Here is a 265918-nt window from a genome sequence, read left to right on the forward strand (position 1 = left end):
GGCCCCGAGCGGGCCCCAGCGCACACGTCACGCCAACGGTCCGTGACGCACCGTGACATCACGCCCCGCGCGGTGGACCCGCCTGCTCCCACCGCGAAGCCCCGGCCCCGCCCCGTGCGAGACCACCTCACTGGGGGGCCCGCCCCCTCGCCTCTGATGGGTGCTTGCCCCGCGGAATAGCCCCGCCCCCGCGCTGTCCCTCCCGGCCCTGCCCGCCCTGCCTTGCCTTGAGCGCTGTCGGCCGCTTACCCCCGCCCCACATGCCGGCTCCCCCAATCGGAAGGGGGAGACGTTGACCGACGCTCCTACCGCCCAATGAGACGCAGCGTTAGCGGGGCGGGCGGGCCGCGCGGGCCCCTCCCTCCGCAGGCGGCGGCGGCGCTCCCTGGCTGAGGGGGCCGGGGGCTCCGCGTCACCCCGCCCCGCCGCGCCTCAGCGGGACCGGAGGCGGCCGCTGGCTGAACCCGGGCCGAGGGGCTCGGGGGCGTCTTCCCGCCGCTTCCCGACCCCTCGGCGTCCCCTCAGCGCCCCCTCAGCCGCCCGGAGAGGAGTGGGGCGGCCGTGCCCCCTCCCCGGGCAGGGCCTGCGAGCCGCGCCCCGCCGCCGCCGCCACCCCTCCCCCCGGGCGGCTGGCCTCCCCGGGCCGGGCCGCACCCCGCCTCCCCTCCCTCCCTCCCTCCGCAGCGTCGCCCAGCCGAGCCGGGAGCAGGGGAATGGGCGGTCCCGGCCCTTAGCTCCCGGCTGTGGCGGCTGCTGCTGCTCCTCCTCCTCCCCGGTCCCAGCGTCTCGGTGGCCTCCGCCCGATGCTGGCGGAGCTGGCTGGGGTCTCCGCGGCGTTGTGAGCGCTCCCGCCGTCCCGCAGCCGCCATGTCCGGCGTGGTGCGCACCCTGAGCCGCTGCCTGCTGCCGGCCGAGGCCACGGGCCGCGGCGGGGAGCAGCCGCGGCGGGAGGGCAAGGAGCGGAGCCGCGATGCGGAGCGGGAGGCGCGGCGGCGGAGCCGGGAGATCGACGCGATGCTGGCCCGGGAGCGGCGGGCCGTGCGCCGCCTCGTCAAGATCCTGTTGCTGGGGGCCGGCGAGAGCGGCAAGTCCACCTTCCTCAAGCAGATGCGGATCATCCACGGCCGCGAGTTCGACCAGAAGGCGCTGCTGGAGTTCCGGGCCACCATCTACGAGAACATCCTCAAGGTGAGGGGCGGGAGGGGGCCCGGGCCGGGGACCCAGTCGCCTTCCCCCGGGGCGATCGGGGATGGAGGCCGACGCCGACGCATCCCCGAGTTTTGGAGTTTGGGCCGTGTCCAGAATCGCCGTCGGAAAAGGATGAGAGCTGGGGCGGGGCGGCTGCTGCTGCTCCCCCTGGGCTGCTCCCCCGGAGCCCTCGGATGCGGCCTGGACTCGGGGAAGGGGGTTTCTGCGATGCAGGTGCTCGGGGAGGCGCGCACCTTTTGTGCGCTGCCCGGCGGGTTGCGGGAGGCGAGGCTCTGTGGGCTTTCAGCGTTAGCCGTCAGCAGGCCTCGGCGAAAAGGGGCTCGGAGGAAACTTCCCAGCAAAGGGGATTGAGAAAAGCTTTGTGGAAGGGCAGAGGAAAGAGGATATAGGTGTGGCCTGTGCTCTGGAAAAAACATTGAGAGAGCATCCTCTAAGTCAGAATTGGAGAAACCTCAGAATTTGAAGAAATTAGGAGGAACTTCTGTGCCTCCGTGAAGTGCCCTGGGTTTATGTACCTTGAGATGGGACAAGAAATGGGTCCCGGTATAGGTCTTGTGGCTGCAAGTGGTTGTTATTTGGTACGTCCTTAGAAATGGGGAAGAGTAGGCCCTTAGAGCTGGTGGTGTGGGATGTGACCAAGCTCTGACATGGAAATAACTTCGTTTTGGTGCCTTCGCAAAAAAGTTTTTGCTCAATGCGTGTGCAGGCTTTATAGTGTTGGAGGTGGCTGGAGAATATAAAGGCTGCTGATAGAGCCTACAGGTAGAGCCTGGGGTCTGCAGGCAGTTAAGGAAAATCAGCCTTGAGAAATACTGTTTCTTTCTGGGAAGAAAGCTTTGATGCCCTGTGCAGGTAGGAGAAGTGACTGTATTTCAGAAAATCTCTGAAGGTGCATAAAAAGCTCACGTAAGGTTGTATCTCTCTTCATCCTCATAATCTCTCTCTAAAAGAATTGTTACTCTCCTGCCTGTGTGGGACTGTTTCCATTCTTACGTAAGCATGGATTTCTGAGGTTCTGTGAGATTTCATAGAAAAATAAAGGAAATGGAACTGTGCAAGTTAAGAATAACAAGATTTACTTCTCAGTTTTTGGATTTGTTTGGAATAGAAGCCTAATATGCACTTAATAGGTGTACACAATGCGCACACACACAATGACTCCTGTTTTTAAGAATGCTGCTATTCCATGAAGGGCTTTTGCTTCTGTTCTGAACAGGAAAATTGTTGACTGATTTTTCTTTTCCTTTTTTTAGTCCATTTTTAGGAGCATGTTGATATATTGCAGGAAAGTTGAAGCTCAGAAGCTTCTCTTCCACTGAATTTATGTAAGCAGAGAGTGTTACGAGTTTTTGTCTGCACGCGTAGAAATAAGGAGCCTTATTTTAGAGGTCTTAATGCTTATTTTGGTACCACCAGTGATTTTTTTTTTTTTGTTACTGTCCTGATTTAAAGTAGTAGCAGAGGCTTTTACAGAAGCTATTTGTGAAACAGAAAATAATCTGAAATTCCTTCCTCTAAGTTGGCTAAGCAATACTAGTTATAGTAAAATACTGTGATATTTTATGTATGCGGAAGCTATAGAGCTTTCAGCAGTAGAATTTAGTGTGCTTTGGAAAGGAAAGGAAATACCTCCATCGTGTAGTAGGGGAGACTGAGTTTTGCACTTGAAACCCTTGTCTGCTGGATGGCTTTGGGCAAATTTGTAGAACTTGGAGTAGAATCCAGGTCCTCAAGGTAGCGGTCAGGTGTTCGGATTTAAAGACTGGTAGTTAACGACACTACTTGGACTGTCAGCTGAACACCTTTTAAAGCCTCCTAATCATCAAACTAAAATTTGGCAGTATTTTTAAAGAGAGTTAATATAGTTCAACAACCTCTGGCCTTGCAGATCGTGATTTGGGAGTTTTATGTTAGGCTACCCTTCGAGGTATGTGGGCCACATCTGTCTGCCTCTTCCTTTTCTTATTTCTCCAGATGACAGAGGTGGCTTTGTGTGTAAGAATACAGTTTACTCTTCACCCACAGATTTTGCGGAGTGGCTTGGGAGTCGTGGCTGTGGAAGGAGTAGGCAGAAGGAGGGAGAGCAAAGAAAGGGAATGAGTTTTCTAGTGGGAAGGAGGCCTGAGACTGGAGCATGGGGAGAGGCAGTAGATGTTCTGTTTGTGTTTTGCTCATCTGAAAGAAACCTGATAACACCTTGATATCTGCCAAAATCATCAGGGAGAAATCAAATACCAAAACAGAATATCAGGGCTTTCAAAACAGACTGATGATGTCAGTGCATTTATTTTAGGGTAGCGGTGTAATACTTTCTTGTATTAAACTTTGTCCTGTGGAAAACCATAAAATGTTTCAAATAAACTTCTTTGACTATGTAAATTGTCAAGTGAACCTGATGTGACATTTTATTTTGAAGTGCTCGGACTACAGGTTCTTTTCAAGTTCTCAGGAAGTTCAGAACTAGAATGATCATCCATTAAGACTAAATGGAGTGGAGATCACCGTGTATCTAACTTATTATAAAAATTCATCTTGTATCTTTTATTCTACGATACTGGACAATGTGAAATGGAAATGATCCTATTGAATAGCATATAAATCTGTTTGACGTCGTGAAGTACAGCTGCAGCAACCTTAGCCCCTTTTTCCACACAGTCAGTTCTCAGCACAGTCAAACAATGGTTCTGTTAAGCTTCTACAACACTGAGATCTGAGTTAGAAATGCAGTGTAAATCTCTGGGATTAAATGGTCAATTTTCGTTTTCCAACCATGACTAAACTTCTCTCTGAAGGTGGAGGATTACTACTCTCCCAATAATGCTTGATATTTCTAAAGTGCTTATTGGAGTAGTATTTAGGCAGTCTGTACAGCTTACAGAGAATGAAGCGACTGCCTCAGAGAACAGAACCTGAAACCTCTTCAAAAAAACGGTGTTAAGTATGAATTGATGTTAGTGTCAGCTTCCACTTTTAGTTTTCAGCTTCACGCTTTTCTGATATCTTCTTAATGCTGAGTTCTTTCCTCACCCTGTTCTCTCTGTTTCTTATCCCCTGCTTCGGGAAACCCTAGTGAGAAACAAAATGCTGAAACGAAATAAACCTGCGATACAGAATTTACTTTTCCATTTAGTACAGGTGATGGTTCAGGGCCTTGCTAGCTTTTTCTGGCATTTGTGGGACGGTCTTCAAATACATTAGTTTTGCTTTGGTTTAAGGTAAATAGTCATCGGTTAACTAGGGTTTTGCTTGTTAATCGAGGCTAAGTTTCAAAGTAACTTTTTGGAACTTTTTGATGATGGAAGTGAAAAGCAGTAGTGTTAATGTTCTGGTATGAGTACACAGGTTTCGTGACTTCAGCACACCCATCTGGAAAAGGAAAGGGGATAGGACAGGGCTGCAGCATGAATTTTAAGGCAACTCTTGGATATACAGAGGAACTTGGAAAACTTTTGTGTACCTGAAGCTTCAAATCTAAGAAATGGCTGGTGGTGTTACATGAGCGTTTTGGTGCCTTTGAACTGTAGCTCAAGGAGTAATCTTTTGATACCTTCCAAAACAGATGGGTTGGCCTTGCTACTCGCTTCCTTTAATAACAGTTAATGAATCATGGCTCTGATGTCCCTTGTCTAAATTTTTTTAAATTTATTTCAAGTATGAGAATATCATGCTGCTTGAAGAAAACCCAGTTTACCTGCATAAGATAAGAACTGAAGTAATCTGCAAGTACCAGAGTGGTACTTGCACCAGCTTGTTTGGGAGATTTCCATCTGAAGGGAGAAAAAAATTCAGCTTTTAAGAGGCTGAAAGAATAATCTTTTGAGTTTTTTGGTAATGTTAGTTTCCATGTTGAAAAAGGAAAGGCCAGCTCAAGGTTTTGATACATCTGTGAATGTTTTCTTGTTGTCTGTGGCCTGAATTGTGATGATTGACTAAGGAACTGAAAAGCCTGGTATTGCAGAGGAAAGGACTACTCAGAAAGTGATGTGTGACTTCATTTGTGGGCTCTGGTGGTGAAAAAACAACCAAAGATTTCAAATGTGAAAACTCCCTGAGGATACATCTTTGGGACTTCGGAGTGCAGCTGCAATACATGTGGGCATACCCAGGAGCATTTATCCTTGACAGCTTGAATATGAGTGACAGTAGAATGGGCAAAATGAGTAGCTTGTGCTGAAGTCCATTTTAAGAATAACCTTGGACTTCTGCAACCAATACTAAACCTAGACTGCTGCTGCTTTGTTGTTGCAGGTACTCTGTATACCTTGATGGGCTGATGTTGAGTTTATGGTCTCTGACTATAAGGTAGATGCACCTTGTGTCACTGAAAACAAAGTGAAATTCCCTTGCAACTCAACTTCAGTTGAGTACAGATACAAACTCTGGGAAGTGGGAAAAGAATATTCCTGAATTTGTTTGGGAGCTACACTTTAAGTGAGCAAATTATCCAGTCATTTGTAATGCAAATATATTTCTTCTAATAGCCTACAAATGAAGGGGCGTACAACCTCCCATTTTGAGAACCCAACTTGTTCTTTACATTGACTTGACTACTCATGTCCTTGGGTTTACATGCAAATGAATTTGGTAACCCATTAGGAGGTGATGACAGTGGCACACAATCTGTGACTTCAGAGTTGGGATCTGGCTGTACTGGAGTAGTCGGTTGCAGGACAGTGGCAATCTCCTTCCTGCTGGGACAGCTGCTTTTGAAAGGAATGACAAGGAGAATACTGTGTAGGAGCTGTGGCTGCTTAGGAGTGTTTCCACTAAACTTAACATGCAAGTGCTAAAGCTCCATGATAGACCTGGTATTTAAATCTGATTGTCTTTGCTTTGTGCTTTTACTGTTTAGTGGTTATTTTAATATGAAAAATGATACTCACAAAATTATGTAGAAAAGAAGAAACTCTTATGAGTCTCTTTGGTCTTTCCATTCCCGGTTCATTTAATCAATGATACTCTTCCTAAGTTCCAGCTGATGTATTTTCTGTGTCTTAAATATAAATTCTATCAGCTCTGGTGGTCTGTTTGCGTTTGGGTGTCTCTTGGTTGGGCTGGGGAGAGCAATCTGTCTTCATCATGGTGGATAGTGGAAGAGGAGTAATGGCCAATAGTAAGTGATAAATATTCGTTATTGCTCCAAAATAGAGCTTACGATGCTCTTGTGATGTAGTCATTAGTATTGCAGAACATGGGTTAGTCCCTGGAGACTGCAGGCACATACTTTGATGTTTTCCAGACAAAAGTTTAGTCACTTGAGTGACTAAATTTGGGAGCTTACATTATATTCAGTTGGTTGATTATACATATATTTTTATAATTAACTTGGAAACAGTATTGGCAAAGAAATCAGCAAATTATGCTACTAAGAACGTTTACAAGAAAACTTTGGAGCAAAGGCAAACTAGTATACACTGCTTGAAAAAGTAAGTTTAATACAAATCAGAACAAGAGAAGAAGCTAGAAGGAATCGGAGGCTGTGGAGCCTCCAAATGAGTTTCCTTCACTTGCATGGGTGTGTTTTACCATCGTGGGGGTGAGGAACTGGTCTTATTGTAGTGTTGAAGGCCCCTCCCTCTCTAACCTTCTGTCTCAGCACATCTGCTGGGTACTGTGGCAGTATATTTTTGAGGGCAGCATGGCAGGGTCATGCAAAACCTGATGGGGATGGTTTTGGAACTGCAGATGCTGCTTCCACTCTATTGAAAGCATGAAGTAATTATGAACTAGATGTTAGTGTGATGGCCTCAGGACGGGGAGAAATATGGTAATTTAATTCTGAAAGTGTTAACTCAGAACTTTTTTTTTAAGGTCCTGCAGCAGTAGTCACCTCTGAGGTCATCTCCTCCCTACTTTGTGCCTAGTTGCAAGTAAAGCTTGCAGTGAGAGTATTTTTCTTCTGCCGTATTTATCGTCATTTTGCTGGATTCAGTCAAAGACAAGGACTCTTTTCAGAGTTTCCAGACAAGCAGACATCACTGCTGCTCCCAATTCAGAGATTCAGTGGCTAATCCAAATGTTTCTTAATGTTTGTGTTCCTGTGGACTAAGTAAATGACACTTCCCCTTTGTTCCCATTTTTTATTCATATGTTGAGCTGGAAGGTAGGTCATCTTTACTATTTGCCCTGCTCTCACCTGGGTGGTTCTGGACTATGTGAATGGTGAAAACACACGCATAGCTGGTGAGCCTTTTCATTGTCGAACTGGGCTAACTGGTGCTGCTACCACCCCTAGCCTTGTGTCTGTCTTGCCTTACAGCAAACTAATATAGGTGGGGAAACCACTTTTTATATAAAATTACTAGGTTTTTGGTGGTGTTTGCTCACTGGATTGGCTTGTGGGCTCAGGCAAATGCCAAACCTATTGAACAGGAGAGGGTGGAACTACACTACCAGGAAATATGCCCCTCTTGACGGTACCTAGTTGTTAGTCTGACTGCTCTGTAATATGAAACATTATCCTTAATGACATTGGGTTCTTGGCTGCTGCTTGGCTATAATGTTCCAAGGACATAGATCAAATAAAAACACCATTAATGCTTTTAAGATAGCATGCTGTAAAAATCTGTTTGTCTTGCCATTACTTTGTTAGTAGTAGATCACCTTCTTCCAAGTGTTCCAGACAGCAATTTATAAAAAGTCCATGCGACTATATCTGCAAACACTGACAACTTTATTTTTAAAAATTGTATTTGAAAATGTCTTTTTTAGAAGGTTGAGATGTTTTCTAAAAATACAACTGGGTTGCATTTTATCATCTTTCTTTACTTGCCAGTAGGCGTTGCTGCTGAAAAGTCCAGTCCCATCTATGGCTGTGTGATTCAGCTTTCTGTCTCTCTTGTATTGGCACCGGTCATCATGGAGCTGTTGTGGTTTTTCGGTACAGTTAGACTTGCCGGTCCAGCTGGACCTGCGTTCGTATAGCTGCATCGCTTTGTACTGTTCCACTGGCTCAAAGGGTGTATTAGAAATACCTTGCCAAGGTGGGAGCACTTGTTTTGGCATTAGCTCAGATTTATATTGGTGTCTTGAATTGTGATCTCCAGGCTTTGCCAGTTCCTTGTCAACAGCAAGGAGGAAAAACTCGCAGTAGGAAACACGTTTGAATCTCCCTGTCATGTTGGTTTACAGCCACAGGAGAGGATGGTATTGCCTCTTAGCTGTGACTCTGAGTCCCCTGATATTCAGCAGCGATCAGCACTTGTCTCCTAACAACAGTTTCCATAAGTGATATCGATGCTGGAGATCTAGGGCTTTGGTATGAGGTTGAGCGGTGGACGAATGGTAAAAGCTTAAAAAGGAGCTGTGGCAGTTGTTCATGTGTAACGGTTACTGCGTTGTCTGTGATCTCATACCCTGTAGTAGTTCCTTAAAATTATTTTGGGAAAATGCACTGTAGGAGATTTTTCTGTTTGTATGCAAACTCTAAGTAGTTTTGCAAGTTCTCTCTAGACACTTGACTAGAATAATCAAATCTTTTGATCACTTGACTGTTGGTTTGTGCATGGAAGAACTTCCCCTTGCTTATGAGCAAGTGCCCCTCCCCCACCCCAACCCCCCAGTTTCCTCTTTGCGTTTGGTGCTTAACTGTGGTGTGTTCGCTCAGCCTCTGAGTTGGTCCGTCTGGTGAAAGGTGCAGGGGGTTTAGGATCATTCTAAAATCACAGTGTCACAAATCTATGCAAGGTAGATTTAAAATCCCATATTCTCAAGTACTGGAGTATGTGAATAATTTAAAATGTGAATGTTGTGTTTTATGTAGTAATGTAACTACTGATGTAAGATATTCTTAAATCAAGCTGCTCTTTAAATATGTAACGCTTCTTTTCATGTATTGGTAAGCAGCACTGGCTTCAAGTGATCTTAGCTGGTGGTAACTTTATAATAATTCCTGCAAAATAATTTTTAATATTTAATACAAGACAACCTGGGGTTTTTTTCAAAGCTAGAACGCTTTCAAAAATACATCCAAGTCAGTCCTAGTAATGAGCATTTGTGCAAATGCTGATAAAACCTTCATACTGCTGTTGAGTAGCAAACATTCTGCTTAGTGCCTAACAGCTGTGCTCTGTCAGGCCAAGGATCTAGCGCTTTGTCTCTGACATGAAAAAAAACCAACCCAAAACGGGGTACAAGAACCGAGCAATGTGATACTTTGGGATACTCTTCCAGCTATTGGCAGCCTTTGATTTCGTAAACTTCTTGAGCCAGGAGTTGCATCTGGAATGTAATCGAATAGTCCTTTTTGGACCTTTCTTCCATCGATTTGTCTCGATTGCTTTTTGATTCCATTTATACTTTTGGCCAACATCCTATATAAATGAGTTTGTCTCACAGAGGGCTGTGTCGGAAAAACCCTTCTTTTAGTTTAGCCTTCTGTTTGATAACTGTGTTGCTGTGCCACTCATACTTGTGTAGCAAGGGCTGGGGAAAGAATAGTCTTTTTCTACTCCCTTTCTCCAAGTGGTTTGTAATTTCTGTAGACTTCTGATATATCATGCCGTAGTCATCTTTTTTTAAAGCTGACACTTTCTAGATCTGTTTAGTGTTCTCTTCTGTGTAAGGCACAATACTTCATGAGTTAGACCTCATGTCACACTCCTGTTACACCTTTTCGTGTTCTACCCTGTCTCCATTCAGGTTTTGTGCATGCCAGGGATTTTTTACAGTGGCTTGAATATGTTAAAAATTATTATGAAAGTAATGGAACAGAGAACTTACTATTTTCCCTCCCTAACTGGTGCTTCCAACATGCTGCTGTTTTGCCATTTTCTAATTCCTGACGCTACCCTTATTTGTGAATTTCAGTTCTTTCCACTTGCACTTGTTCTGTGCCCTGCTTTGAGTGCAACACAAAAGCTTTAGATCAGTTAAACTGTTCAGAAGTTCTTGTATCGAAAGTTTTTGCCACATTTTTTTCGTATTCCAACCTTAAAAACAGAATGGTAATTGGCAATATTCAGTCTTCTGAATGAAAAAGTGAATTGATGTTTTCTATATTAGTAGAAAATCAGAAAAACTGCCATAACAGTGTTGAAGGTTCACTGTGGAATGAGTTCTGCAATGAAAATAGTCTGGTGTTACACTTGTCGTTAGAGCTCAGGAGGGAGTGTTGCACATGCCATAAGGCTTGTTTGGAGTTTTCTTCTTACTTGTACCAATGGTGTCTGAGTCCAAATTCAGTTTTGAGAAATATATTTTATTGTTAAATATGTTAAACTATTCTGTTCATTCTATAATAAGTGAAAATTCTAGGAATTTTAACTAAATTTAATCTTCACCTCTGGGCATCAACAACACATACAAACTTTTAAGGAGTTTTACCTACCAAGTGACTCTCTGGCTCTCTCCCCTGATGGTCTTTTCAGAGGAAAGAGGTATGGAGAGTGTTCTGAATGTGTTTCCAGAAAGAGGGAACCTTTCCTATGGTAACTTGTACTGCAGATTAGCAGGGCAAGGATTATCAAAAGCTCCTTGTGGCAGCAAAAAATAGTGTTACCAGTAACTCTGAAATGCGGGAATAGCAATACATGGGATCTAAATTTGGCAATTTTCTTTCTCCTCATCTTTCTGACATCTGCTTGTAGCATTTATAGAACTGTTTTGTGGAGATGGAGAAATGTTAAGTTTAGATCCACTTTACTAGGGATCTTGCTGAGTCACAAATACTTTTAACTGCTAAGAGTTGGGGGAAGAAACACTGGCTATTTTGCTTCTTATGTAAAACTTTGACTCCTGATGCATTTTAGGTGTACATCTCAAGCTGGTGTGTTCTACAGATTCTGATTTTGAGAGGTGGTGTTGCTGTGGGTATGAGTAGGACAGCAATTCCTGCTAACCCATTTCCTATTTTTTATGTTCTTCATTCAGTGTTTAAAAGTGACCGTCTCTGCATGTCTATATATGTCTCTGTTTTGTCAGTGCTAATGCTGATGTATCTACATCTGAATCTGCCACTTTGTCCCAGATGGGGCTCTGTATGTGATCTGGTGGCAACCATTTCTTCCCCTCAGACAGTCTGAGGAAGGTGCCGGTGCTAAGCGCTCCCTGGGGGTCACCTCACGGCGGTTAATGCACTTGCACAGGGGCTGTGAGGTCTAAGTTTAGTTCCCTCTCCTGCCCCAGGGAGATTCAAACCTGCATTTCCAAGGAGCAGCAGCCAGCAGATAAGTGACTATTCTGGGACTGGAGCAGTCTCTATGCCATGGATTGAAACTCTGTTCTGTGGTTTCCTCCAAATAAATGATGAAACTTTCCTTAACAACAGTCTCTTGAGGTCCCCCGTACCTCCAGTGGGAGCAGGAGGAGGCCGAGCGACAGTGTAGGGGGATGCACTGAGACTGAGGGCCTGCTACCACTTTACCCCAGCAGGAATTGTGTCATCTTGCCCTTGTTCCTTTGAGGTGCTCTGAAGGGACTGTGGTAGCTGTGAGGTGGCTAAGGGTTAAATCAGCCCGAAAGCTGTAAGATAGAAAAGCGGGAGCGAGTGGCAGGGGAGATGGTTGCAGAGAGCTGGAGCTGAAGCAGGTGAAAGGTCAGAGCTGGCCTGTGTGGGCTGGGAGCTGCGCAGGGCCCGTGTGGGGAGATGCTGATCTGCCCAGCACAGAGTGCCAGTTAACTGTTTCTGTTCGTAAACACTTCTCACTGAACAGAAATGGGCCTGGCGTTAGATGCCCAGCCGTAGCGGTGTCCCACTAGTCTTGGTCACCACAACGCTTTGGAAAAAGCTAATCTTGGGAGCTCTTGACTGGGGGTAGGGGGGAGCCGACAGTGACTTCGAGTTGCAGCTGTGATGGCGTTCTGTGCAAGCAACGGGTTTGCAAAAGCATCTGAGGTCTCGACGTTGTACAGGCATCTGCAATTCAGGGACAGAACCTTATAAGTGGTTTTTCTTTTCTTCATGCTTATGTTTGTTAACATCATTCAAATAAAGCAGATCTAAAGGCTTCTGTTAATAGAGGGATAAACTCTGTAACTAGCACTGAGAGTTGGCTTTTGGTCTGTGTGACAGTTACTAAGTATGTCTGGAATTTAAAGCAGCAGTCTGTAAATATATTAAATTTTAGCCTTTTCATGGTATTGTGGAGATATATCCTCTACTTTATAAAAGGAAAGTAACAATCACTGGAGAATCGTAAATATTTACATTTTTGGGAAACTGCACTTCAGGAGCACTGTTGCATAGTGACAGCCACGATGCTTTGCTTTGAGCTCCTATTCTGTGACACTCACACTAAGTTGCTTCTCACTTCCCTCTCCAATCTTAATTTCCATGGGGAAAGTTACTGTTCTTGTTGTGTGGTGCTGTTAAAGGACTGGAGAGGTGAAAGGTTCAAGTGCTAAGAAAACATACATGCAGTCTTGATAGCTTGAAGTATGTAAAAAAAAAATCAGTCCAATAATGTGGAGTTTTGTATGAATAGCTGTGGAAAGAGAAATTAAATTTTGTTTTTCAATTTTATTTACTTTCATAAACTGTAAACCCAAAAGATCAGCACAATGAGAAAAGTAGTTTAATAAAACCCATAGATTTTACTTGTGAATTAGATGGCAGCTGAGATGCTAAGCCACTGCTAACAGATCTATCCATTTTATCAAAATGGTGTTTACTATTGAGAAATAACTAATGCCCATCTGAAGCTTGAGGTGAAGTTACATTCAAAACCGAGGTTTCGAAGTTACTTAACCTCATGTATTTGGCTTGTTGCCATGAATATGAAATTAAGTTTCCATAAAATCTGCGAAATGTGGCATTAAGCAGTCTCAGTAATCCTGAGTTAGATTTGAGAACCAGATCACTTTCCTTCCAGACTTTTTTCCCCAAAATTAGAGTACCAAAACCTACCTGTCATGACTCCTTAAGAAGTGTGTGGCAAGTTCAAAAAGTAAGCTGATGCTTATGGAAAACCACACCTGCTTTACTGAGCCTAGGAGCTTGAAATCTATGCAATGTCTTCAGTCCTCTTGCTGCTGGGCTTTCCTGCTGGAGGTGGCCATTTGGAGGAAAGCATCTCACTGGAAGATGCTCATTTACAGCAAATTTTCAAGAAATCTGTGAAGTTGTATAGTTGTGTTCTGTGGCATCCAAGTAGACTACATCGAACCGTGCTTTACAGCAACATGCTTTTGGATCTTGCTAGTTGGTATTGGTAACGTTTTTATCTAAATGTTGGTAGATGCATACAGCACTGGAGGTTACTAAGTTTCCTTAATTTTGGATGCTCAATATACTTTGTTTCACCAGGATATACAGTATGTTCTTTTGACAATATTTTTTTAATGTTCTTCTGATCTCCTAATGCTTGAGAAAGCTAGTATGTTCTTTTTGGTATCTAAAACCTAAGTGCAAAGAAAAACATGGAAGAATACAGTTTCAGGCATGGTGTTACTTTTAAAATTACAGTTCTGAGGATCATACCCTGGGTCCCAGATACTGTTCTTACACATTTTATGTTTACTTTTATTATCTGTTGATAGTATTGCTGTTGCAACTAGCTGTTGCTGCTAGTATTTTTCCCACCTGGAGAAATATATTTTGGCCAAGTTGCTTATACAAGCCGCTCCTTCTATCTTATTTCTGTTGGAGATGTTGCAATAAACAATGTTTATGATTCTCTCCTGAGTTCAGTCTTACCAGAATTGTGGTTTTTTTTTAAAAAAAAAAAGCTTCTAGTACCCCTGAGTCCTTGTTCTTTTACACTTTAATGTTTTTATCACTGACTTTCTTATCTGAATCATTCTCTAGGGCTGCAGGGTTCTGGTCGATGCACGGGACAAACTGGGGATCCCTTGGCAGTACACCGAGAATGAGAAGCATGGAATGTTTTTGATGGCTTTTGAAAACAAAGCTGGAATGCCCATAGAGCCTGCCACCTTCCAGCTGTATGTACCTGCACTGGGCGCACTGTGGCGGGATTCAGGAATCAAGGAGGCCTTCAGCCGTCGGAGCGAGTATCAGCTGGTGAGTATGTCCATCTTCATGGTGGGAGGAGAAAAATTCCCTGCTGTATAACTCTCTTTTCAGTTGAAAGATTGCTTGCTATGTGCAAGATTTAGCCATCATATGAGCTGTTTGTAGTAATGCTGTAAATCTGAGCACTTCAGCAGCAGAAACAAGTGGTAATTGGAGCCAAACTTGAAAAACTACATGGCAGTAAGAGGGAGTGGAAAAGTGCATGACTGGATAAACTGGAAGAGCAAGAGGAACCAAAAAAGGCAGGAATTGGTTGAACTAAAAATATTTTAACAGCTCAGTGGGTCTGTTCATAGTAGGTCACTGATGAAGGCACAGTTAATTTGCAACTTTCCAGTCCTGCCAGCTTGCACTATATTGATACTGGCAAACTATTCCTGCGTGCAGATCTTTTGAAGTGAATGCAACACCCGTTCCGGCTGCTGCTATTTGACTGTTTCTCTTCATCCTGACGTCTGCAAGTGAAACTTGGATAAGCAACTGAAAGATGACAGTGAGCTTAAAAATGTGCTCTCTTCCTTGCTTTCTTGTTACTAGGCTTTTATGCTCTTGTGCCAAAATAACTGCACTTCTGGTATGGAATATGTTTCTGACAGCTGTTCATAATCTACTCCTTTTTCTTCCTATGTACAAGATGGAGCTGCTTTTTTCTCTGTTCTCTGTTCAGTGAAACAAGGTACCATGCACCTTAGGACCACTGTTACTAGTTCTTGGAAGATGATATGAGATTATATCCTAATTGTTCTAATAAATGTATCTTTATGATTTTGACATTGATTATGCTTTAATCTGCAGATAGAGTTCTGTTTTGGGTGTTCTGTCCCCAGACTTCATTCAGCTTTTCTTAAAAGAAAAAAAAAAACCAAGGCAGTTAAAGGTGAAATTATTCATGCCTGGGTATGCTATCAATGATTAATCAGGGGAGTTAGGTAGAGGATAGAAACATGGCTTTGTACAGTCTCCCTTAAACTCTTACAAAGCAACTCGATATAGCTATAGAAAAACTAGAGAACTTCAGCGGTGAAATTCTCTTAGTTTCCTCATGCCACTGCTCTGCGTGGATTCTCTGCTGTCTAATGCTGTACTTAAACTCATGTTGCAGCCCTTAGGTACTCATCTGCCTCCACTGATAAGATGCCTTTTTGAGTCTTGTTGTTGCATATTTTTGAAATCTGTCTCTGAAGTATCTTGAGACTGGTAAATGGCTAAATAATAAATAAAATGACTGGGTAAAATTGGCACCTCACTTCCTTACGCTAAAATGGTGACAATTTCCATGTTACAGCACTGGGGTTGGGGGGAGGATGTACAGGGGGAAGGGAAGATAAACTAATTGTTCCATAATTCTGAGTGTCTGTAGACACAGAGTAAGACTTTGTTGTTCTAAGCACTGTTCATATGTGGAGTAAAAAGATGGCTCATGCCACAGGGAACTTGAATTTAACATGAGACAACTACTGAGAGAATCCAGTGTAATAAGCAATAATTGCATCAGCAGTCTGTAAAGAATTTTTTTTTTCCCCCCTGGGAAATGCTATGGGTTTTGCTTTTAAGGGGAGATTCAGATTGAGATCATGTGGAAGGTTCATTCCTGTACTGGTTAGCAATAAAATTGCATCAAACTGGAAAAAAGTCCAGTCTGAATAAATAGCATTCCAAGACTAGTAGGCCTACCTCTGCATTCTCTGGCTTTGAGGATTAAACAGGAAATACCAAAAAAATTAAAAAGCCCCACAAAAACCAAGCATACAGGCATGCAAGTGATCTTTTAATATGCTGTCATCTTTGACATCATGGTATAGTTCTATCATGCATCTTTTCGGATAGCGTTCATATAACCTGTTTAAAGTTACTGGGGCAACTGGAACTGCTGCAGGCACCAGAACTGTTAACTTGTCAATAGTGAACAATACGGTGTACTACAAAAATACTGTGTAACTCAGTCCTTCTCCATGCATCTGTAATGCTAACGACTTGAAAATCCTGGGTGCTGTTATTTTACTGTGCAGGTGGCATCACCAGGTGATTAAAAAGTACCTCAGTTGTAAATAAAAAGTACTTGCTGCATAAAAGGTTTTTAAATGCAATAGGTTGTTCTCAGGGATACAAACGCTATTTCTGGATTGATTACTGAACAAGATTGTAATAACTTGGACAAGTTTCCATGCCTCGCTTCTAGGTTCAGCGGAAGTCTGATTCCCTGAGTACAGGGGGGCTAGCAGCAGTACAATTCCTTTAAAAAAAAAAAAAAAAAAAGTTTAAAACTGCAAAACTTCCTAAGGAAAACAGGTGGTTTAAGGATATGCCTTATTTATAATTCATATGATATGTATAAACCCATAACTTCATTTAGTGTAAACCCTTGCTAGATATAGACTCATGTAAATAAATAGAAGCCACATATAGTAGACTCTGAGAAAATAAATCTTCTGTGAACTGATTTTAACTAAGGCTAAAGAAAACCTCTGCCTCAGCACTCCCTTGCTTACTTAGTAAGCTATTAAATGGAATATGGTTGGTTTGAACTGAATTTCTCATAATAGTTTTTAAAATGTCACCAAAATTGTGAAGCTTTACATTACTGTGATCTTTCTGAATGCTTCTAAACGACGTTTGAAATAGTAACCTTGCTCAGCGCTTGCATTTTCTTCACCCTGGTCTTAGTCAACTGAACACCAGCTCTTTTTTTATTATTGTTGTTATTTTGGCTTTTAAGCTGTAGGATTATATTGGTCTGCTTTTGAGCTCTCTATATTTTTCCAGGAAGTTATGTGACTTTGTTTAAACAATAGAGTAAAACATGTTGGTTGGGTAACTAGAGCTGAAAATTGCAGTGTACAGGTGTCTTATGGTCTGTAATGCTGAGCTTAATGACTGACTCAGCAGTAGCAAACTTGTTGAAAGAAAATGGCTCTGATCATAACCTCATACAGTCTGAAAGCTGCTTCTCTGGGACCACAGAAGCTGCCTCTGGGCATTTGAGTGTTTTCTGCTTCATATTCAGTGCCTAGAAGTGCTGGCAGTAAATCCCTGTCTGGGTCTTTGAGCCTTTCAGAAGTGAGTGGGTGGATTCTACAATAGCAGGGTGCTGTTGCTTTTTTCTATATCGTTTTTTTTTTTTTCTTTATCGTCTTTCTTAAAGCAGACGAACCAATTTCACTTTCTTTTCACAAACATCAGCCTCTCGCTCTTCCCCCGCCTCAGCCTGTCCCCACCGACCCAAGTTCCTCTGTTTCTTGTGTGCAAGCCAAGTAGTTTGGGGACAAAAGCTTCATTGTATGTTTGGTTACATTGTCACGTCTCCGTCCTCGTTTTTTAACTACTAGAATAGGAATTCCTTTGTAATCAGTATGTGATTCTTCTCTCTTCTCCCTTGCCCTCATTATCCTACCCCGTCTTCTGTCTGTATGTTAGAAAGGAATACATTTATCATGTGTCTCAATGTCCTGTAACATTTGTTCTTTTGAGGTTGCCCGTGACAGTTTGGGCAACTGGGTGTTAATTCTTCATTGCCAGCAGGTGGAGACAAAACCTATTTTGAATGGCTTCCTCGGACAAAGGACGTGGGGACTTCTGTTACGGTGCAGCTGAAAGGGTGGAAGCTTCTTCAGTTTTATATTGAGCTTAATAACAAGTACTTGGCTATAATGGGGAGTTCAGGTGCATGTATAATAATCTGCAAGCTTTTTTGCACTCATAAATGATGTTTCTTTTTATGCCATAAATGATGGAGACTAAGGCCGAGAGAAATTGCTTTGGTCAGGTGGTTTTTGTTTTGTTGTTTTTTCTTCCTCCCAGGTCCCTAGTGGGAGGATGTGAGAAGCCATTCACTTTTGTCTTAATGTGTCCAGAACAAACAAAAGCTGAAGCAAGGGTAGCTACTTTTTTGACTTCTTGCACCTTGACGTGCTGCATGTCACTGTGGGTAAAGATGGGACAAATAGGGCTTGCTAGGCAAGAAAATAATACTTTTGTTGTGGTCAGAACAGATACTTATTGTGTGTTTCCACTGTTACAGAGCTTAAACTAACAATAGGCAGATATGCAAAGGCCATCATCTGGCTTCATCAGTTCTTAAAACAAAATTGGCATTGTTTTATCAGGTTTTTTTTAATGTGCACAATGTCTTTTGGGTTTTTTGTTTGTTTGGTTTTTTTAATCTCTAACACAACTGTGCTTAGTCATACCAGTATCTTTATTAGAATGATTCTTGCTACTTCCCTTCAAAATGCCATGTCTTTGTAGCCTGTAACTATGTATTTCAAGAGCTCTTGAACTTCTGCTGTGGTACAAGTCATAGTCTCATCTCTTCAGGATTGATGGGCCTATTTACTCTGAACTCCAAAGCCTGTTTGCGGTTAAGGCAACTGGGCTGAGATATTCACATGCAGCTGGACTAGCCTCTGACTTGCGCTTACAGACACTCACCCTTCTTGATGCAGAAAAGAGCATGGCCATCCAAGGATGCTGCAAAAGGCATCTGTTTTAACGCAGTTATTCTTAATGTATAGAATATATTAATGATCCCTTGCTAGAGTATCAATTTAAACTTAATTGTTATTATTGGTGTATTATTACTGTTATCATTTTTATTGTTCACTGCACTGTTGAAAGAATTTCTAATGTTTTAATAGCTCCTTTTAAAAAAAAAAGTCAGCATTAATGGGAAGTAGTGGTTCCTGAGAGGGAAGTAAGGGGCTTGCAAATATAGACAAAGACTTACTACTGTGCCCATAGCTATTTTTAGATCTCTGCACAGGGAATTGTATGGAACACTTCCAGTAATACTTCAAATACTAAGAGCCTCTGAAGCCTTGGATGTGGGAAGACTGGAAAATGTTTTAAAGACCGTTTCTTTTCTGTTGATTCACCTTTCTCTGGGTGTTTGGAGGTGTGGGAGTTTTGGGGATATTTGTAATAAGACACGAGTCACTCCCCTATGAATTAACTGTGTGGGTTTTTTCCTCTAAGCAGACACTTGAAATAGTGAGATAGTGTGCTGGAAATGTTGCACAGTGAACAGTCTGCACCTTATGTTAGTATAGGTTTGTTGCTGCATTCTCCTTATGCAAGGAGCTGATGGCTTCAAAGCCTCGTAGGCAGCCAGCCATGTGTTTTGGGCAGTGTGGAGATGAGGCAGTAGTCATTCCCACTAATTCTTGATACAGAGTGGAAAAAATGTTGCTTAAATGGCTTTATTTTGGTACAGAAATACTAGGTATGGCAGTAATGTAAGATGATCGGGAGATGGGCTATATACCAGCTGCTGTAGCATATGGAGGTTGTGTGGCAGCATTTGACTGCCTCTGTAAGCCAAGTGAATTGAGGGGTTGGGCAGCAAAGCACTGACTTGACATGAGGAGTAAGTGACTTTTGAAGTGGCGTGTTAAATGAAATCTACAGGAGTGGGCTCTTTTCAGAATTCTTCAGTGCACTTTAAGAGACATTTCTTAAAGTTTTGAACTAATCATTTGCCTTTAAGATGGAAGGGTAGACTAGAGTTAACTTTAAAAGCATGTTTCTAAGCATTTTACTCTTTGTTCAACATATACGCCACAGCACTGAAATGTCGGAGTACTTATACCTCGTACCGACGTAACGCATTTGCTAATGCGCTTCCTCTCGAGGAAATACTCAAATCAACTCCAGCTTATACAATTGGCCATAACACAAATGAGCTGCTCTTTTTGCAAACTACTATTTGAATATGAGGTTGCTCAAGGGGCTATGAATGTTGCTTATTCTGTAAGGATGACTACTTTTTTTCTCCAGAGCCATGAAACTTGCATATTTCATCAGTGAAATCCATTGGGGCTTGACCAATGCTGGTGAGATCTACCAAGGAAATAGCCACACTGTTCAAAGTGCCAGCATGGGAAATCTTGTTACCGTTTAATATTTGTAATTGGGACTAGGCAGCAACTCTGCCAAATTACTTATGAGCTTTGCTTGAGTATTTCTAGTTTGCAGAAATCCTGTGAAACTAGGATTTCTGGGAAAGTTATGCAGATTTTTTCCTTTTCTAGGTCAGGATGGGACATACCACTTCGACCCTGAATTTTTTTTTAAAAAAACCAATGGACTGACAGTAGTGCTACAAACCAGAAACTTGCATTCGCTGTTGCTGAGCCTTGGTATTTTGTAGTTACACGGTATTAGTGCTGAAAGTCAAGTACATCTGTGTCTAACAGTGTTACATTAATTTTTTTTAAAAGCTGATTTTGATGCTGTGGATGGTAAATAGGCCTGTTTGAATTTAGCTATTACACTTAAGGAATGATAGTGCTATATAATCTAAGCCTTCCCTTAAATTCACTACTTGTTTGTTGTTATAGAAATAACAGTAATAGTCTGTAATCTGATTTTGATATGTTAGAATTCTGAAACAGTGGCTTAATCTGACATATGATGCCATGTTAATTTAAAAGATAGTTAACTTCTGGAGACTTTATCTATGCAGCTTGAGTAATATCCTGCTCTGGACTCAGTGAATTATGGAGATGTTTCTCTTCAGTTGAATATCTAAATAAGGTTTCATGCCAGTATTTTGGCAATTAAGTGCCAGAGGTCCAGATTTAAATTCTTAGTTCTAGCTCTGTCCTCTAATGCCAAGACCTCAAAAGTTTATGGTCAAGTTAGAGTTTGACTTATCTTTGTATAGCAAAAGAAGTTAATTGATTTTTTTTTTAAGTATAATACTGCAAAGCATTGTGGCTGGTCTGTAGTAGGAAGGATTAGCAGTTGGAGTCCCTGGCTTCTAATCCTGTCTCTAAGACCAAATAGGAAATTTTTTTCAGATCAAAGTCTCAAGTAAGGACTCTCAAACAAGTGGCATTTTGTTAAAGGAGGTGAGAGTTAGTGAGTTATAGTTTGGGTTTTATTAAAAACTAGGAGGTAACATAAAGCAAAACCCACCTGGAAACCTTTGCACAAAATTCTGTGGGTACTGGCTTATACTCTGTAGTCTGTCAGTTTGCATCTGCAGAAGTTAAATGCTCGGTCTTCTATTATATTTGCAGCATTCTAAAAATAAATGCTTAAATGAGATATGTTAATGGGCCCGCTGCCACGAGAAGAACTCCTTGAGCAGCATGGTGTTTGGCTGTACCAGTGCTAGTGTCTCTTGACAGTCACTAAGATTCAAATTCAGATCTAAGCTGGAGCAGGAGGCAGAGTTGAGGATACCTTCATCACACGTTGTCTGTCACCTACACCAAGGCATGCTTCACTTGTTATCTCGGTTTTGCTTTAAGTGCCACTGAGCAAGAGGTGAGAAGAACTTGCATTTAAAGTAGGCAGGATTCAAAATCTTTTAGAGAATCAAAGGTTGTAGATCATTTTACACTGCAAATCATTTTGATTCTAGGAAAATCCACTTGTGCAATATCCTTTCTCAATGAGAGAAGCCATTCTCTCAGGCAAAACCATCCATAGAAAGCTGTGTGATGGGTAAAATGGTTATTAGCTGTTCTTAAATACTTTCTGCTATTGGAGAGAAATAACAAGAACCAGAAAGGTCGTGAATTATGACCTTTTCAAAACAGTGCAAATGGAAAAGTGTTAGTGAATAGCGATCTGTTATAGTACCTACCTGAAATCTCAACCAAGGATTAAAGCCCTCTGTACTAAATGCTCTGTGGAAAAATAAAAGGATTCTTGCCATGAATTGCTCCTGGCCATAGGTTATGATAAAATGCAACAGCTGGATGAAATGCAGCCTGCATGGAATTGGGAGGGTAATTGGAAAGTAACGAGCAGATCATACATAATAAATAAGTGGATAACAAGAAATAGATATGCCTACCATATGGGAACTGAGACAGACGCTGAATAAAGAGAGCTGTGCTACTGGCTGTTCTAGTACTCTGTATAGTGAATTCCCAGCACTCGACAGTTTTTCCTTTTTTTTTGTTTCTTTTTTCATTTAAAGATCAAAAACTTTGGTCAAAAACACCTCTAAAGCCTGTAAAATGTACCGTGCATTAATGCACTGTATCAGTGCCCTGCTGTCTATGGATACCAAAAGGTTGCAGTTCAGACTTTGTGTGGTCCTACTTTTAAACTTTTTTGTTCTTGGAGGTAGATTAAAATGCCTTGTGTAGGAGTTTTTGCTTTTGGCCCTTGGATGCCAATAAATCTTGACTGTATTTTTGGTGTGGTTAAGGTGAATGAGAGAAACGACTTCATAGATACAGCTCCCATGTTGAAAATTCATTACGAGAATTTACATCTTGCCTAATGATTGCTGTTTTTCTAGTTAAAAGAATTTTTTTGCTCATGTGTTTTATTAAGAACAAACTTGTTTGTCTTTACCTCTTAGTGCTTGAGCCCGTTAGAGAATTGTTGGGGTGTCCCAAAAGATTTACAGAATAAATACTGTACTCCTCCTTGCCTCTCACTGTATGCATGTGGTAGCGGTTATAATTTGATGTCTTACCATCCTCAATAGCACTGAAACACTAAATCTAATTTTCTTAGACTGGAAAAGTCCTTTTGGCTCCCAACTCTTGAGAATAAATGCCACCCTGCTTCTAGAAAGAAGCTTTAATTTTAGTATGCATAAAATAATTAGAAAAAATACTCAGTATGTCTGTCTTTGCAGAACTGTTGTTCTAAGCCCTAATTAGTGCTACTCAGAATCTTGCAGGACTGTATTGAATATAAGGATTTGTTCAGAGCAAGTACAGCTGTAATTAATCTTTGCATTCCCATCAAGAAGTGCTGGCACATGCTGTGAGAAACAAGGAAGGAAACTTTCAGTTCAGGCTGTCTGAGCCAGTACCCAACTGCAGCTAAAAACCACTGGAGTAATCTCTTTATCCCTTTGCAGTGTGCAGGAAAGTTCTGGGCAGAGACAAATCTAACGCAGTGAGCAGCCTTTAGCTTTTGATTAGGCTCTTTAATTTCCATGTTCAGAAAGTTTCTAATGGATCTCAACAATTCAAGAGACTTCAAAATTGGCAACTAATATCTCAGTAGAGACTCCCAGTAGTGAGAATGTGTTCCAGAAGTCTGAGCAAGTTAAGTACATTTAAAAGTGCACTCTTTGGATGACCAAGGGAGTCTAAGAAACAGTTCGTACTGAAATTTGGTGGAAGCAAGAGAGCACTCATACATTAAGTAATGAGCATATGGATAGGTTAAAACCATGGTAGCATATGAGGACAATATTTATGCCAGTTGCAACAAAACAACTGTATTATGTAGAGACATATATGTTAATATTTATCTGTTTACACTGAAGTCTAAAAACAAAGAATATTGTATCTAGTGGAAGGGCTCCCCTTGTCAGACTGGTTTCAATCCTGCAGTCTCAAAGGTGCAGCTGAAGTGGAGACTGTTACGTTTGTATTCCCATGATACATGTTTTTGAAGTTTTTTGTGCATTAAAGCTATGTGCACGTCTTCAAGATCCAACAAGGACTGGCATAGCTGTGGAAAAGAAGAGAGGGCTCCTGCTTCTTCCTGTGCACTGTACTAGCAGTTCTCTGACCCTATGGCTGGTTTCAGGAAATTAGGTGGAAAAAAAAAAGGTGCTGCAAAAGAAGAGGTGAACGGTTTTGTTAAGGCCATCTCCCTGACATGGCTCACTCTACACTCACAAGAGCAGTGCTGACGATGCACTTCAGAGAGCTCCAGTTTTACAAGTCAGCCTTTTGCACCTTATTTATATGTTCTCTGTAGCAATTCAGCTTTCTTTCCTATTGGTACTGGACCTTGTCCTCTCCACCTGGAATTGGGGCAGCGAGCAAGGGTGATCTCAGTGTTTTTCCAAATTCTCTAAAATGTTCCCTTGAGGAAAAACAGCTAGAGGTTAAGGTTTGGGTTTTTCAAAGGGGTCACTGAATTTAATAGGATAATGGGTAAGAAATGCTTTCAAGCTTTCCTTACTAGCTAGTTTATAGTAAGCTACGTAGAATTGAGAAGAAGTAACAAGCACAGATCAACAAATAAGAAAAATGTTAAAAACTAGGTATGTTTTTATGAGGAATTCTTACTAGCATATATTCTGGGTTTTTATATTTAAGAGAACAGATGTTTTAAGTTGTTCTTGTCACACTGACAGTGAATTATGTTTAATGAGCCTATGGTCTTCAAAAGACAGAACCTGGCAGAAAGCTGCAAAGGAAAATGCAGGTAGGTTAATTAGGTAGCGATAACTTGCTCAGCTGGCTATGTTGTATTCTTGCTAGCTATCCAATTCTTGATCCTTCTGCAGTGACTTCTTGAAAAGATTGTAATTTTCTTTAACCTACTTTTCTGCTGTTATCCTCCCCTGCTTCTGCTGTCTCCCTAACAAGCCTGCTCTGCCTTAAAACATCGAGGGTTGTACTCAATTTGTCATGCAAGGATAGGGCTTAACTTGGGCTGCAGCTCTGTGATAGAGTAATCACGGTGAGCAATAGGAAGTGGTGGTTCGCACTACGCTCTTGCTTTTGTTGGCACAGCTGGTTTTTTGGAAGCTGTGCTGTAAATCGGGAAGCTCATCTGAGGCAGAGTGTGACCCTATGACTGATTGTAAGCACAGCCGAGGTAGTGACGTGACGTGGCATTGGTGAAGGAACAAGCAGCTGGCATTGCAAGTGAGCACCTTAACCTGGTGCTTGCCAAGGAACGATGGCAATGTCTTTATCTCACTGATCCTTCATCCAAGCAATGGTTCCTTTCCTCCATAGATCTTCCTTGATGGTAGAAATAGATGCCTGTACCTCAAGGATGCTGTTAGTTTTGAAAATGTTTGTGTTCCAAGTTATCGGAGTACCTGAAGTGTTTGCATACTGTTCAAAGCCAAGGGTCCGTTTGACAGGTATTGAGCATAGAGGAGGTGGTGAGCAGAGGGAGGGAAGAAACACTGTGTTTGACTTTTGAGTTTATGTGAAACGATAGCTGTGCAACAGTGGAGGTTTTCGTAGGTTAGATGACTTAAGGATGCATCTGAACACGATACTGTTCCAGAAAATCTCTCAAGGTTCCATACTGCCACAAACTGACCAGCTGATAATTGAACACTAAGGGAAGGAGCAGAGCTGCTAAGTTGTCTTCTCAGAGAAGAGCTCAATACTCCGCTTCTCCTTTTTTGGAACTTGCACTAGGTGGGAAGGCTTTCTGTTACAAAGGCAGAAGGCAGCATGGTCTCCACCTTCTTGTTAGTTTGCAGCTATACTTAAAGCGGCTCTGTGGAGTAAACCTATTTTGCTGTATTATTGACTTAGTATTTGCGGGAGGGGAGGAAGACTTCTTGGAAACATCATGCAGGATTTTCTGTTTGAGAAAATGGAAAACATGTTGCTCTGAGAAGTAATTTATTGACACCTTTCAAATGTCTCCTCTGTATACAACACAGATTCCTGCAGTTCAGACTGTGGCAGACTTGTGCTTCACTTGGCTTTACTCCTGAACAAACTGTCGGTGTTTGTCCTTAGAAGGTCTGCTCTCCACCCCGCCCCCAAAGCCTCTTAATTTGACTTGCCTTCCTTGATAGTCACTTAATTCTACTCTGGGAACTCGGTAAAATCTCAAACTGAAAAAAACAGTGGTTTATGGATGGAACTATCCCATTTAATTCCATCTCTGGGTTCTGTGTATTTAAGACTTTGATCCATCTAGTTTCAGTCTGGTCGGGGTACAGCACTGAATCAGTCATGCTGTTAGATGCGGGCAGGAGGCAGAAGAACCATCTACTATATCCTTTTTTCTGTCGTCTTTCTCCCAGTCCAGCGCAAGCATTCTAGGTTGCAAGGAGTTCAGTTTCACCCTCTGCAGTTCAGTAGGATGTGACCAGGGCTTTAATTAGGATTTTTTCTTTAATAGGCTAGTCTGCTTAACAGCTTGTACAAGTTTGTTAAACCTACTTCATTTTCCACTGTGGCTTGATTAATTTACATGTGTAGATGAGGCCTTAAGGATGGAAGCTATATCACTTATTTCAAATCGCTTATTTCAATTTTAGATTTGTTTTCAGATGCTTATAGCACTTAATTTATATAAAACAGAGGCACATGAGGGTGAGTAAAAATAAGGCTTTCTATTTGATACTTCAACATTACTTGTGGGCTTTTTTTCCTCCACGGTAAGTTTCATTTCTAATAAGCCTGAGCTTCAAGATAGTAGCTTTACAATGATGGAGGACTGTGTCAAAGGACTCGGTTGTAGATGCACATGAAAATAGGATGGAATTACACATTAATAGAGCTGTTGTTCGTGCAGTTACCAACCCCATCTCACCTTGTGCCTTCACTCTGGGATGTTTGATCCTATAGTGAATCAGCACCTGAACGACTTTAATTTTCAGGTCGGGTAAATACATTCCAGTTCTGGTTTTGTAGGTGAAAGTAATGACGTGAAAGAGGACGAATTCTGAAATAAAAAAAGTTTAGGTTACTTGCAATATTCATACTGAAGTATAAATTGTGGTAAGGTTTACGTGCAAATTTGGAAGAACTTTCCCTTCTCATGCGAAAAAAACCTTCAGCAGGGAAGAGAATATTGGGAATAATTGATATGTTGTGACGGGATGTGAATAAATGTTTTGAAATAATGACTATAAATCAGATCGCAGAGAACCTGACTTGATTGTGAATGGAGACTGAAGTCTATTTCAGATCACCAAAGGTTGTTTGAGGTTCACTGTCACTCATCTGCTGGACTCAACATGCGGTGCGGTCACTGGCTCTGGAGCAGGAGAGATGAGGAGGTTATAGGGAGGGCAGTTGCTTCTTGGGTGAAACCCTCTTTCACAGACCCAAAGTACAGAAAAGAACTAATGAAATAAATGTTCTTGGCATACGACATGAGACAACGTGGTCACTAGTGATCTAGGGGATTTACAGGTGCACGTAAAGGTCAGACTTCATAAAAGGCAATACCAATCTCAGTGTAAGTGGGTGAACGTGAGATGTTGAGTACCTTCTCAGTGCCAAGAGAAAGTTAGTATGCGTCGTGAAATTCCACTGGTTTGAGAAGTCACTGGGAAAGCAAGCGTAGCAACAGCTGGCAGAAACGGCACAGTTCATAGTTCAAAGTTGGTCAGTCTCTTAGAATTAACAGCTGCCAAGGTGTAATTGAAAAAGAAGGGGTGTTTTTGTTTCGAAGGCAAATAATTTTTTTGAAAACCGGACACAGAAACTGGCTTAAGGAATCCCTCAGACTTGGAAGCCTGGTGTTCTCCGTAGTTGAGCCTGCTGAGTGTTGAGGTAACAGGCACGGTGAAAAGCTTGAATAGTGTAAGCAAGGTGGAAGTTTTTTTTCTTCTGCACTCTAGTGCTTACACACTTGGTTTTATAGGAATCACACTGTTAGTTGCACTCAGGTGTGCTATTTAAGACTTAACTGGCATTTTACCTCAGTCTGATTTCCATCTAAAGCCTAACCTCTGGGACTGAGAAGCTTTCTGAATCTTGCAAGACCGTCATTTTAGTCTACATCACATTTAAAAATGTCTTGGTTGTATACATACAGACAAAAAGAACAAATATTTTTTAAAACAAATTTTTAAATAAATGTGAGGGATAAATGACTCTTTCCAAATCTTATAATCACCTTTTTAACAACAGACATAGACAAATTTCACTAAAAGGTGTCTGAGCTGATGTTTCCACAGAACGTGGAGCATTAGGCACCCTGCAACAAATCCTTTGGTGTAGAAGTGGTGTAGGACGCATTGTTCTGTGAGATACCCAAGGTTATGCCTGTTGTAAATGCAAATTGCTTAGCTTTCCAGCTGGCCACCTGCCATGGAAAAGTCCAAGCTTAACATTCTTTCATGGCTGGTATTAGCTGTTTTTTCAGCCCGCAAGATCTAAGATATTTATTTCCCATCCCTTGATCTGATAAGATTTGGAAGGGAAACTCACTGATAAACTTGTGATTTGGTCTTGATCGGATAGTCAGTACTGCTGACTAGATTAATTTATAAGGTAATATTTTTTTGTCAGTGTCTATTCTAGTTCTGCAGATGTCTTCTGTAAACAAAGCAAGTTTCAGGTTTGCATACTGAGCTGCTGAAAACAAAGCACATGACTAGGGTCACATAATAACGTGATTGTGCATCATTCCTGGTGATCTGCAAAATCATCCAGTTGGTTCTAAATCCTGACGTGTTAGTTGGAAATGCCTGCTTTTGCATGGCAGCTGCCCACTGAAAATAAATGGGATAATTTTCTAGTGATTGGCCAGAATCTTGGATCCATCCTTCCATTTACAGCTCAGGACTTTCTTTTAACTGTGGCAAGACTGCTGCTTTCAGTTGCCTTCTCTTGTATGTTTTAGCCAACTGTGCTTGGAATGAGAAGTTGAGCTGGCGTACGTTAGTTCAACTTCACGGAGAACCTCCGGTGTTTGAGATGAAAGGTTTCTGGCAGCAATTTTAGACAATATAGTCGCTTAGACAGTTGGCAGGGCAACAGGAAGGAATCCTTTCATGGGATGCTTATGACTAGGTCTGTCGTCCACTTGTGCCAGGATGAGTGTGTGTGAGCTGGGCACACTGCTGATGTTGGATACAGTAATCGGACTTCTGTTGTTTAGACATAACTGTGATTCTTCCACATGAACTGGGTGTATATCCTCTTGCATCTACTCCTTGAATCTTGCTAGCTGCTAGTCGGTGAAGGCTAGGAAATGCTAAATCACTGTAGCTAATGTGCAAGTCTGGTTACAGATTTTTCTATAAATTTTTTTTAAAAAAAGCAATTACTTAACCCTTTTGCACTGTACATCTTTGTGTGTTGTTTGTGGCCGGTACTGTTTTCTGTGCTGTTTGCACCTGCTTCCTTCCAGACATTGCAATTCTGTCAAGCAGGAACAGCAGCGATGAGCAGACAGTAAGTAGGAGTAAAATCAAAACAATAGGGACTTGTGTAATGTGTCTTGAAGCTTATAAAATAGGATGAGCCAGCTTCAGTCTATTTAATAGAACACTCTTCCTCTTTGAGGCACTGTTGCTATTGTGCATATTTGAGACAAATGGACAGAATTGTTAACATAGTATCAAGAGTAATTTATCTCCTCTACATCCTGTTGATGTGAAACACAGAGAATTTCAGGAAAAAATGTAACGTGTTTTCCTTGCAGCACTCTCAGAAAGAGTTGCTGTATTTAATTGCTGGGAAAAGCTAACACATGTAGGAGTTGCCCTTCACCACAAGAACTCTGCTCCTATTAGGAGTGTTTCTTAGCTGTAAGGCTAGAATTTCACTCCTTCCCTCAGATCCACAAAACTTATCACTGATGTGGAAGCTCAGATTAGCCTAGACTTTCTGGGGAAAATTAAATCAATATTTATCACCTTTTCTTGTTTTATCCATGGGCTGTGAAGTGTACAGTTTGGCCAGTGTGTCCTGTAGGATGAGTCTGTAGAAAGCCATCCTGGCTTGGACAAACAGGTCTTTGCATTGCGTGTTTGTACTGAGCTGACAAACAATGAATTTTTGAAATATTTTAACATCTGATACCTACACTGTACACCTAGGCAGTAGAAAGAAGTAGTTTTTAGAAGAAGCTTGGAACCAAATGGTACTTTCTTGTAGTTGGTATGTTTGCAGGGTACAGATAGCAGCAACTTGGATAAGCAGTGGAGTTGCTGGATGGGAGCCAGTAGCTCAGTCTGTTGTTAAGGAGGAAGTTAAATAACCCTAGAGAGATTTGATAGAATTCTGTATGGCTTAAATACAGATAAGTGGTTAGTCTCTGCCTTGGAACTAGTGATTGAATGAAAAAATTGTTTGTCTTGTGTCAATAAGTTGCAGTGCCCAGACAGGATGTAGAATATCTGTACAACAGAATTATAGCATAGAATGAGCATCAGCATTTCAGGGCAATTTAGGTTCCTTCAGCATCCTTCTGAGTGAATTCTTAACAAGCACAGACTTGCTTATCTCCTTGGAAAATAATACTTAATTCATCAGCTGTCACAGAAGAGAACACTCTTTTGGCTGTAGTAAATCCGTGCCCTGTTACCAGTGAGGCTGAATAGAAGTGCAGATTTAGAAGTAATCTGATGGAAAAGCCTGCGGGTTTGGGGAGGGGGAGTTGTTTGTTTATAGTTGCCCCTCAGAAGAATTTTAACCCTGTGTCTTTGGGGTTTATAAAAGACTACTGTGTCCCTCAGACAAAACGAGAGTGTGGAACCTGGAGCTGTGTCTGCGTGCCTACTTCCAAAGCATACATGTATTATGGTGGCAGGATGTTAATCTGCTTGTTGTGTTCAGTAGGTCTCTCTAAGCAAAGCGTTCCTGTGTCTCACTTTGAGGTTTTGGGTTTTAATCTAAGTACCCAAAACCTTGGCTGATCTAATGCCTCCAACAATTTCAAATGCTAGTGGCCTGCTTATTTTATCCTACTGCTGTGCTCATAGCCTTGCTCTTCCCTTGGGCCTCTGCTTTGGATATCTTGCTTTTGTAAAATGTCTGAAATTGTAACATTCAAACACCTTACAATTATCAGGTGATCAACATCCCAGGAAACTTGGCCAAAATAAGTCTTGGTATGTGTCTGAAAAACAGATTTCACTTGCAAATTAGCACTGAAAGTTAGCATTAACGTTGCATTCTGTCAGTATGTGACTCTGGCAGTCCTAATGCAGTGGCACCTTATATAAAGGCCAACTTCAGATGAAATTATATGTCAGTGCTTTTAAGTCCATCCCATTCGTGCATCTGAGATTTCGGAGGTTAAAGGCTGGGAGATTCCCAGACTTCCTTCTGGGTTCTCCTGGGTTTCCTCTGTGTTTCTCAGCCTTGCTGCTGAAGGTTTTACAGCTCCTGAATGGAGGTGGGATGCAAACACTGTGGTTCTTTTAATTGGGATCGCTGTTGCTTTCACCTTGCAGATTCGGCTGCAGTTTGTGGTGGTTAGTTACAGTATCTGTTTCTCCATGTGTTTTGCTGTGTTTGTGGGAATCTTGCTAGTTCTGTGTTATATGCTTCCTTGAAGTATAAAGTTTCCTTCCTGTGCTATTTAATTCATCTGAAACAAGTGAAGACTGACAGGTCTACCTTAAATTGTGTGCTCTAAATTTAGGAGCTAGACACAGAATGATCAGGAAGGGCTAAATTAATATTATGTCAAAAAGGCCTTGGGACAAGCAAAAGGAAGAAAGCCAATTTGGAACAGAGGGTCCCCTTTCAAGTCTTTAGCAGAATTTAGAGGAACTGATTTTCAGAAGGAAGAGTTTAAAGTGAGCCTGTATTTTCGGGAACTGGACAAGAGGATGTTTCACTGTTGTTTATGGTCTGACCAACTGTTGTCACTTTGAATAACTGGCTGAGGGTTAGAGCGACAAGTTGATAAATTCTAGCCTTGCAGAACAGTTCTTATTACCAAGTTTCTATGGATATTTTAAAGCAATCTATATAGGATCTGTTGTGCATTTTTTCATGAAATGAATACTGCTTGGGAACGCTGCCCAAGTGTTCTCTGCTAGCTTTTTGCAATGAGGCTATCAATGGCAAAGGAAGTGATGCCAGATTAGTTATAATATTTCTTTAGGGAGATTTCTTGTGCTGTGAACCTAGCCTGAAGGGACAGAGATATTAAAAACAATTAGCTGTTTTCATGGTAACTTCGTTGGCACTAATGTTAAGATGACACTCATATAGCACAAAATATATGGAATAAATGTTTCTTCGCAACTTTGTCTTTTGCCCCTTGAAAATGCTTTATTCAAAATAATCTAGGTTATAAAAGAAGAGCTTTAGAGCACTATTTCAGGAAGCAAGAGTATGTGTTTACATTTTACCTTACCTTTCTTCCCTTTCTCCTGCACCATTAGTTTTTAAGCAAACTAGTACAATTTTCTCTGCCTTTACTAAACTTTATACTGCAGCTAGGCCATTTTAAAAATAATAATAATAATAATAATAATAAATAAAAAAAACCCAAACAATAATGATGCTGCATTGTGGAACTTGTGGGCTCATTTTAGGCCTTCTGTTTGTATTTCTTGATTCCCCCAGTTCCCAGATGTGCAGTGACTCATCGTACTGAACAATGGGAACAGCATCTCTTATTCCTTCACTTGGTCCCGGTTGGCAAAACTGTTACTCAGAGGATATGTATTGCAGAGGGAGAAGAGATTAGCAGTGAGAGAATGAATCATCCAAGCATTTGTGGTAACTTTTGTGTGGTGAGCAAGAAGTTAAGGAAGACTTATGGCCTATACTGTGTTCCTGTGTACTAAAAAGGAGTATCTGAATTATGTACAATTCATAACTCGGAGGTTGTTCTTCCCCCTCCTGCTGCTGTCCTGGAAAACACAGGGCATGGCTGGGAGACAGCATTTTGATGTCCTGATTTGTTATCAAGGAGAAGGAAAAAAAAAAAGGCTAGCTGGTTTGTATCAACAGCAAAATAGATGATACACAGATTTTCTTGATATAACTTTTGAAATGTGAAATAGACTATCTCTTAAAAATAAAAGATAAGAAATGCCAGTACAGACGTGCTTCGCTGACACGCTCTGCTGTGACTGTGACAGAACGGTGCGTTGTATCCAAGTACCGTGCCGGTTGAAATGAAATAATGTCTTTCAGATTTTAAGAACATTATTTATGAATATTATTAGAATCTTTTTTAAATAAAATGGTGTACTAACAGGGAAATACAAGGTGATTTGAGTCTTTCTTTTTAAATCTTGCAAGACAAGCTCAACGATCTTCTATCAACTGAGTTGATCTGGGGAAGTTTCTTGAGCTGCCACAGTTTTCCTGCAAAAGATTGACACATCTAACCTGGACCTTTTTTGTTTAAGTGAACACACCATGATGTGATTATCTTTAGGCATTTGAATGTGATATAATTAGTATAAATATTTGATGGCTTCCATTTCCATTTTGCTGCTTGCAAGCGTAGTTCAAAATACACAAGTACATTTGTGTGTGTATATAATACCCAAAGCATGAGATGGCTTTGTGTAAATGATAATTTATGTATGGAATTCAAAATTGCATTCAAGTGTAGCTTGATAGAAAGCTAAATAAACTTAACTTCTAGATCTAATTAATATTGCTGTTTATTTCCCCTGGATGACAAGGAAAAAAACTTAATGCTAAATGAATGTTCAGTTAATACAATTGTTCTGATTAAAAATACAAATACAAAACAGTCCAAACACCTGGAGTTTTCATATTTTCCACATTAAATAAATTGCAAGTTATTCATCAAGTCGGTTGGTGCCGTCTGCAGTTGATCTGTAGTGCCGGCTCAATGAGCTGGAATACCCACCACGCTTCCCGGAACAACCGACTTTTTTCTGTGAATTGGACTAAGATGTAGAGCGAGGTTACTCGAGAAGTCTTTGGAGCAGGAACTGAATCCACATTTCCATAGGCCACAACACAGGACTTAATCAACAAATCAACTTTGAAGTAGGGGGTTTTGAGTGTGTGGGGTGGGTTTTTTGTGGGTTTTTCTTTCTCTTCCTTCAGGTTTGTGTGCTTTAATGCTCTGAGCTTTTTTTTTTTTGAACTTCAAACCCTCTGGAGCTTGTTGGGGATTTGTTGTTTTGACTGGAAAGGGATATTTTGACTTAAGTACTGGATGTCTTTGGGTTCTGTGCTAGAAGAGGATATTCATACATCTTCAGATCTGTCAGACCACGCATATGGTGTTCACACCTGTTCCAGCAACCTGACTTGATTAGTCAGTTATCCAAGTGTTCTGCAATTACTGCTTAAAATTTCCCAGAATGAATTATCTGGCTTAATTGCAATGTTACAAAGAGCTATATAAGAAACTAGAACTCTAGTTTCCCTAAATCACTGCAGAAATGAGCATGGGTTTCGTTTGGTTTTTTTTTTTTTTTAAATTAATCAGATTATTTGTCTTACCCTCTTATAAATGTGCAAAATATTGAACTGACTGATGTGTGGGGTGGGAAATAGGGGAGGCACAAGCTGTAAATCAGGTAAACTTGCTTGTGTGTCCCAGCAGTTTACATGCGTCCAGCTGTTTCCTGCTCTCAGCGTGGGAGGGTATATGGACAAGGCAAGGACTCTTAAAGCAACTGGGTAGAAGATACAAGTTGTATCAGACATGGCCTGTTTGCAGTCTGGTTGCGCATCTGAAGGCATTGTGTAGGATAATGCACAATAGATAAAGAAGGGTTTGGGCTTTCTTCAAAGCTTCGGTGACCTTTTTTTCTGGGCTCTCCCGTCTCCTAAATATGACTAATGCTGTACAGGAAGACCTTTTCTCTTATTTATGCGGTCTGTGATATCTCTTCTGATCCAACAGAGTGCCAAAAAATACAGGAAATTACTTTCACCTTATGAAAATTCATGATTGTAAGGAAGCTCTTAGAGCAATTGTTCTTTGGAAACTTCCCCCCCCAAAGCAATCTTTTCTGCTAGCTATCCACTGTAAATCCTTTGTGATGCGTGGTAGCTTTTTGCAAAATGCATGTTCTCTCTCTTTTGTGAAGAGAGACTTCTGGTTTTAAATGTTAGGAAATAATAAGTTACAGCTCCTTTTTGTCTATGCCTTATGCTGGAACTATGCCCTTGTGCAGTACACTGAATCCTCTGGTCTCCAGTCTGATTCTTCAAAATGAACACTTGTGGTGGCATCTGTTTACAGTTGTACTGGAAGGGAATAATTTTATTCTGCTGTCTCAAACCTATGGTGTAGAGGAGAATGTATGGTTTAAGAATATATATTACTGTTGGAATATGAGATGACGTTTTGAGAACGTTCTCATTCTGAATTAGTGACTTGGCGAGGGCACCTACTGTCAATTTGGTCATTGCTGACATGGCCCTGATCTGTGATACATATAATGTGTGTTGCTGCCTAAAATTATTAAAAGGCAGCAGGATTTTCCTTTTTTATCATTCTTATGACAACTGCAAGAGACATGTCCTAAACAACGAGGAATACTTATTGAACAGATCATCTTCACCTGAAGAGAAGCGAAGTGTTGGAAGGAGAATGAGCTTCTGCCAAAGATAGCTTCACTCCAGAAGTCAAATCTGCATCTATATGGAAACAATTTTATTACTTCTAAAATGTATGTGCAGGGCTTTTTCTATCCACTAATGCAAAATGGCACTTGATTTGAGTGTGATATATGAGCAAGCTTGTTTTTAAACAAAACAACAACAAAAAAACACCCCCCCAAAATGTCTTATGCATTTTCACACAATAATAAATTTTCTTTGTAAACATTGCTTATATTCTTCTCAATATAATAGCTAAAGGATTTTGTACAAGATCAGCAAATCCATTATTAGTTTCCCTTTTAGGCTCAAGGGTTTTATCTGTAGAAGAGAGAGTCCTTCAGAATTTTTTCTTTTTTGACAAGCAAGTGTAGCTTAAATTATCACAAATTGGGGGTGACTTAAATCTTTCACTTTTCTAAAGATATGCCAGCCAGTCTAGGATATGCTTTTGTTCACTGTTATGAATTTTAAACAAAATACATTGGCTTCTAAGAAACATGTTTCACTTTTACTCCCACTGAGTGTCAATTAACTGCATTCATCGTACAAGGGGGAAAAAACTAATTCTTTAAGCTGAAGCAAAGGACTGACTTTAATAACACTTCCCTTTCATTGTAAAGATTTACTAGATAGCTTTCAGCATTTATTCATATCTCTGCTCAACTTTGATTTTTTTTTTTTCTAGAACTAATAGTGAATTGCTTTTGAAGAAATACTGCCTTACCTACGTGTCGGTAGTGTATTATGGCATCTCCACTTCATTACTAAGCTATGCGGCACTTCTATTGTTCCAGCTCCTGAAGCATATCAGGATGTTGTCCAAGCTTCCACATGTGGTATTGCTATGTTAGACCTCCGTGTGTGTTGGAAAGTGAAAACACAGTTGGATTTGCTATTCTAGAAACAAGCTTAGTTCCCATCTTGTTCCTTTTCCACAGGGTGAATCGGTGAAATACTTCCTGGATAACCTGGATCGGATCGGTCAGCTGGTAAGACATACCTTCTCTTTCTGAACCTAAGGAGCTCAAAGAGATAATGGAAGCCTGGGTGTGCAATGATTAATGCTTTTTGGTTTGTTTTTTGGGGGGTGGGTTTTTTTTTTAATAATCATTGAATAACTTCGAAGTTCTTCGATCTAGAAATAGTAAACTTTAGCCTTATGAAACTGAAGCTTAGTATTTGCTTAATCTTTTTTGATAGACAGCAAATATTGTTTATGGAAGTTTTATGCACATATTTTCTTTTATCAGTCCTTCTATGCAGTCTCTTAATCTCATTCACTTGTTATGATGATCTGATGGCTGGTGCTAACTAAGATAGCAGGCTGAAAAATTACCAAATAAAAGAAAAATACTAGCACCTGTAGGATTTGAAGTCAGTAATTAAAACATCTGTCGGGAGACTTGGAGGAGGAAGAAGGGAGATGATTTTCCCAAACAGTAACAGAGATAAGCTTCTGAAGAACAGATCTCTCTGCAGTGGTGGGCTGGGCCACAGCCTATGTTAGAGCATGTTGCTGTACTCGCTGGTCATGGACTGTGAACCTGGAAGAAGTATTTGCACTAAAGCTTGCAAGATGTCCTTTGTGAAAGCAATGAACTGTAGAAAAACTAGATTTCATGAAAAAAATCTTTTCGGTGATGATTTGGAGATCTGCTTTACTGAACACTACCTAAACGGCAATAACACTGTGGCTAAGAATTTCATAATGATAGAATGGACTTCAGCCTGAAAATGGGAGGCTTGAAGAATAAAAATGTGGATGAGTGAGTTGGTCCTGTATTTTTATTCTTATGTCTTAGAATCTTCTGTAGATCTTTACCAATATGTTGAGATAAATGGTCAACAGTCCGCTATTTTAAAGTTGAGTATTCGTTCTTCACTTGATAACTAAGAAAAAAGGGCTCTTGTTGATTTCCCTCCTCCCTTCTACATTGCTTCAGTATTTTGGCATTAGCTAGCATTTTTGAAGGATTTTTTTTGACACTTTTCTCATTTCTTTTACAGAATTATTTCCCCAGCAAACAAGATATTTTGCTGGCTAGAAAAGCCACGAAAGGGATAGTAGAGCATGATTTCATCATTAAAAAAATACCTTTCAAGATGGTGGATGTAGGTGGACAGAGATCTCAGCGTCAGAAGTGGTTCCAGTGCTTTGATGGAATAACTTCAATTTTGTTTATGGTCTCCTCCAGTGAATACGATCAGGTTCTCATGGAAGACAGGCGCACAAATAGACTTGTGGAGTCCATGAATATCTTTGAGACAATAGTCAATAACAAGCTTTTCTTTAATGTTTCTATTATCCTATTCCTCAACAAGATGGATCTTCTTGTAGAGAAGGTAAAGACTGTCAGCATTAAGAAGTATTTCTCGGACTTCAAAGGCGACCCTCACAGGCTAGATGATGTTCAACGTTATCTGGTGCAGTGCTTTGACAGAAAGAGGAGAAACCGCAGTAAGCCACTCTTCCATCACTTCACCACTGCCATAGACACTGAAAACATCCGCTTTGTGTTTCATGCTGTGAAGGACACGATCCTTCAAGAGAATCTGAAGGATATTATGTTGCAGTGAAGGAGAGCAGCCGATGTCCTGTTAAAATTTGCTGGAGGGTTAGATCAAAGTTTTTATCCTTTCTTTATGGCCCTTGCATGTGGTGTAGGACCCATGCTAATTACTTGGCTCAGGAATACTGTAAACTAGCCAGTCCAAACAGAGGAGCTATAGGCCGAAGGAGTCAAATGTTGACGTTAGCTACTGAATCATTTGGACTAGAAACACTACTGAAACATGGCCGCTGCAGGTTCGGTACCTAGTTTGGAATGCTGAATAACGCAACCACCTTCTGCCTTCTTAGAAAAAAGAAATCTCTGACAAACCATGTATGGAAGACACGTTTTAAATGAATATGCTAATTTTTCAGAGACACTAGTCATACAAACTGCCTCTTTTTTTGTAGTTTGGAGGTGCTGAATCAAACTAATCTAAACATAATGAGATTGGCAGCTGTACTGGAGAACGTTAATGGAAGTTCTGTTCTTATCTCTTAAGAATGTAACCAGATCTTGTGTGCATGTTCAGCTTTGCCAAGGGTCTGGAAACCACTTAACAAGGTGGATGCTCAGCTCTGGTCTGAAGGTTTTGTGTGAGTCTCCTGAGGCAAAAGTCTAAAACTGTATAAGCAAACCCGTGTTGGAGTAAATTGGATGGGAAGTTAAGGCCTCACTGATACGGAGAAGGGTTTATTTTGCACTATGTGTGAAGGGAATTACGTCATGGGAAAAGTGATTTCCTTGGTGAAGCAGCCTGTGCTAGAGCACCTGACTGTGTTTCTGCACAGTGGGTGTGCAGCTGAGATGTACTTCATGGAAATGCAGCGCTGTTCTCACACCCACAGTTGGCAGTTTTCTGAAGGTTCAGTATCTCGTGTGACAGGGCTTTATCTATATTCAAAAGTTTGAAAGCTGATTAAACCCTTAAGCAAAGGTTTTGGTAGTACAGCAGCTGCTTGATTAGTTCCCAACAGCTGACCTTATAGGAAGACTGAACACCCTAGAGATCCCAGTTTTACAGCTGCACTGATGTATTTGGACAGCAAGACCTTGCTGTAAAATTAGCCTTTAATCTGTGTCTTAATGGGGTCTTTAGCCTATAGTGATGCACATGTAATTCTGAGTACAGTCAAGTTTGGCGTTGCCCATTTCAGGCAATGGTTTGTGTGTAAAGTTGCAAGAGGCTATGAATAATGTTGATATGAACTGTTAATTTCCTAGCTCTCTTAATCTGTGTGACTAACTGTCAGGTGCCTTTTTTGTGTACAGACATATCGGATCTTTTCTACTACAGTGGGGTACATGGACAAGCTGAAGATCTGCCTTTTATATCAACATTGTAGCGCTATCCTTTAGGTGATTTTCAAACATAGTTTACTGTGCAATTTTTGTCATAGTTTTTATCCAAGAATAAAACCTGAAGGGCTGTTTGTACCCATAAAAAGTCAGCAGATTCCCTGGAGTTCTTATCCCCTTCGAGCCTGTAATGGCATCTCAAAACAAGCAACGTTTTCCTTCAGCTGGTAATCCTATGGGAGATGTGGTCAAAACAAGTCCTGTTCCGTTGTCCTTTCATGTTAATTTGGATAAAATCTGGAATCTTTCTTCCCCTCTGAAGCTTGCAGATGTTCATAATGGTATTTTTGTGTAGTTTCCTAATGTAGCAGTCTTTTGGCTTTCTCTGCACAGGCTTCAGAGTGGAAAAGATGTGGCTATTCCAGCGCTATGTAATGTGCACAGTATCAAGGTAAGAAGCAAGTGAAAAGTTGCAGATGGGAAAATCTAACTTAAATTTGAGCAAACTTAAACAAGGAATTAGCTTCCTTGTAACAAGTCTTATTTTTGCCAGGACCAACTCTGTCTTTTAAATATTTATTCCTTTTTAACCTTGAAGGGGAAAAATGTCATTCTAATATTCAGATGGGGGGAAACTCTAAAGATCATTACATTTGAAAAGGTAAATGTTTCAACACAGGGTGATGCAAACAAATTTACTCATCATATAAGGTTTGTTTCTCTAAGCTAGCCCATTTGTTTGGCTGAAGACTTAAAACTGTTTTCAAAGTTTTCAAAAATTCTTGCAGTTCTTGGTAGTAGTTTCTGCTTCACACAAGACACTGGGAAAGAGGAGGCAGTTACAGGCTGACCTGACTTCTGAGTTGACTTGACTTTATTTCCTAGTTTGCTGTGACCTTTATTCTTTCACTAAGTTTTCTAGATGGGTTAATATTATGCTTGTTTTCTCAAATGAGTTACACATTCCCTTTCAGCGCTATTTTTTCTCAAGAATTACCTCAATTGTATGCCTGAATCTACTGTAGTTTTACCTGGGAGGCATAGCATGGGATTTCCTCTTCTGTTTTTCTCTTCATACTCATCCACGGTTTTGTAACCTCAGTCACCTTATGGATTTAAAACTCTGACAGAACTAATAATGCAACTTTTATTTTAAGTAACTTAATCTGTACCTGGAAAAGAAACAGCATGAGATATCTCATATTGAGCTCTCAAGCTTTCTTTTTGTATGATACGGCAGTTTTGCACACCAAATCTGAGTTTTAGGGAACCAGTTCGATCACCTCAGGCCTATTATTGCCTTTCTTCTTTTTATTGATAAAATGGGCCTAAGGGTGATACCGTAGACTGCAGATGAAAACCAGTAGTTTGGCTCTGTAGGCTGTGTTCTGTGGAACTTTGATAGTGATGGTTCACACCAGGAACCCAAGATCAGGAAACTCTTCTTGCAGAAGTCAGGCATTTCTCAAGTTTGCAAAGGATTTGGCCTAAGAGTAAAAAGAACATTTTTAAGTGGCAGCTTTCTTTGCAAAATACACTCCGCTTCTTGCCACAATTGAGGGGTAGCTTTTGTTTGTTTTTTTTTTTTTTTCAAGGTAAGTTGTAGTATAATAAAGCCAGAAAATCATGTTATGGTAAATCAGTTAATTACTAAAGCAGAACTTAGGTGGGTTAGGTCACACAAACATCTCGGGGCAGGCTTGGTTTGTTGCTTAGTCCTTTCACAAGAAGCAAATATAAAACTTTAAGTGACATCCTGGAGAACTTTGCAGGTAAACACAGCTGGAGAGAACATGTTTTTTGTTCACTTTATAGGCTTATTGTTCACTGGGCTAGTCAGGAAACGGGTCACAGGCAGGATGATAATCAGATGGAGACCTTGAACAATTTTTTTTTAAAAGCAGCTTTTTGCTGTCCCTCCTCTGACACCCACAGGTCAATGACCAGCGATGGGGTGTTGCAAACGGGTTGTCTCTCGCAGGGACAAAGAGAGGAAGTGCTCGCGGCATGTGCTTGCAGAAGAGACTTATGTAATCTTGCAGTTTAAGTAGAAAAAGCAACTAAATGGCAGTCACTTATCAAACACTGCTTTGTATTTGTTGTCCTCAAAACAGGCTTTAAGCTAATATAGCATGTCAGCCGGTAACATTCCTTCAGATTGCAGTGCTGTCATTCTCTGAACTGTTCTTAGATGGCTTTATGAGGTGGCGTGGTGAATTGGGATTAAAAAGGAAGAATAGTTTTCTGTAAGTGACATATTTAATAGGCAGTTGTCACTTTGACAGAATTAAGTAGTTCTTAAGGTTGAAAATGAATTAGTATCAATTATAGAATGGAAATTACTGGCAACTCACCTTTGTGCTACAACTCAAAGATGCTTGTTTGATACAAAGAATTGATCCTTTTTTATTTAACATGGCAGCATAGATTGTTTGACTTATTAACCTGATAATATACCCAGTTTTTTAAAACACTGCTGTGTGAGACCTAGAACTAGGCGTGTTACAAGCATGAGGAAGCTCCTGAAGATGACCATTTACAGGCTTTCTGAGCCAACTAAAGCCTGAACCTCAGCCAAGCAGACAGAGTGGAGAAACTAACAGCAAAAAAAAACTGTCACGAAAGGGAGTAGGAAGAGCTCATCTGTATGTGGCACTGCAGACAAAAATGTGATTCTGCTAGGATAGCTAAAATAGGTTTTGGTATAAAAACGGTGCATTTGAAAAGTGTGTCCCATCCGGTCTACGTGTTGTTCCCGTCCCCCTCGGGTATTCACCTGTCCTGGTTACTGTGATCTGAAAGGATTGTAGAATTAAAGAAATTAAAAGAATAGACATGGAACCACTGAAGAAACTAGCAGCTTTCTTTAGTGACAGACAGCTACCTTCCACAGAATATCATTTTGGAAAACAAGCCCTCTGCAGCCTTTAGATGGCTGTCTTTGTGGATATTAACTTCATGTTTTGGAGTCTCTTCTATGTATGTACTCTTTAGTTCTCCTGGAAAAAAATAAACCAAACTGTTCTGCTGCATGGAACTACCGGATTTCTGTAAAAGCCTCCTCTGATTTTTAAGTAGTGAGTTTTGACACCTGACCTAGCTTTGCTTGTGTCATCAAATTTTCAGGAGTACTTATCAAGTTGATAGACAATTCGATGCATGCTAGCTTGAGACACAAACATGACATGCAATAACGTCTCGGCACACCGCAGCTTGTCATGTGAACCAAACACTGGTGTCTCATGGTGAGAACTATAGTAAGTTTACTAGTAGCTTCTTTTCTGTATCATTTTTCTAGTACAAAATCACATGATGTAGTCAGGGGTTTTAATATAGCACTGCCAACTCTTTACCTCAGTACACTCTAATTCTGTAACGCGGGAAGTGGTGGGAAGGGTGTTTCAGTAGCAACCATAAAGCATCTGTGCCTACTTTTGTAAATGGGTTTTTAAGAGATTCCTAGGGAGCATCCATTATGGGACAGGAAGACTGGCATGGTTTGGGCCAGACTTGGGCTGAGTGACTATTGGCTTCACACACTTGTGGATGAGGACCGTCTAGCCTAGTGAGGAAGTAATTGGCAAGACAATACAAGACCTAGTGCTTTTTAATATTACCTGTTTTGTTTTTAGCTGGGGTGATCTCTGCTTTGTGCTGTGAAGTGGGCACTTCTTTGTTTTAACACAAATCTTTTCTTACATAGATGGAAAAGAATAAAGCCAGCATATTTGGAGCTGAAACTGCCGCTCTGCTTCCAAGGTGACGCTATCTCTTTGCTCATCTTGGTGGTTGAACAGTTTGGCTTGATTCTTGATGGTTTTATCTTTGTAATGGCATTTGGAAAGCAGTGTTGAAGTTTGTCTATGTGTCGATATGCTTGTTTTCTTATTGGGTGGGGAGTATGGAGGTACTAGATTGTCAGTGTTAGTGGTTCTGTGCCTGGCTTGACAAACTGTATCGCAACCTAGCTCTTGGCATATGTCCAAAGGTCGTATCTCTTGTCCGATGTGAAAATACTTGCAGTCGGAGAGAAATGGAGAGCAGCACTGACTTCTGAGGTGGGCATTCTGGTAAAAAAGCCAAAGTATGTTGGAAGGGAGCAAGAGAAGGCGAGCTATTTTCTAAACAGATCCCAAAAGCTGATGGTACTTGAAGACTGACTGTATTGAAGAGAAATGACATCTGCATTGACCCAAAAAGCTTTGAGTGATGCCGGAGAGCTAGTTGCTGTGAATTAAGAGCAGCAGGCTGGCAAGGCTGGCCCTGCTGCAGCTGCACACCCTTCCATTGTAAATCTTTCTTCATCTGTTCATAACTGAGTGCTAAAACTCAGTTCCTACTGGAATGCGGTAGGCAGATCTCTGGCCAGACAGTGCATCTTACTCCTTTCTAATAGCTGCTTAAACTTTCTTCAAGATACCAGAGCATGAGTATTTCAGGGAATGGCTAGATAACAGACTGTTTCCATTATTTGAATAAAAATTAATACTGATGGAGAGCAAAACTTTTGGATAAGTAGGACCTGAGGAAGAGCATCTGTGAGGGAAGTATCAGATTTGGAACAGCACTGCTTCTCTGCTAATACTTCCCATCAGTCTCTTGTGCTGAGCTTGTGTGCAGGTGGCTGGGCACAAAGGCGGAGAGAAGATAGGAGGGAGAAGGGGGATGTGGAAGAGAAATGATCTTTTGGTAGTTCACAAGAGTTGGAAAACGTGCTTGATGGGCTTAGGTTTGAAAACGTGTTCAAACTCCTGTTCGCACTGAAGCCATTAACTGTCTTTAGGATAATGAGCATTTTCCCAGGGAACAGGTTTCATTATCTGGCGTGTGTAATGAGCTTGAATTGATGATACGTGTTAAACAGTATTTCTGGAGTCTCCACTTAACAAAATGGCTAGTATTTATTGCTCTTGTGATGAGTTGTCTTGTTTATGGAATCAATGTGTATGAAAGCAAACTGACAAAACACAAAGTTATCTCATGACACAATCATGTAGCTAGGAAGCCAATTAATGTTATCTTTTATTCTGCAATTTACTTGCTCTCTGGTGCCTATGCATTGTAACACACATACTATGCAATATCATTCTTTTTTTAAACCAGTTCACTGCATTGGGCAAGAAAGGCCTGAGTTTAGCCTTAATTTTCTAACGATTCACAAGAAAGTACTTTAAAAACAGTGACAAACTAAAAGAAGGTGAAAAATGCATAAAGTAAAAGCACAGTTCCAGACTGCTCACGTAAGTGTCTTTCTAGCACCAAAACAGCATCCACGATAGAAGCAGCTACTTGCTGTAATAGTTTCAATTTATGAAAACTGTGTACTAGATAAAATTATATTGTGATGTGTAAAAAGTGTATTTTATAGCTTTGGTGACTTAGTTTACTGTTTTGTATATATGAATTTTATAAATCTATTAAAACGTGACTTGTTATACTGTTCTTTATGGGTTTTATCTTTCAACAAAGTCTAGAGTGACATTTATTTTATTCAAAAGTTTTCTGCAGGGGAGCGGCTTTTTGAATAAATTACAGTATGAACTGCACGAAACTACAGCTGTCATGCAATAAAATCTCGTTCTGTAATCTTCATGTATCTCCCACCTCTCCAGTTCTGGTCTGAATCATTCTGCCTGAGTGTGTCCAGGAACTGAAGGCTGGTGAAACATTAGCCAGTATAAAACTTCTAACCCATTCGTCTGTAATGTTCAGTAGCTGACTTAGGCATTAGAACTGATGGGAAGTGGAAGGGGAGGCACAGCCAGGGTTCGTGCTTATGTATTTTAAGCTCAGTGAGAGAAGTTAATTAAGCCTGTTGAGTTGGCAACACCTGTCAGAGATTCCTCTTCTGCTGTGTAGCATCTGATAATAGACATGGGGCCTATACTTGCTTCTTTTCCAGTGCCAGGCTCCTCTGTTGGACTCGCTTGTGTGCCGTGGTGTAACCATTTGGTCTGATCATCAGGCCATGACCTTTGGAGAGCCATCGGTATCCCTGTCTGACAGCATTGCCATCCTGGCGTCAATTCTGCCAGGACTTGGGCTCCAGTTCTTAGGAAGGTCGTTAACCTTTCCTCGCTTGTACATCAAAAGGTCACATCTGGCAGATTTCTGTGGCAAGTCTTAATTGTTTCTTGTGTGAACTGCTAATGCCTAATCAATTACATTGGCAGGTACACAATTCAAAATCCTTCATGGAGCGTTGTTTGTCCTTTCTGCTAATCACTGGAGAAGTTAGGTCCTCAGCTACACCAGGCTTTTGGGAATGGTTGACTTTTTTTCCCCTGGAGGTGCTGAGCACTTTCAGGTAACAATGTGTTCAGCAACTCTGAAAATGAGGGCAGATGAATTACAAATTCAGTATGTGCTAATAGGAGGTTTCCAGGTGTGATCGTGTACTCTCTAACCTGAAAAACCCTCAGCAACAGCAGCAGCTCTGTGAAAGTAAATTGCCCCTTTTCTGGGCAAAAATATTCCTGTAAATTACAGCCCTACAAGATTGGATATAGAAGTTTAACAGGTTTCTCACTGGAGCAAGACAGGGTTCTTTGTGGCAATATCTGCTGGAACACAGTGGTGGTGTAACAGGGGCCGTGCCCGGCTTTAGAGACACTTGACCAGCAGACATGGAAGGGGATTAGTTTAGGGTGTCACTTTTGTCCACTCCAAAGCTGGTTGGGGTTTGGCTGGAGTTTCTCTGTCTGAATTGCTGAATCTCCAAAGCTTTAATCAAAACAAGAAATGCATTGTCGCTGGAGTGCCTACATAAGCTCAGTCCTTCGCTCGTCAGCAGTCATGAGCGGGTGCTTAAACTGCACCAATTTCAGTGGGATTTAAATTTTTATTTGGGACATGTGGTGAGAGGCTTGAATCAGGGTGTCTTAGTAACACCTTTAAAATTTCCGCATCTCAATCCATCCCACTTCATAAGGTAAAGATGTCCCTTATGTAATTCAACTGTACAGGTGTTGCCCCGTAAGAACAGATCCTGGAGCAGAAAGTTCTGCAGGTAGATTTGTCTGTTCAGTGCCGATGAATACTGGTACCCTTCCCAGAGAGCTGAAACTCAATTAACTTTGAATTCTCTTCCCTGGATCAGCATGGCTACCTGTTACTAGAGTATCTCTTCTGCAATTTCAATAATCCAACACTCCAAAGATAAAAGGGAAATCATGACTATTTCCCCAGGGAGAGACTTGTCTAAAATGCAGACTAAGCAGGGCTATATTGCTTTGTATTTCTGCTAAAGTGTACAAGGCATAAGGTTTGGGGTGGTTATAGTAATATTTTGATTTATAAATAATTAAGAAAAACTAGTTTTCCTTTAGAGAAAGTAGTTTGGTTTCCAGCTCCAGCCTGGTATCTCATTATCCTGTACAGACCTGGGAGGATGTTTATTCAGTTACTAAGAAAAACTACCAAATTTCTTGCTGTTCTCCCCAAGACTGACCAGCGTCTTGGGAAGCTGCATAGTGTTCAGGAAGGAAGAGTTCTAAGGAAGAGTGTTTAGGGATTTTTACAATATGTAACTTTCCTTTAAAGCCTCAATTTGCACAGCAGAAGTGGACTTCAGTTAAAAGTACCATTTTAGCACGGGGAGGTGGTCATAACACCTGTTAAGTCAGAAAGCGCTGGATACTGCCAACGAAATGTCTATGGAAGATGCTGGTTTCTCTCCCACCTTTGCAAGCTGTCGAAGGCAATTTCACTCCTAACTCGCAAAGAGTCAGGGTTTTTTTTTGTTGTTTTCTCTGGACAGTTGCATTGTTCCTCCACTCTCTTCAGTTACAGCAACTTCTTGTTTAAAGAGTAGAGGTGGAATGTTCTGCCTGTTTATTTTTGGGAGAAGGTATTTGTCTATGAGCTTGTAAAGCTATTAAAAGACTGTGTTTTCTGCTCTGTTCAGGATTATAGACATCAGAATTTGCTTCAGAACAAGTATCCCTAAGCCTGGGGAGGACAGGGTATGACTGGAGTTTGTGGAGGATGCTCTAGGTAGCCACAGGATGGTGTGGTTTGGGAGATGTTCTGAGCCCCATAAGTCTAATGTGAATCCATGTTGCACCATTGCCGTTAGGGATGATTGCATGAAAGGTAACAGCAACTTCAGGAAGGAGTTACCTGCTTCTGCTGGGGTATCTCCTGAAGGCAGCAGCCAGGTCATGTGCAGAGTTCATCTCTAGATCATCTGCCTGTCAAAATAAGACACCCACAGGTCACGAGGCAGAGGAAGGGGAGCGCTTGCCTTCCCAGGGCTGCGGAGAGAAGCTGCCAGCCAGAGCCCTGAGGCTGTGCCCCGGGGAGCTCTGGGGCAGGCTGCTGGAAGTGTTGCCCTTTGGGACTTGAATTCTTTCCCACCTGGGTGCCCAGCTCCTTTCGCTGCCTATCTTCCTGCAGAAGGCTCACCAAACTGAAGTCCTGCATAGTGAATACGAGGTTCTCCTGCCTGCTGCCTCCTACAGTGAAACTCTGTTCCTGGGCCATTTGTAACCAACTCTGATCTTGGCTGCTGAGGAGCCAGTAACTTCTGGGTGTGCATTTATAGATAGAGTACTCTACTACTTCTTGCTGATGGTTGATGTGCCCCTTGACCTTCTAAAATTACCTCTAAGTATTTCATCTGTATTTCTGTTCTGCAGCTTAATTAGCAGGCTGTTAGCTGCAAGTTATGCTGCTGTTCCCACACCCTTCCAAGTAGAAGTGTCTCCCCAGAAACCTGCTGCTTAAAATGCAGGAAATCTTATTTAGGATCTTACCTTCAATTTGTTTTACTTCTAATTCCTCTGTCAGTTATTTTCTGTCCATCTGCAACTCTGGTACATGCAGAGAAGAGTAAGAATTATACCTTTGTGCCTTAGTCCTGGTTATAACCTTGATTTTCTGTGTAACCTTGGCCAGTCATTTTATTTCTCTGTGACCCAGGTTGCCTCCAACCCTTACACTAGTGTAGACTGTGCAGCAGTAAGTGTGAAGTACTACTTGCAGACCCTGGGAGCAAAATGCTACGCTGTGGTGTCACATGCAGCAGCAGCACTGGAAACGTTTGCTGGTGTGAAGAGCAGCCACCTTCGCAGGAACGGCTTTGCATGAACAAAAATGTGCAGTTTAACATTGCATAGATTTTTCTCTCCTCTGGCTGCTGAAGGACTTAAAAGCTTAAAAGAACTGCTTTCTGCCTGTCGCCACAGAGTTATATCTTGCCTATGGACCCTGCTTGAGCTGCCCACAGAAGTAGGTGAAGCTCTGAGTTGCCATGCTCATTTATTTCTTACCTGGAGCACTTCTGGAAAAGCTGAGCTGGTAAGTGATGCTTCTGACAGTGTTGGGGTCAAAATATCTGTTATCGGTAAGCAACAACTCTTCAGCAGAAATTCACGCTTTCACAACAGAGCTAACAAGAGTCTGTAAGCCAAGTGTCACGTGGGGAGTTTTCCCATCTGTGGCTTCTGCCAGCAGTTCAGATTGTTTCTGTGCCACCCCCTTTCTCTGTTGTCTTTGGACTTTGTTGGGATAGAAAGCTGCCTCTTTCCCTCAGGCAATATTGTCATCCTGAGTTTATAGCCTCTTTCTGGAAAGTTTCTGAAGTTCAGCCTAATGATTCAGTACAGAATGAAGTAAGAGCAAACAAGGCTGAACAAAAAGTAATCTCTTGCTTAAAATAGTACATCTGTTAAGGCAGCAACTGAGCAAGTGTGGGGCAGTACATGGATTTGTAATTCAAGCAGGATTTGTTTGGAAAATTTCTGCTGCTGGGAAGAATGTCTTGGATGAGAACCCCATCGCCTTTGAGGCTGCCAGGAGAGGGCGGCAGCAGCGGCTCTGCTGCACCGCGCCTGCCCGAGTCCCGGCGCCTGGAAAAAATGTTTCCAGGAATTGCCGTCATCAGTCCTGAAGCCAGAACTCCCTTTTTCTCCCCGTATGAATCATGCGGATGTGAAGTTACTTGTGTTTCCGGAATCCAGCTGAATTTATTACGAGATCATCTCTTCTACTCACCTGCACGAGTAAATCTCAAGCATTTCTCAAACATCTTCCACTGATTCTCTCCCTTCCCGCCCCAAAAATGCATTGCAGGGTTACTGTGTGATTTGAGGCCCTCAAAGTGCACAGGGCAAGTGCTCAGGGAAGCCAAAGCTATTAGCTCCTCTGAGGGAAATGTCTTCTCTCTCCCCGCAGCTGAGATGGACCCAGCCCTACCTGCTGATATTTTTAGACAGGGGAAATCTGAAGCGTGGCCGTGTAGCGGTGAGCTGTAGAGAGGATTATCAGTGCTGAGGTCCGAGTGAGCTGGGGGTGGAGAGGGTCAGCCTTCCCCCAGCATGCTGCTGTTACAGAGCTCAAACCCGTCAGCCTCTTGAGCTCTGTCTATAAATAGCCAGAGAGGAACTGCACGCCCGGCAATGGGGAGGCAGACTCTGCAGCTCCTGGTGCCAGCACAGCACCCGCTTCTGTTCAGTGGGTGACTTATGGAGCAGAGAAGAGGGAAAGGGCCAGGGTGTTAACTTCTCAAGGCAGAAGGAGAGGAATGCATATGTAGTTCCCCCTTTTAAGTTAATAACCAATGAGTGTGTGAACATTTTCAGAGGTTTTCTCTCCTGCTAGTCTACAGAGGATGTGAGTAGTTACAGCTCACGGCTCCAAGCCTGGCTTTGTTTGAACTGAAACAGCTTTGGAGATCCCCTTGAGTGTCCGCCAAAAGACAGTCATCGCACTAACGCCGTTCTTTATGGGAGATGAGCTGCCAGGGATCTTTCTGCTTTACTCACCGACTCTGTGCCTGTTCTCCGTCTCCTGCCCTCTAGTTGTAGCATGAGCCCATCAGCCCCAGCTGTACCCCTGTGCTCAGCACAGCCTCCAGCTGCTGGGACAGCAACTAGAACAGAGATGAACATTTGGTAGAGGGAGAAATAATATCTGTGCCCTGGTTTAATTTGCATCTATCTCTTCAGATGGACCTGTGTGAATATATTTAGTGTTTAGCATAGACCCCTTCCTGGCTGACTTCAGACCAGATGAAATATGACAAGAAAATACAAAGTCCTACATAGGACTTGATGTGGGTTTGGAGTCATGCTGTCGCTTAGGCCAGCACGGGAAAAACCCTTAGAGAAGAACGAATCACATCAAAAATACGTTAGCAATCTCAGAAAAAGAAACACCTTTTATTCCTGGGGGGAGCTGCTGTTTCTCTCTGACAGCAACAATTTGCAGTGAGAAAGGTCAGAAGCAGGGCAGTAACGTAACCAAAGCTGTGGAAGCAAAGCTGGCCCAACCAAGGCAGACCCAGGCTAGTTTTCCTCCCATTGCCAACGATGAGGGGACGATTCCCCTTTGGACAGTTTTCTGGAACCCAGTTTCCTCCGCAGGGAGGAAAATTTGTCTCCAAGAACTTTCCGTAGCCCAGTGTTGTCCCTAGCAAAGGGTAGGTCCTTCTTCATAGCAGGCAATTGTCCTGTAAACATTTCCCACTTAGCCAAGGCATCCACAGTCTTGTCTACTTGAGCCAGTTCCTCCTCAGAGACGTTCCTCTCCAGGGCAGAAATGCACATCTCCAGCCACAGTTCATAATCTTTAATGGTATCTGTGGACTTGGTGGCCCCGGCGAGCTGGGGCTGGCTGTGCGCCTCCGCTAGCAAACACGAATGCTCGTCCTGTTCCAGCTCCTGGCCGATGGAGAGGGCCTGGCTGCAAGTGTCGGGCGTCAGCGGCTCGGACAAGGAGGTGACAGCCTCGGAGTCGTTCTCGCAGCACATGCCGGAGTCTGAGCTGAATGGAAGGATGTCCTCAGAGGTGGACAGGTCTGCTGACTCTTGCCTTGGCCACGTGGACAACACAGTCTGCGTCCAAGCGTAGAGTTTCTGTGGTGAGACAGCGAAAGGTTTTGTCTTAGAGAATGAGAGAAAAGAGGTACACCTTTCACAGTGCCTGTCAGGTAAACCTAATCATCTTGGGTGGCTCAGCTTCAGACGCTATGCCCTACAAAGCAGGGGCTTCCTATTGCCTCATTTTCTTGGAGTCAGCATCTGTGGCAGTTCTGCCCCCAGTCAGATGTGGACCCTATCTGCCCTACAGATGGTAGGAGAAAAATGGCAGAAATTCACTCTGCGCCGTGTGGATATGATCTCTGCGAAAGCCAAACCAGGGCCTCTCTAGGGGAAGCTGTGTATAAAAGCTCCCGAGATAGCGGTGAAGAATCTTGTTTCATCATGTTGTTAACTCCTGTGGTAACGTGCATTTTATTCCTAAGAATAGCTCTTTCCCTCTCAAGCTGAAATGCACAAGTGGGAGGCTGGGCTCCAGGAAAGAATTAATGAAAGGAAAATGTCTGAGACAATTTCCTTCTTAAATGCTACAATGGGGCATATAACAGGTTGCTTCTGGCACGCTTATTCCTTGGGCTTTGGGGAATGAATCGCAGTACTCCAGTCATCACTGGATAAAAGATGATCTTGTCTGCCTTGTCAGTACGTGCTGGGGATTTTTTTGTGTGTTTTTCAGCTTTTTCACACCCTCGTGGCCTCTCTTCCTCACCTTTACTTTCTGCAGCTCCCAGCTGATACTTTTGCAAAGCCCTGCGATCGCTTTGGAAAACACAAGGGTGACAGAGTATTAACCCGAGACACGGGTCACTCTGCTGTGCTCAGCTTGGGGTGAGCTGTGGTGTTTGAGAAGTGGGCAGGAGATTTCCAGCCCCACGGAGCTCCCTTCTCCCGCAGTGCCCCGCTGCTCCCTCCCCCTTCCCTCCCCTATTGCTCTCTCTTCAGGCAAGTGACAGAAAGGATAAAGAACTCAAATTGAGTGGGTGGGAGAAATTGGCCCTGTTTCTCATTTCAGTCTGTGCATGAAGCCTCAGGGAAGAATTTCATACAAGAAGAAAATGGACTCTTTCAGCTAAGTTAATCCACCCTGCCCCCTCCCTCTGAGGCAAGAAAAAAATGTAAAGGGACAACTTTTATCCTGCCTCATCCCACCTCCAACAGCCCTTCCCTCCCCCTGGGTTTAAAAACAAAGAAGGCACCAGAAGCTGTGATAGGAGCCAGACTAGGGAAGGGGACAGCAAAGCTGTTTGAAAGCTGCAACTAGTCCATGATTTTATAATGACTCTTTAAGATTCCCAAGAGTAGTGAATCTGGGAAGGAATCACAACTGCTGCTTAGCCCAGTTCCCAAGAAAAGAAAAAGCTGCAGAGCTGAGGATGTTCAAACAGTACATTTGGATTATTTAAGGCAAAAGGAAGGGATGACTGACTCAGGATCACTACCAAAATCTCTCTTGTCTCTCACCCTTTGGGTGATTTATTGACTTGAACTTGGGAAGGGTTTGTAGGGCTGCAGCCTCTCTTTATGTTCTCCTATTTAACTAGAAGGGGATAACCATGGGTTTCACTTACCTGCAGGTAAGAGCATTTGAAGTGGATGCCTACCCCAGGTAAGCCACTGAGAATGAACCCCAGTGTCTGACACCTCCAGGGGCTCCAGGTTTAGCACTGGAAGTTTTTCCAACCCCCCTGCCATGTCATTCCCAGCAGCAGTGGAGCCACACTGCACCCAAGAGCAGATACTGAGAGTAACACCACAGTAAAGATGTTGCTAACCCAACCTCCAGCTGCAGCTTGAGCACCGTTTTCTTCTGCAGTGTGGCCACTGCAAACTAACCTAGGCGCTACGTGCAGAACGGCCTGGGGTGCTGCAGAAGCAGCAGGTGAAAATGTTGGTTGTGGTGGGGAAACACCAAGAGAATTGATTTGCTTTCGGTTTTCAAGATGACTCACGCCAGAATAAGCAGCTGTGATGAAAAAATAGAGTATTTTTCTGAGTGCAACTCAAGTAAATTGAGGGGCTCTTCCTCCTACATAAGGACTGGTTTCCTGTCCCACATACTCTTCTGCCTGTAACCGTCTCTCAGCCAGAGACTTCAGCAGTGTTACCTACTGCTGGCGAGGAACGGCTTTGTGCCTGGCATTTCCTGTATTTATTACGAGCGTCTGGGGCTGTTATGTGGCAGGTGGGGATCCGTGCTGGTTTTCCAAAGGGAAATGTGACTTCAGACATGCAATTGGCCAGCCACAACCTCTCAAAACATGTTTAGCGTGTAACTTTGCTATCTGAGATTGTCTCCAAATGCTTTGTGCTCTCTTCCGTCAGGTTCCTCAACTGTTTAATTCATCTCCAGTATTTGTATTTCCTCTCAGTTCTACAGCATAGCCTCTTACAGAGATTATCACAACTCTTATACCAGCTTGTGCTGTATCTAGCTGAGCTCTTCCTTTTCAAGGAAGCAGATGTGACATTTGGCAAGTGTAGCCTCTCTTCAGGTTTGCGTTCACTGTCACCAGGGGACGCTGAGCCAATTACAGTATTGACTGCAGGTGTAAAGGCAAAAATGTTTCTAGAAAAGCTTACTGCAGATGGCAGTTCTCTTCTAGAAAGCAATAGCTGGATGCTGACTGGCTGGGTGTTTAAATAAACCAGAATTTATTCCTCTGGTAGTCTGGGCAATTTAGGCACTTCTCACAGAGAGGCAGGGACCAAACGGCCTCGGGGTCAGAGATAGGTCTAACACGACCGCAGATGCACCAAGAAGCAGCAAAACCACACAAACGTATTTGGGTTTTTTTCGCCTTATGCCCTTTGCCATGCTTGTGTGTGTCTGATTCCAAGCTGAATTAATCTAGAGGCATCCCTGCTCTCATTCTGCACGTATCTTGTTACAAATATAACCCACACACTTCAAAATAGGCAGCCGTGGAAAATCCTGTCTCTGAACATAATGTGTGTCAGACAGGAATTATAACCAGGGAGAAGATAGGGTACTGAGGGAGAATGATGACATTTCTATTCCACCAGCTATTCAGCTACTGAATTCAGGTTTTTAGACAACAAAGGTAGAAAACCCTTTCTAGAGCTAAGGGCATCTTGGCACTATTCCTGATGTTGTCTAAGTGTGGTGTTAGCTGTTCTACAGGTGGGAGAGAAGAGGCAAAAGATGAGTCTGGGACCCTCCACTAATTAGGGAGTAATAATTTGGGATCTTTCCTCATATCTTTAAACAGAGGAACTGCAGCAATATTTTCTCCCTGTTACCAGCATCCCCAGAGAAGCAGAAAACCACGGTGGCACGTAGGAAAGGGGATAAATGGGAATTGCTGCACTCTCACTGCTGCTCCAGCTTGAAATCTGCCTGCCCTCGCTGCCTCCTTTTTGGAAGTAGCCAGATGTCATGATGTTGCACTGTCCCTCATTGTGAACAGACAAAAGCCCTAGAGACTGTGTAAAGTGCTACACTGGTCACAGACCAGGCACAAGACACAAGACCCCCTTTATTTAGGTGTTAGCTTTGTCTCTTAGCACCTTGCATGGGGAGCAGCATCTGTGTTCAGTGCTCTGGTACAGCACGTTCAGTGCTGTGGTTTGAGGTGAGCTGCTCTGCTCCCTGCTGTCCCTTTTGCTCCAGGAAGGGCTGGTGGGTCTGTCTCTTACCCTGTAGCGCTCGACAAGTTTGAAGCCCACGACATGCTGCAGCTTCCGAAGGCAGATGGGACACGGCTCCAGGGGCCGCAGCAGGGCTTCGTCCAGGCTCAGCGCGCCCTGCATGATGCACTGCAGCCAGCGGCAGGTCCCCAGCCCCATCAGGTGGCAGATCTCGTGGCAGGTCACCTTTCAGGAAAGCAAAAATCACAGGAGCACACGGTCACTCCTGCTTCCACTGCCGCCTCCTCTGCTGTTCCACTCTCCCTGCTCTCCAACGGCCTAATCAACTCGTTCAGCCCTGGTGGTCCTTCAGCCAAAGCTTTTCTGAGGTGCAAAGGAGAGCATGGCTCCCTTCTTCCCAGGTACCCCATCCTCCATGTTTGTATGGTGGAGGAGGAAGGGTGGGAGTGTGGTCTAGAAGCAGCTGTGGGAAGACCCTGTAGATAGCATGCTCAGAGCTCTAGGGCAGCGTTGGTGTCACTCTCGTCCCCAAGGACTGTGCTGAGGATTTTTAAGGGGAAAACCAGTCCCACAGAAGTCTGAAAAGAACAGCACAGTCCATGTGAGAACTCTGTCAGAAGCTATTGGCAATAGCAGATCTGGGTCCTTCCAAAGCAGGTGCTCTAAATGTTTGTGCCAAAGCAAAAACTAAGCTGGAGTCAGCTGGCCAAGCATGACCGCCTTGGGAACTGGCAACCATGGGAAGGCTGAGGGTGGAGGATTCCCCTCCTCCTCCCATTGCCACCCAACATTTGAAATTGCTACAGGAAGAGACCTCAGACTAGAAAGCCCTGAGCAAATACCAGGGGAGGCAGACAGAAATGACTTTGGGAGAAATGCTAGAAGTAGAGCTGGCAAGAGGGCAGAGGGGAGATGCTGGGATGAGGGAGGACAGCACTCATGCATTGGACATGTAGGAGATGGGTGGGGTTTAAGGGCATCTGCATATAAATATAAGTGCAAACTTGTCTAAGGTGTTTTTCTCATCCATCCATGTAAGCATCTGGCAAGTGGTTCTCTCCCCTTATGGATACCCCTCCCAGCCACCCATTAGTTAACACACAACCCCACTAGATATTCTGGTTGAGCTCTGAGCACTTCACCAGCTAACAGAGCATACTGCCCAGGCCTTGCCTGACAAGCAAAATACTGAGATGTCCAAGGCATGAACCCAGGAGCTGGGCAGGGTTTTTCTCTCAGTGTTGCTGCATGCTATAAGGCAAATCCTGTAGCCGCTATACAGCTGATACTACAGTTTGTTCCAGTGGCAAGGGGAGTAAGACATGTCTATGTAGCGCACTAAAATATAAGCTCCTTAGGGCTGCATAAGTGCATGGATTTAGCTGTGATTGCCTGTGTCTTCTGGGAGCAGAGTCTCACACCTGCTTCATGGGGCTGAGAGATGGATTATGCCCAGCCCTGAAATATTTAACCCTACTTGGCAAGAAATATGGAGTGCAGGAGATTGCTGGTCCTACCTTACAGCACTGGACCATCTCTTGGGCACTGAACAGCAACGTCCGGTCTCTGCTTTCTTTGCTGACCTCGCATAACCGTTCCTTCTGTGTGAGCGGATTCAAGCTGCTACAGCCACCCTGGGGGAAATCCCCAGAAAATCTGGCAAAGCTGCAGACTCCCACTTCTGTAAAGAGAAGCGCATACAAGTTAGGTATCAGCTCTCTTGTGACTGTCTCTCAGCTTTGGCAGTGTGAAAAGAAAGCTGTTGTGGTACAGTCCAGTTGAGCACGCAGGGTGGGATGAGACACACTTCCCAGAAGGTTTGTAGCTTTCAGTCAGTTACCTTTGTCTGGATCAGGAGCCCTGACTCCCCTAATTTGAAATTGGGAAAACAGAGTTCATCTTATCAGGGAGTGAATAAAACGTTAAGGATAAGATTTGGCTATTTCAGTCTCCCAGGGAAGGTTTTTTGGTACAGCGCTGCCTTATTTGCACACTGCGCTAGGAAATCATGGGACACCAAACCCACCTTGTCCTGGTAGGAATTTGCTGAATGTGAAGCTCCACGTCTCACATGGGTAAAGGTCCAGCAGAGTGAGTCCAAGGACACACAAGGCATCCATGGGCTTGTTGTTCTTCAGGAAATTCAGGATCCCATCTGGACAAATACAAGAGAGATGTTCATTAAAATTAAGCACCCCTGGAAGGCATGCAAGAGCCTGAATTTCTGCTGCTCGTGAGGAGGATGTAATCCAAGCCACAGGTAGGCAGAGCTGCTGGATTCACCATCTCAGATGGAGAACCATAGCCGTGTAGCCCATCCCTTCAACTCAGAGTATGAGCAGACCTGACTTTTGAAGTGGTGCTGAGCACAGAGTTAAAACAAAGCAGAGCTAAGGGCAGAGGTGTAGGTGAATTCAGTACTAACCCATGGAAATAAGCACCTGGAAGTGGAACTTCCCTACACAGGCATTTCAGACCTGAGCTGGAGCAGCCAACTGCTGCAGGGCTGGGTCTGTGCTGAGCACATGCTGCCCACAGTACCTGCAAACAGCTTGTTCCAGACGGATGTTTGTGCAGTGAGTTTGGCAGCTGACAAACCCATTTCCCTGGGGAGCTGTGTGACACTTGAACCTAAATTTCCTAACATGAAAGGCCAGCGAGTTCCCCATCTGCAGCATCCAGGCCACTAATTTACTTTGGCTCCGGACAAGGGATGGGAGAACTCAGGCTACACCAAATCTACAGCGCCTTCCCACAGAGCTGATCTGATTGCTTTGCAGAGCTGGACCTAAACATAACAGCACTGAAAAATACAGACAGCAGAGGAAAACATGATGAAAGTGACTTTGTGTTTTATTCCTGTTTCCAGACTCAAAGTTCTGGGTTTTCCATGGGAACAGGATTTCTCCCTTTTCACTCCCTTCCTCGTCCCCTCCCTGCTCAGGCAATGAAGGGCTATTTTAGGCATTTCCTCAGGGAGGGCTCGTGCCCACGTGCCAAGCTGATGTCTCTGCAGGCTCCCCGCTCCCAGGTCCTTACCTGTGTGAAGCTGCACCCTGTCCGTGTCCCGGCTGTGGCGGTAGCAGCAGTGAATGGAAGAGATGGGGATGGAGGGAAGGCACTTCACACGGAGACCCAGAAAGAAAGACTCAACACAACTCTGGAGGGAATCCAGCAGCGAGAGCCCGGCAGGCCCTTCGATTAAGTCTAAGAAGACAAACTCTGTTATCAGTTCCTTAAAGCAGCGGTGAACCATAAGGTCCATCAGGGTTTTGAGGGGCTGGGCACAGCAACGGAGGAAGAGGAAGGTTGGTTCATTCTGAGATTAATTGCTTACTCTGGAATGTGGCAGATATCTCTAGATGGTTACACAGATATGGAGGAGAAGAGGGGGCTCTTTCTGAGAGGTGGCTCAAGGCGTTAGTACGCTCTCATTAGCAGAGCCAGATGTGCTACGAAGGTTGTCTCCTGTTTAAGTTGTGCAGAAAGATTAATGTGGGACTGGGTGGCTGTTTTTCAATAAACCTTCGGGGATGGAGCTCTAGAAATGCTGTTTTATCCAGCATTGTTTTACATATAGATACATGTGTAGGTAGGTATGCACACATATATTCATAGCAAGTCTCACCCAGGGGCACAGATGCCATTTACAGGACAGGTCTGCTGATGGTGTTCATCACGGCTTGTGACTCTGGACTGGGGCATGTCAGAGCCTTTGGTATTACGCTTCTCTTTGCTATGGCAATTGCATTTTGCACGTTAGTCCTTAGAAGAGGCCGTTAGTAGAGTTCAGCACCACCCACCTCCCTCCCATATCTTTCCAGGTGGCTCAGTAAAGATGCCCGCATTACCTATAGGTTGCAGGTAAATGTGCTTTCGATATAAGTTCTGTTTCCTCCTCAGCATGGCGTGATAGAACGTCTCAAAGTCCTCAGGGGCATCGGGATGGCTGAGGAGCCAGTCGAAAGCCGTCCGGATGAGCAGGGTGCAGAAGAGCCTTCTCTGTGGGTTGTAGGCTTCGGAGAGGAACAGCTTTTCCGCCCTGGAGAAAGCTTTGGCATAAAGCTCCTGCAGGGCTGGGTTGGTGGAGATCAGCGCGTCCTTCAGAGCCCGCGGCCCAAAGCTGAATTCCTGAGCATGTTTGCACTGCAGCATCGTGGAGAGCCCCACCGGCTGTGGCACTGCCTGCAGGAGGGGATACAACCATCAGCACGTGGCCTCACAAGGGACCTGGAAACCTTCTCACACTTTGCTCTCAGAGCAGTTCACCCCAAGCTGCCGGCTGTAAGGTTTGACTGGGAGCTTATGAACGCTGCGTTTAGTGCTGGCCAGGAGCCCTATGCATTTACGTGAGAGTAGCTGTTACAGGGTTGCCACGTGTGCATGTATGTCACCGGCTTATGGACAATGTACCAGTAGATGGTGCTTAAGAATACATAGCCCCATTATTGCTACCAGATGTCTGGATTCAATCAGATAGTTTGGGGTTTGTTTTTTTCATTTGGTGCTCTATCCTGAAGCCCCAGTAACATAGGAAATACCTCTGTGTGTTGTGCAACTGGCCCTAACACAACGTTGAAAGGTGGGACTCCTTTTTGCTTGGGCTGAAACACCCTCCTTGGAGCGCTTCAAAGGCATAGCTCCATGGCAGGAAAGAAGAGGTAGATCTTGGTCTTGATTTATCTATCAGAAGCCTAAACTTCTGACTTACCTGACACCAATGAAAGCAGCTGGTCACTGTTGGCAATTTCCTCTAACAGCTTTTTATCCTCACTCTTAGGTAGTGACCTGGAGCATCTGCCGGCTCACAGTGCTGTTGTCAGGCTGCAAGATGTGGGAAGGTTTGCCCTTGGTGTGCGAGACTTGTGTTTTCTGGTGCTGCCTCTAGCAAGATACGTACGGGCCCATTGCCATTGTGTCACTTCATGAATTACTTGGTGTCACGCTGTGTTAGCGTCAAGAATGCTGGTGATGATGTAAAGTGGTAAAGAGCAAATGAAAGCCTGCAGCAGAAAGAAATCAATTCAGAGCATTGTGGAAACGTTCTCTCCAGGGTCTTTTCTATGGCCAGTGTTTTCCAAAGCTGCAGGAGTCAAGCACCTATTTCCTATCGCTATGTATGTACTTATGGAGATTCCAGCAGATATCTTGGGGAAAGCAAAGAAAGAGGAAACAAAGTACAACCCTATGGCTAATCTATATCTGGATTTTTCCAGAGACATTTATTTTTTTGTAAGGCGATCATGCCAAGTAGAACTAGAGTATTTTGGAGAGGTATCTGGGGCAAAGCTGCCTACCACAGGTTAAGTGCTCTGCCTGTATAGAGCAGAATGAAAATATACAGGTATATACACACAACAGCACAGTTTCTAGGAAGTATTATCTTCTATTAGCCAAGTTAATGCTATAGTGAAAGAAACCAGGCAAGCATTCTGGATGCAAATGTATCAGCTACTGACCATCACCATTACAACAGCATCAATCATAGAAAAAAAAGGGGTGAAATATTTTTAGGAGGAACTGGTTAAGTCTATAATTTAGGTAGGTCTGCAGCCTAGCTCTGTCAGGTGAGTGACATTCAGTGGCCCTTGAGGACAGCAGTACAACAAGAAAATTAAATATTTAAAAAACAGCACCAACATGAGCCAAAGCCTTTCCTCAGTAATGCAGAGGAGGTTCTGGTAGTTTGCACCATAAGAGAAAGGTGGCAGCCCATTAATACTAAACATTGAATTTCTTTACATCTAACCCTTGGGAAGATACGTGTATGTATAAGCAGCCGTTAAAAAAGATTTGTTTTGTATAATCTTTTTTGATGCTAAGGGTATATAGCGTAGGAGAGGGAGCAGGTAAGCAGTTTTATTTTTGCAAGCTTTGTATTTCGCTAGCATTGAAGGCTGACAGCAGACGGAACGGTGGGATCTGAAGTGGTACAAGGGCCCTAATCCAATGGAAGTTTAGAAATAAAATCTGCGATGCTTTCTCAGCCACCTCCTCTTATTGCCCAAAAAATGTCCAAAGTGCTTCTGCTGATTTTTCACAGGTAGCAACAAGAGTTTGTGTGAGGTTGTTCTGCCCTTTGTCACCCAAATCTCTACACTTCAGATTTGCTTCCACATTTGGGAGGACGAAGTAAGAGTCTGACCCCACCATGTCATCAGGAGTTTTGCCTTGGGCTAGGGCGAAGGTTTGCCTTTTCCTAAGGCCAAGATTTCATTTCTCCTGAACAAACTTTAAATACAAACATTGTTTTCCAGCCATATGCAGAACTGACACTTGGAAACTATTAGCAATATTAAAATGATTGGGGATGTGATCCTGTGAGCTACTGACTGCCTATTACTCCCAGGGAAATCAAGGAGAGAATTTGCACTTGGTCGAGGCTGAGAGTGATCTTGTCAAAGAAGGTTTCTGAGAAGCACAAGCCACTTTCATCAGCGCTTCCTGGCAATAAATGGAGGATGGGTCTGGGGGAGGAGGAGCTGGTTCAAAAATGAATGGATTTTTCTTTTTCTAACAGAGAAGTAGCAAAGAGTGGATGTATGCAACAGCAGATACAATGAGTGCATAGTCTTTTAGCGTGTCTTCCCTGGGGCTCTCATGGAATATCGTGTGTACCCAAAGCTATGGGATATACATTGTTTCCCAAGGCTTCCTAAAAGGGGACATTCACCCGGTCCCAGACGTTCCCAGCTATGAGCATGGGTGTTCTGTGAATGTCCACCATGCCCAAGGATGTCCACGATTATGCTTTAGTGGTTTGAAAGCTCAAGCACAGGAATTCACTCGCAACGCACAGTCTGGAGCAACGTGTGCCTCCTTCTCCTGGAGACGCTGGGTTTACTTCTGACAGAACAGCAGCAACCCATTACGTTCTCCAAATCCAACACAATTACTTCTCTTTAACAAGCTTTTCTAAAATCCTTCACCAGAGAAAATTAATGCTTCAGAAAATTTTTATGGACAACTTCAGCTGTTTAAAAAAGAAACCGTTTTACACCATTAACTATAGTAGATGTTATTTGTGCTTGATCTAATACATGGATATAGTGTTTCATCAACTGAAGTAGTGCAAAAGGGCTTCATAATTTTTAGCTCTTGAGTCGAGGGTTCCTTGTATAACTCCCTGACGCAGTGTTTCAGGAGGGAATGGCACTTCAGCTTGGATTCCCCCCGCCCACCACACCTCAGTTTTTAAGATGCCAAAGTGGTAATGAAGAAGTGGAAGCACCAATGCATCCTTCTGCCCTTCAGGTATATAGGAAGGAGACATTATGTCATTAAAGAAAAAAAGCAGGTAATTTGGCCCCTGTTTAATGACAAGCCGTAGGATTTGACTAGGAAGTCCTAAGGAGAAGAAAGTAACCCTTTATTTAAAAGGCCAGTACGTTGTAGGTGCACTGGAGGAAACGCTTAAAGCAAAATAATAATTTAAAGTTCTGCTGCAAGTGGAGACACTGACCATATCCACCGATGTCAAATTTTCTACTTTTACCATTCAAAAAAAGCATCCTATTCCCCCTCTGCATTTTGTCATGCCATCTTGCAGCCATTTGCTAACGTAATTTGTCCAAAACAAAGAGCACCATGTTGGATCGTATAAAGGAGTGATGCCTGTCTGTGCCATATGAAACATGAGCCTGTGCCCTCCTGGTACCCGCAGGGTCCCTAACAGGGCAGGGAAGGAGCCAGCCTGTGCCGGCAATCCTAATCCAGTTTATGGAGACCTCGCTCTCGTATCTGTTATTCACGTCTTTCATATTATTCATCATCACAGGCACACAGTGCAGCGGGGACACACATAACCCAAAGGTTTTAGCACTTGCCTCCTTGTCCGCTGTCGGGGTCAGCCTTTTGGATGGTTCCAATGATTCAGTTGTAGGAACCGGGCTGTGGCCTTTCTGTTCGTGGTACGTGCTGTGAGGCACGAGCTCCAAGGACAACATGGGCCGTACGTCCGGCTTTTGGTAACGTGTCAGGGTTTCAGGTCACGTTCGGCATATTACACAAATCTTTTTACTATGGAATTTGAGGTATTTTCTTTTTTTCCCAGTGGGCATTTTCACAAGAAATGCCCCCAAAATCCAGTCTCAGCACGTGACAGCTGAGCTGTCGGTGTACTCCCTTTCTTACAGTAACCTGTAATGCGCTTATATGCAATTCAGGTTACTCATAAATTATTCTCTTTGCAAATCAGGCACCTATAAATTATTCTCTGTAATTGAAAATTACCTATGAATTATTCTTTTTGTAATTCACAGTTATGCCATTTATTCTCTATTACACTGACATTGCTTTCTTGGATAGATATGCCTGGAGCTGACAGTAACGGCGTAATTCTCCAAAGCCAAGGCAATATCATGCAGTGCAAGTTCATTCAGGATATTCTGACAAGATAGAAATAGCCTCGTGTGCAGAAAATCTATTTTGTGGAGGTCCAGAGAAGGGCACTCAGTACATAATGGATTTATTTGTTATTTTATGGAATTGGCCCTAACATTGTGCAGACTGTATTTTTATACACCTTTTTTTTTTTTTTTTTTAAGCTGGTCATTCTAAGGTTGTTTATTTTATAAGTCAACTTGTAAGTCATTTCTAACTGGGTCTCGCTTACATACAGTGCAGGCTGCAGATGCACAGAAGGAGATCCATTCCGTTTCTTTCCCCTTTCTGCTCTTGTGAAGTATTTAGAGGCAGACTCACGTAACTGGGCTCTTCAGATGTCAGGGGGGACATTAGCAGAGTCTCTTAAAACTGATTAATTGCTTAAGTTAGGTGCTATACTGTAAACAAGCAGCAATAATGCAGAAAATTCATAGCTAGTCAACAGAAATTAAAAGCCCAGGGCAAACATAACAAGCATTAACTAATTACCAACACACGCCCTAGCTGCTTAATAGCTCTTTTCCGGAGATTTGCAGTTGGTGTCTGCTACTGCTACTCTAGGATCAGTGTCTCCTTCCCAGTATCTCACAGATGACAGCCTGAAAGCAATTTTCTCAATTTATTTGTTGACATGTATAGAAAGAGATTTTTCTTGACTGAGAAGCTGAATTCTCAAGGGGTAAGAAAGTCCAGTGCAATGGGACAGAGAGAGGACACTGAGGTGTGAGAGCATTTAACCCCGGGCTAAATACAGTTCTCACTAGTGCAGCTCCCTCCTCGAGGACCTCAGCACAGCCCCTTGCACCCAGCCAGGCTTCGCCTGATGAATATGCTCAGCAACCAGGGTCAGACCAACTCTGGCCAGGTTGAGACCTGAAATGGGGCAACTCCCAGGTGCTGCGGGGCAATTTCAAGATGCTGAGCGCTTCTCAGAATCGATCTCCTCTGCTCATGGATAAAACACACTCTGGACCTGATCATCCCCATGCGTGTACCCACAAGGATCTGTAGCATCTTCCATTTGCTTTGCACTAAATGGCCACAAAACACTGCGTCAGATCTGTGTGTGTTCCAGACCACCGAGTTAGATAAACCTTCTGGCCTCACATACTGCCGGATCCCAATAATATTTAAGTGTAATGTCTCTAGAATATGCTTGCGACTTGGAAACAGATGCTTTGTGTGGTCTCTCAAAATGAGTCATTCCTGGAGCTGTGGAAACCATCAGGGATTCACACATGCATTTACTGGGAGGAGAATCTACCTGTCGTATCGGAACTGTGATTGATATGTTATTGCTGCAAGGCTCAGTCCTGGGAGTTGGCCTCACCTGAATCTTCATCATTAATTTACTTGGACTGTTGGGTAAGGCAGAGAGACAACTTGTATGCAGAAAGGTTTGCAGGACTAAAGACTAGATTTGTTAAGGTCATTAAATACCTAAGATGAAGACAGATGCTTCCATCTGTCCTTATTTAAGTGGTCGTATTTAAGTGTTCTTAGGTATTTAAGAATACCTACACATCCACTTTCCCCTTGATTTTGTTTTACATTAAAGCCTGCTCTCTTCAATACACTTTTCTTCATTTGACTATGTATTAAGGACATACATTATCCCTAGTTTCAGCCTTCTGTCCTAAGGATTTTATTTATTCTATGCTCATACATAACACTGTTTGTTTTTTTTTTAGTGCCTTCTATTTGGGACTCTCTAAGCACCATCCAAACTGTCATGAACTTCTCTGTGCTGCCCTCCAAAAAGTAAGCTGATGCTATATGCCTTTTGCCCTCCTCCCCTCATCACTGATTTATTCATCATGCTTAGTGCTTCCTCTATTCATTTTAGTCTGGTTAAACTCTCTGTGGTGCTTCTCCCATGCACACCTGTGTGAATGCTCCCTGCATTCTTCTTCTCTTGCTTTTACATGAAACAAAGCTGTACAATCTACGGGCTGGTTGCTGTGTGTTTGCTAACCAAAGACCCAAAAGCACTGAGCAACACCTAGGAGTGCTGCACAACAAACCTCATGCTGCAGAGATACCCGAGCTCTAATCATTCACAGCTCCAGGCACTTTGCTCTTCATCATAGTTGTCTAGACAGACTAAATGGTTTCGGCAAGAGGAAAGAGGCTGCATTTCCCATACAGATGAAAGCCCAAACAGGTATGGCAATGGTTAGATGCTCCCTTGAGCACAGGCATTATAAAAGTGGTTCACCGTGCCATATAAATGCACTGTAATGCTGTGCCTCCTCCCAAGAAATCAAGTGCTTTATAAGTGGTGCTGCCAGGTAGGGGATGTTTATGTGCATTTTACAGGCAAGGAGGAGGGGGCTCCAAGGGAGTGCTGCGGCTGAGGAGCCCCGAAGCCAGCATGGCTTGGGGACACACCCACACTCACCCCGACAGACCCCAAACCCAAGATTTCTTAGTGGCCAGCTCTACCCGAGCCACCAGCCAGCTCTGCCAGCGCGGAGGTTTGCTGGGTAAGAGGCATGTTCTGGAAACGCTGCAGAAGCAGGTCCTGCTCCTGGGACACCGGAGTCCCCCGGCCCTGCTGATCCGGAGAAGGGGCAGCTGATGCGGATCCCCGGGTCGGGGATCGCACGGGTGGGCGTGTGGGGAAGGACCACGTCCCCCACCACCCTGGGACGATGCACCGAGCTCAGCCCCCGGCACCCCACGCCCCCCGGAGGGTGCCCCGGCACTCCAGGAGGGTGCCCCGGGCAGGACCCCGAGCGCCGCGTGGGGGCGATGCCCCGAGCGCGGCCCCCAGCCCCCGGCGTGGGGTGGGGGTGCCCCGAGCGCGGCCCCTTGCACCCGGGCGGAGGGGATGCCCTAAGGAGGACCCGCCATCCCCGGGTGAGGGTGCCCCGAGCACGGCCACCAGCACCCGGGAAGGGATGCCCAGCGCCCCGGTAGATGCCCAGCACCCGGGGAGATGCCCCGAGCCTGCGCACCCCCACCGGTGGGTGGGGGGGCTCCCGCCGGACCCCCCACCCTCCCCGCCCTTTCCCGCTGTGCCCTCCCCCCGATGAGGGTCACCCCGCGCCCCCCCCGATAGACACCACCCCCCCCCGGCAGGTGCCCCGGGGCGGGCAGGACAGGACTCACCGCCCGCCGGGCCGGGGCTGCGGGGGCCGGGGCTGCGGAGGCCGGGGAGGTGCGGCAGGGCCGAGGCACCCGGCGCGGGGCTGGCGAGGCGGAGCGGAACCGGCGGCGGCGGCAGGAGGAGCAGGAGGAGGAGGAGGAGGAAGAAAAAGGGGGAGCAAAGGGGGGGGCGGGGGGGGCTCGGCCCCTCCGCCGGGAGCCCGCGGGATTCGCCGAGCCGCCGCCGAGAGCCGCCTCCCGCTGATGCGAGGGGCAACCGCTGGGGGCGCCCTCGGGGCGGGGCTGCCGGGGGGAGGCTCTGGGTGCGGGGGGGGTCAGCTCTGGGTGCGAGGGGAGCAGCTCTGGGTGCGGAGGGGGTCAGCTCTGGGTGCGAGGGGAGCAGCTCTGGGTGCGGGCGGGGTCAGCTCTGGGTGCGAGGGGAGCAGCTCTGGGTGCGGAGGGGGTCAGCTCTGGGTGCGGAGGGGGTCAGCTCTGGGTGCGAGGGGAGCAGCTCTGGGTGCGGGCGGGGTCAGCTCTGGGTGCGAGGGGAGCAGCTCTGGGTGCGGGGGGGGGTCAGCTCTGGGTGCGAGGGGAGCAGCTCTGGGTGCGGGCGGGGTCAGCTCTGGGTGCGAGGGGAGCAGCTCTGGGTGCGGAGGGGGTCAGCTCTGGGTGCGGAGAAGGGGCTCTGGGGGCGGGTCTGGGTGTGGGGGGGCCGGGTTTGCAGCAGAGGGGCTGGGGGACAGCAGCACCCCACTTGGACGGACTACCCCTGCAAACTGGGGAGGGGGGAAAGGGTACCGGGGTGCTGGGGGGGAGGTCGGGCTGCGGCCGCCCCGGCCGGTGACAGAAGGACAAGCCCGGGAAGAAGGTGTCCACGGGTGCTGGTGGCAGCGGCAGGTCCCTCCCAGCTCGCTGGAGCCTGGGAGAGAGGAGCGAGAGCAAAGTCAGACCTCATTTTGGGAAGCGCATTCCCGAAAGAGCCTGGGGCTGAGCAACATGACAGCGCTACAAGGACTGAAAGCCCTTTAATCTCTGCTGTTAATAAGAAATGAATGAAGGAGTGGGTGTTTGGAGACCAGAGCACTAGTTATGCGGGTATGCTGGCGACTGATGGGCTCTCCTCCATGGGAGCACTATTTGCATTTGCCTTGATGCTTCATTCAAACATCTCTCCCACATGACCTGGATGCATTTCGGTGTCCCACGATGTCCTTTAATTTGGGAATATTATCTGCTCTTGGAAAGGTTAATTACATTACAGGAGTGGATCTCCATTCCCATTTCTTCATGGCTTCATTTATTCTGACTTTCATGTTTTGATCCCTTCAGTGCTTTGATCCCTCATTTCTGCCATCCCTAGACGGAAGGAAAAAAGGAATACCCTGCCTGGGACCCATCCGTGTCCCAAAGTGACACAAGCTGAAATTAGGAAAAAGTATGTTTTACAGCCACAGGAGCTGTAAGTGGTCCTAGCAGCCCAAACACCGTCTCCACGCCCAGCACAGCCAAGGACCTTGCAAGGGCCAGCAGAGATGTGCTGCTGGAGCCAAGGCGGCACAGAAGTGGGCAAATGACCACATGCCGTGATGCAGGGTTAGCAAGCACCAGATGAAGACAATCGCTGTGTGCTGCAGCCCACTGTCGCTGGTACCTGCGTTGCTCTTAAGGCACCAACAGCATCACTGGTGAAAAATTGCCCTAATTTGCTGCTATCATAATCAGGTCGAGAGGCAAAGCAGCAGCTTCTCCCGACAGCAGTGGCAGCTCGCGAGGACTCTTTGTGGGAAACCTTCCTGAGATTCAGCGTGAGGGGAGGGCGGGAGGGAGTCCTAAGGCCTTGCAATAGCATCATCTTCCACTTCGGCTGCTACCCTATGCACAGGAGATGCCCTCTGTGCTGCTTTAATTGGTTGCTGCTTGTAATTAGAGTTTATTTGTACTAATTAAATTATCTATTTGCGAGTTGCTCGTAGTACACCACCACGTTCAGAACAATACAAGCCTCAAAGAGACGGCTCCTGCCCTGAGGAAGCCGTGAGCTAAAAACCAGACAAAAATACCATTCCAATACAGCATGCTCCAAAAAAGCTTTTTTTTGTTTCTTCTAAAAAGCATATTGCATTTAAACTTAATAATTAATACTTGGTTTAGCTGCCAGACCACTGACTGACCAGCACAGGTAAGCAGGACTGGTGGTGTTATTAAATGTTCTCGTAATGATGCGTTTATCCTGGGCAGACCCAAGAGGAGGTGGGTATTCCTGCCCAGGAGAGCTTACAGTGAGGGAGATGGAGAGCAGGGACAGAGCGAGTGATGAGGGAACAGCCACATGTTCACTCTCTGACTTTTTAGGAAACGAGTGGTTTTCTAAGGGAAGATCAGTACAATGGGAAGGGGAAAGGGAGGAGGAGGTGGTCAAAAATCAGATCAGAAGGCAGCCAGGAGTTAGAGAGGGCAGATGTGCGGTGCATCGGAGGGACAGAGATGTAAGGCCAGAGAGGGAGCAGAAGAGATCCGGGGTGGCTGAGCTCAGCATTAGCTCAGCTGCGATTAAAGCTGGTCCCAGCCGAGACGTGATGCTCACCACAAGTGGCCTTTATCTGCAGTGAGCAGCAGCAATCATTATTCTGCTTCTAAACTCAATTGTTTATGCCAAGTGCATTTCCTAGAGAGGCCACGATCCGTTGCCTCCACGCAGGAGGATGTAAAATAGAGGCGCGTGCCTTGGATAGGTGAGTGCAGGAAACTTCGTGGAGCAGCACATCCTCAGGGGGAAGTGGAATGAAAAAACATCCCCAGACTGATGCCTAAGACTGGAACTTAAGGAACTGTAGTTGTTCAGCTGAAGACAATTGTATAGAGTTACATAAATAGCTCCACAAGGAGAAAAGGCAGGTACCCAAGAGCTGTTTAAGCCAGAGAGAAGCGAGATGGCCCAAACCCACAGCTGCAGGCTGAAGCCAGACAAAATGAAATGAGAAAATAGGCATTAATTTTTTAAGAATGAAGTTGATTAGCTGCTGGAACAAATTACTGGGGAAAGTGAAAGTCTTTCCATATGGTAGTGTTTTCCAATCAAGACAAGATGCCTTTCTGCAAGATGGGGTTCAGCCAAGCATGTGTTCCTGGGTTCAGCAGAGTAAGGATGGGTGAAATGTAGTGGTCTCTGTTCTATGTGAAGCGATGACCTCGTGGTCCCAGCTGGCCTTTCGGAAATGAAGACTGTCCTCTTGGCATGTATTTCTAAATCCCTCCTGGATGGCTGTAATGGTGCTGCACTGGGCTCTCCCCTTCCAACAAGCAGCTGGGCAAGGGCGGCCAGAGGATCGCTCAGACCCAGCCTGCCTGATGGGTGTTTGCACCCTGCCCTGCCAGCCAAGGTGGGCGTTGGTGTGTGCGGGACTGACGGTGCGAACCTCTGTCAGGTCTCTCTGCGTTTGTCACCCCAGGTTGACACGAGGCTGCTGGATGCTTGGCTGGATGCTCGGCTGGATGCTCGGCTGGAGGTAGGTGACCCCAGGCAACATTAGTTGGCCACCCCGAGCTGACAAAGAACGAGCTCTGCCTGGGCTGTCAGGATGTTTTTGGTTCTGCCGCTGACCCACAGTGTGACTGGGGCAAATAATTTCCTCTCTGACTGCCGGTTTCTTTTTCAGCCTTGCTTGCCCTTTCAGTTTGACCCAGGGCTTCTGCAGGGGCTCTCTCCCAGTGGGATTACACTCCAAATAGCTGTGCAATTATTTTTCAGAAACCAAATTGCTCGCTGCAGGTGCAAAATATTCTCCTGTTATTGGAGTTCTGGCTCTTCAAATGTTGGAATGTTATTTCTGCATCCTTGTAATCTTGAGGCAGTTTCAAAGGGGCCAGGGTGCCTCTTCATTTTGGTCCGTGCTGCCATCAGGAAACACAAACTCATGCGAGCAAACTTTCTTAAAGTTTACTTGTCAGTATCAGTCTAGAGAATGCAATGTGGGTTCAGCTTTTGTTCTCTTATTACTGGTCAACCACAAAGCACCGACCTACCTTTGGGCAGCGCTGCAGAATTACTAGCAGCTACTTTGCTGTTGGCCCCGTCTCAATTGCAGCCACAGCTGGGCAAGGAGCTGTCTCACCTCTGGTCTGTGCCGTGCACAAGGAGGAGAATTAGGGAATGCACAAAAAAATAAGAATGTTGTCTCATGTTGCTGCATCTAGAAAAATGAGATGGCTGCAAAATTTGCTATCAGGGAGTGGCACAAAAGCCAAAGGGTGAGATCTGCTACATATTAATGGTGATGGAAAGGAGGAGGAGAAACAGGACTGACTGGTTTGTGGTAGAGATTGAGAGTTACCATCAGGGATGGGAGGATGTAGCATGGCCTGCCCTTCCCAGGACAGGTTTGCTTCCTTTGCAAGCTGAAGATCTGGCGGTGTGTCTGATGGTAGACAGAGGGCCTGAAGCAGGACATGAGGAATTACTAAAGCAGGTGTTCACCTTGAACAGGAAATCTGAGGGACCATGTCCAACAACACCACAGGAGCTTTGTGCTTCCTCACTGAAATCGGTTGGTTTGGCTCTATGCATACATCACTGGGCGTGAAAGGGAGATGAAATGTTCCTTGTCTCCTCCATTCACTCACGATGCCCATAGAAAACGCAGCGTATCGTGCTGGGGCTGTGGAAAGGCCCCTCCTTTGCCCAGCTGCTGCCCTGGGCGCTACCCAAGCCATCTCCTCTTGTGTGCCAGGATGTGCCCTGGGATGCTGCCTTGCACCCTCTCCATCACCCTGCCCTTAAGAGCCCTATGGATGAACCTCATGGGTGAATAGCGATGTCAGTCTGGCACTTGGGTTCTCCCGTGATTCCCTTGAAATCCAAGTGAAGCAGCTCAGGCTGGCAGCAGTGAAGGACAGCTTCCTTCCCTTAGCAGGAGGTGGTAGAAGAGAAGAAGAGAGCAGCAGGCACCTTCTGGTAGGTGATGGAGTGGAGGCATTAGTGTCCCTAAGGCAATGCTCATGCTCAGTCTGGAAATGCATTGGACCAGCAAAATTGCCCCTCTCTGCTGTGTCCTGGCACGGTCCAGGCTCTGTTGGCAGGCTTGGGGAGGAACACTAACGAAAACGAGTGTTTGGCTGGTGTTACTGTAGTGCCACAGACTTTAAGAAACAAATAAAAAGAGCCTAGCCCTTCTTTGATTAGTGAGTGCAATCTGCTGTCACAAGCTGATGCTGGAGGAGACGATAAGAGAGAGAAAAAGCGAACAGCTATGGCGTGAAGATGAAAACACTGAGCAGAAGATCTGCAGGGGAATGAAGGGGAGCCATTTATTTATTTGCAAGTAAGTTGCTAGATCATGCTTCCACATGCATCCTGGGCAGCACCTAATACTATGGGTTTATTCAGATTTAAGACTTTTTACTGATGTTAGAAACCCTTGAGAAGGGGCTGTTGACCCATGGATCTAGGCCATAGGTGGCTGAAATCTGTCTTTGTGCCAATCTAAGGAAAACTTATGTTATCCCAAGCTGTGCCCACCCCACATGCAGGGTCTTCTTCCCCTTTACCACTGATTTCATGTTTGAATTCTCTCTGTGGGAAGTCAGCGTGGATGCTCCATGATTCATTCCCATGAGGAAGTGTGAGTTCAGGTCCCCATATGGTCACAGAGGCAGAGGAGGGGGCAGATATATATTTTTACTGCAAGGAGAATGTAACTTCAGAGTACAAATTTGGCCTGGCATAGAGGATCCGGGGATTGTACAGAGTGATTCTAAATTTTTTTTCTTCTTTTTCTTTTTTTTTTTTCATGGTTGCTTCCTCTTAGCGCCTGATCAGGATTTAGGAACAATGAGGAAGGAGGCTGCTGTCTGAGCAATCCATCCCAGGCTTTAAACTCAGCCTGGCACCTGCTCTGTGTGTTCCCTGGGGTTCAGCAGAGTCCACTTATTGAGGCCAGCAGAAATAGCATCTCGCTTCCTGGTTTCAGAGGAGGTGTTAAGTAGGACATAGTTAAATTTGGGATTATTAGTAAGAGAAGAAGGGTAGCTATTTTTCTTGAAATGCTTTGATTTGATAACTGATCTTTGGACAGAGAACTGTGAAGGGCTGCCCTTTTTAGAGGGCTAGAGGATGAGAGGTTTGCAGTAAGGAAACTATCTCTGATGCAATAAATTATCGGGCAGAAGTGGATGTTTGGGAGTGTTTCAAATTTCTATACGTGCAGCTCTGATCAGCACTTCTCCTGCAGCATTTCAGCCCAAGAAATATCCTGCTGATGTCAGCAACCGGTAAAGGGCTGGGGCATGTCCTGCATTGGCGTCTTGGCCCAGAGGAGTTTGGGGATCGCTGTGTGACAGCGCAGGTGGAGCGGTTCTTCTGGGCAGAATCTCCATTTTAAGGTTTATCAGAGTTTTCCCTAAGATAGAGACATGTAGACATCTAGTTTCACACGGCCGATAATTTAACTGGAGACAGTACCCTCTACAGAAACATGTATTCCATACAGAAGAATGGAAGTCTGTGAGTGAGAGGCAAAGCCCTGCAACAAGCTGTCTGTGTAATTAAAAAGCTGCAATGAGATGAAATATGAGATGGAGAGGAGAGATAGTTGGAGGCGCTGAGAAAAACAAGTGCTTTCAAGTATTTTACTGCAGAGATGATTGGAGAATTTGCCAGGGGCCTGATTTTCTCCTTGTGCTGTCCTTCGCCAGGTGGCTCAGGCTGTGCAGCCCGGTGGACACCGTCGCTGACCCAGAAACCTCCAAATGCTGATACAGGTGTGAGTGCTGAACCGAGCTCAGGCATAAGGCAGCAGAGAGTCACAGGGCTGCAGAGCTTTAAGCCAGAGCTAATGTCTGTGTCTTGTTGGACTGATGAATGGCTGTGGGTTTGTTTTTTTTTTTTGCTTGTGGGTAGACGACAGCCCGCTTCGCTCTGGGCTAGGTGATGATCCGCTTGCGCCCAGTGAAGCTACAAAGGCGGCTAAAGGCCAAGTGCTGTCGTTGGAAACCAGCTGCAAATTAATACACGGTGTGTGATTAACGTGCTTTTTAAATGCATTCATGTCCTGTCGCACTGGCTGCAGCTCTTGTGTCACATTCCGTGTTCTCAGAACATTTATTAGCCTTACAGATCCCTTGATTATTGCTTTCTCTTTTATAATTAAGCCATGAAACTCAGCATGGTGCAGCTTATGCAGTATTAATTCAAGCCTGGCATGTTCTGCCTGTACCCTAGGCTAAGGCTAAATGCTGGCAGCTGGATTGCTCTCTGCACAGTTGCTATTCTCAAATTTTTTAATATGATTATAAAAATCACATTCTGCGTGCATATGGGCAACTTGGGGCAAGCGGTAGCGAGATGTGGTCTGACTTCCTTGGGAACATGAACTGCCCCTGGCAGTGCTGTGGGATGGGGATTCCTCCCGCCCCAGGCTGATGCTCTCCAGGTCAGGGCTATCAGCTCTGCTTTGGTGCTTACACAGCCCACGTGCTCTTCACTCCCCGCTTGCCCTTCTTGGGACACGCCTATGAAAATGTGAATCTCGCAAGTGAGTTCTGTTTCACTCCTTTTTGTCCTGATTTTCCGTCATATGAGGTTTAAGCTGAATCCAGGATTTCCTAGGAGGCTGCAGCTCCATGTCCACATTCTGTCAGCAGCAGCTGCAATGGCTGTTTGGATAGCTTTCCCCCTGGCTGGTCGCTCCTGCCCCCAGTATGACAGTTTAGCAGTTTGTGTGGCCATGTGGTGACCTGAACAGGGAACAAAAATATCATAAACCATGTGTGTTTTACTTTTTTTTTTTCCTTTATTTTCCATCTTCTGGAAATCAGTTGTAGGCGTCACTGTGCTGAAGGAATCGGAGCTACCGGGAGGGAAGTCGCTGGAATGACCCAGCACCAGTGCCCCAGCCACTGCAGGTTGGAGGGGACAGTTTGAATGCAGGATTCATGAAGTCTGGGCTGGGCTGGGCTGGGTGTTGTGCCACTTTCCGTCTCTGTTTGGGTAAGTTCAAGCAGGTGCCTCCTCCGAGGCTGGAGATGCAGCACAGAATGGGCAGTAATGGGCTCCAGTAGCTCTGCCCACATGGCTCCAGTCTCTAGATGTGCTGGAAGTCCTACCACACTTTGGATGTGGGGACAAAGTGCTGGGGTCCCAGCTATCGAAGAATACACATGACAGTGTCCCTCATCTACTCTGGACATGAGGGAAACATCCTGGAAGCTGTAGGAGCCAGGGCATGGGATGCCTCCGTGTACAGCTGAAAGGCTGCGCTCTTCATGGACCGCTGGTGCCGTAATGCAATGCAGCTCTGCTGTGTGCATGGTATTTACACTCATACACATGCTGCTCAGGTTATCAATTATTACTAATCAACCCATTTCTGAAGAGACCTGAATGCTGATCATCTCAAAGCTTCTGTTTCAAAAAACAGTGCCAAAACCTCTGTGCAGTAAAGCCGTAGTGCAGAAACTCTTTGAGCTCAGACGTTTCCATGGAGATGGATCTTTGATCTCGTTGTGATAAATAAAGGGCGGAGAAGATGCTCCCAAACTAGGGAGGAAGGCAAGGCTGTTCCCTACAGGGCAGAAGTTCTCAAAAGGAATTAGGGAGAAGTGTCTTTTTTTTTTCCCTCCATGATGCCATGTCTGTAGCAATGGCGAGGTTCGAGCTGTCTGCCCACCAGCGCTGCGCCATGGCGTACGCAGAGGACGTGCCTTTCATCCCGCCAGCCAGACGGTGTGCTACACCTTTGAGCTGCCTAATTTAATGCTGCTGAAAAGTCAGACCTTTGTCTGCACAGCAATATTCACCCTATGCTATGTGATTTAGAGAGCAGGGACACACGGTTTTAATACCAGTATGAGGCACGCTTGTTTTCTTGACTGTAGTGAAGCAATCTGAGGAATGACGAGAACAGCTAGTGAAAGTGCTACATTTATGGATAAAATATAGTGGGGGAAAAAAATCACATTTTACTCTGGCATAATGTGCAAAACTGAAGTGTTTAATATGCTGACGTGGAGGTAGTGACCAAAGGCAACAGTCAGGTTGGCTTTATCCACATGGCTGAGCTTTGACTGCGCTGGCGACTCGTGTGTTGTTAAAGCGGTCGGCAGGATCAGGGCTGTTACTCCTGGCACTGGAAATGGAGGCTTCTACGGATGGAGCTGAAAGAGAATTCATTAGGAAAGGGCACAATTAGCTTCACTAGTCACTGAGAACTGCTGCTTAGAGCAAATGTGGTCGCATGCACTTTGGTAGGATGTTTCACGCCGAGATGCGCCATGTCGGCAGCTGAAGGTGATCCCTCACGTTTGAGTGCCTGGACGTGCCCGTACGGCTCTCGCGAGTGCGTTGCGGCCGGCGTGCATGCGTGCCAAGCTGTGCACGCCTGTTTGTGCTGTTCTCGCTCTGTTTGGCAGCCGGGTGGTGGCTTTTCCTGGTCACTTCCGATCTGTTCACAGGATGTTGACAGGTCCGTCCCTTTGTCTCTACTACCAGCACGGCCTCAGAGAGGTTTTTCTGCAGTGTGTACAGTGAGCAAACTATTGTATACCGCCTGTTGCGGTATTTTTTTTTTCCCCTTTTTCAAAAATGTATCTTCCTTGGATTCATTGAGCTGCCAGTTGTCTGAATTAGGGTCTCTCTACTTTAGGGGTTTTTTTACTCCACCCAGGCAAAATGGTGCCTAAGTACCTACTAAGGCTTCCTCCCACCCCGTCCCACCACTGCTTTCACTGAAGCAAATGACCCCTTTGTGCCCTGCCAGATCCCAGATTCCTTAACCACTCAGCCATCACGTTATGTCATTTTAAAGTTCCAGCTTAAATACTTTTTATAAGGATACATGTTGTTTGCAGCGCTGAAAAAGTTATCATATTTTCCAAATATTGCAGAAACCTTCAGTGTTGAGCATAGCCCACAGGTTCACTTTAGAAGCTGACAGGTGTATTTTTTGTTATTTTTTTTGTTTGTTTTTTTCAAATGACCCTCACTGAAAATACTGTCAGGTGGCTCCCTGTTTTTCAGAAATGGACCATTTACCTGAGAAAGCCATGTTGGTGTCTTGTGCACTAGTTCACTGGGAAGGAAATGTGTTGAAAGTGCACACAATATTTAAGATATGTTGAATCAAACTCACTTCCACTGGTTTCAGTGGAGGCTTTAGCCTTGTTTTCACAGGCCTCTTTATCAAAACCTAAAGCATAAAATATTCTAACAGGTCCAAGTTAAGGTTACTACATGGTAATGAAAACAGCATTTTTTTTCCTCAATTACATGGACAAGATGGGATTGCTGTGCAGCCACAGCTGTTCGTCTCACAGCCGTGACAAGCCTGTATGGATGCTGTCACTTAGCAACCATTGCTATTTGTGTTTTAACTGCAGCTTTTTGTTGTTGGCATGTAATGAGCGTTGTAATCACGAGCTCAGTCCCATCAAGGGTGTTTGTTTTTGAGAGGGATGGGCTCCAGGGCTCACCTGTGCCCTGCCCAGCCTATATAAGGGCTAAATCAGAGGAATTGCATGTGTGATGGCTAGTGCAGCTTAATAAGGTTTTATTCTGGAGCTGGCTTGGCTGGGCCAAGCCATGTTTCAAGATGTACAGCCTGGATTCACCGTCTGCCAGACCAGCCTGTGCAGCTCCTTCGCGCTGGTCACAGCCCAGCCCAGAAGCTGGTTCAAGGCCAAGGCTCTGAGCGTGGCTGAATCACCACCTCTCTGAGCAGGGTGACATTGGTTAAGGACCAGCTGAGCTGAGGCAAGCCTTGATGCCCCTGTGCACAGCAGCACAAGCTCCTTGCTCCTCTCCACCGGTCTAGCCTGAAAGCTCAGGGAACATGGGATCAACAGAGACTGGCAGTATGAGGACCAAGAGATAATGAAATAGGAGAACAGAAGGTGTGAAAGTGTATCTGTCTCTTAGGGGTAGTTCACACCTGTCTGGCACTGAAAAGGAGTGAACAGGAGCTGTTTAAGGTAATGGTTTTGCTTTACACCTGATCTGGTCTAACTGGGCAATGCCCCACAAAGAAGCAGGTGCACCCTCTGTCCCAGACACTGTGTTCCTGCCCTTGCATGGAGTTTAACAAATGGGTAACTGTGGAATGAGCTGGGGAGTAACTTGGTTTGGATGAGTCTGTTTTGGAGGCAGCCATGTGAAAGGCATCTTCACAGCCCTGTTCTACATTTCTGGTAAATACAGTCCTCTAACACATTGACCTGCTGTGCTCTAAGCAGAGACTTGGTATGAATATTACAGAAATACTGTTGTCTATAGTTTCATTTTGCTTTAACTGAAACAGTTGTGTAATTGCACTTGTATTGCAGTGACTCTTGATGAAGACTGCTCATTTCCCCTTCCATCTGGGGATGAGTTATAAGCGTATCCACGTCTGTTTGCTTTCATTGCAGCTGTACATCGCTAGCTTTATTCCACCTTGTTCAGACAGACACACTGCTTCTTTGAAAGGAAGTCCTTCCATTTCGCTGTGTGCTGGCTTGCAAGGTATAGGCAAGATCTGTCCTGTCTGCGGAGGAGCCTGTTTGATGCAGGCTGAGGTCTGGCCATGTTAAGCCGTGCTTTATTTCTCAGCGGAGGACAAAACCCACTGCTCTAAAGGGAAATTGCACAGACTACAGAGGTGTTGCTACTGATATATTTTTCCATTGTAACTCGCTGAGCGCTTCTGCAGTGCAGCTGGTTGATGAGTTTCCTCTTTAATGCATGGTGGTTTTTAGAAGTCTTGATGAATATGTATTGCAAGGTAGAGCAAATTTTATTAGAGCTGACAAAAGAAATTGCTAAGATATGCATGGGTTGATCTGTAATCACAGATCACCTATACCTAAGCTAAAGCAACAGCCTTAGCTGTTTATGGCCCATTTTGACTTAGTTGTGCAATTAGCATAATTAGTCAAAGAATATTCTTTGAATTTCAACTGTCCAGTGTGTTAAAACAGAAAATTAACAGCTGTTTTTTTGACAGCTTTTATAGAGCTGAGACAAAGATGCTTATTCTCTCCTGTGTCTGTTTGAGTCTGAGCAGTTAAAGGACAAATCCTTTCTTCAGAGCTTTGTTGAAAGCAACTCTAGGAATTTCATACCTGCATACAGATCAGGCAACAGAACTTGCATTGCCCCTGTGCAGATAAAGAGCTGAACTGAGCTTTTTAATCTTCTTTCACAGTACCAGCCATCAGAGACATACATTTTTCTGATCTGTGAGGTTCTGCCTTGGTATCACTTGTGTTGCTACTTCCTGCTACTCACAGCCCACATTAAAGCAAATGACAGTCCTGAGCCTCAGTGCTTTTTGCATTACACGAGGCCCATTTCTGGCCACAGCCTCTGCTGAAAACGGCTGTAGAGTGTGTGTGTGTTGGAAACACTCTCGGTGGTGCCTGCCTCCTGCAGGAACCATATGCAGCTACAGCACTGATGGTGTGAAAGCAGCAGTTTCCACAGAAATCCATCCCCAAAAGGCAGCTTTGAATTTTCTCCTGTGTCCATAACAGAAGGCCAGGCAGCCCACCTCCTTCTCTGCATCATTGGAGCCCTCAGTGTGTGACAGGAGCGAGCTGGGTGTGTAGAGTTTATGGAGGGACCGCTGTTGTCACATTGTGAAGTGGTAAGTAGCACTTGTTGAAGTGAATGCTCAGTGTGTGGGGGTAACAAGTTTGCTTCTCGAGACTGTCTCCTTGAGAGTTAAACCCTCCCCCAGGTGCACCAAGACCGCAGCTCCTTGGCAAGACATCCCACATGGTGTAAATTCTTAACCCAGCAGAAAGCTGTGTGGCTGCCGAAAGGATCTTGTGGAGGTACAGAAAAAGCTTTGGTAGGTAAGAAGAGGGTTGAAATTGAGTTAGAAGTGTAAGTAAGCAGGGCAGAGCATGTGAGTTCTTAGCAGTGCGCAAAGATGGGCACCCTATAGAAGGTACGGCTTTACAGCATGATGGATGATCCACAGTAATAACTGTTGGTGTATGTTTACTAATTCAGTAGCTAAATTTTTATCTCAAGGCTCACTGCCCTCATTCTGTGGAAAGAAACACGGGATTTCTCTTTTGCTTTCATCTCCCATAATCTCTCTACTCCCTGGCATTTATTCCTCATGCTGCTCAGACATTCATGACTTCACGTTTCTCCCCATTATCAGGTGCAGTCAAATGTCAGTCCAAGAATTTCAGTGTTAATAAGACACTCTACTGTAACTAGAGTGGCAGAGAAAACAAAGTAAGGTAATGTAGTGAGCTCAGGAGAGCGAAGTACAAAATCAGCACTGAGTCCCCTAATTGCTGGAGGTAGAAACCTGTGTTTAATGAATGATGAAAGGAGTCCTTCATTCCCCTTCTAAAGATAAGGAGCCCTCCCAGTTTGTTGTTCATTGGGATTTTAGTGTACAAGCATCCTGTGTATAAAGACTTTAGATAGCAATTAGGCAAATTGTACAAAATTAACAATGTCACCATCACCCCAGCCAATATAAAAAGAAAAAAAGTTCCATTAAAAATTAATAGGTCTGGGAGTCAAGAGACCTCAGTAATAAGCAGTGAAGTTTCCCTTCTGTAACAAGTCACTTTTTCAATTTGCTGATATTCAAGTAATTCCTTGGAGTCTCCTAAACTGCACAACCCTGAAATCACAAGAATTCTAGTGCTGAACAGGAAGAAGACCCAGAAACCTGCTGTCTCCTTTCCTGGAGCATATCTTACCTATTGCCAACACATAATGCTAGTTTTGGAACTATAATCCCTTCACTAGACAGGATTGCTAAAACCCCACAAACAATCTGTACTTCTTTAAAATCAAATCCCCCCTCTCTCACTAACCCTTTCAATTTCTGAGAAAAATGCAGTGGCAGAAAAAAGGCCTTGTTTTTAATATCTTCTGTCTTTCGCAGTGTAGACCCTGCCCGGGTAGAATTGTGTGTCAGAAGCGGAGTCCCTTTCTACTAATGACAGCTGCTGGTACAACACCCAAGGGCTCTGTCGTACGTAAGGCTGTGCACAGAGCAATAGGTTAGTGTGCTGACTTCATTAAAAGGCATAAAGTAAATCTTCAACCTCAGCAGCAAGAAATTCCAACTATCTCTCACCCCACTGTACTGCTGCAGGGGTAATACTGAAGGCAGAGATTGTCGTTCTTCCCCGGCACTAGATGCTATAGCTTCTACTAGCCTAAAAGGAGTGTTGTGTTCCAGCCTCTGCACAGGCAGCAGGAGGTTAAAGGATGCCAAGTAGCACCTTGGTGACAAAAAGGAATACAGCATGCTTTGACCTGCTGGGAAAGGTACCTTGTTTTTGGGGTGTTTTTTTTTTCCCTATGTTTCAGAAAGCTTCTTAGCACATGGCAAGACATTGGATTAAGTTACAAACTACAGCCTACCCTGAGTTTTTTTTAAAAATGGCATTTTTTCCTCAGAAAACGGTGTGGCCATTTGCACTACAGCTGATGTTTTCTAATTGTTTACCAAAGCTAAACATAGGCCTATTTTATCAGGAAGAAACTGCAGGTTTCAGTTTCTCTTACTAGTTAGAAGCTATCCTAGTTCTTTAGGAATGGAGAATAGGAGCACTTTAAAAATTCAGTAAAACAGACTTGCTTCTGGCTTCAATTAAAAGCAAAGTCAGCTTTTTAGCATCACTGCTGAGACCAAACAAGTTATTTTATCTATGGAAGGAAGTTTGTAGTGTTAAGGATGATCAGATTTTGACTCCTTAAATGCCATCTTCTGCTCTAGCCCTCAAAATGCAACAGGAAACTCGAGAACTCTGTTGAATGAATAGAGATATGCACAAGGTCAAAACAAGCATCCCTTACAACCAGTCTTCATCAGTTTTAGCTGCTCTGGCTCTAAAAGGAGCATGCAACAGCTTGTTTTCAGTCAATATTTTGTTTTTTAAAAATGTTTCCTTATGTAGGCATCGTCTGGTGCTTTCTTAAAAGACATGTGACTTAAAGAGAATAAATGCATTTCTTAATGTATTTACTTTGAAAAACAAATCACAGCTTATTGGAGACTACACTTTTTAACAAAAAATTCATCAGTATTAAAGCAAAGATTTTTCTAACCCATTTAACCGCTAACAAAACCATCCTTTTCTCCAATCAGCGTAACACTTGCTTATTCTGTCTCCAGAAAGACTTTATGACTGGCAGCAAAAAATTCTCCTCCAGAAGAAAACTGCTTAACCACTGCAACCTCAGAGCAAAAGATGGCTTCAGTAACAGTCAGCTTCATTATCCTCTATGGTCCCCACAGTAGCAAGGATGTCCTGTAAGAGGGACTGAGGGCTTTTCTCCACATGGTCACTACTTTTATTTAGCTCATCACATAGCTCTTCTAAGTCTATTGTACCCAAAGCTAGCATCATGCTCTCTGGATCTTGAAAATCCACCCCATGACCACCATCTGTGGGAAAGTTCTGGGCCAGAGAACCCTGCCTTAGTGTCCTTTGTAACCAGGCAAGGCCGTGGCTTGCAGGCGAATCTCCAGTCCCTTGTGAGTAATCCAGGGTACTGTCTGGATAGAAAGCACCTCTTAAGGAAAGCAGTATATCACAGGCACTCTGACCTACTGGTTTGTCACAGTCACACAAAGACCGAAACAAAAAGCTGAACAGTTTTGCTCGGCAAAATATTTGCAGCAAGTCATTTGGATGAATGGAACTAGTGACTGCAGATGTGACAGGAACATATGGGCATGTAGGAAGGCCAAGCTGGCAAATGGTCCGATTACAGAAAATTCTGACCAATACCAAACTCTGAAGTCTGACTTCCCAGTCTAAGTCATGCTCCACAGTTTGGATCACTCTAGAGACAAACAGCTCTGTATCTTCCAGCTGACCTATGCAGCCTTGGCTCAGCCACTCAGTGAAGATGCTGATCACAGCCCTCCTAGGAAAGCCCTCTGGGTCTGTCGACAAGATTTCTTGAAGCTTTGCTACAGCATTCTAAATGTAAAAAGACAAAGAGAAAGCACAATGAAGGGAGGAACACGCAAAGAAACAAGAACAGCAGAAGTAAAAAAATCTAGTCTCTTCATTACTGGTTGTGAAATCTACCTGCATGAGTGCAGTTAACTTGTGAAGAAAGTTACCAGTAGTACAGCAGTAAACTGATGGGTAGTTGTGCTTGATGCTGCAGTGGGCTACACAAAGTCACCGTACCTCTTTATTACACTGATCCTGTGCAACAGGTGACTCGGGAGCAAAGTAAGTAACGAAGGCCAAGTGTCCCATAGCAGTCACGGCACTTGCTCGCACGTAGCTTTCTGGATCCTCAAGAAGATTTTCTGTAAGCCTCAGCACCTCCGAAGACAGGAGAGACTGCCTGAACTCATTGTAGTCTGTAAACAAGACAGTAGTCCAAAGAAGCGAGGCTTTATTCTCCTAAAGCATGAAGCTGTTTCCAATGCAAACAGTTCTTTGCGTCATACAAGGATGCCCACTGACTGCAGGGACAGCTGCCAGTGAGCTGAGCCACTGCAGAGACCAGGCAGCTGCTCACAAGAGCACAGACACTCTGTGTCAGGCTCCCCATTTTCCAGCAGCTTAGTGTCTTTCAGTCAAGCCCTACTAGACACTGGAACTTAGAAAAATCCATTTACAGTTGTTCCAGCAGCAAGAAAACACTTTCTCTGGGCAAGCAGGGACATGGTTTCAGCCTCATCCAACTTATGACTTTGCTTAAAGGAGGAAAAAAATCTTCCTTTCTTGTTAAGGCATACAGCAAAGAAAAAGAATGCAACTGCAGCACTGGGCAGGGCTGCAGGGTAAACTGCTAACGCAGCAGAGTGTACTTCCTTTGTAACCTGGGGACAGCAGTAGTCCGCAACATCCCCCTCTCTTCCACCATCGCAGAGCCACTGTAGGAGAATTAACATTGCATTAGCGCTACCTGCTGCAAAGCCTGAGCTACCAGTAAAGAGGAAAATCAGTAATTAATCCAAAGAATGCAAAGCAGATCTAGGCTTTTAGCCTCCTAAATCACAGCCCCCAGCCTGCTGAGTGAAACCAGACTCCACTGCAGAACAAACTGAAAAAACCAAAGTATTACCTGCCATTAAGCATTGTCACCTGCCTTAACATACGTGACTCAACATATACGCCTCTCTCAACACACCTCAGTTTAACTCACCAAAACTGCCATTAAGGAGGGCACAGCAATCTGAGTTCAACAGAGAAGTAGGATAAGTTTATTGATCTTTTTGTCAGATTTTGATTACGATCCAAGAGTAAACATCTTGGCACTTCCTTCTTTTCTTAGCCCTCCAGTTATAGGTCAGAGGATGCTTCACAAGCCTGACTGACTTTCATAACATTAAAAGAAATACCCCTATAATCTGAACTGTTAAATGCCTGTACCTACCTCTCAAGTGTTCAATCATGTCAGTGAGGAACTCCAGAGAAGAATCTCTTACTTCCCAGCAAGGACTGCACAAATGCTTCTGCAGCACCAAAAACACATCTGTAAAAGCCAAGTGACAAGCCTGAATAGACATGAAAGGCAACAAGCCTTACCAAAGCAATTGCTGTACAACCTCTGTATCATTTTATCTGATGCAATCCCTTTTGCTGCTGCTGTGTGCTTCTCCCAGAGTTCTTCAAAGCACTGTTTGGGCAGCTAAACCGAAATTCAACATAACTGCAAACAAATGAATCCTAACTGCTTTGAGCAGGAAAGTAGGCAAGAGCAGATTTCATATATGCCACTAGCTGCTGTTTGTCCCAAACTGAATAGTTTCATTACCTCCCAAGATCTTCTTAGTTTGTTGCCACTGGCTGTTGGAGTAGGACAGTCCATGCAAGCGCGCCAACCAGTTGGATGTAGCTTGAAATGTTTTCTTTAGAACCTGAAGCAATATAAAGCAGGTTTACTTTACTACAGGAGGAGGCATTGTTGCCTTTATGCTAGATAAAATTCATTTTAGCCTCAAACTTACACAGAATTTCCTCAGAGTAAACAAGTACATGTGCTTTCTTACTAAGAAGTAAGCCAGAAATAAATGGTACTTCTATAACATTTCTAACAAACACCTAGAAAATGCCTGTTCTCAGCTTAGTATTATAAAGTTCTAGTACCTCCAGCTTTTGATTTGCAGATGTCATCAGTCATTCAAACAAAACAAAAACCCTTAATGCCAAGAATTCAATACTTAAGGGCCATGTCAAGTTGAATGTGTTGGTGCTACTCTTTGACGTGATGGCTCCTATCTTTCCAAGAACACTCAATGTATTGGTCAGTTACTCATTAGAATTATAGCTATTGCCTGCAAGCAACCCGAACCAAGACAAGTCTCCTACATATTTTAATACAAACTCTGCTAGGAACAAATATTGTCAGACACTTTCTCAAATCTGCATCTCACTGAGGCAAGCTAATAGGCTTGGATCTCTCCTTAGTTCTATACTCACCGTAGGGCTGGTGTTTGGACTCTCCAGGTATGCCAGAAGGACATCAAATAGACTTCCTAAGAGTATATCACAGCCTGAAACACAAAAAACAAAACTAAAGGACCAATACTGAGAGAAGGCGCAGCTGAACTGCAATTCAACTTCTGTAATACAGGAAGACACAGGATTGTAAAACTGTTTTGGAGAAGAAAGCAAGTACAGTCCTCAGAGTAAAGGAGAAACATCCTATTTCTCACAATCACTAAACTTTTTTAATTACAGCATTACCTGCCCTAGCTCATCAACAGAATGCAAGCTTAGCCAAGACAGTAGGAAGAATTGGAAGAAATGAATAAATTTCAGAAATAGAAGCTGTAGTCTTCATTCAGAAAGATCAGTGAAGGGTAATGAAAAATTCTGCAACTACAGAATATTTAAAAAAAAAATAAAGTGCAAAGATTAACTCACATCTTTTCTCCGGGAATGCTGCTAGGACATCAAGAGCTGACCTTTGTACTCTGAAGCAATTGATCAAGATTCGGCTTATCGTGCTTCCCAGAGGAGAAGCTGGACTCAGGAAGCCATTACAGAATTGTAATATCGTTATGAGAGAGCGTAGCAAAGATGTGTAAGGTAAATCCACTAGCAAATGAATCTAACGGGAAGGGAGAAAGGAGAAAGTAAAAAAAAGGTTTCCAGCAAAACTCTCAAGCATGAATACAGAGCAGGAGTTTTTGGTCAGGAGGCAGCAAAAATTGCAATTTCTAGTGTGTTCTTAAGGTACTACAATGCTAATAAATACAAACAAATTATCTTGCTCTCTCCCAAGAACTATCGCACAGATGGAAGGAGATTCTTCTCACTGCATGGGAAAGCAGTTCCATTTATGTTTTTTAACTGGATGAATAATTGCAGTAGAAGTAAGGTATGGTAACAAAGTCCGTGAAGATGGATTTAAAACTAAGTGCAGTCCCTCTTTACAAGCCTCAGTATTCTTCTGTTTTCCTATTTGGAGTCTACTGTGCTGGATTTCTTTAACGTATGGAAACCCTCACTGTCAACTCCTCTCCATGTTCTGTTAAGCCCTACTGCAAAAGTCTGCAGCCAATCTTAATACTATCTTTCAAGGACCAATTTGATCCCCAGGCTTTTTTCCTTCTCTGAATGTTACCAGAGACAGCAGCTCCTGCAGATGTCCAAGGGTCTGACACAGGAGACTAACACAAGATGACTTGGAGGACAGAAGACTTTCAACAGCAATGGGATCGCTAACAGACTCATCCAGCAAACCTAGAGGACCAAAGGAGGGAAGAGCTCAGGTTGTTAGTGAATACAAAGGACCGTGATTTTTAAAGTTATTCAAATTATTCAGATGACATAGTATGAATATCCCTCCAAATGCAACTGTCAGGATGCTGCACTTCAACACAAACACTGCTATTGTCCTTGACTTCTACTCTTCCTCCTCCAGCTTTGTCTGCACCAGACACTCAAAACACTGGCAAGCAGACTAGCCTCTAACTTTTCTATCACAACTGTACCTGCGTATTCCAGAGGCTGGGAGGCTGCTCTCAAAATACAGTCCATTGGCTGAAGTAGAACAGTCAGTGCCTGAATCCTCACATCTTGTGGGCTTCAAGGAAGAAACAGCAATTACCAAAACAAGAACACCTCACTTCCTTCCCAAACATCTGCCCCCAAATGCTGAACAGAATACTGTTTTTCATGCAGGCTTTTAAACAAGCCAGCAATGACAGAGCAATGGAAGCATTATCACAACCCAAGCCTTCTTCCAGGCTTCCCTGGCTAACTGAAAGCAGAGGAAAAATGGCTCAGGAATTTAGAAGCAGCCTTATCAAGCTATGCAAATAGAGAGTGGGATTCTGTGTAAGAAGGGGGTTTAGAGAGAGGTATTTCTTGTCAACAAAATGGTGTCCTTATATCTTAAAACACAGGTGTTACTTAGCCTGTAAGTCAGTATCCACATGTGCTGTATTCATCTGAAGATTTCTTGATACTTTTTCACTACCTAAATGGGCATTATGGAGAAGATGCAGGCAGACTTCTGAGAGGTGCACAAGACAAGAATCTTAAATTGCAACAGTGTAGATTCCAACTGGATATACAGAAAACACTTTTCATATTGAAATGAAGCACTGGAACAGGTTGCCCAGAGAAGCTGTGGAATCCTCACCCTTGGGGATATTTGAAACTTGAATGGTGAAGGCCCTGAGCAATCTAATCTATCTTTGAAGTTAGCCCTGCACTGAGCAAGAGGTTACATTAGAGGACTTCTACAGGTTCCTTCTAACCTAAGTTATTCTACAACTGTCGACAGAGTCTCCAGATGCACTCTTCTGCTCCACTGCATTGAAAGCTCTTATACTAGTAAGTGTTTTTGTAACCAGAAAACTTAACAGAGACTACTGGATGTGACAGGCAGTCAAACTGTGTCAATCTGAATCAACCCTGGCATTATAAAGTTACAAGAGTTTGCTATTTCCTCCTGAAATTGGCTGGCTGTAGGCAAGATGCAAGTGTACGCACATAAACATGATACTGTCTCCTTTCACCTCGCTCTCTTTGAAACGGTATTATTCTTACTATCAGTGTCTGAAGTTTGTTAGCTACTGGTATGGTTCTTGCCAACCAGTCTAATATATTAAGGAATGCAGGGAAAAATGCAGTGAGGAAAAAAAACACAGTTATTGGAAACACACCAGAGATATTAGTACAGAAATATTTGCAGAGTGCAAAAACTTCGTTGCAGTCAGTCTTACCGTTTGTAGATCCTCAGAATTCCCACTGCCAAAGGACCCGCTTGTAGTGGGGTTAAGCGTTCCAGAGCAGAAGTCACTAATGGCCAAAAACTGCCTTCAGGGTGACAAAACACAGGGGACCTGAGAAGAAATAAGTGTAAGTAATATGTCCTATTAGATGGTAGAAAACAGATGATATCGCTCATCACTGGATTCAAGGTCCCAGAAGATCTTTACCGTGCCATGTTAAGCAAAAGATTCACCAGCATGTGCTGTGCTTGAACAGTCTCTTCCATCAAAAAGGATTCTATTCGCTTTGCTATACCTAACCAAAGTACTTCAGTCCACATAGCATGACAACTGCCAAACAAACTAGTTAACAGTTTTAATGACCGCTCGATGTGAGTGGCAGAGCTGGACTGAAGTGAATCTTCTATATGCTTTATAATCATTTGGGCACATGCTGGCCAGTCACAGTCCTTTGTACTGACAGGTTCAATCATTTCAGTCTCTACAGAGAAGATGAGCATGTGCACCAGAAGCTGATTGGCAGCTGAAGCCACAAACAGGCTGGGATCCCCTTGCAGAGTGAAGATCACATCTATGCCTCCTGTGTGAAAACAAAACAAGTCACTGGAGGGGAAAACAACAGCCTTCCTATTGCGAGATGGAGCCTTGTTGCACTCCAAACATATGTTATTCTAATTCAAGTACCACACAGCTTTAAATTATGTTGGTGGTGTTTTTTATACTTTATTTTGTAATCTCTATGGCATTTCAAAGTCAGCCAGTCCCTTAACAACAAACAAACAAACAAAAAGCAAGCAAAAGAAGAATGTAAAATTGTTTTCAGGTCCTCTGTTGTTTTTAATAACTCAGGAACAGAAGAGGACTTCAATATAACATCAGTAGTATTAGGAGACTTGACAGGACACTCACTGAGCATTTATAGAAGGAGCCTGTACCATCGCTGAACACAACCAGTAGGAAAAACACGAACGGCAGCAACAGTACTACTTTTCCATCACATGGACAGCAGTGCATGCTGCACGTTAACACCAGTCCAGTCTTCTAAACCCTTCTGTACATGGGATCTAAAGTTGGTGTTAACAGCAGAACTCGCATAGCTGTGTAACAACAATGGGACTGCAAATGTGTGCAAGTATTAAGGAATAAATGAGCCCCTGGTTATTTTTTCTGCACTAAAATCATACTGAAATTCACCTTTTAGTAAGAGTTACAAATAATACAGAAGGCTTTTAATAAGCTATTTTTATCATGTGTTTCATAAGATGTGCCTCTTTCCCCTCTAAAAAGGGCACCATCTGCAATGTTTGGGAAAAAATAATAAAAAAGATTAAATGCATAACTAATTTAACAAAATCCCCATCATCCTTCAATGACTTCAGTGTTTTTGACAAATGGCTTACTTTTATCTTAAGTAAATGAAAACTGTGTCTCTCATTTGACATCTGAGCAACAGTCTGGAACGGAAGAGACAGAGAGGATTTGGGGAGTGACTAGTCTTAGAAGTACTCACCACCATTGCAGAGGAAGTGGAGGGCAGGCTGGTGATGCATCATGCTGTGCACACCCTCCACCCAGCCACTTCGCACAGATGCATCTTCCCACACCGCGCTGTTCAGAGGCCCATCCCTGCCAAAGAGCCTGACCAACAGCTTCTCCTGCTGAGGCCAGAGGAGAACACACAGAGTAAATGGTAAGCAGAAGGGCTCAAGGGGAGTGGAGAGCCTGCTCTGTCACCCAAGTCAAGTGTATCAATACTGTACTGAAACCCTCACTTGCTAGAAGTATCACTAAAATGGAAAATTTTCAGACTCCTGTGATTAAACTTATCTGTCTCTTTCATGGATAAAGCAATAGAGGTGTTCAAGACCAAAACTGCTTGTTTTTAAGATGGTAGGGACAACTTATGTATATATCAGTTCCATTAGGCTGCTTTATGTAGTTGTGTGCATCTGTTCCCTGAAGGAAGCCTTTTGAGTTTTGTACTGTAAATGTATTCCATTGTATAAAGCGCTGCTTTAAAAAGCTCCCTTGTTTTTGCAGGGAATCACGAGATTTTCTGTCAACCTATTATGGAGGGAAAACTACATCTGTTAGTGCAGTTTACATCTACAGGATCTGTCTGGGGGTACAACATTTTGCAACGACTGCTGGGAGATAGTGTAATCTCACGTGCTGTTTTGAACTGGAAATGAGAAGCACTACATTAGCATTCATAGTACTACTATGGCAAGACAGAAGTAAGAAGACAGCAGCTTTACATGAGATCTGAGAAGGAACAGAATGACTGCAGGTCTTCGTTATCATATCACTATTTGCCAAGCTGTTTGATGTATGCCAGAAATGTTATAAGCAGAATATGTACATTTTCAGGTGTCCTCCATATAGAAAGAAGAAGCAGACACATGGCACCAGGTACCTGGGTAGCTGACTCACCTGCAAGTGTTGGAAGCGGCTTTCGGAAGCAGCAAGTATCCCAGCTAACCGCAGAGTAAAGGAGAGGATTCTTGGACTGGGCTCTGGCAGTGCCAGCACAGAGATGATGAGCTCTGTCAGACAGGGGTTGTCCTGCACCAGCTCCATTGTAGGATCTAGAATCACAGAATGTCCTGAGCTGGAAAGGACCCACATAGATCATAGAATCCAACTCCTGTCCCTGCACAGGACAACCCCAAATTCACACCGTATCTCTGACGGCATTGTCCAAGTGCTTCTTCAATATCGCCAGGCTTGGTGCTGTGATGCCTCCCTGGGGAGCCTGTTCCAGGGCTCCACCACCCTCTGGGGGAAAAGCCTTTTCCTAATATCCAGCCTAACCCTCCCCTGGCACATCTCCCTGCCATTCCCTTGGGTCCCATCCTTGGTCACCAGAGAGAAGAGATCAGCGCCTGCCCCTCCTCCTCCCCTTGTGAGGAAGCTGCAGGCTGTGATGAGGTCTGCCCTCAGCCTCCTCTTCTCCAGGCTTCTCCAGGGACTTTAGCCACTCCTCGTACGGCTTCTCGTCTAAATCCTTCACGAACTTCATGGCCCTCCTCTGGACACTCTTTAGTAGCTTTATATATATGTATATATGTAGAGATATATATATATATGTATGTATATATGTATGCAATACACTGTGGCACCCAAAACTGCATACAGCACTCAAGGCGAGGCCACACCAGCACGGAGTGGGACAATCGCCTCCCTCGACAAGCTGCAATGCAGGGCTTGATGCACCCCAGGACGTGGTTGGCTCACGTCCAGCCTGCCATCGACCAGAACGCCCACGTCCCTCTCTGCAGAGCTGCCCTCCAGCCTCTAGTTCCCCAGTCTGTATGTATATCCAGGGTTACTGTGCCCCAGGTGCAAAATCCAGCCCTTGCCCCTGTTAAACTTCATACGGTTGGTGATTGCCCAGCTCTCCAGTGTGTCCAGATCCCACTGCAGGGCCTCTCTGACCTCGAGAGCAGCAGTTGTCGCCCAAGAAGGGGCCAGAAAACAGCGGGTCACCGCCAGGACTTCTGTCCGCTCTCACAACCCGAGCGCTCGCCTGGGCTGAGGGTAACCCCGCACAACTGTTAGGGCGAATCTGGGTTCATCTGAAGCCCAAGCCCACGTTCAGGCCTCAAGCTCTAAACAGCCTTTCCAGGTGTCACCGAGGGAGCGGCACCTCTGAGGGAGGCTGCCCCGGGATCCCGGCCTGCGGGCCTCCCCCCCCCCTCGGACAGGCCCCTGCCGGTGCCCGCGGGGGGCCCCCGCAAGCGGCGGGACTCACCGAGGTCCGCCAGGCACCGGAACCAGTCAAGCAGCTTCTCCAGGCAGGTGTCGTCGGAGCCGGGCTGCCGCGGGTCAGCCAGGGCGGCGCAGACGCGCGGCAGCAGGAGGGAGCACTCGTCGGTCATGGCGAAGCGGCGGGCTCGTTCTCAGCGACGTGGCGGACCCCCCGTTACCGGCACAGACCCGCCGTGCCGGCCGCAAAGCGACTGTCGCAAAGGTGGGGGCGTGGCCCTGGCGGCGCGGCGGGACGCTCTGTCGTGTGGGTACGGCAGGCCCCTAGGGGGCTACGGGCGGGGGCCCCGCCGTTGCTCTGAAGGCGGTGCCGCGGCGGGCTACAGTCGGGGCCGCGCCCCGCCCGGCGTTGTCCCTGCGCCCCCGGGCACAAGCCGCCGGCGGGGCGGCGGAGCGGAGCCGGCCCTCCCAAGGGCTACGCTCCGCAGCCCGCCAAGGTTTCCCTGCCTCTCGGGTCCACGCGGTGGCACTCGCGCTCCGCCGCACGGCCGAGCCTCGCCTGGCCGCGATCGGAGGCGGCGGCGGAGCCGCTGCGGGGACCGGTACCCCCGGCCCCGCCAGGCCCTGCCCACTCTGCGCAGGCGCCGGCCTGCCGCGCGGCTGGTTGCCATGGTTTCCGCAACCCGGAAGTGCCGTGAGGCGGGGGAGGCCGGCGCTCGGCTTAGGCCGTCATCGCGGCCACCCCCTGCCCTGAACCGGGCGCCATGACCCGAGGCCGCCTCCGCCGCTCCGCCGCTCCCTAAGGGCTCCCTGCTACCCTCTCGCCATGGCCCGCGGGGCTGGCGAGGCGGCCGCGGAGGGGGAGCTGGTAAGGAGCGGGCGGCGGGGAGGAGGCGGAGGCGGAGGCCTGCCTCGGCCCGGGAAATACTCCCGCCTGCCCGCGGGGCCCGGGCGAAGTCTGGAGCCCTTCAGGCTCGCCAGGCCGGCGAGGCGGTGGCTAGGAGGGGTTGTTCAGCCTGGAGAAGAGAAGGCTGCGGGGAGACCTTATTGCAGCCTTCCAGTACTTAAAGGGGGACTATAGGAAGGCTGGGGCGACCTCTTCAGCAAGGCCTGTTGTGACAGGACAAGGGGTGATGGCTTTAAACTAAGGGAGGGTAGGTTTAGACCGGATATAAGGAAAAAATTTTTTACGATGAGGGTGGTGAAGCGCTGGAATGGGTTGCCTGGAGAGGTGGTAGATGCCCCATCCCTGGAAACATTCAAGGTCAGGTTGGATGGGGCTCTGAGACACGTGATGTAGTTGAAGACGTCCCTGCTCACTGCAGGGGGGTTGGACTAGATGAGCTTTAAAGGTGCCTTCCAACCCAAACCAGTCTATGATTCTAGGAGGGGGAGGGGGGTGGCTTTGGTGTATTTCCAGCCTGCAGGGGTCTGGGTCCTGCCTGTGGCTGGCTGGGAGCATGGTGGAGGGGGGTTAGCAGTCACTTCCCGCACCCTCGGCAGCCAGATGGAGGTTTTGAGGGCCTTTGCTTTGAGCCACCATGTTCTCTCGTTGTCTGTCTTAGGTGGCTCTTGTTGGGCCTGTTTTGCAAGAGCAAAGGGACTGAAGTTTTCCAAGGACTGGGGTATTTTTGTTATTGCACATTTATATCCCAGTGAATGTTTTGTTGTTTACCTCCATCTATCAAGGCTAGGCGCCTTCCAGATTCTCCAGTTCCTAATGTGATAGCTGCAGTTAGGTAGAGAGATCTCCCAGAGTGATAAAAAGGCCTTAAAAATTAAAAAAAAGAAAATTGGTGTGCTGCAAGGAATGTTGCCTCAGGAAGTTAAGGACTATATGGTGCGGTATGTGAGATGTATACCCCTCAGCCAGCACAAAAAGTTGTTTTACCTGCTCTGCTGTTGTCAATCCCAGCTCCTGTTCCATCAACCAGGGTTCTCAAAAATACTTCACCCTGCCCTGCCTCTTACAGAGATAGATCAGCATCTGTCTAAAGAATGGTGCTGCAGCACTGAGCACCACGGCATCAAGCAGCAAGTGGAAATGTTCTTTCTGTGAGGGCAGCTTACATTCAGATACTTTGAAAGCAAAGTAAAAATTTTCCTTCTGCTGTGGATATGCTTGTGTTTGAGAAGCTGGGAAACTTGTCAGCTCAATCTGAGGAAAAATTAACCACTTCTTTCCTTCCTTGGTTTAAGGGATTTTTCTCAGCCTGATCGTTTCTCCAGTTGAGTTTACTGAACGTTCCCATAGCATAGCAAGGGTAGGAACAAGTGAGTGAAGAAGGGGACAGACGGATGAGTTGCTTATTCACCCTTACTGGTGGAGGGATTAATGTAGAACCAGCATCTGAAGGTTCAGCTGTTGTAGTGCACTGGAGTGCATAAGTCTCTGTGGGTTGAGTCTGAAGTGACTTGCACTGTATCCCGCAGAACGTTTGTATTAGAGTAAATAATGCTTGTTTTTTGCAGTGGTGGTGACACATTTACCATTTAAATGTATTGCACTCAAACTCTATTGTGATAATAACAGGGTATAAAGTTTTCTGGATGTGTATTATAACCAATTACTTGGTAGCAAATGTCACAGTTAATGTTTCTATTTCCCAGGGAGGTGACAGCCTGTCTGTGATAACCTGTGAATCAGATACAGAAATGGTGAGTTTTATCGATGGCACGCTGTGGGTTAATGCCTTAAAAGGCCTCTCAGCATGGTCTTGCAGACACTACATCGGCATGATGCCCCTGGTCGATAAGACACCCTTCAGAGGAGAACAATGTTATTGCAATGTAGTTTGATTCAAAAACCTTCTCTAGTTCCAGATGCAATTCTGGCTTCTCAGCACTCGGGGCTGCAAATGATGTTTGGCTTCATTGTGCTGTACTTTCAAGTTATGGACCTAAGTAATCCTTTTGCAGAGTTCTAATGGAATTGAATAAGTCTTTCCTTTAGCTAAACGGTTCTACAGATCAGCCTCTACCCTGTAACCATCTTGAATTTGCTGCTCCTCGTATTTAATACTGATGGGGAAGGCCTTTTGTTCTGAACATGAATAGACTGCTTTTTATCTGTAGCACAAAACTTCAGTAGACACCACCTCAATTCTGGTGACAGTTGCTGTGGCCAAGTCTGCATATACTTAATGCCACTATTTTTCTTTTCTACACAGAAGATGTTGTCTTGTTAGAACAAATGATCGTCTTACAAAATGGAGATTGAAGCCAATATTATATGCTAAAATCTTTGAAGAGTGGAATATTTTAAATACATAAAAAATTATTTTTCTCTTCCAGAAGTTAAAGAAGAAAATTTTTAACAAGCCTCCAAAGTCACCAAGTAAGTGTTCCAAAATTCTTTTCTTCTGCTTCTGTTATTGTAGAACAAGATAGATTTGTGGGACACAGAAACTGGAAGATTTACTTGAAACAGGATATTATTATTCTCTTTAGAATTATTCACTGGTGTGTGTAGAGCACACCTGTTCTGTAGCCTGTGAAGTTAGACTTTTATAGGCTAAATATTGAAGTTTATGGGTTAGTTGTAACTCTTGGTTCTCCAGCATAAACTACTTGCTTCTTGTGGTATCCCTTCTAACGACAAGCATTCTGAATTTCTTTTTCTCTTTGTCTTTTTGGAGAAATGCTGATATTTACTGGGTACCAAGAATTTAGAATTACTGGGGCTACCTACCATCCAGCAGATATCTATGCCTGTAGATTAAGCAGTTATCTGTTGTTTGGTTTTTTTTTTTAATGTGACCTTAGAAGTACAATCTTATTACATCTGTAGTTTTAATATGGGTTTTTGTATTTTTTTTCCTGGGGTTTACGTTTCTTACTGTACTTTTCCATGTAACTTCCTTTTTATACTTCCAGTGAATGTTTCAAAGAAGACCTCACCTCAAAGTCTTGCTGATTGTTGTTACTTTGTTTCATTTCTAATAAATCAGATAATGTTGTACTTCTAAATTTTGCTTTAGGTTGAGGAGAGGCATGCTCTTCTGGTAGATGCACACCTATCTTTTTTCTTTTCCTGAAATCCTTTTGCTTGCTTTAAGGATGGAATTTAAAATAGCTGTTTAATTTCAACTGTGATGTTTGTGACATTGCTTCATAGTGTATGTACTTCTCTTGGTAATTTGAAGACTAACTAGTTAGCTGATACAGTGCACATCTATACTAATAATTTGAAGCTAAATTAGTGTCAGTGTTTGAACCTGACCTCCATACCTTGAGGTAGTAGTGTGAGGGGCTCCCCAGCAGTTGCATCTGACCAATTCTGTTCTTTGATTACTGCAAGGCAATTGCTAGTGGATGAGTAGCTATAGAGTTACTTCTGTCTGTTTAGCCATCCATATTTTTCTCATGGATAGGACATTTGTGTATACATTCATTGAAAGGTCAGTTTAATGTGTGGATTTAGACATGCAGGTATCCTAAGGATGCCTATCCAGACTGTACATGTTAATATTTCTACGTGTGTTGAGTCATATTACTGTCATTATGCAGCTTTCTAAACCTCTTCATTTTTTTGAGTTGGGAGTTTTTCTTTATCATGGTTTTTTTTTTCAGGTGGATGTCCCATTGCTCCATGTAAGCCAGTATGTAGTATGCTGTTAAATTCTATTTTTATAAGTAATGGGACCGTGTCTGGGAACCTTGAAGCACAAGACAGAAAGAGGTTTTGTGACCTTGAGCTTTTTAAGGCAATGCTGAGATATTTTCTTTTGTTACAGAGTCTCCATACAGCTCTAGCACACAACTGTATCCTAAAAAAGCTGTAGTTTGGCGATCTGTGCCGGGAACATGCAGTGCACGTCTTGAGAGTGCAGCTGTAAAAAACCCAAGGCAGATGTGGCTGGGATCACTGAAACAAGGTATTGTTATAGAAACTTTATCTTCATACACGGATATAATTCAGTGTTGTGGATAGCTTAACCTACAGTGTCTTAAAAAACAGATTTGTATTTGATTATAGGCTACATAGGAAGTCATTTCACTATTATTTATTTGGGTGGTTGGAATTATCTGATCTTGAGCATTGGAATTTATAGAGGGAATAATTAGCAGCATCTGGAGCTTTCTATGTTGCATTTGCTCAGAATGAATCCACAAATTTAATTCACAATTATCCCTGATTTTCGCGTTTTTGTTCCATTTTTGTTGGCAGGAATGAGCCATCCTCTGAAATCAGATGTTGACATGGGGCATATGCGAACTAGCATTTCTAGTAGCACTCCAGAATATTTGAAGGAAGCTCTAGGAATGAAGAAGCCAAAACATTCTCGTTCTTCTAGTAATGGTAAACTGTGTAAGGGTGTGGTTGATGAAAGTTAATAATCTTTTTTTGTCCATGTAAAAACACACATTGCTCAAGCAATTTTACTGAAGCTTAGCTTTGGTAAAGCAAGGGCCATTTCAGTTTAGTGTATATTAAAATACATGTGTCAAAATATGATCCAAGAGATTCTTTTTGAGATTTCTAAAGTCGATAAGACAGGGGTTTCCAAATTTTTTTGAGCAATGAATCACTATTAGCTTTCAGAACTTTTTGAGAATTGCATTTGCAGCTGAAAACATTGCAAATATAATATGGTTCAATGGGCCAGCTGTAGACAATTTATTGCGACTTTGCAAAACATAGTTTAGGAACCATTGATAGAAACCATCTGCTTGCCTGAAATTCTATGTAATTGACTCCTTTTACTTCTTCTCTAGAAAGTGTTTTATCATGTGGTTGTGATATTAAAATGAATTGAGTTTTATGAGAGGAGCAAAATTTAAAACTTTTATCCTGCTTTTCTTAAAGGAGAACTGTAAACTTAAAAATTCCACTTCCATTTAAAATGGTGCCTATACTGTTACTGGTAATACACAGTTTCTGGCAACTTTACAAGATGATAGACTTTTACACATTAGGCATAAATAGAAAAATGTATTCCGGACATACGTTAGAAATCTTTGTAAATAATTGATTTGTTGGGATAAGAAGGCTGCAGTCTTCTGTGAAAGTGTATCTTTCTTGAGATGGATATTTTAATCTAGCACCAGAGAGAAGTAATTAGGAGAAATTTGCTGTGAAATTTGGCAGAAGTTTCAAATGGGAACATTTTCATTTCACCTCCATTTCTAAAATTAATTTCCATGCTGATTTTTCTTCTAAAAAAACCCCAAACCAAACAAAACCCCCCTTAGTTTCCAGTTTGGTGCTGTTCTATGTATTTTCCTTTAGCTGTGAGGTTTCTGGTTAGTTAAAAATACCTCTTTCAGATTTGCTCATTTTACATACCTTTTTCTGTAGGCTATGTTCCTGGAACTCCTGACTACAAGGAAAAAGAAGATATGTATGATGAAATTATAGAGCTGAAAAAGGTACAGTCTCACTGATACTTACACAGAAATCATAGGGTCGCTCCATCCACCTGTAGATGTCCAGGCCTTATTGGTTCAGAATACTTTGGTTTCTACAGCTGGGATATCCAACAAATTTTTTTTTGCACTTGTAATGTAAGGCTAAACTAAACTTGTGTCTGTTTAAGGCAATTTCATTGTTCTTATGGTGTGATAGATACTTCTGAGTACTGGATGTGGAAGCCTTGAAGTATACCCAGTCCTGAACCCCAGCCATGGCCCTAGCTGGACACTGAAAAGGTTTATTGCACTTGGTTTCTTTGTCCCTCCACCACCTACTTTATTTTCTTTTTTTCCCTTCCTGGCTGTTGCCCATCACATTTTAACAATTTATCCGTTGAGGTTAGTGCAGTGTATGAAAGATGAGGACTGGGCATGTTGAGCACAAGGGATACCTACGGACAAATATCTTGGCTGTTGTGGATCATTTGTGTGAGGTTACCTTTCTGTTAAACATTTTTCTTTTATCTTTGCCCTGGCACCTCCCTTATCTGTCAGTCCTGGTCCAGTGTGATGGGCTTTTTTTTTTTTTTTTCACTTCATCCTGACCATTGTAATTGGGTTGTTACTGTCATCAAAACATGCTTCCGTGTGAAAACTCGGTGTATTTCTATTTCTGAAATGTGGTTACAATTTTTCTCCCCTCTTTTAGACAATACAAGCTCAGAAAAATGAGGGAGATCGCATGAAAACTAAGCTCCGTCGACTAGAAGAAGAGAACAATAGAAAGGATAAACAGATTGAGCAACTGTTGGATCCCTCCAGGGTGAGTATTTCTTGGGAGGATAAAAGTGGGGCAAAAGAGTGCTGAGCAGTGTGATCCTCTTCTCCTGTCTCTCTAGATTTCAGGACTCTCTAGTGTGTTGGCTCCTAGGAATGATAAGCTTGAATATGAGAGGTGGTTGGTTTGTGTGAAGGGATTTCTGAGTATCAGAGCATACCATTCCAGCTCAGTTTAAAGGAAGATCATGCCATGCTGTGCAGATAAGTTTGTTTAGCAAAGATACTTTTAATTTCCAAAGGTAAAATTAAAATGCTGTCTCCCTTGAGGCCCACGCTCTGAATATTTTGCCTGAGAGTAGAAGGGAGTTAATCTCTTGCATGGTGACTGATGCATGTTGTCCTGAGACCTGAACCAGGAAGCAAAAGATGAGCCTTGCTGTCAAACCCATAAAGCTGAGAAGCATTTAGGGTTAGAAGACCTGAATTTCACTGAATTCCTTGTGGCTGTCATTTTCTGTGTGGATTTACATCTTGGGAGAAGTGTGTGAATATAAAACAACAAGCATAGGGACTTCAGAACTTAAGCTGTTGGGCTGTGAAGTGGCTATGGAGATGAGTAGGTTAGAAAATTCTGTGGAAAGAGCTGGCAGTAGAATAAAGTAGCAAGATTGGTCACTCACTTTATCTGTCTCACCTTGCAGGGCGCTGAGCTGGCACGAGCTTTGTCAGAAAAGAAGACTGATAATGGATGGGTAATAGTTTCTTCATTTCCTTTTGCTTTCATTTTTCCTTTTTTCCCTTTGCCAAGTCAAAAGCCTACTGATTAAAAAAAAAAAAAGTAAGAAAGAATAAGCCATTAGAGAATCATAACCATTATTTCTGTAGTCAGATAAGGAACCAGTAACAAAGATCTGGAGCTAACATTATTTTAGGGAGCCTTCTTTGTCACTGTCTTGAACCTGTTTAGGGAGTATTCTCCCTATTATTTGCCATTTTGAATTTAGCAGGGTAATGAGCAGAGTTGTTTTTATTTAATGATTGTGTATAAATATTAAGCTGGTTATGTTACCACAGATAAAAGTTAGGGATCTGATTTCATTAGTGTTCTCTTTGTTACAGGGTAGCAGATGTGGATGATTTACAAAGTACTGAAGTATGTAGGAATAAGTATATCTGGTTAGGTACAATTTACAATGACAGGGCAAGATTGTGGAGAAATAGAACTTCTGTGAAGAGACATATTATTCTAGGACTCATGAACTCTTTGTTCTTTCTGTAGGTGGTTAGTGGGTTAAAGCAGAAGATTCTCAAGCTAGAACAACAGTGCAAGGAGAAAGACAACACTATTAAGTATGACTTTGGGGGGTAGAGGCTTGTATTGGATGAGATAATAAAGGGAATTTGAAATCCATTTTATTTTTCATCTGTATTATTCTGTTCCTTAAGGCATTTTAATGAACTCTGAGAACATATAGCAATTATAAACCGCCTACCCAGAAATTGTAAACCAACAAGTATTGCAGCGTCTTTGCTGGTCTGACTGAATTATTTTTTTGTATTATTGTTTTCAGCAAATTCCAGGCAGACATGAAGACCACTAATTTGGAAGAAATGAGGATGGCTATGGAAACCTACTATGAAGAGGTACACCTGACAGGTCCTTCAACGTGCATACAGGAGAGGAAGTTGTTCAGTTGTTGAGTAAAAGTATAAATGGAGTGGTTTAGATTGGTTTCTTACAGTTTAACTGCACCTGTCATTGGAATCAGATTTTCATAGATATTCTCATAGATCCAAATGTATGTACTGAAAAACCTTTTTTCTTCAATAAGCTGAGTGTGTTAACCAAGAAGCAGAAATAAAGAAACTAATGTACATCCATAAGTATCTAGATGAAAGCCAATATAACAGTAGCCTGATCTTCAGTGATGGCATCATTGCCTCTGTGACTACCCAAAGAGTCATAGTCTTATTTTTACCTAATGGATAAATGTGTTGCATTAGCAAAGTCAGCTTCCACAGCTACCTCCTTAATGGAATATATATTTCACAGGTTCATCGTCTCCAACTTCTCCTGGCAAAATCTGAGTCTATGAGGAAAAAGTATGTTTAATTCTTTTGAGGCAAATGTTTGCGTATATGTGTTTGATTCATCCCTCATATACTACTTTAACTGATGGAAACCAACTACATGGGAACATTTTATTTTGTCATTTAGATTGCTGGATTTGCTTTTTTGATACTGCTTTAGTTGGCTTCACAGCCTTGCCATATGTCTTAGTCACGTTTTTCTAACTTGTAGATGGATAATTTATTTTGTGGATGTGGGAAAAAATACCAGAGGTATTTTAAAAGTACATGAAAGCTCTGAAAATTTATCTCTGTTAAATAAAATCCATCTTCCCCCAAAATCACACCTATTCCAACATCACTGATGATTGAAACAAACTCACTAGATGTTTCATATTTTACTGTTGAGTCAGTTCTGCATCTTGCTCTAGTGTGCACGCTGCAAAGAAGGTATTTTGAAGTAAACATTATTTTCCTGTGGTATGGAGAGACAGATCTGCAGGTCAGGGTAGCTTTTGTGAGATATCCATGAAAGGCACTAGTAAGACAATGTCAGAGAAGCTTGTACTAGTGCTTGTCACTAGTGTGCAGGTGTATACGTGGTAGTGAGGGTAAACAGTCTAGAGAGGAAATAAAAATCAAAACACAAAGGCAGAAGACAGCTCCAGTAAGGGAGCAAAGTAAATACACATGAGTGTTATTTGAGCTGAGAAGAGCGTAATGGTGTCCTGTGGGGTAGGAAAATTTGTTACCACACCACTTCAAAGTATGCTTGCCTTCCTAGTGTTAAGTAGAGGCAACTATCTTAATTTTGGATGTAATTATTTAGATTGATAGAAACATAAGAACTCTTTATGGGTCATTATGTGTACTACTTGTGTTTCCCTAATCCACTGTTACTTGTGGATTGAAAACTGCAATTTGTTTTGTCACTGTTTTTTTTAAAAAAATATCTCTTTTGGCTCAGGCATGCAGTGACTAGCCTCTAGAGTCTGTAAGCCATCGCACCCAATTTATTTACAGGTGAAAATGAGTCATCAGGTCTCTTCCCTGTCCTCATTTATTCATAGCTTCAAAAAACAGTGGTCAGGGCAGTCTCTCTCCATTACATGACTGTCAGTCTCTACTTGAGAGGCTGAGCACTGAAATAATAAATGATGTTGAAGGTCAGGACTCTGGCTCCTATAAAGAGTTGTAGGAGGGTGTTTGTTTCATGATGCTTGTCTACATTATTTCTGGCTGAAGTGAATGACATTTAGTTCCTCTCTTTCAGTGTTAATGCTGAAATACAATTATTTGTATGTGAAGGTATAGTATCCAATTGTAGCTAGAAACTAGGCAACATGTCACATCCTCAGAATGGTCTGTAATTCTCTCATTTAGGTTTTGATGAGCCTAAGATAATGGCACTCAGTCATATGGTTATGATTTCTAGAATTTCTGTCACTTCCCATTTTTGATGTGTTGTGTCTTGTTTTTTACTTTTTTCTTTTTTCTTTTTTTTCCCCTCCTGTGCGGGGCAGCTGTATGAATAGCCATCCATAACACCTGGGTAACCTTATTTGTTTGGGTTTTATGGCTTCATTTCACTTTAATTTTCAAAAGGTAGATTAGATGCTGCTTTTCACTCTGGTATGCTAATTGTAGACTGTCTGCCCCTTTACCTTGTAATTATTCCAGTGGATGGGCTGTAAGATTCCTTCACAAACTGTTCTGTGATTGTCATTAGCAGTGGCATTTGTCCAAAAGTAGATCCATCAGTTACTTCAGACCTTGTTTCCCAAAGTAAGTTTTTAAGAATTTTCTCATAGCAATAAAGAGCAAGTATTTCATCTCACTAGAAATCTGTTTTGTGAACAAACTTGACAACTTTGTACATCCAGGACCTGAGATTTCTTCCCCCTTTCCTTAGAAAAATTAAAAAGGCAAAATTGCTGTAATATAGTTAAAACCATTTTAACACATAGCCAGCTTTCCCTATTCTAATGCATTTTATTCCCATCACATCGATGTTAGCTGTGTTCTTCAAATCTGTTTCAAATATCTCATTGATTGAAATGTATCTTAAATGAAGAAAGAAATTTCTCTGGGGTTTACTTTCACAGGCACAGTTTCTTTTATATTAGAGCAGCATTCACAGTTATCTCAAAATACACTTGTGTGTTGGATTTATTTGAGAGTTATTCCATCTCTGTATAGCCTTCTCTCTCCCAATATCAATCTGTTTAAGTGAAAGACAGACATTCAGAGCACGCAGGTTAGCTTTCTGCGCTGAACGGTTTTTTGGAGGAACCTCCCAATTGGCTGAACATAAGTGTTTTCAAATCAGTGGTCCACAGAGTGCTGGTAAAGCATTATAAGGTTGGTTATCAAAACAAATAAAATCCAAATAAGTAAAACTCATACAAGCACCCTTGTTTATGTGTTAATGAAACAGAGTGGAGGAGGAAGTAAAAGTAATAAATGAACTTTCAGAGTTTCAAAGCATCTTCTTTGATGCAAATTTAAAACAATTGTGAAAGTGTTGAGCAGCATGGTCTTTGCATGTTTTTTCCTGAAAGAATAGGTAACTCCTTAAGTTAAAAATGTTGAGAAATGTTACTGGGGGAAACTGAGAGAGTCAACTTAGACAGCTGACTTGAATAGTGAGGGTATTTCACTCTTTTTAATGCTGCTTCTTTCGTCTCTGCTTTTAAGTTAACTCTCTGTTTTTGACCCCATTTCCAAGTACAGAGGGCAGAGATACCCAAAACCGACTAAAGGCACTGAAGGCTGCTGTCGTGAGATTATCCAGGAACATCAAGGAGTTGCAGAATGAGAATCGGAGGCTGAAGGAAGATCTAGATCACGTACTGGGCAGTTCTTCTCCTTCCAATAAAACAAAAAGTACGTGCTGACATGTTGGTGAATGTGGGGCAAGGGGTTTGGGTACATTTGAAAGACGTGGTAGAAATAAGGGAGTTATTACAAAGGTGAAGATTCAGAAGGGGCAAAGGTTGGAATGAGAAGTTTCTTGCAGGAGTCTCTCTCTGGCTTCTGGATATGCTGCTCCAGTCAGACCTGGGTTTCCTTTATTTTTATCCCTGAGAATTCTGGACTGGAATCACCTGAAGATGTAATGTTTCACTGGAAAACCGTTTTCCAGTTGTTGAAAACGGATTAATATGAATGGTTTATGTTGATTTCTGAGCTAATTGGTGTGGAAGTCAGATATTTTAAGACCATTCTCATGTTTTTGTTGCTGCATATTTTAAGTTGGGGTTCAGAGGTCTTTAGACAGTTGCTCTGTGTGGACAGAAGTTTCAAAAAGCAAGAACAATGTTGACTCACTGATACAGTTTCATGTTTAAAGCTTTGTTATTGTATTTAGGTTATAGTGAGTGGAGCAGACAGAGGCTGGTGAGACGTATTTCAGAACTAGAAAAAGTAAGTGATCATAATTGTGTGGTTGTCTTACCTGTCTTTGAGCAGAAAATGCAGAACCACTGGCCTGTGCTCATGGCATGTAGTCCTTCTACGTATCACCCTTGTGCATTCTGACTCGTACATGTAAACTGATGTCTGCACCGTGTGCCCTTCCTCCCTTTTTTTCTTTTCTCATACTTGTTACATATAGATGCACATTTTAGAATTAACTTCCATTTAATCTTTTCTCATGGCCTAAATAAAATAGTTTTATGCTAAATTTAATTTTCTTCTTTTGTATTTTTTGTGTAAACTTATCCTGTTTAGAAAGTGTGTGCCATGGAGAACACCAGGGTATCATCTGCAGGTACTGAATCATCACAGTTACTTGCTGAATCATCTTCACCTTCTGTAGACCTGGATCATCCAGCCTCTCAACACGTAGACCATGCGGAGGAATGTCATCGCCTCCAAGGGCTAGTGAAGAAACTGAAGAGTGAGAGGAAGGCACTTCAGAATCTCCTACTCAATAAAGAGTAAGTGCAACTTGTTTGAGATGATGTTCTTTTGTAGGTGTGAATTATTTAATTATTTCCTATCATGTTATGAAACAATGTAATAAGTCCTTCACATTTTCAGCAAGAAAATGAACTTTGAGGGTCCCTTCAGTTTTTATTTTAAAAGCTTCTTCTAGTCCTAGTAGCGTTGTAAAATTAAGTGGCAGAACAAGTCAGTAAGAAGATGGAAAATGAGAATTTCTACTTGTTTCTAACACATTTTTCAAGGCACATTTTTGTGCCATCCATGCTGAAAAGCCTTTGAAGGGGTTATGTGTCACTTTACGCAGCACTTCTTGCAAGTATTTTGCTGTAAAAATTTGTCTTGTTTCTTCAATATGTTTTGTCCTGATCTGCCACATGCTCCATTTAAGCCTGCCTTCTGCCATATGATTCACTATGACTTCTTTTCTCCCCAGTAAGCAATTGATTTGCAATTTGTATTGTTTGGACTCGTTTGGTGTGTCAGTGCATAAGGGCAGGCAGGTTAATCTGATGATGAGCAGAGATGTGCGCACCATTATGTATTGTTGGTAAGACGCTGCCTCCTGCGTCAGCTCGCCTCTGAACGAAAACGCGTAGCGAGAGCACGCAGAGAGACCTTTTGCCTCTGAACACTGTACCCTTGCTTTTTTTGTTGTTTGAAAGGAGAAAGTAAACATTTAGTTACTTTACAAATTTGAGAACCTATTTTATTTAGAAGTTGAACAAAAAATAACTACTTGGTTGAAGTATGAATGTCTTAAGTATTGCTTAGATTTCCTGATACGTTTGTAGGTTGGATATCAAGCAGTTACTGCAGGCTAAGGCTGAAGTGGAGCTGGAGCTGCAGAAGTGGCAGAGTAAGATGGAAGAAAAGAGTACACAAGAGCAGACTTTAAGGTATCATAGTGTTAGTAGATAGTTTCAGAACCAAAAAAATAACTGTTACGGTATAATTCTGTTTTGAAGTGGCTCAAAATCCATAGGAGTTCATCTGAAATGCAGGAAGCTGGGAATTCATGTAAGCAGAACTCTTTTGGAGGGATGGATTAAGTTACTAGAGGAAGAAATCTATAGAGTGGTTTTAAAGGAAGTGGAAGACTTTTTTTTTTTTTTTAAAGCAAGTGTAGTAAAAATAAGAATTAAATTATAATAAAAATTAATAAGATAAATGGAAAAAGAAAGCTGCCATGTTGGGCTCAGAGACATGTTTTCCTTTCTAAGAAAAAACTGTGGTATCTTTACCTTACCTTAGCTTATGCTTCTAGACCATTGCCAATATTTACTTCAGGTATTCTGTATAACTGTTGATAATAATCCTGTACAAGGGCAGCAAAAAAAGTTATTTCATAATTGCTTTTTAAGAAAGGACTTTACTACAGTTTGATATTTGTCAGTCATCAGATCTAGACGTGTTATTAATAGTATGAAGGGTACTATTGTAACCTTGGGAGTGGTTTGGTTTGGTTTTTTGAGTTTGTTTTGGTTTAGGTTTTGGGTTGTTTTTGTGTGTTATTTTTTAATTTTAATATAAAGCTGTGCTATCACAACATGAGAATTGATGTTACATGTCTGTTACTATGAGAATATGTATGATGTTATCCTGAGCAGTTTCCCACTTTGGCCTTTAGAAATTACAAAGCAACCAAATTGTATGAAATAAGTTCAGTATTTTCAAAACAGCAACAACAGAAAATTTATAACTATAAATATCTTTGCTTTTCCAACTCTAGTGAGGAAATCCAGAACCTGACACAGAAAGTAGGGAAATTGGACTCAAAATTGGAGGAAGAGAAGAGGCAAACAGCAGAAGATACAATGGAAAAGCTTAATAAGGTACAGAAGCATGTTTTTGTTTGTGGCTTTTTTTCTTCCCTTGCATCTAACTAACATATTGCACATTGAGCTGATAGCGTAAATAGGTGCTTAGTTGTGTCTTTTCAGAGAGACGTTAAATCTTGTCATAGAGATTCTGAATGGTGGTTAATGCCCAACATTTGTTGATAAGTTGTTTCAAAAATTACCACTGCAACTTGAGGTTTATTGGAGCTGTTCTCTTAGTGATTATCTGCCCCGTCATCAATCTTATTCAGTGGACGTTTGCAAAAAGCTTGTACTGTTTAGTGTCTGGGGCGTTGCCTTACTTTCGAAGAGAAAAAAGACATTTGTGATTTTGCTTATATCTCCTTACATCTGAACCCATTAGCTAATTTCAGTCCAATCTTGTAGAGAGAGGGAGGTCTCGTAGAAGTTGACAGTTAGACAAAAGATGGAGACATAGGTAAGAGTGCTCACTGGCAGACTGGTAAAAGACAAAAAATTCTTTTCAATTACTTTTATGCTGGTCAGGTGATCAGTTAGAGCATGTGTGCTGGCCAGTCGGAAAATATTTATTAGCGTTCTGTTTGGATGGAAGCAGGGTACTTTTTCATGGGAAGGTTTACAGGATGTAGAGCACTAATCATCATGAAAATAGTGTTTTTTAATTCCACAGCTGATAAGACGCCATATTTGAGTAACGAATTAAGGAAGATGTCAATACAGTAAAATAAACCCTTATCGCCTTTGAACTGAAGTTTTTCTAGACTTGAGGTATTCATAACCTTTTCTTTCTGGATTTTCCAGTATCTCATAAATATAATTGTGCCTCTGTTAACCCTGGACAGTCTTAAATGGACTCGGAGTTTTTTCATCAGATATAACTGAACTTGATATCTTTGCAGTCTTCCATCCTTCTGCCAAATGTTGTTGTGACTGGCAACTAGAGATGAATCACCACTGACAGACATGCTTTCAGATGCAGTGTGGTCATTTTAATCTCATTTCACTAAAATCTAGTTGAAAATGATTACTGGAGATTTTGATTGTTTGTACTTAAAATAAATAGACCCTGAAATACAGGTAGTAAAAATATGAATAAAAATGTCCCCTAGCTTAAGAGGCTACTGTATTTTGATATACTGTGCAATTCTTTAGATTCTTTTTGGTGTTATAGGCTGATGGATGCTAGATGATGTTTTGAATACCAAATAACTTGAGTCTTTAAAAACAGCCAACAAACAGCTCCTTTTTTCCTCTGCAGACTATATATATTCTTGGCCAGTAACCAATCATTTATTGAGATGTTCCCATTATTTGTAATTATCACTAAGTTCCTACCAATTTTTCATTTTAATAGTAGGTTGTCATTTTTAATATAACATAATCCATTTACTAAACTTAAGCCTATAACTCAGCATTTTTAAGTTATAAATAAATCCTTTCACATAATCAAAAGGTTTTTTTTAAAGTATATAAAATCTCTTGTTCCTCTACTTAAAATTTTACACCAACAAATTAAATTAGTCTTTTAAAATTGCAGTTAACTTTTGTTTGGCAGGTGAGGTATGACAATTAGTATGGGATAATTAGGGATCTAAAGGATCAGCTGGTGAGAGGTGGAATATGCAACCACACCTCAGACGAAATAACTGGAACAAAATCTTTCTTTGTTCTTGGTTTCTTTTTCCTCTAATTAATTTCTTCAAGATAGAAGAGTAGAGTTATGCCAATTTACACAAGCTTTCCTTCTTGTCGATGTCATATGATGGCCAACTCATCAGTAAGCTTAAACAGATGATTATGGGGCTACAGTTGCCAGGATGAGACATTAGAGAGCTCCCCGGTTAATTAATACTAGTCTTTCCTGAAGAAGAATTGCAAAATTAGCATATCCTGACATTTGTTCTCAGTCTGTTGATAACACACAAACCATTTCTGATCAACAAAGGAGCGGGTTCCACTGTTGGAGCTGTTATTGCTTTAGCCATGCATAGAGAAACAGGAGTATGTGTAAATGAAAACCTTTCCATTCCCACGCTCTGCTAACAGCTACAATGGGGACAGGAATGTGTTTCACTGTAACAGTCATCTGGATGATGAGTTTGAACATGAGTGGTGTTCAGAACTAGGAGTTATCTCTTTAACTTCCTTCCACCCTGCAGGCAGCATGAACGTTCAACAATGCTGGTGTTGATTTTTCGGAGTCATTTGTAATGTGTTTCCCTCATAGAGTTCCAACTTGTGTATTTTGTGTACTAAGTCAAAGATTCTTCTTTGCAGTCTTCACCAGTCTGCATGGTTAAAGGCAAAGAAGATCACAGGAAGGAACAAGCAGCCAAAATCATCCAGAGACAGTGGAAGATGTACCGAAACAAGGTGAGATTCTCCTTTTGGGGAGCAGTGAGGGCATCCTCCTCTGAATCTTACTCCTGTTTTAGCATCTACAGTAACCTGCTGCTGGGCTCCAGGAGCTGCAGCAGTGCTTCCTAGTACGTATCTTCTCTTCCGCTGCTTTTTTCAGGTCCTCCCTGCTGCTTCTTTTGCCTTTGCTCCCTACTACCGTGTTGTTTCTGCTGCAAGATAGCCAGTTTCTGAATGGGGGAATCTGGGTGAGCAGGGAAACTAAGGGAGCATAGCAGTGCTTGGAGCCGTGCTGCTGCTGTTGCCCCCTCGGAGTATGACTGAGAAGTTAAATTCCCCTTGCAGAAATCCTCCAAACAATACTGGAAGTTTCATGTATTGAGTTACGCTCAACTAGGACAAAATGATCTAGAAAAAAAGTGTTAACCTTAGATTTTGTTCTGTGGGCAACAACATAATGCTGCTTTTTCCACATGTAGGACATACGGTGTGAGGTGAGTCTTGTAAATGCTTCTTGGGAAAATAAAGACAAAAGAAGTATCCACACATCTTTCAAAGATTAAAAGCTTTTTTTTTTTCTCCTTAAGTTTGTTGTTTGAGTTGTCCGGGGGAGGTGGGACAGGTATTTTCTGTGTGTTCTAATTGTTGGGGAAGATCTGGAAAACCTTTATTAGATAAAACTTGTATTTATTTTTACCATTAACCTAGGCATTTTTCATTTCAGAAAGAAGAAATTGCTCTGGATGAGGTGAGTGTGTTTTATGACACCCAACAACACAGTAAAACAGATTTAACTTGTATCAAAGCACAAACAAGTAATTTTTTTTAATTTTAAAGAGTTTTTATTGTAATATAAAGTGTTGTTCTAAGGTCATGTTTGTTCTTTAGGTTGGCTTCTGATCTTCCTCCTGACATCCTGGTTTTGTTTGGTATATCTTGTCAAAATGTTGCCCTTTTGGTTTCAATTTTTCTGTACTTGGTACCTTCTGCAAGATGAACGCTTCTGAAAGTTTTGAACAAAATTTGGTACAGACAGGAAAGGTTTTCTATATTAAGTAATTCTAATAATGCTTTCATTTTCACTATGATGAGTCTTCAGAAAGATTTGAAATAGAAATTTGATGCCTTTGCTGAGGAGAAACGACTCTGAGTATTATGAAGAAATTGACTTGGACAGACTTGTCACTTTTTGATAAATGTTTTGCACCAAGATTTTGATTAAACTGTTTTTTCAAATAGCACAATGTAGCATCTTACATTTGTTTTTTCCAGAACGTTAACCATCCTACTTTCAGAAACCGGAACAAATTCTAGCCATGTACACAAACATGCTGGTTTACATCTAGATCCTTTTTGTTGATTAGAATCCCATAAAATCTCTGAGTAGAGAGGAAAGGCTCTCAGCATAATCACCACAATGGTCTGCCAGACTTGGCCTGATTTCTGACTGTACCAGAGCATCGCAGAGCTGGCTGAGTGGCCGGAAACTAATAATGGAATGGGAGCGTGTTGCTCTATTTGTGAAATATAGGCTAGTGTTGGCAGCCAGAACATAACTGTGTTTGATAGGATCAATCACAAATACCTCTCAGATTGAATTTAAACCATTGAGGTGTATGTCTATGGGTTGTCACAGGCTGCGGATTCTCTGGATTGCGGCAGGGTACCTGTGAAGTAATGGGAATGTTTGTGTATCCCTTAAACATAAGAAAATGTCAAGACATCAAAGAGTTCCTATTGCACAGGGAAAAGTTATTTTCCCCATGTGCCTCTTCCCTCTGGGCCCTTGTTTTAATTTATAACTGCCATCTTTCAAAGGAGCTAACATCTACTTCTTTCTTTCCATGCTAGGCAGTTGTTATGCTTCAGGCAGCTTTCAGAGGACATTTAGCACGTCAGAAACTGTTACTGAATAACAGGATGCATGATGCAAAATCTCACAACAAGGTAATTGTTGGGGCAAATGGGTATCCAGGCATCCCATTACGTTTAGTTTACTGTGTAAAGTACTGTACTTCCAGACTTAATTCTCTGAATCACCCGGTGATGTTGTTTTAATGCACTGGTTGGCAGCACCACTGTAACTGCAGAAAGATATCGAGCTCATTCCGTAGCCTCCCTTTCCATCTTCTTTAGTTCACTGTTTTTCTTAGAAGTAAAGCTATAACTTCTCTACATTATGGACTGTAACTAGGTCTCCTCTTTTTTTCTCGTTCTCCAATCAGCTAGTAACATACCCTTTAACTCTTTAATTCGGACTGCTATTGAAGACTGTACTGGCTTTCAAGTGTTCAGTGAATCATTGTAGTAATAGACAAACCTTTGTCACTGAAGTTCAGAAATCAGAATTTGGAAAGTGTCTTTGATGGGATTGAAAAGTGGAGGAGTCTTGTGTGTGCCATGCTCAGCCAAAGGCTTGTGGTGTCATCTGTCGTGTCAAATTTGCTCCAGATTGTTCAGTTCTGAATATGAAAAAATTTCCTTACCGAGTAAACATTGAGTTTCTGTAAATCATTTGCCAATTTACATGAACATCCTTTGGACCTTTAGCAGGCTAAAGTTAATTTGTAATTCTCCATCCAGGTTGTCCATCTGGTTGCACCTTACATGCACTTTCATTACAGTCAACTAGCCCAGTGCAGTGGGGCTGAATACTTTTGCTTGTTATAAGCAGAAGATATATCCATAATGAAGGCTGCTTTTACCTCCTTTGACTTCAAAAGGTTTACTTCCTGGAAAATAAATGCACTTTCCTTGCAGGTGTTTGCTCTCTCGTTAATTGAATACAGATGCCTCAAAGCTTGTATGATGATCAGATTTGCATTTCCTTCTGATTTAGTCTTATAGAACCTTAAAGATGGCAGACCAAAAGACGGGAATATTTGGTCTACTATGACTTTCACAATCAGGAATAAAATTGTGAAAGCTTCTGTCAAGCTTCTGTGCAATCTGTAAAAAGTCAGTTTTCTTTAATCTGATTGCCTTGCAGATCTGCATGTCTCCTGTGTCAGACTCCTTGAGCTTGTCTTCTGCTTGTGAGGAGAAAGATGAGATTGCGACATTTATGCAGTCCATTTTCAGGGCTCACTTAGCACGCACGGTACTGCTTGAGGAGAGGTAAGTGAAAAATAGATATTTCTGCCACATGCAGTAGCAAAATTGATTTTATTACAGGAGAGGGGTCATATTTTGTAGAATTTTGGTGTGGGTTCCTTGGCAGAGGAGGAGAACACAGCCGTTGTTCCAACAAAGACAAGGGAGAGCTTGCTCGTGAGAAAATGCAATGAGTATGCAACTAAAAGGGTTTCTTGTTGCAGCAGTAGTCTTCCCATATCCTGTTGTATGTTCTCCTCCATAGTGATGAGGAAAGTAATGTAAAATAATTACTCTTGGGGAGAAAAAAATACGGTTGTTGTCAAACTGATTGCTAGTGCACTCTCTTAATGTAAGTGAATCCGAACCCCTGACATATAGAAGTTAAGGGTTATGTGGAGGAAGAACAGGGAGGGGTTAGAATACCATTTTGCATACATTCTAGTGCCTTAGGTCAGGAAGAAGGCAGTGATTTGCTTACTGCTTAGGTTTATGGTGACTGTCTTGAAAAATACTTCCTTGGTCTCCAGGGTTTACTCCAGTCTTTACTATTGGCTGCCATGGTTACAAGTGGCGTTATATAGTTGTCGCCTCACTTTAGTATCTGAGTTCACCTCTGCAGGTGATAAGCTTTTACCTGGTGGAGGCTGGCAACACAAGAAACTTTTCTGCATACCCTCTGAAGACAGACTGCAGTTCCTGTTCTGTGCCTCATGCTGTGCAGTATGTCTTTTTGCAGGCCCTCTGTGTCCAGTGTGCCAAGTGAGAAAGCCGATTCTGCAGTTTACATTACAGAGGAGAAACTAGTCTCAGCAGCACTCCAGAGACCTCCTTCAACCTTCATGTCATCTCTTCCTGGTAATCTCATTTCCCTCTGTGTTCAAAAGTATGTCAGTTTTGTGTGGGTGCACACACAATTTTATAGATAACATCTGCACGTGCACACACATGTGCAAATGCGTACTTGTACTCTGTGTGTGTGTGTCTTTTTTTTAATTTGATGACATGTTGCTTATACTGGCAAGTACAGTCCCTTAAATAAAAAACAAAAGCTTTGACAGTATCAGTACCAGCTTCCCCTGGTAGTGCTTTGCTTATCTGTCACAACAGCGGTTTGGAAGGCCTCTCTCTGGTGTGAGTGATAATTATTCAAGGAACATGGTGTTTACCCTGCATCGCCTCTACTTCCTTTTCAGTCTCCCCAGCCCCGCAGCTGTAGTATGGTACTTTCCACTACGTATTGGGCCCAAAGCCATAGACAAGCCAAGAGCGTTTTCACTGTCCTGACTTAGTTTCTGAAGGGGACAGACATCTGGTAAAAAGAACCATCCCAGTCAGCCATGTGTATTTAGTCACGTTTTTTGAGCAGTCTCCAGTTGCTGCGGTAAGGGGAAAAATGAAGTTCTGGATAACCTTGCCAACTAGTACTACTATAATGCAAACTGGGAAGATGTCTGTCTCTTTTTTTATGGCTCTTCTGCCATTTGGTTTCCTTCTTGAATTCTTCATTGCTGCTTGTGAGAAGAGGAGTCAAAGCCAAAGAGGCTTTTAAGAGGGTGTTAGAAGTACTGAGTAGGAAACGCAAAACAATGATGCAGATAAGACAGCCTTAGACATGCAGCTTCAAAGGACTTAAAAACAAACTGAAAAAGGTTGGTTCTATCCAGAGTGGGATATTTTAGGCTTTTTATGGACCAGCTGGAAAAAAAAGAGCAACTTTGAGGGTGACCTGAGAAACATTGACTTGTTTTTTGTCAGTGAAAAGCTGACAGTCTCTGCAGGCTTGCTCAGAAACAGAGCATGCTGTAAGCAGCTGAGACTGTTCCTCTAAGATATGACAGGGGGAATAAGCCAGATCTCCAAGGGTTGTGAATACAGAAGTTATCCTTCAGTGAAGGAAAATGGTTTAAGAAACTTTACTGTATTCCATAGTTGGGAGTGTATTCTACTTTGTGAAGGAGTAGGTAGTACTTGCTTCTGAAGTTTTCAGTGATTGTAGTTATGTCTAGTGGAAGTATCCAGAAAAAAAATGCTGCAACATCCTGTTTTGCCTGGGCTTTACTGCAGTAGTCATTATTGGTATGCTCAGTCTAAACCCTGAGTAAAACAGTTGTGAAATTTTACCCAAAGAATCACGTAAAAATGCTTTGTGCTTCTGAAGTGCTTCTAAGACCTGAACAAGGGTATAAGATGAAGCTAGTCTGGTAAATGAAATAGTATGAATCCTGATAGAGCACAGTCACTGTCTAGCTATGAAGTCTCCAAAGCTAACTTTTATTGCAGATTGTGGTGACAAAGCAATGGGTGAAGAAGTTCTGGAAGAATTTATATTGGAAGGGATAGAAAGGAGACCATAAGCATTCAAACTTTCTTGTTTGCAATCCTTTTCTGGTGAATATCGAAAAGGAGAGATTGGGAGCAAAGCAGGTTATATTTGCTGCTGATCTTACAAATATGGGAGGTGTTTTCAAAATCTGGGATGAGGATAGAATGTATCTAGGTAGCTTGTGAAGAGGAATGCTGGGTATGTGCTTCTGTAACTGCACAACTGCCAGAAAAAGACTGTTCTGCACTAAGTAGCTCTGTGAAGTATTAGTTCTTGGTGCGTTGGAGGATTTAACCAAACTCTCCCAAAATAAAGATTGGGAAAAACCTACTAAAGGAAGCAGAGCATTCTGGTGTAAATGGTGAGATGTGGCCCGTCAGCAATCTGTTTGGCTATAGCAAGTTTTTTGCCATTCGAATTCCTGTAGCTTAAACAGGTTAAAGCTAACTGAAGTCCAACATCTGTCATCCCTAGCTCATGACTGATGCAAAAATCCACTAGCAAAATCGGTTTTTGATGTAAGGTATTTCACTGGTCATCCTGCAGCTTAGAAAGTGTATGAGGCAAGGAGGTGGTTTAACAGCTCAGTGATTTAAAGCAATCAGATTCCTTTAGCTTTAAATCACGCAGCTGTTGAACAAGCTCTTGCTTCATTTGTCTCAAGTTTACTTGAGTTTCATGACCTCTAGATCTTGCAATGATCTTAAATTTTCAGTGAAAGTATATATTGCAATAAGTCATTTAATTTCTCTAGCCTTTCAGCATTACTTTGAGAAGAATGGGAGAGATGGAAATGTGTTTTGAACAACCTTATATAGCTGCTAGAATAAATTTATATAATCTTGGTCTAGCATTACAGACTTTTAATTCATTGTTTGCATCAGGTTAGATGTTTCTGTGTTTTCTAATTTAAAAAAAAAAATTTAAAAATAGCAAAAGTGGTGTAGCATTCAGTGCTGCTTTGCTTGTCTTCAGAATGTGGACAGTACTGGGAGATCTGTAAAGCCATTTCTGCTGCTTCCCATGAGATGGAACAGAGAATAACCATTCAGCCTGTGAAACTTAGCATTTTGTTTCTTTCTGTTGGGGGAGTGGCAGGAAGGAAGAATATGTTCTGTACATGCACAACAATCTTGAATAAAGGCAGCATTTCTCTCTGCGTATCACTAGCCAGTCTGGATACAACTGTTAACTTAATTTGAGGCTTTTTTGAAATTGTACTGAATTTACATACAACCCTTAGCTCTACTCAGCGCTTACCCCTTCAAGCACAAAGATAAAGTTGTCACTCTGAAGTGTGTTAAACTGAAGATGAGGACAAGAAAATCATCAAGTGCAGGATATAATCAAGAGTGATTTGGACAATATTAGGCTATTTAATATAAAATATTAATTTATGGTTGGAGTTGCATTTTCTAGTTATCATGCCTGCTTCTGGAAGTTCTCTTCACTCATCCTTATCATGAGTACTACTGGCTCATAAATCGTCCTGAAAGACGTACATTATTTGTTGACTGATGCAGAGAGGAATTTCAGTTAACTATAAAGTCACATGCTTCTTTGCTCCTGTAGGTTGAGGTCAATGTAAGGGCCTCCCTGCATTCCTCCTTTCCATTCACAGGCTCTCTGTCTGTCACTCTATTTCTGGGCTGGTTGTGGTCCTCTTTTTTTTTCCACATTCCAGTTGCTGTGTGTGCTGCCTCTTCCATACCGGGAGGGTCTTTTCTGGTCAGGACCCTCTTATTTCACTGAGACCCATGGCATGTCTGTTTTTCTCCCCAAGTAATATTCTCTGTGTGTGCCCTCCCTTTTCCCTTCTGTTTCACTGTCAAAATCTCAGTGTATGGTTCTTGTCTATTTCTTTTTTCTGCCAAAGATTGTCTTGATTTGTTCTCTTCTCTGGGAGATAGTCTTTTCAGAGAATTGATATTTGAAACTGAAAAATAAGTGGAGCTGAGGGGAGAATATTGTTCTAGGAGGTATTAATAGCTGAGGGGAGGATATTGTGCTAGAAGGTATTAATAGATGTCATCATTTAGTTCATAGATCTCTTGCAGAGGGGTTACAAGCTGCTGGTTCTGCTCATCAGATCTTAGGGGCTTTGTATGTATCCATTTTATCCCTCTGATTTTCCTGTATTTATGGGGATCATTAGGGTTCTATCTGTTCATGCCCTGACCATTTCTTCAAATGTTGGAATTGATGATAGAATCACACATCCAGAAAAACAGCAAAGAAGCAAAAGGAAAAAAAAAAACAAACTACCCCTTCCCCCTGCTGCAGAGAAGAAAGCAAGAAAGGAAAAAAAACCCAAACCAACTCATACTCATGGTATGGTTACCATTTTTATTGTCATTAAGTGAGGTAGTACAGCACATGAGCAATATATTTGGTATTTTACAGAGATAATGATAAAAAACAGTCACTGAGATCTTCCATCCCTTTTTTCTCCTCACTGGTTTCCCTTTATCTATATCTGACCATAGTTCTCATTATGACCTTTCTGCCTAGCTTAAGCTTGCCTGGGTCAATTTTTCCTTTTCTGGACATGTAATAAATATTTATCTTTATGGCTTCACTATCGAATTGCTTTACTTTGTGGTGTGTAACCACTTGCAAAGATTTAAAGACAATAAGACAAATCATGCGTGGTCAGTATGTCAATGCTTGCCATGCATGCTCTTTCGTTAAAGAGGAACGGGAATAGTTATATGCAGAAAAAGATACATCAGAGTTATTCATAACTGAAGGTAATTCTGGAAACTTAATGGTTCAGAGAATATTACACTTCCCACAAGGGCTTGTTTTTGTCAGTGTTGTTTATTGATGACCTTGTTTCCTTTGTAATTATTTCAGCCAGGCCCTCTGAGAAGCAATCACAGCCTACTCTCCCTCAGTCTGTGGATGAAGCTCACTCAGACGATTCAGATGATATTGTCATTGTCTCTTCATTGTTGCAGATGAAGAAAAACTACACCCACTTTTAAGTTTTGGTAACAGGCTCTGGTGATCTTGAATTATTCAATTCACAAAACTATTTCTACCAAGATAAGGCATATCAAAGATGAAAAAAGGGGGAATATCAGCCCCTTTTTAAGGACAGTTGTCATTATGACAGCTGTAAATGAGTAATTGTTTGATATGTCATCGCTGCAGACTTCATGGCTAAAAGCCACTGACTGACTGTTAACCTTATCCTCCTGGTATGCAGGGAGAGTTTGGATTTATAAACTAAAACAAAACACTTAAATATTTTGTCTCACAATGAGGATTATAAATTCAATTGCCAAATTTATATGAAAGCAATAAAGCCTTAAGCTATTTCACATCAAACAGAGTTTTGTTTCAGGTTGACTAAAATAACTGGGTTAATCGGAAGGTGGTTAATGACATGACTCCAGCTTTCAGCCTGTGTACATGAGGGGGAACAGCTTATATTTCTTACCAGTTCCTCTCTATTTAAAAATTTCGTTGTGTTGTATTTTAATATCTTTTTTGTTTACTTTTATACTGAACATTTACAGTCTCTGCAGACCTTGTAAAGGCTTTTAGAAAGCCTTTTTTTTTTTTTGTCATAGGGCTGTTCTAGACCTACTGTATCAGCAGGGTTTTCCTATTTATTGCCTTTTCCAATGTGTGTGCTATGATATGTATAGTACCATTTTGTATTTGAAATGTCTGATCACGTAATCAATTTTTTTGTATTTGTCAGAGAAGGTGTGTAATAGCAGGAGTGTTCTGTGACGGATGCCCTTGTGGTTGCTTTTTCGGCTTACGTATCACAAATACGAGTGGATTATGCAGGGTGAAAACAATTGATGTAGGAGTTACGTTGCTTTATGTCCTGTTTTAGCCTGTGTCACTTGACTGACTGAAACTTTCACCAAACTGGATTGCTCGTACACTGAGCACTGAGGGGTTTTAAGTCTAATGTTGCTTTGCTGTTGTTGATCTCTCTTCTCAGTACTATGTATGTGCATGCATTATAAATATATATACACACACATACACTGTGAGCGCACAGTAAGTCCAGTCAGAGGCTGGGAGAGGCATCGCAATATACAGCCATCTTCTGTCATCAGGTAAAGCTACGAGGCTGACTGCTGGAAAGCACGGGCACTCCCAGCTCTGTTCTGAGTGACATGGATTGGGATGAGCATAATATGCAAAACCTAACCCATACAGTTTGGTTTAGGATCAGAAGAGGTAGGTTGGATTATAATAGAAATTAAGACTAGGTCCTGAAATAACACTATTTGACAATATTGTTGTCCATGGAAGGACCAAAGGCATAATGGGCTGTGGAGAACATGGACAGAGGGGTCTTTCTGGATCTTTTACGCAGACTGTGCTGGAAGGATGGCTTTATAGTTCCTACTATCATGCCACCATCCTTCACAGGCATTACAATGTGTGTGGCTTTTGTTTTCTTTTTTTTAAGGTGAGCTAGAGAAATTATATATTTACTGGAAGGAGAATTTAATGTTACACGCAGTGAAGTTTTTGTGGAGACCCTAATGGTTTCCTTGTCATCAAGGAGTAATAAAGACTCCTGTAAACAGAAAGCACACTTTTAAATATAAGATTTTTATCACCTTTTCCCTCTTCTTTTTTTAAATTAAAAATCAGTTGCCACTGTTTCACAGAATACTAATAAGTCAGAGCTGTCTTGGTTCTTTGATTTCAATGAAGCACTATCTGAGGCTTATCATAGTCCATGCCAGTACTTGCAGCCAAAGAGGAAACTGGATGGCTGCAGCACAATGCAGCTGATTTCATTTAATCCCATCAGTGGAAATGCTGCCTGTGCTATTTCCAAAGGCAGTTTTGGGAGCTCTCCATACCCAAAGCAGTCTGAAGGATGTCATTTACGCTCCCGTTGGGTAAATTTTTTCCTGCTGGTACTTTGGTCACATGACTGTCATCTGCAGAAAGGATTAAAAAAATATATAAAATAGAAGAACAGGCAGAAGCTGAGGCCTGTTTCCCTCTTTTTCTGGAAGTCATGTTATGAAAAAGGGTCATTTTGCTAAACAGAAGCAGAGCTATACTGAGTTGCTTATGTACAGTATTTCAAGTCTGTAACTGTGACTCTGTCATGGATACCTCCAGAGAGAGTGACTAGAGCTGAGGACTCTGACACATTAAGGGAGAGCATGCGGTGTGTCAGGACCAAGACTGGTATAGAGTACCTACCTAGCTGCTATCCTATAGAGAAGTAGTTGGACAGCAAATATAATCAAGATGGCATTCTTTTACTGTGCTCTAATAACCAGTATGAAAGCATTAGGAAGTAGATACAGAGCGGAAGGACTTGCATTTTAACTGAGCGAATGAGTAGCAGTAGTGTTGCCAATAGACAAGTTCAGGGATAAAGGGGAGATAATATCTTGGTATGACCCAAAGGCACAGACAGAAATCAGGGTGAAAAGGAGCAAACATTTTCTGGGATGAATGAAAATGTGTTTAGAGCTTCTGAAATTTGAGTCTGCTATCTCATAGCCATCAAAAATCTGATACTTCACTTGAGTCAGACTTCAAGCTAATTTCTTAGTTTGGAAGATAGCTATATGCTCCCTGCAAATCAAAAGTTTGGTGTGGTACAGTAGAAAGAGAAACCTCCACAGTATTAGTAGCCTTTAATGTGTCACTATATACTGTAATAGAATGCATTGAAAGGAGCAGTAACTGATGCTAGGCTTCGTTCTGTGGTTACCTATCTGGATCCCAGCACCTGTAAATCTGTGGAACAATGAAGGAAGAGAAAGTTAATTTTTTAATAAATGGTGTTTTAATTTAACAGGGAGCTGAGGACAGTAAAAATTGGTGTGGCCCAATGTAAACATACTCAGTTTCTGGAAAACACGTTTTCTGTAGAAAGCACTGATAACCTTGTGGGGGTGTTAAGGTCTTGAAATAAAATTAAACTCCACTGTAACCTATGTAATCTAAGAACACACTTTCCATTCTACTGGTATGGGGTAATGTTGTCTACTTAAAGCCTTTTGCAATCTACAGTAGTGTTTATTTAGAGATCGTGTGTGGCTATAGAGATCTGACTTTCGTGGGATGTTCTCTCTCTTGATTTCGTTTTGCCTTAAGTGCCTATGCCTGTAAATCTTTACAGAGGCATCAAGACCTCAAAACTACTGTTTTCTGCGTAGCTATAAAAAATAATCCCTGCACAGGCAACTTCTAATATAGTCAAAATGGAAAAGGAATAATCTTGGCATATGAGAGCGCCATTAATTTTTATGATCTTTTTAGTATTTAGAACTGTGCAAGTTTTTTATGTAATTTATTTTGTGATCTTTTTAAAAGCTAAAACAATTGCAATGTATTTTCTCCTAATTGTTGAACTTTCAAATAAAGTTAATGTTTGTAAATTAGTTATTCATGCATTTCTGCTGCAGTTTCTGTATTTGCATTGCTCCTCTGGCCTCTGTGGCATGCGCCCGTTGTTTTCATTTTGCACCTAGGCTGACCTTTTACCTCTGACCGCTTTCCTGAGCCGAGAGTAATAAGATAACTCTTAAACATGTACGGTGTGAAACCTCTTCAGTGCACATTCAAGTTTGTCCAGAGTGAATGGTGTTCTTGACCACAGCCCAGTGGAACTGAAAGAGGTGATGGGCTTTTGCTTTCACTCTTGGCTTCTGGTGTTTTATTTAAAAAAGAAATCCTGTCAAGTAGTTCTATAACTAAAGGCCATGTCCTTGCCTCAAACATACCTGGCTTTGTGCAGAGTACAGCAAGTTTCATGTATGCCTTTCCGTCTCTTGTGCCGCTTGCTTGTCGGTTGCAACAGTCATGCTGACCAGTTACCGAAGCAGAGAAATTCAGGTAAAAAATTCAAAAGAAGTCATTGTGGTGACTGTTCATGCCTAAATACATTATTGATGGATACTTCTCAGAAACCTTTTGTAGGAGGGATAGGGCGGGTAACCAGTATTTGAACTCAGTAGGGCCACAGAGCTCTCCCTGTGGCAGGGCTTGGGAGTGCTGTAGACAGGCAGAGGACTGGGTGAAACTGGTCTGCTGTCAGCTGGGGGGAGAGTAGGGGGCTACAGGGTTCCAATTTACTTGGAATTTAATTGGACTGTCCAATTTACTTGCAGTGTATCCCCTTACTTCGGTTATTGCTGCTGTTTATGAAGTTCTGGTGGAAGGAACTAGGATGTCTGCATTCCTTTCCAGGTCCACTGAAAAAGCCTTTAGGGGCTCCCAGGAAAAACCAGCCTTATGCTGCTTTATGAAGATAGAAGAGGCTGCTAACTGCTGTGAAGACATGGGAATCCTGCTGCCATCTTCCTATCAAGCAGTGTCCTTGTTGTAGGAATAAGACAGATGTAAGAGTACAAGACTGAAACAAACAGTCTGTGTTTGATGAATATATTATCTAAATTCACTTGTTTGTTCTTTCCTCTCTGCTCCACTGACACATGCTCTGGATTTCTTAGCAGAAACTTCAGTTTTAAGTCTTAAAAGGTAACATGCTGGAGGTAAGTCATGCAGCATGAATGGAAAAGTTTTGATATGATTTCTTGGAGCAAACTATTCTTGAATTCAGTTGAAAGCAATTAAGTGTTCACACTAGTTGTATTAAACCATACTTTGGCTTCATCTGGAGTCAGAGTGCCCTTGACTTTTGCAAGCTTTGCAGCATCTATTTATGGTAGGTTTGTCAGCAACTAATTGCTTTCCCCACATGAACTTCTAAGGGGGAAAAAAAGTTTTATTCATCCTGTGGGCATCGTTAATACCCGCAAAGAGTGAAATATCTATATTAGACTCTAAGTTATTGGGGAGGATTCTCAGGCATGGCTGTGGTCTGGTGCTGCATCAGTTCCTCTGACGTTTCCTTCTAACATTTGCTGATGCGGTTCTTTGCCTTCTAGAGTCCGCACTGACATCAGTTTCTGAATATCTGTCCTGTTTTCAGATGTGTGTAAGGCACATTGGCTCTTGCTTTATGTGGCCTTTAGCACTCATTCTGTCCTTGCTGTGCTCCAAGGAATAGCCTTGAACAGCGAGTGTTGCTATGTTCTTACTAACTATATTCTGTTGTAGTCCACTGATGAAGTTGTGCCTTGCTCCTCTTGCCCCTTCCACTGTCTGGCTCTCTTAATTACTTTTTTCAAATCTGAGAGCGTATGTATTTGTACAGGTTTTCTGGTCTCCAGGAGAGCATTCATGTTGTTCCCCTCATTGGAGCTATGTATAAACCAAACTTCCCCTCTCAAGATGTTGCTCAGACTGTAGCAGCTCCCCTACTAATTGGTAGGTTTTTTGCCAGCATGCCTCAAAGACGCCTTGTGCTGGGTACTGCACAAGCCCCTTTAGGGCTTCTATTCTTGGCAGTGTGAACAGATGTGTCATAAAGTCTTGATGCTCAAAATGGTCTGGGAAGAACCAGGAGGGACATCGTGCCTGCTGTAAAGGGCTGCCTTACCTCCCTTGCTATCAGCCAGGTAATATCACACCCGCACCTCACTCCTCTGCCCCTCCTCAGTCCGTCAGCTCTGCAGAGAGGAAGCTCTTCTTCAGTAATGTAGCAGAGCTTGAAAGTCTTTCCTGTAATACAGATTTAGAACCGATATACTGTAAAATATGTCATTTGACTACAGTGCTGCTGCTGCTGCAAAAAAGGCCATGTTTAAATGGCCTCTATTTATATGCATGGAAAATTAGAATAGCTTTTAATAAACAGGATTGACCATGAATGCCTGTAGTACAAGTTATAACATTCTGCGCAGACATTACTTAGCATTGTCATTATCTAGCAATAATCCTTATTTGTGTCTTACGCAAATTGTGGCAGAACCTTCTATTTACCTAACCTGGAAATTTTTCCGGAACAGGCTGTCTATAATTTATACACAGAATTGGCAGTTTTCTTCCTTTTCTCAGCAGATATTTAATAGCCACATATTACATTTCTATGCTAGTAAACCTTCATTCTTATACAAAATGCACTAGAATGCTACGAAGAAATATCTTAAATAATTAAACAGAAACTGAGTGACAAAACAAATGAACAAAGTGCAATCTGAGTTGTGTTATTCTTTCCTTTTTCTATTCACTATTTGCTAATATGCTGAACTCACTGAACTGCAATGAGTCTTGCTGTGATTAGAGAGAATTTGCCGAGTTCCTTTGTAATTGTTTCTTTGCAATTAACTAAATAATAGAACGTTCTGTGCGTTGCTCTCTGGGGAAAGGAAGGGAGCAGGCAGGTGCTTTTGCAATAGGATTTCCACGTCTTCCACCCATTTCCCTGGAACTCACCAAAAGACCAGTAGAACACGAGGGAGAGAGAATATTGCCGCCGGACTGGAAATGACAGAATTAACCTTTTCATATGGTTTGAGTTTGCTTAATGCTTTTTATGCTGGCCCTGGTTGTGGCTATTCTTTGGTTAAACCCAAAAGTCCCTAGGAAAGCAATGAAGACCCAAATGTACGTTTCTTCCAGCAGCCACCCCCACTAATGGGGAAGTTCTTTAAGCTGGGAGCAGAAGTTAACTGGGAAGATCCCCGGCAACGTGGTTTTGCTGGGAAGAGCGGAGGCTGGGGACTGAGCTTTTGTGGAGGGGGCAGCAAAATCTGGGGGAAGCTGGAGAGCAGCCTGGCTTTGTTATTTCCTTTGACTTTCAGCAGAAAAATACAGAGGAGCCCTGGGAGGAGAGAAAGGGTAATCTTAGTAGAGGCACAGCTTGATGTCAGGGCAGAGTTTATGGAGCGGCAGAGGCGAGTGGGGTGGAGGTGTTGCCTAAGAGTGGCAGCTGAGTGCTGAGGCACGGTTGTCTCACTGACCTCCCTCTGACTGTCTGTAATTTAGTCCCTAGTCTCAAGAGGGCAACTCATTCATCTGCTGGCACATAGAGTTCAATCTTGCCTTTTTAAAATTTTTAATCTGTATTATTGGCTGAAACCTTTCATAACATATATTAGGTCTGACAGTCAGGGGAAGACTCCTTGCTTCACAGTATATTAAAAGCTGAATTATTTCATTTCATAGTGAATAAAAAGAGCCAGGGGTATGGGACTGCTATTCTAAAAGGTGGTGTCATTGCAAGTATCCCATCAGCAGTAGGGAAGTTGAGCCTGAGAGAAGGTCGTGAAGAGTGAAAGATGGTACACTTCGTAGGGTGCTTTCGCAGACTATTTGATGGTCTCAAGGGCACAGGGGTAAGGCACTAGTTGCCTTACTTTGGAGGTTTAAACTAGTCCTTTTATCACCATTGTCTTTAATTTGGAACATTTCTCATTCACCTATTTTGTCCAGTGATTCTTTAGCAAAGCCACTGTCAAAGCAAGTTAGCGAATGCTGATACGGCTCTTAGGGTTACTTTTCAGCAGGATTACCAGCTAACAAGCTGATGTGCAGTTTGCTTTGGTTGATTGTAGAACTGCTTTCCATGCAAGGGTGATGTACTGTTAGTTTTTATTCCTGGGATGTCACAGGAGTGGCATGTTTGTTCATTTTGCTTTGGCAAAACAGAGTACCTATTTGTGTGGGGAGGAAAAAAGGCTGCTATAATCTAAACATTAGAGCCGTGATAACTGTCGTCACGTAATCAAGAACAGCATCAAATAAGAGATGCTAGAGGTCTAAGAAATGCAGACACCGCTTCCTGATGTGGCACAACAGGCTGAAGTGCCCTACCATGGAAAGTACAGCCAGTGCTGTGGTTTCTCTCTTATTCCTAGTTTGCTGAATTCACTTTACTCTTCATTTTCATATTTTCCTGTATCATTATGAACAATTGTGCGGGAGAAATTAAAACTGTTGATGCCTCTGTTTCTCTGTAATCCCACACTCTCATTCTACTATAATTTAATCCAGTTGTCTACACAGCAAATGGCTGCGAGAGAGGCATGCACACCAGTGCTGCTGAGCCCGGTCCTTTACCCCCCGTCCCCTGTATGGCGCCTCAGGCTGCCATGCTGACACTCCGGTGCTTACACCCCCGGTTAATAGCATCCAACTTTTTCTGTCATTTGTTCTAAAATGTTTTGTTCGGTTTGATTTACATCAACGCTGCCAAACAAGATCTCAGTGCGGAGTGCTTGCTGCATGTGCTTCTATTCCGTGTCCATCACTTTGCTGACAAAGGTTCTTGGACTTGCAGCCTGGTGGGGTTTTTCTATCTATCCAGAGGCAGCCGTAACATCTGCAGGGCAGATTCCAGCCTTGAGCGTTTTAGTGCTGAATTGCATAAACTCTGTGGCATAAGTGGCTTCCGCAGAGAGATCTCTTGCCCATGGTGAGCTCGATCTGCTCCTTGCCTTCAGGTTGTCTGAACTGGAAGTGAAATATGTTGGATCTTGGGGCTTTAAAATAATTTCTTTCTCATCCTTGCTGGCACTGCAAAAGGGGAAAAAAGGAGGGGAAGAAAACAAAATTGGCTGTAGTTCTGCTGTCTTCCTACAGAAAAATAAGAACATTTCTTGGAGAAGCTGGAGGGAGTTGAGGTCTTATATCTTGCACCCTTGTATATCTTGTACTTGTTCACATAATGCCTGGCAGTGAACTCTCTGACGTGTGTCTTAATGCTATTTGTCAATGATAAGATTTCTTTTTAACTATGTTGATAGTACTCATATGAAAATGCTGTCCTTGTCAAAAGCTATTAAAGTTGATGTTATATTTCAGAACATCAGGAGAAATGTTAATTTGGTCCTAATGTGTTAAATAGCCCGTTTTAGCATTTTTGCTTTCCTTATTTATAAAATGTGTTGGTGAGGACAGCATAAAGAATAAAGTCTTAGCTGCTCTTGGGGAAAGTAATAAAATCACACTTGCAAAAGAGATGTCTCTCTAATCTCTCCTGACCTGCCACCATTTAGGAGGAAAAAGCTGTTGGTATTACCCCTTTTTACAAATGGAAATCACAGCACTCCAATATTTTTTTGAGTTCTCATGGGCCATAACGGTTTCTAATTCTAAACTGCTCTGATTAGACGAGAGTTTCTCAATCTGGTAAGACCAGTGAGACATTTGCTTGAAGTCTGTTAGAAGGCTGGATGGTCCTTCTTCCCCTTCCGACTCCAAGTTGCATTAAGTGATGTTTACACCATATTGCTTTCAGCTTGTACATCAGCAGTGGGTGAGGAGTGCTGCTGCAGAGCTGGGGTAGGGAGACTTTGCTTCCTACGACGGTACGGAGAGAGCAAAGGCCCAGGAGATGGTCTGAAGAGACTGGCAAATTTTAGGGACTCCTGTATTAATGCTGAACCACCCTATGTAAAGCAAGAATGAAATTATTTGATCTGTCCCTTTTAAAAGAAAACAGCAAATATTTGTATACATTTCAGTCGTGATAGGAACAATGTGATCTTTTTAATTGAGCAAATGAATTTGAGGTTGCTGCTGCTTACTGTTATCTCCCCTGTTTTTCTATCCTAATGTTATCCAGAGTATTTATGTATTTACTAGTTTCCAACACGTCCCCAAGAGGGTATGCTCCTATTTTTTACCTTTAAGACTAAAACCAGTTTGGTTCTATTCTGTTTAGAAATAAAAGAAAAGCCTTTCCCATTGGGTCAGAGTATAATCCCTGGGAGAGTTGTGTCTGAGTGGCTCTGCAGAGAGCACAACCCAAGATCTGTTACATTTTGCACAACTCAGTGAAGTGAGAGGCTGTCATCATTTAAATACTTAGGTGTTTAATTCACCGCTCTGATCTACGCAGTCATCAAAATAAGCTGATAATCCCAAATCCATTGAAGTTAATGAAGCAAAGTAATTGGCTTTGGGTCAGGGTCTGGAAAAGGACAAACCTTTGCCTGCAGAGAGAATGGTGGAAGCTAAACCAGAGCATTTCATGTCTTGTCAAACAGGTGAGGATTGGGCACACTTGAAAATCATGAGGACTCATCTGCATCTTTAGACACCTCGGTACTTCTAGAAATTCTTCCCTGGTTTTGGAAAAGCCAAGACAGGCTGGGGAAGCAAACAGGGAGCCAGTGCCACCAGAACAAATGTGCTGTACAAAGTGCATCAGCTCGAGTAAACGTGTTGGTGCCTGAGGCCTGGGAATGGTGCTTTCCTTGGTGTCACCAAGGAAAGCAAGATGCCAAGCGGCTGGGTCTACTTTGGGGTTATTTTGGAGGGAAAGGTGCTGGTATGAGAGAAGTGGACATGGTCTGATGACAGTTGTGGAGCATCCACCACCCTCTCTGCAAGATGCGACCATGTGGCAAAGCACAGCTGCTGAAGGGCGGCCGATCCCACTGCACTGGGGCAGGGGGTGGCCTGAAAGGTGGCCTGGCCTGGCCCGGCAGGCATTGTCCTGCTCTGGAAGCCACCTGGACAGACAGGCCGGGGGAGCCCTGAGAGGCTGGGGGAGCCCTGAGGGTCCTCGGGTGCCCTGAGGGGTTGCGGGTGTCTGAGGGGCGAGGGGATCCCTGAGGGTGCCCTGAGAGGCTGGGGGAGCCCTGAGGGGCTGCAGGTGCCCTGAGAGGCGAGGGAAGCCCTGAAGGGCCGCGGGTGCCTGAGGGGCAGGGGGAGCCCTGAAGGGCCGCGGGTGCCCTGAGGGGCGAGGGGAGCCCTGAAGGGCCGCGGGTGCCTGAGGGGCAGGGGGAGCCCTGAGGGGCGAGGGGAGCCCTGAGGGTCCACGGGTGCCCTGAGGGGCGGGCCGGGGCGGGGCGGGGCGCGGCGGCGCCAATGGTAGCGGGCGGGCGGCGCCGGGCGCGGAGGCGGTGGAGCCTCTCGGCGAACAAAGAGGGAGCGAGCGGCGCGGCGGGAGGGAGGAGGAGGCGGGGGGTGCCGGCCATGCGGGGCCGCCGGCCGGGGCGCGGGTGAAGAGGGAGGAAGGCGAGGGAGCTGCGCGGGTGGCGGCGCTCCATGGCCGGCGGGTCGGGGTGAGGCGGCATGGCGGGCGTCAGCTACTCGCCGCCCTGGTGGGTGAGCCTTCTCCACCGCCTGCCGCACCTCAGCCTGCGCTGGGAGCTCACCGCCGACGACTTCCGACCGCACGACGCCGAGTACCAGCAGGTGGGTCCCCGCACGGGGTTTGTCTGTGTCTGGTGTGTGTAGAAGCGGGGGGCCTGTGTCCCGCGTGGGGGCCCCTCGCAACCTGGGCGGGGGGGTTTGTACACCCGTGGGCTGTGCGGGGCTGGGGGCGCGGAGGGGGCTTGGCCCGCCGAGTGGGTGAGGAGGAGGAGGAGAGGGGGCTCGGCCCCGGCTGGGGCTCCTCGGGTGGGTGTCTGTGGGTGCTGTGCCCCCCCCCCCCCCGTGAGGTGTAGGTGGGGGCTGCCTGCCAGGGGGTCGGGGCAGGCCGGGGTGCGGTGGTCTCGCTGGCCTGGGCCGGGGGCAGGAGGCCATCACCACCCGGCGGGGCGAGCAGGAGCCCCGAGCTGCTTCTAGCTTGCTGGAAGCCCAAGTTCTTGGGAGAAGGTGAGAGGATCGCCTGGCGGAGGAGGCAGGAGGCTGCCCTGGCCCGGTGCCCTCGCCAGGTCACTTGGCGCTGCCCCAGGCTGCGCGGTCCAGGCGAAGGCACCGTCCCAGCCGGTGCCCCTGGCCGCACCGTGACCGCTCGTCGCCGGTGGTAACTGGGCTGCCCAGTGCAGGTGCGGGCAGCGCCGGCCGCTTGTCTTCCATTCCGCTTGTCATCGATCCCGCCAGCCCCATGCTGCCGCGACCTGCAGGGAGGCCAGCAGTGTCTTTCCAAAACCCCTTGAACGCCTGCTGGAAAACAGATGACTTAATGCATGAGAGTGGCGTTAGCATCAAGTGCACGGGAAGATGCCCGTGGAATACTTGTGTGCTGCCTTTTTTTTTTTTTTAAATGCTGCTTAGCCTGCATCCCGTGCTTGGTTGGCTAGGCATGTAATTAAAATGATTGTGGAGTGAATCTGTGTGCTCTAACATCTGTGTTCTCTGCTGTCATCTTGGAACAGAGCTGCAGTCTCTGCTGCCTCATTTTGCCACGGTCTCTGGTTTTGAAAACACCATTTTGCTTTTCTGAACATACTTGCAGTGTCCTATATACGCAGCCTCCTATCATGCCATGCACACAGGCAGAAAGGCTAAGGCATCTAAACGGTTCTCGTTTATCCTAGAAGTAAAGGGTATTAGAAGTACTTCAGAAAGCAGTATGTTTTGGCTTTTTGCTTTGAAGAGGTGAACGGATCTGTGAGCTGAAGCTAGAGCAAAATGTGAGAGTTGTATGTAAAAAAACAATGGGGAGACACAAATATCTTTAAACCAGTAAACAAAACAGACTTTTGCCCTAACTTTTGTATTTGGGACTTCAATTTGTTAATTTGGTTTAGTTTCCTTGGCTTAGCAGAGTTCAAGATGGCCACATACAGATGTAATGCTGCACAGCAGCTTAACTGTATTTCCATGACCTCAGAGGGTAGCTGCCTTTAAAACAACGGATATGAGATGCTGATGATCAGAAGTTAAGAGTTCATGGAAAGATGTTCTTGGGAGTGTGTTATCATGAAACAAGCACTCGTTGACCTTTGAATAGACAGCAGATGTACTGTTTCCCACTTAAATTGCTTAAAAGCATTCCTCACAACAACCTGGGGTTGTGTTCATTTGTCAGATAATTTTTCTACAGTAATCATATTCTGACTTAAAGCCTTCTGCTGTTCTCCTCCTGTGTAGCTGCCTCCCTTCCCTTGATGATATTGAGGGCTTCTTGCACAGCAGTAGATGGCCTTTTAAGTCTTAATTTCAGCTCACAAGAAGACATTTATCAAATCCAAACCCGAACGTCTGGATTACTGAAGTGTCTGTCATCATGAGAATGACTTGAGTAGCAGCAGCTTTGCTGGTTTCAGTGTTGCTGAGGGATAGCAAGCAGGCTCCAGTAACGCAGCCTGTGTTATCGGTGCTGCTGGTTATATAACAAAGCTGCTGTGGCTCTGCAAGTTGACTCTGGAGTTTGTAGCCATGTAGATTAATCCAATGCAGTGAAACAGGAGAACTTAATCCAGGAGTGGGAACAGTAATGCTAAATGCTCTCTCATGCTTTAAATTGTTCTGAAGGCCTTTTTGTATGAATTCTAGCTTTTTTCTATTAGCTTTGTTATGAATTTGCATCTGTTGCTCTGTTTTCAGCCTATGCTGGCATAGCCTCCCTTTCAATTTAGGAACCTTTCGTATTTAGCAGGCAAGATTGCATGTCCTGAAAAAAAGAAAGTCCGTTTTTAAATTTAAATTCTGCATATTTTTCTTTTCTTTGTAGGTCTCATTGGCACAAATTGCATGTATATTTGTTTTCTATTCCATTAGCGGTTAATAACCTGACTCTTAAGTATGAACTGTTAAACTGCATGCTGCATTTGAGTTCTCTAGTGGCTGAAGAGAGGTCAGTGGGGGATGCTAGCTGGGAGTTTATGGGGATGGGAAAGGGCAGCGTGTCCCTAGCTGTAGTAAGGAAGGATTACTTTTACTAAACCAAGAATATCTTTAAGTCTCCATGACTTCAAGTCATTGGGTAGCTAGACTGTTGTCATAAATAGGCATACAGCAGGGCTTAGTGTCCATTCTCATTCTGATTTGTTATGAGGAAGGAAGCAATGTATCCTTTTTGATTCTTCATTGCTGCTCTAGAAAAGATTTCTCATCCCATGACCACGGGAGAATGTTGCTTTCTTTACAAAACTGTTTTCTTTAGTAATCTTTTAGTGGAAACCCACCTCTTTCTGTACTCATGTTTTGATGATATGCTTTGAACTTGTGCATCAACTGAACATCCCATTTCAACCAAAAGTCCAATACAGTGGCTTGGATTTGAATGTTGTCTTGTGACTTGTTGCAGTGCCACGTGCTCCTGCAGGTGAGGAGGCTGCTGATTTAACAGGTTTTCCCCCCCTACCTAGGAAGGATTACTGTAATGCGCAAGCCACTATTCTGCTGAAGCAGGTGACAAGCTGTTGTCCCCCAAAACCTCTGTGAAGCATATGTAGCTCATAGATAAGCACATACTGTTGGTCTTTGAAGTCTAGGTCTTTGTTATGTCTTCTGGGACCCTGGAAAATTAGGAATATCTAGAAGGATGTAGATCTAATGGCTAGTTATGCTGTTCTGTCCCATGTAGTCCCTTTTGTCAGAGCAGGAGGGACACCCGCTGTGCACCGGCCGGTCTCAACGCAGCTCTGTCCATTGTGTACCAACCTACAAGGGCTTCCTCCTTTTGTCTGAGAGCATGAGAAACACTTATGGCAATGTTGTTGCCAAGGGCTGAGATCAATGCAGCTGCAGGTTTTGGCTGCCTACCTTCTTCACCTGAGTCAGTCTCTAGAACGCTCTCCCTTGGCATTACTTCTTATCTTCTCCCACAGCATATCTTGTTGCACTAGGTTAGAACAGTGTGTGCAAGTTTGGACGAGCAGAACTGATCCTTCCCCTCTGGACTAGATTGTTTAAAAATGTATGTGTGTACATATGTCCTTCAGATGGTTTGCTTCCATCATGAAAAAATGTAGGCAGCAGTGCAAAGAGTTGTTTCCTTTTTCTGGGGGAATGGAGGTAAGCTTCAGTGTAGAGTGAACTGGGGTTGTGGTCCTTCTCCAGGGGGGTTGGCATGCTGGTGAGTCCTGTCAGAGCTGCCTTCATGTGCTGCTTGCAGGACTTGCTCCATGGAGTCATCCCTATAGAGGATCTTATCAGACCAATTCTTTCCCTAATCCTCCCATGAATCATTGGGGTTGAAGATATCTTGATAGGAACAGTTTTGTTCTGGCTGTGTTCTCATCTGAGTCATACTGCAGTGCTCTGCAAAGCCTTTTCATTGTGTAGTGAGTCACAAACTCTGGAGTGAAGGGAATGTAAAAATGGAGCAAAGCTCGTGTTCCTTCTGACAGCATCATGCTAATACCAGTTCTGGTCTCCATGCCTTTTGGTGCTGAACAAATGATGATGGTCCTACCAGTACTGTCTCTGTACCTTCCAGTTCAGTTAATCAGACCAGTAAGATGTCCTGAGACTGCTGCTGTCAGTAGTTTAATCTACTTAGTAATGTAAGTACTTCTACGTGTGATTTACTTAGTTGAATGGCATTGAATTCACTTCTTTTCTAAGGGTAGAGTTGGTTAAGAGCCTTGGTGTAGTGTGGAGGTTACATACTGGAAAGAAGTAGAAAAACTGAATAGCTTTTTAATACAGCAAAACAACAGGTAATGGGATATCTGCTTGAGACAGGGTGTCTTTGGTACTGACAGAAAAGGAGCCTACAACACTTTATTGTAGCTCTTAAGTCTCACTGTGTGCTGAGAAAAGTACTATAAACAGTGAAGAAGAAAAGAGGCTGTAAAAGCTAAGCTACAGAGCACCTTGACTTGAATTTCTGCGTTCCTAATTGCTGGAAAATGGCAACGTTCACCTGAATCTGTGTAAATGCATGGGTTATGTGTGAATCAGGCTAGAATAAAGCAGAATTCTCCAGCATCTTTGAAACTCTTTCCATGCACCACTCTTGTGCTTTTTCTGCAAGAGTCAGAACTGCAAATGCACAGTTAGTAGGTGTAATGGCAACCAACTGTGTTTTGGAAAAAGACTGGATGATTGATTCATACCAATTAAGATGCAGAACCAAGCTAAAGGAAGCATTGATAAGAACATGGGTATGCTCTAGTCCTTGGTTTTGAGATGGTCTCTTCAGTGTTGTTACCCAGGAGTTTCCTATCATACATCTGTCAGTGCTTTTGTGCTGTAGTGTTCTTTCTACTATGGCATGTGTGTTGAGGGGGGGATCCAGCAGTGAAAGGTGCTGTGTAAGCCCAATGATGCTTCCCTTTTTTTGGCTGGCAGACTCTAATCCAAGACGTGTGTGTTTGAACCTGTAGGCAAAGGTTCAGCAAGGAATTAATTCTGTCAGGTACTTTCTGGCTCTGTGAGGCTGTTCCCCAACACAGAGCAGCTAATATCATCTTTGGAAGTATTTCTTGGCTGGAGAAACATGATGGAACCTAAACTGCCAAAAAACTTGGATTAGAGAGATTGTTTTAGAACTTCCTCTACTGTACTGGCGTCTTATTTCAACTCTGAAACCAAGAGTCTTTCTGTAAATTGGAAACATGTGTATTAGTCAAGTTGGATGACGTGTTTTTGTCTAGTTGGCTCCAAGTCAGAGGGTAATGTGCCTTTCTTAAAGGGGTTACACTGAAGGTTTCTTTCAAGATTAGATGGATCACTTCCAAGGAGTGATCAGCTATCCTGCTGTAGCACTAGTTTGCTTGTATTTCCAGAAAGGTTAGGTGACCCTGGTTAGTAGAATCCAATGTTTTCTAATTAAATTGAAGTTGCTTTTAGTTTTTTAAGAACTGATGGTAAATCCCCTCCTCCATTTACTCATTGGTCTCTGTTGCATGAGTAACCATGCAGTAATACCTCTTATCAGCAAATCGGTGCTGCAGTCTGACTCCTATTTTGTGTTTGGTCTGGAAGAGCCTTTACTAGGAATCTGCAGCATAACCAAAAGTGTAGAATCAAGACAATTTTTGATGGCTGATTTTTATCAAATGTAAACTTACAACAATTTCTGTTGACCATATATCCAGCCATGCAGCAGCATATGGTATACAGACAGGAAAAAAAGTCAGCCTTTGCCAGCTTTCTGTCTGCAGCCTTACTTTTTTGCTGACCCATGCTGTGCTGCTGCGTTTTCAGATGATCTCCTGAGAACTGACAGTTCCTGGAAACCCTGACTGTAGATTACCTTACTCTAGTCAAAAAAGAGTAACTGTTCTGAATGTATGGCTTTAGAAGACCAAAGTACACACAGAGGGGTAAAAGGTGACTTGGAGAAATGTGAAACATGGCGGGGGGTAGCAGGGAAGGAGATGCAAGTGAGCGTGCAAAGATGTAAACCATGCTTGCTTCATCTGGGTAGAATCCTGAAAGTATTAATCCTGCACAGAGAAGATGCTTTTGCCAGGCCTGGTGAGCTTCCCAGTCTTAGGAGACCTCTGTGCAGCTCGTGGTACTCTGGAGGTATCATGCTGGTCTTAGCTGCAAGAGCAGAACCAGAGTTAAAAGCATTAGTCTGGTCAGGTGGTGGCCAGCCACTGGCATCTTGGTGCTTCTGCACCAAAACAACATTTGTCCTCTTGAAAAGCCTCTGTTTTTCTTTTTATTTTCTGAAGGAGTGTAACAGTTTGTCTTCTAGTCTGGACTTAAGTACTTATGAAGTAAATCTTGGGTAATGCATCCACCTCCTCTGAGTGCTGCTTATATATTACACTTACCTGTATGCACACAAGTGTTTTTCAGCTTGGACAAGCTGACATGCAAGAACCTTTTATTTTGCATTTGCTTTGAAAAAGGAGAATCTAAACAGGAATGGAAAATGCAAATGAAGGTCTCTAACCTTCAGTTTGCCACCAAAATTATATAGCTACTTAGGAAGCTTATCTTGGTGTCCAGCTGCAAAGCCTGATCAATAGCATTCTGGAGACTAATCAAAATCAGTTCAGTCTTACCATATCTTCTCTTTTTAATTTTATTTTTTTTTCTTAATGCCTTTTTGAGCAGAGGAAAATCCCCACTCTTCAGGTTAACAAAAAGCCTTTGTTTAAATGTTGATCCAATAAAGCAGTGGTTCAAGCAGATGTTGGTGTGGATTTTTAGAGCTCCTTATTTTCATTATTAGGGAAAGTGAGAAATTCTCATGCAGAAGAACCTATCCCATTAGGCGGTTAAGGGTGGGAAGTCAGGTGCTTTCCTCTGACTTAATCCCGAGTCTTTGGATGTGGATTAAGGATCTGTGCCACAAGTCGTCTTGATCTCTTACTTGTATCTTGAGATTAGATTTATTTTTGAAGCTGTAAAGAAAAGTCTGTCTACTGAGAATAAGACAGACAAAAGTTATGGGACTTTGTCACATCAGGTGTCTTGACATACGTGTCTTCATGACAGACAGTCGGAGGGACAAGTACTCTCCAATTCCTTGGCTTTTTTCTTTTTTCTTTTTTTCCCCTCCTTTTTCTTCCAGGACAAGCTAATTTTACACATCATCTCCCCACTCCTTCCTCCCACCAGCACTCTTATTGATGGAAAGGGTGAAGTCCAGAGTTGATGGTTCATGCTATTTGTGTTGATGTGGTAAGACTGTTGTGGCAGAGCTTGCCTGCTCAGCTCTGCATGACTCCTTTCTGGGGACACTTTTGTACCTGTAAGGATCAGTATGCTGAGGAATAAGCAGTGGTGGTTAACACCTCTGAAGTAATTCTTTTCCGTTCTTTGATGTCAAGTGAATACGCTTGGGTGGTTGCAAGCAAGCACTGAGTAAGATGGTGCTCACTCTTAATTTTCTTGAAATGGAGGGGAGCCAGCATGTCATTTGCAGCTAACCTCTTGATGACTGTCAGTTCTCCTCTTGTTTCCGTTTTATCTTTTTGTAGTAAACTTTCTACCAGTTATGTTGAGATTTCCCATTCCCCTTGAGTGGGTAGGAGAACTTGGCTTGTTTTCAAATGAATGTAATTCCCATAGCTGGGGGAAGGGACGTGATGTCTGGGAATTTATTTGCTCTAAGATTCAGATGAAACTTGAGTAACTTTGGAATATATCAGGATTACCTTCTGTACTGAACTTTTAATTCTTACTTTTAAGACATAGCTAAGACTCAAAATACTCAGGGACATATTGATACATGCTGGAGCGTTGTCTCTAATAATAATTAATAATAAACCAAAACCCAGTAACCTTGCTCTTCTCTCATCAAGGCTGTCTGTACTTTCTGGGTATGTCATCCTACCAGTTCTTTGTTTTAGCTGACAATGATGATTAACAAGACAGGTGAGCTAAAATCAAGGAGGATCAAGTTCATGCAAGAGCGTTAGTCTGGGAGATGTGCTCAGATGACAGCCTAAAAAAAGAAAAAAAGACATCACTGTTAGAAATCCTTCCTTTTCCTCCACTTCAGGGAGTGGCTGAGACTGTTGGTTGTATTGCAGTGGTGAAAAGCTGGGAATTGGTTACGCTTATCCCCAAACCAGAAATAACCTTGCTGAATGGTGAAAGGGTCTGCAGGTATCTAATGAATAGTCACTATGGGGCAGTGCCATGCTGATGCTTTTCTGTTTAAAATATTTTTGCATATTAGATGAACTAGGAAGGAGCAAGACACAGTGCACTTTCATGCTGCAAAGGCTTTAATTTAAAACTTTTTTTTTTTTAGATTTCTGGGTAATAAGCCACTTGTAGTTTTTGAGTCTGATCTTATAATTGTGAGCTTTAGGGGTTTGGTAAGCCACAAATGTGCATGTTCTTGCAAAGTAGTCATTTGTTTGCTTAAGGCTGCAAGGCTATTTTCTTGGAAAAGGAAAAAGTAGGTTAGCATGCAATACATGGACACAGCAGTTGGTGTAACTCAGTCACGATATTTGTACTGATTCCCTCTCTAAGCACTTGGATATGAGGGTAGCATTTATAATAATGTGTGCTTTCACATGGTTATCAGGTTGCTTGCTTCAGCAGATGTAATGTGTGCCAGGTTTCTTTTAAGTTATTATTTTAACAAATGAGCTTTTTTTGGTAAATAGTAAGAGCAGCATTGAAACCAGCCAGGGGAAAGAGCTGACACTCCCCTTCACTCTCACTTAAACTGGAGCTGTACCCTCAGATTGCGATTTCCTCGGTCAGAACTAAATGGTTTCTCTGGCTGATACGTCTCAGAATGGTGCCACACGTGCATATGCATGAAAGTCCTTTGTAGTGTGAAATTAGGGATGAAAGATATTGCTAATCAGTCCTAACAATGCAGGACTTATTCCTGGACAAGGGGAAATGGGAATGTGGGTAATGGATGTTTCACAAACGTATAACACATTCAGACGCGTTGTTATGCTGGTGTTGGTGTCTGTGCATGGACACCCTTTTCAGTCTGTAAAATGCTGCTGTTCATGCAGAGAATTTAAACAAGCCTTCTATTCAACACTGAAATTCAAAATAACACCAAAATCCAAATGGAGGCACTTCAGTTGCATAATAGTGACTGTTACAAGGAGGACTCAGTGCAGTAGATGATGTAATGCTGCTTAAAATAAGCTGGGGGGAGAGAGGGAAGAGGGTGTCAGTGAAGGGACCATTAAGAGTATTCGAATTGGTATCAAAGCTATCCATAGGGTGTTAATTAGCAAACCTGAATAATCCCAAAGTTGATTGGGTTACAACTGTACATGTGGAAAAAATGACCCATTGCTTGGTGCAACCTGTTTTCTCTGATGGTTATAATCGCTTTAGTGTTGAATGGTAGATTTCTGAATAATGTGGTGGGCACAGTATGACCTCACCGTACTTCCTGCTTTTTTTCTTGGGGTAAGCTTTCTTGCAGTTTAACAGTGTGCTCAAGTTCCCGTAGCTGATACACTGGTAGTTTTGATACTTGCTATAGTAGCTAAGATTTCTTCAGTCTACCAAAGAGATGCTTTCTGTTGCACTGATGAAAGTGTAATGCTTTGCATCTGGGCTGTGCCTGTAGCCTTGCTATTTAAGTGCTAGTCGTAATGGATGACGTTACTGTTCTCAGGCTGTTACTTTCCTTCTTCCCTAAGCTTACGTTTAGCATATACTTATTTTCTTCAGCTTGGGAATAGTCCTTCATGTCTCTTCCTTGCTCCAAGTGCCTCTGTAGTCTCATCTCAGACAGGCATGGTTGGAGGGGTGACATATGATTGCTGCCTTCCATTTGGCCCCCCTGCCCCTTTTCTCCCTTGTTTTACAGTATTCACTCCAGGAAATGCTGAGAAAGTCGAGAGTAATGGAATTCATGAAATTCAAGCTGTGCTTCAATGAAAACGTGTTTTCAATTTCTGCCTTCTCAGGAGCCTGAGACTGAACTGTAATTGTTGGTGCTGGGTGGGGGCTGGGGCTGTGGATGAATGAAAGCGGTGGAGTCAGCGCTCTGCAGAGCCTCTCGCCCGGCTCTCCGTGTTCAAAGGCTGGTGTGTGCTTTGTGGCAGCTTCAGGAAGTGTTTTTGTATTCAGCTGTCCAAAAGGCCCAGGCATTTTCCTGCTGGGTTTGATCTGACTGTTGGGGTCTGAATGACAGTGACATGTTGGAGAGGAACGTGATGGGGGAAGCGTCAGCTGGGGGTGGTTTATCCCCCCTCTCTGTTCTTGATCTTGCTCACACTGTCCTTTGAGTGTCCTGCTGCCTATTAAGGGTGAGAATTATAATGGTGACTCAAAAGCCTTTGGTAAAACTCATTAATTCATTCTTCCTTTAATTAGACACCAAGCATGGGTTTATAATTATCAGAGCCTAGGAACGTTTGCAGCTGTAATAAGCTGTGCTGCCTTAATTGCAGAAATCGTGGATTTTTGGCAAATGCAGATGTGGTGAGCTCTTACTCTGTTTGGTTTTTGGTGAGGAACATGGAAGGGCAAAGAAATGAAGTAGCTGAGAGCGTGTGGTGGCTGACCTCTGGCTGAATCTTGCCTTGTAGTGTTGAACTAAGAGGAAAGGGTGGGGTTGTCCTGCTTAAATATTTTTTTTTTTTTTTCTTTCTGAGGTGTAATAATGTAACTTTCAAGGAGAGAAAAGAGGAAGGAGAATCTAATGAGAGGTTAGGCAAACATCTCTTCTTGAAACTGTAGCACCTGAGGGACTTTTACTTCTGGAAGAAGAGCATAAGGGGAGCAGTTGCAGGCTTGGCAAACAGGGCCCGTTTTGCTCGGGAATGGCAGAGTGTTTTACTACAAAAAGTACCAGGTACTATTTTGGTTTTTTGAGTCTTTGGTGGGGGGCATCAAGAGTAAACTTCCATTATCTTTATAATCTCTTCTTGTTTCTGAAATATGAAGGAAGGTAATTTTCAGAACTAATTTATGTGGGTGATCCCCAGCAACAGACGACTATGGTCTTCTGAGAGAAGTTTGTGCTACTTCTGGTATCTTTGACATACTTGTGCATTTGGTGGTTTTTTGTTTGGGTGTGGTGTGTTTTGTGTGAGTGGTGGTTTGTGTGTGTTTTGTGTGGTGTGGTGTTTTTTTTTTTCCAGGAGAAGAACAAGAGGGAAGGCTGTAAGGACTTCAGGGAAGGACTTGTTATTTCTACCCTGTTGCAATTCTACTTGTAGTTATGATCACTGCAAATGCAGTGGTAGACCCTGAAAACATGATCTCCATTTAGGTTTGGACTGACAGGCAATCAAATGCAAGCAATACCGAAAGGCATAGGCTAAGAGAAGGCTAGGGATGGAGGTAGCTGGCTGTCACTGGGCTTGGACAGATATGATTAAAAAGATAGCTTTGCTTTTTAATTTTTTTCTTTAGGATTTGAACTTGAGTAAGGTGGAGTAAATGGGAGCTATTGCACAAGACTAGATTAGAGGTACTTCTAGTCAATGGCAAGTATTAATGCTCATACTGCCTTAAGAGGGAAACCATTTCGGTTGTAGTAGGTGGCAGGAAAAAATGGATCAGCTGTGTTTTCAGTCTTTTTCTGTCTGGATTTAGTGGAAAGCACAGATAGCACATCCAGTGCGGATGGAATGATTTGCTTGACACTTCTCCTGTAGCTAAACAGAAGGCTTTACTTTGGATGAGAGTTGCTATTTCAAAAGCACTGTAACAACGCTTTCTGTGTGCCTTTTAGTGTTTCAAAATGTGACCAATGTCTTCTGTTTGTCCTTCTCGTCCTCTCCCCATGCAGTCTGAGTTATTGTCAGCTTACGAGACTGAGTAGTGTGTAGAGCCTGGGTAGGGCAGGGTTTCATCCCTGGTCTCTGAGGCCAAATAGGCTGGATCACTGGCCGTTCCTTTTATGTGTGTATATCCAAAATTCTTATAGGTTAGACAACAGATGTTGAATCAACCTGAGTAGACACATTAGTGGGAGCAATAAATTTACAAGGTTAAAATAGCCTTTCATTCTCATAAATACAACCAGGTAAAGATCCTGATAAAGTTCTTGGCTGGCCTCGGAGACCATGTTCTGGTGCAGGCTGAGTGCTCTAACAGTGAACCTCTTGATCACTACAGGGGTTGATTTTTCAAGCTTTTTCAGCTTGACCCACTGCAAGTTAAAATCTCTTCAAACACAAGCTCTTCAAAAACATTTTAAATGCTTTAATAGTAAAGGGTAAACTAAAGGTGATGAATATAAAATATGTCCAGCGCTGTTGACGGAATTGTCTGCGTGGACATGCGGTACTCTGGGACATGCTTCCAATGCCTGTGCGTGAGCAGGCGGCTCTTGGAGAAGCTGTGTGAGTGATAGTAGATGCTGGGAGCATTCTGCTGAGGTGTAAATAACAAGGTTGGACAGTTTATGCTAGCTCTGCTGTTTTTATTAGTGCAGCTTAGCTTTTACCTCGGGCGATGTGGAGGTTATGGGAGAAGGAGGAAGGGACAAGCTGCGAACTTGCCTCCTCTCCCAGCAGAAGATGATGAGAAGGTATGGGGATCTTGTTACCCTAATCCCCCCTTGGTGTGTTAATTCTTGTCTGGGTACTTGTAACTTAAGTCTGAAGGTCTTACTGAGGCAACTGCTTGCTGGGTCACGTGTGTGTCTCACTCCAATGCCCTTTCAACCTTTTTGGTGTTTGTGTGGATTTTGTTGCAGCTATTCAAATTCAGTTGGCTGCTATAGTATTTCATTGATGTTAAGTTTGTTCCCAAGAAAACAGTGCTCTGAGAGAGTGCTGCTTGCCTTATTACTGCTCCTAAATACATTTAATAGCTATTTGCTAGCTATTGTGTCTTCTGCCTCTGACCCACCTCTTAATGTATTCCCAGTGCTGAAGAGGACTGCAGATCCGAGTTTGTTTGGTGGGTAGATCTGAATCACCTTCTGCTGATGTCAGCTACGCTGTGGTCTGGGAGGAGATGTGCCTCTTTTACCACAGCAGTGGCGTATCCAACAGGTGAAATGTAGTTCTGCAGGTATAACCTATGGGCAGGACTTTCAGCATGAACTTAATTATTAGGTTCAGTTTACTTGTGCTGACTTCAGTAAGAGTTACTTGAGTATTTGACACAATAAAAGAAATATAAGGTTCCTAAAGAAAAAAAAAAGTTTCAAGGATAGGCCTTGAATGCTCATCAAGGTTTGAATTCAAACTAGGCATGTCTGTTTCTTTTCTCTTCTGAAGTGAAATTTGTTGCTTGATGTCTGATGCAGTGAATATTGAGCTTTCTTCCTAACACCTGTGCCTTCAGATGGGATCCACCAGCAATTTAGTTCTTTACTTCCTACTCACAAGCACATACAACACTTCTTTGATACCAAAACTAGTCCTACAAGACTTTCATCCTTGGATGTACTCAACTAGCCTTTGACATGCCTTCCAACAAGTCACTGATTGCTCCTCCTGGGAAAAGAGAGATCCCGAGTATTTTCTACATAGCTGCACTTGGACCTTGGTCAGTGTGCAGTTTCTCCCATGTGCTGTGAATATAGGCTAACTGTTAATAGGGCTGAGAGCTTCTGGAAGCAACAATGTAGTCCTCGGCTTTATTCTCAGTGAGGAATATCTTTTTCTGTTAGAACAGGACATGTGTGAAACAGAACTGCAGCGTTGATCTAATGCTGCAGTAAGGAAGTATTACATGGTGCAAAGGTTTATGTTAACTGTAAGCTATATATTCTTCTTTTAGTGAAAACATTAACTATACTGGGATAAAAATCATATTTTTGGTGCAGCTGTGGTTTGGATTGTGCAACGGCTCTTTGGGTTCTTTGATCTTTGGCCAAGAAGGCCCACAGCATCCTGGCTTCTATCAGCAATAGTGTGGCCAGCAGGAGTAGGGAAGTGATCGTGCCCCTGTACTCGGCACTGGTGAGGCCCCATCTTGAATATTGTGCTCAGTTTTGGGCCCCAGTACAAGAAGGACATTGAGGTGCTGGAGCATGTCCAGAGCAGGGCAGCAAAGCTGGTGAAGGGTCTAGAGAACAAGTCTTATGAGGAGAGGTTGAGGGAGCTGGGGTTGTTTAGTCTGGAGAAGAAGAGGCTGAGAGGAGACCTTATTGCTTTCTACAAGTACCTGAAAGGAGGTTGTGGTGAGGTGGGGGTTGGTCTCTTCTCCCAGGTCGCTAGAGATAGAACGAGAGGAAACGGGTTCAAGCTGCACTGGGGAGGGTATAGACTGGACATTAGGAAAATTTCTTTACTGAAAGAGTGGTCAGGCATTGGAACAGGCTGCCCAGAGAGGTGGTGGATTCACCATCCCTGGAGGTATTTAAAAGACGTGTAGACATGGCGCTTCAGGGCATGGTTTAGGAGACATGATAGTGGCTGGGTTGAGGGTTGGACTTGGAAAAGACCTCTAGGATCATCAACCTTAATGGTTCTATGATCTACTACAGTATTTCTGTATCGCCTGATCTGGGTAAGTGTCCTGATGGCTGAAACTGTGCTATAGGCCAGGAAGAGTTCAGAGGCATGCATGCATACATATATACCATCAGGTGGGGGAACAGTGCTAGCCACTGCATGTGAGCGTCAATGCTGTACTTGGGGTGCTGAATCCTTTTACAATCCAGGCTTTAAAGATCTAAAGCTCTTCCAGTGCTGCTGAGTGGGGTTTTGGTAGGTAGGAAAGTGTCTTGGTTGATTTCCAGCTGCTTGCAAGGAATGGGGTCTTTAAGCTATTTATGCTGCTCTCTTAGCTGTCATGTATTTAACTTCCAGGCAGCACCCAAAGAACCCCCTACGCTTGTGCCCCTGGTAATTAGGCTGCCAAGTGAGGTTGTGCATTCCAGGCACGTATGCTATCCTGCTCTGCTAGCTCAAGCTGGGTTAGTCATGCATCTCACCAAGCATGTCGGATCGAGATGGTCCGTCTCTCTTGCTTCTGCTCGCTGAATCCTTGCTCTGTAAAAGCTAGTAATCAACAAAAAGGCAGTTAGAGTTGTGGAGCTTGGTTATATGATCTTGTCATGACTTTCACCCTGATCTTTGGACTAAGGAGGTAATGTTTTGAGTGCAGAAAAATTTTCAGGGTCCTGGGAAAGTGGCTGGGACTGTACTGTAAGGCACTGTCTAAAATTAAATAGTGGGAGTCTGTGACAGGAAAATGAAACATCTGATTTCTAGGAGAAAACCAAATTAAAACTTGATGCCATGCTATTCCTCGTGGTCAGATTCTGCTTCTGGAAGCTACTGTTAAAGCTCCTAGTCATTACGTGGGGACTGCACTATCATGTCTTTAAATGCATGTGAAAACCTGCTCATGTTCCTTCACTGAAGGTATAATCTAGTGACAATATAATCACTTCCATAGCAACCAGCATGTCATAAACAGGATTATGGTGCATCGTAAAGGGTAGAGGGCACAAAGGATTTAGAAAGGAAGTATCCCCTCATTTAAATACCCTCATTAACATGGAGCAAAGAAGGGTAAATTCAGTGACGTATGTGCAGAGAGCCTCTTCCTGCTTCTTGTGCTGTGTGGCAGCTAGGGGCTGTGTCACTGGAGAACAAGGGAGGAGGAAGGGCACACATGCCTGTGTGTAGCATGAGGCATGTCCTCAAACTAATGCAACGAGGCCTTAAGAAGGTGAATGTGTGTCGTTAGGAAACAAAGGTAAACCCTACAGAGAGCCTGTTACTGATCTCAAGGTGCAAGTGCAGCAGGGTGCCTTCTCTCAACTAATGTGATTAAAACCCTGAAGGCACCAGGGACATACTCTAGCCATCTCTCTTCCTGCCTGCCTTCATTCCACTCCCCCATCAAGAACATCCTTACCCCCTAGTCTGGAGAGAGTAAGGTTTGTCTGCTACTAAGTGCTGCATTTTTTTCCACTAGTTCTGTTTGTAGAGTTAAATTAAAACGCTTTCTTGATACACATTCAAGCTTGCTTTTTCTTTTTTGGTAAAAACTTGAGCTGTTTTATTGTTAAAGATGATGGGAAGAACCAACAAAATCAAAAGCTTCTCCCTTTAGCTCCTTCTGCAGTGAAGACAGTGTCTCGTAATGTTCTTCTCCAGACCCATAAAGGAAAGAGAGCTACTTCACTTGCACACAGTTACTGCCAGAGGTATCATGGTGGGTTTTATGCTGCATAGAGTTAAGTGAGAACAGTTATTGAATGCTTTGTAAGAGTGTTTGAGCAGATGCCCTGCTCTACTTTGTTCTGCAGTTTATGCACCACTTGCTTTCATTCAATAAAAAGCAACATGAAGACACGAGAGTTATTGCAGATATTTGCTTTGTGGCTTCAGGGTATCTTATCTTGGGGCTGCTCAAAACTTCTTTCTAGTGAATTGCTCTCAGTTTTTGCAGTGTTTGAGCGATGTAACGAATAGTTCGATTGCTTCAGTGAGTCAAAAGTACTGCTTGGCTCTTTCCCAGAAGCTTTAACACCTGCTAAAAGGGTGAAGAATTCCAGGCAACTGCTGCCAGCCCGTAAGTGCTGTGAAAAGTCTCCTGTCAAAGATCCAGTTTTCTGTATAGGTTGGGAGTCAGCTAATGTTCCCCGCTAATCTAGTGTGGTTGGTTGGAGCGGATCTAACTCTGTTTTGCTGCCCAAACTACTTTTCTTGTTAATGGTGTTTTAATGAGCTGAGCTGAGTTTGTTGCAAGGTGTCGTGATCACTAGTGCTGATACAAAAGAGGTGGTAGAGCTAAAAAGGGCATGGCTCTTTCTAGCTTCAGAGAATCTGCAATGGATGTATTTATACTGCTGGTCCTGTACTTAGTGAGGTCTGTCAGCCTCACTTGATTAGAGAATAAGCTTCAGTAACAGATATTGTGAGGCCTATATTGGAGCTTATAGTTTTCGCTCCTCTTTGTTCCCGATTAGGATACTGTCTGAAAATAAATTCACAAATGTGGCTTAAAATACCTGCATATAAGGAGTACAAAGAACTGTGTATAGGGAAGGGTGGATCTTAAGTTTGAGATTTCAAGTCCAAATTGAATGCCTGGTGCAACCTGGCTTAAAAATATGTATAAAGCTACTCAAATGCAAAAAGATCCACCTGCTTTCCTTCTGTAGCATCTTATATAGGAGAGTTCATAAACAGCCTGGGGGATTTCTGCTTATGAATTGGTGAATCCCACTTTGTGATAACGTTCCAAATAGGCAAACTGCCGATGTGCACAGCTAATGAGACACTTGCTGCTTCAAAAGAGTTATTTTTCAAATGCAAAGTTAACTACAATGATAAATATAGGTATTAACACTGAAGGTTATCATAAAGCTAAGGAACATCATTCACTAGTCAAGGTAGCTGGCTGAAAGTCCATCCAGTCACAGTAATGAACTGAATGACACTGAATTAAAAATAAACAAGCAGGAGATGGTTGGCAAGTAGGAAATAAGTAACTAAGCACTGAGATATGTAGATATGATGAAAATGTGTTTCAGGAACCACAACAGCCGGAAGAGGTGAGATCATGTATTTCTGTGTTCAGCACTGCGGAACCTGTACCTTGAGAGTGCTGATCTGGTGGCAGCACTAATAGCTGTTTGTTAAATAACCTAACATTTTTTTTTTTCTAAGTTTCTGTAACCAGTCCCTGGAGGATGGGTAAAAACTTTTTTTGTTGTTGTTTAGTGGAAGTGGCCAACCTTGGTGATGTTGCAAACATACTGAAGTCATTGTAAAGCACCACAAGGTGCACATTGGATGGCTTGCCAAGCCAAAGGTCGGAACAAAGATGGTTCATAGGTGGAATGGTCTGCTGTTTGTCTGTCAGTGGCTGTGGCCTGGATGCTGTATGGAAGACTGGACTAAATAGTCCTTTCCAAGAGTTTTCAGGCCAGGAATTTATCCTGGCTCCATATTGTTTCAAAGTGCTGCAGTATATGAGTGCATAACAGTAAGTGGACGAGGCAGCTGGCTATTGTCCACTGGATTTCTTTTTCCTTTGCTGGATCCCTCTTCAGTTTGAATGTCAGGGAGCTGTGTTTCTAACCCCAGATGTGAGGTTAAAAACAACAGCCAAGTGAAGAGTCTGTGCTCCTGGGCTTTCTTTCTGAAAGACATTGTAATCCAAAATCTGCCATTCTTTTGCCAGCCAGTAGTTAAGAAGATGTTGGAGGAGCCTGGTTTGTGGTTAGAAGTTCAAGTCCCTCACAGGACTGCGTGAGGCTCTGGTGAGCAGAGAGCAGCCTGGTTCTTCAGCTGGTGCTGGTGTCACGGCTTGTTGAGTCCTGCTCCGGTGGCTGCTCTATGTGCCAGATGCAGATGCCGTGATGGGGGGGTCTTCACAGCAGCTGTTTTGAGTGAAGAAGCCTTTCCCATGAGTTTTAACATGTGGCTGTGCAACACCTTGGACTTGACCTGTTAAGGTTTTCAGCTGTAGCACTTCTGCCTTGTGATTCTGCATGGATAGAAAGGGTTTGTCTCAAGCACTGGCTATTAATCTAAAGGTAGCATTGAGAAGACATGGAAATATACAGTATATACAGTAATTGCAGTATATGCAGCTAGAGACAAAAGAAGCTGTCAGTGGGAAGCATAGCTCAGGATTACACTGTGAGGGGAACTATCAGCCAGTTAAGGATGTGAAAGAAAATGCACTTCCTTCTTCTACTTCTTTATAGCTTTGTCCTCAGTGACTAGTGTTGCTACTGCTATCTGAAGGAAGGCTTCAGTGTGTTTAAGGTTTTCAAGGTCAAAGGCACAGGGCTGTTGACTGCTGAGAATGTCCATTGGTGGGAGAATGCGATGCTTTCAAAATGCAGAACTGCAGTGGTGAGACGAATAGCCTTTAAGTGTGTGGAGAAATGGGGAAAGTCTCCATATCAAGCAAATTTCCACAGTAGCATAATTTTCCCAGTGAAATACAAGGTGAAAGATTGCAAAGGGTAAGTTGATCAGAAGTGGGGAAACAGATTTGCAGTGAGTGCCTTCATAAAAGGCACAAATTTTGCTTTTAGCTCGCGGGGATCACTTTTTCCTAGGTAAAAGTTGGCATTTAGTGCACCTCTGCATCAGTAATAGTATGTAAATCATGCATTGTATGGTCCTAAAAGAACAGCATTGCCAGATGAAGGCGTGTCAGGATGATGGCTTGCCTCTCCGTGGTTATCAGCAGGTGGCTGAGGTGTGACAACAGCAACAGGGGAGCTGTTTGCTGTTATCTTGGCGCTAACACCGGTACTCTAGGCCCAGGTTCGGAGCAGCAATCCCAAGTAATGAAGCATGCTTGGTGGCTGTGTCCAAGTGACACACACAGGGTCCAGTTAGCACAGAGGGCTGGCATGGCACATATTGACGAGGCATGGATCTATGAAGCTCTAAGCAGCTAAAGGTTCAGCAGAGCATATGGTGTTTGCATTTCTGCCTCTAAAACTGATCCAAGTAGGGCTCTGTTGAGAGGTGGATGCTTTGCAGTAATTTCTTCCCCAGATGTAGTTGCTACGAAAACAAATGTTGAAGGACTTATTTTTTGACAATGGCCCTCTCTATCAAGGGCTCTTCAGTGTTTGCAAGTTACTGGATTAGCTTAACGGGGTGGCTTGAAGCAGTGCTGATAAGAGCAGAGTGTTTCCTGCTAAAATTATGACCAAGTGACTTATAATTCTGCTGTCTTGCACATTTTTCAATCCTGGACTTAATAGGAAAGCTTTGACTGCCTGAAGTGTCACAGTTTCCTCTTTTGCATCTGTAAAGTGCAGAAGGATTTGATGGCATCCAAGCCTACTGCACACAGACTGGAGTTATGCTAGAAGAGGTCACTGTTTGTTCTGGGAACTGTGAAGCATTGCAAAACGTTTCCTCCCTTGTGCTGTGTTTGGAAAGACTATTCTTAATAATAACCCAGAAAAACAGGGTGTTCTCAAGTCCTGTGTGGGTGGGTTTTTTGGTTTTTGTTAAAATTCTTTTTGCAACATGCAGGTGCTTAGATATGCCCAAAGGATCCAAGAGAAAACTTACCATTGTCACTTTCCTTAAAAGCTGGACAGAAGTTTTGAAGTTGTTTACAACAAAAAAGCCACCTTTTGTTTGCATGGATTTCTACAATATAATTGACTTTAGGTTTGCTGGTTTGTACACTGAAAATCCAGGAAATGCCATAGCTATATGCTGTCCAAACTTTGCTGCATGGTTTGTACTCGCTATGTGAATGTTTGAAGAATGAGTCCATTTCTCTACAGAGTGGCAGATCTTTTTTTAAACATCAGCAAATTGCTTCTGCGAGGCAGGCCATGACTGATTTTTGAAATGCACACTGGGAATCGCTCTTGCATAACACACAGGAGAAAGTGATAATGTGCTGTGCACAGGTAACCACTGCTTACGGCTGAACTGGATGTCTAGGTTCTGTAACTGTGTGCTCAGCTTGAATGCACTGGGAGGTGGCTGCCCTGCAAACAGCAAGGGTGGAGCGTGCTGTTGCTGGCAATTCCTAAGCCACCTAGGAGTCTAAGGTAGTACGTACACAATTATTTGTCAGTGAAATTATAAGTACAGCAAAAAGTAAATAAAAAGTTAGTACAAATCTCCAAAGAAGGTTGTCGTGAATGCTGTGCAAGAGTGCGCAGGCTGCAATGCTGAGCTGTGTTTACAGGGAGGCATGGTTTATGGGGAGCAAGGTTCTGACTAGTGCTTTCTGGCATTATCTGTGGCTGTGTGCTCAAAGTTGCCTTATTAGTCGTCATCATCTTTTCTGTACAACTCTTTTGCACAAAACTCGGTGCTGAGCTGCAGCCTCGGAAAGCCTGATTATTTTTTTTAATGACATCAAAGACTTTTTTGTTCCTGAACTCCTGTGGAATGGCACTGCTGTATCACTGCTGCAGTGCTAAGACCTGTGTGCGTTGGTAAAGCTGCTTCCAGTACCCATTTGGAATAAATACATGTGTATTCCTTCTTGGACAATATTTCTGTACAAGATAAAAATTGGTAGTACCATATTCTAACATACTGAGCATGACTTAAAATTAGATTTGGGCTGTGAACATGAATGTTTGTCTGTGCTAGGCCTCTTCAGGCAGGACCTCAGTGGAGAAATAGAGCAAAACTCTGGTTTCAACATTGTGCCTTTGCTTGTGTAAATGGGACCTAAACTTGAGGGCCTGCATGGGGAATCCTAAAATTGATGCAACTCTTCCACCTCTAATAGAGCTTGCAGCTTCAGACCCTTTAATCGTATCTGTCTGAAGTGGAAGTTTGTGGCTCCTGAGGTATGGTCCAGAAAGGTGGTTGGAACACTTTGCACCCTGGAGCTGCTCAGTGATTAAATCACGGAACTGACCTGGCTGAGAACAGGTTTCAACACCAGCGCAAAGGTATGTCTGACTCAAGTTATAGTGTAACTAGCCCTGGTGTGAAAAGAAGCCGTCCTGCTAACTAGAGGCCAGGGTATTTGGATGGCTGCCTGGTGCACCAGATTGAGCACCCAACCCAGGCGTAAAACACTTCTGCTTCTTATTGGATGAGTTGTTGTAACCCTGGTCTGGCATAAACCTGGGGCAGAAACAAAGTATCTGTGTTCAGCATTAAGAGAGTTGGGTGGAAAAGCACGACATGCGCAAGGCTTTGCGTTGAATCTCCCTTTTGGAATATTTTTGGGTGTTGAATCAATAAGCAGAATTCAGAAGCCAAAACAAAGGTTCCTGGCTAACTTCTGTCTTCATGTGACTCCACAGGTTTTTTCTAAACTACAGCTTTTTTTTTTTTCCAAACCATCATGGAAAAATATGCTTCTGGGTTTGGCTTATACATTAGCTGTTTCCTGCCCTTTATGACTTCTTTTTGGTTTGGAGTCGGAAACAATGGTGAAAGCTGATAGAACAAACCCCTGTACCACTAGTGAAAGGGGTCTGTAATAACATCTTATTTCTGGTTATTTTGTGACCTACAGAATTGTAGCTGAGCAGGAAATACTCCTGTTAAAGTGCTAGCATCAACCCATCCTTTTCAGAGCATATTCCTTTCTTTCTGTCAGCTCTGAAGACCACACTTTCCATCACTTTAACAGTCTTGAGCTGATCTTGTTGCCACATGAGCAGTTGATCAATTTTTTACTTCCACAGCAGTAGATTGTGTGATGCGATGCTCTCATTGGGTGGTGTGTGTGCATCTCCTCCTCACCAGTGTGCATTAAAGCTTTGGACATGACCTGTGAAGTCACACACAGCTGTATTGTGTTGACATTGGGTGTCGAAGGTAGTGGTGTAATGCCACTTTACAACTGGACAAGCAGTAACACAAATTACTGCCTTCAATAGACCTCTGGGGTTCAGCTGTGTGTCTGTAACGTAGCTACAGGCCCCACCTTCCCTGCAAGTTCTTCTGTTGCAAGTCTGTCTGCATTTTGAAGCTCTTTGCAGAGCTGTACCTCTTTTAAGGAGTAATGAGGTTGAAAGCAAGATACAGGGCTGTGTGACTAGTTTGGGCCCATCCATTTATCAGGGAAATTGTTTTCTAGTGCTGCATACCGATAGGAAGTGTCAAGCCTGATAAATATGCTCAAGCTTCTTCACCTCTTCATTCTCCCTAGAGCTTAGTCTCTAGAAAGAAATATTGATATGTAGAATATTGGAGATACTCACCAGGGACCAACCTGGAGTGGAGACAGGGCAGGAATATTTTAATTTTGAAGCTGGCTGGATAAACAGTCGAACAAACAGTTTCTTTTGTTTTATAAAGACTTCATTTAACAAAAAATAAAAAGAGGAAGGGAACTGAACTTCATATGTTAAGTGTCTGGGAGGGAACATCCTTTCAGATGTTTGGTCCGTTGGAGATAACGGCACCCTTCCTTTAATCAGTAGCCTTTTTTCCAAGTGCTTTTTTAAAGCAGTGCAGAGTCAGTGAGTCTGAGTTTCTGGGCATCTTATTTCTGTGCTCTCGTTGAAATAGCTCTTCCTGCTGGAATCAAAATCGGAAATGACCCGAGCTAAACATGCTGAACAAGAGGAAGACGGGGAGTGGCTTGCTGACTGGAAACTTGTTAGTTCTGTTTATCTGTTCAGTAGCTTAGAAATAATTACTTTTGAAATGTTAGGAATTTGGCTAGTAGGAGCATTCGCTGTCTTATTATCTATGGAAGATAGATGCCAGGAAAAAGTGGTATTCTTGTAATATTTTAGTTATAGTCATAAAATTAGTCACAAATTTTGTGACTAATTTTATGACTATATGGTTGTGAAACGTTTTTCCTCCCCAACACCACTTTCATAAAGAGAGTTGCCTTCAATCTGCATCAGAACTGTTAGTCAATAAAGACTTTTACAGGCTCGGTGAATAGAACACCAGTCAGAGAAGAGCCACGCATGGGATATGGCTGGACATACTTTAGCCCCAATCACATTGGTCTGCAGTGTCACATTGGTCATGTATGGTATTTAAATGTTATGCTGTTACTCCTGGGCTCCATGGATGAAATTTTAGGTTAACTTCAGAACTGAGAACCTATTGAATAGTCTTGTTTCTTGCAGTGTCAGCATACAGGTCAATATTCAAGAGTTGCTTTATTTTAAAGATCATAAAGTATGTTGATACTTTTGAATGCTTTAGTCTGAAGTACGTAAATAAAAAAGGGCCTCTTATTTAATTATTGTGGGAGTAAATTTTTCCTAATGCTTGTTTGCTAGGGAGTAGCAAAATTATCTCGGCTATGGCTTAAAGTGTGTCTTTTCAGTTGGAGGGGAGGAGAAAAGAAAAAGGGTGTCTCTGAAGGACAGACAGAAGTGGCAAACATGTCTTAAATGTGAATGATGAGATCTTCCTAAATGTGAACATTTTGCCCTGGAAATCTATTGGTGCTCTTATCTTTGCTTTAGAATGCTCACTGTCTTCAGACTAGCAGTAGTTCTCGGGGATAGTCATGTTTTCCAGAGGGATAAAATTAAGTTGAGGAATGATTACAGTAATGCAGTTCTGTGAATAGCAGGTCTCCTATGCCTATGAAAGCCACTTTTGTGCCTGGAGAAATCACTAAGGACATGAGCAAAAAGGACACAAGACTAAACCTAGCTTGTCTAGAGATCAAATGCTCCACTACAGTGAGTATTAAAATTAGTTTGGGGAGCTAAGGTGGTCTTTGGTGCCTACAGCAATAAACTACATGAAATAAGCCTGCTCGAATCCTGGGACATCAGAGCCTTATTTTGAGCTGACTTCCCATTAAAGGACTTGAAAAGACAGCCCTTGCAATTCAGCTTGTCCAACTTGATTGGATTTTATCTGGAGCTTGATTGAATTTGTGGACAAGATTATGAAAAGCAACGTGACTGTCAATGAAGTGAGCAGTCTTTGAGGGGAAATTCGCTAGTATCCCAGAGGGTAATGCTTTTAAGTTTAGTTATGAATATTAGAATTCCTTGCTTTTTAGTTACAGGTTTTCAGTAGGGTATTTTTGCTGCTTTGCCATCAGTGATACTAGTTTAACACATAGCTTGCATGGTGCTTGTTATCCTGAACTTGGTGTTCGTAGAGGGTTTTCTTCTCGTCTTAGCCCCTGGGGTCATAGCTTTTTAGGGAAAAGCTTTGATCCTCAAGCACAGCAGCAAAAATAGCCTTGCTTGTTAGGGTGGAGTTTTGTCTGCTCCGCTTTGTTGCTCTAGCCGGTCAGATTGGATAGATGATGACCTCTGGATAGCTTACTTAACACATCTTAATATTTATGTAGTGGATATCAAAGTCAGACTCTCATTTGAGGACATAGGGATACTCTTTCTGAAAGGACAGAGGAAAATGGAGGAAAACCTTGATATCTTTCCCCTGTGGATGGGGTAAATAAGTTCTAGAAGCAGCTATGCTGCCTTCTCTTTCCTTCTTTTGCTGGCTTTGTTTTACTAAGTGTGGCGTTGCCTGCAGCTTGGAGACAACACCAGTGGCATGTTGAGTGATTGCTTGAGCCCAGTGAGAGCCAGCCTACCCATTGCAGTACTGAGTTGTCACAACCTTTTCATGTTGGTGTTCTTGTTTTTCTTCTGTTGCTAAATGTTCAGCAGCGATGCCAGAGAAGAGAAAGAAAAAGAAAAAAAAACCTCAGACATGTTCATATACAGCAGCAGCTGTTAATAGGGAAAGTGGTACTTTGTCAGTACTGGGGAGATCTCATTTGTTAAAACTATATATATTTTTTTTTTAAGTAAAAGCAAGTTGATGCAGAAATAACAGTAATCTATAAGCTTGAGAACTATATCCACATAAATGATTATGAACCTTTTTGGCTATTGCCGAATAATGAAGAGATCTAATCTTTAGCTGTCTGCTTGTCAGATGTCTCCACAACTAGATTTGCTCTACATACCTTTTGTTAGTTCCCTTAAGTTATGTCAGATTTTTCAAATTAATTTGCACTTGTAGTCCTGTAGGGGAATAGACAGGGATCGGCAACTGGAAGATCACGGGATGTGACGGAAAGATAGACTCCTCCCCATAGGAGTGGCAGGAACAGGAAGCGCAAGAGCTATATAAGTGTGTGATGCAGCTAAATAAATGGACATTTTGTATCCATCATATTGATGTCTGTGCATCACTGTCCCCAGGGTGGGTAGAGCCCTGTGTCCCGGAGATATGTGACCCAAGATAAGTTCTCCCGTAGAAGCGTACAGCTACATAGTCCCTAAAAACTTGAAAAATGTTTTTGTACCGAGTATGCTGGCAGGATCTACCACTTCTGTCTGACAAGAAAGTGTATGGGGAAGGGGGAAGGTGCTGTATTTCTGGAGATTGTTCTCCAGCTGAGATGACCATAGCAGAAGTGGGCGTGTGTATGTGCATGCCTAGGGAATCTGTGGGTTTCGTCTTTAAGGTATTGAATCTGCTCTTTGCTCTATCCGCACCAGAGCCGGCAGCGCTGATTGCTTCAGGGCTTCCAACTTCAGTGCAGGGTTTGGTCATCAGGAGCCAAGCTTATCTACTTGACTTCAAGCTAGTGCTTCTCATCTGCTTCAGTACAGTTTGATCAGCTGAGGGGGAGGCAAAGACACAAAACACAGTTGTTTCTGCAGTGGTTTGACTTTTGGTTTATCAATAGTGGGAAGCGGGTAGCTGTTACAGGCTGCATAAACAATTGCTGTAATTACAGTTGTATGATGGCAAAAGGGAGAGATGCTTATCCTTCTTCACCCTCTAACACACTTTTCTTTGCCAGTGGAGAGGTGAAGGTAAGAGATTTGTAGCAGCTGGACCATTGAAAAAAAAACTAGAGGAGTTGTATGTGTGTATGTTCTAAAATACTTTTTACCTGTCTCAAAATTCTGTCATCTTCCCCGGCCGCATGCTTGTCGCTTACCTGGGATCTTGTCTGGGCCTCCGTAGTAGCCAGCACTTCCTTGTCACGCTCTCTGTACTTTCAGTGTGCTGCCCTATCACCTTGTCACAGTCTCTGGTTTTCTTTTCAGTGGCAAACTCAGGAACATAACAACAGAGAACTTTGATTTCCTTTCTTTGAAAAAGATAGAAGTTGGGCTGTTTGTTTTGCTGTTCAGCCTTCGGCCTTCTTCCTTCTGTTAGTTCTGCTTTTCCAAGCTGAGAGTCAGCACTGTGTGACCAGGCGCTGTTTGTGAAGATGCACCTGATCAGTAATGACTGCTCTTCAGATGAGCTTCTCCTGCTCGTACTGGGAAGTGGGGCAGAGGAGTTCAGAGAGTCCTCTGCTTGGCTCTAAGTACCTCTGGGAGAGAATAATTTTGGGTCTGGGCAGAAAGAATTCCAGTCCTTTCTTGTGCTAAAGCTTGCAAACCACAAACCATTGCATTTGAGTTCTCAGTCCAATTGCAACTTCTTTTTTTTTTGATTAATTTTTGCTCACATCTACTGTTTTTGTTTAGGTGGTTGTGCTAGAGGAAAGCGGTTACAAGCTCTCCTGCTGTGAGTGGTTGTGCTCAGGCACTACAACTAGTTTTTTTTCCTCCACCTCTGTAGCACACTTCATGATCTGTTTTGTGGCTGCAGAGGTGGTAAGCCCAACAGCTGGATCAGATGCTTTTCCACATTATGCCAGTTTCTGTACTCTTTCCAGTTTGCAAGAAGCTCTGATCATCTTTTGTAAATGTTGGTGTGATCTAGGACCCTGGGATTGAATTCCCTGGGATTCACGGGGAAGCGATTCACGGGGAAGCTGAGGCTGGGTAGTTTTCTCTGTTGTGACCATTTCCTCCCTCACTTGCCTAAATTAATGGAGTGAAACACCTACAAGAGCAGCACTCATGCTGTGCAGTGCCACCTTTGAGGAATATTAATACCTTTTGCATGTCAGCACTCCTCTGACCTGTGTCAGACACGAGCCTAACTGCACATCTTACCCCTTTCCCCTCCACCTCATCCTTATTTCTGCAGTACCGTCTTCCCGCTTGCCAAGGAGAACCTGAGCCATGGACCAAGGTAGAACATGGGATTTTCCTATTCTGCTTTTGTTGAAATAACCTGGTGCAGCTGCTCTGCATCGACCCTGTCATTTGTTTAACCGAGGTCCTGCCTGCTTTGGCTGTCTCTCCCTGATTGACCTCTGGTGAGGAAAGAGTGATCAATATTGCGATTAGCTGGAGAGCTGGAGCAGTGTCGGTGCTTGTCAGGCTGGGCTGTGGGGATGCGGAGGAGGGGTTGAGCGGGGAGCTCTCATGCGTGCTGGCAGCCTCCCACCTCCGGGGCTCGTTGCTGTGCAGCTCTGGAAGGCAGCAGCCAATGGGAAGCATGAGCATCCATGCAGTTGGGCTTGCCGAATAATTCCCGAGGTACCTTGTTTTCAGTCTGAAGCATGTAACTTCTCTATTGCTGCTTTTTTTCCCTCTTCCCTACCTCTCCTTTCCTCCCCCTTCAGATGTCTCATTTTGTTGTTTTGAGGAATATCATCCATGCTGTTGAGTGTCTCACTCTGTCTCAAATGGTACTTGCTGCATTTCTCACGCCCACAGAGTGACTGTCTGCACTGTTCAGCGTGGGGTGAGATCTGTCAACTTTTGGTGCTTCATGACCGTATCAGGTGGGGTAGGTCATGCAGCTGGAGGCAAACCTGAGCTCTGAAGGCTTGTGCTTTGCCTAGTCCTCTAAGCAAGCTGAAAATAGCCCTAAAATGGGGTCATCAGCCATTTTGCATGCATGGGCTCTCCTCCAGTTATGTGTGCCAGCAGAAATGCCCTAGAACTGCATAATGATTTGGGGCCCCCAGTGCAGGAGATATGTTGACTAACTGGAGCATGCCTAGGGGAAGGCCACTGAGATGGTTAGAGCCTGACCTGGGAAGAGAGGCTGGGAAGCTTGGGACCCTTCAGCCTGGAGAGAAGAAGGAAGAAAGAGGATAGATCGATGAGCAGCCTGAAGGAGGGACTTAGAGAAGACAGCACTAAGCTCTTCTCAGAGGTGCCCAGCAAAAGGACAAGCAATAACCACCACAAGTTGCAATGGGAAATGGCACTTAGGTGCAATCACATGTGAACGTTTTTCTTTGTAGTGCTGGAGCAGGGGCTGGGGCAAGCTTGGGAAACTCTAGCCTTAGAGACACTTGAAACTTGCCTAGGCAAGGCTCTTGGCAGCCCCATCCATTAAATTAGCCCTACTTTTAGCAGCAGGTTGGACTACAGTGACCTCCAGAGGTCTCTTCCAGCTGATTGTTTTCTCTTTTTTGTAGCATCTGTGACATAGAGGCTTGTCTCTGAAATCTCACTGCAGTAACATGTTGAGTTAGTGGAGTGAATGCTATAAAACTGGAAATTTAAATATCCACATTTAACATCTATGGGAATGAATCTTTCAGGACTCTATCGTGCCTATTTTCAAGTTACTGGGAAAGGAGACCAGATGACTGAATGCTACTTTTCTTTTCCATGGGATGCTGAGTTAAAACCGAATGATTGGGATGCTGAGTTAAGGCTGAACGATGCCCTGTTTTCCTAGTTACCCTCACCCCAATTAGTGTGATCTTTATTTAAAAAGTATGCCTTACGTTCACATATTCCCCATATAGTCCTTCCAAAATATATTGACTCCATGTCGAGAGTAACAGGTAAGGAAACATTAACTTAATCTTTAGCTAATAATGTCTAGTGGTGTGCAAGTGGGTTACAATTTAACTGTAATGAAAAGCTGATCGTCATCCTTCTCCACTCTCTGGGATCCCAGGAGGTTACTGGAGCAGCACACTGCCCCAGTTCTTCCTCGTGTGTGATGATTGAATTTTTATTTTATTTTTTTTTTTGGCGTTTTAAGCATGACTCTTGATAAGCTAGTTTGATGGTTGGTTGCTGTGTGTAGGGCCAGCATTTGACAGATGACTTTAGAGGGGGAAAGCAACTTAAGTAGCTTAATAGGATTTAGCTCTGTCTACACTGTCCTGCCAGAGCATGTTACAAACCACTTTAGTGGGTTTCCCTCTTCAAATATAGCCACGACATCAGTGTAGGCAGAACGTCTAAGAGAGCTCTGCGAACTTCCCTGTAAAATCAATCTCAGGATGCAGTTCAGAAAAATTAATGAATGAATGCCTGTGCAGGGGCTTGGAATCCTACCAGCACTGATCTTGTGAGCAGGGTAGAAGGATCACTGAAGGAGGGCTGTGTGCATATTAGTTTACCTATAAAAAGTGCATTGATTTCTAGTGGAAGTGATGCATATGTCTTGGGAAAGCAGAGCAGCTAGCAAAAAAATCCTGTTAGGACAGAGTGGGGTAAGCACCTGCTTCTTTTAACTGACATAACCGCTATTACAGCAAAATAGCCCTATGTCCTGCATATTTCCAAAACTTGGTGGTAAAGGAAGCTAGAAGTGATGTATATTTGTGCCTAATAGCTGATATAAACCCAGCACTTTAAAATATTTTAGGCCAGTGGTCCATGACAACTTTCAGCTTTGCAGGCAGACAAGCCCTAAGAGAGTTGAATAGCTTTGCTTAGTTGAAAGGAGACGGTTTCCCCTCTTCCCCTGACCCTGTGGGGAAATGGAGAAACTGTGAGAAGAGATGCTCAGACCCAAAGCTGCAAGGCAGGGGTGCCCTCTGTAAATACATGTTGTGGCACCATATTCGACTTGTAACTGCAAGGGTGGGTTTTTTTTTTAATCTATATGCACATCTATTGTTAGCTGTTTCCCTGTTCTCATGAATGGCATTCAGGAGGTGAATTTAAAAAGTCTGTGCTCCCCTTCTTATCAGCATGATGACTGGGCAACAGAAGTGGAGGGGTAAGGCTGCAACCGCTTGCCAGGATGCTGCTCTTGAGAGGGCAGCATCTGACTTCACCCTGGTTGCTGAAAGGGCCATCTGCAGCTCTGCACAGCTTAATAGGGAAAGCTGTAAAGAAAGCGTCTCTATTCAGATTGTATTTCCCTTCAGTATAGCTGCCGGAGGCCCTAATCTCGGTGTTTGGCGAGGAGCCTGCATGAGGCCTTTCTTAGCTCTGTAGCTTCCCTTGCACAGGCTGCAGTGCTGAGCGGAGAAGTGGTTAATGATGCTCCCAGTCTTGTCAGTGGTGCAGAAACACAGGCTCCAGCTGTGACTGTGGTGGGTCTTGGCTAGGTTGGATAGTTTTTTTTTTTTTCTCTGCTTCCTCTGTTAGTTTCTCTATGGTATTTTTATTTTCCTGGGTTTGATGGTTCTCAATAGTGAATATTGGTTGTCTTTGTTCCTGATTTTTTTTTTTGAGAGCTTTTCTTTTTCTTTAAAGAAAGAAAAAAAAAACCCAACTCAAAAAAACCCCAAAATAAAACCAAGGAAGACTAGATGTGGAAATGTTTCCTGCACATGAATGAGCCTCTTTTGGGGGAGGGAAATGCACAGCTTTAAGTTGAAGGAAGATATTTCCTCTTTTTTTTTTTTTTTTTTTAACCCCAACTGTAGTAGTCTTCAAAGAGGAAGCTTGGGGTGAATTTATGGCGAGAAGCGTGGCACTTGTTTGTCTCTGAGAGTTAAGTGGCACGTCTGCTTTGTTTGTACAAGGAGGTCAGTTCAGGTCCATAGTCAATAGATGGGTCAGAGGTCTGTGTTTCTCCTTCCCCAACTTACAGAAGATATCCCTATGGGATATTGCCCCTTTCCAGTTCTTCGTGGCCTCTCCACATGACTGACATACTGCATTAAAGCTGACTTCAAATACAAATTATTTTAAGGAAGATGTTGACTGCTAGCTGCAGCACAATGGGCTGTGACTTTTTAAAGATGTAGGGCAGTTTGCCTTTGATTTTGCTCTTTATCCCCTCCCAGAGGTCAGCCACCAGGGCAGCTAGACCAGTGTAATTTGCTAATGTAATTGAGAGTGTTCTTTCTCTCACCCTGTAGCAGGCTTAACGTGTATTATGAACTACACTAAGTTTTTGCTGTGTAAACAGCCATTTGGCCTGCTTCAGTTGTGTAGGCAAATGCCAGTGAAGCTGAATGGGGTAAATATCAATGGAAATGCAGTGCCCCATTTTAATTTTTGTTGTTTTTTTCTTGTTGTTCCAAACTTCTTACTTGTGATTCTGAAGATTGACTTCAGGCTGCAAACTGAGCACAAACTGGATGTGGATCTCCATGTTAAAGACACCTGAGGAGCACTAATCAAGTCCATTCCCATCACTGACATATAAATGCAGAAGCCCAATTATAGCAGCTTACCTTCCTGTCCATTTAGTGCTAATAGAAGCAGTTTATGAAGCCATTTGCAGTGGATTTGTTATCTTGGCCAGAAAATATCTCTTTTTCCTCTTAATTAATTTTGATTATTTTTTTTTTTTAAACTTAGGTGCCTCCAAATGCCAAAGCATATGCTAGAGCTTCTTACTTTGGCTTAAACACTTTCCTAATAGCTGCTATTCAAATAAGACCTCTTCATGGTGCTAATGATATGAAACAAGGTACATAAATGTTAGCAGGCACCTTAAGTTGTCTTTCCAGTCTCACATTAGTAACAATTTGATGTTGCAGTTTCCATTCCAATTTGGACTCTCAAATTATTGTGCATCACTTTTGTGGTTCAGTACAGCAAATGTTATGCTTGAGTTTATAGCATGCAGCAGTAGGTGCATGGCGCAAAAACTCCTGACACATATATGGGATTAAAATGGAGCCCGCAGAGATGTTGCCATTGAGAATTTTCTGGGCAAGACCATCGTTCTGCAAATGATTCAAGGTCACAACCCCATTAGCCCAGCGATGATCACGTTTTCTACATTTGTCTTAAATTCTTTTCATCTCTCCTGAGTTTCTTTAGGCTTTCTGCATTCCTGTGATGGTCGGGACATTTTCATAATCCTTCTGATTTTAAGGAATACGAACACTTTATTTTTAGGTGTAGCTGATTTAAAAAAAACAACTGGTGTTTAATGTTCTTTGCAGTTCAGCTATGAGTCTTGCCATAAATCATTGCTCTATTCTGAAGAGACTCCTTAAAAATGAGCGTGGTAGGTCTGAGCAGACATTGGGCTATGTTATTTGCACACAGTGCTTGGGAACCAAGGTCAAGTTGCTGTTTCTGTTAGTCCTGTTGTTGCACTTCTCCCCAAAGTGAATGAGCTTCCCTACCTGCTTGGGCCCCATCAGTGAGCCTTACCAAATCCTGGTTACAGTCCCACCAAAAATACTTGGCGGTGGAAGGTTGCAGTGATGTTGCGAAGGGAATGAAGTGCTGTGCACTGTCCCATAGTGGAAACCCCTGAAAGGCAGCCTGCCCTGGCTTTCCAGAATCACTTTGGTCCAAGTGTGGTAGTTGAAAGTATCTTCTCTTAAAATGAACTACTTTCATGTGGGAATTTTGAAGACAAATTTGGAAACTCAATGTGGGTTTTTATCACTTGGGGTAGACGGGAAGTGGCCGTACTTGGAACTGTTTGCCTCTCAGCTGCTTTGATACGTCTGCAAGTCACGAGCTGCGTAGAGATGATGCCAGAAAAGTATAGTGAGAGGAAGAATGCTTGTGCTGGATGTCTGTGCTCACGTCCTATGCAACTGAACACATATGCTGCTAAGAAATTCAAACAAAACTACTTTGTTCAGCAAAACTTTTTAACACAAGTGATGTGATACTGTATCACTGAAGACAAACCAGCAAGTTCAAAATCATGCAAAATAATGGCAGAAGCGAGCAGAACCGCACTATCTACAGCAGTCGTGCTTATGGAAACACTACTATCCCTGATGATGGAATGGGTTCACCCCGTTGATGGGTTTATTTTTCCTTTGGGGAAGGTGTCTGCAACTGGAACAGGTTTTTGTTTTCTATTCCACTTAGGGGTACTTCTGCTTGTTTCTGCTCTCCTTCCCCTCCCTCCCCAACACCTAGTTTATTCTCTCAAGTAGAAATTGCATGTGAAAACCTCTCTCAAAGCAGACTGGCTGCCTGCTAAGGGGTACTGCATGAGGTGTGCAGCTTGCAGTGCTCTCCCTGTCATGCCTTTGCTCTGGACATCAGAGCTGAAGGTTGAGCTCAGTGTCTTCAAACTCTGCAGTATCTGATGTCTTCCAGTTTGGTTGGCTGGTTTAAGAGGAGATGATTAAGGAGGTCAAGAAGCTGCTGTGAGCATAAATATGGCATTTAATCTTAACCAGTGCCATGTGATGACCTATCCAGTCCTGGAAAGGACAGGGTTTAGGTCCTGCAGAGGAAAAGGAGACTTACAGACGATGCATGTAATGACCCTGTCTTTGTGGAGAACTCTTGAAATTCACAGGAGCAGTATGAATACTTGAATTTCAAACCATATCTAATCAGAAACAGCAACAGCTAAAGAGCAGCTAGCCAGCAGTAAAACACAGACTCCGTACAGCTGGAGTCTTGAAAGAAAATCCTTGAGGTTGGTGTCCACTCAGAGCATGCATGGTCAGCATAGCTAGATAAAATAATTCAGTGTCCCAGTGCTTTGCTTGACAGTGTGTAAGGAGAGGCACACAGGAGAGATTTTTCTCCCCTCTAAATGAAGTGGATTGTCTCTGAGAGCCCACGTTGTGGGAGGGGGAAGGGAAAAAGGATGGAAATTGAATTAAGTCACTGGGCTTCAGGCCTAAGCATTTCCTGCCTTTTTTTTCTTTTCAGTACACCAGTGCTGCCTAGCTCACGTGCTGGGCTGTGCAAGTGTGCCCTGGTCCCTGCCTGTGTACAACAGGCAGCTTGGCAGTGCCATGTCTTGCCTTCAGGGAATTCCTGGCCAGCAGGAGCATAGCTGAGCTCCTGCTGCAGAGCTGGGGATGGGGAATTATCTCGGCATGGTAATTTATACAGCACTTGGGCTTGAGCCAGGTAATGCAGGCAGTGCTTGCTATCCCTGAGTTGTAGGAGCATTAAATTAATACTTTCTTGAAAGCATGGGGTTTCTTTCCATTATCCAGTTTGCTGGAAAATTACCTTGTGAGGAGATTGTGTTTTAAGACTTTAATGGATGATACAGGTCTCTAACCAAGGAAATAAAGCTGCTTCTAAAAGACCTTGAGTAGAGGAACTGCTATCAGATGGGAATGTGTGAGCTAATTCGTTGTGGGAAAGGAGCATCTGGTAAAACTGTTCAGATCTGCCATGGGTGAGCTGGGCAAGCTGAGTGTGGGTGCAAGCTGTGCAGGAGGCACACCAAATTCTTCCAGCTATCTTTTCGGTGTACTTTGCCTTGATATTCCAAGTATCTATCTGATTCTTGCTTTTAAACAAAGTTAACTAATAGTTTTAACTTTTGTCCAACTGGGAATACTAAGAAAGAGTAAACTTCTAAAGCTGAAGGCCTGTTCCCAAGAGGATTCCTTACACATTTTGCAGGTCTGGGATTTGGGGCAGAGACCTGCATGAACACGGATGCATCCATGATGGTTTTTTTAGAGCCCTGCAAGGGAATTTGCAGGATCCCCAGAAAGGAAATCCGCCTTTTCAGCGAGAATGCTCATTTGACAAGCTGCCAGTTCTGAGCTAAGCCTCATTTAATAAAGATTTAGTCTGCGGGGACCTGTCAGTGGAAACTGAATTTGGTGAGAGTGTCTCATTCTTTTCATCGCTATAGTGCATGGAGGCTTTCAGCCAGCATTATGGAGAAACTAGAGATAAGAACATCCAATTTAGAGGACCCCCTTACCTCTGGGAACACTTCCTTGCTGTGTAAGATGGAGATTGCTGAGTTGGTAACAGCTAAGGGAATAAATGGATTGTTATTTGACTTCAACCCAATAGGACTCCAGTGTTCACTGCTGATTAGCACAGCTTAGATCTGCATTCATGGGCAGAAAAAAAAACAACCACCCAATTGTTAAGCAAATCCTCAGTGCTTTTCATCTCTCTTTGGTTTGTGATATGAGATGCTCTGATGAATTCTAGTACCTGCCTCCCATGTAACCTGTGGAAGTTGAGGTTCCTGCTCAGTATATTGCTTGACCACAGCTCTCAGAACACTGGTGATGATTGTATTGCATGTTGGTTACTGCACTAAACCAAGTATCAGCAAGGTTGTATCTTTTTAGCCTCTGTGCTCGCGGCTTCTGTGAATTGGACCAAATATACAAGCAGTGTTGAAAGTCTTTAATTATGAAATAGGGGGTCAGAATGTTATTATGGAGGAAATGATGATGAATCTTTAATCAACCTAGCCTTGTTCTCAGTTGTTGCATGCACAAGGGCACTTGAGAAATTAATCTGAATTAACTGGAGGAATAAATTCAAAGCAGATTAGTTAAACCACTTTAAATGCACTAAAGTGAATTAAACTACACTGAATTAAGGCCATTCGAGTTAAACTACATTAAAACCCTGTGTGAACACTTGTCTGTAATTAAAGTGGCTTTAGTCGCAGCTCTAATACCAATTGACTGTGGCATGCCCTTGCCTGTGTAGATAGCTTCTCAGCAATGAGGAAGCTAGCCTGTTTATTTAACGAAGTTGGTTGAATAGATTTGAGCTATCTAGTCATGTTACGAGATCTTTCAACTGTAGATCTGTTTTATTCTAATGTGTCTGCTATATTGTCTTAAGGTGATTTAAAAAAAAAAAAGGCATGACATAATCCTTGGCATTTTCTCTTTTCCAGGAAGGAAAGCAAGTAGCCAAGAAAAACTAATGGCAAAGTGTTGGCCTATATTGCTTGCTCCAGTGTGGACTTGCCCTAAATATAGATATATCTCTCTGTAATCTATTGCACTCCTGTAACAGCATGCTTTCTCTGAGAGGTGTCTGTATACGGAGATGAGACGGTGGAACCCATCCTCTGTTTCCATGGCACTCTTCCATGCTGCTGAGGGATCCCTCACTAAGAAGAATACATCTCAGTACCGTGGGAAAAGCCTCTTCCACAGCACATTTCCTGCCCGGCCTTGCTCCTCTACTGTGTTGAGTACAGTAATTGGCCTGGGAAGGCCTGTCCCCCAGGCAGAAGAGATAGGGATGGTTTAGTGCTGAGATCAGCAGTGGTTTCCACATCCTCCCCGCCACATTACATTTGCCAATGCGTGGTTGGCTGCGTTCCCTACCAAAGCCTGCATCCTTCTGTAGAGGCTGTGGGATGAATGACATCCTGAGACACTTAAGTGTCTCAACAAACACCACGTACAGCACTTTTCAGAAATGAAAATCGAGTCTCTGAACACAGAGCATGTTTAGAACCATTTGAGGGGGTCAGAGTGTTCCCCATGCTGCCACCATTACAAAAAAAAAATCGGTTTGGTAGGACATAGTTACTTATTGTCTATGAGTACATAAGCTTCTAGGAGATGTCCTGAAGTCTGCAAAAAAATGGTGTAGGAAAAGTGTAGGCATGACACTATCCCACACCAGTTTATTTTCTTGCTAAGAAGACTTCCGTCCTTCATGGAATAAATAGAGATGAGTGCTCCTTTGGCAGCAGCCCAGTTTGCTTCATTTATTCTTTTGGGTGAACGTTGGGGTTTTTTTTTCTCTTCCCACACTCCTTTAACCTCTTTTCTCTGTTTTATTATCACAATCTCAAGTCACTGCATAGAAATCCAGGAGGAACATTAGTTGCAGATCCAGTGGAAATCTTTGGTTTTGGCAAAAGCTAACTTTAAGGTAAAACTATAAACAGTTCTCAATCTGGCAGTGATTAAGACAGCTGTGTTGTTGAGATGCTCAAAAGCTGTAGCTATTTTGTCCTATGGGTTGAAATGATGAAGTTTTAAGATGAAATAACTCTAAAATTACTGATGGAAGATTAAAAGCGAAACTGCATGCTTTTCAGGAACCACCTGAAGGCTTCAGCTTTGCTCTCGTGTTTCTTAATGAGGTTTTAGTGGACTTTCTAACTAGTAGTAAAATACCAGTGCTATCCAGAAATAGCTATCATCTATTCCGTGTGAGGAGCTGCTCACTATGCCATGCTGCTGTTACTACAGTTTAAGATCTAAAGATGTGGTAACTGGAAGTTGGATAGGTTGAGACTGGTAAAACTTTTACTTAGTAAACACACAGATTATTTTGAACCGATGTGTATTCAGAATTAACTTTCTAAACATGTTCTGCTGCCAGGACTTCGTGTGCCAAGTAACCTTCATGGCAGAGGGGAGGTGGTGGTATGCAGAGGTGTCCCTAAGCCAACACTCCTCTGTACAGTCGAGTGATGAAAAACACCACTTAAAGCAGTGCTAAACCTTGACGCTTAAGTGAGTGAAACCTAACACTTACCTCCTGCATTGCCATGCTTTATGGCTTTATTTAGGCTTTCCTTTCTGAGGAAGCATACTCAAATGTAGCTTGTATATCCGTTTCTCATGTTAAGTAGATCACTTCTCTTTGTGACTGCGTATGTAGGATGGGATGGTGTATACATCCCCTTAAGTGCAGCTTCAGCAGCTAAAACTAGCCTTCCAGGACCGCAGTGATCAGAGGGGTGTTCAGGTAACTAATACTGTGGATCACAGCTTGGAACTTGCGGTCCAAGAGCTGAAACCTGCTGTCCTGTCTACTGGATGAAAAAATTCCATACAAGTATATTGGTTGAATTGATTCACAGTAACATTAGGCATGCTCTCGGAGACCAAGGATTGTACTAACTGAAGGCTGATCTACATGTATGTCCTTAGGTACAATATCAGCACCTATGCATACCTTATACCATGTGGAAGAACTAATCAGCCCTGGGTATTTTTGCAGGAGATGTTTTTGCTATGCCTTGTGTTTCTTATTGTGATGGTGCCCCTCTCTGTACATGGGGACCTAGATATTTTCAGCCCCTTTTTTGGCTTCTTACTCCCACTAGGAGAGTAAATACCATGAATCCTGGCAACTGTGCTGGAGTTGAGAAAGGCTATTAACACTGCAGCAAGCTGTCGAGCACTGTCCCTGCACAAGACTGAGTATATTCAGGTTTTATGGTGCCTTTCCAAGCTAGCAATGTTGCTCGTGGTTACTTGCCTGTGTACTGCTATTAACTTTTATTTTGAAAGTGCTTCCTAATGCTGTAGCTTCTTCTCCTGCCAGTCTGGCTGATACCGCATGGATTTACACTCATTTTCAGGGACTGCTCTGTCTCTACTTCTGCCATTAGTGTCAGCACAGTGGTAAAATGTTGCTCTTCCAAGTTGTCTCCATTTTCCTGTAAGGGCAGTTCATGCATCATTTGCTATAAAGGTTCTGATAGCTCAGCAAATGTTCGAAGACGAATTGATGCTCTTTTGTGGCAAAAGGCCTAGTGCATAATTTTACATTTACTTGGGATAACGTGGCCTTGGATAACCGAGCCCAGGATTTACTGTTGCAGGATAGAGTGTCTGAGGGTTTATCCGGCCTCAACCCCCCTTTTTTAAATACCGTCATTTAATCCTGACAAGCAGGCATATCTTTGGTTGTGACCAGGCTTTCACTGCCAGCCAGTCTCTGGGTCCTAAACTGACTCATCAGTAAGAAAGATTAATAACTGCTCAGCTGGATGATTTCACTTGTCATGGCACATGTCCATTAATGGAAAACAAATATTCTCTGGAAAATGAAACACAGATCATGGTGTAGTGGCCAGCCAAGTCCTTTTGGCCAGATGCATAAATTAAAGCATATATTAAGTGTCGAGAACTTCAGGTTTCTTGCTGCATGTCAGTCTTTAATTTCCCCCACCCCCACCCTCTTTTTAGTATTTCCTTTTTTTCCTTTTCATGGGGGCTGTTCCTCTACATCTGGAGCTACAGTGAATTTTTTGCTGGTAAGGAGTCACTGGGAGGGTGTTTTCAGCTGGGTTTGTCTTTCTAGGGGTAATGCCTTTTAGCATGTGCAGGAAGGTGAGGGTGTGAAGAAAGAAGTACAGGCAAGCAGTGCAGGAAAGCTTTGCATTACAGCAGCCTGACGTGTTTAAAAAATAAAGAATATCCCTGAGGAGCCTTGGTATGCTGAATGTGTTGGTTAAATTAGTATCAAGTGCTTGTACATGGCAAGCCTTCAGAAGTGGGAGAACGTGGGGCTCTGAACACAGCTTCCCTCTCGAAGGCCCCTTTCTGCTCAGGAACTGAAGTAGCGTGCACACCATCTGGCGTAATTATGGGAAAGGGGGGATAGGGCTTTTTCCCTTCCACCCCCACTCTTCTCCGCTACAGATCCCAAAGTTCACTTTCGACAATGGGAATGGGTTTCTGCAGTTTAGTTTGGGGAAGCAGCACCTGTAAGCTCTCCCCATCCCAGTGTGCTTGATGGGCTTTTTGTGGGTTTCTTAAAGGTGGGAAGGCAAAGAGCGCATGGCTGTGTGGAGTATCTGTGATGCAGTGGTTAAGTTTAACTAGTGTGAATCCAGTTATGTAGGGCTGATGGGCCCTACGGACTGCACACACTGATGTTTCTTGGCTGAAAAGTACATTATGTGGCTCGTATAGTTTCCCGACGTAATAACTCCGCAGGGAGTACCTATGGAGGGGATCCGGGGGAAAGAAAGGGAAGAAAAGCCTATGAAGAGCAAGCTACTACCAGACCCTGTAAGAAACGGTCTCCAGTTTTGTTGAGACTCTAAACTGCAGTGTTCCTGGGTTTATTTCTTTGACCAGGAGGAAGTTATTGTTTCAGTCAGGAGGAAGCATATAAATGGGGAGAGAAAGAGATGCCAATTTAAAAAACCCAAACCCTTGGTTTAGGTTTGCTGATAGAGATCCATGTCTGTCTTCCCAATATTGGGACAGCAGTAGGTGACTTAAGCCATTTCTAGATATTTAAGTCTTTTCTAATAAGTTGGCATTTGTCACAACTACTAAGGTTTTATCCAAAAAAGCTTATGGATAAAATAACATTCTTTTTCTTAGTTCATTCACATGAGAAAGTGTGGCTGGATTTGGTGTTAGAATGGATTTTAATGGGGGCTTTTTATTTTATTTAACAAAATTGTTTGCTTATTTGGGTTTTACCCTGGATTTTCCGAATAAAAAGAAATTGGAATGGAGTTAAATGAAATTTGAATGGAATCAAACACTTATTGCTTCCCTTTCCTTCCAGGAACATCTGACTAGCAATAGGTATAACATAATAAATCAGCTTGTGGTGGCTTCAAGCCAGTGTGTCTGTAGCATCCATATTTGTTGTACCTGTATATGTGGATGGTATAGGGAATTTACTAGCATTTACTCTAGGTCTTCCTTGAACCAAAGCATTGCATGGAGATTCAATTTTTTTTTTAAAGCAATCTCATGCATCTATAATAAATTCCACCCCCTTTCAAACCCACGCATGCATTTGGATTTCTAATGAATAAGCCTGCATATTTATTCATGAAGATTAAAGAACTGTACAGATAGAGGCAGCTGCTGGCTGAACTTTTTTTTGTCTTTAAATCTGCTGACCTCTGATCAGGAGTAGAGAGGAAACCCTCTCTGATTTACTTAAGCTGTTTGCAGACTGGGACAGACAAAATGGCTTGGTTACTTACTGCTTAGATACGGAATGTGGTTTCTTTGAGTGGGATGCAGAGAAGGGAGGAAGTGGGGCTAAAAACCTCCTGTTTATATTAAAAAAAAAATATACAAAATCCACAAAATTACTTGTTTTCAAGGTATGCCTTCAAGTGCTCTCTTATTGCAGAGCCCTCATACATCTAGGCCCTGATTCACGTTCCCTGCTGCGGCTGTGCTCTGGTCAGATGTGATGCCCGTCTCTGTTTTCCGCAGGCCCTGTTGCTGTTGGGTGGCATCGCTCTTGCCTGCCTCGCTCTGGACCTGCTCTTTCTCTTGTTCTACTCGTTTTGGCTGTGTTGCCGCCATCAGAAGAGTGAAGAACATCTAAATGCTGACTGCTGCTGTACGGCATGGTGTGTCATCATTGCAACCCTGGTGTGCAGGTACGGTCGATGCCTCAGAGGAATGTTCCCTGTTATGTGGGGTGGTGTATCCTGTGTGTGCATCTTCATACTTGGTTTGCTGTCTGTAGTTAGTGGATGTTGGCAGATCCCTCTTTCCACTTGGTACGTAGAAGTTTTAAATATCTGTAATGTATTTTCTTCCTGTCTACCAATTGCTGAACTGCCTAACGGTTTGAGCAATGTGAAAAGGAATGGCTAATGTCCTGCTCTTTGACACTTTGCAAGTGGTAAATCAAGGACATTGCGTCCTCGGGAGCCTATCACTTAAATTGGATGGACAGAGTTCATATATTTAGCAGGTCTAGGTGGAGATTTCTTAGAATCTGGTGTCGAAAAAGAATGACTACATGGGAGAGTAGATAAGAAAAAGAGGTTTGGAAGTGCTGGTATTTTACTGGAGTGGACATTCAGGTTTTGTAGCCTGTGTAAGACACTGCTGCATTTCATTACCTGTACTAAGGTGCCACTTCCAAGGATTGCTAGTAATGGTGCTAGTGTCAACAGTGTTTTATGTTATGGCTGAGCAATAGGAGCTTTTGGAGGTGAGTTGAAAAGAAGGATCTCTGAAAAACAAGCAAAATTAAGTAATTAGTGGAGAACATGCAGAAGTTAAAAGGAGAGAGTTCATGGTTTTGTTTTCAGAGTTGTTTGTGGTTTTGTTGGTTTTGGTTGTGGACTTTTGGTTTGGTGTGTGGTGGGGTTTTTTTGAGTTTGGTTTTTTTTCTTCTCGACACAGATGAGGATCCCATTTCCTAGAAAGTTAACAATGGGGCATCTGAAAGCAGGGACGTGTTTGCAAACTTCTGGAAGTAGTCTTGGACTGGGCTTGTTTTGACTTGGGCTGAATGAGTACTCTTAGCTCTATGGACGTGTGCCCTGAGATTGAGCATTGTGTTTCTTATCAGTTCCAAGCATCGTCTATGCTTGCCCAAGTCTCCAGGTGGCCTTAGCTGACCCTCGGCAGGGCTGGGAGCAGTCCCCTATTCGGAAAGGAGATAACAATGAGACAATTGTATTTTGCAGTGTCCTGTGGTTCACTTTTTGTATTAACCTGCTGATAGGTGGTGGATGTGGTATGTGATCGTTCTGGAGGCAAGCACGTTCCTTGAAGGCCAGGCTTAGCTGTTCAAGGGTTACATTTTGCTACTAATGCATTTGTGTATTGGTTCTTTTGAGGCACATAATTAAGAGAAAAGAAAACCCCTGAAGTACTGGAACAAACACTGCATAGCAGACATTGTTATGAGTTTAGTAGCTGGGGATGGATTTGCCTGTAGAGGCAGGGGCTCTGTTGAGGAGGAGAGCTAGTGCACTAGCCATTATTGCCGTCTTTGCAGGGAGCTCTTCCATGCTTTGTTGACTGCAAGTAGGTGCCTGGAATGGAAAGGCAAACCAGAGAACAACTTGCAAAGAAGAAACCTCAGTCTCGTTCACCTTTCTTTTTAGTGATCTCAGGAGCTTCAGCCGCATCTGTTCCAATCCACCGAAAGTGCTGTGGTCCTAACCCTTTCTTACAAAAGCCATAGCTCATGCTATTTATAGTTGTGCTGCTGCTACAGGCTCTTGTTAGCTATTGTTATGCAGCATATGTGTCAAAGACAGCTGCTGCAGTGTGGTGGTTGTGTTTGTTTTTAACTGTAGAAAGGGTGAGGAGGAGGTATTCTGCACATCTCCCAGAGCACGCGTAAGACAATTTAAAGTTGGAAGGTCAGCTCTGGTAAACTTGATGCGACTCCCAGTCAAGTCTGCAAGCTGGAAAACTGCTTAGGCTTCCTCAAAATCTGAACTGTTGGTTCTCATCCTTGGTGTATCATTTGGTTTTGCAAGTATTAAATGCAGGAGTATCCTTAAAACTAAGATTCTACCTTAATCTGCAGTGATACTGGATGAATATTTGTCTTGATTTTTTTAATCTAAGTTTTAAACTTCCACTCTGAAGTTGGCATGCTTGAGCAATAGCAGGTTGGTCCCATCCATGGTGAGTGAAGGTGCTGTCCAAGTGCTGCCATTCTACTGCAAAGCAGAGATCAGTTTTCTGCCCCTCTTATGTCAGATGGATGTGACAGGGCACTCAAACTGGTGCCTTTTGGTGCTCTGTGCTCCGCGTCTGGCTGGGAATGCAGATATGGCTTCTGACAAGCACAGAATCTAATCTGTGCTAGCAGGAAGCCCCAGTTAGATACCAACAGCTAAAGATTAGTCTGCTGGATATATCCTATCCTAGCTGTGCATTACACATAACAGAAATGCCAGACTGGCAGATGCTGTTATGTTTCAGAGTGATGGGGAATAAGGCTATTCTGAATGTCTGTCTGACAGTAGGCTGACCTGGGAGGCAGTTTGCACCATGTATTCAAGGGGGAAGAAGTAGCTTGGATGCTGAAGCAGTGAGAGATTCCAAACAGCAGCTGGTCTGGTCTGTCCGAGTACCATGAAGCGGACTATTGTCTTCCTAGCCGAAAACTAGTTAACTCTGCTTAAGTCCAGCCATGCCTAGTAGATGCTTATCTATGTAGTACTTAATCCCAGAGGGCTGTTTACACTGTGAATCCTGCTGAGTACTATGGATCACTGTTTCCTAATGACTCAATATTTCCTGCTGAGCAAAAGGGAGAATGCTGAGCCAGCAGGAAGGCATAACTGGTTAACAGGAGCTCTCCAACAAAATGTCTACCTAGTGAGTCTTTCCAGTTGCTCTAGCCACAAAGCTGCAGGAATGATTTGCCTAGATTATTCCTAGAATACTTAATTCATTTCTAGTCCTTACCAATTCTGATTGGTTTCTGTGTATGGGGAGCTGTCTTATAAATCATATCATCCACTAGTTAATTGACCCTAACTCTCCCAGAAAAGAGCTCAGCTCCAAAGGTGGCTAGGAAATTTCATGGAGAGCATACCTGAAAGAAACAGGTACAAAAAGATGGTGAAAACTTGCTTTCTGAAGTGCCAGTAATAGCGCTTTCCCTTGGTGCAAAAGTGCAAGGTGGTAATTAGACAGACCAATTAACATTCCTCCTGAGAACATGAAGTCTAAAAAGGGCTCTCCTTAGGCAGTTCCTGTAGTTAAAGATGACTTGGTATAGTTAGATTATTAATTTCTAAGGATGTGATGTGAACGGCTAGCATTAATCTCTTCAGACTGGTGACTGGGTACCCAGTGGGGTTTTACTGTGTGTGCGTGGTTATTACAACGGAAGGATCGCTCCATCTGAAGGCATGTATATGCTCTCTGTATCAGATTAACACTCTGCGGTTCATGTACACTTTGCGTAATCCAGAAAACGGGTTTTTTTTGTGGGTCATGTTACAAGCTAATTTGGAATTATACTTGATTTTCCTTTCTGAGTCTATATCAGGGAATGTCCTAAGCCCATGTGACTCTTGCGTACAAGCAACAGGAAAGTTATTGTCCAGACTTGATTTCTTGAGTCTTGCTGAGAAGTGATACTGAAGTGTGTGTATGCAACCTGCAGTACTTTACATTGTAGTGTTGTATCTGTAGGAATACATTGAAAATATGGCATGCTGCTCGTCTGTCTCATGTCATATAACCCTTTAAAGAGCTGGTAGAGCATACTGTCTCTCCAGTGTGTTTCTGTGGATGTGCACTGGTGGTGATAACATTGATCTTAAGAGTGTGGTGTTTTCTTGACTTAATATAAGTGGATTTCCTAAAACTTACCAAAATGACTGAGTAGCCAGGTGGCTCAAGCGCAGTATTGAACAGCAGGATCAACTTTTTAAATGGCCTGTAAGAGCTTGGTAGGTTGGTGGGGTTTTAGTTTGTTTGGTGTGGGCTTTTTTTTTTTTTAAGATTTTTATTTAAAAATATGAGTGAGAAGGCAGGTAAGGGAGAGGTGGGGTTAGTGGAAGTGACAGGAGACTGACAAAGGTTAGGTTTGGGAGGAAGAACAGAGGATGGGACGGTGTGGATTCAGGAGGAGAGAAGAGTGTGTGATAGGGATGGGAGTGTGACAGAACCAAGAATAGCAGAAGTGGAGAAGACTTGCCTATAAAACCATTGAAAATGCATTGGAGTATCTTCCACAGGGTGCTAGGGAGGAAAAAAGCTGTGTCATTCAGGATTGCTGTTCTTGTATCCACGCTGTGTGACAGAAATACAGACTTCCCCATTGGGTGATGATTTTGTCATCCTGTACTGGGAGATGGATCTGCTGTACCTTAGGCTACTGAACCTCCCAGGGTTTGTGCAAGAAGCCATGTGATTTGTCCTGACCTCAAGGACTTACACTGTTGGGTTAAGATGAGTTGATTTATTTTTCCTTTAAAAGAACATGGTTAAATAGAAGGAGCCCCTCTATTTCCCTTTAATCAAATAAAAGGTAGTTAAAAACTGGTGCAAATCCTTAAATCTGCTTTAAACAATAGCAACTTATACCAGTGTGTGTAGGCAGGGATTTGAAACAACTGTTGGATTTAGATGAAGCCAAATGCAAACAGAAAACTAAACAGCAATGGTTTCTTTCCTCTTCCCCTACTGGCAGCTCCCCCGCTGCTTGCCCTTCAGCTCTGCCCCATTCTCAGTCACAGCATGGGTCCAGGCAGCTGCCCCCAGCCTGGGCTTCAGGGATGCTTTCCTTCCTCTTCTAGCATGATAGAAAGAACTACCACAAAACTGTACAGTTTGCTCCTAGGAGAAGGGACAGCTGTGTAAGTGGCTCTTGCTAGCACAGGGTGTGAATGCAGAGCCGGCTTTTGCTGGGCAGTAATGGAATAATTAATGCTTTATGTGTAGTTTCCAGTGAAAGCATGATACGCATGTCTAGAGGTATTGTCACTTGAATTAAGTGGCTTTTATCCCAATTCCTGTTGCTCTAGTGCTTTATTTCAGGAGTAGTGACTGTGCCTAGGGTGTTAAGGGCAGTGGAAGCTGTGGTTCATGCAGGGCTGGGTAGGAAGCCTACAAGGATGGATGCTGGTGTGGTTCTGCCCTGAACAGGGCAAAAAATTGAGTCCCTTGCCTGTAGCTGCTTGTACTTCATAAATGGTACCTTTGAGTAAACTGGCTAATATACCTAGCTGAGCTGCATCTTTAAGGACAAGATAACTGCTGCTACTTCAGAGTACTGTTTCAGAGTCTCTTCCACCAAAACAGCGCTACTGTACTGGGCAAGCAGCAGGTCTTGGGCACTTACCAAGCCTTTGCTGAAAGAATAGGCTTCTAGTAGCTGTAACAGGCTGAATAAAAAATTGCTCACCAATTAAATGGGTCAGATATGTGTATTGAATGTCAAGAATGTTCTGGAATTTATTTGGCGTCTATAGTAGAAATAACTGTTAAAGTTTTGTACTGCTCAGGAGAGTGAAAGGGTCTGTCTGAATTTGTTCACTCTGATAAGACAAGGGGAAATTCAGGCTAGAGACTTGTAATTGCTGCAATGGGACGCTGAATTGCCTTATTCTGGGCATAGCTCTGGATGTGTAATCTCTCTAGTTCAGAGGGAGGACTGTGTGTATCTCTTATCCCTTCCACCCCTGTGCATCCTAGGCATGTATTATCAAGTTCTGATAATAGCTGCAACCAGGGAGGAATGCAGAGGGCTTTTCCCTCTTCAATTATCAGCGTCATTTGCATTAGGAAAATGTTTGAGGAATGGTGTTCATGAAGAGGCTAAATATTAAGAGTTACGTACCTGCTGCCTCTCTTTCTGTATATGATGTAGGCTGCCTACTGTCCCTGGAAGACTCTTCAGATGAGGCCTTTGTGGGCCAAGATCTATAACTTATGAAGATTCAATTGTTGGAAAAAGCATGAGGCTGACACCGATTTTTTTATAGTGGATCCAATTCCAGTGCATGATCTTTGCTTCCATTTCTTGTACATATGAGCAGAAATGCAACCAGGTGAACAATGTTGTTCTGCTTACTCTTTCTGAAATGGATGAGCGCAGGAAGGGAAGGATGGATGCTGTCTTCTGGCAGGAGAAGAGTGAGAGCAGAAAGTCATTTGGACTGCAGATTGATGTATGCAGTGGAGCAAATCTGTGCAAGGGACAAAGGCCACTCTGGCCTGCTTGCTTGGTTTCATTTCCCAGCTGGGTGGTGATGGTAGTGAAGAATGCCTGACATCCTTTAGTGACCCTTCCTGCTAAACAAAGGCACTACAGTTGTTCTGAAAACTGTTGTTTGTCTTGTTTCCTTACTCCTTTATTCCTCCTTAACACCAACTCGGCAAGGACAGTGCTATAATCCAAGTGCAAAGTTGTTGCGAAGAAACTAAATGTTTCATCCAGAATAACTTTAGGTTTACACCAAAACCACCGCCACCACCTTCCTTTCCACTACCCCAAACACAACCTTGGTGTCTTGAGAACCTTCTCAGAAAAGATCTGTAGTGCTCTGAAGCTACATGACATGAGATTAGGAAATTTGTATATTGATAATGTTTGTTTGCCCTGAGTTCAGTTGTGTGACCCCTTCACAAGTTCTTTCTTCCTCTGTTATTAGGAAGAATGGGCTTGGGAAAAGGAACTCCGAGTTCCTGCAATGATGTCTTAATAGAAGAGGTATCTCTGGTTTGCATGAGATAATCTGGTTGCAACTCACTTAGATCTTCATCCTTTAAGTGAGGCTTAAGCTAATATGGTTTACTTCATAATTGGGGCAGACTGATATGTGTGGACGGTTATGGCAAATCAGCTGATAGGTGGTAATTTGCTAAGCAGCTGGAATTGAGTTGTGTTTGCAAGCTTGAAATTCACTTGCTTTAAAAATAAATAAGCTTTTTGTCCCAGTAAGTTATTAAGCCTAAATCAGTGCGACACAAATGCTTCTAATGGGAAGGTAAGATAGATGATGTTCATAGATACTTCGCAGTGTAGAGAAGAGGGCATGGATAATGTATCTAGAGGAACCACGACCATAGGGGAAGTAGTCAATGGAAGCTCTTTGCATCCTGCTTTTTAAAAATGTTACGAAACAATCTGTATTTCATGTCCAGAGAAGGCATGAGTCTCCTGACATAGCAACAGTAGCTCTTGCAGGAGCCACTGGAGAGCCACTTGGCTGGCTGGATTTCTGATGCCCTATGGCTACATCTGAACTCTCTAACAGCGCTCTAACAGATTTTTCATTGTGCAAATGCACATCTTGAGAAGGGACGGTGTTCTGCTGTTCATCACATGGACGCTATACAGAGAATTGGTGGCTATATGGAAGACGTGGCCAAATGTTTAAAGGCAAATTTTTTTGGAGGTTGCTGAGGAGCAGGACTTACCCCAGCTACCATTTGTGGAGGCACATGGCTTCCCTTTCTGTGGAATGTGCTTATGTGACTACAAAGGGAGCTGTTGCAGTAAGCAGTGCATTATATAGCTTGTCTCTTGGCTTAAACACTACCCTTTCTTGCTTTCTTTCTCTGCAGTGCTGGAATTGCTGTTGGCTTCTATGGGAATGGAGAGACCAGTGACGGCATTCATCGGCTGACGTACTCACTACGCCATGCAAACCGCACTGTGGCAGGTGTCCAAGACCGGGTAAGTACTAGAGGAGACATGGTAGTAAATGGGGAGTGTGGGAATGAGCAGACTTGCTCAGCACCTCTTCTCTTGAATCTGGCTGTGCCTGTATCTCTTCCTCTTTTTTGTTAGTCTCTGGGCTTAGAAATGTGCTAAAATTTCCATTAATGGAATGGTGCTTTCTTCAGCTCTTCTAAAAATATCAAAGCAAACAGCTTGTTAAATGCAGGCTTCTCTTTGCTAGGTTTAAAACAGCTTCTGCCTCAGCTCTTCCACACCGGAAGAGGAGGCAGGCCAAAGCAGACAAGTCTGTTAGTAAAATGTATCATTTAAGTACAGTCAGTTGTTGCTGTGCCACCTCTAATTTCATGGTATCATTCTGCAACCCTGATGGCTGCAAAATGTGTAAGTGTGTTAAAGGCTCAGCTGAGGTGCTGTCACTGGACTACTTGCAAACAATCTAATTTATAGGTGCTTTTAAGTTGCTTTTGAAGGGTAAGCAGTCTGAGCCGCTTAAGTCAGAGGACTGGTAATCTGGAAGCTGTCCGTTTCTTGCTAGTAAGGATGAATCATTTTACTTCCTTGACTTCTTGTCCTTTAATTATTTTTATTTTCTTTTCTTTGCCATGCTGTAGGTACTAGATACCACAGTAGCCCTGAACCAAACAGTGGAACCAAATTTGCTCATCCTGGAGGAGATGTTCTCGAAGCAGACAGACTACTTGCATGTTATCCAGAAACTGCAAGGTCTCTTGGATGATCTGGTCAGACAAACAACTGAAATCCCCTTTTGGAAGAACGAAGAGCTGTCTCTGGAGGAGCTGGCAATTCAGATTGACCTCTATGACTGGTACAGGTGTGTAGCATGCTGTAGTGTAGTCGTTGTAGCATCTGTTTTGGCCTCTTTTGCAACAGTGATGTGCGTGTTCTGGGTGACTAAGCCAAAGGCTGTATATATTACTGCAGGTGTTCATGGCCCACACAGCTGATTTTTTTCGTACGTCAAAATTGCATTCAGTGTAAATGAAAATGCGTGGCAACAACTTTTTTCTTAACTGTGTTCACCACCAGCTGAAGGGAAACTTATTCTCAATGTACAAAATTTGTAGCTTGTGTTCTAAGACTGGGGAAAAAACAGCTACAGAGATAGCTACTCTTGTGTCCTATAAGTGCGCTGTAGTTGTTTGACATATGAACTAAATAGAATGGAAAACTTAATTAGTTTCATATGTTAACACCACACCCTAACATTCCTTTTTATTATACTTCTTCAATAAAAGATTGCATCAAATGAATTCCGCAAAAAGAAAACCTCTATCTACACATGGGGAATAACTGAAGCATTTTCTAAAAAATGTCTAGGAAGTTCAAGAAACTGCAATGCCTGTTCTTCACTTGATGATGCCCAGTTGCATTCTCACTCCCCACTGTGTGTGCTGGGTGTATTGTGTAAACGCTTTTACCTGCATCAACTCCAGACCCGGTAAATACCCAGAGCTGCCTGGCAATTAATCATTGATGATTTTTTTTTTTTAACTTCAAGAACAGAAGGGCTCTGTTTTTCCCACAAGTCACACTAGCTTCTTGATCTGTGCCTTTTATACACCAGTTTTACTCTGCAGACAGTGTGTTGGGTTTTTTTTTTTTTGCTGTAGGTGGCTGGGATACCTGGGCCTGCTCCTGTTCCATGTCCTGATTTGTTTGCTGGTGCTCTTTGGGCTCATTAGGAACTCCAGGGCCATTCTTCTGGGGTAAGTACTGACCCAGGTGGAGTGGGTAAAGGAAGGTCAGCTGAATGCAAGTGCCTGCTAGTTTAAACCTCTAGTCTCTTGTCAGTTGATTTCAAGGACTTCTAAGACTGAACAGCTTTAACTTGCCACTCAATATAGAGAGACTTTGTAGAGCGTAGCTACACGATAGATGCTCGCAGAAGGGTTCTTGAGCTACAAAATGCAGTGGTACTGGTGTCCATTGCTTTTGCATCAAAGACAAGGAACTCATCTGGGTGGTCTGCCTTTTGCTGGGTAGCATGGATAGCCTCTGTTTGCTGGGAGATAGTAATGTGAGCATCCTTCCCTAAATTTACAGGTTTTAAAAATCTCCCTTCAACTCTCTATAGTTGTGGAGGCATTTGTTAATCGATGATAAGCGTTGCATGTGTCCACACAACTTTTTAGCATGCCGTTTGTGTCATGATCTGCTCTTTGGCTGTCACACCTGCAAAAATGTTAAACTGAGAACAAGCAATAGTTTGTACGGTTATGAGGAGAGGTCTTGTCGTCATGATATTGCAATATTAATGCATGTCTGTTTCTAAAAAGCACTGCAAATGCTGCCATGCTCAGGCCCCATTACAAAAAAAAAAAATTCCTCTCCCTATCTTATAGCTTTGTTTAACTTTGCATATTTGGCAAAGATACTGGTATCATAACCACAGCGACAGTTTGACAACTGACATGGCCAAGAGTTTATCCTGGTGCATGGTGATGCCATTAATAATTGGAATGCATATTGAGATTTATTATTCGCCAGATGACCTCATACCTGGCAGGTTACACAGGCAAAAGTCCAAGTGTATGCACAGATGGTAAACCCAGGGTTTAAATTAGAATCTCATTCCCTGTTAGCCAGAAGTTCATATTAAGGCATTCCCCAAAGGGAGCACATGACATGAAGAAGCAAGTGTATCACAGCTAAGCAAGATGGTGAAATGCCCGTTTTAGATCTCTTAGCCAAGCAATCAGTTACTGACCTAGTCATCTTCATTTAAAGTAAAACAACAAATATGTCTTATTGAACTGATTACCATGCTCAGCTGGAGGCACCAAGCCGTGTTGCCCTTATGTCATAAAACTACAGAATCTTGCTGATCCATGGCTGATAATTTTTGCATCCATTTGGAAAAAGCATAATAAAGTCTTCAGCCATCTTATTCCAGAGTGCTGCACAGAGGTCAGTCTGGTGAAGCTTCATTAATTCTGCAAGATGAGCCACTGATCCATTCAGAGAATGGGGATTATTCAGAATTAAAATAAGTTGGCAAACTGAGGGATAGATTTTTTTTTTTTTTAAATGTAGGCCCATAGACTTATTTTTTTTAAAGCTCTAGTCTTTAATGAGACAAATGTAGCAGAAGAGATGTCCCTTCCTCAGAGACGCTTGCACTAGGTTTGAATAAAGTTCATAACCAAGATATTCAGATTTTTGGTTTGTTTTCTCAAGAGGTAGGTGGGAGGAACCTACTTGTGTTCAAAGCCTGAAGGAAACAGCATCCTGAGAGAGCAAGCCAGTGTCCCTTTACTTTGAAGATAGGGATACAAAAAATGAAACTCCTTATTCGTCTGTGTTCCTGTACCTGAGGGAGTTGAGGAGCACTTTTGCCTACGTATCTCTAGTACTCATACTGACAGCAAAGGTGCAGAGCTAATATGCTGGTTGGGGAAATGCAAAAGCCTCTTCCACCCATGTGTGCTAGCTGAATGTCACTGAGACCACTGCTCTGTCATCCCTCTGCCTTGCGCCTGCTTGATAGCAGGTGCTTCCCACTGTTTCTGTCGGTAATGAGGTCCAGCTTTCAGAACAAAACTTGTAAATCTGTGCAGAGATGGACTCGGGTGGCAGTGGTAGACACCTAAACTGTTGCTCTGAACTGTTTGCCTGCAGGTGACTGGCTCTCTCTTGGGGCTGTGTTGGGGTGCTTAGGTGCTGTTCGGATGCACGCAGCCTGCAACCAGTCAGGTGTCCTAACAGGGGCTGAGTGTTCCCTCCCACTGTCTGCAGCCATGTAGTACTTACACCTGTCAACCCCATTTATTCTAGGAACAGGAGGGATTTGTCCAATTTTGGATCAGTATGTTTTTGTGAGGTTTTTTTGATGTGGCATATTTTTCTTTTAATATCTTTGCATGGGGAAAGTAAAGTCCAGAATGGGAATAGTGGAAGAAGCAATGGGATTGTAGTTATCCATCTCTCAATCTGTGTTCTCTACAGCCACTCCTTTGTCTTTGTGCCTTTGGCTTGCCTGCTAGAAGCAGGGTAGGACTTTGCTTTCACCCTCTTCTTCCTTCCCCTCCAGACCCAGGGCCAGGTAACATGTCAAACAACTACTGGACATAAACTGATCTTGTTCATGACATATAAAGTGGGTTGGTTTATCTGAAGATACAATAGTTAATAATTTCATGTTCATGACATATAAAGTGGGTTGGTTTATCTGAAGATACAATAATTTATAATTTCTTGGGTTTGGTAATCGCTTTGGACTCCAAAGAATACATCTTTTGAAAGCATCTGCTTGAAATCGGAGCTTCTACATCTGCCGTCTGTCTGTCTTCCACAGGGTGTGCTTGCTTGGGGTGTTTGCCCTGATTGTCAGCTGGGGATCCTTGGGTCTGGAGCTGGCTGTTGCTGTGGTAAGTGGCTCTGATCCAGGTCCCATTCACCCTTTGCTGCAGGTTTATCAGACACAAGATTAATGTTATGCTATGGCTGTTCTATAGCGCATCTTGTTTTAAGTAGCTGTCATAGCAATTTGCATCTGTGAAGAGTACAGAGCTCCTTCTTCCTCCGTGGTGTGGTGCGGTATATAGTACTGCTGTGAATGTGTAAAGCAGTGCTGGTGGGGATGACAATGAGAGACTTCAGCATCTGAAACACCCTCATAGTAGAGGGTTCCCTGATGTTAACCTGGCTCAACTGCTCTTTGATACTGGTGTTCTTTTATATTCCTTTTCCCTTTTGTCTTTCATCTATCTAGGGCTCCAGTGACTTCTGTATTAACCCTGATGCTTATGTCTCCAAAGTGGTTGAAGAGAATGCAGTGCTTAGTGCTGGTAAGTGCTGTGACTGACTTTGGCACTGGGTACCGTGGCTCCAGCTGTAACACAGGAGCATGGTGGTGGCTGAGAATTTAAGGATCTGTTTGGAACAGAGGAGCTTGCATACAGTGGGAAAAGTATATGTGCGTGGAGGTCTGGAAAACCAATGTTCCTCCCAAAGAAGCATTTATACTCCGGTCAGAAATGCAGATGCATAATTTTCTTTTTGTCAGAAGAGTCTTCAGAACCTTTCTTCTCTCTTGGCCGTAGAAATAACTGATAAGATGGAACAACAGAAGTCCCTGGATTATTTTGCTTTGAATGTAGCACTCTTGAATCTTGTTCTCCTCTCTAAGTGACAGAACTGTGGCAACCGCAGTGTGCAGTTTGAGTTGTAATTTTTAAAACTTGATCTTCGGTTCATATTCCTGAATCTAGAATCTTACTTTTGTATCTATTATCAACAAATATATATAACTTTTTTCTCTTAATGGTGGCTATAAATTAGGAGTCTCTTTAAGGCTAATTTAAAGGGTAAATGAATGGAAACAGCCACAAAAAGTATGAATTTCCCTTTTCATTATAAATGCAGTATTTTGGTTGCTTTGTTTATCCTGTTCCATTTAAAGCAATATGCCTGCGTCACAGTGGCATCCAGCTTGAAGCACTGCTGGATTTTGGGTTGGTTTACTCCTAATTTAGACCAAAGTGGTTGGTGAGTTGAGGGGTGCCTCCAATTTGGATCGCCGGGGGGCAAAAGTGGTTCAGAACTGTGACTTAACAAAAAAAAAGTGGTTGGGTGCCTGCCAGCAGAGATACCACAAGCGTGAAAAAGGAAAAGTATTTTCCAGGACTGAGTGTGCTGCTTAGATAACAAAGTTAACTTTTCTTTCGCCCTACCTTCTCTCCTCCTATAGTTTTTCTGTATAGTTCTGTGCATAATAAAACACAAATAAGCAATGACACTGACTTGCAAAGAGAGCCACTTGTGGTTTTCCTGGTTCTTATTTAGTGAAATCAGAGAATATTTGCTTTGTGTATAGAAGGTCTAGTGTATGGCCGTGCGCTTAGCCAAATGCTGCCTCTGGCTGTGCAATTGATAGAGAATTAAGTATGTAGCCAGGCATGAGGATGCAGGGATTGGAAGCAATAAGAAATGTTTATGTCTGGAGGCAGAATGTAGTATAAAAGAATATGTAGAGGTTGATATCACCACCCTAGAGTTTATTTTTGGAATGCCATATTTATTGATTTCCCAGGAAGGAGAGGATAGAGCCAGGCAGCTCAATACATAAGGGTCTTTGTAGCAAAGAAATACAAAAGGCAAGAGAATGAGTGTTTGACACTGCACAAGATGAAAATTCTTTCTTGGCTGTGAAGGTGATGAAGATTTGGCTTCAGGTACCAAGTTAGTCTCCTAGTTGTTCAAGGAGATAAATGGGTCAGTGAGGCCAAGGGGAAATATCTGATGCTAATACCAGCTGTGCTTGTAATAATTTGCTAATGCAAATCAGCTCTGGAGCATGTTTGGTAACAATTAGATTGACCCTAGGAAACTGAAGAAATGCCCCTTTGTGCTACTTCTCCATTTCAGTTGTCCTTGTCTCCTTGGCTCCTGCAGCTTTTCATTAATCAGTATCATTCATTTGAATGCTAACGGTGAGTGCAGGGCTGACATTCCTGTCCCTCCTTCTGCTTCCCCCGGCAGGGACAGTCAGCTCCCCCGGGTGAAATCAGGCTCTGTTCTGGCAGCACTGTCAGTTATAACAGTTGTTAAGGCTCCATAAATAACAGTGAATGGGTCTAAGTGAAATGCTGAAGAGGGGGAAGAGCAGGTGTTGTCACAGGTTTGAGTTGGAAGGGTGGCCCCTTCCGTGGGTTGCTGGTGTGTCAGCTCCCTGCTGTTAGGCGGCCGTTGAGTGTTCGTGAGCATCTTTTCCTTTTTTTCAGAAGGAAATCATTTTAACTTCTGAGCCTGCCATAGGACTAGGCAGCTGGCTGGGAGATGATCCAATGTTCTGCCTTCCTGTGTGGATTTTCACTGCTGTGTCATAGTTTATGATTAGGAAGCTACAGAAATTGCTCTTGGTCCCTGATGTTGGGACTGTCCTGTTCACCTGAGCAGGAAGGAAAATCACATCATGAGGACTGCAGTGTGGCACTACTCAATGACACTTGAATCCCAATAATGGCTCCTTAGAAACATCTTTAAAAGTCTGAAGTAAGTGTTGGTATCCCTTAATATGCTTGGCTGTGAATTGTAGCAGCTGCTTTGTGATCAGTTGGCCATTTATACTGGAGCAATGAGCTCGAGTAGGCAGGGCAGGCAGCTGGGAGCCAGCATCGATGCTGTCCTCTTGGAAGAAGCTGCCCTGTTTGAAGGCTCCCAGCTCTAGTGTACAGACTTTTCACACTCTCTGGTTTGTTGCCTCTGCTTTGAGGGTAATGCTCTCCAACATTAACAGCAGGATAGACAGATGAGGCAGAAACACTTTAAGATTGCTCCAGCTAGTTTCACCAGACTGTATCTGTATCTGACCATGAATTTTTCAGTTCAGAAGAGAGATGACTGAGAGAGGGTGTGAATGGATGGAGGGGCTCAGGTAGTCCATGGAAGAAGAATCCTTTGGAAATTACCATATATGTAGGAACCACATTTACCTTGGGAGACACTTGAGCTATAATTGAACTGAGAGGGCACTCATGTTTTCAGTCTTGCCTAGATGTCTGCTTTTGGCCAGTGCTGGGGTATGGCATACTAGGCTAGGTGCTGCCATCTGTTTTTAAGGATGTAAGAACTAATAAGTAAGTAATCTTAAGCAGTTTTGTAGTTCTGGGTCAATTTTTGCCTTTAATCACTACTTTTAGTTGTCTTTGAATATGTGTTGTAATATTCCCAGCCCTATGCTCTGGCATTCAGGCTAGGACTGAGTCACCTAGGTTTGCATATTTGCAGTGGGTTTTTTGTTGGTAGTGGTTATAGCAGTTTTCACAGAAAAATAACTATCTTGGATACTGGGCAACTAGTATGTTAATATTCCAGTACGTGTATTAATTGCTATTTGCAAATCTAAATAGAATTAATGGAGCTGAGAACAATCTGATTAAGTGCATTATTACTGTCGTGTTTTTAGCTGGAGAGGAGGTGTCCTTGTTTTGTAGATAAAATGTGCTGCATTAAAAAAAGGAAGGGGAATGAGAGGCAAAGAGCCTTAATGCAGATTTCCTGGAGAAGAGACTTAAATCATTTTGCAGAAGAGGCTGATATATGTGCCTAACTTGCCCAGTGTTCATTAATTGAGATAAAGTCAATGGAGTTGAACAGTGGCTGTGTAATCTGCTCCCGCTGCTAGTAAAAAGACTTGGTGCAGCCAAGATGTTTATTTTCAAAGCGGGAGGCCATCTTCTGGTCTCATTCTCTTTCATTGATATTATGTTGTTATCAGATGACTTATTGCATAAAATTAAATACAAAGGCATAATTTGTCTAAACAACAAGAATAGCTGTCTCCAGATTCTCTTACTAGAAATTTGCATGGTGAACAGCTACTCGGTTCATCTGAAGGAAATGTAAACCTCAGGGGATGGATAATGAGGCCTTTTACCTCTGGTGCAGCCAAGTTGGTCAGTCTGGATGCTGAGACTTAGCTGCTCAGATATAAGCAGCAAGCATTCTTGTTGCACACAGCCTCATCATTGGCCTCTCACTGATTAGCTCTCATCTTAGAAGCTCAGAGCTGAATTAATTGGAGAACTGACACCAGCACCACCTCACTTTCTTCTCTAGAAGGAAGGTCGGGTCAAAACCTCATGTAGGGCATGTGGTGGTTGCACAGTCATTACTTGGGCTTAGCGGGCACTGCAGAAAAGAGTTTGCCCAAAGAAGTGCTCTTGAGAACCCTGGTGAGCTGATGTTGGTGTTGAGTAGCTGTTTTGCTGCATGGTTTTGTTGGACTCCTGATTAGCAGGAAGCTTTGAGTGGAGGGCATGTGGGATGGCTACGAGCTCTTTGCTGAAAGCTCACGATGACTGATTTCACCAGTACAAGAGTGGCATATATGAGAGAAGTATAAATGTTATGCAGATACTTCCCTTTGCTGTTAGACTGCTGCCTTAGGGAAACAAAACTCCTGGTGGAGAACATGTTACCTGGGCAAGAAGACCTGGCCAGAAGGGACTTCTTCCTTTGACATCATAGGCAATATACTTCAACTTCCTCTGAACCCACAGAGCCAGTCTCACTGGGTGTGCAAGCTGCTTAAAGAATGCTCAAGTAGAGATGAAGGGCTGCGAAAAGCTGTTCTAGGTGTGGAGGGTTTTGTTGCTGTTTGTTTTTTTTTTGAACTAGATTCTTTTTCTTGATTGATCTTTACCCTACAGACCTTCTTGCTGCCTTTTGGTGGGTGCATAATGCCATTTTTGCCTTTTGGCTGAGCTTTGAAGTGAATAGTAAGTCTCCATGGTTGCAGAAGCAATAAGTAGCTCTAGCAGCTGAAGCTGTCTTTAGTAGGCAGCTCTACTTTCCTTTCTAGGAAAAACAGACTTTGCAAAAATAAAGCATTTTGGGTAGTTCCCTTCCCTGCCTTCTGCTCCCACAGTGCCTGTGCACTAAGAGTGGGTCAGGAGGATTGCTGCTAGCAACAGCAGGCACAGGCAGCTGCAGATGAGACCCTGCCTAACCCTTCCTCTATAAACTAGATTGCCTAAAGGCCGGCTTCAAAAATCAGATCCAACCTTCAAGAATTTTCCTTGAGAGGAAAATGCATTGGAAAGATAATAATAGAAAGAAATTGCCTGGAGCTATTAGCAGAGTGCAAATGATGGGTTAGTATAGCTGTTTTCTGGACAGAAATTTGAGATTTGCTGTTGTACAGGATAGCCTCCACCAGGTTTAAAACTCTCCTCTTTCCCAGCCTGTGGTATGGAGGCAGGAGTCATGCTCCTCTTAATTTGCAGGCTTTGCAGCACAGAATCCCTTTAAAGCAGCTTCGCTGCCTATTGTATCTTTAGCTTTAAAGCACCACAGCTATTAGCACACTGGGTTCAGCGCAGGGGAAAGCCGCTCCTGCTGGCTTTGCCATTTTGGAAAGCACGTTTTATGTACAGTGTCACACTTGTCAGCTGCAAAGCCAGCACTACCACAGTGAAGCCTTGTTGATCCTGCCTTCCAGGGAGAAGCAAAGGAAGCACTTATTTCAGTGTACTGCTTTTCACTTCACTTGTAACAGCAATCTTTATCCTGGGTTTACAAGCTGCAAACTATGATGATATCAGGAATGCTCATCTGCCATCTGTCAATCAGGGATGATCCAGAAGGCCCTGAAAAAACATTTCTGGAGCTTTGTATTAGCGGTGTGTCATACAACTTAATGCACCTATAAAGGCGATGCAAACTTGATACCACTGTGGAAGCCTAAGAGAAATTTTTAGTGGTTTGGTGGTTTAAAATAAATAGGGGACAAGATCACAGCTCCTTTAGGTGACTCTGTATGATGCTGTGGATTGCTGTTGCTATGCTGTTCTTTCAGCATAGGTGCATTTTCATCCATTTTTAGCTTAGCCATTGAGTGTGATTTATGAGCCTGGGAGGAGCCGTCCTTTCCTTGGCTCAGTAGTTGTGGATGGTCACTTCTGTGGTCTGCCCAAAGTGAGGCACACAAAGCAGTTCTTGCTGCCCTCCTATCTTCCCAGATTTTGCTAATTGCTGTTTAGAGGCTTGGCTTGGCTGGGAGAGGTAAGTCATCCCAGAGAAGGACTTGAATGGTGACGGGGGGGATGCAGATGGAGCAGCTGGCAGAAGCTGCCCCAAAGTAGGCTAATGAATTATAAATAACAGCTGTCAGGTTGCATTGCCAGTGTGCAGGAGCTGACAGTCTGTTGTAACACTTGGTCTCCAGCGTGTTGGCTTGCCGAAAGGTGCATTCAATATTTATGGGAAGTGTGGCAGAGTCAGAATACAGTCAGGTCTGCTTCCTTCACAGCTCTGCTCACTTGTGGTTGTGCATTTTACTGATTTCTGAGTTGGGACTGACTAGAATACCTTTGCAGTCTGGAATACGTGTTGCTGAAAGTCACAGACAGAAGACTAAAAGGAATGGAGAAAAGGATACTAGTGGGGAGGGAAATGCAGAGTGTATGTGTGTTTTGGGGCTTTTGTCATCTTTACCAAGCCAACTTCACCCTGGATTTTGCTGAGCTGACGCACTCCCATTCATCTGAAGAGGAATTGTAAATATTTGAGAAATAATCTAAAAGTATTTGGATGATCAAGTTGTTCAGAGCTCCCTCCCTCAATAGCATTATTGAGAACAGTAGGGGAAAGCCTGATACTTGTAACTTGTGTACACTGGCAGTTGGTGTAGTAGTATGGAGGGCTAATGAGGGCGCAAGGCTGGTTTCGTACGCATCTGAACAGGGAGAAATAAAACTGTCTTCAGGCCTGGAAATGGGTGATGCTGCTAGCAGAGCACTGTAACAGTCTTCTCTGGAACTTTACAAGTACATCCTCACCTTGCTGCGATTACTGATAGAGCTACTCAGTATTAAGACTAACTTTTGGAATGTTACCAGCAAATGATCTGAGGTCCCTTGAACAGATAATGTGTTGCTGGTATCCTAATACATGGCAAGAGCTTTCCTTCCTGATGAAGTCTGCAGCGTTGACTCAATACCAAAATAACTTTTTTTTGCAGAATTCAAAAGAAGGGTGCAAAACAAATGGCATACTCTTTTAGTTAAAGTCTAATTAAAGCATCTAATTAAAATCTAATTGTGTGCAAGTGACACCATGAGAAAACAGACTACTATTTACTTGTCCATCCTCAGTACATGTCAGAAAGACAAGAACTTGTGGTATTCCATCCATTTCCTCACTTGCTTTTAGTGATACTATTTTTAGGAAATATTACCAAAAGTTATGATTTTCTTGAATGAAGAGGGCTTTCTTACATTCTTCTACAGAACACCACCTAAAACCAGTTTCTCCTGAATGGGATAGAAGGATCCTCCGTTGCGAAGAGGTTTTTTGGGTTTTTTTTCTTTCTTTAAAACACTTGAATTTGTACACTGAGGAAGCAGTACATTCAGCTTTGTAGTAGCATAGAGATGTATGTTTGCACTGTCTTTGGCCCAATGGTGTGCTTCCACAGGTATTTTTGATAGCAGCCTGTATTTATGTCACCACTACTACCCATCCTGTGCTAATGTTTTGTGGCCGGTGAACTGAATTGCCTGTAAGTTGAGTTGTCTCCTTCGCTATGCACCCAAGGCAGTGGTCTGTACCTCTGGTTGCTTCCAGTGATCATAGGTTGGTATTCTGACACTTGGAAGCTGCAGAAATTAAACATCTATTTGGATGTTGGATCCTAGGCTAAGGTCTTGCCTTACAGTCATACTGCAGATAGTGCTGACTTCTGAATAAAACTTTTTTGATGGCTCACTGAACTATATAAGTGGGGCAGTTAAAACAAAAAAAGTTAAAAGTTAAAAGTGGGGCTGTTAAAACAAAAAAAAACCAAACCCCAGACAACAACAACAAAAATCCCTCCAAAACAATCAGATCTCTTTCTCCCCAAAGGCCGGTTACTTCCCTTTCTCTAGTGCTATCCATGCAACTGTAATCCTACATGGAGACAGGGAAATATTTCAATTTGTATTGCATTTTCATTTTCTGTATTGCTTTCAGAACTTAACACCTCCCTTGTGGCAGTCACGTTGTTCCAGCTTTGCAGTACTTTATATCTAGCATGACTTTCTTTTCTTTTGTCTTTGTAGATACTCTCCGCTATTACATTACCTGTAGTGCTGGTTACCCCAACCCTTTCCAGCAGGTGAGTGTAAGCATCCAAGCTCCCTTCACCCCTTCTCAGCATTCTGCAGGGTATAGGTTAAAGGCTTCTGATGCCAGCATGCGGCAAGTTGCAAGGTGTTGGCTTTAGAGCACACCACCTGTTGGGAAAGCTTTGGTAGCTACATTCCAGCTATGCAAGAGGTGGCACTGTGATTTAATGAGCAGCTTTTCCCACCTTCGTCTCTACCTGTATAGCTTCAGGTCCAGGATGCCCTCTTAGAGAGGCCCATATGTGATGTGGTGAGGACCGTGGCTTTGTTCATGGTACCTCTGTTTACATGGCACTCTTCTAAGGGCAGCAACGTGGAGACAGAGCACGCCCAATAAATGCAAGGGTGGGAAACTACATACTTCTGCTTTGAATCTTCTCTTGAAGGTTCTTTTGGGTTAAACAGTGGCAACACTCCACTCCCAAAATGCAGCCACTTCTGTGGGTGAGGAAGTGATTCTCACATACGCCTCTTAAATCTCTTGGATGTTGAAGAGTTTGTATCCTAAAGTATAAATGAGTCATTATTCTTTTGTGTGGGGGCCGAGGAACAGCACCTGGGCCCATCCCAAACTTTGTCTTATGTATCAGAGGCCAGAATGAACCCACACCACCCACCGTTTGGCAGACACCAGCTGCTTCACCATTTATATTTAGGATTTTTTAAGTCTTGTCTTCCTCTGTTTTAAAGGGTGGGGTAAGAACACTTCAAGCTGTGGTATGATGCACCATTGCCATCTGTTGCATTTCTGGTTGCTCAGTATACTCTCTGACATGCTATTGCATGTGAAATTCCCATGGATGCTTTAAGGGGAATGCATTTAATGGGATGTGAAGGCTGTACCCCAATACAAACAATTTCTAGTGTTAACATTAAGTCTTTCTCAGCTATCTGATTTAGTAGGAAAATCCAGCTGTGGTCTGTGGTAAGAACAGGAGTGTTTTTTGTCTTTTCTTTCTCCTTCCCCTCTGTCCTGGAGCTGCCCCAGCTGTGTGTACAGTTTTTGTGTGTGTGTATGTGTTTTGCTTGCTTTCTTCCCTTCCCTTCTCCTTTTCTGTCTGTAGTTCTTCCAGGCTGGTAAAAGTAAAATTTAACCCTATCACAGCTGCACCCATGTCAGTTGAGACCTCCTTAACTGGTACCATTCATACAGATGATGCTTCAGTATTTGGGAGCAGGATTTAGCTCTTATTTCCCAGGAATTCTTTTGATTCACGTGGCTTGAATTGCTGAAACATTGCATGTTTTGTGTTGAGCAGAAGCTGTCAGGAAGTCACAAGGCTCTGGTGGAAATGCAGGATGATGTTATGGAACTCATGAGGTCAGCAACTAGAGAATACCCCACCTCCAAGGTAACTCTCCCCAAGTTTGCTCTCCTCTGCTTTCTGTCTTCCCTTACCCTTGTACAAAGCCCAAGATCAGCTCCTGCTAAGCCATTTCCTTGCTGTAATTGCTAGCTTGTTGCTTACAGGAGTATCTTACTCGGATCCAGGAGGTATTAAATTCAACAGAGATCAACTTGCAGCAACTGACAGCATTAGTAGACTGTCGGAGTCTGCATTTGGTGAGTATTCAATAACTGGGCTTGAGCTACGAAAAAACAAAGAAGGGTGTACAGCCTGTACCGTACTGATTATTTTGGAGTTTCAAATCTCTCGTGTGCCAAAGTTGTTGTAAACTGTTTTTACTGATTGACTCCAGCAGAAAGGAGAATGGGAATTTGGATCAAGCTAGCTTTCTGTTTAAAGATCAACATAGGAAACTAGATAACATGCCATTATACATCTACAAGCTGCAGCCCTAAGGTTTCAGGGGCTTTCAGGTTTTTTTCTGTAGCACGTAGCTTGTTGCCTTTCCCATGGAGTGGAATGCCTTATAGCTGCAGTATAGCATGGGCTAACTGTTGCCTTAGGTGTGCCTCTGAAGGTAGAGAAACGGATAGTTCATGCTTGTATTCTTGGGCAATGGGACATAGTGAGAGAGCTGAGAGGCATAATAAAAAAATGTGGTATCTTAAGTAGGGTACATAAGGTTGTCTTGGCTTTTTTCTTTTTTCTTTTAAATTCTTATTGTGTGGGGTTGAACCTATTACCACATCTGTAAGAGTTGGGCTTTATGAAGGGAATTAAGGGTTAAGATCAGTTACAAAAATCACTTGAGATCCCAAAATTAAAATAGAAGTATGCTCTGGAAGAGGGACTACAATCTTGTAACTCGTTTCAGAGAACGGAGTCCAAGGGAAAGGCTTTTGAATTAGAGCTCAGTGTTAACTCTTTAGTGATCATGAAACTCTGTTCATTTCTTTCCAGGATTATGTCCAGGCTTTGACGGGCTTTTGCTACGATGGAGTGGAAGGCCTCATCTACCTGGTTCTATTCTCCTTCGTCACAGCTCTCATGTTCAGTTCCATTGTGTGCAGTGTCCCACACACTTGGCAGCAAAAGAGGTATAGAGAGGGTTTAGATCCTGTAGCGTTGTAGAGTTCTTTCCTAACGAAGACTGGCTATTGGATTTGTGCCCATGAGCATATGGAGCTCTTTCCCATATAATCCCAGGAGTGTGAGGGATGAGGCTTTATAAGCACAGGTCCAACTGAAGAAAAACTATTGGCTTTTGCTCTGGTTGTGGTTAATATTTACATCTGAACCTTATTGCACTGGGATACTATGTGTGCAGAGTATTCAGTACGCTGTAGTACTATGAGTCAAATCAGAGATGAGTGATTATAGCTGTAGAGAAAGGTAATGCTTGAACTATGTGCCATCTCTGTAAAGTACCTATTCTCTTGCATGGCTTTAAGGCATTTTGTTCTAGTATGGGGAAGAAGATTGGAATGAAAAGCAGTTCACACTTGCCTTTCTTGGTTTTGCTCACTCTGGGGTGACTGACTAGCATAGCTAATAGAAACCGGCAACTGTCTTGCTGGCAATAGCATGGGCAGAGGAGATACTTGCAAACTGGTGGCAATCATCTAACAGCAGAGTTGTTTGGAACTAGTGTAATGGTGGTAACCGTGCTGACCAGTAAGTCGTGAGCAAACCCTTGCTTCACTGGCTGCTACACCACATGCACCTATTAAAATAACTTTGAGTGGGTTTTTTTTCTTCCTGAAGAAGAGCAGTTGACTGTGCAGCAAATTCTTTTCTGTGGTCCTGAAACATGATTTTTGTGGTCTAAGCTGAGGCTCAAGGTTCAAAGTAAAATGGAACATCCTGAACAATAGCAGGAAGCCAGAGCCTGCCAGGCCTACAGTGCCCATAGAGAAAGCCTTGGGAAATGCGTCAGAACAACATTTAAGAAAATGGCTGTTTCCTTACCTCTTCCACATGCAGCTGCAGAGGCATTATCAAGAAGAGAATGGTAGTCTGCCTGTTTGAAGGAAAAAGGTTTACACAGTGTTACCTCATGTGCTGCCTTCCATGTGGGCTGCTGCCAACCCCAGCAGGCTTAGGCTGCTGCTGCGAACTGAAGGATTCCCTCTTGCATTCCCTGGAGCACCGCTTCTTCCTCTGCCTCCCTCTGGGAAGTGGAGGATGCCATACTTATTGCCAGTAAGAGGCTGTGCAGGCTGCAATTCCCTGAATAAATCTTCAGTGCCACCTTGTGGTACAGAAGCTGCAGGCAGTGACTGGGATGTTCTAGTGATGGCCATGCTGTCCCCCCAGCAACAAAGTTCTTCCTGTAAAACCTTTTACTAGCTTTTGTCAAACGTCGTTAAAATGTATTTCGAACCTTCGTGCTTCATCCCATAATTAGGGAGGTAAAATAACAGTGTGTATTAAATAGGAGGGACAAGAGATACTATGGGAAGCGGGGAAGGAACCAACCAGCTGGCAAAGAGCTCTGCTCTGCATCAAATTGATTTAAAATCCTGACATTTTTTTAGAGAATAAAGCCTTTAGGCACAGATGTTGCAACTTAGCCTCTGTAAAGACTTCTGAGATTTTCTAGAAGCTGAAGCAGACCTTTTGTAACCAGAACGGGGGTGTGGAGAAGTCTAGAGACTTATCCTTAAAAGCTTTTTGGACAGGGCTACAAGAAACAAAAGGACACAAATGGATGCTTTCTGTGGGGTGTATGGCCCTACATCTCCACAGCCTCTCTTATTTTTTAAGTGCTGTGTATTTCAGATGTGTGTCCATCCTTTGGTTGCATGACTGGGCAGTTGCAGAACTGTGCTGTCTGCCAAGCCCTGAGAGAAGACCGTAGGGAGACTGTAGGGGATCACACAGTGTAAAAGTCCAGATGGTATCTGTGGGAGGTCTGAGTCACTGTGGTGTAGGCTGTGTTTGACACTGCCACCCTGAGGTATCCCAAATGGGTATAAATGTGGAGGTGTGGAAGATGGTTGGGAGGTTCCTAGGATTACCATGGTTTCCTGCAAACCCCACATGTGGGGTAATTGTAGGGTTCTAGGAAGAACTTTTTCTCCTTCTTGCAGAAGCTCAGATGATGATGGGGAAGAAGAATCAGCTGCTCAAGGGAGTAGACAAACACATGATAATCTTTATAGAGTGCACATGCCCAGCCTCTATAGCTGTGGGAGTAGTTATGGCAGTGAGACCAGCATTCCAGCAGCAGCACACACAGTCAGCAATGCTCCCGTCACAGAGTACATGTGAGTATCCTGACCAGAAGGCTGTATTGCAGCTTGTCCAGGTTGCTTCACTCCGATTTCTGTTGTTGAAGTGCTGCGAGGCTGGTACTTTCAACCAAGCTGTACAAAGTGCTGAAGGATTTTGTCCAAAGTGTCAAAAGGCATGTTTCCTGATTTGGCATCTACTGGGAGAAGAGAATAGCTTAAAAGTGCTGCAGTAGAAAGAGTTGTATTAGACAGCAAGCTCCAAAATGTGAACAGCTTTGTCCTGCAGGGTTTAGAAATGTCTAGAGGAAAGAAGTAGGAAAGTGTTGCTTGGGGTCCTTATTACATGATGATTCTGATAACAAAAAGACTTAATCTTCAGACAGAACAGTCTTGCCAGAAGATTTTAAGCCTCCTGAGAGACCGAGAGCCAAGACAAAACCTGCAGGCTCTGTCCTTCCACAATATTTGTAGTCAGCTCTGACATCTGTTGCAGTCCAGAGCTACCTAGTCCAGGTGGGATCTTCAGAGCTTTCTCTGGAAGTGCCTAACCCTGATCACACTTGGACTACCTTTAGGGCCCATCTTTTTAAGGCTGGCACATCATTTTGTTCTTCCCCGTAGAGTTTGTCCTCATTTTATCTCCATTTCTGCAGCTTGGCAGTTCTGATGCTGCAGGGAGGCAGATTTTCTCACGGACCTATTTTTAAATCACTTGACATGATTCAGTGTGGGCCCTTCTGAGTAAGAGTGTAAAGATAGTGCTTAATGTGAGGAAAATAATGCTAGTTTTGTGCCTGTGTCTGAAAAAAGGGATCCACCTGGCCTATAAGGAAAGCTTTGAGGGAAACTGGTGTGATACAGTAGTCCTGGGGGTGCATATGCTCTGGCCCTCATCACCATCAGAGACCTTCCCCAGAGAAGCATGGCACATACCCCTTGTTACCATGTGTGTCTTCCTTTCCTAGGAGCCAGAATGCAAATTTCCAGAACCCCCGTTGCGAGAATACCCCGCTCATTGGCCGGGAGTCCCCACCTCCCTCAGTAAGTCTCTCTTTACTGCTCCTCTCTGCTTCAGCAACTTTGGGGAATACACATTTACCACTCCCGTATACTCTCAAGGGAGCTGATTGTGCAGCCAAACACAGGATCTGGCCCATAAATGGCAGCAATTTGAATAGGTGACACAGGCCATGTGTCACCTGCCATGGAGAATAAAGCCCTGCTATGCTACTTGAGACTTTGCACATAAAAAGAGTAAAACTCAATCTATTAACACTGGTAATCCTATGGGCCCAGTCCTGCCACCACTGAAGTGCATGAGTATCTTGGTGGGTGACTTCAGCAGGATGATTCACTTGCATGCAGCGTACTTGCTATCTGTGGCATTGGTTCCTCAAGTTTAAAAAGAAGCTTGTTAAAATAGTAAATTCAGAGTTATCGCTGAACCTCTCTCCTTAATCTGCCCTAAAGAGATGGTAGAATGAAACCTGTATTTTTTGTTGAGATTTTTTCTTTTAAAAATCTTTCTTTAACAAATCTTTTACTTTCTTTAGAATCTATTTTTGTATTTAATTTCCTATGGAGGAAAACAAAAAAAACTTTCATGGAAGGTTTTGGTATTTGGAGTGGCCTGATAGCCATTTCTGTATGCTGGATAAAACATGGGTTTGCCTTCATGTCTGTGTGAGAACTAGATGAATCTTGCCTTCCTACACTGGATCCTGTAAGCCTGCCTTACACCAGAGTTTGGAGAACATGACATCGCAGTGCTCACTCACTTGGTGGTGTGATTACAGAGGATGAGTAGTAGCAGGCCTAATAATCAACCAGTCTTCAGGTATAGGTAAAGAAAATATGCTCTGTGGTGCATGGTTCAACTTCATGGGAAGGGGAGAAAGAGATGCTTGGAGGATGGAGGAGTAGGAATTGCAGTGGAAAAGAGGACATCACGTTCATGTTTTTACTTCAGAAGGACCAGTTCCTCTTCCTGTACAGAAAGTGGAAAAGTGGAGAGTTGATCCTTGTCTCTGTACTTGGCTAGACACAGTTTTTTCTTATCCCTGGTGGTAATCTGATCGCAAGCTCTGGTAGTATTATCTGCTCTCAGCCACACATGGTGGTCCTCACAAGAAATGCTGATGTGCCGTGCACAGTACAGTGTGGCAAATGCTTTACTACTGGTGTTTCTGTTGTAGGAAGAGCACTGTCCCTCTGGTACTGCCAAGGCATGTGTTCATTCAACGTCTGTAGACCAAGGTCCTGCTTCCCCATCCCCTACAGCTCTTCTGCTTCAGAGAAAGCACACTCCCTTCTGCAGGGGCTTTAGTTATGCAATAAGTTCCCTGGTTCTTCAGTAGCTTTTTGCATTAATACCCTGAGGGGAAATCTGAGTCCTGGTGCCTTAGGCTGGTTTCTAAGAGTAGATAAAGATGAGATTTTTTTCAGAGTAACTTGACTTGGCAGCCGTCAATATGGGTTATAGGAAAATGCAGGAGCTGGGGGAGGAGGACAGTGCAGCGCTGAACCTATAGACAAAGGGAGCCTTTCCCTAGATAAGACAAGAAACAGGCTATAGGATAAATATGTTTTCTGGAGGAGCATAGTAGACAGGCAGTGGAGAGAAGAAAAACATTATCTACTCTCATTGGCAGGCAGCAGGGATGGGGGCTTTTCTGGGATTTTCATATTTGCAGCTCTCTATAGCAGGTGGCTGAGGCCATACTGAAGCAGAAGAAATTGTAATTTTTCATAGCAAATCATCTGTGGGAGGAGAGAGATGAGAAGGGAATACCAATGCACGTGTCCCTGCCTCTTTTTGGGAGGGAGGAGAGGGGTGGACAGAGCTGATATATTCCATTTAGCTTTCTGTGAACAGATGGTGAAAATTAAGATGTGATGATCCTGCTGCATTGTTTGTCCGTTACTTTCCTGGCTTTTTGTTTGTTTGTTGTTTTTCCCTTCTCATTCCTTCTGTTTTCTCCTTCTTGCCATAGGGCTATTCCCTTAAGATGGTAGAGCACACCTTGTCACTGACACACACCACAGCGTTTCACTTGCTTGCACTGTGTTTTTCATGCACGTTGAGGCTGCACTCTCTTTTTCTCTCTCTTTCTTGCGTCATCACAGTTGTATTTGGCTGCCATGGACAGTAGCAGCCATATGAGCTGGCAGCTTAAGCCCTCGGACAGTGCACGGACATACTGGTAACAGCGCCCGCAAATGGAACAGGTACTGGAAAAAAGGTCCTTCTTGCTCAACCCCTTCTCCACTCCCAACCACTCCCTTCATCCCTGCACTGTTTATCCCAGGCCAGTGCCTTTTATTTCTTCACATTCCTTTCCTCTGCACCTCCCACCCCATTCCCTCCTGCCAAGGGTTAAAATTAAAATTAGTTTTGCTCTGGTGCAGCATTAAGGAGCAGTATCAACCCTGCAAAAGCTTCTGGTGCACGTTGTGAGGGTTATAGGCACCCATGCCTCACAAAGGTTAACTACCAGCAGCTTTAACTCAGAGTCCACACTTGAGAACAGCTTGAACACTTAGTACTCAGTGCTGCTCAGATGTAGAACTAGCCTTTCCTTTCAAATGCAGAATACAGGTTCTCCCATGACAAAAAGCCATTTTCTAGAAGTAAAGAGAACCCACTAGCAGCTTTTCAGTTGTGACTGGTTGTCTTAATTCAGCTTTTGACTTCCCTTGAGGCCTAAGCTGTTCCATTTGTCTTGACTGGTCATAACAGCACAGGCCCGAAACCTGCCACAAGCTTTAAGCTCCTCAGTAGGATTTTTAATTTCTTGAAAGATCCTAGCTGGTAACGGTGGCCTGTCCTGAAGAGTTACTTCATTGCCTGTTAGATCTGTGTGCAGCTTCTCCTTTTATCCTTGCATTTAAAGTCAGAAAGGAGCAAGTTTAAAAAACACTTCCAAGGGTCCAGACATAAGCACTCAGATTTGTTTCATTCTGTTTCAAAACCTTTTACTGTTTTGTTTGTTCTCTGTGTGTCCAAGTCATCCCATTTATGTCCCACAAGTTCTGTGAACAGGGCCCTCCTAGTACCATTTCACTGTCTGAACTCCTAATGGGATGTAGTTGCTGGTGTTCTCTAAGATAGCCAGTTTTTCTTTTCTCAGAGTTGTCTATGACAAAGCCACGTGCCTACAGAAAGAGTAGGTGGCCTGCATTAGGCCTTGTAGTTTTTTAGCTTGGTTGAATATAGGTATAATTAGAGCTACCAGGCAACTCACCTGATACAAAGGACAGTGCTCTGTCAAGGGAACTACAGTCACACAGTAACTGGAAGGTGATGGTTCCAGCTGGAGCAGAGGGGCCGTTGCTTTTGGCTCATGAAATCAATGACCCGTATCTTACATTCTGTTCCCAGAAATACATGTCTGTAAAGCTGCTGTTCCTTCTTTTCTGCCGTTCTTGTTGGGATTTTTGTCAACCTTGCATTGGATTCCTTTCTGTCATGTTGCTGCTTGGTCTGCATCCTTGCTGCCTCTTGCCATTTGTCTGCCTGCCCTGTGACATGCTGCGAAGGGTACTGTCTGAACTGGGTGTCTTGATGCCCTCTGCCATAGTGCATGAATGCAAACAAACTTGTCTTGAAGCATGGTGCTAGTACCCTTGAAAGGGGCACAACTTTCTTCTCTCTTAAGCCTTGCAAAGACTGTTCTGGGGCATCAGTTTATGGTGTTTTTTCTGCTTTTTGATTCCTGCAGGTGGTATTGTAGCAATGTTAGATGGGTCTGTTCCATGAAATAATCTATTGCTTGCGGCGGGGGGAAATTCTAGTGTCTTAATTCTGGACTTGAAATCTCCTCTGGGCTGAAACATGACCTGATCTCAGTCTCCACTGTCTTCTGTTTACTGAAGATCACACCCAGAGTTTAATGTGGCTCTCTGCAGGGCTAAGAAAAAGGCATTGCATTCTTTCCAAGACTTTAAAAATAAACAAAACAATCAGAAGCTTTGTTCTTTTGACTTGAAAAACTTAAGTCCCTTTGAATTCAGAACCCACTGGCTGGAATTGGCTGTTTCCCTGCATCTTGTACCTCCCATACATAATGATACCAAACCCTGTGTGTTTACTGTGCTCTAGCTATTTGAGATCAACCCTTAAGAACTTGAATCCAGAAGCTTTAGTCTTTATTAGATTACCTGAATAACTCTGGCAGGGAATCAAAGTCTGGATAGCTGAAGACAGATATATGCATGTGTTTTAACTACAAATAGTAAATGGTTTATACTTGGGGTCAGGGTTTCATATCCTAAGTCATCTTCCAGCATAGCTCAGTTAGCTGTGAGGTACTCGGGGTCTGCACAGTTCACAGGAATTGGTAGAACTTACTGTCTCTAACATTGACTGATTATTCCTATTAATTTTTTTTCAACCAATGATTCCTTTGTACACAAGCTATATGTGTTAAGCACCTAACTAGTATGTGCTGGCAAACCATACCCATGAAAGTTTATACCCTCAACAAGTCTGAATGTGAAGGAGAGACTTTTTCTTTCTTTAGAGAAATACAAAAATAAAACTTGTGTGCAATCAGCTGCGTTTGTTCTAGGTGACTGGTAAGTGACTGAGAGGTCTGCTGTGTTGAATAGCAACAAGCCACCAGGAGAAACAGTAACAAGAAGTCTTTTAGGTACTCTTTTTAGGGTAGCAGACAGTGAAGGTATGGGTTGAAACTTGTCCTCTGTGCTGTTTTTGAAAGGGTAAATGAGGGTCTCCAGGCACATGGGTACTTCCAGCGAGAGTACTGGAAGAATGACTGCATTGTGCATGTTCTTTAACCTTCTATGAAAGCTCCTCTTTAAAGGAAACTAAATGCAACTGTATACCTTATAGCTGTGTCGCACACTGTATCCAGGTTACCACAGCATAGAGTCCAAGACCTCCTTAGCTCTGAACTGTGCTCAGGCTTTAAGTCTTTAGAATTACTTTTTAAAGGAGCTAAAGACTTAGTTATTTTAACTATGGATAATAGTTTGGTTTCATATCCATGTGAATGGCAAGTGTCTGCTGATACATCTCCATCTGCTGGCCTGCCCAGATTTTGGGATCTGTGTACTTCACAGCATCTTTCCTCTGCTTCCCAGCAGAGGATGCACTGAAGGACTTGGATAAGGAACTAGAGTCAACAGCATGTGGAGCAAAGCATTCGTGCATGGAGTCTAATGCAGTGACTGAAGATCCAGTGCACACTGACAGAGCTGTGCTAGTTATGAGAGGTGCACAGTGAAATGTTAGCTCTCTACTTCCAGGTTTCAATCATACTTATCATGGTCATTAAAAATATACTTTAACAGAAGGAGTAACTTGTTCAAACTATAATGGGAAAAGGTAAAAAGGCACAAAAATCCTGACTTAAGGAGAGAACATCAGCCCTAACTCTGACTACTCTGAGTCTTGGTTTGGTCCTTGTGGATTGCAGGTAGGTTTGAATGTAAAATGCCCTCTGCTTGACTGTCCAAATCTAGTGCTCCTGATTACTTTGTTTTAGTGACCTTAAACAACAGTGGGGTGTTTTCTTGATGGAGGAAGGAGTAAATTCTTTTCAACTTCTCCCTCCATGCTGGGTGTACTTTGTACATCCTGGACATGCAGTTCATCAAGTGGCCTTTCTTGATTTTAATGCTCAAAAGAAAGTTGATGTTGTATGTTGTGTGCTGAACCTATACGATTTGTCCAGGAAGATGCACAATGACCTTCCATGATCTGAGATTTTTTTCCGAGTACTTCTTACAAAACCTTGGCACATGGACATTCTCTGTTCATACTCATCTCCTATCACATGTGACTAGACAGAATACAAATGGAAACTGAGCAACTGAATGCATTTTTCCTTCTAAGACCCTCTTCTTAGCGTGAATTTTGGCTGGTAATCTCAGCATTGCACTACCTGAAATGTGCCCTACTTAGTCTATGAGAAAGTTCTTTGACTTCTAGGCGTCCCTGAGCCTGTTGGGTTAGTCTCATATGTTTCAATATGCCCTAAACTTTAGTTCTGAAACAGTAATCACATTTAATAAACTGTATACAATACAGTCCTTAAACTGGCTCAGCTTGATATTTTCTACCTTTTTCCTTCTCACTGACAAAAATACATCTTAAAAAGAGATAGAACAGATGAACCCTTTGTCTTCTAAATATGGATGCCATTTCTGGGCCAGAGTTTTATGTTAAGATCCATGTTCTGTAAAAAGTTTTCCAATTATGGAAGACACTAAAAGATGAGTGTGCAAATAAGCCACAGGTGTCTTCATCTTGTGCCAATGGGGTCAGTTCTGCCAAAAGAGCAGATTCTCTCTTCTATTGTGTGGCGGTTCAGCCTGGGTCAGTCTTTGAAGGAAAACTGATAAAATACTGTTAATTCTCTGAAAACCCCTTTGGACAGCTGAGCTTTTGAGAGCCTAGAGATGTCTTATAATGTTCTTTCCCAGTGGGCAAGATAAATCATTCCTCCTGGTGTGGAACTGCCTTTTAGTTGTCTCTTTGCCAGCTTAACCAGCTATTTTATGTGGTTCGGTTTTAAAGGTAATAAAAAGTCAGTATGCTGAAGGGCACTCTTGGGAAGTAAAATGTGGGTATTATAGAATAATTCAAGCTCCAGCTGGTATAAAAAGAGGAATAAAATGTCTGTCCTCATTGCTTGGTTGTTACTATCATGGTAGCAGAATCCCAGAAGCGGTAATGTGGTCACGATAAAGGCATTGAACACATTGGCATAAAGAGGCAAAGTCTTTTGTTCTTACTGCTGGATAATATTTACATGCTTTTCAGCTTGTTATTCAAAGCTGAATGGCATATGTTACCTGAGTAGCTTCTGGGAGCTGTTTTGGATTACCTTGCTTGAAACAAAAAAGAAAATAAGAAAAAATAATCCTCCCCACCCAAAACAACCTCTCATCTTTCTGACTTTCTTTTCTCACCCCCAAGCTGGAATCTTGTCTACTGCTGCATGGTACACAGGTTGGATCCCAAGCCACAGTAGATTATTACCCATCTGAAAACTGTTAGCAAAGGTCATCTTGTTTGATGGCAGCCTGTTTCCAGTCTGACAGGGTCTGTTCTTTCTTGGGCATAAAGTCTTCCACACTTTTCTTTCAAACTGCCCATCTGTGATGCATGCAGTTTTCTGACACCGTCATTGCCATAAAACGCAAAGAAAAAGTGCAGTGTACGCCCATGTTCTTTTCAACCTCCTTTTCTGGCATGGTTGAAAGCAACAACATGACTAAGAGAGGATGGACGTGTGTTGTGGGTTTTTACATCTGCATCTTTTCCATTTCGCGCTCTTCTCCCAGGCCAAGATTGGTGTATTTCGACTCAATGACTATTGGATTTCCCTCTCTGTAGAGAGCTTGGATAAATCATTAGCCCATCTGCACTGACTTGGCCAGCATCCTTGCAGCAGGCTGACAGTATGTAACTCAGACTTGACTATGCAGTGGCTTGTGAAACTTTCCTTGTCAGACCAGGGCAGCAGCAGCTCCTTGATATGCTTACTGGAAATACAGACCATTGTATGCTGGGAGGTGGTCGTAATCTGTGGTTCTGTGTTTACATTAGTCATCCTGACTTACTTTTCTGTTCTGTTTGTTCTGTTTTTTTTTTTTTTTTTTTGTCTTGTCTTCCTCCAGTACACCTCCAGCATGAGAGCCAAATACCTCGCCACCAACCAACCTCGTCCAGATGCTGGCAGTGTGCATTAAAATGAAAAAGCAAAAGCAAAAAAAAAAACCCACACATGCAGTCAGACTAAACAATGTGCCAACTGCTGTGCCCCTGTGCTGTCCTCGTAGAACAATCCTGCTGTTCTGCCCAAAATCCAGTGCAGCTCCTCCTGTTTCTCCAGTCCAGACCACCCCTCCAACCTGGTACCTGCTCACTGGAGTGGAAGCCCCTTTCGAATTTAAGCCTTTACCTTGTTGTACCCGATGCGCGAGAGAGAGCAAGCACGTGCAGGCAAGCAACTGAGAGTGCCCAGGCAAGAAACAGGGTGCACCTGCCTGCGGCCAACTTTATCAGAGTAGCTTATCAGAAAAAGTTGGTGAATATCTTCTGCCCCTCTTTTTCCCCTTCTGTTCCCTAGAGGGACTTGGTGAAAGATGGTGGTAGATCTTCGCTTCTGCGGTGGGATCAACGGTCTGTCACACACTGAAGAAACAAAGGCTTGGGGTCTGTGACTCTAGTATACAATGAGGGAAAGCTGAGTCAATGCATGATGCAGCGTTTTGGGGGAGTCCTCTGGTCCGGTGCCCTGTGTGAGGGAGGAGGGAAACCCCTGCCTCATGGCGTCATTGCATATCTGCTGTAGTTTGGGAGCCTGGGGCTCTTCTAGAGCAAACCATTCCACTACCCTGGATAACTTTTTAAAAAAAAACAAATCCATTAAGAAAATGCCTTTTTCTTTCTCACTGTATCTAGCATGTGAATCCTCGAGGAGGAGCGGGGGGACCCAGCACCAGTCAACTACCCTGTCCATTGCTCTGAACCTGACCTCTCTGCTCTATCAGGGAAGCCCAGGTACTTGTAGATGGAATTCTGGGTGCTGCCTTTATGAGGCTGACACACAGATAAAAACAGGAGCCAGACACCTACTTGGTGCCAAATTTTTTCAAAGAAAAGACTTTATGGGGGGTATTTTTGCACTAAGGAGTTTCAGCTCTCTGATGCTAGATCTTATGGGAGAGTCAGCTTGCAAAAGCAAGGGAGACTGGAAGCACCAATAGATTTTTAGCAAATGCAAGCTTTCCCTGCAGGAGTGACCTGTGGACTCTGCTGGACTTTTTCTTTTCTGGGGTTTTGGGGTTTGTGTTTGTTTTTTAAAAATCGTAATTCACAGCACAGGGTTGCTGAACTGGCATTGAAAGAAGTTTTCGGAACCTTGTTCCTAACAAACTCACAAGATCGTCAGTATATCTTCTTCTGTGTTCCAGAATCAGAAACCCAAAAGACATCTGGAGAGTATTGTGACTGTCAGAACAGGTTTTTATTTTATTCTATTTTATTTCATTTTGTTTTTCAAGGCATGTTGCTAACCACTATCTGACCATATTAAGGCACGTGTAAGGCATTTTTCTAGACATAGGGCAGAACAAGGCTTGCAAAGGGCAGCTGTGTGCCTGCAGAGGGCAACATCCTCCATTGGTGCTGTACTTCCCACTGAAGAGCAGTGCTCTGAAGGGCGCTGACAGCTTCCTACTGAAAGAGGAGACTGCCTCTTGGGAGGTACTGTTGAGTACTGCCCTTTCAGTAGGGCAACTACGATGTTCCTTTTTTGTCCTTTTACCTCTGACCAGGGGCATCTTAGTGTAGCTGCTGAGCATTATATTAAATAACTGGCAGAGTAAAGAAAGGGGGAGACGTCTCCCAGACTGGAGTTGAGCCATTGGCAGAGGCAGTTAGTCTTCACCTCAGTGATGTTCAGACTTGATGTCTGTTCACCCACGTTTGCTGTATGGGGCACAGAATCTACCAATCTGCCTTTACTCAAGTCAATTGCCTTCTTGCAGTGAGGTAGCAATTGCTCCTAGCAGGTAGCTAACTAGGATGGTGGTATCTGCTGTAAAATGGTACCAGCTCTGTGGAAGAGCAAGCTTTGAGACTCCTCTTAGGATAGAAACCACTAATAGGCTGCAAACGCTGTAGGCCAGCTGTTGCCATTCAAAGGAGTGAGAGAGACAGGGAGGAGGCACCACCATGCAGATGGGAAGAGAAGGTTTTGGAGAAAACTTCACACTTCACCATAAATCTCTGTAAGCAGAATTTTCTTGCTCAGGACTGAGTATGCCCTTTCAGACACATTTGATGGGCTTCACACTGAAACATACCTCTCTGTTATCAAATAACAAGGGCAGGGAAATATAGTCACAGGTGGTATGGAGGGACACTGTGGCTCATGAGCACCAGGCTTTCTCCACCCTGTCTTAAAGCCTACTGGGAGAGCTGGGTGTGCAGGCATGTGGCATGGTTAGCTTGCAGGGCCCAAAGCATGCCACTGCTATCTAGGGGGAGCTGAACCTTCCCCTCGCTTGGAAGAAAGAAACAAGAGCCATAAAATCCTTATCAAGACTGAGTTGTTCTGCCATCATCTCTCCTTGCAAGGATGTGATCGGATTGCTACTTACACTATCAATTTTAGGGGAGCTCCCTAAAATCTGTGGCCTGGTCCTACTCATTGAAGGCAAGTGTTTTGAAGGCTGGAGGGTGTGGGAAACCCCGTGAAAAAAGTGCTTCTGTATATTGACATTTCTGTATACAGAATGCATCCTGAATATGCATGTGACTGCACTTTGGGTTGGATCTAAATTGTCACAGTGGTATTGTCTGTGTCAGCAGGGATAATGGGGGAGCGAGCCTATGCTTTTTTGTTAGCAGCGTCTAATGGAGCAGCCACCTTGACCCGCTTCCTTCCAAGGTTTGGCATAGCCACTCATAACACCCAGAACAACTTCTGACAATGTTTGGGGCTTGCAGCAAGGCACAGATGTGGAGATGTGCTCTGTGACTTCAAAATATAACCAGAAAGAATGTTACGGAGATAATATTTTGCTCTCTGGAGGCCAGCGTAACATGACTGCAGTGTGAGCTGTGTACCTTTGTCCAGCCAGCACTTCCTTTACTTGACATGGATATTGCACTTTTGTAAAGCATCCTGGAACTCTGCTGCCCCGCTGCATGCTGTGCAGAGCGCTGGATAGAAAACACAGACAAATGGGTTTCTTTCGGTTTATTATTACTTACTTTTTGTTTTGGGGTTGTTTTTTTTTGTTACTGGAACCTTGAGCAACAGTGTGGCATTTCTGCAGGCTGGTCGGAACAGATCTGCTGAAGAACAGATGGCCTTTGCCTATTCTTATGGCTGCAACATAATCAGCCTCATCCATATGGTCACATTTTGTCTGAGGAGTGGACTTTTGAAAGCCAAGATCTCCCAGACTCTGTGCCTCCCTCTCGGGTGAACAGCAGGTGCTATCTGGCGAAGACTCATCTGTTCTAGATGGCATTCATGGTTGAGGGAGTCCGAACTCTTCAAGCTGTAGGAGGTAAAGCTGTAGAGACTTCTCTCTCTTCCATTGTGTCTCTGTTTTTAATGTGACAAAATGCCAAGGTCATATCACTTGGTGTGTCCCAGTTGACCTTATGGGAACATTACTTATGTTACTGGTTGCTAGCAAGGGGGTCCAGAATTCAGGGGAGAGGAGAATGGCCTCTGGACACCTCGCCGACTGCAAAATGGAAGGCAGCTTGTCTGGTTGAAGGTGACTGCATCAGTGAAGACACTTCATGTTACTTTTTCAGAAGCACAAATGTGGTCATTGGCTTGTCTGGTTGGCTTGGTTTATTTCCACTGCATCATCATGTGTGAATGACGCTTTCTTTTGGAACTGAGAACTCTTCCAAGCACACAAACATCTCCACAATGTGAAATGTAAATAGCATGTTGGACTCTTGTGTCCAGTGTTCAAGACTGCATTGTAATTGTAAAGGAAATTGAAACAAGACTTGGCTGTGAATTTCTTGTGCTGTCTTGGGAATATAACTGTAGTGTTTGTATCCTGTATGTATTATTAAACTGAGTTCATTTTATGTGCTGATAAAAGGGTTCAAGCTAAGATTTTTAGTGTGCATCCATGTATCCAAATGTGAAGGATGGAGTGCCCCCTTCCCCTCCTGTCCTTTTTAAGTTTTCTTCATTTGATAGGTGTTAATTTTCTGTGTACAGTCATCTCAGCCAAGATGCAAGGATGTTCATTTGAGTGCTTTGAGGGGGACACAGTGCATGGGGTTTTAAGTAAGCATAAGTTAGGATTTCTGTAGCAGCTCCCTAAAAATACATGAAAAGTTTGGCCTTTCTGAGTAAACTATTTCTCAGGGGCCTGCTTAGCCATCGCTTATGAGAGCTTTGGGTGCTGCAGGGTGATAGCAGGTAGGAGTGGGTGGATACCTGCAAGAGCAAGGTACAGGTACTCGTGTGAGTTAAACCCATGCTTCACTTCTGGTCCCGCCTTCTCTTCCTTCTAGCAGCAACTGAAATACCATGCTGAGCCCTTTGAAGAAGAGAGAAGTGTCTTGGCTTGTCGATTCTAGCCACCCCACCTGAGTCAGGAGTAGATGAGGTGGGTGGGTTTTCCCTTAGCTAGGGAGAGGAGCTGTCTTTGAAGTACGTCTTGCCTGGGGACCAAGGAAAAGCCAGGGTCTTCCCCAACTCAAGAAGTCTAGTAGTATAACTCAGTGAACATCTCTGGGTGGGAGGGGAAAAGCCCTCCAGGGAGCTACCAAGGACTAGATCTAATGCCTTGAGAGAAGAGGCCTGACAAGACTTAATCTGTACCTTTAACCAGGTGGCTTCTTTCATCACAGCCTACTCCCCTTTTCTAGAAATTATTTGTGTGTGTGCTATGGCTGGCTTCCCTTGTCACTCCAGGAGGCCCAGCAGAAGTGTGGGATGTTTTGGTAGCAGTTCCTAGATGGCTAGCAAGTGATCTGTGCTTTTTGGGGGGAGTGGGATCTCCTGCTGAGCTGTGATGGTGAGCGTGTTGCCCAGCTGGGAGAGAGAAGGGATGGGTTACTGGTGGCTTGGAGCTCCCAGGTGCTCACCCAGCCCCTGCGGCTGCATGCATGAACGAAGTGGAACATAAATTGATGTACAACCAGAAAGTTTAAAATATTCATTTCCTGAAGAGGATAACTGTAGCATGAAGCTCTTAGGTGCTCTGCATATTTGATACCACATTGCTCCTCACTATGCAATTCCCAACTCCTTCCTTCCAGTTCCTCCTCTAATCTCACACCAAGACTTCTCCAGTGGCCTCTGCCCAGGAAGCCACTGAAGTCCCAGAAAAGCTTCATTTCTTTCATTGTCCTCTGCATTGGGTGCAGCTGCCCAGCCATCACGTCACGTGCCTCAGGTCCCTTATTAACGGGAGGCCCCATGAGTTTTATTCACATCATTCAGAGAGAAGTTTATTTTCTTGGACACTGTGCACAGAAACCTAATGGTGAACATGTACCTGGCCTTTTTGTAACTTTTCTGTTTTTTCTTCTTAACCATAATGGTTGTATATCATACCACTTTATATACATATATAATATATAAATATATATAATTTTTTTTAAAACTTTGGACCTGCTAGTTTCTTTCAAGTGTTCCTGCACTTACCCAAAATGTTTTTAAATTGTGAGGGTTAAAGAGGATTGAGCCCATTTTTGTATCTTTACTTTTAATTCTGTAGTTCTATTGATTGTAATGTAGCTATTTTTTACTGTAACTTTTTGGTTTGCAAATACTAAACAAAAAACCTAAATGTAATTTCTGTGGTTTCTATTCAGCTTGGGTTTCATGTTTTAAAAATAAACAGTTTAAAACTACTGTTCCTATTTATTGATTCTTATTTTCTCACTTTTTTCCCCTTGTTCATGAACCTGCCTGAATTTCTGTTACCTTTTATATGTTGTGGTAGATCCATGAAGTGAGGATGGGTAACAGAGCCATAAAGTCTAATAGCTAGTAGAGAGTGGAAGGAATAGGTGTGAGTGCCCTGTACTACAGAAACCAAATATTAGTGTCGCTCCTGCTACGTGAGGTGAAGCGTGGGCACAGGTAGTAACAGGGCTACTTTCTTCCTTCACTTGTGGGTCTCAGCCTGATCTGGTTGCTGTTAGAAATCATAGACTTTGTGATTTCTAATCCAAGTTGCAGACTGGACTGTTAAAGTTTAAATGGACAGCTTCAAAAGAACCTCTGAAGAAAAATAATCAGTACAGACATGTCATGTCATCCAGGGGAAATTGCACTAATCCTGCTTTAGAAACTATGTGGCTTGTACCCCTCCTGAGTGGTCTGTGGAGCCTGGGAGGGTGAGATTTGGTGGGGCGAGCCTGGATGGGGGCATGGAGCCGGGCTTGTGCCTGCTGTGGGGCTGTCCTCATACCGGGGACCTCTGCGGGGCTACAGGCACTGCTGCAGAAGATGCTGGAGCAGTTGTGGTACATCAGCCTGTAGAGATGTTCACCCTGTTCATGGTGTCATGGCATGGGATACCCCCCTAAGCCCCCTCTGCTGCTTTGCTTAGGCCGGAGCACCAGTGAATGCAAGCGGTTCATTTTCGCCAGCAGAATTACAAGGCGTGGCAAAGCGGTATGCGGGATACACCACCAGCTCAGCCACTGCCAAGGCTTCCCTCTTCAGAAGGCAGTGAAATGTATATATGTGCCTTTGGTAGCGTCACGCGGGGAGACGAGGGAGCTGGTGCAGCTCAGTGAGGGCTCGTCTTTCTCGGCTCTGCCCTGGGCTATTGTGGGTTTCTTTTTAGTTCTTCGTTTGTACTGTTCTCTGATCGCAGGCCCACTCTGCCACATCTCTATCAAGTAGTTAACTAAAACCATTACCTTCCTGTAATTCCCTTGATCTGTGTTCTGCCTGATCCTGCCAGTCAAATCGAGGGATTGGTCTCCTGCGCTGTTCTTGCTCCTGACCTCAGCCCATCGCTTACCAGCTGCAGGTCTTTGGGAAACTCCCCACCACCAAACTGGGGGAAAGTGAAATAGCATCTCCTGCTGCCAGGTGCCCCCATGCCTGAACTAGACCCCTAGGATGAGGGCTGAGGGGAAGCGGGCAGGAGTGTGGGCTTTTTGGGGAAGACGAAACAACTGTGGGGTGGGAAAGGGCATGGAAAATCCCCTTGGCAGGGTTTGGTGACAGCAGACAGCAGTGCTGACTGCTCTTGATCTGACTGCAGGTTAAAGCAGAAAGCTCCTAAACTACCCGGTGATGCTGCAAGGACGAGGCTGGCGGTCCTGGATGGCACTGCAAAGTCCAGAGCCAGTCTGAAGGCCATGGAGTGGGGGCCAAATCCTGCAGCCCTGTGACCTGAGCTGGGCTCCTGGGCACCCTCCTCCTCGGTGCCCCTGATTCTGCCCCGCTCCCCATGGGAGTGTGTGTGCACAGGTATGTCCTGTTTCCCTGGAAGGCCAAACTGGTCTAAGCAATAATTGAACTCTGTCTTTGTCAATGCTGTATTTTTTTTTAAGCGCTGTGTGTGTTTTTATGGCTGAAACCCACACTCTTGCTCTCAAGTCCTGCCCATTGGTTCAGTGCGGAATCACAGAAGGCTTTTTGCTGCCTTCCACCCTCATGGCCATGAATCTCAACAGACACCAGGTTTCCTTCCTTCACTAATTATTGACAGATTTGCCTCCCCTCTTTTTTTTTTTTTTTTTCCATTCCCCCTAAAGGAGGAACCCATGTTTTCCATCTTCATCCCTGATCTAAGATGATTAAACTTGCTCTCTGGTGCAAAGGGCTTGGAGCAGTCAAGGGAGTCTGATGGCCTGAAGGGAAATAAAGTCCCCATCAGAGTCAGCATGTAAATGTTTTACCAGGTTTATAGACTCCCACCAGGGATGGGAACATGTGAAGGCCACCTGTCTGGTGACCTTTCCCAATGTTTTCCAGCCAGCTGTCCCCAGCAGCCGCGGGCTTCGCTCAACCTGCTGCACCACTCCCTGTCCCAGCAGGAGCAGGGCAGGACTCTCTCCCGAGCAATGCAGAGCTGGGAGAAAACAGAGGGGAGGGTGAGGTATGTGTTTGAATAAACCCTGCCTTCTGATCAGCCTTCAGTAGTGGTCCGTTAGATCTCTGTCCTCTAAGATAAGGCAGGGAGGGAAGCCCTGGGGTGATGCTTTCAAATATATTTGGTCCTGTGGTGTGCTGAGCTGTGCTAACAAGAGTGTTGCCTCTTGGAGCTGTCGGTGGGTTGGCAGCTGGAAAAACGGCAGGCAGAGCTGGTGGCTGCAGCATGCTCTCCAGGATGCAGTTACTGACAAAATGTCCCCACCTCCTGTCACCTCTTGGGGTGGGAAATGGCCTGTGCTACAGGTAATGTTTTCTGCTGAACGTGGCACTGTGCGTGCAGCATCTGCTGCTGCTGCTGACGCTTGGATCTGCGCAGCGTCTTCCATTGGATGCACCTGAGAGCTGGAGTCACAGCTTTCCTTTGGTAGGGTCTCATCAGGATTCTGCCTCATCATGTGTCTGGGGAAGGCAGCTGAAATTGCAGCTCATCTCCTCTAACTCCTTCTGAAGCATGCCTGTCCCCAAGGAATGACCCCATCTCCCTGTCCCACTCTGCCAGACCATGTGTTCTTTCAGGAGGTCATGGCCTCTCCTTGCACTTGAGAGCGTGGCCAGGACAGCTAGCTGAGTGCCCACTGGTCTGTCAGCTTGAAAGAAAAGCCTAGGAAGGGAGACTTAGATCTGTCTGACCACATGGGGATGCTGAAGTCCTGCTCTTGGCAGTTGGAAGGGTTTGCAAGCAGAGGCAGCCACAAGAGGGGCGAGGGGAGAGATAATGATGCTGGCCCTGGGCCCGTTCAGCCATGCTGCAGCCCCAGGGCTCAGCAGGACTCCCCTGCAGCCTACGTTTGTAGCCCTGCCTGGGCCAGCTCTGTGGCTCACAGCACTGTGGTGCGGAGGGATGTGACCACCCGGCACATTTGCTGGCAGCCTTCGCTGGCTCAGGTGGCTGGGCAGGGAAGGAGGTGGCCTGGGTGCAGCCACCTTAGGTAGCCGGTCCAGCTGCTGCGACAGAGCAACTAGTCGCAGTGCCATGCCCTCGTGCCATTGCATTCAGCATGACAGAGAAGGGACGGGTGGTGGCAGGAGCGGAAGGACTTTTTCTGTAGCTGATGTCTCTATTGCTGCACGCAGGACCGCCGGGCAATTTGTCTTGGCTGCAGGCAGGAAGGTCTTTGCCTGGAGAAGGCAGCGTTTCTCACCATAACCTCAGCAAAAATCCCTGCTCAGGGATTTTTAATCCCTCCCAGTCCGTGGAGGGGAGTGGGCGGAAGCACAGCTCCCTTGATGCTGTGAGGTGTAGCAGATGCTGGTGCTGGAGTCTTTCTCCCACCCGCTTCCTCTTCCCACCAGCTGAGCACCATGGGACCTGGTGCTTGCACCCCATAAATCACCCAGTCACTCATAGTCTGCTCCAAATGCTGCTTCTCCAGGGCCAGTGGAGAGCTGCTTGGGCAGGCAGCCAGCACGGCCCCGGCTCCCAAAGGGGTTTCCTAACACAACAGCCCCTCCTGTGTCCCCCTAACCAAAGAGGGACCCTTTGGGCTGATGCAGACGTGGTCAGACCATCACCCGGCACTGACCACTGTGGTGCCACTGCTTTGCTGTGTGGTGTCACTGCTGCTTTCAGGCTCCTGCCCTCAGCAGGGAGAGGCACAGACCTGGCACCGGCCTCCTGGTACAGCCTCCTGGTTTGGGGAGATGGAGGGAGGCACATCCGCTGAGGAGGAGGACGGAGCGGTTAGGAGCGGGGCTGTACAGCAGTGCCATGGCTTCATGGCTCTCATTGGGCAGTGCCATGGGAAGCGTTATCAGCTGCTTTCAAGATGCTCAGGTCACCTCCTCTGCTCTTGGCTTGCCGAATGACTACAGAAGCAGAGCTGGCCCCACTGGGTGGCTGAGGCAGACCAGAAGCAGCGGGTGCTGGGAGCCCTGGGGCAGGCCGTGGGGAGAAAATTGGGTTTGATTGATTCAAGGCTGGTCTTAAAAGTCAGGAAGTGGAAAAGAAACTTTGGAGGTCTTGGGGAGTATTTCTTTTAACGACCTGCAGGTGATGCAGGGGTGGGAAATAGGAGAAAGGTGAAAAAATAAAGGGGATGTGGGCGATGGCTGGGAGCAGCTTCCGGGGGAGCTGCCCTGCACATCCCGGTGCTGTGTCTCAGCTCCCCTGCAGCCACAGGGCTTTGCAGCCCCTCGCTCTGAGACAGAGGATGCTAGTAGGGGATTTAATGGCCTCCAGCTGCACAGAGATGGTGGGGTGCAGCTCATGTCCCCCACGGGGACCCAGCACTCTCCTCTCCCAGCGCTGGGAAGGGTGACTTGCAAAGCCACAGCTGGAGTGTTGTATGCATTGCTCAGGCCCTGCGATTCTGACGCTTTTATGTTCATTTCCCACAAATATTCCAGTTTGCTGGGTCAGAGCGGCTGGAAGTGGCATTTGGAGCCAATCCACACAAGTTTCATCATCTCCCAACTTCCCCTCCCAGCCTGAGTCTCAAATATTTCTCGCTGCTGTCAGTGCCAGGATGGGTGTTCGTCCCATCGCCGCACAGACACAGCTGCCCAGTGAGAAGTCGCTGCGCCACAACGCTCCCGTGCTGCAGCTGGGCTGGGAACGCAGTGATTCACACGAAGTCCAGGATAGCAAGTGACCCAAATGCAAATTAAAACAAAAAAAAAAATAGGAGGTGGGCGTGTAATACAAAGTACTAAACCAGCATGTTACTTGCTACACTCAATGCTGCAACCACCCAGGGACCGGGAAAGCCTTTGGCCAGGCACAGTGTTGGAGCATCCCTTAGACACAGTGGTGTCAACAGCAGTGGTCCCTACATAGCAGCAGTGTCCCCATCAAGCTGGGCTTGTCCCCACCCCGCCACAGGACGCCAGCACTCTCCAAAAGGTACAGCTGCCTTATCAGCTGCCGCGAGCTGGCAAGAGTAAACAGGACATCCCACAACAGCGCTGGGGCACAGATGAAAGCAGGCTGGCCTGATGAGCCCGCCAAGTATGCGAGACAGCAGGCTTTGCTTTTGTTTTCCTTTTGTTTATTAATGCATGTATTTATTTACTTTTTGGCCCACGAGTAGGGAGGAAGGAGGGAGAGGCTGGGAGCCTGATGTGCGGGACAAGCCTGCACCCACTCCCAAAGGCTCAATGGGGTGTTTTTGTTTTGGTTTGGTTTTGGCTTTTTTTTAAATTATTATTATTTTTATTTTTAACCCCCCTCCAGGTGTTGCCCCACGCTGAGCACCTCCCAGCCTTTAGCCCTGCCAAGGGGCTCCTATTCCTTGCAGCAGCATCTCAGCCCCATGCCACAGCTCACGGCTCCCCAGTGCCTTGGTGGATACGTAACACGAGATTTGGGGTGTTTGCGGTAAACAGGCTCCCCAGCACCCAGCCCTGCCTGGGGCAAGATGGGTGCTGCCCTGTCCTGGCTGCATCTCCCCATCCCACCCGGGGTGGGGGGGCACAGGCGGGCCAGCCTGCAGAAAGTGTGACGGCACCGCTGCCGGGAAGCGCCTGCGCTGCTGAAACCGCAGCCTCATGAGCAATAGGAAAATACGCGGGCGAGCGGCGGATGGCACAGCTTCCTGCGCCTGACACAGTTCCCCTTCGCTGACCCCACGCTGGGGGGGCCAAGGGGCACCAAATCTTGTACCCACCACGCAGTCGCTGGCCCAGATCGATGTGTGCTGGGGAAAGGCAGCATTGCTGTCCACCCTCCTCTTTCTCCAGGGAGCTTTTTGGGTACCTGGGGTTTTTTTTGGGGGTGGAAGGGGGATGGGCCAGGTCAGGGCAGTGCTGGGTTTCCTGAGGCAGGAGTCAGAGCATCCATCCCCACTCCACCCCCACCAGTCCAAGGGCTGCAGAGTTTGGAGGACTTTTGATTTTTGTGGGTGTCTGAAGGGTGTGTGTGTGTTGCTTTAGCACACACTGACTTCCTGCGAGGCTGTATTTTTAGCACAGCCAACCCCTGATAACCGAGAGATTCAAGCAAAACTGTAAAGTAAGTGTGCCTTGAAAATAATAAAAAAAAAAAAAAAAGATGCTGGGTATGGAGGAAGGTGGGGGGAGGAGAGGATGGTGCAGGCGAGGGCTGGTGCCAGTGCAACACAAGGAGGGGTGGTTTTAGGAGCGGGGGAGGGGGCAGATCTAATGCTATTGCCCCAGCCCTTGAAAGCTGGGGCTTGTTACTGGCAGGTGGGTGCTTGGTGTCAGCTAAAACAGTGGCAGAGAGGGCAAAGGGAGGGCGCGGATGGAAGGTGCTCATCCTTCCCACGCACACGCCTGCCCGATGGCTGTTAACAGCACCCTGCTAACAACCGGCTCACACCTCGCCCCCGCCGCCTCCGCTCCCACCCCAGAGCCTGGGAAAAACCAGGCCTGAAGTGCCAAGCCCTGCCAGAAACCTTTTGGGGAGAGGAAGGAGGAGAGGACCCTCACACCCTGGGATGCAAATGGCCAGCACATCCCAGTACCCGTGGGAAAAGAGAAGGATGCAGGCGCAAACCGTCCTCGGTGCATCCCCAAGAGCTTCATTAGAGGCAATAACATCCATAGGGGGAATGAGGGGTGTTCGTGAGCGCAGCCTGGCCATAAAGAGACACTGGAGCCCAGGACTAGGTGGCTGTGGTCAGCAAAAAAAGCTGCTTTATTGGTGACAGCTCCCACGGGAACCCCGTGGCAGCAATCGGGTTCAAGTCCCTGAGAACACACTGTCCATGCTGGTTCCCCATCCCACATCTACTGCTTTAAACACATCCTAGTTACAAAAAGCACAGAGTGACGTTCCAGATACTGGAACATATAAATTAAGGTAAGTGACAGTTACAAGACATCGCAATTTTTTTTTTTTTTCTTTCTTAAACAGATTATCAGAAGGTTGGGGTTTTTTTTCCGATCCACAGAAAATGTATAAAAAGCATTTTAAAATCTACATATTTCTCAATGTGGTTTTTCTTTTTAAAAAAAAGGCACAGTAAAAAAATACTGGCGCAATAACATATTTACAACGCACCCATTATGGGCTATTTTCACTCAGCTTCAGGTTGGAAATGTTCAGCTCTGGCTCAGCCTGCTTACCCCAGGGGCACAGGGCTGGCAGAGGCAGGCAGGGTGGCCACAGGGGGATGTGGGGTCCCTCTCCCTCCCCAGATCTCCAGAAGGGAGAGAGCAACAGCCGGGCTGGGAATCACTGCACACCTGTGGCAGGCACCTGGCCAGCCAGGCACCTCTCGGGTGCTCTGGCCACCCCAGCAGCACCCACAGCCAGGCCAGGGCTGGAGGATGCTCCAGCCCATGGCGAGGGAGAACACACATCCACGCAGCCCCCAGCCGGACCTCAAAGTGCTCCTTTGCAAAGGTGCAGGGCTGCCCGCACTCAGCCTGCCTGCACCCGCTGCCTGCGGCTGGCCCGCGAGCAGGCAGGGAGGCTGCACTGAAGGGAGACCCTGTGCAAACACAGCACCCAACGCCACAGTGGCAGCTCCGGAAAAGCCCTCCTCCCACCCCCCATATTTATAGAAAGTCTTTACATTAGTCTCTATAAATAGCGCTAGATCAATGCTGCTGGCAACAGTTTGGCCAGATGGGGGGAGCTCTGGGAAACAGAGCGAACGCCAATGCTGGCTTGCAGCCCACCCCACTGTCTCCCTCCAGTGCAGCCGCTGAGCACCCAGCGGCTTTGCAGCACCCTGGAGCAGTGTTCACTGTGGCCGGGAGGCTTCCCCTGCCTGCCTTTTGCTGCCTGCTGAGCTGGGGAGCAAAACTCGGTGGTAACCCTTCATGTGAATCAGGAGCCAGAGCTTTGCTGCTGAGATTTTGGGGCTGGGAGAGAGGATGGGGTGGGGGAGGGGTTATATTGGAGCGGGGTGGGGGAGGCACACACCAGAAAACTTAACATTTGAAAGGGGAAAAAAAAAAAAACAAAACACAAACCAGGAGAAGCAAGCCTGGGGGAGGCAGAGCCATGCAGGCACTGCGGTCGGTCGGTCGCTCCTCACGCATGGCGTGGGGCCCGCCAGCGCAGCGCCGCGGCGGTGCCCGACAGTTAAGTGCTCAGGACCCGTCCCTCCCTGCCGTCCCAAACAGAGTGGGCAGGGGCAGCCGGGCAGGCAGGGCAGGGGACAAGGGGCCGCACAGCAGCCTTCAGTACACACACACACACACACTGTGCAATACCACAGCAACGACGTCCATCCGTCCGTCTGCCTCTCGGCGAGGCCGGACTGACACACCCGCACGCAGGTCCCGCATGCCCGTCGGATACCGGGGAAATTCGGGACGAGGTTGGAGGGGACACACGTCTCCTAGTAAACCACGTTGGCGGGGCACCATGGCGTGTCGGGGTACAGCAGGCAGTGCACAGAGCGAAACCTGCGGAGGAGAGGAGCGATGCTGAGCATGGGGGTGGTGGCAGCCCTGTGGTGCCCTGGCTCAGGAGGGATGGAGTCCCCCCATCTCACCTGGATGGGTCCTCCTCGACAGAGAAGGCTCCCTTCATGTGGATGGAGTTGCGCTTGTTTTCAAACATGCCATAGCTTAGTGTCACCTGGGGGGAGGAAACACGGGAGGGTCAAACAGCTGATGTGGCTACAGAGTTTCCCACAGCCTCCGGTCACGCTCTGCATCACCCCACAGGGATGGGCTGATGGGAGAAGCCCCTCCACTGACATTTTGGAAGCACATCAATCGGTATCTTAGCTGCAATGCCCAATTTTTACATGACAACATGAAACCAGACGATGGTACTGTCCACCCCAACCCCTCCATCCACCCCAGGGCACCAGGACAGGGATACCTGTTTGTGGATCTCTGTCTTGGGCACCTGGTGGAGGTTCTCCAGGTGTGAGTGGAAGAGATTGCTCCGGATGAGCTTCACCCCCAGCACAGACTCGATGATGTAGCCAATGGTGCAGTCGTCAGGCAGGCGGATCTTCTCTGCTGTGCTCATGAAGTGGCCCCCGCTGCGGGGAGACAGAGAGGAGCTGCAGAGGAGCAAAGCCTGGGGGGATGTGGGCACCCCATGGGGTCTGGGCTTGGCCAGTGCGTGCCTAGCTCTAGCTCTGATTAAAAGTAAGTTAGACTTGGGGGAACTGAGGTCCCTCCCAGATCGTTTCCAAGCCCCCTGCAGAAACCCCAGCAAGACAAGGGGAGCAAGGTGGTAGGACACAGTCAAACATCCATCCCCAAAGATGTTGTTGCCGCTCTGTGCCCCACTGGGACCATTACTAGTCCCCACGGAAAAGCAACACCAATGCTCTTACCTGGCCCATGGGCTCATCTTCAGCGCCAGACCCCGGCTGATACAAAACCCTGCTCCGCCCGTGGCAAACCAGAAATGCACAGGGTGCTACGAGAGAGGGGAAGCAATGGCAGTGAGACCTCCTCCCACCAACCGGGAACCTAACCCCAGCCCAAATTAAGCCAGCCCCAACCTCTCGCCCCTCTTCTCACCATCTTGTTCTCGCTGATCCTCTCCGTAGCCTGGATGGGCCGGTCCAGACTGGGCTTCCCGATATAGATGTCCTGCGTGTGGGGGTAGCTGGAAAGCAGCTTCACCAGCGTCCGCACGTTCACATAGTTGTCATCGTCCACATGGCAGAACCACCTGCAGTGGCAGCAGTGTCACGCTGGGCTGGGGCAGCTCCCCAGACCCCATGCTGAGATATGGCCCCAAAACTATGAATGACCTCTGCCTACACCTCCCCCCTGGCTCGCAGCCCCGCCGTCCCTCACGGCAGCCCCTGGCACTGCTTACTTTCTGCCGGACTCGATGAACTTGTCGTACTCCACGGCCATCTTGCAGGACAGGGCCTGGCGGCTGTGGGCAGCTGAGCAGTTGGTGTTAATGACATTTCCTGTGGGAAGAGACGGGGGTCAAAGCCTGGTGCTGGGGTATCCCACACCTCCCTGCTTGCTCAAACAGAATGAATTTTTGGGGAATGGCTTTTAGGTCCACATGAGACAAGGGAAGGGATGAGCAAGGGATGTGGATGCAGCAGATGCACCAGGGCTGAGCCATATCCCATGAACCACGCATGATGCCACCCTACATCACCTTGCCCATCCCAGAGCCATGCACCAGCCGCCCCAGGATCAAGGGGATGTCCGTGAGCTTTTCCACCCAGGACATGATAGCCAAAATCCTGCCCTATTCCAGCTGCCCTTTCCAGCAGCAGCCACCTGTTATTTGCTTGCCTAGCTCAAAGGGAATCGCTTCCCAGCCTGAAAAGGAGTCATTTGCATGGGGAGAATAGACTGAGCTGACCCTGGCCCCAGGGGGCGGCTGCCAGGGAAATGCTCCCATGAAACCCTGGCCCCATTGCCCATCAATCCCAGCTTACCCCAGGGACAAAGTGGTGCAAAGGCACCCCACCCCATTATCATGCTCCCCAGCAGCATCACACAGGAGATGGGCTGGGCTGACTGGGAAGAGATCCTGTCCCCAGGTGGGGCTCCCGGGCAGAGGGTGCTTTAGGCACCATCAGTGAAACAAATCGCCTTGTTCTCAGCCCAGGACCCAATGGTGAGGGGTCCTGAGATTAGTGTCTAACAGGTGTCATTTTGACCATTTTTTCCGGAGTTCCCAGGGCAGGCTCCACATCAGCTGTGCTCCCCAGGTGGGGGCTTCTCAGGGAACCTGGCCAGGTCACGCATGCAAATGCACAAGGGCCACAGACTCACGTGCTTGCTTCTTCAGCTCCTCATCCTCCCCGTCTGTGAAAATGAAGGTCTGAAAGAGAAGACAAGGCACATTTGAGAACTGAGGAGTTGAGGCCACACAGCTCTGGGCACGACTTGGCAGAACAGGGCAGTGCTGTGGATAGGACCGGTCCCGCTGGGCACTGGTGGTCACTTCTCCCTCCTCGCTAAAACCCAAAGCGGCATTGGAAAGCCAGGCAAACCCATGTCAGGCTCAGCCTCAGACCAAGAAGGGCGCCAAGCCATTCTGGCAGGACACGGCACGCAACACCACGCCTCACTGGGCTGCAAACCCCAGCCCCCCTCCAGCACCCATGTGGAGCATCCCCATCCTGTTGCCTTTTCCATGGGGCAGCAGCAGGCAGAAGGACTTTGGGCGATGCAAGGGCCGTCCCCAGCACCAGGTGGGTGCACAGAGAGGAGCAGGTGATGACAAGCAGGTACAGAGTACAGCTCAATCTGAGAGAAGACTTCAGACTTTAGCCGGCATGTGCGGCCAGGGATGCCAAAGCAGCCACCCAGCAGCTCTCCCTGCTCAGGCAGGTGTGTTTGCCCACAGCACCGGCTGCCAACCGCGTCCCCACCTGTGTCAACAGCACGTGGCTGTCCCCGGCCACTTGCACAACACCCGCACAGCTCCTCTCTGCTCCCCATCCTGCCCAGGGCTGCTGAGCCGGTGGGTGCCTCTCGCCAGCCCCAAGGAGGGCACCATCCCTCCCTGCCCACGCCAGCACTCTCCCCATGGTACGAGGCAGCAACCTACCTCCTCCCTGGGCACCCAAACTGCCTGCCTGGCTGCGCTCCTCTATTTACACAGTTAATTCCTGGCATATGCTGCTCAGGAAGGAAGATTGGTGGGGGCTGCTGTTGGCCCAGGATTTGGGGAAGGGCAAGAAGCAGGAGGAGAGAGCAGGGGGTGGGAGGCATCGCCATCAATCAGCGGGCAGCAAACAAAGCTGGAGGAGAGAAACCACAACCAGCTGCCAAGCGCTATTAAAAACCAGACGTGCACAAAAGGGCAAAGGAAGAAAGACAAAAGGGCTGGGGCGGGGGGGGGAGGCAGGAGGCAGCAGAGGGGGGATGATGGAGCCCAAGCACTGGGGACGATGAATTACAAGTGAGCTGGAAACTGGGTGCCACCCCACAGCCGGCCAGCCCCAGGAACGCGCTGGGGTTTTGTGGTTTGTTTGAGGAGGTGGGTACAATAGCTGGGTTGACTTTACTCAGCAGAGGAGAGTTAAGCGGGCAGCAGCAGTCATTAGCATACAGCTGCGCTGGTTAACCCGGCCAGCCAGTGTTTGCTCAGGTCCCGAGCAGGGAGGCTGGTGGGGAGTGCCCAGATCTGCAGCAAGGCTGAATGGGAGGGGAGGAAGGCATGTTTCTGGGGACAGGGTTACAAGTGGCCTTTTGGGTTTGAGAAAAGTAAAAGAAAAATGGATGGAGGAGTGGGAAGGCAAATTCTGATAAATACACAGCCCTGCTTTTGGGGAGGGATAGAGGTCAGCTCCCCATGGACCAGGAAGGCCATGAGCAAAGGTTTAGGGAATGAGGGGCCCTCTAAGGAAGAGGGGACAGCTGGGGGACAGGGACCTTATCCCATCAGTTACAGAGCCAATGATGCCCATGGACATCATGTCCCTGGGACATGTACTGCTGCTGGAGTGGGACAGGGTCAGTGCTGTGCGTGAAGGAGGACATCACCCCCAGGCAACATCTTGCTGCTGGTCCCCATTTCTCCCAGGTGCTCAGGGAAGCGTCAGGTGGTTGCTGAGGTTACAAGCTGGCCCGGAGCAGGGGGACACAATCCAAGGATGCTCAAGATGATCCCATCACAAGCCCCTTCTCGATCACCCAGAGACATGTGGTACCCTGGTACATGTCCCCCAAGGCTCCCACCCCACCAGAGGGGGACACGGGAGGCAGGAAACACAGAGTGTCCACACAGGCGAGACAGAAAATGTTTGCTTGATTAGCTCAGAAACGCCATCCAGCAACTGTGCCTTCAGCCACTCCAAAAATAACCCCACAACTAATCCTCCAGCTCAGCGGCTATAAATAGACCACAGGGACAATTGTTTATTATTTGCCTGCACCAAAAGGCTTCATCCTAAGGAGGCATCTTCCCTCTGGCCTCTCCCCATGTACACCCCCTTAATTTTCCTGGTGTGGGTCGACCAGGTGGCACCTTGGGTACCAGGACAGCCCTGCAAGTCACCTCACAGGGGCTATCAGGGCCTCACAGGTTCCCCACCTCCCTCCCAGCCCCACCACAGAATACAATTAAAACTAGAAAAGTTAAGGCCTCTATTTTTTTTTTTAATTAATTTGTCTTCAGTTCTTGGTGGGGAGCTGGTGGGTGGGGGTGCTGCAGGAGAGGTGCCAGCCAAGCCTGGGAGGGGACAGACCAGGAAAAGATGAGGGACAAGAAAACCCTGTGTTGGTGTAACAAGGGAAAACCATGGATCAGCCTTTGGTATCCCCAGTGCAGGGCACTGGGGATCAGGGCAGTGCCCTGTTTGCAGTGGGGTAAGTGGGATGGGACATGGGAACTGAACTGTCACCTACCCAGTCTCCATCTCCAGACCCAAAAGCAGCAGGGCCAGGCCCCCACCACTCTCCTAGGCAGAAAGCACTCAAAGCCCTTACACCCACTCCCATCCTCCTCTCCCCCACTTGGCCCCCATGCCAGCTGTAGCACCAAGGGGTGCCAGGACCTCTTGGCCCACCACACAGTAACTTTTCCTGCAGGGTGCAGGAGAGGAAGGGCCCACTGCCCCCCCCAGCCCCTGCAGGAAACCTCATTGTTCTCAAAACTGCAGCTTCAAGAAACACAGGATGCCAAATCCCTCCTGAACAATAGCTGCCACCGCTCCATACAGCCCCGTACAATGCATGGCCCCTGCGTACGGGGACCGAAAGGCACCCAGGGTCCCTATGGCTGGGATGGGGTCAGCCCCCCCAGCTGCCTGCAAGGAGCCAGGCAGCCGCCAGCAGCCCCCTGCCTTCTCCTCACCCTTGGGAAGGGCCCATTCCTTTTTTTTTTTTTTTTGCCCTCCCCTTCATTTCTCCTTTCATGGTGACTCATTTCCCCCTCCAACAACAGAGCTTGTGGGTTGCTCATGGCTGGGTGCTGCGCAAGGCATCCCACCAGCCGAGGCCACCCTGAGGTCATCCTGCTCCCCTCTCCACTGCCTGGCCAAGCGGTCTAGCCAGCATCCCAGGGGTGACACATGCTCAGCAGACACCGCGCCCACCGCCATCCCTACTTTCCCCAGCAGCACGCCCTCCAGAAAGGGGAACCTCGGCCAGGCAGGCACCCCCGTGACCCTGCGGTGCACAAATCCTGCCCCCGCACCATGTCTCACTTCCCTGTGCTGGGAGAGGATGGAGCACCCTGGCACCCACCTATGCAGCACCCGGGGGGGCTGCAGCCCCTTTCACCCCAAGGAAAAGGGGAAAGCAGCCACCCTGCTTTGGTGCAGGAGGCAGCAAAGAGGTGCTGGGGGTTTCAGCCTCCAGCTGGGCAAGGGTCTCTGGGGAAGAGGTGAGGGTGCTGCCAGAGCAGGTCCCTGCCTGGCTTTGTGTCCCCCACAGCAGATGTTTTCCCTCCAGCCTGTGGGGTTAGGAGGGAAAATCCCCACCCCTCTCCTGTGGGTTAGGAGCAGCGCAATGGAAGTGTCCCTGCGGTGGCAGCGTCCCCACTCCCGCGTGGCAGTGGCTTTCTCCAGGATTGTAGGGGTCTCTGCTGGCACAGGGGTCCCGGGGCTGGGACCCGTAGAGGCGGGGAAGGGGCTTGCAAGGCCACAGGCCCTTCCTCCCCCTGCTCCTTTCAGCAAGAGGAAGAATCCTCCACTGTAATTTTAAAATGCTATAATTTTTTAATAACCTCCTTGCAAACAATGAGCTCATTGTGCAGCAAGGGTCCCCCACCCTCCCGCCTGGCGCTCTACGCACGCCGCTCACCGGCTCCGGGGCTTTTATGGACAAGGACAGTGGCATCATTTGGGGCCAGCAATTAAGGGGCCCCCATCCTCAAAAACCACACAGACTGCCTGGGCGGGGGGACACTCACACACGAGCTGAGTTCAGCAGTGCTCAGCAGGCCTTGGCACACAGCCCAGGGCTGGGGGGAGCCAGCTGCACCATGGAGCTGGTTTGGGATGAGCAGCACCCTGGACCCAGGCACTCTGGTAGGAGCCCAAGTGGGACACATGTACAGGCATGCTCTGCTGCAGCCACCCCAAGGATGGGGACCCTGGCCAAGGTGCTAGAGAAATTTGGGAGCCACCATCAGTGGAGCATGCTCTCCGGAAGGCAAACCCATTCCCTCTGCCCCCAGAGCAGGAATTTTTCAAAGCCTGCAATTACCGCATCAAGCTGGAAGAAGCCAGCGGATCCCACGCTGGTGGGATGGCAGCCCAGCCCAGACCCCTCGCGGGCACCCTGGCATGTGCCGAGCTGCCCCACTGCCTTTGGGGTGCCCTGGGGTCGGGGGATGATTCTTACACAACTCTGCCACTGCAAATCACCCGACTCAGCAGGAAACCAGTGGGCTTGGACTCTGCTTGGGTCCAGGATTTCTGCCTAATGGCCATTTTCCTCCTCCCTCTCTTTTCTTTCAAGTGCAAAGTTTCCCCAGATTGCACTCCAGCATCCTAAGGATACAGAGACAGCTGGAAACTCTCCCCAAAGCAAAGAGGAGAAAAACCCATAACTCTCCTCTAACAGCAGCGTGTCTGGCCTGGATTGTGCAAGCAAGGGAGCAGATTTAGAAGGGAATAGGGATCTGCCCTCCCCATGCAGAGAGAAGCAGGAAGGAGAAGGGGGTGCCCATTGCAGGGTCTGGAGGGGGACAGAGGGCAGGAAACAGGGACTATTGTGGGCAGAACGAAGAGAAGCCAAGGAAGGAGACAACAGTTATTCCCCCTATCTGCCAGGGTCCAGCCTGGAGTTACCTGCTGGATTTAACCCCCTCTTGCCAGTGCCTGCATCCCTCCTCCCCAAAGAGCTGCCTGGCTAATGAACAGCCAAGAGGGAGGCTGGGGTATGATTTGAGAGGAGGGTCAGGGGAAGGAGAGACATGGCATCTGGCATGGGGGATTCTCAGCCCTTGGGCAGGAACTTCCCTGCATCGCAAGGTAGCACACGTGCCTGAGTGCCGTTAGCAAAACAAGAGTGAGGAAGGGACAGGATGAGCAGAGACAGGCCTGACTCAGACCAAGAGAGACGTCTGAGCAGAGCAGCGCGCCACTGTCACCACACCACCCTCCTGGGGCAGAAACCACGGGGCGGGCAAGGAGGGGATGCAGGAACCACACAGCCCCAACAGGGAAGCAACAGAGGTGAGCCCCATGGCACCAATGCTGCACTCTGCAGGCAAAAAACCCCAACTTGATGCCAAGTTTGGGGTTGCCCAGGGTGCCCCAAAACTTCCCTAAGACGATGGCCAGGTCAGCATGAGAAGACTGGAGCCAGTCACCACCAGCAGCGTGGGTTCATCCCCTCTGCATCCATATATCTACCCCCCAGCCCTCGTTTTGCTCTGCAGGAGTTTGCGCCGCCTCCAACTCTCTCGGCAGCTCCTTGTCCTCAAGTGCTGTACAAGAGCCGTCACTCAGCGGCTTGGCTTGTCAGGCGGGCACCTCGCCGGGCTGCGGCCCCCCTGGCTTCATGGCCCTCATCTCTAGGCAACCTGACCTGGACACCGCCGGCTCCGGCTCCCCCGTTCCCATGGAAAGTGCCACACAAGAGGCTGCGAAGCCTTTTCTCTGCGCCAGGAGAAAAGGGGCTTTGTTAGCTTGCCCAGGGGGACAGCGTGAGAGCCGAGCCTCGGGTCTCTGGGAATCCAAACGGACAAACGAAGCACAACAAAAAACCTAGAAGAAAGCCGAAGCTCACAAGAGGGAGAGAAAAAAAAAAAAGAGCAGCCATTCCCAGGATCATCTGTAGGTGCTCAAAGAGCGTTTCCCCCCCACCATCACTTGCCACCCCCTCACAGTGGCAGCAGAGCATAAAAGAGACTTCCATTAAATAACTGTACCAGGGAGAGACGGCAGAGCCACTGCCAAGCCCAGGAGACCTGAGTAAAAAAGGGACAAGATTCACGGGAGGGAGGGCAGGGGGTAAGTAAGATAATGCTTGGGGCAAGTTGCAGGAGCCAAGACCCCACAGGGTCAGGCAGACTGGGGTGAAGGAGGCAGGGACAGGTCGTAGACCCCCTGCCCCCCCGGGCTTCCCCCTCAGCCACTGCCAATTTGCAAAAAAAACCAGTTTGCAAACAAGAAACACAATTCCAGGCCAGAAGGAAACACGTGAAAACAGTAGGATGGAAAGGTTAGGACCAGGCATAACTTAATTGAAAAGCTGTCTAAGGATAGGAAAAATGTCTTAGGGGCAGATGGCAAGGCACACTTCCTAAGGAAACAGCTTTTTTTTTTTCCCCCTTTTCAATTTGCTTCAGTACTTGAAGGACAGAGTAAGGGACTGCCAGAGCTCTGGGCAGGACATCAATAAGGTCAGGAACGGAACTAGCTGGAACTGCTGTAGTACAGGTGAGCCTGCTCTGACCTGCAAGAGCCCCCAGCCATTCCAGTCCTGCCCAGCTCCTGATAAGGGCACAGAGAGCCTCGGCATAGCCCAGTGCTCTCCCAGAAATGGGCTGCCAAACTGGGTGTGATTTGGGCAACACAGCTGCAGGCACCTCACGGGGCCCTGCCAAACCTCACCCGCAGCCAGGCCCCGCAGCCCGCAGGGACCTGACCCCACATCAGGCACCAGTGGATTGGTTTGCATCCCTACACCGTGCCCCAGCTTCCCCAGTGGAAAGCAGTTCAGGGCGAGCTCTGCGATGGGAGCCGCTCAGCAGGAAGGACCCCACAGCAGCATTCTGGGGGGCTGCTGAATGCAAGGAGCCCAGGTTAGGCTCCCTCCATCACTCACCCACCCCAAACTCACCCTGCAACACCGCATTTCACCCTCTCCAAACCACAGCTAGCTCCAGGCGGCCCGGACAGCCTCAAAATAAACCCCCTATTCAGCAATACGGGAGGAGCAGAAAGGAAAGGTGGCATTTGCCAGGCCACAGCACCGCACGGGCCCCGCACGGCGAATGGCGGGGCCGCAGCGGACACCCGTGGGCTGCACCCCGGCCGGCGGCGGGGACCGACCCCATCCCCACCCCCTTACCATGTCGCGGTTGCGGGAGATCCAGGTGTCGAGCAGCAGCTCCAGCCGCGCCTTGTGAAACTTCTTGGTGGTCTTGACGGCGATGAAGACATCGCGGGGGGAGATGTCCTCGGCCGGCGGCCGCGGGGGGCTCGGCGGGGCGGCGGGCAGCTCCCGCCGGGCTCGGCTCAGCCGCCCGAAGTAATCGGCGAAGCTGCGGAGACCGGGGGGACCCTGCGCCGCCGGGGGGGCCACGGCCGCCGCCGCCCCCAGGCTCTGCAGCGCCCGCTGCGCCCCGCCGGCCTCCCCCCGGGCCAGCCCCGGCCGCCCCGGCGGCTCCACCATGAGCACCAGGAGGCAGGTGAACATGGAGCCCACGAGGGACAGGAGCAACTTCCTCCCGCAGCTCTTCAGCATCCTCCTGCCGCGCCGCTCCCCGCCGCGCTCCACCCGCCCCGCCGCGCCGCGCCGCCGGCCCCCGCCGCGCCGCTGCCTTTAAACCGCCCCCGCCCCCGCCCCGCCCGGGGAGGGACGTACCGGGGGGCCGCCCCCACGCGGGGCGTGGGCAGCGCGCGCCCGGCCCTGCCCGCAGCCTGCGCGAGCCGCGCGCCGTCCCCCCGCGCCTTCTCCGCCACCCCCCGCCCGCGTCCTGCCCACCCCTCGGCCCCTGCCCGTCTCCTGCCTGCGCCCTGCCCTGCCTTGCCCACGGGCGGGAGTGCGCGGCGGGGTGCGGGCAGGCCGCCGCCTCCTCCCTCCCTCCCTTCCTCCCTCCCATCGAGGCCCCGGGGATGGTGGGCAGGGTGCAGGGTGGGGGTACGCCGGTCCCTGCAGCCCCCAGCGTGGCGGGAGCATTGCTCGCTGCTTCATCGGCAGCAACGGGCACGTTCCCCTTCCTCCTCCTCCTCCTCCTCCTCCTCCTCCTCCTCCTCCTCCTCCTGAGCTGTCATTTCCCAGAGCCCTGCACCGAGGTTTTCTCACAGCCGTGTCCAAGAGGTTACCAGAAAGCTGACCAGCCTGACCAAAGTCCAGGCAGTTTCCCATCAGTCTCTCCTGAGGCCAAGCATAATTTAAAAAAACAACCAAAACCAAACCCCCAAAAAACACAGCACTGCTCTCACTTCCACCAAGCTCCAGCCTGGTGGGTAAATCTGGGAATAGGGTGCTGGGGCAGGGGGTGTCTGTTCCCATCCCTGCTCGGAGATACCTAGAGATGCTCCCGGACCTGGCTAACCTCATCCTGGGTGCAGCACCGTGCTTTGGAGCCAGTGCTGATGGGCAGCCCCATGGTGCAGGGGTGCCTGAAAATAAATACGATATAGATGCCAAGCAAGCCCCACCAGTGATTGCTAACAACGATAGCAATGCCTTGTTAAATGAGACACCGTTTTTCCAGCCAGGCAGTGGGAGAAGTGGTGGGTGGGAGGGAAAACTGGGTTGAAAGCTAGTCCTGGATGTGCCACCAACCTGCTATTTTACTGACGCCAAACCCCAGGGCCTCTCTCCCCCTTATCCTCCCTCTCTGCAGGCAGGGAGCTCTTGGGGTTTTCTCTCCCAGCGGGTGTGCTGCTACAGGGAGGCGGATTTGGGTTTGGGCCTGGGCTGCAATATAATGCCATAATCAGGGGCTGCTGCATTTTTGGGCAGGGACCTTGTCCAACTTGCATTTTTCCTGCTGTCACGTGCTCCATTCATCTCTGGCACTGGATAAACAATACCATAATACCAGGCAGGACGAAGCAGGGAGGCTGCTTCCTCAGGCAAGCCCTATCGTTTGCCTTCTCCTGATTTTAGGCTATACATTCCCCTGGTCAGCCCTTGAACCATGGCCCCCGGCTAGAAAAGCTCAGTGAGGCTGTGGGCACAGGTTTGGTTTTGCATGGCACTGCCCGTGTCTGGGGAGAGACCTGTGCTGCCAAAGAAGCCTCTCATAATAAAAGAAAAAAAAAAGGAGTTAGACCATACAAACACAGGAACCGAATCCCGCACTCCCCACTTCCCGCTATTGGTGCCGAGTCCAGCCTTCCAGTCTCAATTTATTTCAGGCGCCTTTTGTCTCCAACCCGATGGCACAGCAACCGCTGCTCGAGAGGCAGCTGAAAAGCCTGATCGGCAAAACCCTGAATGAAGAAAGAGCTCCTTTCTCCAGGAGCCAAAAGGGGAGGAAAGGCACTTTTCTCCCGACCAGCTGCTCTCCTGCTCCCGCAGCCTCGGCGCTGGCCGGGGACACGCGCCACGACCAGATGTTGGGGTCCTGGCCGGCGCTGTGGAGCGAGTGACAATACAGGCTCTTTGTGCTGCCGGTCCCTGAGTGATGCAGCGGGGTCTGCCGGGCTGCCGTGCCACCATCAGTGCCGGCACAAGGGCTCTGCCAGGCCCCCGGCGCTGCCCAAAACCCCCTTCCTGGGGCTGGCGCTTGGCTTAACCTGGCTGCCCAGGGTCAGTGAGCCACGGTGGCAAGAGGAAGCCGTTCTTTTGGTGGCATTGTCCCACTGGAGTGAGACTCCCCTGGGATCAGCTGGCCACTGGCCGCGTCCCCACAGGCCTCCTCTTCAGGCACCCGGCCTCCTGGCTTGGCCCTTGCCTGCTACACGGATACCCCCAGTGAGACACTGTTCCCCTTGGGGAAATGGTGATGGGGTAAGCGTTGCCCTGCTTACCCCTCGGTGGGCACAGGGTGGTACCCAAGGGGCAGGGAGCAGGCTGCTGCAGGGAGGATGCTCTCAGGAATGACTTCTGTCCCCTTTGCTGGCATTCAGCCACTCTTCTGGGTACAAAGAGACTAATCCTAACCAGGGTGGCCCCAGTGCCAGAAAAAATTGGGTGTCCCGTAAATACAAGAGCCAGAGGAGAGGGACAGTCTTGTCTACTCTGCCTCCAGGGCTGAACCAGGAGGGCTTTCTCACTTCCTCCCCCAAAAGGGATGAGATATCGCAGGGTGAGCCCAGCTGTGGCTGCAGGATGATGGTCTGTTTCCCAGTCTGCCCAGCCCCACAGGGATGGGTCTGAGCCAGGACCTGCTGCCCAAGTCCCCCTTATCTTGGGGATATGCCCTTTGCAGAGGAACCCCACCAGCTCATTCCCACTGCCAATTAACCTCACTGAAACCCCATACTGGTTTTCCACTGGAGCTGGCTGGATTCAGCCCCACACCAACCCACACCAGGGCCAGGGCTTCACATGGAGCATCTCCCTTTCAGCTGTACGGCAGCATTAGGTCAGTTTAAATTGGTTTAAACCCTCCACATCACCCCAGCTCACAGCCTGACCCCGGCGCTCGATAGGTGGTCCCTAAGAGGCTCCCAGGTTCTCAGGGCTGCTAAAAATGGTTAATAAATCCCCAGTAATAAAGTGTTCAGGTCATCCGAAAGAAACACTGCGCTTGGGCTGCAAAGCTGCATTGTCCGCCTGGAACAATTTACGCGCTTCGTCGGACAGAGGTTAAAAGCTCTGCCAGGGGCCAACTTCTCTGTCATCGTATTGTTGCGAGTATTTAACAGGGTTCAGCCCCGACGTGCAGTCGAGGTGTGCAAAGAAGATGTTGGAGGAGGGCAGCCCAGGAGCCGGATCCTGCCTGCAGTCCCCCTCTCACACCCCCCTTTTCTTTCTTTCTGGGATTTTCTGAGAGCACAAAAGAGACTTTGCATCAATTACTGGTAGGAAAACGGCAGCGCCCCGTGGCAGACTTCTGTGCTCCCTGGACCGGGTTTGGTTAACTTCCCATTGTCTGACAGGCTTTGCTATTCAGGGCCAGTGCGAGAGCTAATTTTTTTCATCTATTGGGTTTTTTTAACCACTCTGGGAACATAAAACCCTCCTGCTTTTGTAGCAGAGGGTCTGGCAGTGCCATTGGAGTGGCTGCGGATAGCAGAGCACATCAGTGCCCCTCCATCCAACACCCAAACCCACAACGGGTACTCATGATGCATCTCTTCATGCTGAACTGTCCCCATCCCCATCGTCCCTGATGTGCTCCTGCTCTGGCAGCACTCTACACCAGGACCTGCTGCAAACCCCATCGCCCTCCTCAGCCTCAGACCCTACATCACTGTCCCCCTCCACCTTGGGGGACTGCAGGTCCCCTCGGCAGGGCGGGGGGGCACGATGCGATCCGTGCAGGGCACTTTGGGATCCCACGGGGCCAGGGGGCTATACAAATGCAAAGCGTTATTATTTTCCCGGGGCTGAAGCAGAGGCCTGAGAAAGGTTGAGGAAGAGAGGCAGCGAGCGAGGAACAGCGGGGGATTTAGCTCCTGAAAAGGATCTGGGGAAAAAAGCGGGCGAAGAGCTTCATTGTGCGCTGGGCAGAGGGGGTCACGAGCAAGTTAAACTGGTTAATGTATTGGAGCAGCTTCCTCCGAGCTGCCAGGAGCAAGCAAAGCCCTGCAACAAAAGGCCGAGGGAGCATTCTTGCGGGGAAAGTGGGCTCTCTTTAAAAGGATTTTATTTCTTTTCTGTCAGTTGAATGGAATTTGGTGGTGACTCCTCCAGGTCTAAGAATCTGGGGCTTTGGCGGTGGCAGTGGCGGGAGGGGATGGTCCCCGTCCCCCTCCTCCTCGCTTCTGCATTCTTCTCCATCTCCAAGACCGCTGCCCCCAGATTACAGCCCCTGGTGTTGTGGGGGGAGAGGGGCTTGTGGAACACAAGCGGCCCCGTAGACGCACTGATCCTGAAAGAAAATGAGGGGCAGGGGGCTGTCCCCACCCAGCCTGGTTTCTCATGGTCCCTGTTCAGCCCAGGGGAGGGGAGGTAGATGTGGGGAGAGGGGAGGACGGTGGGGTGGCTGCCACTGATTTCATGCCTCTCTTGGGTCTTCGTGGTCGAGGTGGATCTCAAGGGTGTTTCGGCAGTGTAAGGTGTGCAAGGGGAACTTTCCACTCCTCCCTTTGGGGAGTGAATTTTTAATGTTAAAACTGTGGAAAGTAAAAACAGGAGGGAAGGGGAAGCTGAAGTAGCAAACCAGCTGGATCCGACCCTGCTTTCCCGGAGCCTCTTTCCTCCAAAGGGCAGTTCCTGGGGCAGTCCTGGCCTTACAGACCTGGGTCTCCCACCCCAAAATCCCCTGGCGGATGGGCAGGAGCCCCCCTCTTTGCAAGGCCAGGGAGGGGGGAACTGGTGCTGGGCAAGGATGCTGGGCTGGGCTGGATGCAGGCTGTCTCCAGCTGCAGGCGTCTCATTTGGTATCGACCCTGACAGCAAACCAGGGAGCTTTAGAGCTGTCCTGGGCTGGAGGCTTGTGTCGAACACTACTTAGATTTAACTGACAGTATGGTTTTGCAGCGGTAGAAGAAAATAATTAATTGCACAGAGCTTAAGTGGCTCGCAGCCCTGCGCTGTACGAGCTATTGCAGAGCCAGAGCCTTCAGCAGTGATCAGCTAGGTGGACAGACAGACAGACAGAGGTGAGTGGGGCAGCAGGGTCCCACCGACTGCACCCAGCTTGCTGTGCCTCAGTTTCCCAAGAGGTGACACATCTCTGGCAGAGATCCCATGATCCCTGTCCCCTGGGTGGCTGCCTGTTCGGGAGATTCCCTTATGGGCTGTCCGTGGAGCCTGTACGTGTCCATCTGTACAGGGAGGGCCAGAGCACAAGAAGCTGAGATCACAGTTTGCTGCAATGACGGCCAGCCTGTCCCAAGCTTCTTCCAGCCAGAGGTGGGGTCAGAGGAGCTTGCAGCTCCTGGCCTTTAATTTCTGACCTCTCATTCTTTCTGGTTCCAATTTTTTTCCACATTCCTGTCCTGAGCTGTCTCTTTCCCCCCTGCCTTTCTGAAGACGAGCCAGAAGCTGATGTCAGGGGAGGCATTTAGAGATCACCCCAGGAGTCAAGTCTCATACTGGGCTGGACTGGGCTGGACAAAGGCCCAGTGAACCTGGTGTCCCATCTCCAGCAACATCAGAAATGGAATATAAGGAACAGCAAATAAAGGCAGGCTGCTCCCAAACCCGATCCCAGCCAGGCCCTGCACTGTTTGGCAGCTGCTGCTGCGGGTCCTGTGCAAAGGGAGTGGAGGCAAGAACTGAGGGAGGCAGCAAGCGGGAGCAGGTGAGGTCTGGCCCTGAAACACAACACTAAACCTCAGCCCAGCTTAGGGCAGAGCCCAGCTGTGCCCAGCTGTGCCAGCAGCCATGGGCAAGTGCAGTGCTGGGACCCTCCTTTCTGGGGACAGCCCAGATGCTGCACTGGGGAGCTGAGATGAGCCCAGGCGTCTGTCTACCTCCAGGGCTCCCCTCCAGCTCAGCACCTGCCTTAATAACTCCCTAAATCTCCTGCTTTAAGGTCCACATTTCATGCAGTGGCTGTCCCCCGCACCCCCAGATGGGACACCGGCCACTCCTTTCCTGCTTACAGCTACCTACGGCTCCAGTTCTCCAAAACCTCCCTGGGAAAGGGAGCCAGGGAGAGCATCAGGGCTGCATTTTAACTCCCTGCCTGGACCTGAGCATCTCAGTGCCTGCAGCTCTCCCTGGAGCTGTGATATCTCCCACAGCCGCCAGCACACACCCTCTACACCCAACCCAGATCAGATACGGGTGTCACCCTGGCCCCGCTACACTTCTGCCAGGGCTATTTCTAAATGCTGGCTGCCCCCAGGGAACTTGGCTTCTCTCTGGGCCCCTCCAGCTTCTTGGCTTCTTACTTGCCCCTGGGGTGTCCTGATGAAGTTGCTGAGTGGTTTTTCAAAGGTAGATCAGTAAGGCAATATTCACCCACCACTTCCCCCACCTTACCTTGGTGGTCTCCAAAAGCCCCTTCCCCATCACACCCCTGGGAAATTGTTCACTCCCTTCCCATCCCCCCTGCAAAGGGGATTAAAAGCAACAGTTCATTTTTCATGTGATGTTAGTTTAAATAGGAATTTCTCTTCTCTGGCTTTGCCTGGTTTCCGGGAGCCAAAGCTGAGAGAGGGTGGTATTAGTGCTGTGTGAGGCAGGGAGGAGGAGGAGGGAGGTGGGAGTTGAAAGGGGGAAGGGGGGGGGGGTTTTGTGCGGGGGTGAAGATGGGATTAAAACATCCCATTAGAATTTCTGTTTTTGGAAAGCTCACAAAAATGTTGACATGTAGCATGACTAACATAGTGCAAATGTCAGTCCTGCTCTGCGAACGGGGGCCCTCGCTCCCCTCCCAACACACTGGCCCCCTTTTAAGGCAAAAATATACAATGAGCTGCACAATGGCTGAATTCCAGAGAGCAGCGCTAATTGTTCCTCACTCACGTCGTTGGGCTAATTGCTTTGCTGAAACCATTCGTGCCTGGCCTGGATCCCACGTGTTTTTACCATTTAATTAGGAGAAAAATTTGGGGCCAGGAAATGGGATGAGATAAAGGCAGGCAGAGATGGAGGACAGGTCAGGTGCCCTAACCTGGAGAGGAGACTTGTTACATGTGCTCCGGCAGGCGAGTGGGCAGGGAACAGCCTCTGCACCACGCCAGCCTGCAGCAGGACTGAAGCTGTGCAGGCACCCAGGAGAGGAGCAGGAGACTGGGATGGCTCATGAGCCTGGTGAGACCAGATGTGAGATGCAGAAATGCCACTAGCAGACAACATTTGCAAGAACCACCTTCATCCAGCTGCTCAGTGACTGCTCCAAGGCTCATGCACACAGCAAGTGTGTGTGTGGCTCTTCACCCAGTGCTGTAATTAGAAAGTCTGTCAGTTTGCAGACCATGTGCAAAGCTTGATCAGGACCGAGAAAGGGGAACAATAGATGGGCAGGAAATGCTTTTTGATGGCTGCTTATTGTCTTCCACCTTCTGGGGGAACTGGAAGTTTAGCTATAGTCTTCCTCTTTCAGGTATTCCTGTATGGCTTCGTCCTCAGAGGATGCGCCTGGACCACAGCATCCTCTGGCACTGGGCTCCATTGTGCTGAGGATTGTGCATGTGGTTTTCCCCTTGAATAGCTCCTCTGAGACTGCAATGACCCAGAAACACTGCAAGACCCCAGCACATCCCCTCTGTGGGAGAAGGGTTTGCTTATGGGTGCCACTGTCTCCTCCAAGGCTCAGCACAGCATCTTTGCTGCCTCTCACCCCACCTCTGCGCTGCAGGTGATGCCACTCCCTATGCTGTAAACAGGGGTGAGTGCACAGGGTTTAATATTAGCACTTCCTTCCCTTTCTCCCCATCCATTTTACAGAGCACCACTTGCTCCACAGCATCCTCTGGGAAGCCTTCATCTAGGCTGCGCAGTTTCATAGGCAGAGAAAGCCACTTAATACATGTGATCTGACGCTGAAGTGCAGCATGTTCTAGGGTGGACCCCCATGGAGCTGATCTGTAAGTCCTGGAGGCATTTCATCTCCCTGTGAATCCAAACAGCCAGGGATTCCGCCATTGCTCATCTACACATCTTTCTCTGGTGAGAACAACCAGCAAGAAGCCACCAGCCTTGTTCGTGCAAGAGGGGTTTGATTCATTGGTCTCGCAGAATCCTGTACATCCCCCAGAAAAGCTCTCCCAGCACTTAGGATCACAGCAGTACAATTTGCACTTGGCAAGTTTAATTGCTCGGTGGCCTCCATGTCAGAACAGCTCTTGGCCTTATAAGCAATACTCCTGGTGTGTTTGGGCACTCAGCACAACCATTTCAGATCAGTGTGAAAAGATTGTAGCACTGTTCAAAGTACAATCTTGAACTGAAGCTGTCTCCAGCCTCCACTACTGTGGCAGAATAGCCCCAGGAGCTCTGCTGATGGGCTTTCACACCCATGTGGGCAGAGGAGCTGCAACATCTGCAGCTGGAGGTGTTTTCTTCCAGCTGTCCTGGAGGTGAGGGATGTGTTTGGACTCTGTATCCCTCCCAACCCAGGGCTCTCGGCTTTCAGATCTCTTGAAAATAGGAAACATTTTACTGAGCTTCAGATGAAGGAGGAATTAGGCATACAGAGCTCAACCATGAGCAGATATGGAAACCGCTGAAAACAGGGAACCCAAACTTCAAACGTTACCTAGAAAATGTGCAACCCTCTGTCCCTGTATAACAAGGGTGATCTTCTCTTTGTGTTTCCATGAAAGCCCGTAAGAGCACACCCACACCCTGAGGACAAGGATGTTAACAAACACTGGAATTTACAACAGTGATTTATTCAGAAGAAAGGCTCCAGGTGAAAAGGACTGACACTTAAAAAAGAAAGAAATAATTCTTCATACATGCAAATGCACTACTTATAAGTCAATGTTTGCTCTTTCAATAATGGCACAGGCAGAAATGGTTTTCCAACCTGGATAGGTTTCAGCCCAGCTGCTCCAAGATCTCATTGTTCAAAAGCATTCAGATCCACTTCTTAAACTTCATTAAAAATGTGGGTTTTTTAAAAAGCCTTTGGGGAACTAAGAGTCTTTTATGACAAGCCCTTCTAGCCATTGAAATCCACCGGCACCGTGGGGTGGCCTTGTGGTAGCTAACCAAGAACAGATGATCCCTCTGGGAAGAGAATATTTAAAACCCCAAAACATAGACAAATCAGAATAAATCCATGTGGCAATAAGAGAGTTGATGACATTTCTTACCAGATCAGTCGGTCATAGACAACCCCCCATATGATATTTAGTCTGGGGCTAAACCCCCACCCACGCATCTTTCCAGCTCCCCACCAAGTTGCCCAGTGCTGGTCACTCATTTGAGGTTTTGAGCTGTCCCCTGGATGTTACTGTCAGGTGTGTATGAGCAGGGTGCTTGGGAAGCCCCGGTGACATTAGGACCTGCTGGCCCCACACAGCCCATGTTTACTGCAAGCCAATGTCCCTGCCCCAGTCCCCTATGCCTGTCCCACACACAGAGCCCAGTGGAGAAGTCCCCAGCCAAAGGATGTGGAAGGATGCTCCCAACACCCAGACAGTCCAAGAGCCTTTCTTCAGACCTGGATTTATTTACACGAAAGAGGAAACAGAGTCAAAATACTGGGAATTATTTTTCCTATCTGGGAGGGGAGAAAATAACCCAGCCTAGCCACTGCACTAGATGCTCTGGGAGTAGGTGTCCCAGTTTGTCAGCTACACTGGGACTTGTGGACAGCTGTGTTGCCTGTTATCCTGCTGTAACAAGACGAGCCAAGAAGCAAGCAAGTGTACTGTAGGCTGGGAAATCAAGATGTAGTGGAGAACTGTGCAGTATTTTCGCATACCACCTGGAAAAAACTTAGGTCAGTGATCATCATCAAAACCTGGTAGCAAAAAATAAGGAAACTCCTTATTCCTGTTCCCCATGGCTCAAAAAGGTTTGTATCAGGAAGGGTGGAGGCATTGAATTTTGTACTCTTGGAAGGGACTAGGCGTCCTTGACAAAGTGATTGCTCCTCTTGTTGCTGCAGAACAGCCTCTGTTTTTTGTCCTGTGAGGGACCCCTTTGTCCCCTGTTCCCTGACTTTGAAGGACCACATCTAAGGATGACAAGGGCATTTCTTTTGGGTTTATTTCAAGTGTTGCCCCGTTAGAGAACTAATGGTGATCTCCATTTAGGAATAGAGTGTGGGTTTGGGTGTGGGTTTGTCCACTCTGGTGGAGAAGACATTATTCAAGAATAGTTATCCTGTTTTTTACACTTAGAATAACATGACTTTTATTCTGGAATAAGCTAGTCACTGGCTGCTCATCTGGAACAGGGTGCAGGGAGCATGCCAAGCCCACAGAGGGGTTGCAGCCACCTGCCCCGTAGGAAGTGGGACGGCAGCCAGACAGTGTGGTTTGCACACACCGCTGGACAGGCACCCAGCGGCAACGGCATCCTCCACTACTGACCTGGGCTGGATTCAAACTGGCAGCTGAGTGGGAAGAGGAAACCATATTATATCGTTATCTCTCACCTTGCTTCCCTTTCGTAACAACCCCATCCCTCTGCAAAACAGAAAAACACACTGGTGCTTTGCAGGGACTGCAAGAGCCCACGTGCTGAGCCGGGGCCAGCCAGGGCTGGAGCTTCCCTTGCCAAGGGCCGTGCACAGACAAGCTGTTGCTTCCCTCAAGCCCAAACTGGGTCAAATGCAAAAGGGAAAAGCTCAGGGGACAGCAAGATTTTGTTTCCAGCTAGATCCTAGTCTCTGCAAGGTGGGATGCTGTCACAGACAGGCTTTTCCCAGGAGACAGGACAATGCTCCTGGTGGTGCACCAACCCCAGCCCCAAGACTCTGCTGTGCTGCCTAATCATATTTACCAGGAGCATGTATTATGAATCCCCAAACTAGCCAGAGAAATTAATTAGAAAGCTGTGGGGAAAGAGGGACTAAGCTCCCAAGATGGTTGCCATCGTGATCTCCCCTTGCACTGTGTGACAGTCCCATCTCTTTTTGGTCTAAGCTCCTGAGGTCTCAATCCCGGGGTCTAACAGAGTGCCTGGCTGTCAGCTCTGCCCACCCTAATCTATTCATGTGGCCTCTATACAGGAGTGATGGAGGCCATTTCTCCTTTTTTTACATCAATTAAACTCATGGGCTGGTTTCACATTTGTTTTTCTTTCAAACTTGAGGCTTTGCAGATATTAAAATATAATCCAGGAAGAGTTTGCTTTGTGAGGGAAGAGTGTGGGATCACGGAGGGGAGAGGGGTCAGTGGGGGAGCGCGGGGAGGTGGGGGTGGCAAAGGAATTTTAATTTCCCCTCTGTGTCCCATTGGGATAGAAGTTTTTACCTCCCTGCAAACAATAGTGGCCAGTATGGGACCAGTTAGAGGCTTTGGGAGACTGCAGGCTTCCCCGAGCTGGGAATTCCTGTTTGCAGCAGGAATTTTAGACGTTGCTCGTGGTGAGGGCAGAAGAAACACTCTTTGCAGGTGTTAAGAACTGGAGAAGATGACTGGGACCATGGAGAAATGAGTAGAAAGGAGAGAAGAAAACATTGCTCCTGGTACTGAGTTGTTGCTCTGCATTATAAAAAAAAAAGCAAACAAACACAATTTGTGTTGTAGGTAAACAGAGGAACTGGCCAGGCAGGGACAGGAAGGCAGGGCCCTGTCAGAGCCCCGCACCATGCAGGGAGATAAAGAAGAATCCTAGAAATGTGGACAGAGGCTTAAGGTGATTGCTCAATGTGCGAGGAAATACAGGGCAAAAGCCAGATCTCAGGGAGAGGAAGCTGGAAAAGGGCAGGCTGATACGAGCTATGAGGTCAGCACTGCAAAAATAGTGCAGGAAGGCTTCCTGGAGGCAGTGAGCCGGCAGAGCACACGTGCCCCCGCTGCTCCTCCTGCCTTAGATGCACAGGTGGCAAGGGCTCACTAGCCTGATACCAGGTTAAAATCACTCAATGGCAGTGAGTTCAGTCCATCGAAGGCTCCTAAGCTGCAAATCCCACTTCATGGCACCTGCAGCTGAGCTTTATTTCCAAGGGAGTATTTCTAGATTGATGCAGCTCCATTGGCAAAGTCCTGTTGAGTTGCCCTAGCTGAGGCCATCACCCAAAACATGTGAGGAATGCATGGCTGCATCCACTCAAAACAGCTATTTTTCTTGAATGAGCATAGAACTGGCCTTGCCTCGCTGTCAGAGTGAGCACAAGACAGACAGGCTGCCCTCCTGGCTTGGGTTTGATCTCCAGCCCCATTGCGTGGTGAGCTCATCTCTTCTAGACTGCAAGGCACACTGCTGGGAGAGCAGCCAACTGACCTGTGGCCCCACAAGCACTGGCAGCATGGTTTGTTTGGGTTCCTGATATGCCAGGGGTCTTGAGGCTTATTTTGAGTTCATATCAGTTTGGCAGTTTTGATGGATTCTGCCTTTCTGGTATGGTCACAAGAAGTTGAATGTTCATACCAATCTTACTCTAAGACAAACAGCATCCATAAATCTCTGAGTGAAGCCAAGAGAGTCTTGTCTTTCATTGCTCCGTGCTGTCCCCTCAGCCCTTTGAACCCCCAGTGCCTTCCAAGCATGGAAGCCTTAATCAATGTCCTATCAAAAGGAGCAGAATAAATCTCATTTTCTTGTGAGACAAGGTCACACTCCCTGTGTGGCCATCTGGCAACAGATGGGGCTGCTCTTTGGGTTGTCTTCTCTTTACAGGAAGTCTTCCATAAACTCTTGCAAAGCATGAACCTCTATATGTCTCCAAAATGCAGTTTCAGCAGTTGGCCCTGCTGTGGCTTGTTTGGTGGGTCACTGCTCAAAGCAGAGGACTTCCCATTACGGTCTCCCCTACCAGTCCATCCTGCTCCAAGGAGACTATATGGCATGCCTCCAGCCTTGCCTCCAGGATCTCACTAGCGGATCTCCCATTGGGATCCTATGCAGTTTTAAGTAACTTCCATAGTTTCTTTGAAATATGACTGGTTTTTTTCAGTTACCTATAGAGGGATCTCTTTCAGGCGGAGGCCATGCATTACCATCCCTTGTGCCTGGTCAAATTTGCTTCCTTAGCTCATCAGCCCTCTGTTCCTGCTGCTCTGCCTCCCCTCATGTTCTCAGTGATTTGTTAAAAGATTGCACCAAAGTCTGGCAAAAACTGCCCCTAATGTCAATGAGTTTGGGTCAGACCTTGAGCTTAAACTCATGGAAAAGTCTATTTTCCAGCCCCATTTCCCTGGCTGTGCTGGCCCAGGCATGGACCTGCTGCTGGGGTCAGTGGACCAGGGGTGCTGGGGATGAGGGCAGCCGTGCCAACACAAACACATGGTTTTAGACAATTTTCCCTTCCACCCTCAAGCAAGCAAGAGGACACGGCTGTTCTGCGGCTGTTTGAAGAGGATGCACAGCTGATAGTGACCACATTTGTGACAGTGTTTATTTGCATTTCCAGCAAGCCTTTGATAAAGCAGAGCTCCTGCCTGGGCTGCCCAAGCTCCAGGGACCATGGGAATGCTGGGAGGACCATCTCCCCATCTGGGAGAGGACACAGGAGAGCCGGTGACCAGCCTGCTGGCCCAGCGGCACATTCAGCTGGACATACATCCCCTTCAAGGGACAAAGAGATTCGTTGAGAGAGGAAGAAAGCATGTGTGGCCTACAGGAAGGAGGGGGCTGAAGAGGACTTGACTTCACTGGCAGCAGGGAGGGAAGATAAGGATGGAAAATCAGATTGCTTCCAGCTCACGTCTGGGCAGTCTGTGGGGAAGAGGCTATTGGATCCATGTGTGGTGTGAAGGAGCTGGGGGAGTTTGGGAGGGCCTCCAGGAGACCCTGTGAAGCCTCTTTGTCCCCAAGAAGGTGATGTTTCTTGCCACAGTGGCAGTGGAACAAGGAGGGTCTGAGTGTGGCAGAGTGAAGCCAACCCCACCACAACCCACTGCCCTCCAACCTCTGCTGGGTGTTATCATGGTTGCCCTTCTCAGATCCCAGAAAAGATTTTATGGGGAGCATCAAAGCACCTCACCCCATATGAAATACCATATAGGGTAGCTGGAGAGATACAGAGTAATGGCAACGTGTTTCCCCTTCTCCTCGTGCACTCTCCAGCCGTGTCTGCTTCTGAGGCTACCAGCAGTGAGGAGATGTTGGGCAGAGGCGTCTGCTCACCCTCCCTGAGAACAGGGACCCTTTTCTGCCTGTCACCGTATAGCCATGACCCAGTTTCACCAAAGCATTTTTCAACCCTGGGCTTTTTCCTTTGTGTCTCCTCTCTTGCCATTCCCCTCCCTCCCCTTTGGCACTGGCATTTGATATTTACTTTCAGGCTGGGAGGGACAGAGGAGGCTTTTCCTTGTGTGCCCCCACATTGTTCCCCACTGGTATTTGGGAACAAGTGTGACATTCAGGGGAGCTGGAGCAGACAAAGCCTGCCTGGAGGTAATCATACTGCAGGCGGGTGTATCGAGTATCCGTGGACGCAGGGCATCTGAGAGCTTTTGACTGCGTCTTTTTTAGGAAGAGCTTTCTCAGCCTCGGTATCTCTGAGATTAGGTTTTGTCCCCAGAGGAGCCTGTTGTGCCTCCATTGTAGCGCAGCTGTGGGAACCCGCAGCACAGCTCGGCACCGGAGCGGTAGGACAATGTGGAAAGGCACCGGTGCTCCTGACCGGGGCGGCTCTTCCTGCGATCCAGAGGGACTGATCTCTAATGAGGAGGTTGTGTCGACATCTGCTTCCCGGTGCTGTCTCTTCTGTACTCAGATGTCCACAAAAGAGCAGGTAAGGATGGAAGCCGTGTGCCCTTGGCAAGCATCCCTGAGGCCTAGCATGGGGATGGAGAGGGTGAGGTGCACATATACACATGCACAATGGGGGAATGGATGGTAACTGGTACACCACATACAAATCTGGGTTTGTGCCTTGGATGTGCAAGGAGGAGGCAACACAAGCAAACCATCTTGTCATTCCTGGCTCTGCGCTGGGGGAGCAGCAACAACCTAGAAAACTCAGTGATGAGTGGGAAAATGCAGAGGAAAGCCCAGGGCTGTCTCTGTTTCCTCCCATGCACCCTTAGGCACAGCCAGGGAGAGGTAGTCCTTGGCCACAAAGCACTGCAGCCTCTCGCAAAAGGTACGAGACGCTTGCCTGTCTCCTACTATCTTTTTCACTTAGGGATTTGCAGGGATGCTAAATGCTTCCCGGAGACATAAGAAGGGATATTGGTCCTCAGCCTCTGTTGCAGCACAAGCTCATGCTGCCGGGTGTCCCATCTGAGGATGTCCAGCCCCATCCAGCATAGGCAGAGCCTGGCTGCTGCATGACTCTGCCTGTCCTGGGATGGGATGACATCTAGAGCAGTGACAAGTCCAAGGAGACTGCAGTGTCTCTTCTTCTCAAAGAAATCATCACTCGGCCCTCCCCGATCCCATTAAAATGCCTGATTTAGTACAGATACTAACTGCATTTAGTCCGTGTAAAGCCACTTCTGGCTCCTCTCTGCTGAGGAGCTGCGTAACCCCGGTGAAGCCTCACTGATATAAACCAGTCATTGACTGATCCCTTATCTCCAGCCTTCTAGTGCTGACTGATCGGTTCCTCCCTCTCCTCTCAGCCGAGCCTCTGCTTTGGATTCATACAGACTTTTCATCACTTTTAAAATCCTGGCCCAATAAAACATTAAAGCACTTGAACATGAATGGGACTGTTTACTTGCTTAAACCTAAACATGGGATGTAGTTGGATCAAGACCTTTCTCTTCCTGCCCAGTGCTCCCTCCTCCAGTGTCCTGGCTGCTCTCCTTGGCATCGTCTGTGGTTTCTCTCCACTACAGTGCAATGTCACAGAGAATTTGCAGTTTCCCATTTGTGACACACTGGTTTTGCCTAAGGTGACAAATGACCTTCTCCCTTAGTGATAAACCAATTTACTCATCCCAGGCTGCATCTGATGGTTAGTCACAGTCTGCCCTCAGAGCCGAGGCTCTCAGTTCTGCTCAGCATCTGCACTACAGCTGTTTGCCATTGACTTTCCCCTGTTGTCTTTAGCACCCATCCACTTGCTTCCTATTGCACTTCAGCTCATTGTGTTTCCTTTTATTATTCTCAGTTCTCTAAACCAAACTGGCTCCTTGCTACATCTTCTGGGAAGAGCAATCCTCTGCCAGGCAGTGAGGCAGCCCTCAGTGGCTCGGTGTGATCAAGCACGTTGAGTTTGGTGGAAAACCATGAAAGTTTCTGGGGATAATGGGACAGGCAGGTGGGAGAGGCTGCTAGTGTAGCTGCTGTCCAGGATGGCTGGCTGGGGAGGGGACGTGACCTGCCACTGTGTCCCTGGGTAGGGAGGAATGTTCTTGGATGGATAGAAATGTTTGTGCAGCAGCTGAGGAGAGTGGCAGCAAGGCTGGTGCAAAGCTGGTCTCTCCCAGACACTGCGTGGGGCTGGCTGCCCTCAGCTGCCGAGCTGCTGCAGCGTGCACGAGCGTGCAGCCTGTCGGACGTGGCTGTGACCGAGGTGTTTGGGAGCAGGTCCAGGTTTATGCGAGTCGGGCCGGCTGCCGAACACACGCATCCTCCGTGCAAGGAAAAGATGTCTTAGCAGGGATACAAAGCACATGATGGGCTGGTCCCTGGATGAAGCCACTTCCCTCCAGCACATCTGGAAAATAGCTCCCATCCTCCGGTAAACAGGCTTCCAGAGGAAGATCTGTGCTAGTGTTGTCCTCCCTTTGGGACATGGTGGAGCCAAGGTAGGAAAATCCAGTGGGATGGGAGGATATAGGCTCTCCCAGAATAATTTACAGCTGTCCTGGAAGCTCAGAGACCTGGAGGGCTGTGGAGCATGTTGGCAAAGTCACAGATTTCATCCATTTTCTTTGTTCTTGGCAAAGGGCCGGGGCAAGACACAGTTTCCGCAGGACGGCAGGGATGATGGAGGTCCATCTGGAGTCCCTGTTGAGTTCAGACTTTTCTCCCACCTCCATGGACCCAGAGGAGCAGCAGCACAGGTGGGTCTCTGGGCCAGGCTTAGGAGAAAGCCTGGAGGAGCCAGCACAGCTGATATTCCTCCTCTGCTGCCTCCTGAGCAGAGGAGGTCTCAGGAACCCTCGGTGGTGTGGTATCTTTAAAAATCATTGCATAACATCCAGCATCACTGAGAATGGGTTATTGTTTTAAAAGACTGGTGGGAAAAGAAAAGAAGTGGTGTCAGGGTATGAAGTCCTCCAAGGAAGGGGAAGGATCCAAGAGGAGGACCTCAGGTCCTGAGCCCTGGAGCAGAAATTTGGAAGGGGCTATTTCAGGGCTCTTGCTCCAGTGCAGGGAGAAGTGGTGAGAAAGTGCTGTAGTGCTTGGAGAGCAAAAGCAGGGCTTACTTAAATCACTGGTAACAATAATTATGTAACAGCTGCTGAGGAGACGTCCCAGAGCTATTTTGTTAGAGATTGTAAACCCAGATATGGGTAAATCAGGAAGCTCAACTCTCTTCAGAGGGGGATAAGCAAGGAGGTTGTTCTCCAGTGTAGATGGACGTGGAGCCTGTGTTCCCTCCAGGCACTACAGAGAGATGTCACACATGAAAGAAAACAAACCAGAGGCATGATTCATGGTACATTGAACGTGATGCTGAGGTCCTGCTCCAGGACTGTGCTCCAGCCTTGCCCAGCAGCCCCAGGCAAGGAAACCTCCTGCATACTGGAAGGAGACTTCTCTTAGGAAACCAGGAACCTGCTAAGTTCAGCTCTGGTTACAGGCTTAAACCATCACATCATAAATCTTTTTTGTGGCATCCTTGGCAAGGGTGTTCTCCACCAAACACCTTGCTCAGCAGTGTGGTAAATGTGGCAGCTGTTTTTGGGGGCGTATCTCTCTGCTATGGGAAGGGCAGCCCCAAAGTAGCCCCCAGGGCACACTCGGGCCTTGGGAGTGCAGCATCATGGCCCCAGGGAGGTGACAGAAGATGTGACATTTCCAGCCTCCTCAAGGCCTCCCCAAGCAGGAGCTCCCAGCCTTTCCCAGCCAAGCCTCCCTGGGCAGTGTCACAAGGCAGACAGTGCTGGACACATGGCTCTGAATGTGCCAACCCTCCTTCCAGTGAGATGACATGCCCAGGCAGGCTGACCAAAACCAGAGCAGGCTTTTGTCCCCGCACTGATGCCCATGCACTCAACAGCATGAGAGCCAGGAGGTCCCAGTGCTGCTCTGTGGCTGGAACACCAGTCCCCTGGGAGAGAAGTGAGCTGCTGAGGGGCACTGCTAAAGATGGGGAGGTCTAGGTTGGGGGGTCAGCACTGAGCTCTGGAGGCTTTTTATATTAAAAAATCCCTACAGGACCCTGTTCAGACTGAGCATTTCAGAGCTGTCCCAGGCACCTCTTTCCTGCCCCTCTCCCACCCTTCCCCCCCTCCCCCCCACCGTGCAGCTCAGCCCCATCTTCTGCGAAATCTCCAAGTGACAAAAGGCTCTTTAGGGTTCAGCATCAGCCACAGCCCATCTCCCGCCTGCCCAGTTGCATAGATGGAGGACAGGACCATCTGCTCCAGGGCAAACGAACCCCATGGCCAGATGCTCTGCTTTACTAAGGAGGCTGTAAAAGCCTTGGACCCGGTTCATGGGAACCGCTTTGCTCTCCCCTGCCTCCTCCTCCCACACACATTAACCTCTTTACTGCCACTGATGTCTTTATGGCAACATCTGAGGGAGGAGAAGGAGGTGGGTGAGAAGGCACGGGGGCGGAGGGGCAGGATGCTGCGGAGGTGTGCTGGGAGCTTGCCTGACATGGTGGTGTGAAGTTTGCCATCCTTCCTCCCTGCTTTGGGAAGGTGGGGAATAAGAGCCCCTTCCCGGCAGGGAGGCCGTAGGCAGCACGGGAGCGGGTGGGAGGCACCGCAGGGGTGGAAGGAGGAGGTGGCAGGATTGGCACTCCCTTTGGAAGTGTCCCTGCAGGGGTTTGCTCTCCACTGCAGCTGATTCCCACGAGCCCGACCGAGCCCCATCCCCCAAAGCCTGTCCTAAGGTTTCCATGAACCATCCTGATGGTCCCCATCTTTAGGGCAGCAATGAAGGCACCCAGTTTTTGCTCCGCATCCTTCGGCTCTGGTGGAGAGGGCAGGAGAGACTATGGCTGCCCGCAGGTCTCTGTGTCTGCAGTCCCCATGGCAGCCCGTCCCTGCACCAGTCACCCCACAGCCGGCTGCTGGGAGTGGGAGACACACAGCCCAGCATGGGGAGCTGGGTGCTGCGGTCCAGGCCCGGGTCTGCCCTGCTGGTAACAGCTGATGCCCCGCGTGCACACTGCTGCTAGCAATAGCATACCTTTGCAACAGCACATGGCATACATCTGCATGAAACAGCATGTTTTTTAGGGGTGAGAGGGACTCAGAAGTCCTGCCTGGTGGTCCCTGTCATGCTGCTAATTGGGAAGAAACCACATAACCTCTACATTGCCCCTATTCCTTCCAGTGACAGAAAGGGGGTATGAGTCTCTCCTGGCAGGGTGTTCCCACGCAGCACCCCAGTTTTGAGCAGCGCTGACAAGCATCTGGACTGCGGGGATGTACCACCTACATCCTGCTCAGCACTACAAAGCCCATGACATAGCAGGTGAGCAACGGCCGATCCAGGGTGGATCCAACCGTCCTGCCTGGACAGGGAAGCTTTCAACCTATTAACAGACACAGAGTGACGCAGCTTCTACTGCGGTGCTGCATCTGTCTCTCCCTTCCCTCCCTTACATGTTTTCTGTCCCTCTAAATTAATTTCCAGTGACCCAGGCCACCAAGGGTTAACGCCGCCCTGCTCTGGTGGGGGTGGGACGGGAACTGAGGACATCACAGGTGGGATGCGAGCTTGCAAGGCATGGTGGCCTGCTGGAAAAGACCTTGACTATTGAACCCTGAAAAATCTCCTCCGTCCTAGCAGAGCCTTCCTCACCCTGGTTCCCACAGGGCTCCTCAGCCACCCCACACCTCTGGGAAGGTCACACGCCACTGCTGTATCTCGCCCGGCACGGTGGGAATCCGATTAACAACCGGCCCCCTGCTCTGGGATTGGGCAACGATGGGCGAGAGAAGGGCCCCGCACCCAGAGAAGAGCTTTCCCACACTCTGTGCCCCCTCGCCGTCGCCGGCGGAGGAAATCGTCCATATCTAAATGTGTCCTGATAGCTGCACTAATCTAGGGCTGAATGTGCAGCTCGGGGTGGGCTTGCCGGCAGCATTAGCGCAACACATGGCCCATATTCAGCTTACACAAAGGGCCGTATTCTTCCTCACCCCGTTTGGACTTGAGTGGAAAAACAGAGCAGTGTTGGGGGTGAGGGAAGAGGGGAGACCGTTGAGATAGAGCAGCTGGCTCCCCTCGGGGATGTGGGGGGATTTCTGACCCCAGGGAGGGTTTGCTCTTTGCCTGGTGTGTGTTCCCACCAGACAGACAGGACTGCATGATGCTGCCTTTGCAGCTCTGAAAATTTGGCAGACAGAAGGGAAAAATAGGGTTTTCTAAGCAGCAGGGGGGTATTTTGGGTGGCTGCATGGCAAACTCCATCCCTGGTTCACAGGAGTGCTCCGTGGGACGGGATTGCTCCTCTTGCTCTCCGTGCCAAAAAAATACCAAGGGGAGAAAAGTTGGCAAAACATCAAAAAAACGTTGGTTCAGCTCAACCTGAAATGTCCCTCCAACCAAACCCACAATGTTTTGTTTCTTTCTTGGGGTCTTTTTTCCACCTTTTTAACCCTTCTTCTTTTGGCTCGCAGCACTGTTCAAATAGGAAAAGCTGTTTTGAAATAAAGAAGCCAAAAAAATGTTTTGTTTTGAAAAAAATGTTGAAACAAGATGTTTCGACATCTTCCAAATGATCTCCCTCACTTGTTTTGGCTGAAGCCCTGCATTTGCATTTGACCTGGATTTGCACATTGTTGGTTCCCCACAAAAGGGCACATTTTTCACTGAACTCAATCCCATTCACCAAAATGCAGCTCAGCTCCGGGGCCAAGCTTCTGTAAGCAGAAATTTTCAAAATGACGGACTAAGTGGTTGGTCTAGATAAAGGTGAAGATCTTCTTCTCCAAAGAACCTTAAAATGCATCTCTTCGCCCCACAAAGTTCCCCTTTCCTGTTCCGCCTTTTTCTGCACTGTCTTCTTTTTTTGCCTCCATGCTTAGACCAACCTCTCACCTAAAGCTCTTTCTTCCACAAACTCCCTTTTTTTTTTGTCATTTAGTGAATAAATGCTGCTGCCAGGCTCGGATGCAATTTCTTGGAGCCCCAGAGAGCCCAGAATACCATAAAGCCCAACTCCACGATGGGGTAATCTCCTGTTGGGGACCATTCTGGGCCAAAGGAGAAACCCTCCAGCCCTGGATAAAGGGAAATGTGCCTCTGGGAAAGAGATGCCCCAATCTTGCCCCCTTCCTGAGCTTTGGGGACCCCTCAGGGCCAGGTGAGAGGGAGCAGCAGGGCAGGCACGCTTGCACACATGGGGATGCAGGGGCTGCGAGCAACCCTCGCGTAATCACCCTTCAGCTCACATTAGCAACAAAGTCTCCACCCTCGCTTGGAGCCCCATTGTACAGTTCCCCATCACCTCCTCACCCCGCCACCAGTGGGGAAGTTTTCCTTCCCCGTGCCAGCCACCGTCTCCTTTGCATTTCGGCCAGTGGGTGCCGATGGGGAAGAAAACCCCCATGCCAGGAGCTGGGAAAGCAGCGACCTTCACAATTTCCACTGGGAAGGGCGGGAGCGAGGGGAGGCAGCCCTTCCACGTCTGGCAGATCCTCCACCATCCTCTTTCTGGGCTCTGTTGAAATCAGCCTGTTTTAACTTGTCTGTATGTCTCACTGGGGAGATGGACTGGAAAACACAAGGCAGATCCAAGCAGCTTTCTCCATGGGGAAAGCTTTCAGCACATAATAGTCTGGGACTTGTTTGGTGCCTGGTGTAAGATGCAGCTGAATAAAACCATGTAGAAGGAGCTTGAATAGTAAAGGGCATCTCAAGAAACAAGCAGCCTTTTCTTCCCTCTCCTGCTGCAGAAGCTGCCCTGGAGCTGCTGTGTGTGCGGGAGAGGGGCTGGTCCCCATTTAATCTCAGGGTGAAGGCTGCCACTATAAATGAAAGTAAATATATGATTCCTTCTATTCCTGCCCCGTTGCTATGGCAACCACAGTTTAATTAACCACAGCACTGATGCCCTGCACACCACAAAGCTGCCCGGGAAAATATTACGGATGTCTCTGTATGTGTCAGTCCTGCGTTTATTTGTCAGTTTTACTCACTTCCAGAACTTGCCAAAAGTACTCACTGGGCACGTGGTGCAACCTGGCGTCATCATTGTAAACGCCATGCTCATGCTTCCCACAGGGGATGGACTGGGAGGGCAGGAGCTACTGAAACTGGATTCCTGGCTACGATGTGCCGGCTGGGTGGAAAAACCCATACACATAGGGAATTTCCGGAGAAGAAAGGGGAGAGATCACTAAACCCTGTTCAGTCTTCCCAGGACTTCATTTGGAAAACCCATGGAGATAAGGCTTGTGTGATCCCAATTCCTTCTGTCTTGTGGACTGCGGCTTGGCGGGAGGCAGCGGAGCTGGTGCAGAAGGCGGCTGCACATCTCACCTGTCCAAGGTTAGCTCCCAAGACAGCCTCCAGCTGGGCCCTTGGGCAACCTTTGCAAGAAGCTGGGCTTGGAAGGGGTTTTACCTTCCTACCGGAGACCTGCTGGAGTATTTCCATCACACCCAAGCTCTAGTTGAGGGCTGAAGCTGCTCTGCTCTGCTTCAATCCCCTATTCCCCTGCGGTCCCTCCCTGGCAGGGAGCATGGGGGCGAAGCCATCGTGAAAGCCTCCTGTGTGGCAGGAGGTTTGCAGACACCTCGTTGCACCCTGGATTTCTCCAACTCCTCATCTCCAGGGGAGCAGCAGCCCCAGGAGCTGCATGGGGACTGGGGAGAGACCTGCAGCAGGGAGCTGGCACAGGCACAGGAAATCCAGCTGTCAAGAAGACTCCAGCGTGCTTACCCATCCCTGCCTCCCGGCACCTTTTTCTGGTGTGCATTTGTGTTTCAGACAGCGCTGATCCTGCCGACCAGCCCTTACCTGCCAGCATCTGTCAGACACCACAGTAAAGAGTAGCCCCAAGGCATGAACAGCCCGCCATAGGGGCCACACCTATATCCACCTCTGTGATGCAACGTCTTGCTGTGCAGCTGCTTGCCTCGCTGCCAACAGCCCCCACGGCTCCAATGGAGACCGGGTCTCCAAAATAGGAGCTTTGGCACTTCCCCAGATGTTTGCTCAGCCCCAGCCTTGAAAGTGAATCTCAACAAAAGCTAGCAAAAGCCTTCTGCTTGCAGGAGAGACATCCAGGTGTACAGGCTTGACTTGGTCACCTGAGAGAAGGAGGGATCAATATGAAAGACTGATCCCCATGCCCTCATAGCCCCTGTCACCATGTGAGCCAGGGAGAATAGGGAAAGTCATCTCAGCTGCTGTCAGCAGGGCGAGAGCCAAGCCTGGATGGCCATCCTCGCTGCTGTCATGGGGACCCTGGTGAAGGTGCACATGGGTGGGAGGTCGAGCCATGCCCTCATCACATAGGGTGCTGTCATGAGGTGTCATTACAGGGCTTGGAGGCAAAGCAATCAACTGTGCCACCATGTTGTGTTGTGTGTGACAACAAATGCCAGTTAATAAATAAAAGGAGGGCAACAGGCAGGGTGTTTATGGGGTCGGGTTTAACCAGCTGTGTCCTGGTGAGAGCTGGTGCAGAATATCTCTGCCATTATCCCAGCAGTAGAACCCACCTGTGCCGCATTGGCACTACCACAGGCTCTTGACTGCATCCCTGGGAACAGCCTTTACCTCAGAAAACAATGCAGAAACCCAAAGCTTAGCCAAAGACATGGGAGACACGAGCCCAGGCCCCGAAGGGACAGAGGCTGCGGAGGAGGACGAGGCATATGGCTGCTCCAAACTTTCAGATCGTCTTGACCTCTTCCGGAGGGACTCACCTCTCCAGCTCATCAGGAGGGTTTATTTTTTCTGTTAGAAAATTTAGACCCTCATTCCCATTCCCGAGCTCCCCAAGGTGCTGGAGGAGTCCTTCACTGTTTTTACAGTTTGTGTTTCTTCCCCTCGCCCTCTGTTTCCCTCTTCCTCTTCTCCAGGACACGACGCTTAACTAAATGCCAGGGAAGGGAGAGGAGAGGGGGGATAAGATGCTAACTCCAGCTCAGCATTTCCGTAAGATCCCCAGAGATACAGGCATGGTTTTAAGTGCCCTGCTGGGTTCAGGCAGAGGGAGAGCTGGGGGATTACCCTTTGGGCCAGCCAGAGCTGGCTGGATAATTCACATCACTCTTCTTCACCTTTTCCATGGGACTTTCTGGCCTCTTCATCTGGGCTCTCATCTGACCATGCACTGCAGCCAGACTGCTTGGAAAGATGTGTTTTCCTGGGATGGTTTCACTTGCACTTTCTCAGTGCGGGAGGTTGATATCAAGAGAGTTTCTGCCCTTTCTGCTCTCTCGGGTAAGATATTAGTATAGCAGGGGATTTTTGTTGCTGAAGAAACCCATAAGATACTCTCAATGAGCAGCAGCTTGGCAGTTAGGAAGCCTGTTCACAGCCTCACCAGGCTGCCTGCCATGCTGCACCTCACTGGGAAGCTGGCACCCATTTGGCCCATGTGATGGGAATTGAGCCAAGGATCTCCAAAACATGGGACAGCTTTAAAAAGCTGGTTAGCAGGGGGCTGTCACCATGACTCTGATCCCTGTGGGACATGCAACACGCAAAGCAGCAGGCATCCCTTCAGGCTGGGTTTGGCACAGCAAGGCTGCTGGTTTTGGGGCAGGTATTCACTGCCAAAACACACCCCATGCCTCCTCAGTGGCTCATCCGCCAGCTTGGGGACAAGGGGGACAGCACTCTTGGGAACAGCCCTCGCTTGAGGGCCATAAATTGCAGTCAGTGGGAAAAACAAAGGCACCTCATTGGATGGGGTGGGGGGGCAAGAGGCATCGCTCGGGGCAGCCTGAATTTATGGCACCCTCCTTTGGCAATTGATTCTTTCAACATAGGACTCAAAGCAACAGCCTTATAGGCGGAGATAAAAGGTTGGGAGAAAAGAAAGGATCATCTTTTTTCTCCTCTTTCTTTTTTTTTTTTTAAAGCAGCAGAGAGGAGGTACCATGGCAACGCCAAGATCTTCGGGCAGGATGCTTGGCGGTGGAGGTCCAGTGCTAACCACCCTTCTCTGATCGCACAGCCCCCGGCAAACCCCACTGTGAGGCCATCCCGGCCTCTGCTGCCCCATGCATCACGCACCCATCACCGGCGCTGCCCACCAGGCTGACAGGACAATCCATTCCGAAGGATGGGATTAGCCGCTGCCTTGGCTCCTTGGTGCAGAGGAAAAGGCATCAGGGAGGGAAGGGAGGAGGGAGACCCTGTTAACAAACCTCAGCTAAACAGGCTGCTTGGGGCTGTGCAGGCAGAGCCGATGCCCTCATTGATATTGAAATCAAGTGCAATCCATCAAGGGGCAAACAGGCTCCTTTCATGAGAAGCTGAAAAGAACTACTCTCAAAGGGAGGGGGAAAAACTTGTCCAGGGGAAGGGCCAACCAAAGCGTGGCAGGTGTGGTATGGAGAGGGATGCTGTCTGTGCCAGACGGTGATTCATTGCTGAGCGGCGCTGTGCCATTGCCAGGGCATGCGCAGAGTGCCGGCGACAAAGTGTCCCTGGATGGTGGGAGGACAGTGGGCATGGAGATGTGTTGGGTTTTGTCAGGGTCCAGTGAGAATGCTGGCACTGCAGAGAGAAAGCAGCTTTGGTTTGCACCCAGCGTGGGAAAGTTTCTGCTAAAGGAGTCAGCACAACCAAGGCATGCTGTTCATGGGAGTCAGGAGAGGAGGTGGCATTGGGCGCATTGGGGACGAATGTGTCCTGGGCCACCCTGACTCTTTTCACCTGTGACTGAGCTCCTGCTCCAGTGAGAGAAAATGCAACTTTGCACTTTCACCCGTGGGCGCTGTGGGTCCCTGCGGGACAGCACAAAGCTACTGCGCTCAGGGCAAGTTACAGTGAGCCTTTTCACTCCTCCTTTCAGTCAGCATCCCTGCAGCTCTCTGGCACCTAAGGCTGCCACCCAGACCAAGGGGCATCACTGAGACTCCCTTGGTCGCTTCCTGGGCCAGGATGAAGACCAGACTGCAAAGGCCCTTGAACGTGGGTTGCTCTCAGATCTGTAGGTCTAGCTCAACATTAAAAAAAAAAAAAAGAACCAACCCAAAGTGAAACTGAGTTTGGTTTCCTGTGTCTCAAACCAACTTTCCACTGAGCTTGAGGGCCATTGCTGGCTTCGGCACAGCCTGATGTGATGGGGACCCACTCCTGTGGAGTCGGGCGCGGGAGATGGGTTGATGGGAGGAGAGGGCACTGGGTATGGTGACCAGCCCTATGAGCTCCCCAAAACTGCCTCCCTACTGCAAACAGCCTGTGGGCTCAAGGCAGAGTTGCTCTCACCCTGCGGGGTCTTGTCTTTCAACGTATGTATCAAGGGTCAGTCCAGAGTCGTTCTGCTGCAGCTAACGCTGTTCAAGCAGAACGATGCCAAATCTGTCCCAGCGTCTCAGTGCTCAGCCTCCGGCCTCAGCTCCCCGCACCTGGACGCAATCACAGAGATGCAGCCGGAGAATGGGAAAAAGCTGTCGGATGCAGTTCACCAGCAGCTGCTGTTTATTTACTCGGGATCCTTCCTCCCAAGGAAAAATGGAACAGGGGATGAAGTGCTTCCCACCCCCTCAGGGATGCCACTCCGACAATGCAGGGTGTGGGGGATGCCCCGGTGGGGGGGTGTGACGTTCTCGGAAGAGCTACGAAAGGACCATGGCAGGTTTGGCCTTTCCCAGCTCAGTGCTGGGGGCCCGGGGGAAGCCCACATCTGCGTGCGGGGGAGTTGGGCCAGCGCCGGTGTCCTGCGGGGGCGGGCGGCAGAGGAAACCAGCCACAGGGCTGCAGACCCATTCTACTCCATGGAGGCATGGGGTGTTTTCAAAAATTGCATTCTTCTCTGTTTTTCTTTCTATTTTTTTCCCCCAAATAAAGAAAACCATACCAAGCTCTGGAGTTAATTAAGCAAAGGACAGAGAGGCTGGGATGTGCTGGAGTGCAGTTATGAAAGCAATTCTGCTCCAACTGTAAAAGTGTTTTGCTTCTTGAAAGCTTCCCCTCGCAGTGTCATGCTTTGCATTGGCTGTGGGACGAGCCCCAGGGCTGGCAGGATTGCTCCGTGCTCCCCATGGCGTCCCCCGTACTCCCTCTGATGATCATCCCTGATGATGTGAGCGAGGCTGAGCTCGGCTTCAGTGCTGCCATAGGGTTTGTTACTGCAGCAGAGTGAGTTATAGCCGATATCATACCTCTGTCCCCTCCTTGCCAAGCACACTTGGGCATGTCATGTCCCTTCTTTGTGCCTTGGTTTTCTCTCTGCCTTTTGCCTGCTGTATATAAACCCTAAACAGTTTTTTGCCAGAGCAGCTCTGTACAGCGCCTTGCACCATAGTGTGCTACTGAGACTTGCAATACTCCCACTTAAACTTATAACAGTGAATTGAAAGGCATATGAGGCAGGAGCCCACCAAGGGAATCTTTTCTTCTGGTCCTGGGATTAGGGCATTTACCCCAGGATATGGGCTCTGCCACACCAGAGCAGTCAGGCATCCCTCAGGGAAGGAGAAACATCCCAGGCTGCATCTGTGCCATTGTGCTCGGCTGAATGATGGGAAGGGGAACGAAGGGGAAAATTAAATTTGCACCCTGAGCCTGGAGATTAGTTTCCCTTTATTGTTGTAGGAATAATTAAAAATTGTTGGCCACATTGTGCCTTTTCACCTTCTCATAACTCACTTGCTGTATTTGATTCCCCAACCTCCTCCTGATAATTACACTTCATAGTGTGCTTTTACGGTCCTGCACATTCCCTGTGACCGTGGGCTCTTTCTCATTGCCACCATCGCTTTTCACTCCACCATTTGCCAGTAGCACTTTGGCTGCCCACCTGAGCAAGGTTCCCTCATCCCCCAGCACTGGGCTGGGAGGGCCAGATGATCCCCATGGACCAATATGGGGCAGTGACAGATGCCCATGTTGCCCTAAATAACCGAGCACAGGTATGGAGAGCACAGAGCCACCTCCAGGCTTGCCAAGGAGCAGAGCTCTTATCCCAGATGGGTTATTGCTGCTTTATTCCTTCCCATGTTGCTGGAGCTGGGTTTGACTGGGTTTTGCTTTGGCAGCCCTGCATTATACTCTATAGACCCCGGCAGAAACATGCAAAGAAAGCTGCTGTCCGGGGAGAGCACGCTCCCAGCCCTGGGGATCAACAGCGTGATGCAGGCAGGAAAGCACAAGCATCACTGGGATGAAGGCTACCAGACAGTGGGGACCAGTCCTTTCGGCCACATTAGACAAATAAACACAGAGCCTCAGGATGGCGGGGGCTCACAGGCAGTGACTGGTGGCTGTTTAACAAGTCACCCGGCCCCCACGGCTGCCATCTACTACTGCAACCTGTGGGTCCCCCAGGGCTGGCAGGAGGCTGCATGTGGGGGTCCCCAAGGGGATGGGGATGGTGGGACAGGGGTGAAGAAGAGGAAGAGAAGTGAAAGCTGCTCCTGGCAGCTTTGGGAGAAGGGCTGGCATGAGGCCGTGAGTTGGAGAAGGCATATTCTGGCAGAATAATAATGAAAATAAACCTCACTAGACTTATTTTTAGCCCTGCTGATGATGCTGGGACTATTTAAAGGCTGGCCGACACTGTGGTCTGGGGCTTTTCAATGAGCCTCTCTTGTCTTGTGTTTTGTCCTTCGATCATAAAACTTGGTGGGAGAGAGAGAATCATTTCTGTATATTGGTCAAGGACCCCTTGCCTGGGATGCCTGAGCCCTTTGGTGTGGCAAATAATAAATACAAGTAATAATTCACCAAGAATTTACTATGTCTGCTACAAACTATCCAGGTATCCAAACGGGGAGAAGGAAATCCACAAGGATGGGGTTGTTGAGGCATGGACTTCGGTCAATCTAAGAGTGAGATGGTTGCAGGATTGGGCAGGTAACTCATCAGGCAACAATGCAGATGTTTAATGTCTTTTCCAAATACACAGGGGCAATGTCAGTGAAAAAAACCCTACACCTTTGTGGAGATGAAGTGAGAATCAAAGAGGAGGTGGAAGGATGCTGCTATGATCATGCTGGAGAGGGAGATGTGGTAGCTAGGTTCAAGTGACAATGGGCAACTCATTAAGCTGCCCGTGCTCCCATGGGTGGACGAGGGGCAACAGCAATGCTGCCCTTTTCACAGGGCACAGCCAGGCCCCAGGGATACATCCTAGCTTTGCTGCATGGAGCCAGAAGAGAGGGTCCTGCAGTCAACATGATGCACAGCAAATCAGTAGCTCTTATATTTCAGTCTGTGCAATGAGGCAGCTTTTAGGGAAACTAACAAAAAAACATTTTTAATGGCTTTAAACCCTCCCTGCAAAAAGGTTTGACAGGGCAAACACATGCAGACCCATAAATTAGCTGTAATAGCTGAAGCCCCATTGTACGGGCAATGGCTCCCAGCACACAACAGCTACTCCTGGTTAACAATGCGAGGAAAGTCACTCCGCACATTTTTTATCCTTTGACACAAAGTGCAGCTGCAGGAATACCTCAAGTGGGATTTTAATAAAAGACAATAATGTTCTTGCGGCTCTGCACATTTGAGAACTAACCCGTGGAGATAATGGGCCCAGGCTCAGAGTGATAAACATGTCAAGATAATTAAAATTATGTCTTTCCTCTAACAGAAAGGGCAAGATCCTCATCTGATGTAATCTGTTGTAGCTCCATACGGTCAGTGGAGTCACTCCTGCTCACCCCACTGGAGACTGAGCCCATGGAATTGGCAGCAATGAAATGGGATCCAGCAACCAGGCTCTGCGAATGCAGCATGGTCAGAGAGGTTGCTATTTGGTTGTGCGTGCCAAATTCTCATCTTTCCCCATCCAACATAAATCTGGGATTTTTGTATGTGTGTGCAAATGTCATTTAGGAGTTAAGCTGAAGGCAGACAAGCTGCCGGTGCAATAGGGGAGCCAGCTTTCAGGGCCGCAGGCGATGCAGAAAGGACTGGGTGCTAAGTGACGGACTTCAATGAATTTTCAAAGTGGGAATGATGCCGAATTTCATCAAGAGGCTGTTGCAGGGAGTGGGGGCAGCAGGAGAACAAGGTCACATACATGCTTGGGAAGGGCTGGGGGCCACTTTCACTGGGATGAGAAACACCAACAGCCCACAAGACAGCCTGGGCCAGGTTCCCAGAGGACTTTCAGGCAGGGAGAAGTGCTGGAAAATGGCAGCCTGAAGGAAAAAGTCTGGAGGAGCCTCTGGCAGCAGGCAGGGAGAGCAAGCAGGCAGGATTGCTCTGCAGAGGAGGAACAGGAGCGTGCATGGGGTCGGTGTCAGGGCTTGTCGGCAGAGGAGCAGAGCAAAGCTGCTATTGTGGAATAAAATATGCTGGAATGTGGACACGCCTATTCCAGAATAAAGCTGCTTTTTCCTAATTTAACTTAATCCACTATTTGTTTTTATTATTTTTATCATCATCAGATGCAACTAATTTGGAAAAGCTGTTCCAATTAATTTCCCTGCATAGACAAGCAGTTACACGCTGGAAAGCCTTTGTCTGTTCAGTGGCAGCCTGACCAGCAGCTTCTATTCATTACAAAACCAGCTCCATTCTTCTTCCATGTGACCATTTTTTTCAACTTTGTCTCATCAGACCATGAGGGGAACAGGAGTGGGAATTTTTCCTGGGAACATGGAGCCTGGTAGCCCTGTTTACAGGAGGAAGAGCAGGAAAAAAAGTGCTATTTAAAAGGAAGACAAGGATGTCAGGAGAACCAGAGTCCAGGGCAATGGTCAAGGAGGCCATGACAACCCCATGGATGGCCACGAGAGACTTGGCATGAGGTAGTGTCTGCCATCCTCTCTCTTTAGTCTATTTAAGCCTCGGGTATTGCACAGCCTGAGACCTCAACAGCAGGCAGGAGGCTGGAGTGCACAGGGTTGTCCACGTTGGAGAGATCTACAACTTGAATCAGGGCCAGAACAAAAGCTGGTAGTGGCACCAAGACTATGCTGAGGATCAAGAAGCCCCCTTGGATGCAGCCATGGTGCTGGACAGTGGAAGCATTCCATGCCCAGGGGTGCTGCAGTCGCTGCGCAGCTCCCAGCGAGGCAGAGCTGGCTCTCGTAGACCCCAGATGTTGCAGAGGAAGCTGCTGAAGAATGATCCATCCTTTCCTTTGGCTCAGAGATGAAAGCAGCTCGCAGGAGCTCAGGGCTATGAGCGAGTAACTGATTAACTAGCGCCACAGCCGCCGGGCTCTGCAGACACTGCGAGAGCTGCTGTACTATTTTTGCACAGCTTCTTCAACAGTCCTGGCCAGAGTGAGGCGAGACTGCAGGGACCTGCATGTAGGGAAAAAAAAACAAGACACAAACCACTGTCTCCAAGCTGATTTTCTCCCTTTGATTGTGCAGTCTATCCTTTTTCCTACTTTTTTCCTGATCTTCCACTCTTTTGCTTTGGGACTCCGCCATCTCCCCACTCTATCCACATGGTCTTGTCCTTTGGCAATTTAGAGACTTGGCTCATGCTCCTGCCGACTGGCAAATGTTGGGAGGCCACAGCTACACATTCATCTCCAAAAGCAACCTGAAAATGGTCCAGTCCATCGTCCTCTGTGGTCTGGGCAATGGAGCCAGTGCCAGCAGAAAGAGCCAAGCATATCCGTTTCTTGTGTGGCTCATGAGACAGAGACGCTGGGGGAGAAGGGTGCAAACTAAAAGCCCAGAGTCTCCTGCCAGATGTTGCAGGCACCTAAAGAGATGGCAATGACTGATACTGGAAGGAAAGACAGCCAGATTTCCCTCCCTTTCAGGCAATTCCTGTGTTGTTTGTGGAGTCTCTTTCCATCCCAAGGCTTGACTGTGAGAGTCACTTTAAATGCCTTAAAATCTTGGTGCAGGACTTTTGCCAGCTATTTCAGCATGAAATCAGGTTATCGTTTGGTACAGTGCCCTTTTTCCCTTTTTCTCCTCCTTGTATATTCGAGCGGGCTGTGTTCAGGGGAAGCTCATGGGCAATCTCCCCATGCCCAGCCTCTGATGAGTCAAAAAATGAAGTCTTCTGCCCCACCAATCTATTTGGTCCCTCTCACCCAGTCCTTGCTGGAGCTCTATCTCCCTGCTAACAAAGCCCGGTACTTTGTAGGGGCAGGCCCACAAGACAACAACAAACAGGTTCAATAAAAGGGATGTGCTGCCAGCCTGCTCCCTTCTCCTGCAAGTGTTTGCACAGTCCCGATTTCCACACGGAGACTGTGATCTGCAAGTTGTATTCATGACCATAAAACAGAGATTAGCTCTTATCTCTGACAGGCAGCAATATCAGGCACCAGCCCTCGCTCCAGAGCATTGGCAGTCAAGGACCAGCCCAGCACACGAAGGTGAACTTGTTGGAAGAGGAGGAGGTAAACAACATGGGGAAAACCAGTTGTGGGAGGTGAACCTGGAGGATTAGACGATGCCAACCTGCCCTGGGCTGCGAGGGAGCCCCGAGCCCCAGTGCAGGGCGAGAGGCAGGGGAGGAAGCGGTGATTAGACACCAGCATCTGCAGTCGAGAGGCAGGAAGCGTGATCGCCGGGAAATACTCGCCTCTTACCGTTCGTGATAAGCCGCCGAGTGCCCTGCGGAGGAGGCACCCAGCCCTTCCGTGCCCCCCTGGCGCGGTGCCCAGCAGGCAGCACCCCAGCCCTGCACATACAGGGAGCTTGTCCTCGTTGATGAGCTGCCAACAATATTTCCCCTGGTTTCCAGTGGCCACTAATTGTCAGGGCCCCTACAGAAATCCCCAAGCCTGTTGGCTTGCAGGAGGGGTGTCCCAGAAGGGAAGTGTTCCAGCATCAACCCTTCCCTTTCCCTGGCAGTAGGGTATCATTATACCTGGACGGTGGAGCTGTAGCGACAGGCAAAAACCCAGGGCTGGTTTGGAGTCTTAGTCATAGCAAGACAAACACAGCTCCGCTTACATAGGGGTTTGGATCAATTCAGCGGTGGTGTGTGGGAACAGGCTTTGGTCATCAGATGGCTGCAGAAGAGAAAGAGAAAAAGAGGGACAGTGAAGGAGAGGAGGGGGAGAAGAAACAAGAGAGAGAAAGAAAAGGAAAAGAAGATAAAAATTAAAAAAGAAGAAAATAAAAGAAAATAAGAAAATAAAAAAAAGAAAAGAAAAGAAAAGAAAAGAAAAGAAAAGAAAAGAAAAGAAAAGAAAAGAAAAGAAAAGAAAAGAAAAGAAAAGAAAAGAAAAGAAAAGAAAAGAAAAGAAAAGAAAAGAAAAGAAAAGAAAAGAAAAGAAAAGAAAAGAAAAGAAAAGAAAAGAAAAAAGAAGGGAGGAGAGGGAGAGAGAGAGAGAACCCTTTTTGAAAGCCTTAAACCTGCCTCTTTATCTCCCTAATCTGTATTTCCCCCCCAAGCCTCTTTCTGTACAGGATGAAAGCAGATTTCTCCTCTTTATTTTCGTTTTTCTGTGTCCTTTAGGAAGGCATTTGCTCGAGACTAATTGAATTTTCTGCCCGTGGAGAGAAAGACACGACACAGAGTGAGTTAAAGTCCGACACCAGGACAGGGCGCAGGAGCCGTGTTAACTGGTGTGGGGGACAGCCCCTCACTTAACAAAAGTGTTTAATTCTGTCCCCTCTTGTTAAGAAGGGGCAGAAGGAGGGGATATTTATTCTGTTCTTTTCTCAAGGTTTTTCCTTTCGGGTCACAAAGTGCCCCCCACGCTCCTGGCCCCCCTCCTCTCCCCGCTTTTGTGGCAGCAGCAGCTGGTGGGTTGCAAAGGGGACAGGCTTTGTCTTTTGACACACTTGAACATTACTGCACAGAGCTGGGGAAACCTTTCCCTTCCCCACCTCTTGCCTTTCTGGGCAAGGAGGAGGGGGTGAGGGACAAGCGATGGAGTTATGGCTGAGGGGATAAAATGACACAAAAGGTTGTGGAGCCAGGGTGGACGAGGGATCGGGGCCCGGCTGTGCGGGGTGGTGGTAAGCAGATGGTGATGGGCACTGGGGAGGGGGTGGGATGGCCCCGAATGCCGGGGAGGCTTGCATCGAGCAACTGGCTGAAGGGAGGGAGGAAGAAAGCAATACAAGGGGCAGCGATCTCATAAAGAAGAGTGCAGGGGCTGCCTCTTCCAAAATCTTACAAAGAAATCTCTTCTTTCTCTTTTTCACCTTCCCAGGGATAGGCCCCAGTTAATCTTCTGGCCACAACACATGGAGGATTTGCTTGGTTTGTGCTAAAAGTCCATAAAAAGTTCCTTTTTCTGCAGGCAGCACCCTCAAGTCTTCCACAAAGTATGTGCAAGCCCTCCGGTCCCTCCAGGAAGGGTCAGCAAACCCTGTGGTCCTCCACACCTCCTCCAGGGATGGACCATCGGGGCTGAGCCCTGGGAATGGGTACAATCCAGCTCCATTTGACACCAGGACCACTGCTAGACATGAGGAATGCCATGGTGCAAACCAGCAGTGGTGGCCTGGGGCTGGAATGAGATCAGGCTCCTCATAGGCATGAGCAGGAAATTGGGGCTTGACCCCTGAGCTGACCCTGCAGTGGTTAGCGTAACCTGCCTGAGCCCACCTGGTACAGTATGGATTTGCAGCCTGGGAAGGGACCCAGTGCCTTCTCTGTCCTGGGCAAAGCAAACAGTAGAAAGCTAAAGCCCAGCTTAAAGTAGAGAGCTAAAAACCAACTCTCATGACCTTGCAGCTTGAATTGAAGACTCCACTGTCTTCTCCATGACCAAGCACCTCGTGTGAGACCCCCCAGCCCCGACCTTCGGGTAGGACCACATTTTCATTCTGCAGTGAAAAGTAAGCCCTTGCAGCCTAATTGCTGTTACTGGGTTACCTACAACTGATACCCAACAGCCTGCACTGGGACAAGGTCCTCCCTTCTCGGTCTGAAGATGGGAACACGGGTGGACACTCAAGGAGAAGTATGCCAAATTGCAGCCAATGGCCTGACTAAAGTCTGTCTGGCTCTCCCTTAAACTGGTGCAAGCTGGCAGCTTCAATGGGTTGACACTGGGGAAAAAACAGTATGAGGTGAATGAAAACAGACATGTGAGTTTTAACCTTTGTACAGCACCGGACACTTACATGAAGCTTTGGGAAATGCCTGCTTCCGCAGGAGCTTTCAGGAGAGTCCTTATGAGTGGAAAATAGATAGATATAATCATTATCCAAATTGTCTTATTTTTGTGGTGCCTCTTGAGTAAACCCACTTCTGAGGCTGTCCTAATTGCTTTGCAATAGAGCAGAGATAAATATTTATCAAACAGCTGCATCAGGAAACCACAGTTCAGAGAACCAGTATTGGGTGATGTGTCTTGCGAAGGATGAGCCTGAGTGGTTTTAGCTTGCTGACCTGTCAGCCTTCCTCCCTCACATGAGGCAGAGCTTCACCCACGTGTCACCACACCAGTCCCATACCATCGCTTGGAGCTGGTCACGCAGCCTTTGGAGGGCTCTTCTTCATGCAGGAGTCCCCTTGTGGCCCTGTCCCATTGACCTGGTGTTTTCTGACACCTTTTCTTCCTCTGACTTCATGGCTTTGCTTGCTTTCTATTAAAAACCCCAGAGATGTGGCCCATATTCCTCTGGGATCCCCAGTGCTAAAAGAGGCCCACATGCAAATATTTAGCCACACTATTATTAGCGCAGGAACATCCAACCAGATGGTAGCATTTCTAGGTCTTGCTGTGCAAAACTGGCTCTTCAGAATAAAACAGGCTGGGATGGAGCTCCGGGATTGCCCGCTGCTCCCTGAGATCCCAGACTGCTGCGCCAAGGCAGCAGGACACATGGGACAAGGGCTTTTCCAGCATCTTGCACATGTGAGACATCCCCTCAGCAAGCGGCGTTTCATCTAAAAAGGGGAAATTATGATGACAATCAAATTTTGAGGTTCAGTGTGTCAGAAAAGAGGGTTGGCTTGCATGCATTCACAGCACGGGTGTGCAGGTCGCCCCTTGCTCCGGGCGTACCTCATCCCTCAGCAGAGAGGAGATGTTTTGCATTGACCACAGTCCGCCATGTGCTATCCATAGTTGGGGAGGGGAGAAACCCTTCTGTTAAAGTTAACATCAGCATTAAGCAGCCTCAATAGCAAAGAAGAGCAGAATTTCCTCTGCTGCACAGTTTGTGCCCATCCTCTAAAAAACTTATCCTCCCAGGAGTGCTCTCTCAAGCTAGAAATGCCCAAGGAGATGATTTTAATGCTGAGCACGAGCCAGCAGAAGTGTCGGTCTAAACTTCAGATGGATGACGTTCTCGTTTAATTGGGAGAGGGTGTTTTTTTGATGCATGCAGAGGGCATGCTATTTTTATAATGAGCTGATTTCAAATTAAAGCCTCCTTATGTTAGGCTCTGCACATACATCTAATGAAAACCAGGTCCTGCCTAGAAGCCCATACAATGGGCTGGGACTTGGGAAGAGCACTCAGAAGCATCTCACCCAGGGGCTTTGCGAGGTTGCCCGCCAAGGGTCTATTTTTTCCATCCTCGCTCATGTCGGAGAAGTTAAATATTTACTGGAGCTATTAAATATTTATGCTAAGCTGCTCCTCCCGTGGGGAGGCATCCTATCGCCGGCTCCCGGGGGCCTGCAGCCAACTCACTCACATGCCTGTGCTCAACTCAGCTCTGCTCCAGAGTGCAAACACACAGGGACTTCATGGGGCTGCCATACCCTGTAAGAAGGGGAAGGCTCTGGTTTTGGCACCAATAATACTATTGGGTGATGGACTTTATGGTTCTTTTTGTGTCTTCCTTAAAGATCCAGCCCTTCAGGAAGGTGTGGGTTGCTCTTTGCTGTCCTTCCCCCCATGGTTTGCAATGCCACCTTGTCTCTGGTGTGCAGGAAACTGGGTGAGAACATCCAGCCTGACCCAGCTCCGGCTCTCTCCATCCTCTCAGCAGGTCACCACCACCTCTGGGAGAGCAGCAGGACTCGAGGCAGAGGGTCCCTAATCCATAGCATCAGAGGGGACCCATCATCAACAGAGTAAGAGCAGGAAACCTGGTGGCAATGCCAAACCTTGCTGCTCTGCAAAGCCCAAGGCATGTGGGAGAAGTCCCATCCCCAGGGATGCCAGCAGCGGTCCCGGGATGGGCTCCGCTTCCCTCCTGGGCTGAGCGGGTTAACGCTGCTACGCCTCCGTGCTGGAACGGGGCCAGAGGAAAAAGGCTCCACCGTTTCCCCGTCTGCCTGGAAAACATGCCGGCTGTTTTCTCCAGTGGCAGAAGGCTGTTTATTCTGGGCCAGATTCAACAGCATGTCGTCGTCCCCCACCCCGAGCCCCGGCCCACGGGGAGGCTGAAGGGCACAACCTGCCGGAGGGGAGCCAGGCGCTCTCCCCGCCTGGTGCGACCCCCCCTGGGCGCCACTCTGCCCTTCCTGTCCCTGTCCCTGTCCCTTTCCTTTCCTCCCAGTCCCACTCCGTGCAGGGCTGGGGACGCCTTTTCCTGCCTGGCACCCAGCTGGCCCGACAGCAGAGATGGTGCTGCCAAGCACCATGACACCGTCCCCCCTTCCCGCTCCTGACCAAAGCCCTGCCACATTTTCACCCTCCATTGCACTATCGACCTGAAAAATGTGCCTGGGAAAGAAAGAAGAAAGAAAGGAAAAAGAAAGGAAAAAAGAAACCAGCCTTTGGCTCAAGTGTGCTGAAGGGAGTGACAGCGCGCACGGGTTTGGCTCACTTTCTCGCCAGCTCTTTTCCCAGCAGAGTGATAAGAGACACGGAGAGCTCAATCACAGGCAGAGCGGGTCCCAACGGCTCAGCCAGCTCTAGGCCAGGATGGCCAAGGGACACTGAGTGCTCCGCAGGGACATATTTCCAAAATAAAGTCATTCTGGTGCTCCTCCAGCACTACCAGCCACCCGACAGCCTGCTGCAAAGCATCGCTGCCGCCCCCACAGCCAGAATAAAGCTGTGAGGAGCCCTGACCCAGCAGAGGCGCTTTTAAGTGCTCCCCAGGCAACCCCCTCCTTCAGCCACAGCAGTTTGCAGTGCAAGGAGCAGCACATGGGCTTGGCCAGCATTGCCCACAGCCCCCACAGTCTCCCCAGCGCTCCCACGTTGCCTTCCACCCCATCTCCTCTCTCTTCCATCCTCTCCACCATTTCTCCCCCAGCATTGCTGCCTTCCCTGCTGGGTACATCCACGCATGCTTAATGGGTCACGGATGTGGTCTATGCACCAGCCTGGTTTGCTTGCTGCAAACTGAGTTCGGCTCGTCCTCAGCATAGGATGGATGTTTTCGGCCCAAAACATGGCTGGCATTGTAGAAGGGTGGTTCAGAGGTCAGTTTTGAGCCTGCTCCTCAGCTTGCATTGCTACACAGTACACCCAGCCTGCTGGAGGATGGGGTCTGTAAGCTTTGGTTGCTGGGGGAAGTAGGACACTTCTGAGCATGCAAGCCATGGGTGCGAGATAGAGCTGTTCTGGGAGAGGTCTCCAGAGGAACTTGATAGTTGAAAATTAAGGCTGGGAGAGGTCTGAAGACACAACAGGAGATAAAGCCATGAGGTCCAGCCTGCAGAGCCTTCAAAGTCCCCCTTCTTCACCTCACCCTGTCCAACATCCCCTGCTTCAGCCCCACAACCAAGGGCCAAAAGCCCTTTCCACCCCTCAGCAGCCCCACAGCAAATCCCCTCCATCTCCACACACATGGATGAAGAGCACACCCAGTATATCTGCTCTCCCATGGGTCCCCACTCACTGAACACTAGCCCATGCTGTCCTAGAGGTCCTGGAAGTGGATAGGATCCTGAGACCATCATCTGCTCCGATGCAATGGTGTTGTACAAGGCTCCCTGGAAGATGACAGCCCCAGCCCTGAGCTCTTCACAGAACAACCTCTGAAACCAGGAGGACCTGCAGGATTTGCCCATCTCAGTCTCCAGAAATATCTGGAAATGCCACAGCATGCAGCTGGCATGCTCAGCTGACCCTGACCACTGCTCCCAGCCCTTCCTCTTAGTCACCTCTTCCTTATTGTAAGAAATTAAAAATCAAATGGGTATTACAGCACTGATGGCTGCCCTCATTATCCTCTCATCAGCATTAAATTAGAAACCCTGACAATGCCCTGATAGCAGCACCAGTAGCGCTGAGATAAGCAGCAATAACAAAAGGAAATCAATCCTCCATGGCAGCCCTTGGGGCTCGGGATGTCCTGGCAGGTGATCCACAGCCAGGCGTTCAGGGCAGTCCTACCAAAGAGCCCATGACCTCTATACCAGGGATGCTCAGTGCCCCGTAAAGGACCCCAACAAGCTGGGGCCCAGAAACCTGGACCCCCTGGGTGGGCCTGGGAGCCTGTGCCCCTCAGTGGTGCAAACGGGATGGAGCAGAGACCCCAGTTCCCATTAGAGGAGGTTGGGACTAAGCAAAGCTAATGATGTCCTTTCATCGAGTACTCTTCCCTGTGACGGGGAAATAGGGATGACTGCGGGACAACCTCTGCTTGGAAAACTCATCTGAAATAGCTGTGGATACCTCATCATCATGGCCCATCCCAAGCTGATGTGAGCAGGAGTTGGCTTGAAACCACCAGCAAAGGTTTTGGTGACGTTTTGCTCAGAGCCTCTCACCGGAAGGGGCTGTGAAGTGGGTAACCTGCCCCTCCTTCCTCATCTTCCTGGCAAATGGGCAGAAAAGGAAAAGTTGCAGCAGTCAGAGATGATTTCACCCCAGCTCAGGGTCTGGATGGAACAGCCCTTGGAGGCAGACACTGTCAGGAGGGCTTGGGC

The 265918-nt window shown here is 45.7% G+C and overlaps 6 protein-coding genes across 12 annotated transcripts; 3 read left to right on the forward strand and 3 right to left on the reverse strand.

Moving 5' to 3' along the window:
* The first annotated feature begins 357 nt into the window (after positions 1-357).
* Positions 358-44411, forward strand: GNA12 (G protein subunit alpha 12). The gene is made up of 4 exons (XM_075104858.1): positions 358-1188; positions 13955-14170; positions 36057-36107; positions 37126-44411. The coding sequence occupies exons 1-4, from the start codon at positions 868-870 to the stop codon at positions 37693-37695; spliced, it is 1158 nt and encodes a 385-aa protein (XP_074960959.1). The 5' UTR covers positions 358-867; the 3' UTR covers positions 37696-44411.
* A 5734-nt stretch (positions 44412-50145) lies between these two features.
* Positions 50146-58653, reverse strand: AMZ1 (archaelysin family metallopeptidase 1). The gene is made up of 6 exons (XM_075104859.1): positions 58252-58653; positions 57440-57607; positions 56427-56555; positions 55918-56081; positions 54449-54625; positions 50146-50827 (listed from the first exon to the last, which is right to left on the reverse strand). The coding sequence occupies exons 1-6, from the start codon at positions 58553-58555 to the stop codon at positions 50258-50260; spliced, it is 1512 nt and encodes a 503-aa protein (XP_074960960.1). The 5' UTR covers positions 58556-58653; the 3' UTR covers positions 50146-50257.
* A 22177-nt stretch (positions 58654-80830) lies between these two features.
* BRAT1 (BRCA1 associated ATM activator 1) lies at positions 80831-91396 on the reverse strand. 2 transcript variants are annotated; one of them, XM_075104860.1, is made up of 13 exons: positions 90800-91396; positions 89479-89633; positions 88556-88703; positions 87253-87625; positions 87037-87156; positions 85798-85889; positions 85428-85546; positions 84725-84911; positions 84278-84351; positions 83613-83715; positions 83232-83330; positions 82031-82209; positions 80831-81814 (listed from the first exon to the last, which is right to left on the reverse strand). In XM_075104860.1, the coding sequence occupies exons 1-13, from the start codon at positions 90924-90926 to the stop codon at positions 81083-81085; spliced, it is 2508 nt and encodes an 835-aa protein (XP_074960961.1). In that variant the 5' UTR covers positions 90927-91396; the 3' UTR covers positions 80831-81082. The 2 variants fall into 2 exon arrangements, with proteins under 2 accessions (XP_074960961.1, XP_074960962.1); XM_075104861.1 differs by having other exon boundaries at positions 88556-88700; positions 90800-91369.
* Positions 91397-91427: 31 nt separating this feature from the next.
* IQCE (IQ motif containing E) lies at positions 91428-119891 on the forward strand. Of its 4 annotated transcripts, none has more exons than XM_075104866.1 (23): positions 91428-91621; positions 93364-93411; positions 93924-94090; positions 95490-95630; positions 95924-96055; positions 97055-97125; positions 97817-97930; positions 98589-98639; positions 99167-99237; positions 99459-99531; positions 99941-99990; positions 102686-102843; positions 103328-103383; positions 103690-103898; positions 104697-104801; positions 105635-105737; positions 108003-108098; positions 108808-108831; positions 109935-110030; positions 111073-111200; positions 111916-112034; positions 115726-115833; positions 116359-118425. In XM_075104866.1, exons 4-23 carry the CDS (start codon positions 95606-95608, stop codon positions 116487-116489), a joined length of 1920 nt encoding a protein of 639 aa, XP_074960967.1. In that variant the 5' UTR covers positions 91428-91621; positions 93364-93411; positions 93924-94090; positions 95490-95605; the 3' UTR covers positions 116490-118425. The 4 variants fall into 4 exon arrangements, with proteins under 4 accessions (XP_074960967.1, XP_074960963.1, XP_074960964.1 ...); XM_075104862.1 differs by having other exon boundaries at positions 91445-91621; positions 94048-94090; XM_075104863.1 differs by lacking the exon at positions 115726-115833 and having other exon boundaries at positions 91445-91621; positions 94048-94090; positions 95924-96064; positions 116359-119891.
* A 7370-nt stretch (positions 119892-127261) lies between these two features.
* Positions 127262-203165, forward strand: TTYH3 (tweety family member 3). 3 transcript variants are annotated; one of them, XM_075104867.1, is made up of 15 exons: positions 127262-127503; positions 168346-168515; positions 175921-176032; positions 176650-176870; positions 177670-177765; positions 180354-180426; positions 180771-180846; positions 188605-188660; positions 189930-190022; positions 190142-190234; positions 190980-191116; positions 193112-193288; positions 194221-194296; positions 196382-196483; positions 201905-202020. In XM_075104867.1, exons 1-14 carry the CDS (start codon positions 127381-127383, stop codon positions 196460-196462), a joined length of 1584 nt encoding a protein of 527 aa, XP_074960968.1. In that variant the 5' UTR covers positions 127262-127380; the 3' UTR covers positions 196463-196483; positions 201905-202020. The 3 variants fall into 3 exon arrangements, with proteins under 3 accessions (XP_074960968.1, XP_074960969.1, XP_074960970.1); XM_075104868.1 differs by lacking the exon at positions 196382-196483 and having other exon boundaries at positions 127263-127503; positions 201905-203165; XM_075104869.1 differs by lacking the exons at positions 193112-193288; positions 194221-194296; positions 196382-196483 and having other exon boundaries at positions 127263-127503; positions 201905-202053.
* An 11302-nt stretch (positions 203166-214467) lies between these two features.
* LFNG (LFNG O-fucosylpeptide 3-beta-N-acetylglucosaminyltransferase) lies at positions 214468-226180 on the reverse strand. The gene is made up of 8 exons (XM_075104870.1): positions 225736-226180; positions 218533-218581; positions 217607-217706; positions 217303-217456; positions 217113-217198; positions 216647-216812; positions 216312-216397; positions 214468-216222 (listed from the first exon to the last, which is right to left on the reverse strand). The coding sequence occupies exons 1-8, from the start codon at positions 226129-226131 to the stop codon at positions 216156-216158; spliced, it is 1104 nt and encodes a 367-aa protein (XP_074960971.1). The 5' UTR covers positions 226132-226180; the 3' UTR covers positions 214468-216155.
* Between the last annotated feature and the right edge of the window lie 39738 nt (positions 226181-265918).

The sequence above is a fragment of the Phalacrocorax aristotelis genome, chromosome 10 (genome assembly GCF_949628215.1).
Source record: "Phalacrocorax aristotelis chromosome 10, bGulAri2.1, whole genome shotgun sequence".
NCBI classification, from domain to species: Eukaryota; Metazoa; Chordata; class Aves; order Suliformes; family Phalacrocoracidae; genus Phalacrocorax; species Phalacrocorax aristotelis.

Excerpts from the sequence above, each read along its gene's own strand:
- GNA12 (XM_075104858.1), top strand. The coding sequence starts at position 868 with ATGTCCGGCGTGGTGCGCACCCTGAGCCGCTGCCTGCTGCCGGCCGAG. Across the intron at positions 14,171-36,056 it reads GTCGGAGCGAGTATCAGCTG|GGTGAATCGGTGAAATACTT; the intron begins GTGAGTATGTCC and ends CCTTTTCCACAG. Across the intron at positions 36,108-37,125 it reads TGGATCGGATCGGTCAGCTG|AATTATTTCCCCAGCAAACA; the intron begins GTAAGACATACC and ends TTTCTTTTACAG.
- AMZ1 (XM_075104859.1), bottom strand. The coding sequence starts at position 58,555 with ATGCTGCAGTGCAAACATGCTCAGGAATTCAGCTTTGGGCCGCGGGCT. Across the intron at positions 56,082-56,426 it reads CAAATTCCTACCAGGACAAG|AAGTGGGAGTCTGCAGCTTT; the intron begins GTGGGTTTGGTG and ends TTCTCTTTACAG. Across the intron at positions 50,828-54,448 it reads AACTTGTCGAGCGCTACAGG|AAACTCTACGCTTGGACGCA; the intron begins GTAAGAGACAGA and ends GTCTCACCACAG.
- BRAT1 (XM_075104860.1), bottom strand. The coding sequence starts at position 90,926 with ATGACCGACGAGTGCTCCCTCCTGCTGCCGCGCGTCTGCGCCGCCCTG. Across the intron at positions 83,716-84,277 it reads GTCCAAACACCAGCCCTACG|GTTCTAAAGAAAACATTTCA; the intron begins GTGAGTATAGAA and ends ATATTGCTTCAG. Across the intron at positions 83,331-83,612 it reads AACTAAGAAGATCTTGGGAG|ATGTGTTTTTGGTGCTGCAG; the intron begins GTAATGAAACTA and ends TGGCTTTTACAG.
- IQCE (XM_075104862.1), top strand. The coding sequence starts at position 91,580 with ATGGCCCGCGGGGCTGGCGAGGCGGCCGCGGAGGGGGAGCTG. Across the intron at positions 97,126-97,816 it reads AAATTATAGAGCTGAAAAAG|ACAATACAAGCTCAGAAAAA; the intron begins GTACAGTCTCAC and ends CCCCTCTTTTAG. Across the intron at positions 99,532-99,940 it reads TGGAAACCTACTATGAAGAG|GTTCATCGTCTCCAACTTCT; the intron begins GTACACCTGACA and ends TATATTTCACAG.
- TTYH3 (XM_075104867.1), top strand. The coding sequence starts at position 127,381 with ATGGCGGGCGTCAGCTACTCGCCGCCCTGGTGGGTGAGCCTTCTCCAC. Across the intron at positions 177,766-180,353 it reads TCCAGGGCCATTCTTCTGGG|GGTGTGCTTGCTTGGGGTGT; the intron begins GTAAGTACTGAC and ends TGTCTTCCACAG. Across the intron at positions 180,847-188,604 it reads GAATGCAGTGCTTAGTGCTG|ATACTCTCCGCTATTACATT; the intron begins GTAAGTGCTGTG and ends TTGTCTTTGTAG.
- LFNG (XM_075104870.1), bottom strand. The coding sequence starts at position 226,131 with ATGCTGAAGAGCTGCGGGAGGAAGTTGCTCCTGTCCCTCGTGGGCTCC. Across the intron at positions 218,582-225,735 it reads TCTCCCGCAACCGCGACATG|ACCTTCATTTTCACAGACGG; the intron begins GTAAGGGGGTGG and ends CTTCTCTTTCAG. Across the intron at positions 217,457-217,606 it reads TTCATCGAGTCCGGCAGAAA|GTGGTTCTGCCATGTGGACG; the intron begins GTAAGCAGTGCC and ends CTGCCACTGCAG.